The following is a 288358-nucleotide window of genomic DNA, read 5'->3' as shown; positions in this document are numbered from 1 at the left end:
GACCCCCCCCCCATAAATACCTTTCTCCCTTCCCTCTCTCTAGACTCTACAGAGGGACTCTTGAATAGCCTTTGTTAAACAGAGAGTCTGGGAACATCAAACAAGTGGAGGGAAAGGAACCATATTTCGGTAATAGAACCAGTTGAAAATATGCATTGGTACTGAATGAATATGATGTCAGTTCGGTTGTCATCTGAGACATTATGACTGATGACAGGATGACCTAAACTGTATCTGGGAAAGTCTACACGTTATAGTTATCAGATTCACATGGAATTGTTGTGCAATTCAAATGTTTAAATATAAAATTATTGGTGACAAGATGAAAGGTAATTTTAGCTTCCAAATGAGAGATTTGGGTTTTCATAAGGTTAGGGCTCTGCTCAATCAGTGACCCGCCCCTGTGAAGAGACATGGGCTATAACTATGAAACACACCCTTCTCCCTCCACTATATAAGCCCTTTGTTGAAAATATAACCTCCTGTTCCGAGTACATAAGTACATACATGACGATCCGATGTCAGAAGGGTTCAGATAATAACTACAGAACAAAGCCAACCTCAGCGTGAGCTTTGGTTGCGAATGGTATGAACTTTGAACTCGTATTCGCTACAGAAGTGATACCTCCTAGCCGTTGAGTTAGCAGCGGCCGCTGTAAACGTGGGCTAGGAGAGGACAGACCGAGTATCCCGTCTACCACATAATGACGACACTACAACGTTTTCCGTTCACCCCCAGAGACACTCTTCAAAGGACAAAGGACTGTTGGGCAACACGGCCTTCCGTCTACCACCAACCTATTGAAACGCAGCTCCGAGTAAATATTTATTGCATTTTCCTTTTCCAAATGGGCGGTAATTTAGAATGCATAAGATTCTGTATTTACGATAGAGTAGCTGCCTACGGACCGATAGAGACATCGCTTCTCCCTTTGTTCTTCAGTCTTCCCGCTCTTTCACTCAAACCCAGAACCCTTTTCTTTCTGTAACTAGCTGTCATATCTGTTTCATCCGCTAGGGATGTTTTCCTTTATGACATAATTTGTAATCAAGGTATGATTCATTCTGTGTATATGTAATTCTGTGTGATTAGTTAGGTATTTAGTAAATAAATAATTAACACCAATTTTGTATTGCTGAGTCAACTTGTTAGCCAGGGTTTGTGAAGATAACCAAGAATGTACAACTTTCAGATGAGACTGAAATAAGGTGACGATTAATATTGACTGCTATTGATATAAAATATTACTAGGTCTTTAAGAGTTTATTCGGAAGATAACTGCTCTATAAATATTATTTTGTGGTGCCCCGACTTTCTAGTTAATTACATTTACATTTACAATAGCTCAATCAGGTAATATTAATTACAGAGAAAGGATTTTATATAATAGCATGTCATATCACTTAATCCGGCATAGCCAAAGACATGACACAAGCCCTATTATTCCCAGCCTACTTATCAGTCTTCTCTGCAACCCCACAGCGAGTGCCTGTTTGGTACAGATGAACCTACTAGCGCATATCCTGGTGTCCAGTTTATTACAGTGCCTTGCGAAAGTATTCGGCCCCCTTGAACTTTGCGACCTTTTGCCACATTTCAGGCTTCAAACATAAAGATATAAAACTGTATTTTTTTGTGAGGAATCAACAACAAGTGGGACACAATCATGAAGTGGAACGACATTTATTGGATATTTCAAACTTTTTTAACAAATCAAAAACTGAAAAATTGGGCGTGCAAAATTATTCAGCCCCTTTACTTTCAGTGCAGCAAACTCTCTCCAGAAGTTCAGTGAGGATCTCTGAATGATCCAATGTTGACCTAAATGACTAATGATGATAAATACAATCCACCTGTGTGTAATCAAGTCTCCGTATAAATGCACCTGCACTGTGATAGTCTCAGAGGTCCGTTAAAAGCGCAGAGAGCATCATGAAGAACAAGGAACACACCAGGCAGGTCCGAGATACTGTTGTGAAGAAGTTTAAAGCCGGATTTGGATACAAAAAGATTTCCCAAGCTTTAAACATCCCAAGGAGCACTGTGCAAGCGATAATATTGAAATGGAAGGAGTATCAGACCACTGCAAATCTACCAAGACCTGGCCGTCCCTCTAAACTTTCAGCTCATACAAGGAGAAGACTGATCAGAGATGCAGCCAAGAGGCCCATGATCACTCTGGATGAACTGCAGAGATCTACAGCTGAGGTGGGAGACTCTGTCCATAGGACAACAATCAGTCGTATATTGCACAAATCTGGCCTTTATGGAAGAGTGGCAAGAAGAAAGCCATTTCTTAAAGATATCCATAAAAAGTGTTGTTTAAAGTTTGCCACAAGCCACCTGGGAGACACACCAAACATGTGGAAGAAGGTGCTCTGGTCAGATGAAACCAAAATTGAACTTTTTGGCAACAATGCAAAACGTTATGTTTGGCGTAAAAGCAACACAGCTCATCACCCTGAACACACCATCCCCACTGTCAAACATGGTGGTGGCAGCATCATGGTTTGGGCCTGCTTTTCTTCAGCAGGGACAGGGAAGATGGTTAAAATTGATGGGAAGATGGATGGAGCCAAATACAGGACCATTCTGGAAGAAAACCTGATGGAGTCTGCAAAAGACCTGAGACTGGGACGGAGATTTGTCTTCCAACAAGACAATGATCCAAAACATAAAGCAAAATCTACAATGGAATGGTTCAAAAATAAACATATCCAGGTGTTAGAATGGCCAAGTCAAAGTCCAGACCTGAATCCAATCGAGAATCTGTGGAAAGCACTGAAAACTGCTGTTCACAAATGCTCTCCATCCAACCTCACTGAGCTCGAGCTGTTTTGCAAGGAGGAATGGGAAAAAATTTCAGTCTCTCGATGTGCAAAACTGATAGAGACATACCCCAAGCGACTTACAGCTGTAATCACAGCAAAAGGTGGCGCTACAAAGTATTAACTTAAGGGGGCTGAATAATTTTGCACTCCCAATTTTTCAGTTTTTGATTTGTTAAAAAAGTTTGAAATATCCAATAAATGTCGTTCCACTTCATGATTGTGTCCCACTTGTTGTTGATTCTTCACAAAAAAATACAGTTTTATAACTTTATGTTTGAAGCCTGAAATGTGGCAAAAGGTCGCAAAGTTCAAGGGGGCCGAATACTTTCGCAAGGCACTGTAGCTAGGCAGTTTGTGATGATTTTGCTGTTGTGTAAACGCTGTATCTGATTTCTTCTTCCCACAGTAGATTTACACTGCAGCTATGGTACGCTCAACCCCAGTCGTGATAATGAAGAGACGTTAGTCAAAATGATTTAGCTTCTCAGAGGTCTTGTGAGCTCAGTTTGAGCATAAACTTACTCACGTAAACAACCGGTTGCCTCATTAGCTATACGATGATGGCTCAATTATTTGCTTTATCACAAATACTTTTAACACTTTCAAATGAGCGGGCTAGATACATAAAGTGCATTTGTTTCTAAACAGTGAAACAGATATGCATCAAAATACCCTCAAATAAAAGGTGACATTCTGTACTGTTGCCTAATACATTCATTCTCAAATGCAGGAGTATAGAGCCAAATGTATAATTCGTATGGTGATGACTGCATCTCCTCAACACATTATTGAATCCCCTAAAGTATGCTACAATACTACACTACTGTAAATCCACAGATGATATCTCCTCAGGTTCTGGTCCAATCTCCTTCCGTGTCTTTCAGTAGCAGTGCGTGGGTAAAATCACCGGGGAAGCTAAGCCCGAAAAAAACTGCCATATTACAACCTATGTTCTGTGATCATTGAGTTGTTTGCTCTGTAACCTGTTAGTTCATATATCTTGACATCGTGATATATGGACCTAAGGCTGAGATAATATTAAGACAGTGGCAGAATAAATTAAACCACACCTTTTGTTGCATCACAAAACCAGAGAGCAACATCAGTCCGATGAAGTCCACAAAACATAACTGTTTGACCTACAGCATGGTCACGTAAGGTAATGTTTCTGACATTTTCAGACTGCTAAACAACTATTGACTTAGAACCACGGAGAGTGACCGCAAGTCGCAAAGAAAACAACAGGAGCTGCCTCCACTATTCCAGCACCATTTCAACATCGACATTTCAACATCCTCAAATCACCTATGCTTAGTCCAATTCAGTGACAACTAAAAGATGCTAAAAATAATTTAGTCCAATCATACGTAAGCTAAATATGATGTGGCTGTCCATGGTACTGATTTATGTGTGTGTAAGTAGAAAAAAGACATGTTGATTCACCCTACTTGTAGAGAAACACCAATGCCATCCTCCTCTTTCATGTTGCCTAAACGGTCTATGACTCTGTCATACAGTACACACAAGTAGTTTTTGTTGTCCTAGGCTACCTGGCTAAAATGCTTGCTAGCTAGACTAACTTCCTTTCATGGACAGCAATGGCCCAGGCCTACTACATTTGCTACATGTTGAACTTCCATCCTCTCAGACCATGGGGCACAATGTATGAATTTCTGGTTGGATCAGAATCGCTGTTATAATCAGTGTCCAGTATGAAGAATTAAGTAAAACCACAAGTCCAAATCCCTATCTCCATTCATGGTTCATTTAGGGAAGAGGCGATTTTAGCTAGCTAGCCACCGGAGGACAACAACACAAAGAGATGCAAGAATTCAAGTTGGCTTCTGTAAATGAAGTTTGGCTTCTGATGTGATGTGATTGGTCTGAGGCCAAATCCCAAATGGCTTCCCTTGACACTTTTTTTTCACAGCTGCACTCACTCATTTTAGCTCATTGGCCAAATGCTCGCTGGCTTCCCAGCGTCATACTCTTTTGTCATACTCTTTTTCTGTCATACTCTTTTTGACCAGACAGCATCAGATAGATGGCCTACACATATAGAAGGAAATTGATAAAACAGAGACACATTTTTATTTATTTTTTATCTTGGTCAATTTTTTGGGGGGAGAAGCCTGGCTTCCCTTCGCATCCATGAATACATACCACTGGCATCTTTTCATTTGTAGCAGACAAACAGACCAACGGTCCAGAGATGATTTGACCCTGATGCTCCTGGGATATTTACATCTCTATTGGATTTCCCTCCTCCGGGAACTCTCCTCTTCTCTAACGCCAATAACACGTCGCTAAACAAATTCTGTCCTGGTCTTCACTACAATTCAATATTATGTTATTGACATTTTCCATTTGAAATATTGTCGTTGTTGTTTGCGGCAGCCTGGGAGGGAGAAAACTAAGCGTTGTTTTGTTAAATTGACATAAATACAGAGTGGCTTCCACAGCAGGGAGTTGACTGTCACAACACCTTGATGCAGGCAACACTAGCACGGAGCACCATGCAGAGCAGGCAGCTCACACGCGCACAGACACACACACACACACACACACATTAGCACAGAGCACCATGCAGAGCAGGCAGCCCTGAAAGTGCAGCACCTCAACAATTATGAAGCTTTGCTACACAGAGACAAAACATGGAGAGCGTAATTTCCTCTCGTGGGGCCGTTCAGAGTGAAGAGCTTGTTTAGTTCAGAGTGTTGTCTCTAAAAGCCTTTAACTGAACACAAGCAGTCCTGTGGGAGAGTGTGTTTATTTATGAATACATTTGAGGCATGCTATGACAGGATTATGCTTTTTTTCTGTTCACAAAGTTGAAATCATCTTGGAATGGCGATGTGGGGGCCGTGTATTGCTCCGTACATTTTTGGGAACCCATTTCTGGCATCATGGCAAAGAAACCCCTCTTGACTTCAACCTGTTGTGTGATGGAGTATAGAAATGGTATGTGTTACTGTACGTTTTGCTGAGGATTTCACCCAAAACATTGGCTCATTGGAGGGCTGTGACATGTCGATCCGGCAAAGCTCCCTTTTGAAAAGTGCCCTTTGCCAAAAACACGAGGGTGGATAGCACTTGGATGTGCATCGGAATGGCATGCGTTTGCCTTTTTAAAGTAGGTATCCTTATATCCTCACAGATATTCTATGCGATTGGTTTTGGGAATCAATATCTGACGAGCCAATCTATACTTTCGGAAAGTCCCACCTGGCTAGAAAAACACACTCTCTGCGAAATGCAGCATGTGCCAAATCTTCCAGCAAAGTAAGATCAGCCATCTCTCATTCCATTTCCCCCTTTTATAGTATTTAAACAATGGTTTCACTTTCACACGTGCTTCTAATTGAACAAATTACTGTACTGATGTGGACCAATTATATATAGACTGTCAAGATATGTTGCATAAATTCACAATGGAAATACAGTACAATTCATTTGAAAAAGTATTGAATTATTACTCTCACAATTTCACACATTTTCAACATATATTTTCCGTATTCTACGCTTGACAAGCAGTTCCCTTATTACACCACATGGCACTGTGTGTACGCATGGTCATGGCTGTGTGTAAATGTACGCACACTCTCAAGCAAACGCTCATATTGCTAAATCTCACACTTTGCGTGGAAAGGCATGGTTTATGCACAGATTTGTGCCTATCCATGATTGATAAAGGAGGACCCTTGGAATTTTGCAACCCTAGACATGATGAAACTAAATCGAAGATTGCACAAAAAACAAACAAAATGGAAAAGATCAGTTGGTTCTGTATATACAGCACAGCCTCTCGCTACACTGCTCCGAGTTGAAGCTTTATCCCATTTCCTCTGTTTGTCTCTATCTCTCTCCCTTTCACCTTATGCCTAGCTCTTCTCCCCATCCTCACTCTGTGTCGTGCTCTCACCTTGTTCTCTCTCACCCTCATCCTGTCTCAACCTATCCCTCCATCCTCTCCTCCCTCCCCTGAACATGTAAAGTTTCCTTCCAGATGAATCTATCTCCCGCTGTGGCAGCTGAGGACCCAGCCAGCCATCCAGACAGCAGCCAGGCCAGATAAGACCAGTTAGAGCTGCTCCACTCTGGGGAGATGAGAGGAGAGCTGCCTCTCTGACACAAAACACAGTAAATACATATTTATAGTCTGAGCTGAGATTACAAGAGAGCACAGAGGAACAGAGATTCTGGACAGATTACCAGCAACCTGTGATTCAAGTTTCAGACAGCAAAGATTATTGTGTGAAATGGGACCTGGATAGGGTTTCTGAGACTACAGTTGCCTTACGGTTCAAATGTATCACATTTAATCTAACTTTATTTGCAGTGCATTTAAAATTGCAAAATACTTTACATTAAAACAGTCATAACTGAGATCAAAAATAAAAACAAGCAATAAAATAAATGAATAAAATAAGATTTAAAAAAAGAAGAAAAGGATTAGGTTAGGTTATATTAGAACAGCGTGTTCCCAGTCATACACACAGAGCTGTCATGTTTAAAGAGCCTAATCCTCAGCCTTCATTCTCCTCACAGTTCAATGGTTACCACTTTTCCCACAGTGACTCGGCTGTGGTGTTTTGCACACAAACCCTGAGAGAACAGGGTGCAGTTCGCTTTGCACCGACACGTTCTCGAGGCCTTCGAAGGGGAGCCGCTCTGTTCCCTGATAAAGCTGTGTTTGGACTTGTCTCTTTGAGGAAGGATATTACAGTAGGCAGAGATGATAACAAGGCGACTTTGTTGAGTTGATATTTGAAGGGTTGTAGGTTAAAAACATGGGGCATGTTCACCTCCTCAAAGGGGGTGACACTCTAGACCCAAACTGCTACAGACCTATATCTATCCTACCCCGTCTTTCTAAGGTCTTCGAAAGCCTAGTTAACAAACAGATTACTGACCATTTTGAATCCCACCATACCTTCTCCGCTATGCAATCTGGTTTCAGAGCTGGTGATGGGTGCACCTCAGCCACGCTCAAGGTTCTAAACGACATCATAACCGTCATCGATAAGAGACATTACTGTGCAGCTGTATTCATCGACCTGGCCAAGGCTTTCGACTCTGTCAATCACAACATTCTTATTGGCAGACTCGACAGCCTTGGTTTCTCAAATGATTGCCTCGCCTGGTTTACCAACTACTTCTCTGATAGAGTTCAGTGTGTCAAATCGGAGTGCCTGTTGTCTGGACCTCTGACAGTCTCTATGGGTGTACCACAGGGTTAAATTCTCTGGCCGACTCTCTTTTCTGTATACATCAATGATGTTGCTCTTGCTGCTGGTGATTCTCTGATCTACCTCTACGCAGATGACACCATTCTGTATACTTCTGGCCCCTCCTTGGACACTGTGTTAACTAACCTCCAGACGAGCTTCAATGCCATACAACTCTCCTTCCGTGGCCTCCGTCTGATCTTAAATGCAAATAAAACTAAATGCATGCTTTTCAATCGATTGCTGCCGGCACCTGCTCGCCCGTCCAGCATCACCACTCTGGACGGCTCTGACTTAGAATACGTGGACAACTACAAATACCTGGGTGTCTGGTTAGACTGTAAACTCTCCTTCCAGACTCACATCCAATCCAAAATTAAATCTAGAATCGGCTTCCTATATCGCAACAAAGTGTCACGCCCTGGTCTTAGTATTTTGTGTTTTCTTTATTATTTTGGTCAGGCCAGGGTGTGACATGGGTTATTTATGTGGTGTGTTTTGTCTTGGGGTTTTTGTAGGTTATGGGATTGTGGTATAGTAGAGTTGTCTAGGTAAGTCTATGGTTGCCTAGAGTGGTTCTCAATCAGAGGCAGGTGTTTATCGTTGTCTCTGATTGGGAACCATATTTAGGCAGCCATATTCTTTGAGTGTTTCGTGGGTGATTGTTCCTGTCTCTGTGTTTGTTTTGCACCAGATAGGGCTGTTTCGATTTTCACGTTACGTTTATTGTTTTGTATTGTTCGTTATATTCTTTATTAAAGATGTATCGAAATAACCACGCTACATTTTGGTCCTCCACTCCTTCGACGGAAGAAAACCTTAACACAAAGCATCCTTCACTCATGCTGTCAAACATACCCTCGTAAAACTGACCATCCTACCGATCCTCGACTTCGGTGATGTCATCTATAAAATAGCCTCCAACACTACTCAACAAACTGGATGCAGTCTATCACAGTGCCATCCGTTTTGTCACCAAAGCCCCATACACTACCCACCATTGCGACCTGTACGCTCTCGTTGGTTGGCCATCGCTTCATACTCATCGCCAAACCCACTGGCTACAGGTTATCTACAAGTCTCTGCTAGGTAAAGCCCCGCCTTATCTCAGCTCACTGGTCACCATAGCAGCACCCACTCATAGCACGCGCTCCAGCAGGTATATCTCACTGGTCACCCAAAGCCAATTCCTCCTTTGGTCGTCTTTCCTTCTAGTTCTCTGCTGCCCATGACTGGAACGTATTGCAAAAATCTCTGAAGCTGGAGACTCACATCTCCCTCACTAGCTTTAAGCACCAGCTTTCAGAGCATTTTACACTGCACCTGTACTTAGCCCATCTGTAAATAGCCCATCTATCTACCTACCTACCTCATCCCCATACTGTTATTTATTTATTTATTTTGCTCCTTTGCACCCCAGTATCTCTACCTGCACATTCATCTTCTGCCAATCTACCATTCCAGTGTTTAATTGCTATATTGTAATTACTTCGCCACCATGGCCTATTTATTTCCTTAACTTACTCATTTGCACTCACTGTATATAGACTTTTTTTTCTTTTGTTCTACTGTATTATTGACTGTATGTTTTGTTTATTCCATGTGTAACTGTGTTGTTGTATGTGTTGAATTGCTTCGCTTTATCTTGGCCAGGTCGCAGTTGCAAATGAGAACTTGTTCTCAACTAGCCTACCTGGTTAAATAAAGGTGAAATAAAAAATAAAAAATAAAATAAAAAATCAGGGCACGCAGTAGCAAAACATTTTGAAACAATTTGCAACTGGACAACTTGGACAACTTCAGGTAGTACCTCCCCGTTTCACTCAGTTTTCCTCCATTTCATACCTAATGAACGTGGCCCTGAAGTACCTGTGTCCTCACAGCACCATCGCTGCTCTGTAGAATTCGAATGACTAGAACCAAAATTCTCATTCAATTCCGTGTTCTGAGATGGGGCCTTGCCCATTCTAGGGATAGATTTGTATGGCTTTCCCACCTCACTGTCTACCCTTTTGTGTCTCAACAACATACGGCGCATTCGGAAGGTATTCCGACCCCTTAACTTTTGCCGCATTTTGTTATGTTACAGCCTTGTTCTAAAATAAATGAAAGGATTTTTTCCCCTCATCAATCTACACACCTTACCCCGTAATCACAAAGCTAAAACAAGTTTAGAAAATGTTGCAAATGTATTAAAAAAGAAATGCATTATTTACATAAGTATTCAGACCCTTTGCTATGAGACTCGAAATTGAGCTCAGGTGCATCCTGTTTCCATTGATCATCCTTGAGATGTTTCTACAACTTGATTGGAGTCCACCTGTGGTAAATTCACTTGATTGGACATGATTTGGAAAAGCACACACCTGCCTATTTAAGGTCCCACAGTTGACAGTCTATGTCAGAGCAACAACCATGCCATGGGGTCGAAGGAATTGTCCGTAGAGTTCCGAGACAGGACTGTTGAGGCACAGATCTGGGGAAGGGTACCAAAAAAATTGCTACAGCATTGAAGGTCCCCAAGAACACAGTGGCCTCCATCATTCTTAATTTGAAGAAGTTTGGAAACACCAAGACACTTCCTAGAGCTAGCCCCCCAGGCAAACTGAGCAATCAGCGGAGAATGGTCTTGCTCAGGGAGGTGACCAAGAAACTGATGGTCACTCTGAAAGAACTCCAGAGTTCCTCTGTGGAGATGGGAGAACCTTCCAGAAGGACAACCATCTCTGCAGCTCTCCACCAATTAACCCTTTATGGTAGAGTGGCCAGACGGAAACCACTCCTTAGTAAAAGGCACATGACAACCCGCTTGGAGTTTGCCAAAAGGCTCCTAAAGGACTCTCAGATCATGAGAAACAAGATTCTCTGGTCTGATAAAACCAAGATTGAACTCTTTGGCCTGAATGCCAAGCATCATGTCTGGAGGAAATCGAGCACCATCCCTACGGTGATGCATAGTGGTGGCAGCATCATGCTGTGGGGATATTTTTCAGCGGGAGGGACTGAGAGACTAGTCAGGATCGAGGTAAAGATAAATGGAGCAAAGTACAGGGAGATCCTTGATGAAAACCTATTCCAGAGCACTCAGGACCTCATACTAGGGTGACAGTACACCTTCCAACAGGACAACGACCCTAAGCATACAGCCAAGACATCGTAGGAGTGACTTCGGGACAAGTCTCTGAATATCCTTGAGTGGCCCAGCCAGAGCCCGGACTTGAACCCGATCTAACATCTCTAGAGAGACCTGAAAATAGCTGCGCATTGATGCTCCCCATCCAACCTGACAGAGCCTGAGAGGATCTGCAGAGAAGAATGGGAGAAACTACCCAAATACAGGTGTACCAAGCTTGTAGCATCATACCCAAGAAGACTGTAATCGAGGCTGTAATCGAGGCTGTAATCGCTGCCAAAGGTACTTCAACAAAGTACTGATTGAAGTGTCTGAATACTTATGTAAATGTAATATTTTTAACAAATTTGCTAACATTTCTAAACCTGGTTTTGCTTTGTCATTATGGGCTATTGTGTATATGTATATTTTTGTCCTCAATTTAATAAATTTAAAATAACGCTGTAACGTAACAAAATGTGGAACAAGTGAAGGGGTCTGAATGGACTGTAGTAACAATGTCTCCTGACCTTTCTCACTGAGTGAGAGAAAGACCATCCTAAAGTAAACAGCAGTCTATTTCAACACCATGCCAAGCATCGCATCGATCCTCTCAGTTCGGAGAAGGTCACAGACTTGACCTTTAAGGCAAGGTGTGGCCAACCCTCCTCCTGGAGACCTACTGGAATGTGCAGGCTTTTGATCCAGCCCTACAGTATCACATCTGATTCTACTAATTATCATCCTGCAAGATGAGCTGAATCAGGTGTAACAGGAAGGGCTGGAGAAAATGCGTGCAGACCCAGGAGAATTCAGGAGGGTTGTCCACCCCTGGCTACACTGTACAACTGGCGACACGAGTCACCTAGTCGATCTCCAGGTGGAGGGTTGGCCACCCCTGGTTCAAGACTCACTTTTTAAAAAAAGTAAGCACATGAATGTGTTCTATAGTGTTTCAATAATTGTGATGTGGTTGTATGATGATAGCGTCGCTACACTGTATACTGTTAGGATCTGAGCAAAGCACGGGTCATTAACGCTAATGAGGGGTCATTCTTAATGCCTGCTGAATTGCAGATTTATGTAGTGGAAGGAGCAGTTGGAAGAGACAGGTGTGGGGATCAGGGTCGGATCATACCCTTTCCATGTGCTCTCACTTTTTTTGCTGTCGTCTTCTCTTCTCTTTGCTCTCTCTCTCGTCCATGCTCTCTCTCTTTCTTTCTCTCCCACCCGTTTCTCTCTCTTTCTCCCCCTCGCTTTCTCCCTCTCTCTCCACCCCTTCTCTACACTCACACTCTTTCTCTCTCTCTTTATTTTCCCTCTCTCAGATCTCGCAGCTGTCTTCCTGCCACTCTTTCCCCCCCCCCGCCACAATTAGCATCCTGAAAGGTTACAAATGCGAGAGACACCGGGGACGCAGGGAAACACAGATTGTTGGAGGCAAAGTCGGGCAGGTGGAAATGATGAAGGGAGGGAAAGAAGGCAGGTAGAAAGTGGACAGACATCTGTAGGCTTAATTACCAATTAATTTGAAGATGTGAGCCAGTTACTGTTTGTTGACGATTCTTTTTGAGAGGTGGTGACTTGAGGAGGTACAACACACTTGAGAAGGTTGTGACAATCAAAAAATAAGGTAGCATAGGCTTTTGTGGATTAGAATTGCATGATGTTCGTGTCAAAAGTGTGTGTGTCTGTGTCTCTGTGTGTGTGTGTGTGTGTGTGTGTGTGTGTGTGCGTGCGTGCGTGTGTGTGTGGTGTGTTTGCATGTGCGAGTGTCTGTATGGGTGTGTGTTTGTCCGTACCTCCTATTCCCTCCATTATGTTGTCTTTCCACTGGGCACAGACTTCTATTCCACATTGGTTCAATGTAATTTCCTTCAACGTTGATTCAAACAATGTGTGCCCAGTGGGTTGTGCCCCAGCACGTTTCATGTTTTTGCTTAGGGGTACCTCCCCCTGCTCAAGAGATGGGCCTACTTAGTGTGGAGAAGCATTAGGTGTGATTGTGTGGAAACACCAATCAGAGTACAGGAATTAGCACCACCCACCAGGTACAAAGAGCCTGAGTGTGGGCTGCTCTGATGGAAGCTCTCATTCATTGCTGGACCCAGCGAGAAGTCACATGCCTAAGTTCCCACCAATAATGTACTAGAGTTGCGTGCGGTCAGTAAATTGATAACGATACCGACTACAAGATCCTAACATAAACTGATATTATGGACAAAGGTACCCACGTCGGGTCCTAACATGAATAGATTACCACAGTATGAGTCATAATATCCATAAAATGTAGAAGTCAAACAGGGAAATTAATTAACGGTACTCCATTCTGTTTGTTTATTTATTTATTTGTTTATTTTAATTTATTTTTTTTATTTTTTTTATCTGTCAGCCCGAGCCGCGAACTCAGGCTCTGTGTGTAGTTAACCGACCCTCTCTGCCTAGTCATCGCCATTTTACTTGTTGTTGTTTTAGCTGAATAGCTGTTGTTGTCTCACCCGTTGTTGTCTTAGTTAGCTCTCCCAATCAACACCTGTGATTACTTTATGCCTTTATGTTGTATATCTCTCTCATATGTCAATATGCCTTGTATACTGTTGTTTAGGTTAGTTATCATTGTTTTAGTTTACTGCGGAGCCCCTAGTTCCACTCATTATACCTCTGATACCTCCTTTGTCCCACCTCCCACACATGCGGTGACCTCAACCATTTTGACCAGCTTATCCAGAGATACAACCTCTCTTATCATCACTCAGTGCCTGGGCTTACCTCTGCTGTACCCGCACCCCACCATACCCCTGTTTGCACATTATGCCCTGAATCTATTCTACCAGGCCCAGAAATCTGCTCCTTTTATTCTTTGTCCACAACCCTCTAGGCAACCAGTTTTGATAGCCTTTAGCCGTACCCTCATCCTACTCCTCCTCTGTTCCTCGGGTGATGTGGAGGTAAACCCAGGCCCTACATGTCCCCAGGCACCCTCATTTGTTGACTTCTGTGATCGAAAAAGCTTCATGCATGTCAACATCAGAAGCCTCCTCCCTAAGTTTGTTTTACTCACTGCTTTAGCACACTCCGCCAACCTTGATGTCCTTGCCGTGTCTGAATCCTGGCTTAGGAAGGCCACCAACAATTCTGAGATTTCCATACCCAGCTACAACATTTTCCGTCAAGATAGAACTGCCAAAGGGGGAGGAGTTGCAATCTACTGCAGAGATAGCCTGCAAAGTTCTGTCATACTTTCCAGGTCTATACCCAAAGTTTGAACTTCTCATTTTAAAAATTAACCTCTCCAGAAATACATCTCTCACTGTTGCCACCTGCTATCAACCCCCCTCCGCTCCCAGCTGTGCCCTGGACACCATTTGTGAATTGATCGCCCCCCATCTAGCTTCAGAGTTCATTCTGTTAGGTGACCTAAACTGGGATATGCTTAACACCCCGGCAGGCCTACAATCTAAGCTAGATGCCTTCAATCTCACACAAATCATCAAGGAACCCACCAGGTACAACCCTAAATCCGTTAACATGGTGACCCTCATAGACATTATGCTGACCAACTTGCCCTCCAAATACACCTCCACTGTTTCCAATCAGGATCTCAGCGATCACTGCCTCATTGCCTGTATCCACTATGGGTCAAACGACCACCCCTCATCACTGTCAAACGCTCCTTAAAACACTTCTGCGAGCAGGCCTTTCTAATCGACCTGGCCCGGGTATCCTGGAAGGATGTTGACCTCATCCCGTCAGTCGAGGATGCCTGGTCATTCTTTAAAAGTAATTTCCTCACCATCTTAGATAAGCATGTCCCGTTCAAAAAATGAAGAACTAAGAACAGATATAGCCCTTGGTTCACTCCAGAACTGACTGCCCTTGACCAGCACGAAAACATCCTGTGGCGGACTGCAATATCATCGAATAGTCCCCACGATATGCAATTGTTCAGGGAAGTCAGGAACCAATACACACAGTCAGTCAGGAAAGCAAAGGCTAGCTTTTTCAAGCAGAAATTCGCATCCTGTAGCTCGCATCCTGTAGCACTGTAATGTCCAAAACCTGGACCCGTACAAATCAGCTGGGCTAGGCAATCGGACCCTCTCTTTCTAAAACTATCCACCGCCATTGTTGCAACCCCTATTACCAGCCTGTTCAACCTCTCTTTCGTATCGTCCGAGATCCCTAAAGATTGGAATGCTGCCGCGGTCATCCCCCTCTTCAAAGGGGGTGACACCCTAGACCCAAAGTGTTACAGACCTATATCCATCCTGCCCTGCCTATCTAAAGTCTTCGAAAGCCAAGTTAATAAACAGATCACTGACCATTTCGAATCACACCGTACCTTCTCCGCTGTGCAATCCGGCTTCCGAGCTGGCCACGGGTGCACCTCAGCCATGCTCAAGGTTCTAAACGATATCATAACCACCATCGATAAAAGAAAGTACTGTGCAGCCGTCTTCATCGACTTGGTCAAGGCTTTCGACTCTGTCAATCACCGTATTCTTATCAGCAGACTCAATAGCCTTGGTTTTTCTAATGACTGCCTCGACTGGTTCACAAACTACTTTGCAGACAGAGTTCAGTGTTTTTCAAATCAGAGGGCATGTTGTCCGAACCTCTGGCAGTCTCTAAAGGGTACCACAGGATTCAATTCTCGGGCAGACTCTTTTCTCTGTATATATCAATGTATATATCAATATATATCAACGCAGCTCTTGCTGCGGGGCGATTCGCTGATCCACCTCTATGCAGACGACACCATTCTGTATACATCTGGCCCTTCCTTGGACACTGTGCTAACTAACCTCCAAATTGGGTTTTAATACCATAAAACACAAATTCCGTGGCCTCCAACAGCTCTTAAATGCTAGTAAAAACCAAATACATGCTTTTCAACCGTCCGCTGCCCGCACCCGCCCGCCCGACTAGCATCAACACCCTGGACGGTTCCGACCTAGAATATGTGGACAACTATAAATATCTAGGTGACTGGCTAGACTGTAAACTCTCCTTCCAGACTCATATTAAACATCTCCAATCAAAAATCAAATCTAGAATCGGCTTTCTATTTCACAACAAAGCCTCCTTCACTCACGCCGCCAAACTTACCCTAGTAAAACTGACTATCCTACTGATCCTCGACTTTGGCGATGTCATCTACAAAATAGCTTCCAACACTCTACTCACCAAACTGGATGCAGTCTATCACAGTGCCATCCGTTTTGTTACCAAATCACCTTATACCACCCACCACTGCGACCTATATGCTGTAGTCGGCTGGCCCTAGCTACATATTCGTCGCCAGACCCACTGGCTCCAGGTCATCTATAAGTCTATGCTAGGTAAATCTCTGCTTTATCTCAGTTCACTGGTCACGATAACAACACCCACCCGTAGCACATGTTCCAGCAGGTATATCTCACTGATCATCCCCAAAGCCAACACCTCATTGGGCCGCCTTTCCTTCCAGTTCTCTGCTGCCAGTGACTGGAACGAACTGCAAAAATCGCTGAAGTTGGAGACTTTATTTCCCTCACCAACTTTAAACCCAAACTATCTGAGCAGCTAACCGATCACTGTAGCTGTACATAGTCCATCTGTAAATAGCCCACCCAATCTATCTACCTCATCCCCCATACTGTTTTTATTTTATTTACTTTTCTGCTCTTTTGCACACCAGTATCTCTACTTGCACATCATCATATGCACTTTTTTCACTCCAGTGTTAATCTGCTAAATTGTAACTATTCACTCCTATGGCCTATTTATTGCCTACCTCCTAATGCCTTTTGCACAGACTGTATATATACTTTGTTTTTTCAACTGTGTCATTGATTTGTTTATTGTGTTATTGGCTTGTTTATTGTTTACTCCATGTGTAACTCTGTGTTGTTGTCTGTGTCACACTGCTTTGCTTTATCTTGGCCAGGTCGCAGTTGCAAACTTGTTCTCAACTAACCTACCTGGTTAAATAAAGGTGAAATAAAAAATTTAAAAATGTTTCCAATCATTTTTTCCACCATAAAATAAGGGCTGTGTTTCGTGTAGGCTTACACTGGCATGACTGTGTAAAATCTCTCTAGGACAAGGTGACATTTAGCAAAATATTCGGTTCTATTTACTCTCAGATTCGAAAACGCTAATTAGCATCAAAGTACACGTTTGAAGTGTTTCTAAAATCCCCTGTGGGAAAAATGGATTGGAACCATTTCCCTGTTTCACTGCTAGGTTTTATGGGTATTATGACACCTCCACTGTGGGGCTCTATTGTTATCATGGACAACCTCCTGACATCGAGCATCTTAGCCTGCATGAAAACAAAACTCCCCGCACAATTTATACCCCCCTTTTACTCTGGAAGTGTCCTAACCTCCATATGAACCCATATCACAGGTTTAACATTACATCATATATCACAGGTTTAACATAAATCTGTGAGATATAACACACTCTAAGGGGAATTCCATGGGTGCGTCCCAAATAGCACCCTATTTCCTATCACATGTAAACATTTTAGTCATTTAGCAGACGCTCTTATCCAGAGCGACTCACAGGAGCAATTAGGCTTAAGTGCCTTGCTTAAAGGCACATCGGCAGATTTCTCACCGAGTCGGCTCGGGTTTTCAAGCCGGCAACCATTCGGTTGCACTATTTAGGGAATAGGGTGCAATTTGGGACACAGACCACAGGGCTCTGGTCAAAGGTGGTGCACCATGGTAGGAATAGGGTGCGATTTGGGCCGCAGCCTTTCCAGAGGCATTGACATGCGCCCAGAGCAGAATCTGACCACCCTACTGAAACTGATGCTTTGTATCCCCATATTAACCTGACGACACACTGCAAGTACCTGTCACGCTGCGATAAACATCTATTTAACTGCCGGAGATTCCTTTCCCGGCGGCAGTGTGTATTCCACGTGATTCTAAGTATAGATAAACCCTGAAACGTTGTGTACATTTCTCCACAAATAATACAGTTAGATGAAGGCAGTTACTTGAAGTTACATGAATACTTGCGATGGACTTTATTCTTCCCGAGGGAACTTCATTTGTGGTGTCAGATCTTGTGGGTACAAGTCATTCATCCATTTTTAAGCTCCTGCAAATACATTTGCAGCGTGACAGATTGTGTTCGAAGTAGAACAAGGCTAATTTGCTTAAGTTAAGTTTCCGTAGAGAAAGTTTTATCAGGGCCTTAGGTAATGAGTAGGAAGTCTGTTCAGCAGCATGGAATATTTCACTGGAGTGTGGAAAACAGTTGCAGGATCATTTGAGAATATTCAGAGTTGACCTTTTGTGCCTTGCGGTGTTGACCTCTCCTTGTCTTGCACACATTATTTTCTTTATTTTCTTCCGCAGGAGTGCTGTTACTGTGTGGTATGCTGTCGTGAAGTAATTCCACCTCAAAATTCATTCAAGACTTTAGAATTGCAGTTGCTTCAGAGAGGAAGACCATCTTCTACCAGCATGGTGTCCATATTAGAACTCCCTCGGTCTCAGCAGTCAAAGCTGTCCTAATATGGACACCATGGTGCCCAGAGGCTGAAGAGGACTCAGAAAAGTGGTTAACAGCCATTAATTCATTAATATATATATAATATATAATGAAACAAATACCAAAAAATACTTTTTGGGTGGAAGTTTGACAGGAGTTGATAAGCCAATTAGTCACAAAAGTCAATGACAAATTAAATACTGGAGAACTTGAGGCTTTTACCGGTCTCAGCTCCAACCTGATGACCCTTTTATAATAATGACTGGACATAATGGTTTTCCATGGCACAAATACACAGTGTCTCTATTATGACAGCCTTCTGCTGATACTAAGACTGTCCTAATATGGACACCGTACATCAGATATTTTCCGATACGGCCCCAACGTGGGATCTCCATTAAACAAGAAGAATAGGTAATTATGTATTTGTGTGTGAATGCATCTCTGTGTGCTTCTCAGCATGCTCTACTGTACTGTGGGTCTCCACAGTGTGCTGGCTGCTGGCTGGGAGTGAGGCCCATCTATCATTGATGAATGCCACCGTCTCCATGCTGCTCCACTGATTTGTCTCTCTGTTCCCGGCTGTGATTTCCAGCGCTGGGTCATATGCTGGGACTTTTCCCCTCCACTGCACGCAAATAAACAGTAATCCACTCCTACTACTGTATGTGCTGAACAGCCTATAGTCCTGACGACTGCACCTGTCCTCCCAGGTGGAATGGATGAATACACTTGATGTAACAGGATCCATTGGGTTGGCCTTTTTTTACTCTAGCCCAGCTCTAACACACCTGGCTGAACCAAGGGCTTGATGATGCATGGATTAGTTGAATCAGGTGATTAGTTGACTTGTTACATCAGGTGTTTCAATCGTACTTTTGCCAGGTAACTCAACGAAAACAAATGATCTTTCACAATGACCTGTTAAGCTGTTATTGGTGAGGTAGAACAAAAAACAGTGCATTGTTCGGTCTACCAAAGAGTTTGAGAAATACTGCCCAGGAGAACAGCTAACCCTTTGTATTGCCCAGAGGTGTGCTCCTTGTTAAGACTGGTTACTGGGAAACGCTGAAGGCAATGTCATGTTGGCCTGGGAGGTTGTCCAAGGAAGTGACTCGCAACTCAGCTAATGGGGATGGTCTATGAGTTTTCAATGTTAGCTTAATTACTAACCCCCTGAACAATTATTAATTCTGTACCCATTCAAACGAAATCTGGTTAGCAGCTTTTTAATATTTGAAAGAAAGACATTATATACGTCAATATTCTCATAAACCCGTGTTAATTAACCTACAAATGACTGTCCTTTTAAAGGTTTCACGTGGGAGCTAATTATTACGTTTCACAGACGTCAGCCCTTGATCTATGCCAACCAGTGATTTGGAAGAAAAATCCTTTGTAATGCCAATATGGTGCGTGTCTTTAGTCTAGAGATAGATGTGATGATACAGGGAGTATTATCTCGCCCTACAGGCACTATGAGGACCAAAACCCCAATCATGTGGACTGTCTCTGCTAAGGCCTTTCAGTCTTTTCTCTCTCTGAGTTTAAAAGGGGAAATATGGGATTAGCGAAGCTCTTTAATGGTCATTTAAATTCTTGAGATTTACTTAATGATTCTTGAAGAATATAACTCATAAATGCCTCACGAGTTTAATCATTTCAAAGGTTATATGATCTATTTCATTTAAATAAAAAAAAACAGGAACGTAAACAAACATTGTCTTGGGTGTCATGGACTGTCAGTCCTTGCATCTAGGGCACCCTGTTTTGTTGTTTTCAAATTGCAGACTGTAACTTTAAGCAACACAAAGCCTCAGAGTCACAGAGTCGTCGCCTTGAGCCACTGAGTAGCTTCCCGTTCTCAGGACCAATGTGACATCATGAGCCAGATCTGAAGATGAGACCCAGGCGAGGCCCAGGGGCGTTCTCTTCCCTAAACTTCCTAAATAACAGAGATGATACGCTCCTATTAGATACGCAAATGTGTGTGGAGATGCATAATACATGATCACCCAGAACAGTACATTTGGCATGTTTTTGTCAAAGAAAAGGAAGGGGGAAGAAGGAGAAGAGACTATAATGGTGTAGCTTGAATAAACGCAGCCCTACTAAAGGGCACCTGCTATTCTCAACTTGTTGTTTTGTTCACCGTGATTTGTGAAAGGATATGCTGTAGGCAGAGTAAGAATCGACTGGAAATGTGTACAGAATGTGCGCAAGGAAAACACATGTTGTGCAAAACAGAGAAACAGCTGGCCAGCACTCAAGAACTCAAAGAATCCTCAATCCACGCTATCTCCTCACTTCTGAGGAGTCCGAGATGCAAATTGGACCATTTGATCTGGTTGTCTGTTTGTTTTTTATGGTAGATAGTCGGAGGTGAAGAGCTTTATCGCAAGGCTGATAATTGAGTCTCGAGACCCCTGCATCTGCCTCACGTAGATAGACGCAAGAAAATATATTTAAGTTAAGTTCTATTTTTCAGAACAGAAATGATCCTTGGCCCTCACACTCGGCTCAGATGAGTAGCGTCTGTTTGTAAAATATGCATAAAAAGGGAACCAAGCATCACGTTAATGTATGTCAGAACAAGATGATGGCTTTCTGCAAGCTTCTACTACACGGCTTTACTAATCCAAACATGCAAATCCATGTCAAAGATGCTCCTTTTGTGTATAATCCCAACACAGTTCTCATGGGATTAGGATTGAGGGGGGAAAATAACTGGTAGAGTATTTATAGAACCATCCCACAGGGCACAGACTTCTATTCCACGTCGAAATGACGTGGAAACAACATTGATTCAACCACTGTGTGCCCAGTGGGATGTGGCCAATGTAACCCAGTCTGCAATGTATGGTGTTCATATTAGGACAACCTGCAGACACTGAGGCTGTCCTAATATGGACAACGTATGCAATGTTCAGTTTCATATAGGGTATATCTATCTCTTCAAAGTGTGGACGAAAGCCACTTATGTAGGATTGAATGAGACATACAGTATAGAAATGATTTTGCACTGTATATAATTCTGTGTGGTGATGTCTTGGTGTGTCAGATTATGAGTAAACCAGGTACTAAATCCACAGGCCTATTTATTTCCCAAGAGCAGTAAATCAGATAGAATGTGATTAGTTAACATTTTCTGATTGCCTCGGGACACATCTCCACCTCTACAAAGACATAGTATGTTCTGGGTAGAGTCAACTAGTTAAACCACATTAAATTTAGGATAAAGACCAAAACTCAACTGCTCCCTCCCTCTAATCGATGGCTATTGCACCTTATCTGCCTCTAGCCTGTGTGTTTGCTGCAGTGAGGTAGTGTATGTTGAACTACACTACATATACAAAAGTATGTGGACACCCCTTCAAATGAGTGGATTCGGATACTTCAGCCACACCCGTTGCTGACAGGTGTATGAAATCGAGCACACAGACATGACATCTCTATTGACAAACATTGGCAATAGAATGGCCTTACTGAAGAGCGCAGTGACTTTCAACGTTGCACCATCATAGGATGACACCTTTCCAACCAGTCAGTTTTTGCCCTGCTAGTGCTGTTATTGTGACGTGGTAACGTCTAGGAGAAACAATGGCTCAGCCAAGAAGTAGTAAGGCCACAGAGGGTCACAGAAGAGGAGCGGCGAGTGATTCAGTGCATAGCGTGTAAAAATCATCTCTCCTCGATTGCAACACTCTCTATAGAGTTCCAAACTGCCTCTGAAAGCCACGTCAGCACAATAACTGTTTGTCGGGAGCTTAATGAAATGGGTTTCCATGGACGAGCAGCTGCACACAAGCCTTGGCGCAATGCCAAGTGTCAGCGGGAGTGGTTTAAAGCTCATCGCCATTGGACTCTGGAGCAGTGGAGACACGTTCTCTGGAGTGATGAATCAAGCTTCATCATCTGGCAGTCTGACGGACGATTCTGGGTTTGGCGGATGCCAGGAATGCATAGTGCCAACTGTAAAGTTTAGTAGAGGAGGAATAATGGTCTGGGGCTGTTTTTCCTGTTTCAGCATGACAATGCCCCTGTGCCCAAAGCGAGGTCCATACAGAAATGGTTTGTCAAGATCGGTGTGGAAGTACTTGACTGGCCTGTACAGAGCCTTGACCTCACCTCCATCGAACACCTTTGGGATGAATTGGAACACCGACTGCGAGTCAGGCCTAATCGCCCAACATCAGTAACCTGACCTCACTAATACTCTTGTGGCTAAATGGTAGCAAGTCCCTGTAGCAATGTTCCAACATCTAGTGGAAAGCCTGCCCAGAAGAGTGGAGGATATTATAGCAGCGAAAGAGAATCAACTCCATATTACCATAATGCCCATGATTTTGAAATGAGGTGTTTGACAAGCACGTGTCCACATACTTTTGGTCCTGTAGTGTATGTTCACTTTGTAAAGGCTATAGCCACGTGAAATAACTACATGGAATTTGATGTAACTGAAGTTCAGTTCTAAGGACCACACCACAACTCCTCCCCTCTGTCTCTAAGCAATGGCTGTATACACACCTGAGCTACCTCACTGTAACCTGTGTGTTTGCTACAGTGAGGTATTGTATGCTCTGGGTGGAGACCAATGACTGTACAAGGTGGAGACACCTTTCGAAGAGTGTGTGGGCAATCTGTGATGTGTGTGACAGAGGAAAAAACATTTGTCAAAATAGGTTGAACACGTGTTTATGATTGACTGCAGGTCATATAGTTCAAATTGAAGTCGGACATTTACATACACTTAGGTTGGAGTCATTAAAACTCGTTTTTCAACCACTCAAAATGTCTTGTTAACACACTATAGTTTTGGCAAGTCGGTTAGGACATCTACTTTGTGCGTGACACAAGTAATTTTTTCAACAATTGTTCACAGACAGATTATTTCACTTATAATTCACTGTATCACACTTCCAGTGAGTCAGAAGTTTACATACACTAAGTTGACTGCCTTTAAAACAGCTTGGAAATTCCAGAAAATGATGTCATGGCTAATTGACATCATTTGAGTCAATTGGAGGTGCACCTGGGGATGTATTACAAAGGCATACCTTCAAACTCAGTGCTTCTTTGCTTGACATCATGGCAAAATCAAAAGAAATCAGCCAAGACCTCAAAATTGTAGACCTCCACAAGTCTGGTTCATCCTTGGGAGAAATTTCCAAACGCCTGAAGGTACCACGTTCATCTGTACAAACAATATTATGCAAGTATAAACACCATGGGACCACGCAGCCGTCATACCGCTCAGGAAGGTGACATGCATTCTGTCTCCTAGAGATGAATGTACTTTGGTGAGAAAAGTGCAAATCAATCCCAGAACAACAGCAAAGAACATTGTGAAGATGCTGGAGGAAACAGGTATAAAAGTATTTATATCCACAGTAAAATGAGTCCTATATTGACATAACCTGAAAGGCCGCTCAGCTCCAAAACTGCCATTAAAAAAAGCCAGACTACGATTTGCAACTGAACATGGGGAGAAAGATCGTACTTTTGGAGAAATGTCCTCTGGTCTGAAGAAAAAAAAATAGAACTGTTTGGCCATAATGACCATCGTTATGTTTGGAGGAAAAGGTGGGACGCTTGCAAGCCAGAACACCATCCCAACCGTGAAGCACAGGGGTGGCAGCATCATGTTGTGGGGGTGCTTTGCTGCAGGAGGGACTGGTGCACTTCACAAAATAGGTGGCATCATGAGGAAAGACAATTATGTGGATATATTGAAGCAGCATCTCAAGACATCAGTCAGGAAGATAAAGCTTGGTCACAAATGGGTCTTCCAAATGGACAATGACCCCAAGCATACTTCCAAAGTTGTGGCAAAATGGCTTAAGGACAGCAAAGTCTAGGTTTTGGAGTGGCCATCACAAAGCCCTGACCTCAATCCTATAGAACATTTGTGGGCAGAACTGAAAAAGTGTGCGTGCAAGGAGGCCTAAAAACCTGATTCAGTTACCAGCTCTGTCAGGAGGAATGGGCCAAAATTCACCCAACTTATTGTGGGAAGCTTGTGAAAGGCTACCCGAAACGTTTGACGCAAGTTAAACAATTTAAAGGCAATGTTACCAAATACTAATTGAGTGTATGTAAACTTCTGACCCACTGGGAATGTGATGGAAAAATTAAAGCTGAAATAAATCATTCTCTCTACTATTATTCTGACATTGCACATTCTTAAAATAAATTGGTGATCCTAACTGACCTAAAACAGGATTTCTTTACTAGGATTAAATGTCAGGAATTGTGAGAAACTGAGTTTAAATGTATTTGGCTAAGGTATATGTAAACTTCCGACTTCAACTGTATATTGAAGCCCTTCTGCATTACCTGTACATGTGCACATCCCAAATATTCACACCGGTTCAGAGTTGAAAACAGACTAAGAAGAAAGAAAGTGTGCACAGCACATAGTCTGCACCCAAGGGGGGTGCACGATTACTGTAAAAACTTCAACGTTGCATTTACAGCACTTACAGTGTTCAAGCTTTCTTTTCAGGGGTCCTAGTAATAATTAATATAACCATAACAATAATGTATTATTTTAAATAGTGCTTTTCATACAGAATCTCAAAGTCACTTCATTTTTTTTTTAAAGGAACCTTGCAGTTGATGGGAGATGGTCTGCTATGCGGACAACGCTCAACTAATTTTCTCCTTCCCCCCCCCTTCTGACACCCAGGGGGTGACACGCATCTCTGCATGCCTGGCAGACGTGTCAGATTGGATGTCGGCCCATACCTCAAAATCAACCTCGACAGGATGGCACTGCTCTTCCTCCCGGGGAAGGCCTGCCTGCTCCAAGACCTCTCCATTATGGTTGACAACTCCACGGTGTCCCCCTTCCAGAATGCAAAGAGCCTTGGCGTGACCCTGGACAACACCCTGTCATTCTCTGCAAACATGAAAGCAGTGACCTGCTCCTGCAGGTTCAAGCTCTACAACATCCTTAGAGTATGACCTTTCCTCACACATCAATCGGCGCAGGTTCTAATCCCGGCACTCGTCCTCTACCGTCTGGACTATTGCAACTCGCTGTTGGCTGGGCTCCCCGCTTGTGCCATCAAACCCCTGCAAATTTATCCAGAACGCTGCCGCCGGCCTGGTTTTCAACCTTCCCAATTTCTCTCATGTCACCTCGTTCCTCCTCACACTCCACTGGCTTCCAGTCGAAGCTTGCATCCACTACAAGACCATGGTGCTTGCCTACAGAACAGCAAGAGGAACTGGCCCTCCCTACCTTCAGGCTATGCTCAAACCCTACACCCCTACCCGAGGACTCCGTTCTGCCACCTCTGGTCTCTTGGCTCTCCCAACCCTATGGGAAGGCAGCTACCACTCAGCCCAGTCCAAGCTCTTCTCTGTCCTGGCACCCCAGTGGTGGAACCAGCTTTCCCCTGAAGCTAGGACAGCAGAGTCCCTGCCCATCTTCTGAAAACATCTGAAACCCTACCGCTTCAAACAGTCTTAAATAATCCTTCTCCTCACCTAGACCTCCCCCCCATTTAAAAAGAAATACAAAATAACCAGCACTTGAAATTGTCCCCCCCACCCCCCTTCTAACTCTGACTCTGCTGATAGCTACGTTATTGAGGAAGAATGTACTTTGTAATGCCTGTGATATGTGGTTGTCCAACATAGCTATCTTAAAATGAATGTAAGTCGCTAACTGCAAGTCGCTTTGGATAAGAGCGTAGGCCAAATGACTAAAATGTTAATGTAAAAAAAAAGTACTAATCCAGGCACTTGTCATCTCCCATCTAGACCACTGCAACTCTCTGTTGGCTAGGCTCCCTGCTTCTGCCATCAAACCCCTGCAACTTATCCAGAACACAGCAACACGCCTGGTATTCAACCTTGCCAAATTCATTACTTGGGTCAAATTTGATTCACAGAACTGTATTGTGCCATATCACAATGTGTTGCTGAACTCATGACTGAGCAGCATGATTTTCCATGTTTGAAGGCTTATTTAGGCCTAGGCCTATTTATTTGTCAAGACAGCTGTGCATGGCTGCATCTCACTGTAGTAGGCTGTAGGCCATGTTTTGGTCATTTGGATCCCCATTCCCCTTTTGTTTACTGCGTTTGTTTTCTGTTAATGTAACTAGCCTAAATAAAGATTGTGTCATGCCTTTATCGATCTGATATTTTGTTTACTAGACCTACTACTTGGGAGCTCTGTTTTGTTTAGTTAAATGAATTTGCATTTGCAGTTGTGTCGGTATTATAAGCCAAACTGTTATTCAGTATTTTTGTTTGCATGCATGAATAACTAGGCTACTACTTTCAGGATTGAGTTTGCATTATTTTGGTAAAACAGCTATGTGTACGGCTGCATTCAAATAGGCTGTTTGTAATTGGCGAATTGGCATATCTATCTTGTAGCCTATATTCATTACCAAAACGGCATAGCTGTAGGGTGCTGTCCATTGTGCTAGTACAGCGCAGCAGAGATTTCAAAAGGACTAGATGATCTCAGAGTCTCTGCATTTAAACTTGATGTTTCTTGTGTTATAGCGTGGTTACAGTATATCAGCAGGATTCAGTGTAATTCCAATGCAAGAACTCCAAACATTTAGTCCCCACGCCGATTTCAACTGCCCCCTCAGTCACTTTATCCTGGCGCCCGGTACGGGAGGGCATCTCCCACTCAGCCCAGTCAAAGCTCTCCTCTGTCCTGGTACCACAATGGTGGAACAAGCTTCCCCCTAATGTCAGGACAGCAGAGTCCCTTCCTATCTTCTGAAAACATCTGAAACTCTACTTCTTTAAAGACTATCTTGAATAAACCCCGCGGCGCCACCAGATATTTTAGCTAAACCCTCAAAAGGTTATAAAAAAAAACACACATATTCAATATTTATAGAGCTCTCTGCCTAGGCTTCCTCACCGCACCATGGTAACCATAGAACCTTGTTATACTCCAAGTTGCTATTCACCTCATAAACAAGGCCTACAATGGCCACCCTGAAGGAGAACAACTGCCCTTCACCATTTATGCCCATTCAACATAGCTACTTAAATATAGGCTATTACTTCTAAACTTTTTGGGGTTCTCACAGGCTTACAATGATGTTTAGATTATTGCTTGAAAAGCTGATAAGATTGTGTTTTGTCTGTGATAGCAAAATACCTATTTTGGATGTAGCAGTTGTTAGCTAGAATGCTAACACTTATTGACATAGAATAGGCTAAAAGCTACAACCATTTTATTGATTAAAGTTGAAGTGTTTTTTAAGTATAATGTAGTTGATTTACGACGATGACACAAACACTATATTAAGCAGGACATTCATATGAGCCTTACAATCCAATTATAATCAAAAAGTAGTGTGAAATGCACTCATAAGTATCATGTAAATTGTGGCTTTTTTGCTGGTGGTTTATGAGAACTCACCCATGTTTTCCCTCACAGTGGGGAAATTGTGAATAGCGATTCAGAGTATAGCCTATTTTAGTACAGGTTAGCTTTTCATATACACTGAGAATACCAAACGTTAGGAACATCTTCCTAATATTGAGCGGAGATGCTGGAATACATTAAACATTTTTAATCAAACATGAAAAATTCTGATAACCTATTTTACTGGAATTCTCTTGCTCTAAATCTGTGTTTTCATCATGTACTGTCCATATAACACCACTATTGCGTTTTGTCCAAAGCAAAGGGTTCACACAGCCAAACATTAGACTCACTGAATCCCATTGACACCAACTTATGTCAGATTGGATCTCCTTCACACCATTACCCTTCACAGCACATCCTCTCTGTTGTCTTTGTTTGAAGTAGACTATTTATTTTGCAGAAGGCTTATACTCTCTTCCTCTCCGCTTTCTCTTCTCATTTCCGATCTCACTCCCTCTCCCAATACTCCCTGCCCCCACTCTCGCTCCATCTCCCTTTTCCTAGTCTTCCTTCTTGCCTCTCACTCCCCACCATTTCCTCTCTTTGCTTTCTCTCTCTCTCTCTCCTTCCCTCTTTCTCTCTTTCCTTCTCTCTATATTTCTCTTTCCAACCCATTTTCGGCAGCTCTCCTCTCAGAATACAGCTTCAGAATCAAAAGTGATCTAAGATCAGATCGAAAGAGTTTCTTAACCCGAGTATTTAAACACTTCAGTTGTCTCAGATATGCTTTTTGGTTTCTAGAATGTTGACATTTAGAGTGAGAGTGGATGTTCGCATCATCTCAAATGCAGCAGAGAGAAATACAAATGAGCCTACCTACCTCCTAGCTGTGTGTCTGATTCAGAATGGGATGAATAATGCATTTGCAATGCAGTACCTCTCTGTAATTTGTTTTGAATAGTGGATGTGATGCTCCACACTACTATTTCATCGACTAATTGCAGAAAATGCTTCTGACATGAGGATTTGATAAGACAATTCTCTGTTCTGAGAACAGTGGGGCTTAACAATTGTCTAATCTATCTTTATAGTTGTAGTGTACTGACACTAGCCAGGATTTCAGATATTTTCTGGACTGCTAAAGAGGTGCTCGGTCACAGGAATGTAAAATGAAAATAATTGAAGCTGTCGTCCAGAACCTTACTTCAACATTTCAATTGTCAAAAAAAAAATCAACCTTGGGAGAATGCAAAGGATATTCATCATAATGCCATAATATACTAACTGTTATTTTCCATATTGACTCCATACCATCACAATACAAGACCAAAGCCCATTGATTGGACGGTGTCAAAACAAATCAAATGTTATTGGTCACATACACATGGTTAGCAGATGTTAATGCGAGTGTAGCGAAATTCTTGTGCTTCTAGTTCCGACAATGCAGTAATAACCAACGAGTAATCTAACCTAACAATTCCACAACAACTACCTTATACACACAAGTGTAAAGGGATAAAGAATATGTACATAAAGATATATGAATGAGTGATGGTACAGAACGGTATAGGCAAGATGCAGTAGATGGTATCGAGTACAGTATATACATATGAGATGAGTAATGTAGGGTATGTAAACATTATATAAAGTGGCATAGTTTAAAGTGACTAGTGATACATTTCTTACGTCATTTTTCTATTATTAAAGTGACTGGAGTTGAGTCAGTATGTTGGCAGCAGCCACTCAATGTTAGTGGTGGCTGTTTAACAGTCTGATGGCCTTGAGATAGAAGCTGTTTTTCAGTCTCTCGGTCCCTGCTTTGATGCACCTGTACTGACCTCGCCTTCTGGATGATAGCAGGGTGAACAGGCAGTGGCTCGGGTGGTTGTTGTCCTTGAGGATCTTTATGGCCTTCCTGTGACATCGGGTGGTGTAGGTGTCCTGGAGGGCAGGTAGTTTGCCCCCGGTGATGCGTTGTGCAGACCTCACTACCTTCTGGAGAGCCTTACGGTTGTGGGCGGAGCAGTTGCCATACCAGGCGGTGATACAGCCCGACAGGATGCTCTCGATTGTGCATCTGTAAAAGTTTGTGAGTGCTTTTGGTGACAAGCCGAACTTCTTCAGCCTCATGAGGAGGCTACCCTCTCCACTACTGTCCCGTCGATGTGCACAGGGGGTGCTCCCTCTGCTGTTTCTTGAAGTCCACGATCATCTCCTTGGTTTTGTTGACGTTGAGTGTGAGGTTATTTTCCTGACACCACACTCCGAGGGCCCTCACCTACTCCCTGTAGGCCGTCTCGTCGTTGTTGGTAATCAAGCCTACTGTAGTGCCGTCTGCAAACTTGATGATTGAGTTGGAGGCGTGCATGGCCACGCAGTTGTGGGTGAACAGGGAGTACAGGAGAGGGCTCAGAACGCACCCTTGTGGGGCCCCAGTGTTGAGGATCAGTGGGGTGGAAATGTTGTTACCTACCCTCACAACCTGGGGGCGGCCCGTCAGGAAGTCCAGTACCCAGTTGCACAGGGCGGGGTCGAGACCCAGGGTCTCGAGCTTAATGACGAGTTTGGAGGGTACTATGGTATTAAATGCTGAGCTGTAATTGATGAACAGCATTCTCACATAGGTCTTTCTCTTGTCCAGATGGGTTAGGGCCTTGTGCAGTGTGGTTGCGATTGCGTCGTCTGTGGACCTATTGGGGCGGTAAGCAAATTGGAGTGGGTCTAGGGTGTCAGGTAGGGTGGAGGTGATATGGTCCTTGACTAGTCTCTCAAAGCACTTCATGATGACAGAAGTGAGTGATACGGGGTGGTAGTCGTTTAGCTCAGTTACCTTAGCTTTCTTGGGAACAATGGTGGCCCTCTTGAAGCATGTGGGAACAGCAGACTGGGATAAGGATTGATTGCATATGTCCGTAAACACACCAGCCAGCTGGTCTGAGCATGCTCTGAGGACTCGGCTGGGGATGCCGTCTGGGCCTGCAGCCTTGCGAGGGTTAACAAGTTTAAATGTTTTACTCACGTCGGCTGCAGTGAAGGAGAGTCCGCAGGTTTTGGTGCGGGCCGTGTCAGTGGCACTGTATTGTCCTCAAAGCGAGCAAAGAATTTGTTTGGTTGTCTGAGAACGTTGAATTGCGACTCTACTTTGTCTCTACACTGACTCTTAGCTTGTTTGATTGCCTTGCGGAGGGAATAGCTACACTGTTTGTATTCTGTCATGTTTCTGGTCGCCTTGCCACTGTTCGCACTTTCAGTTTTGCGCGAATGCTGCCATCAATCCACTGTTTCTGGTTGGGGAAGGTTTTAATACTCGTTGTGGGTACAACATCACCAATGCACTTGCTAATAAACTCGCTCACCGAATCAGCGTATACATCAATGTTGTTGTTTGACGCTATCCGGAACATATCCCAGTCCACATAATCGAAGCAATCTTGGAGCGTGGAATCAGATTGGTCGGACTAGCGTTGAACAGACCTGAGAGCGGGAGCTTCCTGTTTTAGTTTCTGTCTATAGGCTGGAAGCAACAAAATGGAGTCGTGGTCAGATTTGCCAAAAGGAGGGCTTTGTATGCGTCGCGGAAGTTAGAATAACAATGATTCAGGATTTTGCCGGCCCGGGTCGCACATTCAATAGGCAATTTTCTTTTAGGGAGCCTTGTTTTCAGATTAGCCTTGTTAAAATCCCCAACTACAATAAATGCAGCCTCAGGATATGTGTATTTACACCTGGTAACAGAATTATGGTAAGGGATTTACATTGTGGGTCCCTGATCTGTACTATACATACAGTTGAAGTCAGAAGTTTACATACATCTTAGCCAAATACATTTAAACTCAGTTTCTCACAAATCCTGACATTTAATCCTAGTAAAAAGTCCCTGTCTTTGGTCAGTTAGGATCACCAATTTATTTTAAGAATGTGAAATATCAGAATAATAGTAGAGAGAGACTTATTTCAGCTTTAATTTATTTCATCACATTCCCAGTGGGTCAGAAGTTTACATACACTCAATTAGTATTTACCTCTAAATTGTTTAACTTGGGTCAAATGTTTTGGGTAGCCTTCCACAAGCTTCCCACAATAAGTTCTGAGAATTTTGGCCCATTCCTCCTGACAGAGCTGGTGTAACTGAGTCAAGTTTGTAGGCCTCCTTGCTCGCACATGCTTTTTCAGTTCTGCCCACACCTTTTCTATAGGATTGAGGTCAGGACTTTGTGATGGCCACTCCAATACCTTGACTTTGTTGTCCTTAAGCCATTTTGCCACAACTTTGGAAGTATGCTTGGGGTCATTGTCCATTTGGAAGACCCATTTGGAAGACCCATTTGGAAGACCCGAGAAGACCCATTTAACATTTGGAAGACCCTGACTGATGTCTTGAGATGTTGCTTCAATATATCCACATAATTGTCTTTCCTCATGATGCCATCTATTTTGTGAAGTGCACCAGTCCCTCCTGCAGCAAAGAACCCCCACAACATGATGCTGCCACCCCTGTGCTTCACAGTTGGGATGGTGTTCTTTGGCTTGCAAGCCTCCCCCTTTTTCCTCCAAACATAACAATGGTCATTATGGCCAAACAGTTCTATGTTTGTTTCATCAGACCAGAGGACATTTCTCCAAAAAAGTATGCTCTTTGCCCCCATGTGCAGTGGCTTCTTCCTTGCTGAGCGGTCTTTCAGGTTATGTCGATATAGGACTCATTTTACTGTGGATATAGATACTTTTGTACCTGTTTCCTCCAGCATCTTCACAAGGTCCTTTGCTGTTTTTCTGGGATTGATTTGCACTTTTCGCACCAAAATACGTACTCTATGAGACAGAACGCGTCTCCTTCCTGAGCAGTATGACGGCTGCGTGGTCCCATGGTGTTTATACTTGCTTACTATTGTTTGTACAGATGAACATGGTACCTCCAGGCATTTTGAATATGCTCCCAAGGATGAACCAGACTTGTGGAGGTCTACAATTTTCTTTCTGAGGTCTTGGCTGATTTCTTTTGATTTTGCCATGATGTCAAGGAAAGAGGCACTGAGTTTGAAGGTATGCCTTTGTAATACATCCCCGGGTACACCTCCAATTGACTCAAATGATGTTAATTACCTATCAGAAGCTTCTAAAGCCATGGCATAATTTTATGGAATTTTCCAAGCTGTTTAGAGGCACAGTCAACTTATTGTTTGTAAACTTCTGACCCACTGGAATTGTGATGCAGTGAATTTTCAGTGAAATAATCTGTCTGTGAACAATTGTTGGAAAAAATTATTGTGTCATGCACAAAGTAGATGTCCTAACCGACTTGCCAAAACTACAGTTTAACAAGAAATTTGTGGAGTGGTTGAAAAACAAGTTTTAATGACTCCAACCTAAGTGTATGTAAACTTCAAACTGTAAGTGCATGATTTTGGATATGAACGTTATTCTCTTCATGAAATAGGTACACCAAGGTAGAAATATGCAATACCTTCCCTTGCATACTTGGGTATTATTCTACACAACGGCTATTATTTTAATGAGCTCCGCCACCAAACAAGACCCAATTTGGTTGGTCCAGACCATACCAAATGTGAAAACAATTATAGACGTCTATATTTCACACATTTGGACATCAAAGTACAGCACAGTAGAGCTCAGTAGAGTAGAGTACAGTAGAAAACATTAGACTAGAGTGCAGTACAGTAAAGTAGAGTAGTAGAGTGTTTGAGGTTGTGGACAGGTGTCTTTTATACTGATAACAAGTTCAAACAGGTGCCATTAATACAGGTAACGAGTGGAGGACAGAGGAGCCTCTTAAAGAAGAAGTTACAGTTCTGTGAGAGCCAGAAATCCTGCTTGTTTGTAGGTGACCAAATACTTATTTTCCACCATAATTTGCAAATAAATTCATTAAACATCCTACAATGTGATTTTCTGGATTTTATTTTCTCATTTTGTCTGTCATAGTTGAAGTGTACCTATGATGAAAATTACAGGCCTCTCTCATCTTTATAAGTGGGAGAACTTGCACAATTGGTGGCTGACTAAATACTTTTTTCCCCCACTATCTTAAAGATGTGTGGAGTTTTGGTAACGGAATTTCAAGGCACAAAGCAATGTTTCTTAAACTTACAGAAGACAGATTCATTAAAAAATATATATATATCAGAGTGTTAATATTAGTTGCCAGGGTTCTTTACATAAACATTATTGTCTTTTAATGTGTTTCTAATACCTTTTTAGACTTTTCCGGTGGATGTTTTCTGGTTGACCCTGTTTAACAAGAAATCAAAGTCTTTGCATATTTCTCATTTTTAGGATGGAAATTGGTTGAAACATGTATATATGCCTTAATTTCTTACAAATACAGACTCAGCTTCATTTGACCCCCAATTTGACATGCCCTTGTCCATATGTTTCACAAGAATTAAAAGCCTTTGCTTTTTCCAAATTCTGCAACTCCCATGCACCCTAAGCCTTTCATTGTGCTCTACTTTTGACCAGAGCCCTATGGCCCCTGGTCAAAAGTAGTGCACTAGGGCCTCCCGAGTTGCGCAGTGGTCTAAGGAATTGCATCGCAGTGCTTGACTCCAGGCTCTGTCGCAGCCGGCCGTGACCGGGAGACCCATGGGGCGGCGCACAATCGGCCCAGCGTCGTCCGAGTTAGGGGAGGGTTTGGTTTCCTGTCGCACACTAGCGCCACCTGTGGTGGGCCGGGCACAATGCATGCTGACACGGTGTATGATGTACAGTGTTTCCTCCGACTCATTGTTGCGGCTGGCTTCCGTGTAGAGTGAGTGTGATGTCAAGAAGCAGTGCGGCTTGGCTGGGCTGGGTTGTGTTTCGGAGGACGCACGGCTCTCGGCCTTCGCCTCTCCCGAGTCCGTATGGGAGTTGCAGTGATGAGACAAGACTGTAACTACCAATTGGATACCACGAAATTGGGGAGGAAAAAGTGGTAAAAAAATATTTTTAATTACATAGGGAATTTGGGACACAAACAAACATTTCAGGATAAAATCACTCAGAGGGAGAGGGAGGGGCTGAATTATTCACCAACCTGTGTATTTTTAAACCTCCCCATACATCTATAATGCAGAGAGATGTGAATCATGTTCCAGCTGCTATGAGACTGACATACTGTTAATCATTCAGTGTATCTTCACTTCACGCCAGGTTTGCACACACACACACACACACACACACACACACACACACACACACACACACACACACACACACACACACACACACACACACACACACACACACACACACACACACACACACACACACACACACACATGTATATGCATGCAACACACACACTAGGGTTGAATAGCGGGAACCCGGTTACTGAGATTTGCCGGGATTTACCGGCCAAAACCACTCCCCTTTCCAGGGATAAATAACTGCGAGAAACCGGTAAATTTGTATAAATTATTTATATGAGCAGCATAGCGTGAAATGGAACTGTTAAATTATATGCAATGTCTAAATCTGGCTTCTCCACCGCCCGATGAATCAACGCTCAGGGTGGGGACAGACCCATCTCAGTATGGAGCACAGTTCACAAGACATGTAGACCTATCGTCTCACGGTAACTTTTTGTTCTTTTGACAGGTAGGCCTACATTTGCTGCAGCATGGTCTATGCTGCAGTAATGTAAAGACCGAATGCGAGTCTTATCTACCAATATTCCTCTGGCTTTCGGCGGTCACCTTGTTGTTTAATTGTAAAGATTGTTTCTGTTTTTCATTGCCGCTGCAGAGTTTTAAAATAGCCCGTCACTCGAAAATCATTGCTTTAAATCAGTGCACGCATCAACTCCATTCAAAAATAAATAATCCTGTTCTAGATTGATATGTAGACCTATATATACTGTAGATGTCCTAGCCTACCCTTTTCAGGTAATACATTCAATACCGTTATATTTATATTTATTTATATTTAGCTAATTAATAACGGGTTATGCATAATAAGCTTCTAACTTATAGACGCTGTCTATTGCACAATACGCAAGCACCTGTGCTTCGCTGGCCTCTCCTTAAGAAAATGCTCCTAAGCTCTTGGAGCCCCATGCAGGAAAAGCTAGACTAGAATAGCTTGCTGGACCTTGTTTATTTTTGCTGCGTTTCTTATACCAATAGACTATTTTTTTTTTACAGCAGCCAATAGAACTCAAGGGGTAGTTTGAAAGAAAAGTGAACGCAATGGTGGTAGGCTATAGCAGTTATTTATTCAGACCCATAACCATTCAATCTTTGTGTAGAGAAGTGAACGTCTTCTGCATCTAATTCTTACCTGACATTATATTATTCAAGGGTGTCGTGAGAATGATTCACTTATTTCATTTAGCCTAACTGTTGAAAGGGAGGAAGAAACGAAGCAACAATAGAGAGAGAAAGAGGAGATAGGCTAATAACATTAGGGGAAATATTATGAAAGGCCCTGTTATATTTCAAAATTCAAAATCAAATTCGCTAGCCTATACTTGTAACTTTGTAGGCTGCATGTGCTGCACCAGAATTGCATGTTCTCTTCTGTTTTTATCATGGTTTGAACGATGTGCGTGATTCCAGTCCACGTAATACACTATAATACAGTACAGTACAGTAATACAGTCCACATAATACAGTATAATACAGTACAGTACAGTAATACAGTCCACACTCAAAAAGATTAGCCCACTGGAGCAAGATTCATTTATATACCAAAGAGAGCGTAGAGCAAGCTATCGTATATGTATTGGATAACGGCACAATTATTTGGGCTTTTTGGGGCTTGGGCTCATTAAATGTTGTTAATGAAGGGCTCATAAAACATATTTAATGTATGGCTCATCAGGCTCAAAGATTTGTTGGAAAATATTGAAAATATTCAACCCTAACACACAGACACACACAATGAAAGCTTGTGATTGCAGGGCCTTCCACAGTGGAGGACTGTTTGATTGGAGGATCATAAATTCCGTTGCAAAACCTTTTGCTGCAGTATACCCTTCTGAACACAACCCTACACAGTATTTTTCTCAAAACCTTAAGGATGTCCATAGGATGTAGACAATAATTGATGTAGACCTGTTAGTTATTTTTTATGAGGTCGAAGTAACTTACCACACTGCAATATATAATCACAGCAGGACCCTCAACTGAACAATCCGATTGTGTGGCTTTCATAACAATCAGCAGTAGACAAACTCTGTTCACCACCTACAACCTACACCTATGCCATTGAAAATGGCCTCAATGAATATCATGTGTGCTTTTTAAACCAGTTCCTCTCTTTCCAGGTGGCTGGTCCTGCACCCTCTACATACGCTCCACAACACTCCAATCACAAGCCATATAAGATTTCCTTGAAATATAACGATGTTCCTCTGAATTACACATTCAGATATGCATAGCCCAAATACATTTCAGTATGATTTAGTTTGGAATGCTACCTAATTCTCAGTGGCACACTCTGTGGCAGGCTGGCAACATGAATCACTGTGCATGAGCAATTTCACTTGGCTTGGGCTGGTGGTGGTTAGGTCTCTGCAATCCTGGATCCTTGAGTGGGTTTTGTCCAACATATCTCTGGACCCACTCATTGTCACAGTCATACTCTGGACCTAGTTTTGTCCCATGGAATAAATGTTGTGGATCTTAATGTTTTTCCTCATAATCCTGGACTATCGGACCACCATTTTATTACGTTTGCAATTGCAACAAATAATCTGCTCAGACCCCAACCAAGGAACATCAAAAGTCGTGCTATAAATTCACAGACAACACAAAGATTCCTTGATGTCCTTCCAGATTCCCTCTGTCTACCCAAGGACACCAGAGGACAAAAATCTGTTAACCACCTAACTGAGGAACTCAATTTAACCTTGCGCAATCCTGTCTGGGTTGGCACCCCCCTTTGGGTTGTGCCATGGCGGAGATCTTTGTGGGCTATACTCAGCCTTGTCTCAGGATGGTAAGTTGGTGGTTGAAGATATCCCTCTAGTGGTGTGGGGGCTGTGCTTTGGCAAAGTAGGTGGGGTTATATCCTTCCTGTTTGGTCCTGTCCGGGGGTGTCCTCGGATGGGGCCACAGTGTCTCCTGACCCCTCCTGTCTCAGCCTCCAGTATTTATGCTGCAGTAGTTTATGTGTTGGGGGGCTAGGGTCAGTTTGTTATATCTGGAGTACTTCTCCTGTCCTATTCGGTGTCCTGTGTGAATCTAAGTGTGCGTTCTCTAATTCTCTCCTTCTCTCTTTCTTTCTCTCTCTCGGAGGACCTGAGCCCTAGGACCATGCCCCAGGACTACCTGACATGGTGACTCCTTGCTGTCCCCAGTCCACCTGGCCGTGCTGCTGCTCCAGTTTCAACTGTTCTGCCTTATTATTATTCGACCATGCTGGTCATTTATGAACATTTGAACATCTTGGGCATGTTCTGTTATAATCTCCACCCGGCACAGCCAGAAGAGGACTGGCCACCCCACATATGCTCTCTCTAATTCTCTCTTTCTTTCTCTCTCTCGGAGGACCTGAGCCCTAGGACCATGCCCCAGGACTACCTGACATGATGACTCCTTGCTGTCCCCAGTCCACCTGACCGTGCTGCTGCTCCAGTTTCAACTGTTCTGCCTTATTATTATTCGACCATACTGGTCATTTATAAACATTTGAACATCTTGGCCATGTTCTGTTATAATCTCCACCCAGCACAGCCAGAAGAGGACTGGCCACCCCACATAGCCTGGTTCCTCTTTAGGTTTCTTCCTAGGTTTTGGCCTTTCTAGGGAGTTTTTCCTAGCCACCGTGCTTCTAAACCTGCATTGCTTGCTGTTTGGGGTTTTAGGCTGGGTTTCTGTACAGCACTTTGAGATATCAGCTGATGTACGAAGGGCTATATAAATACATTTGATTTGATTTGATTTGAGACATCCCTACCCCATTGAAGTAGAATTGTAAAATGGTTAAGGTGAGGGTTAGGTAAGACCTGGTTACGGTTATGGTTAAGGTAAGGGTAAGGCTTAAGGTTAGGGTTTAGGGTAGGGACATCCCAAGGAACTCAGATAGCACTGACCTTAGTGGTTAGTACGTACAGTATCTATGAGGTGGCACTGCCCCCTAGTGTTGGCATGTGACAGAGAGGGGTGAGGGTAGACTATGATAAAATATTGAAACTGAATTTTAAACACTCACAGACACACGCAAACATGCACTCTCTCTCTCTCACACACACACACACACACACACACACACACACACACACACACACACACACACACACACACACACACACACACACACACTTTGACTGGACTCTACAGCCTAATCTCATTGGCCCAGCAGCAACAAGACCCATTTGGCTGCTAAATTAATCACTTTAACATTCACAACTGATGAAGCACAACCTTTAGGTCTGGAAGGATGAAAGGGTCGAGGGACCAGCATCAGACGAGTGGAACAAGGGTGGGAAGGAGGGAGGGAAGGAAGGAGAGAGTGACAGAGGGTGAGGGGGTTGTGTAGCAGGAACGGGAGTGTGTGCCAAAGGCATTCAGAGTCCCCACACAGCGAGCACCTGCCAGGGAGAAGGCATGCTGAGGTGTACCTGGGGAGTGTGTGTCTGTCTGTCTGTCTGCATGCATACTGTAGGACATCTACCGCAGGGTAACCTGCGAGAAACCGGAGTGTCACTAGTGTGGCCAATGGAGTATTACTGTATTCTGACAAAGAGAAGGGAAGACATTTTTATGATTTTTTTTTCGTGTTTTTTACTTTTTACTGGACACCAAAATGACTGGTTTCTTCAATGTCCACTGCACAGTTTGTAATTACAGAGAGCCAGCGACAGGCCTAAATTTAACCGTGGTCCGTGGCACTATATGGAATCGGAGAAGACGGTTGTAAAAGGATTTTCTCAAATCACTGTTTTTCTCCAAACCACTAATATGAGGAACTAATATTTTTGTACATCAATGTCACTACTACTGCAATTATCGGTATGCATTTGTTGACAAAAGCATTAATGAAATGAGCCACCCTCATTTGGTCACCTGGAACGAGAGTAGTTATGAAATACTGAAGTAGGCTACTGTCATGAATGTATAATTTTGGAATGATGAATGTGTAATGAAGTCCTTGTGTAGGAACCCTTAAAATTAGGAGCGACCCTGTTTTAAATGACCATGGATGGAGCCATTTTGATGATTACAATTTTCACCACAGACCTTTGTTTGTCAGCCATTCATATGTCAGTTCTCCATCAAGTCCATTGTTTGAAATGGCTTTGTCAGGTGCGCCACCGTGAAATGGCATGTCTAGCGAAGTGAGACCACCGTTGACTTGTCTCTCACTTGGCCTTATGGGAATTACTACTGTTTTTTTTCCTCCTATCACCAACATCTGACCTCTTCACGTGGAACCCATAAAGTGGTTACCTCTGTTTTCCTCCCTGCGGCGTCACTAGCGACACTCGTCCCCAGAGAGTGCAAAGTCTCTCGTCCTCCCTACGCTCCGAGTGAGCGATAAGAAAAATACAGGCGGAAAAAAGGAAGGGTGGGGAGAGAAACAAAGCGGAAATGGGTTATCTGTTACCTCCAACAAGGTCCTGAAAGGACATTTCACGGCTGTTTATCCATTTTCTGAACTCCCATCTTCCATAGCCTGCGGCCAAATTGCCATAAGCCCCACAAATGACTAGAGACTGTAGTCAATTTCCAGAAGTACAGCCCCATGAAGTCAAGTAATGCCACAGTCCAGCACACCATGAGAGAAGTACTCTACTCGCTCCAAAACACTAGTCCCTGGACTGCTTCTTACTTCTTTTATCGTCTGAACCCCTTTTTCTTCCTGAGTTAATCTGTTTTTCAACTTGGGAGTATACAGCGCAGCACATCTTCAGTTTAACGTTAATTAGCTTTTTATTTGCGCTCTCTCTTCTATCTTGAAACAGAATTGGAAATGCAGGGCCCACAGACATCATGGGGAAACACAAAGTGCTAGCTTTGTTTGAGCTTAGTGAAGCTTGAACTAAATGTACACTACCGTTCAAGCGTTCGGGGTCACTTAGAAATGTCCTTGTTTTTGAAAGAAAAGCTTTTTTTTTGTCCATTAAAATAACATCAAATTGATCAGAAATACAGTGTCGACATTGTTAACGTTGTAAATGACTATTGCAGCTGGAAACGGCTGATATTTAAGGGAATGTCTACATAGGCCCATTATCAGCAACCGTCACTCCTGTCTTCCAATGGCACATTGTGTTACCTAATTCAAGATTATAATTTTAAAAGGCTAATTCATCATTAGAAAACCCTTTTGCAATTATGTTAGCACAGCTGACAACTGTTCTGATTAAAGAAGCAATAAAACTGGCCTTCTTTAAACTAGTTGAGTATCTGGAGCATCAGCATTTGTGGGTTCGATTACAGGCTCAAAATGGCCAGAAACAAATAATTTTCTTCTGAAAACTCATCAGTCTATTCTTATTCTGAGAAAGAAAGCTATTCCATGCGAGAAATTGCCAAGAAACTGAAGATCTCATACAACGCTGTGTACTACTTCCTTCACAGAACAGCGCAAACTGACCCTAACCAGAATAGAAAGAGGAGTGCTGATGCTCCAGATACTCAACTAGTCTTAAGAAGGCCAGTTTTATTGCTTCTTTAATTAGAACAACAGTTTTCAGCTGTACTAACATAATTGCAAAGGGGTTTTCTAATGATCAATTAGCCTTTTAAAATGAAAACACTTCAATTACCTAACACAACGTGCCATTGTAACACAGGAGTGATGGTTGCTGATAATGGGCCTCTGTACGCCTATGTAGACATTCCATAAAGAATCAGCCTGTAACGGATCTCGTCCTCCTCTTCTGAGGAGGAGTAGCGAGAAGGATCGGAGGACCAATTTGCAGCGTGGTAAGTGTTCATGATGTAATATGTAATGAATCAAAACTGAACACTGAAATACAAAAAACAATAACTTGAACGAACGAAAACCGAAACAGTCCTGTCTGGCGACATACACAAAGACAGAAAATAAACACCCACGATACACAGGTGGAAAAAGGCTACCTAAGTATGATTCTCAATCAGAGACAACTAAGGACACCTGCCTCTGATTGAGAACCATACTAGGCTGAACACAGAGACCAACATAGAAAAACAAACAGACTGCCCAACCCAACTCACGCCCTGACCATACTAAAATAAAGACAAAACAAAGGAACTAAGGTCAGAACGTGACACAGCCGTTTCCAGCTATAATTGCCATTTACAACATTAACAATGTCTACACTGTATTTCAGATCAATTTGATGTTATTTTAATGGACAAAAAAAATGTGATTTTCTTTCAAAAACAAGGATATTTCTAAGTGACCCCCAAACTTTTGAACAGGTGTGTATTTCTGGAGTTTTTTTGTTCCATTGCACTCTCATTTGCAGAAGTGAATTTACACTACACAAGTCAATAACTTGCCACATGGTTAACAGCTTGCTATGCTCATATTGCCCGTTTCCCAGACACAGATGAAGTATTTTTAGTCGTGAATCTCCATTGAACATTCATTTTAGTCTAGGACTAGGCTTCACCTGTGTCTGGGAAACCAACCCATAGAGTCTATGGTTGAGGGTCCACCCTTGTGTTGCTGTCCTCTTCTATCTTTTTGCAAGGCTTGGTATTGACAGAGAGAGGCGAAGCTATGTTTCCAGTTCATTTCAACGGCAAAAAAAAAAAAAAAATTGATACGAGGACGTTGAATCAACGTGGGAAAATGATTGGACTTGAAAAAAGTTAACATAAGGGAATATCCATTTTTATGCCCAACTTTTAACCTAAATCCAATGACCTGGCAAATTGTTTTATTTATTTAGTGTTGAATTCACATTAGTTGACAACTCAACCAAATGTAAATCCAAAATAGATAAATAGTTGAAATAGTTGAACACGTCTGTACCTAGTGGGCTATCTCTGACCAAAATCTGTCCAATTTAAGCAGAGGCGATTTTAGCATGTAAATCTTAGTGGGCCAAACTATCAAAGAGTGCAAGGTGGAGCTACTACCATATTGTGGGAATAATCACACACTTTTTTCAGGTCTACACAAAGTGCCTTTGATTTAGAGGCTAAGGGTTGTTTTTGGACTGGACCATGTATCCAGAGGTTGGGAAGTCCCCAACAGCTACTATAATAATCAGGCCAGGGGTTACGTCCCTCTCAAATGACAAAGACACCCCCCCCCCACCACCACCACCACCATCCGGCCAGGAGATGACATCACTGTGTCATTTTTTAAAAACTAAGTGGGCCCCTCGGGACCACATCTTAAGAATCCGTTACTCAAGCTCTCTCCATCTCACCAATGTCACCCACATTAAAGAGCGCTACAGGAGTTGGTAATCCCTGAAGAGCAGCCGTCAGCGGGGCACGGTGACATTGACAAAGTGAGAGGGGCCCATAGGGGAGCGTAACTGCACGCCGTCACTTAACAGGGAGTCGGGGATACCTGCTCGGTCGCTGTCAGTCACTTCACCCTGAATCACCCGAGTCCTCGCAGGAAGGGTTTGAGTGACAGCGGAGAGAGAGAGGAGGGAGGGAGGTGGTTGCGGGGGAGAGTAGATGGCACTTATGTTTGCAAGGCAGGCTGAACAGGAGTTGAGGGACTGTAGTGCTAATGGTTTGGGGGAAAGGAACGGAGGGAGAGAAGGAGTGGAACAAGGAGGGAGAGAGAGCGGTAGAGGGAGAGAATGAGAGAGAGAGGGGAGTGTTTGCATGTCAGTTCCTATCAATTGAGACGTCTCGAACTGTCTGCCGTTATCTGACGGAACACTCAGTCCTCTAGAGGCTTTTTACTGGATAGCTGTAATTTAGGAACACCTCTGGTCAATCTCATCATTTTACAAATGGGATTGCTTTCCTCGGCGTTTAACTCCTCACTGTGTGCATAGCCACCATCATAGGGTTCATAGTTTACTGTGGTGCGTGCGTGTGTATATTTGTGGGTGCTCATGCCCGTGCGTGCACTTTGACATTAACTTTCAATGGTTTGTCATAGTTTACTTTCACAATCCTTTCACGCTTGGAAGTCAAACTAAAATGCCACAAACATCTCTTCTCTCTGAAACACTATTTCCTAAACCAATTTTTTTGTTATCCTTGTTTTGGGTCTTGGCCACATAAAAGACGATGAATTTTCCCTCACAGCTGAAAGGCAGCTAATGGAGCAGGAGGACTTATTAGATCAAATGCATTTTAAGGACAGAAAGGGAACATCACAGAGCTCAATTACCAAGAGGCAGAGTCTGAGTCCGAAATGCACACTACTCCCTTTGTAATGCTCTACTTTTGACCAGAGCCCTATAGGCCCTAGAGTCAAAAGAAGTGCACTACAAAGGGAACACTGTACCATTTGGGACACAGACAATCTAAACCTCCACAGAGAGCGTCTTCAGTTGTGTGTTTGCTTGAAACCGATTGAATAACTTTGTCAAAAACAGTCAAATCTAAGCTGCAGTGACTTCTCTTTCCATCCAGCGACATCTTTAGTTTTGTCCGAGCGTTTGGCTAATTGAGGCTTAAATCTTGATTCTCACTCGCAAATGACTCTAATTGTCAAAAAATATTTATGAAAACAAGACTAACTTTCATGTTTGCAAATTGATTTGGGATTACTCGCTCCACTGACTCAAACACATTGCAAACATTTTCAAAAGCAGCAATGTTTATAATCACATTTTGTTATCACTGCAATATATCGGAATTATTTTTAAGTCTCACATCCAGAGAACATTCACTACAATCTTCCCATTTGAGAAATGTTACTGGGCTGTGATCCAATCAAATGTCTTAATTTCCTTCCAAACTATAGGTAAGTGGAAGGGTGTGAGGGAATTCCACCATATTGCTTGCACCCTGGCATGTCCTTGCAGATCACTAGTAACTGGTTAGGAGTACGATGGCTATACTAACTAATATGATAGAGTAGAGTAGTTTGAAACAAAATATGTGATTTGTCTTAAATCTCTACCCAGTACAGCCAGAAGAAGATTGGCCAACCCTTGGAGCCTGGTTTCTCTCTAGGTTTCTTATAGCTTCCTGCCTTCTAGGGAGTTTTCCTAGACACTGTGCTTCTGACTCTGCATTGCTTGCTCTTTGGGATTTTAGGCTGGGTATCTTTAAAGTACTTTGACAACTGCTGATGTAAAAAGGGCTTTATATAAAATACATTTGATTGATTGATCGTAAGTTATACAACTCTCTAAAATGGCCATTTATCATCACTGAAAGCATTTAATTGACTTCAGTGATCCCACATCATCTGAGTCTCTCCACTTTGTCTGTGTGACTTTTCAGCTCTGAGAAACACCACTGCCTGGTAGCGCTTTGCTTCACCACAAAGGGCAGGCTTCTGTCATTAATTTTACTTCCTGACACTGTCATCCAATGATTTATTACCTCCTGTCACAGGCTTCCTGATTGGCCTATTCTTCCTTAATGGGGTGCCATTAGTATAAACCTTAATTTGAGTGCACCCCTCTCACCTAGGTCGATACTTGCTATGGCTCACATGTTGGTTGTTTCAATGAAGACTCTGGGAGGAATTGGTGCAGGAATTTGACACAACGCCATGTACCTGTTAGCAGTCGGTGGAGTCAATGTTTCACGTTTCTGGCGCATTGTGTGATGTTGAGCAGCACACATATGCGTGTTCGTTGAAGTAGAATGAATTTGTGTGTGAGTGTGTGTGAAAGAGAGAATGTGAGTGCCAGTGTGTGAGAGTGTGCATAAGAGAGAATGTGTGTGTGTGCATGCATTGGTCTGTGTTCATGCTCTCTTTCAGCCCCTCCGGGAGTCTTGGTGAATGAAAAAACAGAACCAATGTCTGGGTAGTAATTTACAGTAATTTGCTGGTCAGAGACAGCAGACACACAGTCTATTGAGAGAAAAGCCAAACTCCAGTACTCCTCTGAGCCAGGAGACAGACAGTCAATTTCCCTCACACTCACTGCCAGCCTTGGCCTGGACTCGGGTAGTTTACAGAGATACACTCTATGTGAGACTGTGCAGAGACTCTAAACATGGCCACTTAAGCTGCTCCTTGACTACGGCATGAATGGATGTGTGTGGAGTTGGGGTGATATTGTGAGTGTGTGCAAGTTTAAAGTGCACGTGTGTGTGATTCTCTGGCACACTTAGTCTAGTGAAAAGCATGAGCTGTTGCACACCCAAAAATGTTCGTATAGGTGCTGACTACTGTAACAGCGAGAACTGTAGGCTATAGAAAATAGAGTCACAAACCCTCTATATAATCTCAGAGTAATGTATTGGGTAAACTACAAATGTTTTGGCATCACTGTGCCGCCTTCAGGGTAATGTCATGAATGCTTGAACCAGGTTATGTAGACAAACAGTGCAATTAGTGCAACCAATGACCATAGTAACCTAGAAGAAATGTTGGTGGTTTCCTTTACCCATTAAATTACTGTGAGCTTATATAGAGCGTGTACGACTCTCTGTCACACTTAGTAACACATAATTAGTAACACATCACCTTTTACATTGAACAAAAAAATGCTGCTAAACAAACAAGGCATTAGTCAATGTATTTTATGAACACATACAATGTTCATATATTCTCCAAAGAACAGATGTCGCTCGTTTGGTAACTGATATTTGTTTTTACCTCGACAGCCACCGTACTCGCATGTTGTTTTCGTTTGTTTATGTTGTTAGCTTGGTGGCTAGCTAGTTTCCCATAATCTGAAGATATGGCTGACTATTCCAAAGTGAAAATAACAAAACTTGTTTTGAAAGGACTTAACAAGGGGTGAGTTTATTCCTCAACATCGAATTCAATATTTGTTTGTGTGGAAGATGGCGAATCAAGCTGGCTAATAATGCTATCAAACTAGCTATCGTTCATCGACTCTGACCAGGCATTAACAGTTAGTTACTGGCTAATGTTAGCTAGATAACTGTTTGCTATTTTCCTTTTTCCCAATTTGACCTTGCTAATGTTGATCCATAATTGTCTTGTAGAAAGAAGAAGAAGCACAAGGATAAGAAGAGAAAAAGGGACGATGCACAAGATAAACCGGATATTGTTGGTATGTTGTTTGCTGGTCATTCTTGGTAGCTAGCTAGTTGAAAAGGGTTCTTATGATACTTCACAAAGTAGCAAACAATCATGTTTTTTTCTGCTTTCTAGGTGGATGGTGGTGTATCAGTGGCTTTGGGGAGATTTCAGGAACGGTTGCAATAGAGATGCAGACTAATTCCTACATCCATGCCCTGGATACTGGTCTGTTCACAGTTGGTGCACCACATCAAGGTAAGAAAAGTGCGAGACTATCTTTAGCTAAATTCACCCAATATTTCCTTTGTAGTACACTACTTCTAATCCAAGTCACATAGAGCTCTGGACAAACGTAGTGCACAATAATATAGGGAGTATGGTGTTTTGTCATTAATGCATGATGATGATGATGATGAAGCACACAATTTGCTGTATGCCATACTAGGTTGTTTTGCTACTTGATTGGACAGGGGGAAGTGTTTCGAGAGACTTTTTGCCATTTGTTACATCATTGAGTCGATAGGGTTCATTTTGAAGTGTTGGTGATGTGTGTGGGGCATGATCAAAATGTTATGCTTGAGTAAGTGGCATATGGGAGCGTTGTACTGCCTCAACCCAGAGGCTTTTGTGGTACAGTCCGTTAGGCTTTCACCTCTGCACCGCATGAGCTGGGGGTCGAGTCCCTGTTACAGCTCTCACTCTCCTGCTCCACCTGTTACCAGGGGGCAGGGAGGGAGGTTGAACATAGTGGAAATTTTGATTTGTTTAGATACAGATGACTGTTTTAGACTGTTATGAGACAAACACTGGAAGAGATTGCAAACCACAGGTATCAAATAGGGGGCTTATGCACAATTCAAGACCTAAGGGTAAATCCTTTTGAATTCAATCACTTTTTTGACAGCACCCCTTTTGATTTAAAGTAAACCTTCCATACGTATTTGCCCTTTGTAGAAGTGCTCAGAAAGTAACTTTTTTGTAATCGTTTGACAGCTTTTAAATGAACCGTTTATCTTTTCCAGTGATGAAGACATGGATGTCTCATGGTATGGTGGGATGTGCAACATGTGTCAACTTTGAGCCCCTTTATCTCCTGAATGTTTTGGCATTCAGGTTCAAAAAGTCCCTTTGTGACAAATGTTTCCATGGGCAAACATGTATGGAAAGTTTTGTTTAAATGGATTGACCCCTAACACAAATCTTTGGGGCAGGGTTACTCATCACAAGACAGTACTGAGTAGGGTTGCACATTTTGGGGAATATTCAGAGGTGGTAATTAACAGGAATATTTGGGAATTAACAAAAATATATATGCAAATTAATACCATTTAAATGTAGATGTTTTTTTTGCATTGGATATATTTACCATATCATATGGAGACAGAAACATAAACCTTTTACCTTATCGTAAGTAGACATCATTTCAAATTATTAAATCATTCCAATAGAAATAATAAAAAAATTAAAAAACGATTTAGTCACGAATTGAAATTTAATTAAATGATTTGACTCTTCACATGGGATGATTTCACTGAACAACAAAAGAAAGGAAATATTGAATGATCCCCAATGATCCATCACATCTCCCAAAAACGTTTTCAACAGACATCTGTATAATGATAAATCTAGAAACTAAAGCTTTGGTTGTCTTCCTCTCAGGCTTCCATGTCTTCTCCCTGGACCTCCTCAATGTCCACCTCTGAACATCAGACTCTGAGGCCTCATCTTTCACTGTCATTTTCCAACCTGGTTGAGGATGGCTTGTTGTCGGTCTCAAAAAGCCTCAAATTTGCTTGAATGGCCACCGATTTTTCAACCCTTGTATTGGTCAGCCTATTGTGTTCTTTGGTGTGTGTGTGTTCCCAAACAAGGACCAGTTGCGCTCTGATTTGGATGATGATGGAGGCAACAGGGGAAAGACCCTCAGATCCACAACGTCCCTCCCACTAGGTGGCTGATGAGATATGTTGGCACAACTGCCATATTGCATCTCCATCCCAAAGCCCTTGCTTGGAAGTATACTTCGCCCGACTGCCAAGAACCTTGCCCTCATCCAGCCCAAGGTGGCGAGACACGGTAGTGATGACACCATAGGCCTTGTTGATCTCTGCACCAGACAGGGTGCTCTTGCCAGCATACTTGGGGTCCAACATGTACGCTGCGGCATGTATGGGCTTCACGCAGAAGTGTTCACACTTTTTGATTTATTTCAGAACTGCAGTTTCCTCTGCTTGGAGCAACAGTGAAGTGGGCATGGCAGTATGAATTTCTTCTCTTACATCTGCAAGCAGGGTCTGAACATCAGACAGGATGGCATTGTCTCCCTAAATCTGTGCAATGGCTACTGCTATAGGTTTCAGGCTGCTTACCACTCTCTCCCAAAATACATCAAGGGGGGATCCTCTTGGTGGGGCTGTCCATATCAGCAGACTGTGATATGGCAATTTCTTGGAGAGACTCCTTCCCCTCATGGGAACTGCCAAACACGTTCACAACCCCACCCCAACGGGTGTTGATGGGCAGATTCAATGTGGTGCTCTTATTCTTCTCACTTGGTGAGGTAGATTGCTGCTATAACTTGATGACCCTTCACATACCTAACCATTTTCTTGGCTCTCTTGTAGAGTGTATCCATTGTTTTCAGTGCCATAATGTCCTTGAGAAGCAGATTCAATGCATGAGCAGCACAGTCAATGGGTGTGATGTGAGGGTAGGACTCCACTTTAGACCAAGCAGCCTTTATGTTCGCAGCATTGTCTGTCACCAGTGCAAATACCTTCTGTTGTCCAAAGTCATTGATGACTGCCTTCTGCAATGTAGAGACCGGTGTGTCTGTTGTCCCTTGTTTTGCTCTTGTAGAATACTGGTTGAGGGGTGGAGATGATATAGTTAGTTATTCCTTGCCCACGGACATTCGACCACCCATCAGAGATGATTGCAATACGGTCTGCTTTCTCTGATTTTCTTGACCTTCACTTGAACTCTGTATCTAGCAAATGAGTAGATAAAGCATGTCTGGTTGGAGGGGTGTATGCTGGGCGAAGAACATTACAAAAATCTCTTTAATACACATTGCCTGTGAGAATCAGAGGTGAACCAGTTGTATACACAGCTCGAGCAAGACATTCCCCAGCATTTCTGACTACTTTCGCTATTGAGTCAAAAAAAACTTCTGATTCCAGGAGGACCATGAGCTGTTAATATCATTTTCACTTTGACAAAAGTCCCTCTACTTCTAATCAGAGGTTGCTTGTTGTGAGCACTGAGGAAACTTTATGCACTTGGCCAGATGATTCTGCATCTTTGTTGCATTCTTCACATATGATTTGGCACAGTATTTGCCAATGTACACAGCTTTTCCTTCTACATTAGCTGCAGTGAAATGTCTCCACACATCAGATAGCCAGTGGCATTTTTCTGGAAAGATTAGAAAAAAATGAGTTAGAAAAACAACAAATACAATTCCATGTACAGATATAGTTAAGAAGTTAGATTAAACAACTCCTTTGTAAGAAATGTTTTAAAATGGAACAGGTATGGAAACAGGTGTATTAACACTCTGTTAGCAGGCTCAAGCAAGCTAAAACCCACATGGTAGCAAAAACTCAGTAGCAGAAATTGTTAACAAGTTATAAATGATTTAAACACACTTTGCTGTAGGCTACTATTTACAAAAAATCATGTATGTCATATAAAATATTCACCCCACCCAGTAAGCAAAACTTACCGGAAAGCATGTAGTCCTTGGCTCAGACAGTGTAGTAGTGTGAGCTCAATAGCATCTCATTAGTGTGCAAGATCTTGAGAATCAGCTGTACATGTGATGGAAGAATGCACTGTGCATTCAGAGGGTTGCAATTCCATTGAATTGTGGATAGTTTAACCACAAGAATTTCCTTGTGTATCCCATAAAAAAGGTTCACTGTTATAAGCTAACTTTTTTGATATCAAGCAAAATTCCCAGGCTTAACGTCCCATGGATAATTTTCAAAACATTTCCGGAAAGTTTCCTACCCTTTGCAACTGTAGTACTGAGTAGCTTTTAGTTTGATCCACTAATTTGAAGGGATGTCCACATAATTCTGTAATATTTATATACATACAGTGGGGAGAACAAGTATTTGATACACTGATTTTGCAGGTTTTCCTACTTACAAAGCATGTAGAGGTCTGTAATTTTTATCATAGGTACACTTCAACCGTGAGAGACGGAATCTAAAACAAAAATCCAGAAAATCATTGTATTATTTTTAAGTAATTCATTTGCATTTTATTTCATGACATAAGTATTTCATACATCAGATAAGCAGAACTTAATATTTGGTACAGAAACTTTTGTTTGCAATTACAGAGATCATACGTTTCCTGTAGTTCTTGACCAGGTTTGCACACACTGCAGCAGGGATTTTGGCCCACTCCTCCATACAGACCTTCTCCAGATCCTTCAGGTTTCGGGGCTGTCACTGGGCAATACGGACTTTCAGCTCCCTCCAAAGATTTTCTATTGGGTTCAGGTCTGGAGACTGGCTAGGCCACTCCAGGACCTTGAGATGCTTCTTACGGAGCCACTCCTTAGTTGCCCTGGCTGTGTGTTTCGTGTCGTTGTCATGCTGGAAGACCCAGCCACGACCCATCTTCAATGCTCTTACTGAGGGAAGGAGGTTGTTGGCCAAGATCTCGCAATACATCCATCCTCCCCTCAATACGGTGCAGTTGTCCTGTCCCCTTTGCAGAAAAGCATCCCCAAAGAATGATGTTTCCACCTCCATGCTTCACGATTGGGATGGTATTCTTGGGGTTGTACTCATCCTTCTTCTTCCTCCAAACACGGCGAGTGGAGTTTAGACCAAAAAGCTCTATTTTTGTCTCATCAGACCACATGATCTTCTCCCATTCCTGACCAGGTGCTGCCGTGTAGTTCTGGGCTGATCCCTCACCTTCCTCATGATCATTGATGCCCCACGAGGTGAGATCTTGCATGGAGCCCCAGACTGAGGGTGATTGACCATCATCTTGAACTTCTTCCATTTTCTAATAATTGCACCAACAGTTGTTGCCTTCTCACCAAGCTGCTTGCCTATTATCCTGTAGCCCATCCCTGCCTTGTGCAGGTCTACAATTTTATCCCTGATGCCCTTACACAGCTTTCTGGTCTTGGCGATTGTGGAGAGGTTGGATTCTGTTTGATTGAGTGTGTGGACAGGTGTCTTTTATACAGGTAACGAGTTCAAACAGGTGCAGTTAATACAGGTAATGAGTGGAGACCAGGAGGGCTTCTTAAAGAAAAACTAACAGGTCTGTGAGAGCCGGAATTCTTACTGGTTAGTAGGCGATCAAATACTTATGTCATGCAAAAAAATGCTAATTAATTACTTAAAAATCATACAATGTGATTTTCTAGATTTTTGTTTTAGATTCCGTCTCTCACAGTTGAAGTGTACCTATGATCAAAATTACAGACCTCTACATGCTTTGTAAGTAGGAAACACTGCTGATTTTGCAGGTTATCAAATACTTGTTCTCCCCACTGTGTGTGTGTGTGTGTGTGTGTGTGTGTGTGTGTGTGTGGGTGTGTGTGTGCATATATATATATATATTTGACATTTATTTTCATGGTGGTCAAACTGAATGGTTAAGATTAGGTCTGTAAGAGCTAAAGTTATTGTACAGTCTGACAGCAGTGGGTAGAGTGGTGTTTTTGTTGTTTTATAATACGGGCAGTAACACAGGACTGTCTTTCTCAGCAGCCTGGTGGTGCAGTCACCTCCCTTAGAGGGAGCGGGTCATGCAGGGGTTGTTCGAGAGTGTGCATGTTCCTTGCCAGATGCACTGCGAGGGGAGCTGTGGTTGGACTGCTCCAACTCTGGAGATGATCCTCGAGGCCCTCCTCTGCACCCTGTCTAGTTGGGCCTGCTGCTTTTTACTGCATCCAACTAACAGCACTCCACCATATTCCAGACAAGGTCTGACCAGTATAGTATAGACTGTGACCAGATCTTCAGTGGCCATTGGCCAGTGGCTCGGGACAGCCCTACATCATCAGCATACCCAGTGTCACTGGACTTTTCGGTTGGACATGTGAAGGATAAACGGATATGGTGAGACAACGCCCTCTTGTGGCACACCAGAAGTGGCCGAATGTGCCATTCATCATCACCCTCTGCCTTCTTCCGCTGGTGTAGCTGTGGAGCCAGGCTAGTAACCACAGACACAGTTAAATGTCAGCCAGATGTTGCAGGAGCTTTGAGAGGGTAGTTTGGCAAGCTATCGCCAAAACACTTCTTGAATCCCCTCATCTCTGTCGCATCCCTAGCAGCTCAGCTGCTGAAATCAACTGTGATTCAAGTGATTTGCACCAATGTTACCAACTTGGGTGGTCTGCACAACTCAACAGGTTGGCCCACTAAACTAAAGGTATCTTCATGTCTCAAAAAAAAACAACTAATGGGACCGTAGTTTCAATTGGAACTTGATTTACTTATTATCATCATACATTATGATTATCATAAATGATGGTTATTGTAAGGTATGGTCGCGCAACTGGTAGCTTGAGCACACGTTGTTTTGTGAACTTAATCTGCTTAAGTCAAGGCGGTGTGGTGTCTTGTGCAACCGTTTAGATGGCAACTTCACTCAAGTTGTCAGAATGAGTCACTCTAAAATGGCTGTAAATTCTTAAATGATTTCCCTTTGCAATTCGAACTGACAAGATTGAAATGAAGGAGAGAGAGAGAAATCTAAAGTGGTCCTGTTGATTGTTCCCTCTTATAAAGTCGTTTTTGAAATGCAAGCCTGCCCAGCATGTCACTTGCATTTACTTGAATTGTCTGCATCGGGGCCTCCTGAGTGGCGCAGCGGTCTACAGATCCGGGTTTGATCCCGGGCTGTGTCGCAGCCGACCGCGACCGGGAGACTCATGAGGCAGCGCACAATTGGCCCAGCGTCATCCGGGTTAGGGGAGGGTTTGGCCGCCTGGGACGTCCTTGTCCCATCGCGCTCTAGCGACTTGTGGCAGCCAGGCGCATGCATGCTGACTTTGGTCGCCAGCTGTACAGTGTTTCCTCCTACATATTGGTGCGGCTGGCTTCCATGTTAAGCGAGCAGTGCGGCTTGGCGGGGTCGTGTTTCAGAGGATGCATGGCCTTCTCACCGGAGTTTGTATGGGAGTTGCAGTGATTTCCAAGACTGTAAGTATCAATTTGATTATCACCAAAAATTGTAAATACACTTTTCTGGGTCTGTGTTGGATTCTGTAATTCGGCATTATAGACAGAGCAAATGGAGCTGGTAATCGTCTGGAATTAATGAATCCCAGAAGAGAATGGAAGAAAATCTACCCTATGAAGCGCAGTTTTCTCATGTTCCATTCTATTCCAATACGAAGTGAGGAAACCAAAGAGCCGTAATGGACGTCACGTTCCATTAGCCTGGCAAAGTGGCAGGGAATTTTTTGTGTCATTGTGGAGAATGGGGGGGTTCACTAATTGTTTCTTCCAACTTTATTTTCTTGCTTTTTCGATGACCACCGTATTCGATGGCTGCCTGCGTGCGGTACCAAGCGTTTTGAAATCTAAACCAATTTTGTCCTAAACGGTATAGGATTTAGCGTTTCGTTCTAAATCAATTTGAAATCACACTCTGAGAGAGTGGACACGGAAAATGAAAGGGAGAACTGAACTACTATGTTGTTCCAGAAGCTATTAGGACATTCATTTCTGCACAGCTTGCCGGGTAATGGTTTTAGCGAGGAAGCTGGAATTGCTCCTCCACACACACACACACACACCAGGCATTAATCTATTTCTTTGTCCTCTCAAGCACGTTATTGGATATCATCAATATGAATCTGGTGCTAGCTACGATTTATGGTGCCCATCCATTTGCAGAGGCAGGAAGACAATGAAATATTCGGAGGAAATGTGTTGCACAGCTCTGTGATGGGTTAGAATGCAACAAGGTAACAGGCAAAGAGCTCTCTCGTCTCATGGTTTATGGATATCAAGATCCAAATGAGTATCATTGACCTAATGTCATTGTGATTCTTTGCCTCTTAAATGCATAGTTTTTCAGCATATAAATTGGTCACGTTTTCATACCACCAAGTGGTATTGTGTCTAGGGTCCACAATAGATCCAGACCCACTGGGTAGTTTAAGGTGAAAAGTGTAGTCCACAATCTAAAATGAACGGGAAAGATCGGCACCAACCATTTCGATTGTATGTTTACCATTCAAAGTTGGCGTGCATGACAAGTTAGAGGGATATTGCCAAAGTGTGCTTGAATCACATCTTTGAATCCAGGCTCACAGACAATATGCTTCGTCTCACCACTGTTAGCCCCACTGACTAGCAAGCCAGAGCCCCATTACACCAGCCCCTGAGCCTCAGGGAAAAGGCCTCAACTTGGGGGTGGAACACCTAACCTAACTAGCCAAGCTAGTCTAAATGGGAGTTTCCAGGCAAAAATTCTCTGCCGTAAGGCGAGAGATGTTTTGAGAAATGTTCAATAAAACCCATCCACCCTCCAAAGACAGAAACGCAGACCTGGGATTCAGCTCACGGTTTTTCATTGAAGAGGGAGAATGAGGGAAAACGGCCAGGAGAATAAAACGTGAACTATTCCTATTCCCTTGGTGAGGCTCTAACTTGGGAGGCAGGCTCATTTAAATTAGATGAAAGAGAAATTGAGTTACAGGGACAGCGAGATGATGTTTCTGCACTTTTATGGGATTTTCAGTAAGAAGGAACCCCGTCTAGAATAGTTTAGCCCTCTCAAGCTGAGAAAAGCCCTCAAGATGCTTAGTCACTGGATGCAGGATACTTTGTGAATGCCCTCTGTAAGGTCAAGGGTCACGGGGAGATATAGGCCTTTAGGGGATGGAATATAATTAGAATTTAAACTGTCTGTCTGACTATTGTGGTCTGAGAAACATGGTGGGGCAAAAAAGTATTTAGTCAGCCACCAATTGTGCAAGTTCTCCCACTTAAAAAGATGAGAGAGGCCTGTAATTTTCATCATAGGTACACTTCAACTATGACAGATAAAATGAGAAAAAAAATCCAGAAAATCACATTGTAGGATTTTTTTATGCATTTATTTGCAAATTATGGTGGAAAATAAGTATTTGGTCACCTACAAACAAGCAAGATTTCTGGCTCTCACAGACCTGTAACTTCTTCTTTAAGAGGCTCCTCTGTCATCCACTCGTTACCTGTATTAATGGCACATGTTTGAACTTGTTATCAGTATAAAAGATGCCTGTCCACAACCTCAAACAGTCACACTCCAAACTCCACTATGGCCAAGACCAAAGAGCTGTCAAAGGACACCAGAAACAAAATTGTAGACCTGCACCAGGCTGGGAAGACTGAATCTGCAATAGGTAAGCAGCTTGGTTTGAAGAAATCAACTGTGGGAGCAATTATTAGGAAATGGAAGACATACAAGACCACTGATAATCTCCCTCGATCCACGCAAGATCTCACCCCGTGGGGTCAAAATGATCACAAGAATGGTGAGCAAAAATCCCAGAACCACACGGGGGGACCTAGTGAATGACCTGCAGAGAGCTGGGACCAAAGTAACAAAGCCTACCATCAGTAACACACTACGCCACCAGTGACTCAAATCCTGCAGTGCCAGACGTGTCCCCCTGCTTAAGCCAGTACATGTCCAGGCCCGACTGAAGTTTGCTAGAGAGCATTTGGATGATCCAGAAGAAGATTGGGAGAATGTCATATGGTCAGATGAAACCAAAATATAACTTTTTGGTAAAAACTCAACTCGTCGTGTTTGGAGGACAAAGAATGCTGAGTTGCATCCAAAGAACACCATACCTACTGTGAAGCATGGGGTGGAAACATCATGCTTTGGGGCTGTTTTTCTGCAAAGGGACCAGGACGACTGATCCTTGTAAAGGAAAGAATGAATGGGGCCATGTATCGTGAGACTTTGAGTGAAAACCTCCTTCCATCAGCAAGGGCATTGAAGATTAAATGTGGCTGGGTCTTTCATCATGACAATGATCCCAAACACACCACCCGGGCAACGAAGGAGTGGCTTCGTAAGAAGCATTTCAAGGACCCTGGAGTGGCCTAGCCAGTCTCCAGATCTCAACCCCATAGAAAATCTTTGGAGGTAGTTGAAAGTCTGTGTTGCCCAGCAACAGCCCCAAAACATCACTGCTCTAGAGGATATCTGCATGGAGGAATGGGCCAAAATACCAGCAACAGTGTGTGAAAACCTTGTGAAGACTTACAGAAAACGTTTGACCTCTGTCATTGCCAACAAAGGGTATATAACAAAGTATTGAGAGAAACTTTTGTTATTGACCAAATACTTATTTTCCACCATAATTTGTAAATAAATTCATTAAAAATCCTACTGTGATTTTCTGGATTTTTTTTTCTCATTTTGTCTGTCATAGTTGAAGTGTACCTATGATGAAAATTACAGGCCTCTCTCATCTTTAAGTGGGAGAACTTGCACAATTGGTGGCTGACTAAATACTTTTTTGCCCCACTCTATGTGAGCCTAGGGAATTTATTTGCTATCCCAATGCCCAATGATTGCACACAGAGGTGTGGTTTACATTTGCATCAGCCTGTCCTTGAAATTGACAGACTCCCCGTCCCCTTATCTTTCCCTAAAGTTGTGAGAACCTGTGATGGTCACATCCTTACGGAGTGTGTTTCTCGGTATGATTAACTAGCTTCCTTTCATAAATGGCCCCTGATCTGGCAGGACAAAGCAATAGGGTAGAAATCCATCCACAACTTTTATCCATCACTGGTGAGAAAGAAAAGGACACTAGGGCATGAAGCTATAATGGGCAGTAATATATATTGATAATATGTATTATGTGAATATACAGTACACAGTACACAGCACACGCGAGTAAGCAATTAGCCTATTAAAATGTTTATCCGACTCCATAAAGATAATGAATATAAAGATATACAAGCAAGCATTAGGCAATATTTTCCAAGCATATAGATCCTAAGGTGAACTTGCAGGACAACGCGTGAACAAAGAAAGGCTTACTAAGCCAGAGACCTGGAAGTCTAGGAAAGGAGAATTGATCATGCAACCTTCCTCCATGGACTGGATACAGGACAAGAGAGAGAACAAAGGCATTTCATTCTATTTATAACATCTGAAGGTGTAACCTTTCAACCCAAAACCAACCACCATTGACCAATCAAATGACAAGTTGAGAGTGGCCGATTTCCACAGGGTGTCACCGCATTTAGGGTGGTGCTTAAATTGGGGCAATGATTTCAAGTGGAACATTTTCTGAAGGGGTGGGAGCCTTTAGCTGAGAGTTTCTTTTTTTTAAGGGGGTGGAGATTTCTCTAGTCTTATAGTATCTGTTCTCATACATATCCCCAAGAACCTAATCGAGCATCTGATGCAATTACGCAAGATTTGAGGTCTGGGTTTCAGAGAGTAGGGTTAGGTGTAGGCGATCGATAGCACACAGCAGCAACATTGTGTAGCCCGAGGTTGTGTGTTATTAAGGACCATGAAGCATTAGTAAAACATGAAGGCTCTACGTCAGTACGTCTCACGGGTAGAGGAAATTATGCAAATGGCCTGTTTCTCAGAATGACACATCATTATTGTACGTTAATATATTCTAGATCAAATGCATTGTATTGGCACCACTGAAACAGATGTATTTTTCTTCCTCAAGATCACAACCCTGGCGAGAGAATGTGAGAAATGCTAATCGTGCCCGACGTTTCGACACTCTGAATGTTAAGTCGGCAGAGCCAGGCTCCCAAATGTTTGAAGTGATAATAGAGTCATCTAGTTTTAATCCTCATTAAACCAAAACTAAAAGCTCCTCTCGGATAAAAATAAGGAAAATAAAAAAGTGAAAATGCTCTGATTTTATAATATCAATCAGGGTTTCGTGACTCTTAAAAGGGAAATGTTTTCTTTGAAATTTTCCAGACGATGAAGGGCCAGACCCCCCGGAGCAGTTCACTGCCATCAAGCTGTCAGACTCTAGGTACGTATGAAAGGAGTAAATATCACCTACACACATTTTATGTTGACTTCTTCTCTCCAAATCTGAATAGAAAGTGTCCCCTGGTGAGTTATAATAGACATTGGAAGAACAATTACAGTCTCTGCAGGTTTACAATTTTATAAATACAAAATTGGATTTAAATGGGAACGTTATAAAGGAGCATCACTTCTGTCGTTCAAATGGTCTTTATCTTTGAATAGTCTTTGGAAAAGTTTTTAGACACTCAAATCAACCTGCCAGTATCCAGGCATGAATTTTGTTCTCCTGTGTTTTTCTCCCTAGGGTAGCCCTGAAGTCTGGCTATGGGAAGTATCTAGGGATCACCTCGGAGGGGGTCGTGGTGGGGCGTTCCGACGCCATCGGCTCCCGCGAACAGTGGGAGCCTGTTTTCCAGGATGTGAGTGAAGCAAGTGTCAATCAAAAAAAAAATATGGTCAAAGTCGATGCATACAAAGACTGTGATATAATGCCATTTCATATAGAACTTGTTGCATAGTAACCCAAAATATAGATAAGCCTCGTTTTCCTCACAAGCTTGTTGCTTTGTTGATGCGGTTCGGAGTGAAAGCTTGACGCTCTCTGCATATGAGCTTTTACCTCGCGAGGTGAAACTCATCTGTCAAATATTCTCTTCATTTCGGTTTGTCTTCCTTTTTTATTTTATTTTTTTTGCTTTTTTTACTAATTTCTTTCTCTTTCCCCCGTTCCAGGGAAAAATGGCTCTCATGGCAGCAAATAGCTGTTTCATCTCTTACAGTGAATGTGGGGACATTGAGGCCAAGGGCAAGTTGGCGGGGGATGACGAGATGGTTAAGGTGATGTATATATTTCACAAGGTCGCTCCATAACCCCACCCCTCCCCATCTATACTACAGAAATTACATCCCAATTACATCCCACTGGGGCAGTGTGAAGTTGGTGACGGGATGAAAAAACAAAATGTCTCCGAACATTAGGGGGGGGCCAGGATATTGCTATTCAACATGCAACTGTTTTGTGTTTTGCCCCTCTCTCCTTCTGCCTCTCTCTCTCTCTCGATGATGATGATGAACAGATCCGGTCATGCGCGGAGAGGGAGGTCAAGCGAAACGACGACATTGCCGACGAGGACAGGGGCAACGTGAAGAACTGCGAGCTCAACTACGTGTATGTACTGTCTGTCGGCCTAAATCACACTCACGGTGGCAGCAACATTTGCAGCGGCAATCGTACAAGGCTGTGATTCCATGCTCTCTAGTCTAGAGGTTGTAAACCCCTGTTGTACGGCTGATCTTGTCCAAATGAACATAAGTAATGGTAAAGGTATCGGAAATGCCATGGCCTGCCCTATATCACGACAATGTTTTATGCATTTATGAAAAACGTTAAGACAGACCTTTTTGTCAGATATGCCCAACAAGGATCAATAGTGGACTGTTATCCTGAATTACTGTGTAGTACTGCAATTATACCAACATTTTTCATACTGGCTGCATATCTGTATTTTGAAAGTTCTATGTCTTGAACTTGATTGTTGACATGCAAAACATATTGGGACTATGTCAACAATGGACAAATAGTTTTGGGGTGGATTTTTCCTTTAATTCACCTACCAATTCTCACGGGGGGGGGGGCATTTTATGTAGAAAAGACAGCCAGGAAGATGGATGGGATGAACTCTGTGACCTTCCGTAGACAGACAGTGATTTCCCTCCATTTTCATCTGACAACCTTCCACTCTGCTTCTGCGAGATTTTGACAACTAATTCACAAGCCCGGATGCACAAGGAGGAGGAGGGTGCTGGTGGGGGGAGCGTAGGGGCGCCACCTCATCAATCCCGCTCCCTTAAAAGGCCGATTGATGGGCCAACGCTACGGGGATGGAAATGGGAACGAGAACGGAACCACCGCTGCCGCTTTTACGGCCCACGGCGGCCCATTAAGTTCTGAGAGCTAAGCGTGAACAAGGCTGTCATTGTGTTCCGTTTCTCCTCTTCCCACCTCAACTTCGTGTTCCATTTATTTTTTTTATCTTCCCCCTCTCCATCGTTTTTTATTTTAGAGGAGGAAAAAACACGGGGGAAATGGACTCATCATGTTGACGTGCCGATAATGGCTGCCCTTGAGCCCGTCATCATGATGTAGTGCTTAGCATCCCAGAGCGTGTTGCATGAACAGAGCGCTGCCCGTGAATCATAAACCACTGACAGACTGTAACCACTGCTAGAGGGCCTATTGCACTCTGTATGTATCTACTATCAGGACTGTTTACGTCAATGAAATAGCACGGTACTTGCGAGTGTAAGTTGCTCTATACACATGTGTATACACATTTGTCATTGATAATAGTCGTCAGGTTTATGCCCCAGAGAGTGCATTGTTATTTATATTCCGAACTCTTGACATTGCTCTTTCTAATATTTCTTAACTATTTCATTGTGGGGATTTGCATGTTTTTTGGGGGGTTTTGTATCGTTAGGTATTACTGCACTGTCGGAGCTAGGAACATAAGCATTTCACTACACCTGTGATTAGATTTCTGTTCCGTGATGTTATTCTTTGTGTTTGATAGTGGCGTGTGACTGGTCCTTCCATGTCTTATCACGTGTTAATGTCTCACTGAACAGGGATTTCTGATGTTACAGAAAGAAGTTCCAGAGTTTCCAGGACAGGCGGCTGAGGGTGAACGAGGAGGACAGCAACACGCTGAAGATGGCCCGGAAAGACGGGAAGTTCCACGAAGAGTTGTTAGACAGGTGGGGGGGAAAACATCTTCACAAAAGAGGCAAATCCTAAACTTCCATTTAAGTCTAATTTTCATTCAGTCTCCCATTGACATCAATGCATGACTAAGTGAAGTTTTGATTTCAGTGGCGGTAGCTGCCCCAAAGGAAACAACCCGCGAACACACAAATTGGTTTTAATGATCAACATAAACTTCCTTTCCAAGAAATCGTTCTGGAACTGGTCCAAATTACTGTTGACATGACTCCTACTGATGGCCATTTAATAGCAGGATTCGGCCACGTAACTGGTCAAACTGCCAACATACTCTAAACCTATTTGCGCAAACCTGTTTCAATTCAACATGTGATTCAACAAGCTGATTTGTCACATGATAGCTAATCACATTGTCTGGTGGATACTTTTTTTTTTTGTCCACAGGAGAGCCAAGATGAAAGCAGACCGATACTGCAAGTGAAGATACAAGAATTGATGGATTGTCCACTCGTCTTTGAATTTCTTATGTTAAAATCAAAAAGGCTCTTTTTTAAATTAGTTTTATTGTTTGACTGGCATTGATGAATCTGTTTTGATGGAACTTTTTTATCATGAATACATTTTATTTGGTTAAGAGAAAGTAAAACTGTGCGATTGTCATTTCAATCCCTAAACCCTTTCCCTAGCAGGCTCCTCAGAAGACTGAATAACTTGTTTCACTGAGTTTCCCATCTCAGATAATAAACAGCAGTAGTGGTTATGGTGAACTGGATTGTATTTGAGAGATTACCCAGTGACCAATTTTCCTGTAAATCATTGCTAACATGCCTACCACCACTATGTTTGTTTTGCCCTAAAAAACGGCAGATCAGTAGATCTGTTAGATGTTTGGGACAGTCCATTGATGTTTGTGTATTAGGCAATACTGTAGGGAGAGTGGGGTAAGTTGAATTATTATTTTTTGCTTTCAGCATCACTACATCAAGGGAAATATAGTATTATTTCTAACAAAGATATCTACATATATTTCAGGATGTTGTGTATCCCTGGAAATAATCAGAATTCATGTAAAAAAAAAAAAAAATTGAGCCAACTGAAAAATGTCTGTATGGAATGAAATATCACCACTAACTTTTACAACCATATCTATCTTTATTTCCCAGACACAATTCAACACAATCACTTTGTTTTGTCTTAATCATTTTAAGCATATTTTAACACAGGCTTAAGACCTAACAAACACTATGTACTTTTAACATAGGCCAAGCCCTGTTTTTACCTCATATCCCAGCAGTAATGGATTGCATTACACCTGGGAAGAAAATGCACTTCAACTTATTCCAAAACAAACATTTGGACAATATTAGCCCACACACCTACAAGGGTGCACTTTAATGCCAGTTTTATGACCTCATATTGAAGCTAAGAGACCCCAACTGATGTATAGAACAATCTTTAAATTATTTACTTTGGTTTTGATACAAGCATCATGAAACCTCTAAAACAAATTAATTTGACTAGTTCAAAATCTGTTTTTTGAACCTAACTTGCTTACTACTTTCCCCATGTGGTTTCCTCCTTCACATACTTCATGAAATGATTACCTCTTTCTAAATATTTGGTCAAATTATTGTGTTTAAAAAGAAATGTAGTTCACGTACCCCACTTATCCCTACAGCTTCAAGGTGTGAATATGACAAAACGCCTCATATACTTTTCAACCTATTTTGAACAGCTTTTGTTGACAAGCGAATTAGCTTTAAAAAGTCAATTGTCACAACCCCTTAAAGTTGTTTTATGAGTAACCTGTGACGAACTTTAACTACAATTATCCCACTCCATTGATCTTAAATTGCCAGTCATGTCATTGTTATACTGAAGTGAAACAATCAGGAATGTACCAGTATCAGGGGTGGGAGGAAATATGTATATAATTTCAGATCAGTAGGAGCCTATTTATACACTTAACCACTTATTTTTAATACGCGACATAAAGAAAACAAATATTGTATCTGAATCAGAGAACATGCCATGTGTAAAAATCTGTTGTAGCCGCCTGCCTATAGTGTAATGGTACGCTCCTCTCAAATCACGAGGAAAGCATGCACTTCCGTATTTTGAAGCGGACTAAAAGTCGGGAGAAGCTTCACGCACACAAACGGGGCACAATATGGATAAGTTTTGTTGTATTCTCCTGGTGTCGTTATCTGGAGTATCGACACAGTTTATACCACCGGTAAGTGCATCCAAATAATGACTATTCTGTAATCGTAAACTGTCAGCCAAATATTAGTTAGCCTGAGTGCTAGCTAGAAAGTGCGTCCGCACATGAACAAAGCTTTTCTTTCTTTCACCCTCTAACAGTATACCGAAGAATGTCAGACGGGCATGTACCCTCCCAAAGGTCCAACGTAAGTATTTGCCATTAGTTAGAGTATGTTAGCTGGTTGTCCAAGGTGCTGTCAAATGTCCATAACATCTAAACAACTTGCATACATTGTGTAACACCTGGCACAAGTTCATGCATGAGGCGGCATACATAATGGAAGGTTAACAGGAAGTGTTTGTATAACAGGTGCGTATTGTCATTAGCTACCTGCCTCTGTCCATAGGGCAACATTGACTACTGTGGTGACTACTGTATTCTCATCAAATGAATCTCACGTGACAATATTGTGCAATACCACTTTTCAGGGGATAGTAAAGTGACAATGTCATTATGCATCAATCTAACATTTATCATGTCACGATTTTGATCAGATTCAAAGGGTCTGTCACCTGGTACACAATAGACCTGGATTTGCCCCCCAGCGAAAGATGGAAGCTAATCATGACTGACAAAAAATCTGAGGTGAGAGTATTACATGTCTTGTTTGTATCCATTTAAATTACATAAATGTATTTACATTACTGTTTTCTTATTCACTATTTGTCTGGTTTTCTTCAGTTGGTCACCTTGATCCAAGCTATCAGGGATTTGGCAAATGCTTTGGTTCCTAGTGGGAAACTGATAGATTTGGTCGACAAGGACTTGGTGAGAGCGTTTGGTCATTTCACTGGAAAACGATTACACCTCGTCACATGAAATAATTTCAATTATTGTTTGATTTAATCATGTAACTGTTTCTGATCCATGACTCATGGTTTTGTGTTCTGCAGCCTTTGATAGTGAACACCCTTCCCTACCCATTCAACGAGGAAATAAAAGGAATCGCGACCGCCTCCGGTGTTCCCCTTGGTAATATACATTAACCCACAATTGCCTTATTCCAACCCATGGCCACAACATCACTATCATTCAGTCTCTAGTTTCTGTCTCATCGGCCTCTATTCTGATTTTATTATACATGTTTCACTCCAGGCGAGGTTGTCCTCTTCAACATCTTCTATGAGGTCTTTACGGTGTGCACTTCTCTAGTGGCAGAGGACTCAAATGGCAAGTAGCTCATGTTTGTTATGACACATTTCAATCAATACTTTAGTCATGCAGAAAGTACATGTCATCGTGGTAGGATGTGACGCTTGAAGTTCTCATGTACACACAGCATTTTGGTTCCTCCTTGCATTGTCATAGGTAACCTTATCCATGGGCGGAATATGGACTTTGGACTATTCATGGGGTAAGAATGTCACATGAAGGGTCCTACCACGCATTGTGTTGATAGGAGCTATTACAAACCCAAATTGCTAGTCAGTCACTGATTTTAGAACTTGGGTGAATGATACCTCTTTAACTAATCATATTTTTCACCTTTTTCCAGTTGCTACACCTTTTATTTTCTGGAAAGTAATGGTCTTGTTTCTTTCTCTACCAGGTGGGACATGAAAAACAGGTCCTGGTTAATAACAGAGAAACTCAAGCCTCTGGTGGTCAACATCGACTTCCAGAGAGGCAACAAGACGGTCTTCAAGTCCACTAACTTTGCCGGCTACGTGGGCATGTTGACTGGCATCAAGCCGGTGAGTACCAGTCTGCTCCAGGCTGCATTCAGCAGGCACAAATGGAAGAAATCAACATTATCTTTTGAACGTGACGCTGAAGTGCTCTTTTTAACCAATGATGACAAAATTGCTTTCTTACATCTGTTTTAATATCATGGTAGTTGTGAGACAGTAATTTAACATTTCTCATTTTCTTTGAAGCATGCTTTCACTCTGACCATGAATGAGCGCTTCAGCCTTGATGGCGGATACATTGGTGAGCTACCCAAGACTCTCGGTCTCTCAATCAGTACATTATAGACCTGTGATGAATGCGGAGCGGGGAATGTTAAGTGTGTCTGTCCTCTCTCAGGGATTGTGGAGTGGATCCTGGGGCATAGAGATGGGATGTGGATGAGTTTCCTCACTCGCTCCGTCTTAGAGAATGCTACCAGGTATCGTTCTACTTTCATGGAAGTATCAAATGACTGTTCTTTTTTTCTTATTGAAGGTAATACATATTCTTGCTTTGAAACTTCTTATGACTTAGATCCCGCTAACGGGATCGATATGACAACAGCCAGTGAAAGTGCAGGGTGCCAAATTCAAAAAAGAAATCTAAATTAAAATTCCTCAAACAGAAGTATTTTACACCATTTTTAAAGAAACTTGTTAATCCCACCAGTGTCAGGCTTTACAGCGAAAGCACACTAAACGATTGTTAGGTCAGCACCTAGTCACAGAAAATGGCTGTGTTTTTTCCAGCCAAAGAGGAGTCACAGAAAGCAGAAAGAGATAAATTAATCATTAACCTTTGATCTTCATCAGATGACACTCATAGGACTTCATGTTTGATAAAGTTCATATACAAAAATCTGAGTTAACATTGGTACGTTATTTTCAGTAGTTCCAAAACATCTGGTGATATTGCAGAGAGCCACATCAATTTACAGAAATACTCAACTTTAATATAAGATGCACAGAATTAGATATACTTCTCCTTAATGCAACCGCTGTGTCAGATTTCGGAAAAAGCAAACCATGCAATAATCTGAGTACAGCGCTCAGACAAATCAAGCCGTACAGATATCCGCCATGTTGGAGTCAAGTCAGAAATAGCATTATAAATATTCACATACCTTTTGATCTTCATCAGAATGGAATCCCAGTTCCAAAATAAATGTTTGATTTGTTCGATAAAGTCCATTTATGTCCAAATACCTCCTTTTTGTACACGCGTTTAGCGCAGTAATCCAAATGCACGATCGCTTAGTTCAGACACAGTCAAAAAAGTTAGTACCATTCGTAGAAAGATGTCGAATCGATATTATCATAAATCTTCAATAATGTTCCAACTGGACAATTCCTTTGCCTTCAGAAATGCAAATGGAACTCAAGCTAACGCTCATGCCACTCTGCCAGACCTGACTCAATCTCTCCTTCACAGTAGAAGCATCAAACAAGGTTCTAAAGACTGACATCTAGTGGAAGCCTTAGGAAGTGCAATTTGACCCCATAGACTATATTCAATAGGCAAAGAGTAAAAAAACTACAAACTTCAGATTTCCCACTTCCTGGTTGGGTTTCTTCTCAGGTTGTTATACAGACATCATTCAAACAGTTTTAGAAAACACTGAAGTTTCTATCCAAATCTACAAATAATATGCATATATTAGCAACTGGGCCTGAGTAGCAGACAGTTTACTCTGGGCACCTTATTCATCTAAGCTACTCAATACTGCCCCCAGCCATAAATTAATATGATGGCAATACTTAGCGAAGTGGAATCTGAGATTAGGGCTCTATTATGGAGGAAAATCTGAGCACATTCAAGACCAGCATTTTGAAACGGACATTTCTTTGGTCTAAAAAAAACACACCTTCTCTTTAACCCTGTGTGTGTCCAGCTACGAGGAGGCAAAGAACCTTCTGGCCCAGACCAAGCTGCTGGCCCCGGCCTACTTCATCCTGGGAGGGAACCAGACGGGCCAGGGCTGTGTCATCACCCGCTCCAGAGTCCTCAGCCTCGACATCTGGGAGTGAGTGGTTAAACACATTAGTATCCAATTTCAACTACCCTATCAAACACATTTCTCTAACTCTAACTCTCTATCTCTAACTTGTGTCATGGAGAAATACTGGATGGGCAGGCTTCTGTTCCAGCCCAGCACTAGCATGTCTGATTTGAAAAGTTGCTGGGGTGGATGAAATCCCACATTTATGCGTTTGGAAATTCTAGAGGACAAATTTCAATTCATGAATGTAGATGATGCCCAAGATCACCTTGAATCACAATAGTCATATTGTTAAAACATTTGGTTTGTAAAACATTCAGGGATGTGATCAACACTACAAAAGGGGAATCTGAAAAGTCTAGCTGATATTCTTGGTTTTACTTTCTCCCCAATTTTGTGATATCCAAGTGGTAGTTAGTCTTCTCCCATACGGATTCGGCGAAGGTCAAGAGCCGCGCGTACCCCACCGACACACATATCACGTAACCCGGAAGCCAGCCACACCAATGTGTCGGACGAAATACCATACAGCTGGCGACCAAAGTCAGTGTGCATGCGCTCGGCCGCCACAAGGAGTCGCTAGAGTGCAATGGGACAAGGACATCCCTGCCGGTCAAACCCTCCCTTACTCCAGATGACGCTGGGCTAATTATGCGCCGCCACATGGGTTTCCCGGTCAGCTGCAACACAGCCCGGGATCGAACCAGGATAGGCAGTGACTCCTCTAGCACTGGTATGCCTAGATATTCTTGATTTAATCAGGAAACATTATACTCCTGTTGTGAAGGATTGAGCTGAAGCTGGGCCGCTGGTACGTTCTGGAAACCAACTACGATCACTGGAAGGAGCCTCTGTTCTTGGACAACCGAAGGACTCCAGCCATGAAGTGTATGAACCAGACCATGCAGGCAGTGAGTATTACAACCATTCCATGGCTGACCAAAAAGGGTCAGCTCTGCTCCTTACATTATATTTCCTGTACAAATTTACTCAGTGCTAAGATTATTTCACTTTCTCCGCAGAACATCTCACTGAAGACTGTGTATGACGTGCTGTCGACAAAACCAGTCTTGAACAAGGTGAGTCCTTATTTACTGTAGTATCAACCATTTTCGCAATTGAACAATTCAAATTAAATACATCTAATGCATAAATCCTGTCAGGATTTATGCATTAGATGTATTTCATACCCGAGTGACATTGACTTCTTGTCATTGCAGTTGACCACATACACCACGTTGATGGATGTGAACGAGGGCAAACTGGAATCCTACATCCGTGACTGCCCCAACCCCTGCATGCCCTGGTGAAGCCTCCAACAGACCTCAGATCGGTTTCTAAATGATCTATTGCACAGAACAGTGGTGGGGAGATGGGCTTAACTGATTCAGAAACTGGATAATCATGTTGTACATATTTCAAGTCTTTGCACTGATCCAAATATTGCCTCAACCTCAATTGCTTAACCCGTGGGCACTAATAAGCACCTAAATTGGAACATAGTGGATGTACAGTAACAGAGCTCATGTTCTCTGATTCACAGCTCTGTATGGGTTTTGACTGACATCCATTTTGAACTTGCAACAAGAAGTTGGGCAACTTTTGGTCTATTTTGAAAGATGACATTGAGGATTATAATAGCTTTGTCATACAAGCAACCCAAAACACCTGTGATTGAATGTGCACGTAACATTTCCAAATCATGCCTGTAAAGTTACAAGATGACACATATACCCATGGTTATTCTGAAAAAAAATTCCCTGCTGCACTCATGACTCCTATGCGCACAAATTACAATTGCCTTGAAAGCCTAACACTTGTCACCCCACATTTTCCAAGAATAGTCTAGATACTGGATGTATTTGTTTGAGATTATACAAAGTACACTAAATGACTAAAATGCAAATAAAATCATGTAAACGTTGGATTCAGTTGTACTTTAATTTCTATATAGGCCAAATGGCACCTCACTGCTTTGTTCCAAATTAACCTTTCTACTGCGGTAGGGATAACAAGGAAAGACCTCATTAACCAATTCTATACAAATCAGAGAAGAGGATGATTTTCACCCAATTGAGAAAGTGCCCAGGAATAAACTGGCCTCATGAAAGCAGTTCAAATGATTTGCATTCAAGTAAACTACACTAGTTAAAGACAAGCCACCGCTTTGCAAAGTTCCATTTTATTCTTAACTACATACAGTGGGAAATTGCCCCAAGAAACAAGCAAAATAAAACGTCAACATGCCTACAAAAAGGTAACATGTAAAGATGACCGACAGCCCCATGAAATGAGGAAATTAGGTGACAATGTGGTTGTTACAGCCAGAAGATGAAACGCCTCACCAGCAGGCTGAATGTAGTTTGAAGTTGTAGGTCAGATGCTTTAAAAAAAGCATGGGAGCTAGCGAGAGAGAATTAAACGAGGCCAAGAAGACAGAACAAATAAAAAATTCAAAATGACAAACAGAACTACGGTGATTTAACAAGTTTACTAGACTTAGAGGATTCAAACGAGGCTTGTAACAGCAGCATTGATCAAGAGAGAAACCCCGCCCTAAAACCCCAAATTAGCAACAAATCATAGAACACATTCAGAAATCAGGGGCAGTATGTATCAACCGTCTCAGAGCAGGGGTGCTGATCTAGGATCAGGTCCAACTTGTCCATACACTATGTATTATCTAAAAGACCAAACTGATCTTAGATCTTCAGTACTCCTACTCTGATGTGCTTCATAGATACAGCCTCGGGAGTAGAAATAAAACAAAAACAGTGTTGGTTACATTACAGTTTTAGTTCTAACCGTTTCGAGTGACGCTCAGTAACTAGCACGTCATGACATTGTCTCGCCATCCAATAAATCAAGTACAAATAGGAGTCTGAACATCTTTAGGATGATTCTGTAGTGGTCAATCAGACAATGTTCGTACAAGATTATTTTCATGCACTTTGACCATTGCCCACTAGTCCAGCCAGTGTGTCAGTGTTCCCATTGAGGATCTCAGCAGACAGATTATTATTCTGCTGTTCCTCGACTATCCTCTTCTGGAGCGCCTCCTGTTCATCACACACACACACACACACACACACAGATTATTAGATTTCACAAGACCAATGATCAGAGTTTGTAAGAAGAGGAAAAAGGGAAGTGGACGTATTGATAACAGGGGAAATTGAGTCATTCTGTCTTGTCCCACCTCACATATGACACTGAGCTGCATGGGTAAGTCCTCCACTTTGACAAAGTCTTCCTCGTCGGACTTCTGGCTCGTGTTTCCTGATCCCACCTCCTGCATGAATTAAATGAAAGCATTAGAAAGTTTGGAAATGTAATAAAGACATTGGAATACACATTTTTAAAAATAAATACAAAAATAAATATATAAAATCAATCAACTTTTTAAATAGATTTTTGTAGTTTAAAAAAAGGAAAAAAGGACCATAGGCCTGTGTAGTGGTCTTACATCTATGTTGACCATGACGGGTGACTCTGTGTCAGGGCTGCTGCTGCTGTTTGAGCCCTGGGAGTGGGAGCCCTCCTGGTAGTTGGTGGTGGCTGAGGCCGCATCTCCCTGGCTCTCCCTCTCTGGCCTCCTGTGCTCCACACCCTCCCCCTCTTCCTCTGGGGAGTCCACCACCTCGATGGACTCAGACTTACTGCTCTTGACTGGGCGGGGCGGGAGGATAAGCAAGCAGGAAAGTTTAGGATGGAGAGGAGAAGGTGAGGGAAAAAGGAGGAAGGGAGAGACAAAGGATAGGGGAGGGGGGAATGGGGTTAATTGAGAATCAGAGGGGCTGAAAACACACAGGCATCCATCAGACCAAACATTGCTATAATGAAAACATCCGACAGCCATTTATCAAAATGTGGACTATGTACACAGCAAAAGGTAGATGAAAAGAAAAACAGGTAGTATTGTGGTTGACTAAAAACTAAAGAGACAGAAAACACAACAGTGAGCGTTCTTACCATCGTTACTCTCAGAGCTTTCTTGGTCTGACTTTGTCTCTCGGTTTCCATTTGCTGGGACTTCATTTGCTGCTCCCTGAAATACAGGAGAAGATGGTAACGAGAGTCTAGTGGAAGTGTGTGTACTGAGTGTGTGTGGGCACGTGTCCTAACCCGTTGCTCGACTCCGTCATTGCTAGCTTGCAGGGAGGTCTGGACGTCCTGGGGCTCAGCTTCAAACTCCTCCATCTCCTCCACCTCGTTCTCATCCTCCCCACTGCCGTAGTTTGTCAGGGCCTGGGTCTCCGCCTTGGACAGACCTGGCAAAGAACAACCATGAAGGGTTAAGCACTGGGAGATGACTAGTTTAGGGTGTGGCACTCGTCATAAATCCTAGTAGGGGTTTACTTGGTTGGAAATAGATTGGCGGGAGTTGTAACGATTTGACCAGAAAGATTCACAACAAATCCTCCATTGTGAACCTGCAGAACAGTCAATCACAAGCTTCCTCTAGTAGTTACAGTGGTTGAACTAACTCACTTTGCAGAGAAGCGTTTAGGCTAATTGTGGCTTCTCGTATTGTAGTGTTCACTCACTAATAGAGAGAGGCAGACTCTCTCCATCGTCCTCCATCTCAGAGGTCTCGCTGCTCCTGCTGTCCTTCCTCTCGGTCTCTTTCTGCTCTGTCTCGTCTTCATCCTGTCACACAGAGTGAGATGTAAAGTTATTTAAGACATTTACACTATCCTTAACCCCAACCTTTAGACTACACTAGGGGTGTCAAATGACCTTTCCGACCTTTTCTACCCCCCAAAACATTTTGGGGGGGGTAGAAAACAAACTAAATATACTTCCAAATGACTAAACCAAATTGAAACTGTAAAATTATAATGGACCTACATTCATAGTGTCCAGCTAATAATCACTGAAATTAAAGCTACACATTTAGGGAGGGTCGAAAATGCCAAAAACGTTTGGCGACAAAGAAATATAACATTTGATGAGTTTGACACCCCTGTGCTACACGATGTGTAGTCTAAAAAGAGAGATCTGGCTTGAAACCGCACTAGAAAATCAGATGTTGAATGTTGATTTCCTCACTTTGTCTTCAAGATACACTGGGGAAAAGGACTTCTCGACCGCCGGCGACTTGTTCTCCTGAAAGTAGATGGAAATGTTCAGTCTTGAAATTGATTCCCTTATTTAGTCAGATCGAATGACACACACACACACACACACACACACACACACACACACACACACACACACCCAATATGAAAACACACTCACCCCTATTCCCCCCCCCACCTACCTCATTATTCCTGTGTTCACGCTTGACTTGGTTATTATTAGGGGATCGTCTCCTGTGGTTCTTGTGTCTGGCTTGGGAGTTAGCTATAGTAGCAGTACTACTGCTGTTGCTGTCCAGGTCCTGCATGAGTCTGAAGAAGGCCAGCTCGTTAAACAGGATTTCAGAGATCTCCACCAGCAGGTCCTCGCCACAGTCCTTTAGAGTACGTCCTACAAACTTACTCAGAGAGTCCTGAGGGGGAGGGAGAAACTTCGGGCTCAATTTTGACAATAACGTTAAGCTAAAACAGCACTAGATAATAGACAGTATAGGTGTTGAGAAAATCTAAGAAAGCTGCACACCCATACAACTGTTTGGCTTGGCTCTGCCCCCAGCCTTGCTTGTTCAGACCACTATGGCTCATTTGTTCCCATTGGAAACGACAGACCACAGCCTATCTTGGTTTAGTTATACAAATCTTTGCTGATACTATTTATTTTAAAATGGCTGAACCAATATTTCTGGATAATATACACTGCTCAAAAAAATAAAGGGAACACTAAAATAACACATCCTAGATCTGAATGAATGAAATATTCTTATTAAATACTTTTTTCTTCACATAGTTGAATGTCCTGACAACAAAATCACACAAAAATGATCAATGGAAATCAAATTTATCAACCCATGGAGGTCTGGATTTTGGAGTCACACTCAAAATTAAAGTGGAAAACCACACTACAGGCTGATCCAACTTTGATGTAATGTCCTTAAAACAAGTCCAAATGAGGCTCAGTAGTGTGTGTGTGGCCTCCACGTGCCTGTATGACCTCCCTACAACGCCTGGGCATGCTCCTGATGAGGTGGCGGATGGTCTCCTGAGGGATCTCCTACCAGACCTGGACTAAAGCATCCGCCAACTCCTGGACAGTCTGTGGTGCTTGTGGATTGAGCGAGACATGATGTCCCAGATATGCTCAATTGGATTCAGGTCTGGGGAACGGGCGGGCCAGTCCATAGCATCAATGCCTTCCTCTTGCAGGAACTGCTGACACACTCCAGCCACATGAGGTCTAGCATTGTCTTGCATTAGGATGAACCCAGGGCCAACCGCACCAGCATATGGTCTCACAAGGGGTCTGAGGATCTCATCTCGGTACCCAATGGCAGTCAGGCTACCTCTGGCGAGCACATGGAGGGCTGTGCGGCCCCCCAAAGAAATGCCACCTCACACCATGACTGACCTACCGCCACACCGGTCATGCTGGAGGATGTTGCAGGTAGCAGAACGTTCTCCACGGCGTCTCCAGACTCTGTCACGTGCTCAGTGTGAACCTGCTTGCATCTGTGAAGAGCACAGGGCGCCAGTGGCGAATTTGCCAATCATGGTGTTCTCTGGCAAATGCCAAACGTCCTGCACGGTGTTGGGCTGTAAGCACAACCCCCGCCTGTGGACGTCGGGCCCTCATACCACCCTCATGGAGTCTGTTTCTGACCGTTTGAGCAGACACATGCACATTTGTGGCCTGCTGGAGGTCATTTTGCAGGGCTCTGGCAGTGCTCCTCCTTGCACAAAGGCAGAGGTAACGGTCCTGCTGCTGGGTTGTTGCCCTCCTACAGCCTCCTCCACGTCTCCTGATGTACTGGCCTACTCAATTTACCTACCTCATCCCCATACCGTTTTTATTTATTTACTTTTCTGCTCCTTTGCACACCAGTATCTCTACTTGCAAATGATCATCTGATCATTTATCACTCCAGTGTTAATCTGCTAAATTGTAATTATTCGCTTCTATGGCCTATTTATTGCCTACCTTAATGCCTTTTGCACACAATGTATATAGACTCTTTTTTTCCCTACTGTGTTATTGACTTGTTTATTGTTTACTCCATGTGTAACTCTGTGTTGTTGTCGGTTCATACTGCTATGCTTTATCTTGGCCAGGTCGCAGTTGTAAATGAGAACTTGTTCTCAACTAGCCTACCTGGTTAAATAAAGGTGGGAAAAAAATGCTTATCATACCTGCAGTATGCCTCCCAGCTGTCGGTGGAAGAAGCGTACAAACTCCTTGCTCTCGTCGTTCTGCTGGGTGAGGGTGAGCACCATGCGTCGCACCGACGTCAGCAGCTGGTAGGAACACACCTCGTCCATGTGCTCCTGACAGACCACAAAACCTCTTTCAGGGCTTTGCCTTTAACAACATATTACATTGCTAGCCTGGGTACCACATTGCTGCTGGATTCAAGCATGCTAGCTTTGTCAAATTGTTTGTTGGGACATCAACAGGTTGGCTAAGGCAGAAACAAGGGCTTTTGCCAAGCGTGAAATGTCTGTTCCTAGAACATAATGTGAATCATTGCTCAAGTCACACAAGACGTAACATAAGAATATTTCGACTCTCACTCCAAATGTAGAATAAATATGGAACAAAAGCCTGCACATCCAAACCAGTAGCTTTCCAGGATAAGGATTGACCACCCCTAGTATAAATGGAGAGGAGACAAAAGGGAGACCACTATAGAGTATTGAGTGTCCTACCTTGAGGAAGGGGATGACTTCAGTCATGATGGCCTTAATCTGTCGATCCAGCTGCTGGGTGTCGATCTGGGGACAGTGGACGTCACCTGACCAGACTCCCGCACCTTTACACACATGCACACTTATTATCACCCATCTGAGGTGTGCGTTTTGTAAGCTGGCATCAAGAGAAAACTAAACAGCTCAGCACACCATTGCCACGTCCCATTTTTCTTTACTAAGAGGGTGAGATGGCACAATTCACAGCCTCTACATGAGACTGCAAACAGCCAAAGTACTTTGCACTTGGAACCACTAGTGGGAGTGCTCACACCCTCCGACCACAAGATCGGAGAACGAGGTCGACGTCTCTCGACGAGAGCAACGTCTCGACTCGAACGTGCCGGCACCGCCGAGAGAGCGCGAGAGCCGCCGAGAGAGAGCGCGAGAGCCCGAGAGAGAGCGAGAGCCGCCAAGAGAGAGCGAGAGCCGCCAAGAGAGAGCGAGAGCCGCCAAGAGAGAGCGAGAGCCGCCAAGAGAGAGCGAGAGCCGCCGAGAGAGAGCGCGAGCCGCCAAGAGAGAGCGAGAGCCGCCGAGAGAGAGCGAGAGCCGCCGAGAGAGAGCGAGAGCCGCCGAGAGAGAGCGAGAGCCGCCGAGAGAGAGCGAGAGAGCCGCCGAGAGAGAGCGAGAGAGCCGCCGAGAGAGAGCGAGAGATGTGTACCTTCCAGCAGCTGAGCAGCGCTAGCAGAAGAGTTAGCAGAGGCCTCAGAGGCAGTAGCAGCAGTGGTGTTGGGACTAAGCTCAGCCTTGAGCTTCATGCGCTCATACTCCCTCATCCTGGCGAGAGCCTTGTCTAAGTGGATCACTGTGTTACCTGGCAGCACAGCAAGGGGCAGGAGAGAGCAAGAGAAGGATATTAGAAGAGCAATGAGGGATAATACATTCACGTAAAGTTACCACAAGCTAAAGTTGTCCTTTGACCTAATGTGCTGTATATTAGAGCACTGTGTGCATTTTTGATTGCGCATTATTTATTTTTTTACCTAAATCGTCGTTAGCGAACGGCTCCAGGTTGGAGGTGGTGGACAGGGTGCTCTCGTTGTCCAACGATTCTGCATCATTCCGCCTCTTACTCGGGTCGTGATGCTTGATGACCCGGATATTCTTCTCCGACACGTCCTGAGAGACAGAGGTAAAAAGGGAATTCAGTTACACTACTCAACCACAAACACGATTTAGAGAAAAGGGGGGAAAAAAGACCATTTCCAAAATGAGAACCCATTCATCCATCATTGTCTCGAACGAGGGGGAACTGATTCATTTCAGAGACAGCTCTGCTAAACTCCCTTGACGTATTTTGCGCCTGTTCCCTCTCGTGAAATCAGTGAGGGATGCAATAGACTAAAAACAATGGGCAGAGCATCTTCCCTTGTATCCTTTTCTCCTAACATGGGGAATCGGGCATCTCATCCATCACTGGGGAACAAAGGAGTGATTTACAAAAGGGATGGTTCTAATTTAGCAAAACCTCCGGGGACCTGGGCTAGAACAAAGACCTGCACAGCCACACATCTAATCTGTCCGGCAGGCAGCAACTGCAACGCTTCGCTCAGATTGACGGATGGGCTGCAAGGCACAACCTTTCTGACAACTGGAACACTGGATATCAAAGACGAGAGTGGGGGGTGGAGAACAAAGGAGGTAGAGAGAGGTAGAGAGAGGTAGAGAGAGAGAGAGAGAGAGAGAGAGAGAGAGAGAGAGAGAAATAGATGGGCAGTGTTTAAGATGGATGGCTGGAGAGAGCGAGAGATGTTGAGAGAAAGTGAGAGGTGTCGAGAATGAGCTATGGGAGAGAGCGAGCTAGAGAAAAGAGAGCTTTGGAAAATTTGAAAAGAGAAAGGAGGGAGTGGGAGATATGACAGGCAAGTGATTTAATGAGGCAGCAGGTGTGTGTGTGTATATATGCCTGTGTGCGTATATCCGTCTGTCTCACCCCGTCGCTGGTGGCCAGGCTCTCACTTGGGGTGAGCTCTGACTGGGAGCCGGCCGCCCAGGCCACGGGACCCAGGGAGGCCTGGTCCTCGGCCGCACTCTTGTCCGTCAAGTGCCTGGTCACTATGTCCTAGCGGTCAACAGCAGAGAGACATGGTTAAACATGAGAATCCAACAGCAAGGAAGGTTACAAAGAGCTGTACATTATGAGAAAAAAATAAACATTCGACACTCCTACGTAATTTATCGACAACATTTCAACCCCTCAGATCTTTATCAGCAGCTTCTTGTGGCTTGTATCCATTCCTATGAACTTCACCCATATATTGTATGAAATACTATTTACAGTCTCAGAGTAGGAGTGCTGGTCCAGGATCAGCACAAGATCCTCAATCGGACGTGTTCACCTGTAGGGAGTAGAGTGCCCTCTGGCGCAGGTAGTCGGTGTTGAGCAGCTGCAGCTCGTGGAAGAGCTCGATGAGGAAGTGGGGCCGCGACTCGTTCTGGGAGATGAGTGTGGCCACCTCTGAGTAGATGGTCTCCCTAAGGGCCTCGAACAGGGAGAAGTCACTGCTGGCACCTGGAGGTGTTAAACCGCAAGACAGACACTCTAGAAGATGTTGTCGCAAGTAATAAGAAGCAGTCATATGTGGCAGTCTATTGGGTATATAATCTCAGGTTTCCATCCAGTAGTGAAGCGGTGGTGTTGCAGGCTTTAGCTCCAGCCCTGCTGAAACATACCTTCATCAGGACCTTGATTAGCTGAATCAGATGTGTCAAGAGTAGGGTTGAAGAAAAAGCCTGCACACCGAGTAGTTCTCTAAGAGCAATGTACGGTTTTAATCAAAGGCAATGATACTGTACAATCCAATACATTGTACCAGATTTCAGGTTATATGTTCTTAAATGTGAAAGAAAAAGCAATTGCATTAAAAAATATATATATATTTTAAAGCCAATTAGAATGCCAAGTATATTAGATCAAGCCAGAGATTCCAAGGTTAAAGGTTGCTTGTAAGACCGATATTAAACAAAAGTTGTTACAAAAAACTCAGAACTTCAATCAGTGACAATCAGTGTTAGCTGGTGCTTAGCTGTGTGCTAGGAGTGAGTTTACCTGGCACTTCAGTGCATGCAATTCTGTTAGAAAGGAAAGGTGTTCTCCAAGCATACGCTGTGAGGAAAATCAACAACAAAAAAGTGACGACATAAATAAATGTAAAATGGTCACATTACGAAAAAGGTGAGGACATAAACCAAATTAAAAAATGATAATTAAACTAAAGATGTGAGTGGACAAGGTGTGGTGTGATCGGGTCAAGGTTTTGTACCGGAGGAGAGGTCGTTGGGCTTGTTGCCGGTCTTGGTCTTGCTGTCCAGTTTCTCCTGGGTCAGTTTGTCCAGCAGGCTCTGGTTTTGATCCCGCTGACGATGGGGCTGCGGCGCCCTCTCCTGGACAAAGTCGGCCGTGCTGGACACGCTGTCACTCTCCACTCCTGGAGATACACACAAGCAAGGAAAGAGAAACATTCAAAACAAATCGAGGGGAGAATGTGTGAAAAACATTTACACATCATTTGTTAAAAAATAAAACTTTCTGCACTCGTCTATTGCATAGATAGTGTTGACCAAGTCACCTTGAGCAATACCATTTCAGCTCATCTCCTAAATATTGAGAGGTCTTCAAATATCTATTCTTAGGGTTTAAATATATCAACAGGCAGGTGCTACACAGTGGTGGTGGTTGGAGCGAGTTACCTCCCGGCCTTCCTAACTGAGCTGCCGGAAAGGAAGGAAAATGTCAAGTTCGAGAAAAAGCGCTCAATATAAACCACTGCATGTCCCGACACTACCATTAAAATTATAGAGACTGCTCACTGACAAAGAAATGATCAAATGTACAAAATCAGCAGGGGATCATACCCATGTTCTTGTGGTGTCCCTTGGCCCGCCGGGTCCTCCTCTTGGAGTTGGGCGTCTTGTCGCGGGAGGCCAGGCAGGCCTGGGCAGAGACCTTACGTCCTGCCCTAAAGGTCTTGGTGACGGTGGTGGGGTCAGCTGGGTCCGGCATGCTGCTGAAGCTCTCCTGGGAGGCCTGGTCGAAGGCCTGGGGCCGGGGGATGTTAGCCCCTCTATAGGGTAGAGGGGAGGGGGATTTGTTGATAGGAGCTGGCGGCTGGGAGACGTTGAGCCAGCCAGATTCATGGCCACCACTGCTGCTTCCTTCATTCTGCTTCTGGGGCCTGGTGGGATGGATACAGACAAGAGAAAGAAGGTTGGACTAATGAAGGATTTTTATTTTGTCCGAGAGTAACAGAACTAAGTAGTAATGAAGTACAGTGAGGGGGAAAAAGTATTTGATCCCCTGCTGATTTTGTACATTTGCTCACTGACAAAGAAATGATCAGTCTATAATTTTAATGGTAGGTTTATTTGAACAGTGAAAGACAGAACAAAAAAATCCAGAAAAACACGTCAAAAATGTTATAAATTGATTTGCATTTTAATGAGGGAAATAAGTATTTGACCTCCTCTCAATCAGAAAGATTTCTGGCTCCCAGGTGTCTTTTATACAGGTAACGAGCTGAGATTAGGAGCACAGTCTTAAAGGAAGTGCTCCTAATCTCAGTTTGTTACCTGTATAAAAGACACCTGTCCACAGAAGTAATCAGTCAATCAGATTCCAAACTTTCCACCATGGCCAAGACCAAATAGCTCTCCAAGGATGTCAGGGACAAGATTGTAGACCTACACAAGGCTGGAATGGGCTACAAGACCATCGCCAAGCAGCTTGGTGAGAAAGTGATAACAGTTGGTGTGATTATTTGCAAATGGAAGAAACACAAAAGAACTGTCAATTTCCCTCGGCCTGGGGCTCCATGCAAGATCTCACCTCGTGGAGTTGTAATGATCATGAGAACGGTGAGGAATCAGCCCAGAACTACACGGGAGGATATTGTCAATGACCTCAAGGCAGCTGGGACCATAGTCACCAAGGAAAAACAAAATGGTAACACACTACGCTGTGAGGGACTGAAATCCTGCAGCGCCCACAAGGTCCCCCTGCTCAAGAAAGCACATATACATGCCCGTCTGAAGTTTGCCAATGAACATCTGAATGATTCAGAGGACAACTGGGTGAAAGTGTTGTGGTCAGATGAGACCAAAATGGGTCTCTTTGGCATAAACTCAACTTGCTGTGTTTAGAGGAGGAGGAATGGTGCCTATGACCCCAAGAACCCCATCACCACCATCCAACATGGAGGTGGAAACATTATGCTTTGGGGGTGTTTTTCTGCTAAGGGGACAGGACAACTTCACCGCATCAAAGGGACGATGGACAGGGCCATGTACCGTCAAATCTTGGGTGAGAACTTCCTTCCCTCAGCCAGGGCATTGAAAATGGGTCGTGGATGGGTCTTCCAGCATGACAATGACCCAAAACACACGGCCAAGGCAACAAAGGAGTAGCTCAAGAAGAAGCACATTAAGGTCCTGGAGTGGCCTAGCCAGTCTCCAGACCTTAATCCCATAGAAAATCTGTGGAGGGAGCTGAAGGTTCGAGTTGCCAAACATCAGCCTCGAAACCTTAATGACTTGGAGAAGATCTGCAGAGGAGTGGGACAAAACCCCTCCTGAGATGTGTGCAAACCTGGTGGCCAACTACAAGAAACGTCTGACCTCTGATTGCCAACAAGGGTTTTGCCACCAAGTACTAAGTCATGTTTTGCAGAGGGGTCAAATACTTATTTCCCTTATTAAAAAGCAAATCAATTTATAACATAGTTTTCTGGATTTTTTTGTGGTTCCGTCTCTCACTGTTCAAATAAACCAGCCATTAAAATTATAAGCTGATCATTTCTTTGTCAGTGTGCAAACATACAAAATCAGCAGGGGATCAAATACGCTTTTCCCCTCACTGTATGCCTTTCATTCTTTGCATACACACACACTAGGGCTGGGAATTGCCAGGGACATCACGATACGATATCACGATACTTAGGTGCCAATACAATATGTATTGCGATTCGACTGCGATTTGATGTTCCAAACATATTGCTCACTATATGCCTGCTACAGAGGGACCAGAGAGAGCATGAGAAAACTCGTTTTGATCAGTCAGGGAAATAGAAGTGCTGAAAACATGTTGGCTAACTACTTTAAAAAAAGACAGAACATGAAAAATACTGGGGTTTTGGGCACATGTACAGCCGACTAGCGCTAGCTAACGCAACCTACATCGATTTTACAAAATCGATACTTGGGAGTCAAACGTTGATATTATTGTCCAAAATGTTTTTTTCCTCCCATCACTAGGCACACCTTTTGTCTACAGTGTTGAGTGGGGAGCGTTGTAGGGGCGGGGGGAAGCTCAAGTACTCTGAGGTGTTGGGATCCAGCTGCTGCTGCTGTTGGTTGTCTGGGCTGGCTTGGCCACCAGCACTCTGAAGGAACTCACCCATAGCAGAAGGGAACAGGGGGTTGAAGTTAAACCCTGTGGAGGAGAGAAAGAAATGAAGTGAGCACACATATTGAGGTATATTGTGCAGGTTAACGGTTTTTCCATTATGAATCTGGTTCTGGAGGCCAAAGTCACAAAAGCTAGCTCCAACTGCTATCCCTAATGCCTAACCTTGACCTTAAATTAAGACCAAAAGCTCTTATGAATTATTACAATATAGACCATTTTCACTGGCTTATTTAAGGGGGGGGAAAAAATCAATTAAAAAATAAAATAGCTCAGTTCTGCCTCCTGGACAAGACTGACAAACATCAACCTGCGTATATTGTGACCTGGAAACAACTTTATTAAAAGTGCATCAAATCAGGAATGTCTCCTAGTATTCCAGTATGCCCTCTGTGCCAGAGCTTCTCAATTTCTAAAGCAAACCTCTGACATGAACTGGGTCAAGGTGACAGGTATTGTAGAAGACTGCCTTCTATGACATTATTACAAAAACAATTGATACATTTTTGCACACCACACTAACTGCACAAAACATTTAGAACACCTGCTCTTTCCATGACAGACTGATCAGGTGAAAGCTATGAGGAGACAGGTTAAACCTTGAGACATGTATTTTGTATGTGTGCCATTCAGAGGGTGAATGGGCAAGAATTTAAGTGCCTTTGAACGGGGTATGGTAGTAGGAGCCAAGCACATCGGTTTGTGTCAAGAACTGCAACGCTACTGGGGTTCACACACTCAACAGTTTACAGTGTGTCTCAAAAATGGTCCACCACCCAAAAGGACATCCAGCCAACTTGACAACCGTGGGAAGCATTGGAGTCAACATGGGCCAGCATCCCTGTGTAGTGCTTTCAACACCTTAGAGAGTCCATGCCCTGACAAATTCAGGCTGTTTTGAGAAAACTGTCACTCGTACAAAAACAGATACTTCATAACATCGAGGAAGGATCTAAAAACATTGGATTGAAGGATGGAAGTTTGAAGGCATACCGGAGGAGAAGGGAGAGAATCCAGCCAGGCCGGGAGGCAGGTTGAGGGCCTGGTTGACAGAGGGGGGCATGGAGGTGGTGAAGGGGAGAAAGAGGCTGGTGGGGGAGAGGGGGGGACAGGCACTGCCGGAGTCCCGGGACGTGGAGCCCTGGTTCTGGGGCTGCTGACCTGAAGACGAAGACAGCTGCTGCTGTTGTTGACGGAGCAGGTCGCTCAGCACCAGTTTCAGTCTGGGAACAAACAGGATACAGGCAAGTTAGTGTTAAAACATAAATCACATTCATGTATTCACAAGTCATGTTTAAGCCTGATGTTATGTTCACATATACTGCAGATAGCCAATCACGGTTAATTGACTATGCATTAACGTAGACATGACATGCGTGTGAACCTAACAAGCCAAAGCTGCAATAAATAAAATGTTCATAAACTGAATTGTAAGGTCTGGCTTACACGCTGATAATATCCCTCATGCAGTACATTCAGCCAGTGACATTAACATATTAGTAACATTTCTGGGGACTTCAGATGAGAATAAGCTGCAGTATATTGCTCAAATATGGTGCAATGTTTGTTGTACATCATCTGTGTCAAATGGGTCCCGTGTGGCTCAGTTGGTAGAGCATGGCGCTTGTAGTGCCAGAGTTGTGGGTTCGATTCCCATGGAGGACCAGAACAAAAATGTATGCACTCACTACTGTAAGTCGCTTTGGATAAGAGCGTTTGAATACGTTTTTCTAGTCGATTTTTTATTGGTCTGTAGCGGTGTGTTCGGTCTACCTTTCGACGTTGTTCTGCTGCCAGGCCAGCTGTGTGTAACACTGGCTGAGCTGGTGCATGACCAGGTGAACCTGGGGGGAGGATAGGTTGTTGGGCAGCGCGTTGTGCGGTCCTGTCAGCAGGGTCTGGAGCATGTAGGACAACGTCTGGAGGGGGGGGAAACGGGTAGGAGAGTGAGAGGATGTAGAAAGAATGTGTGTGTGTGTATATAGAGAGAGAAAGTTAGTTTGAAAGACGGATAGAGAGAGAAGGGCAGGAGAAAGAGGGGAGAGAGAGAGAACAGAATGGTATTCATGAACCTGTCCGTCAGTTGGTTTCCACATACAAGTTCTGACACCCAGTCAAATAGGAACTCAAGCCAACGGCTGATTTCTACAAAGGAATAGCAGCGTTGGCATTTCCATCAGGACGACACACGCTGAATAAATTCAACACCATGCCCTATAGGTTAATAAGTGTCACCGCCACCGTGCTATATCAATGACAACGTGGAGAAAACCCATTTAGGCACCTCTAACACAAGACTGGCGGGAGTAATACATTGTCTTTATTAACTTACTTTATGAAAACGTAATAGACGTTGAACAGAAAGGAAAGTGAGCAGAAATGCCAAACATTGCTGCTACCTTCTCTATAGGGTCGGGTGAAACAGACTAGGGGGCGAATACATCATATCCAGAATATTTGAAATACTTGGTGTACTTTATTTGGCTTAGCTGGGTCATGTAAAATGGAAACAAACTCCACGTGCCAGGCAAGCTAAACGAACCTCAAGTACCTCATTTGGTAAGAGAGAATTCAGACCTGGATCGGATGTGTACTCCAAACATTTAAAAATACTTTAGGTACTTAATTTAGCTCGGATGGTACAAAGAACAAAAATGGTGCAAACTCCTCATGCCAGCTAGCCTCGTACCTGACAAGCTAAATCAGGCACGCCTCAACCATGTCAAACGTTTGAGATAAGCCTATGTATTGTTGTGAGGTGACTGAAGTGTGAGCCAACTGCTATACCAACCTGCTGATCCTGCAGTAGGGTCTGACACATGCTGGTGCTGAAGTCCAGCTGCCTCTGTAGTGTGCCCACCTGCTCCTGCCAGTGGCGTGATGCCAACCCAGACCCAGAACCCTCCTGGAAGGACAGCTCGGCCGCCCAGCGTAGGTTCTCCTGGCGCCTCGCACCCCCGATGCTGACGCCGCCGTGGGATTGTTGCTGTTGTTTGCCTCGAGAACGGGGAGAGGGACGGCCACTAGCTTCGGATGCGAATTGTTGGGGCGGCTTCAGAACGTTGCTGCAGAAAAAGAACGAAGAGAGAGTGATGTATTATTGGGTGTCCAGCGAGTTGTGGGTGCTGCTGTGAATGCAAGAGCCAATTTTCCCCACAGAACTTTCATGATGCCAAGATTCAAGTTCTATTTGTATTATGTACGGGGGGGCTACGTATGGTATACATCGTCCAACGAAGTGCATGCTTGCAGGTTCCTTCTCGACAACAATAAGGAACGGTAAAAAATAAGAATACGAACAAAAGTAAATGGCAGTAGAATACCGTATTTAACCATATATCAATAGAATCCTACGGGGTGGATCAAAAGCCTGCAGGCTAAGTATCTCTTGGACTGGAGTTAGGTTAAGGTTAACCCTAACCCCTCATATCCCTACTACAATGGATTAATCCGTAAGAGTCTATTAACGAACCCGTAATAAAAAATGTAAAAATATTTTTATATTTATTTAAATCGGTCAGTTTAATTAAGCTAGTGATATCAGTTTGCATGGGCTGCATCTCAATCCACCCATGTCGGCCTTTCGCATCTGCGGTGGAAGGTGGCTGGGCCACAGCGTTGTCAGTCAGACCAGGAGACGTCCCGGAAATTGGTCTTCTCACGAAAACGTCTGTGGCGGCGGAACAAACTTGGCCTACAAACTATTGCGATGGAAAGAGGACTCCCGAACGCGTTGGTGTTCGCCGCTTTGCTCTACGACCCCCACAAGGGTCACGTGACTCATCTGAAGGTAACCCCTACAAACACATGGAAGCACAAAGGCAGTTTTGTGCCCCCAAAAAAATACGGGGTTAAATATGTGTCAATGTATATTATAGTTTTTTTTATACCTAAAGGTTTCCTAAAATTCGATATCAAATAGACTTTGAGGTTAAGACTATTGTGCCCTGTATATTTATGCTTAATTGAAAAACAATGGGTTTCCTTGTATGCCTCTTTCACAGACCTGCCCAGTGTCTTCCTGTTGCTGTAGGATCTCTGCTTCCTAGTGGAGTAGCAATGCAGGTCATCACTGGAGCTGGACTCTGCTCCGTCTTCTTCTTCATCATCCTCCTCCTCTTCTTCTTCTTCCTCAGCGCCCAACTCAGAGGGGTAGCAGTCCTCGTCCAGCTGACAGGGGGTGGAGCCGCCCCATGTGGCCATGGTCCTGAGGAGGGTAACAAAGTCAATTAAGGCCCAACCCAGAGACGACACCGATACCTCGTGAAGCGTTCTGAATGTATCAGATCGAAGTAGATTGATGCTTTTTAGCCATCACATGCTTTCATATCTACATATCATGGAATTTACCCGATTATTTGGGGGTCTTAATCTAGGGGGGGTGACGCTTCGCTCACCTCTCGTCCCTGCTGAGTGGCTGCGTGGCGGCGGTGGCGTGACCCTCGGGGTCCTCTAGCCTGTAGGGGGAGTCGCTGAGGCCGCTCCTCCTCTGGTGCTCGGCCATCAGAGACTCCAGGTGTTTCCTCCGCTGGCGCAGCTCCTCCCGCAGGATCTGGTGGCGCCGCATTTCACACCACAGCTGCTGGGGAAACATGAAGGTAAATGAGCGCTGTTATTTTCATGGTTACATCTGCATGATAACTCACACTCCTATACAGCTCCCTGACATCCAGCCATGGCTAACTCGGTCATGCTAACCCTCAGGAAAAGCCTTGCACTGAGCGGGTGGTTACAAGTCGTCTGTATGATTTTGGCGAGCCATCAAGTTCGTGGGATGTGCATACGATCCTTGACATTACTGTGAACTGACCCTGTCAAATCGAAAAACAAATCAAGAACCCACCTCATTGTCGGTGACAGAGGCGTTTGCGGCGGCCTGGGCTGTGGGTTTGAGCGTGGCGGTGGCGGCAGGAGAAGCATTCGCTTTGGGGGCTGCAGCAGGAGCAGGGGCTGGGGTGGAAGTTGCAGCCGGGACCTTCCTCATCAGGGCCTGCTGACTCACTGTGCTGCTGGACACCGACGACTGGAGAGGAGAAGATGGGAGGGAGAGGTAGAGCGTGTATGAAAGAGAATTATAGGAGAGAGGAAGAGCGAGGCTCTCTCAAATAACACCCTATTCCCGATATAGAGCACTAAGGTTAAAATGTCAGAAACAAGTTCTGACACCAAAGCCTTTCAACACAATCAATCAGGAAATAGAGTGGTGTGCTCAGTGTGTGTTACCTGCAGGTCGGGGCAGGCCCACTGCAAGTCCTGGATCTGGTCTTGGATCTCCATCAGCCGCTGGCGTTCCTCGTGAAGCTGCTGCAACTCCTGCTGCTGCTGACGAAGCTTCTCCTCATACAGCTTCTCCCTGAGACACACAACTTATTTTAGATTCAAACAGAATCACCGGCGGTGTAATTCTCACACGCTTAAAGGCAGAAATGCACTCACTCTGCTATAAATAGACGGAGGTACTTTCATACACTTATGATGGTTCAACGGCTTCTACCGCGGGTGTGTGTTAGTGCTCCGTATGGGTGTGAGTGAGTCTCCGAACCTGGCTTTGTCTGTGAGGGTGAGGTCTCTGGGGCTCCTGGCTGCAGAGGAGGAGCCAGCAGCAGCACCTCTGGTGTTGTTGGGCTGCTGGTGGAGGCCCTCGTCCTCGTTGGCCGTGGTGGCGTCTGTATCGTCACTCTGGGAGACAGAAAGTCACATGGTTACTATTCCGTAAGGCCATTGCCTGTCTTCAACGGCTCAAATTCCAGCTCTTTATTTTCTTGGACTGTAAAAGGGTCCTCTTCCACTCTGAACTGTCTAGACCAGTCAACTGCACCATGGTAATTTTAGATTCTGTACCATGTGGTCTATTTTGTATTATTGACTTATTTGTGTGTGTTGATATGTTCTTACTCGCACGTGCTGTGAAAAAGTATTTGCCCCCTTTTAAATAATCTGCTTTTTTGTATATATGTATATATATATATTTTTTTTTTGTACTGAATGTTAGCAGATCTTCAACCAAAACCTAATAATTAGATAAAGGGAACCTGAGTGAACAAATAACACAACAATTACATACTTATACAACACCCAAAGCCCCCGTTTGAAAAAATGGATTGCCCCCATCACTCAATAACTGGTTGTGCAATGACTCCAACCAAATGTTTCCTGTAGTTGTTGATCAGTCTCTCACATCGCTGTGGAGGAATTTTGGAACACTCTTCCATGCAGAACTGCTGTAACTCCATGACATTTGTGGGATGAACTGCTCGTTTGTCTGCCACAACATCATCTCAATTGGGATTAGGTCTGGACTTTGACTAGGCCAGTCCACAACATCAAAATGTATTGCTTTTTAGTAGATGTCGACCGATTAATCGGAATGGTATTTTTGGACACCCGATTTTTTTTTATTAACACCTTTATTTAATCTTTATTTAAGTAGGCGAGTTAAGAACACATTCTTATTTTCAATGACGGCCTAGGAACAGTGGGTTAACTGCCTCGTTCAGGGGCAGAACAGATATTCACCTTGTCAGCTCGGGGGATCCAAGCTTGCAACCTTACAGTTAACTAGTCCAACGCTATAACCCCCTGCCTCTCGTTGCACTCCACAAGGAGACTACCTGTTACGCGAATGCAGTAAGCCAAGGTAAATTGCTAGCTAGCATTAAACTTATCTTATAAAAAACAATCAACCAATCATAATCACTAGTTAACTACACATGGTTGATGATATTGCTAGTTTATCTAGCATGTCCTGCGTTGCACATAATCTGACGGAGCATACAAGTATCTGACTGAGCGGTGGTAGGCAGCAGCAGGCTCATAAGCATTCATTCAAACAGCACTTTCGTGCGTTTTGCCAGCAGCTCTTCATTGTGTGTCAAGCATTGCACGGTTTATGACTTCAAGCCTATCAACTCCCGAGATGAGGTTGGTGTAACCGATGTGAAATGGCTAGCTAGTTAGCGGGGTGCGCGCTAATAGCGTTTCAAACGTCACTTGCTCTGAGACTTGGAGTGGTTGTTCCCCTTGCTCTGCATGGGTAACGCAGCTTCGAGGGTGGCTGTTGTCGTTGTGTTCCTGGTTCGAGCGAGGAGAGGGACGTATAAGCTATACTGTTACACTGGCAATACTAAATTGTGTCTATAAGAACATCCAATAGTCAAAGGTTAATGAAATACAAATGGTATGGAGAGAAATAGTCCTATAACAACCTAAAACTTCTTACCTAGGAATATTGAAGACTCATGTTAAAAGGAACCACCAGCTTTCATATGTTCTCATGTTCTGAGCAAGGAACTTAAACGTCAGCTTTCTTACATGGCACATATTGCACTTTTACTTTCTTCTCCAACACTTTGTTTTTGCATTATTTAAACCAAATTGAACATGTTTCATTATTTATTTGAGGTTAAATTGATTTTATTGATGTATTATATTAAGTTAAAATAAGTGTTCATTCAGTATTGTTGTAATTGTCATTATTACAAATAAATCAAATGTAAAAAAAATAATAATAATAAATAGTCTGATTAAATCGTTAGACTTTTTTTGGTCCTCCAATAATTAGATAACGGTATCGGCGTTGAAAAATCATAAATTGGTCGACCTCTATTTTTTTTTAGACATTTTCATGTTCATGTCGACTTGTGTATTTTGGCTCACTGTCTCGGTGAATGACAGAGCTGCGCTTCAGCTCACAGACAGATGGCCTGAAAGTTCCCTGTTGAATTCTGATATAGAGCAGAATTTATGGTTCCTTCCATTAAGGCAAGTAGTCCAGGTCCTGAGGCAGCAAAGCATCTCCAAACCATCACACTACCACCATGCTTGGCTGTTGGTTCAAGGTTCTTACTTTGTAACGCAAAGTGGTTTTCGCCAGGTATCACGGGACCCATGCCATCCAAAAAGTTATACTTTTGAATCATCTGTCCATAGAAAATTCTTCCAAGAGTCTTGATCATCCAGCTTTTTGGCAAACTTGAGTCAAATTTTGGGATGAGATTGGTCCCACTGACTTGCACTATGCTATGTTTCTCTGCTTCTAGTCAGTCCTCTCACCTGCACCATGGCCACCAGCTCCTGGAGCTGCCGTAGTTTCTGCTTGGCCGTCTGCAGCCGGTGAACTTTTTGGGCGAAGTCTGCGTCATCGTTCCCCAGGCTGCTCCTCCTGCTCGACCCCGAGCCCTCGCTGTCCCGTCCCCTGGCCCCCCGCACCTCTTCATCCTCCAGGGCATCGTCATCATCGTCGTCATTGACTTGGTTGTAGGGCCGGTTGTACTGGCACTCTTGTGGAGCCAGAGAAATCAGGGTTAGTGAGATGAGTGGGTTGTGTGTATGTGTGAAAACAGCAGGGGGGGGTGTACAGGTGTAAAGCATGTAATGTGCGTTGCGCTACCTATGGCTGAGGGGATGTTGAGGCTGCGGAGGTTGGCTGCTGCAGAGCGGTTGTTGATCTCACACTCGGTGTTGAGCCTGCCATCAGCATGGTTGTTGGTGCTGCCTCCTCCTCGGCCGTTGGTCAGACTGTTCATTTCTGTCCAGTTCCCAGAATGCTGTGGGTTTCTGACCAGGGGAAAGAGGGATGGATTTGAATGATGCTTAGTAACAGAAATGGACAAGGCCCACTAATAAACAGCTCTAATGAGTAATAATGACTTCACCCAACTCCGTCTGTGTCCCTTAAGTACCTGATGTTTGTGATGGGGGGCCGGCGGTTCTCCTGCTCAGAGTCGAACATGGTCTCCAGCATGGAGCCGTCCTCCTCAGTCTCCACCTCCTCCTCCTCTTCCTCCTTCACGTTCTCGTTGACCGTGTCCACCATCATGTCCGATGTCTGCTCGTAGTACTGTACCAGCTCACGCAGCTCATTCAAACGCTTGTGCACCTCCTTCAGCTTCCTGTGGTGGGAGGGGGATTCTGTTTTAAAAATGGCCTGATTCTGTTTTAAAAATGTCTCCACCTCAAGGATTTAAAAGCATTGGATTGGCCTTCTGCCCAAAGTGTGCACCCCCCCCCCCAATAATTGAAAGCATCCCAAGTCTTTCTTTTGAGTCAAATTTCAGAGAGAATGTGGGGGAATGAATAGGGAGAGAGACCAAGGTTGATACACGGACAACTGAAATCAATGAAGGAGAGACACTTGACGAATTGGATCTATTGTTGCGCCAACTGATGAATGAATAAGAGGGATAAGGGTGATGGATGGTAGCGTTTGTCTGAATGAACAGTGCAGTATGGATCTTCAGCTGCCGGTACCAGAGAGATAGAAAGGGTGCATGCTAATATTCTGAGTTGGTTCCCTCTACTAGTCTCCTTTGCTTCATCGGCACTGAGTTGTATTCATTATGGCACACAAGTCCAGGTAGTCCCAATAGACATGGAGCACTGGTCACTTTAATCATGTTTCCATACTGTTTTACTCATTTCAGATTTATATACTGTATTCTAGTCAATGCCATCCTATTCAACTATTGCAGAATGTATAATATTCTATCCACATACTATCTGCAATGTCTATACATCCCATCACATACAGTGCATTCGGAAAGTACTCAGACCACTTGACTTTTTCCACATTTTGAAACGTTACAGTCTTATTGTAAAATTTACTAAATACAACAACATTACTCAGTCTACACACAATACATCATTTACATAAGTATTCAGACCTTTTGCTGAGAGACTCAAAATTGAGCTCAGGTGCATCCTGTTTCCATTGATCATCCTTGAGATGTTTCTACAACTTGGAGTCCATTTGTGGTAAATTCAATTGATTGGACATGATTTGGAAAGGCGCACACCTGTCTATATAAGGTCCCACAGTTGTCAGAGCAAAAAGCAAGTAATTAGGTCGAAGGAATTGCCAGTAGAGCTCCGAGACAGGATTATGTCGAGGCGGAGATCTGGGGAAGGGTACAAAAAGTATCTGCAGCATTGAAGGTCCCCAAGAACAGTGGCCTCCATCATTCTTAAAAATGGAAGAAGCTAGGAACCACCAAGACTCTTCCTAGAGCTGGCCCCCCGGCCAAACTGAGCAATCGGGGGAGAAGGGCCTTGGTCAGGGAGGTGACCAACAAGTCTGAGATCTCTAGAGTTCCTTTGTGAAGATGGTGAGAGCCTGTCAGAAGGACAACCATCTCTACAGCAATCCACCAATCAGGCCTTTATGGTAGAGTGGCCAGACGGAAGCCACTCCTCAGTAAAAAAAGGCACATGACAGCACGCTTAGAGTTTGCCAAAAGGCACCTAAAGACTCTCAGACCATGAGAAACAAGATTCTCTGGTCTGATAAAACCAAGCTTGAACTCTTTGGCCTGAATGCCAAGCGTCATGTCTGGAGGAAACCTGGCACCATCCCTACGGTGAAGCATGGTGGTGGCAGCATCACGCTGTAGGGGATGTTTTTCAGAGGCAGGGACTGGGAGACTAGTCAGGATCGAGGGAAAGCTGAACAGAGCAAAGTACAGAGAGAAGCTTGATGAAAACCAGCTCCAGAGTGCTCAGGACCTCAGACTGAGGCGAAGGTTCACTTTCCAACAGGACAACAACCCTAAGCATACAGCCAAGACAACACAGGAGTGGCTTTGAGACAAGTCTGAATGTCTTTGAGTGGCCCAGTCAGTGCCCGGACTTGAACCCGCTCGAAGATCTCTGGAGAGACCTGAAAAAAGCTGTGCAGCGACACTTCCCATCCAACCTGACAGAGCTTGAGAGGATTTGCAGAGAAGAATGTGAGAAACTTGCCAAAAACAGGTGTGCCAAGCTTGTAGCATCATACCCAAGAAGACTCGAGGCTGTTGAAGCAGATTTGGCAGCGATTACAAAGTACTGACTAAAAGGTCTGAATACTTAAGTATATGTAATATTTTCATTATTTTTAATACACTTGCAAAATGTCAAAAAAATAATAATTCCTTTGTAATTAATTATGGGGTATTCTGTGTAGATTAAAGGGGGGGGGACTATTTAATCCCTTTTACAATAAGGCTGTAAGGTAGCAAATTGTGGAAAAGGGGTCTGAACACTTTCCGAATGCACTGTACACATATCACCATTCAAAAGTTTGGGTTCACTTCTAAATTCTCTTGTTTTTGAAAGGCACATTTTTTTGTCCATTAAAGTAACATCAAATTGCTCAGAAATACAGTGTTGACATTGTTGTTGTAAATGACCATTATAGCTGGAAAGGGCTGATTTTTAATGGAATATCTACATAGGCCCATTATCAGCAACCATCACTCCAGTGTTCCAATGGCATGTTGTGTTAGCTAATCCAAGTTTATCATTTTTTAATTAGAAAAACCCTTTTCTTTTTCTTTGCAACTCTGCCTAGAAGGCCAGCATCCCGGTGTCACCTCTTCACTGTTGACCTTGAGACTGGTGTTTTGCAGGTACTATTTAATGAAGCTGCCAGTTGAGGACTTGTGAGGCGTCCGTTTCTCAAACTAGACCCTAATGTACTTGTCTTCTTTGCTCAGTTGTGCACCGGGGCATCCCACTCTGTCTATTCTGGTTTGAGACAGTTTGCGCTGTTCTGTGAAAGGTATAGTAAACGGCGTTGTAAGAAATCTTCAGTTTTCAGCTGTGCTAACATAATTGCGAAAGGGTTTTCTAATGCTCAATTAGCCTTTTAAAATGATAAACTTGGATTAGTTAACACAACATGCCATTGGAACACAGGAATGATGGTTGCTGATAATGGACCTCTGTAGATAGTCCATAATTCTTTTAAGCTGTGTCCAGCTACAATAGTCATTTACAACATTAACAATGTCAACACTCTATTTCTGATCAATTTGACATTATTTTAATGGACAAAAAAAACAAGGAAATGTATAAGTGACCCCAAACTTTTGAACGGTAGTGTACATACATACTCATACTCCGGACATTGCTCGTCCATATATTTATACATTTCCATTCTTTTAGAGATGTGTGTATTGTTGTGATTTTTTTTATGTTACTGCACTGTTGGAGAACACAAGCATTTCGCTACATCCGCAAAAACATCTGCAAAATATGTGTATGCAACCAATAAAACTTGATTTGGGCAAGTCCAGGAAGTCCCTCTGCGTTTGTCAGTTTTCTTCCTTTTGTTGCCCCATGAATACAAATGTGGTGTGATGTGCACTGATCATAATAATAGTTTGAGTTTAGTACCGGAGTTTGTCAGCTGGGGCGTCCTCATGCTGGGGTTGCTGGGTGTGTGTGGAGGGGTGGTAGGTGGAGGCATCCCGTCTTATGGCTGAGGCCCCGTTGGGCTCTCTGTACAGGGCAGAAGGGCGGTCCGAGGAGGGGTCCGCGCCCAGAGCCAGGCTATGCTGAGAGGACAGGGGCACACTGGCGCTGCGACCTGAGGGACCAACCCACACATCACTCACACATGCACGACAGCAAACTTACAAGCTTCTATCATATGCACCAGGGTTCTCCCCAAAGAATGTAAGATGGGAGCTGCGCCACAAAAAAAACATAAGTTTGTTATGATTGAAGGCAATGTTTTGCTCTAGATTGCAGGAAATGGCAGTTGCAGGTGTTCAAGTAAGCAAAATAATAAAATATAACCTCCCCACTCCATCCCTGACGGTGTTAACCTACTCCTAGTCAGTTTAAGAGACAAACCATAACTTACAGGAGTTGTTGTTGAGGGTCTGGTCACGGAGCGAGTGCAGCTCCTGCAGGATCTTGTCCATGGTCTGCTTCTTGTCCTGCAGTTCCTGCAGCTTGGTCAGCTTGGCGCTCGCCGCCGAAGCCGACGTAAGGGTGATGGAGGTCAGGGAGGTGAGAGGGGTGGGAAGGAGGAAGGAGGAGGCGGCAGAGCGGGGAGGAGGGGAAGGCTGGGAGGAGCGAGAGCGGCAGACCTCCCGGGAGAGGCTCGCGGCTTGTCTGCGGTTGTCTGGGACTGCTGCCTTGGTCTGAGGAAGGAAAGGCAGACAGGATGTTAGTAGGTGAATGACCACAAACTCAGCATATATTACTTTGATGGGTAGCACTTCACATTACCACACGGGATAAAGTGACAATAACATGGTAACAAGTTCTAATTACTCAACATGAAGACTTCATTTTGCCCAGTTATCCCTTCATGTAATCATTCTAGTTACAGGGTTATACACCACGTCTGTAATAGAGGGGTAACAGTACCTTGTTCTTACCACATCAGCCTGTGGCGTAAAGTGCTACCTTTTGATGTTTGCCAGGGTTGTATACATTAGGCATCAGACAGAAGAAAATGCTAATACTTTTGGCTAGTGTGCCCTAATTCATACGACCAGGTATTGTATGTTGCTGGTACCTGGGAGTCGTGCAGCTGGTTGTGGAAGCGCTGAATGAGGTCGTTCAGCTCATCGTTCAGCTCCGAGGTGATGCTCAGCCCTGACACACTGCCTGTGGTCTCTGTCGGCACTGGAACACACACCAAATGAAAAAAGGTTACGTATGTGTGTGTGTAGCTACCTGTTCTGCATGTGCGCTGTGTGTCCAGTAAGTGTGTGTGCTCCTTTGCATGCGCCCTCTATACGGCCCGTGTCTCACCAGTGTCAGCCATGGTGTGGGAGGCGTGCTGGGAGCTGTGCTGCATGGTCAGTAGTGCTGCCTGGCGGCCCTGTAGAGCCCTGAGCTGCTCCTGCTGCTCCAGCATCTTCTTCAGGAGCTCGTGCTGCTTCCTCAAGTTCTCCAGCTCCTCCTTCTGTTCACTGCGGCCTGCAACACGGCCCTGTTGGAGACACACACATTAGAAAAATCGCCAGCACAAGCAAAACTGGCTGTGCGTCAGAAGCTGACCGCGCAGACTTCCTGGTGTTACACCGGCAATGGGAGGGGGAGGGAGAGCAAGGAATGACGAGAGGGAGGGATGGTGGGCAATAAGATTAGCCTCAGTCTGCTTGGGTGTCTACTTCTAGAAGCAGCGTCTTACTATCTGGTAGAGATTGTACTGCAAATCCCTAGTCAGCGTATCAGATGATCTCGTTTGTGACCAATCCAAACTCCTCTACTACAAAAATAATAATAATAAATAATTGTACAAAAAAAATAGCTGAAGCAGAAGGGGCTGTCAGAACTAAAGGATTGGCTACTCACAGTGGCGTTGGAGGCGTCCGAGGAGCGCACCTCCATGTTGAGGGAGGCGCTCTCTGGCAATGAACCTGAACCCACGGCCGAGTCCAGTGTTCCCGCCTCGTTCTCCCTCGCCTACAGAAGAGGGGGCGGTCAGTAAAATAGTAGGCATCTACTGCAAGCCCCCTCTTTGGACTGACCTATACCGACTGTGTAGTGGCTATGGAAACCAGGTCTCCTCAAGCATTTCCTTCCCTTTCAATGTAATACTTGAACAGTGGTTGGAGTGATAAAATGAGTATACAATAATGAAAATAGAAGGACTGCTGATAATTACTCACAAATGCCAGAGGGGGGTAAACCCATTTAATATTGATAGCAAGATCAAATGACATGTGCCATCCAGCAGGTCAGAAGCAATGCGTGTAATGTCCTAGATTTGTCTGCCAAATGGAACAAGATACACGATTGTCTTGTCGGCGTGTTTCAGACAACTTGGCATAAAATTTAAAAAATACATGACCAGGGTGCAGTGAAAAGTTCCCAAACACAACAACTTGAACTATCAACAGCAATGTGAGAAAGAAGCAGTGGACTGCAGGCTTCTTTAACAGGCAAAAGCCCAAGAAGGCTAGCTTAGCTTGTTTTTACTATCAATACCATAGAAAAAGTGAATTGAAACTAAAAGTCTTCTGAAAACAGCCCCTTTCATCCTTAAATGACAGGATGGAAAGAGAGATGGGCCAAAAGAGTTTTTTTTTTTTTTAAATGTAAATAATGAGACAGATCAAGCCAAAGCGAGAGAAAAGGAGAAAAACAACGAGACAGAGACGGTGAGAAAGCCGGGATAAGCCAGCATACTGTACTGACCAGCATCTTCTGCAGGAAGCGGAGGTAGGACCTCTCCTGCTCCTTGAGGTGGGCGATGAGGTGGGTGAGGCGCTCCACGTTGGCCGGGATGTCCTTCTTCTCCACCAGGTCATCCCTCATGGAGCTGGCCTTGCCGATGTACTCCCGGATCTGAATCAGCTTGCTCACCACCTGACAGGGACACCAGAGAATGTGAGGGTGTGTGAGGGACAGGATGTGTATGAGATAGTGTGACAGAGAGAAAGAGCATGTGTGAGTGTAAATGATAGAGAGAGCGAGACAGAGAAATAGTGTGAGAGAGTGCAGATACCAGGCCGCTCACTGCAGACTGAGCTAAACGAGGGTAGAACTCACTTGGGAACCTGCGGTGGTGGCATATTTTTAAAATTGCCCTCAATACACACTGCTTTCATCGTCATCTTGCTCACCTAGGCTCCCATCCTTGTTCTACCATTTATTTTCTTACAGGAGTGAGAACACAGCACGCCATTTGATCGTTTGCAGCCAGTACAGGACGATCAGTTCAGTGCAAGCATACTAAATGGTGAAAATGCTGTTCCAAGGTATGCTATTTATATAGATTTGTCCAAAATGGGTTACTGAGTAGAACAAATTTACCCACAACTAAACTACCTTGATCGTATGCATTGTCCTATGTCTGTTCTATTTTAACTAAGTATTGAAACTACAAACTTCAATAATTTGCATTGTGCAATATGTAGTTGAGCAAACAAAACATACACTGTATGTGTGTAGTCTAAAATACAAGTCCTGAAAAGCCCTAATCCTTCAGTAATCCCAAGTGCCTACCTGGCTACTGTCGATGCTGAGCTCTCCCCTCCCATCCTCCCTAGGGGGAAGGAGCCCTCTCTCGGCCCCTCTACCTAGCCTGGGGGTGTCATTGCTGGGCTGGGAGGTGGTGAACGCGTCCCTGAGACCCAGGCCAGGGCTCTGCTTTTTGGCTGTGGCGGCGACGGAGGGGGTTGTGGGGGCCGAGGCTGAGGGCGCCTCCCGGCTCTTGTTGGTGTTCACGTGAAGCGGCAGGAATTTGAAGGGTTTTTTGTTTTCCGCCGCCAGCTCTCGCTGGTTGTTGGCTGCTGTTACACGGCCCTGGGAGTCACTGCCGATGCTCCTCTGAGAAAACAGAGAGCGAGGGATGTGTCTTAACTTGGCATCCAGTCTATATTACAGTAACCTGGCTTCCAGTCTATATTACAGTAACCTGGCTTCCAGACGAAATTCCAGTACTATGAAACAGAACAACGCAGCAGAACCTCTGCGATATAAAACGCTGGAAAGAAGGTTATTTGGAACATTGAAAGTTTAACTATTCACATTCCTAAAGACAACAAGTGCACGTTTTTAACAAGAACAGTACCCTTCCACAACATCTTTGGTGAAATTGACCCAAGGGATGCACGATATATCTGAATCGGCCAATATTAGCTAAAAATGCCAACGTCGGTATCGGCCCGATGTCAAAGCTGGCCTATATAATGTATAAGCATACCTATATAATGTAGATACATGACATACTGACGCTATGTAAAATTTTGCGCTACACGTGCAACACAGCATTCCTAACCTAGCCCACAAAACGTCTGCTGTGTGGATCGAGCAGTCAACAAGTCAAGCAGTCATTTGAAAGAGTAAGAGAAGTTCAGCGAGACAACTCAAAAGGCGAAATCCAAACCCGGACGACGCTGGGTCAATTGTGCGCTGCCCTGTAGGACTCCCAACCACGGCCAGATGTTTGTTATGATTTTTATTTCACCTTTGTTTAACCAGATAGGCCAGTTGAGAACAAGTTCTCATTTACAACTGCGACCTGGCCAAGATAAAGCAAAGCAGTGCGACAAAAGCAACAGAGTTATACAAACAAATGTACAGTTAATAACACAATAGAAAAACAAATGAAAAATCTATATACAGCGTGTGCAAATGTAGAAGAGAAGGGAGGTGGGCAATAAATAGTCCAGAGGCGAAATAATTACAATTTAGCATTAATACTGGAGTGATAGATGTGCAGATGATGTGCAAGTAGAGATACTGGGGTGCAAAAGACCAAGAGGGTAAGTAATAACATGGGGATGAGGTAGTTGGGTGTGCCATTTACAAATTGGCTGCGTACAGGTACAGTGATCGGTAAGCTGCCCTGACAGCTGATGCTTAAAAGTTAGAGGGTGATAGATATAAGGGAGATTTAAATTCATTCCAGTCATTGGCAGCAGAGAACTGGAAGGAAAGGGGGCCAAAGGAAGTGTTGGCTTTGGGGATGACCAGTGAAATATACCTGCTGGATGTGATACAGCCTGGATTCAAACCATGGACTGTAGTGATGCCTCTTGCACTGAGATGCAGTGCCTTAGACCGATGTGTCCGTGTGTGTGATAACTATTTAACTAGACTGCTTAAAATGCCACAAACATTTAAAATATTGGTTATCGGTAGGGTTGCAAAAATCAAATTCCAAGTTTTCCAGAAATCCCAGTTGGAAGATTCCTGGATTTCCTGCTTATTCCTGGAGTTTTCCAACCAGTGTTTCTGGAAAACCTGGGAATTGAGAAATTTACCAGAATTTTGCAACCCTAGTTATCGGTCAGGAAGCCTAGTGGTTAGAACGTTGGGCCAATAACCGAAAGGTTGCAAGATCGAATCCCGGAGCTGACAAGGTAAAAATCTGTCCTTCTGCCCCTGAACAAGGCAGTTGACCTAGGAACAGTGGGTTGTCATTGTAAATAAGAATTTGTTCTTAATTGACTTACCTAGTTAAATAAACGTTTTTTTTTTATTTTTTATTATCGGGATCAGTTTTTTTTGGCAAGGAAAATATTGGATATCGGTATTGGCCAAAAATGTCATATCGGTGCATCACTACTCTACACATTTCCGGATTAACTATTACCCCCCTTCCAGACACCAACCCCCAACAATCACAGATGAATCCACCAAGAAATGCATAGTTCAGAAAACTCTAGGGAGAATCCTCTCACCTCATCGAGGTCAGTGAAATTGATCCTCTGCCGGAGACGTTCCAGCTCGGCCTGATCGGGCACCGACATCTGGGTGGTGTACTTGACATGGGGGAAGGTGTGAGGGGTGTTCGTCCTTCTCCGCCCCGTGCCAGGTGTGGAATCCGGGGAGATGTCATTGGTCAGTCGGCTCTCCGCCACGCCGCCGGCTGAGAATTTCTTCCTGTTCTTCTCCGTCGAGCGGTTGGCCTTTTTCTGCTGGATGCCCCAGTCCTGAGGGGGGACAGGGAGCTCAAAAGGGGTGTAGGGTGAAGTTATCCCTAAACACTGGTCTTGGGTCAGTTTTGCATTTCCTCCCCACAAATGGTTCGGGTTAGGATTGAGGGAGGGGGAAGCTGATCTTTGACATTTACCTAAACTTCAACCTGGAGTTTAAAAGGACAGAAGCTCATATGGACATATACATGTGTTTTATGTAATACCATGTACTGCACATCATGGTTGCCCAAAGAGGACACACTACAATAAACACCAATACACCATTTCAAATCCATGTCTTGCTTTGGTCAGCATTGTAGGTAGATTGAAAGACTCTAAAGCTAGTCAGTCTTCACTTTGAATCCTTACTAAAGCTGTAGATACCACAGTGTGAGTCATAATACCCATAAAACCTAGCAGACAAACAGGGAAATAGTTCCAACTGTTTTTGCGCCATTCATTTTCTCCCCATAAGGGTTTTTAGAAACACGTCAAATAAGGACTGTGTTTTATGTAGATGAATGGTGGGGAAATGATTGGAACCATTTCCCTGGTTTGGCCTCTAGGCTTTACAGGTATTATGACACCTCCACTGTGGGGCTATATTTCCACAAACTACTTATGCAACCAAAGATTTTTGTTACTTTCGCAAATCTCCAGTTAGGATTTAGCCTTTTAGTGTCCATTCTCAATGGTCCCAAATGCCACCCTATTCAGCAGTACCCTACGTTCAACCAGGACCCATAGGGCCCTGGTCAAAGGTAGTGCACTACGTCGGGAATAGGGTTCCATTTGGGACACAGACATTGTCTCCCTCGTCTCCTCTGTACCATGTTGTTGAGCCTGTCCTCCAGGCTGCTGCCGTTGGTAACGGTCCAGTTATGAAGCTCCTGCTCGTCTGCGCAGTCGTCAAAGGGGGAGCCCCCTGTTGCCATGTCCTCCTCCGCTCCGCACCTGTTGGGTCGTTGACATGCATCGTCAGTCAACACTATAGAACGGATTTGGACTGGAGACACTTTCATACTGGCATACTGTAAACAACTCATTTACTCACACACACACACACCCACCAGGTTTTCCATTAGCTGGTAATTGTTGGCTTTAGGACAATTAAGAAAATGAAGCAGATAAAATTGTTGCCAGCCAAATTGAGCAGGAGAATAAAATAAAAATCCTCCCAGTGCAAAAATAATGCTTTATATTAATTGATGGAAATACATTTCACGGTCATCCTAATCGTCTATTAGGTTATTTTGTTACATTTAGTGGAAATAAAATTGGAGTCTGCTCCCCCGGGACTGCGGCACAGAAATATCAGCTCACAGATAACTTCACTCAACCTTCCAGAGCAGTGGTCACCAACCTGTCAATCATGATCGACCTCCAATGTACTCTGTCCACAAGAGTAACAACATGAATGTGTGTATAAAAAGAAAATTGAGGCTGGCTACTTAGCTTATTCAAGCCTATAGGCAGAGGGTATCATCATTTCTGATTCTCTGTAATAATGGTATGACAATAACGCATTTTATTTTGTAAAGTATTTTTTTTGCGTCAAACAGCATTTTCAGTCACTTTGTCTGAAGGAAAGTTGATAAAGAGGTTATTGTCAAGCCCTGCATGTTTTTTCCCCAAAGGTCTCATGGAATCCTACATTGAATACCACACATTGGCTGCTACTGTAGGCTGAGAGAGAACAGCTATTTCCATGTTAAAATGTTATGGGACGCATTTGTGTCATTGTTTTTTATGCTAGGCCACTCTGGCAGGCCTACATTATGATCAAATAGCCACAGTTGCCTACACACATGGCCACTGTTAAAACTAACTTACAGCAGATACAACCTCAGTGCTCAGAGTAACAGCGCGTTGGAAGTTGCACAAAATTTTCACAACTTTCAAACTTTGTTCTCAGCAGACCTGAAATTTGCTCAGTGACGAAGAAAACGAGGGAACATTGGTTGTAATGTATCATTTCTTACCTGCACACAGCCTATTTTGAGCAAAATAACGCTTGTCAGACAGCACTAGAGCTGCAGCAGCTCCTCAGCTCGTTGTTGCTGGAGTAAAACATGTCCTTTAATAAGACCAGTCATTGGGCAACAATTCTAACGCAGTCACCCGTTCAAAACGGTTTTGATGGCCACAATTAAAAATCTAACATTTTTATTTCTCAAATGGCAATTACAACGCGCCTCCCATTTAAGTACAAAGGTAACAGTAGGCATATTAATACTGCGTCACCCACCACTTGGCAATGTGAGCTGGCGGCAGTATGCATTTGGAAAACATACATAATTGTCTGAAACCTGAAAGTTTTTATTCATATTATGTGGCATGTTTTACCTTGCTACAAAGCAGCCTAGAAAAAATCTGACCATAGAAACATGGAAGCAATTATTTTTATAAAAATACTTCCTCATATGCCATTTAAACCAGCATCTCTCCTGTTGGGTTTCATATCAAATCCCAGTTATATTAGCAACCTAAGTTTCTAACAGAGATCGTCATCTCTGTCACATATAGAACCGCTGGCATCAGGTGCGCTGTTTGTAATGGTGTTGTTTTCCCAAAAGTTGCATTTTAGCACATTTTGGAAAATAATGCTTTAGTGTCTGCTTCATTAAAGGAGTTGGATGTTATGTTAAGATGAATATCATAATCAAAATGTTTGTCATTCTGAGCACCGTGAGTGGACGTCCTAATGGGTTATACACACAATGCATAATATTATAGCTCAGGAACATTTCTCAAATTGACAGCAAATTAAAACATAATCAGGTCACGTTGTCTGGGACACATTTTCCAAATGGAAAATATACAGAGGTGTGTTTCCTTAGTATCTACATCGTTATGACATTAACAGAGTGCATGACTGTAGAGGTGTTTGTTGCTTTCAGAAACAGCCTCCAGTCAGAAACGGTGCCTTGTTCGGAGGAATGTTCCTGCAACTAAGCAACAGTCAACATTCACAGACCTTTCACCTAGGACAAGTATTAGAGTCAACTAAACCATAACATGTGAAGCATAATGTTAATAATCCAACACACCATCACTAGCTTGCCACAAACCAGTGTAGGACTTATTTATGACATAGCTAATAGTAATAAACATTACCGATTTCAATAACGTTACCTTACCTATCGATTACGTACCTGTGCGGTGTATTCAGTCACCCACTATTAATTGGTTGGTTTGCTATTGGAGAGGTAGCGGATTGAGTAAGGATTTCTTGATGACTAACAGTAGTTAGCTAACTTCACGACAAAAGGCGCGGTTTAGTCTAGATGGATTTGCGTTAAACCTCTGCGGTGTAGACCCCTAGAATTCCCGGTCAAGTTTACGAAATTCCCTCCAATTCTGTGAGTTCGCAGGAGCCAACTGTCACTAGCAACAACTAGCCCCCCTCTGAGAACATCTAACGTAACAAAGTATGGGGACAAATCGATGCGGCCTATTCATCATTTGGGATACAAAATGTAGCTATGCAATTTTAAACTAGTTTACATTTGGCTTTGTCACTGTTTGGCAACATGAAGTTGAACGCCATGGTAACACTTGAGCCCCCCACTCCCCTACCTTCCTCGCGAAAACTGGGGGTGAAACTCGGATAATGGAAAATACGTTGAAGGCTAACTAACGTTAATTGTTGCATTCACTGCCCTTGGAAAGTTTGAACAATTGATGTTCAAAACAAAAGCTGATGTTCAATTCGGGGAGGGAAGTACTGTCACTTGCTAGTAGGAATTACAGTTAGCTAGGAATTACAATACCTTGCTGGCACTGGCGTAGGTAACGTCAACTTGTTAGTAGCTAACGTGACCTTTCTAGGTAACGTTAGCTAGCTGGTCAACTAAAAACAAACAAGATTTCACGGCCTGACAAGATAGCTAGCTACCTACTTAGTTATTGTTGTCTATAACAGTTTCAAAATGAGTACACGTAGCTGGTTAAATACATTAGCTTACCATGACTCCTCGAAAATAGAGCACCAACCTAGTTTTGTTTTGGGGTAGCTAACTTGATAGCGAGCTGCGTGATGATGCTAAGTTAGCTAGCTGGTGGTGAACTAGCCACTTGCCTTGGCTAATAAAAGTAGTGGAAATAAATGAATTACCTCAGTGAGTTTTTTGAGAAATTATCGTAACACGTTATGGTCAACGGCTCATTCTAAGAGACATGAGAAGGCTGGTTTCTCAATGAATAGAACTAAGTCGTTTCGGTGTTGTTGATGAATCCCCTCAGTCAATGTACGTTATCGGTCCAGTGTCAGCCATTATATTCCCTGTTCAAGGAGGCGGAGTGATATAAAATAGTAGTGCTACTTGCACAAGAGAACCTCATCATCAATACGGTTATGTTTTTCCTCAAATGCACACACACACAGATATGTAAGGAGTATATCAAAGTGACTGTAATTGTGTGTACAATATTGTTGGACAAATGTACAGGCAATGGCACCCCTATTGAATAAGGTACTATTTGGGCTCTCGGATGGTTAATTATTGGTACGTTACGTTGCAAGTATGTCAGTGTTTAGCCTAAAAGTTTAATTTTGAACAGATCAAGTTTAATTCAGTTTAATCAAATTGGCCAATGACTTACAGTATTCACTCACACTAGTGTCATGGAAGCGTGTAAATATTCAAACTGTTACTAGCTGTAATTATATGATAAGCAAACAGACCCCTTTGTGAATCAATAGAACCTACCCTTATCATCTGAGCTGAAAGTTTGCCACGCACATACACATCAAAAAAAATCTCCCTAAAATCTATATTAATAATACATTGAGACTGTAGAGAAGTATAAAAAAAAAACACCGCAAGATCTGCTTAAGTTTACAGAATAATGTGTCCGACCACAAATTTACAACTTTTCTACAACTCCATCCAGCTAGATGCTCGTCATCCGATGAAAAACACAAAATAAGACGACAGCGCTAAAGTCGAATTGTAGGCGAGCATACATAGGTGTAGGCGAGTTTTGATTGGGACTAAAGCAAACCAGACGACATCATTTACTTGTTTTTATTTTATTTACGGATAGCCAGGGGTATGCTCCAACACCCAGACATCATTTACAAAGGAAGCATGTGTTTAGTGAGTCCGCCAAATCAGAGGCAGTAGGGATGACAAGAGATGTTCTCTTGATTCGTGTGTGAATTAGACCATTTTCCTGTAATGCTAAGCATTCAAAATGTAACGAATGTAGTGAAGTTAAAGGTAAAGTAAGGTACAGAGACCCCCAAAAAACGACTTACTTTACACCACTGCTAAGGTTAGCTGAAGATTGTAGTGGCTGTTTAAAGAAAACTGAACCATGGTTTACAGTTTATTTTGGCCCATAGACCACTTTCAGGGCGAGGAACAGTCTAACATCAAATTGTAAAATAGTGAAAACAGATTGACACGGTAACATCTTCTCTCCTGCTATGTTATTTTATGCCCAATATAATTGTTTCTATTTCAACGATATCTGTACAGCCTTATCGTTCATCTGAACTATTACTATATACGGGAGATAGATTATTATATTGATTCCGTTTACATCACACTCACAATATCACCCTTCCAACTTGCTTTTTTTATTTTATCTAGCCCAGCTCAAAACACAATCCAGCGGGTGGCGTTGTTGTCTATTTCTGGGCTCGCCACCCGCTGAAAGCTCAAAAGAAGACGGCAACGCAAGCAATTCTGCAAGTCGAGGCGAGTTTGTTTTCGACTGAATGCCGAACTACCTGTCCTCTGAAAATGGCTAAACTACAGTCTTTGATTGTGTTTGTCAATGAACGTTTAACAGTGGTTGCAGTGGAGATTTTAGACGTTGTAGAGAAAGTCTTCGCCGAGTACCAGGAGGAGATTCCCAGATCTGAAGAAGAGAATGACCGGCTACGGAGACTTCTGCGGATCACACCAGAAATAAAACAACGTAGAATAGACTCCCTCCACTCCTCCCTCGCTGACTCTGAGGAGGAGGTTATCCCTGAGCAGCAGCTCCCATTCAGATTAAAAAGGAACAGGAGAATCTCAGGACCAGTCAGGGGGTTGGGAAGATTCAAGGGCTAGAGGCTGACCTCGTAGAGTTCATATACACTCCTCCCTGTGTGAATAGTGAACGTGATCAGGAGGATCAACTTCAGTCCTTGACTCTTCCCCAAACGGGGAAGCACAGAGAGAGTGACCCTAAACCAGTGATTGTCAATCCACTGAAGATGTCTAAACTACAGTCTTTGAGTGTGTTTGCTAGTGAGCGTTTAACTGTGGCTGCAGTAGAGATTTTGGGAGTAATGGAGAAAGTGGTAGAGGAGTACCAGGTGGAGATTTCCCAATTTAAAGAGGAGAATGACCGGCTATGGAGACTGCTGCGGATCACACCCGGAATAAAACAATGTAGAATATACCCCCTCCAGTTATCCCTCGCTGTCTCTGAGGAAGAGGACCCCCCCGCCAGAGCAACAGTACTGTAAGCAGGTGTGGAGCTCCAGTGTGGGGCAGGGGGACACAGAGCCCACACAGATTAAAGGAGAACAGGAGGAAATCGGGACCAGTAGGGCAGCTTCAGGGACTGAAGGCTGACATCATAGAGTTCATATTCACTCCTTCCTGTGTGAAAAAATGAATGTGATCAGGAGGATCGCCTTCAGTCCTTGACTCTTCACCAAACGTTGGGGTACAGAGGGACTGACTCTAAACCAGTGAATCTCAAACTTTTTGTCACTGTGACCCACCTTGACAATCCCTGTGACCCTCCAGATAACCAAGACAATGTCTCCTGCCACAGATCAGCCGCAAGCAGCGATCCAGTAGGACTTGACAGCAGCCGACCATTGGATCCCAACCCACCATTGAAGAAACCCAGCACCACGTCTAAAAAAAAAACTCTCACCGGGAAAAGATTGAATCGCAAGGGGACCCTAAGCAGGCGTACACAGACTCATACAGGAGAGAAACCCTTTAGCTGTGGTTCCTGGTGAGAAAAGCTTCAATCGCAAGGGGACCCTAAATGAGCATATAAAGACTCATACAGGAGAGACACCATTTAGCTGTGATGTCTGCGGGAAGAGCTTCAGACACAAGAAGAACCTAACTGAGCATATCCGGAGTCACACCGGAGTGAAACCGTTTAGCTGTGGTGACTGTGGGACAAGCTTCAATCAAAAGGTTTCTCTTAAAAGGCATGTACTGACTCACACAGGGGAGAAATCGTTTGTTTGTGGTGACTGCGGGAAAAGCTTCAGACAGAAGGTTAGCCTTAACAGGCATATGCAGACTCACACGGGAGAGAATTCATTTGTCTGTGGTGACTGTGGGAAAAGCTTTAGACGCAAGGGGACCCTAACTGCACATCTACTGACTCATAAGGGAGAGAAACCATTTAGCTGTGGCGACTGCGGGAAAAGCTTCAGACAGAAGGTTACCCTTAACAGGCATATATGGGCTCATACAGGAGAGAAACCATTTAGCTGTTGCGACTGTGGGAAAAGCTTCAAGCATAAGGGAGACCTAACCAAACAGGCACTGATTCACACAGGAGAGAAGCCAACTTTTCCCGCGGCGACTGCGGGAAAAGTTTCAACAAGAAGGGGAACCTAACTGTTCATTTACTGACACACACACAGGAGAGAAAAAAACATTTAACTGTGTTGACTGCGAGAAAAGCTTCAGACTCAAGGAAAACCCACCTGTGCATATGCAGACTCGCAAAAGGTACAGGGGAGAAACCATTTCGCTGTGTTGACTGTGGCTTCAGACACTAACTGAACCGGGACAGTAATATATAGAACATCCACAAAGAAAGAAAACAGGACAAAATTGGATTAAATAAAGACAAGGAAGACAGAGATCAGGGGATGGAAATTAGAAGGCAGGATATGGACAACTCTGTTAGGAAAGCAAAGCAACTCTGGACCATTCATGTTGTTGGTTTAAGATAAATGTACTGTATGTGTGATTAATTTACTTTTGTAAAATGAGTTTGATTTAATTTCATGGTCAAAGAGTACAGAGTATTGTAGGAAACCAGTCCTGGTCTGTGAGGAAAGTACGTTGATGTTTTCACCCTATTAGAAACAGGAATTTCTGGATGTTTTTTATGTCTCTCAGGGCTGTGAGAGAATGGCAAGACTGATGTAATCAATATATTAAACATGTTATAATGTTCAGGGGAAAGGAGGGGGGGGGTGAACTAATGAACCAATCATTGATTCAAGTCCCTCATTAGAAACAGCTGTGGTAGTGCTGGGCTCAACGCTATCCCGGGTTCACCAGGGGCATTAATCGAATCCCCTCAGTTTCTGGGTCACAGAGGAGAGGAGGATGGATGAGTCGAGGAGAGGACGGACTTGAGAAGCCCAATTGAGAATCTCCCTAGAACTCATGTACGCACCAAAAATCCACAATATATTATCTTCCTTAATTTACAAATAAATAACCATAGAACATGTTTTTTCACATAGAATATCATTTTTCTCCTCATTGTGCTGTGGATGATAGGTGTAAATGTTGCTTTCTTAATTTAATTGGTGTTTGTTTTGTTTTGCATCAATATTCACTTGAGTGTGATTTTTTTCCATCACAAGATAATCAACTCTGGTTATTATTACCCCAGTAAGTTCTCTGAAAGGATGTTAAAGAAGTAGTTCTGTATTTTACAACTTGATGTTAGACTGCTCCTCACCCTGAAAGTGGTCTATGGGACAAGAGAAGTTGTAATCAATGGTTCAGTTTTCTTAACTTAAACAGCCACTACCCACCTAGCACATTTGGTTCCTTTTTTTGGTTTCCTATTGGTTCTGGGAACAAAGCCATACGTTTCCTGACCGGTAAAAAACAACATGTTTTAAACATTCTTAGAATGGAAGTAAAACATTTGCCTGTACTGGGATTGTGAACTTTTAGGTGGCAGGGAGGTTCTGAGAACTTTTTACTATGGTTCCCTGAAAGTTTTTTCCCTGGGAGGTTTTAGTAACGTTCTGAGAATGGAAATGATAAGTTATTTGAAAATAATTAACATTCTGAGAACATGTTCCAATAAAACGTGTAATAACAAGCACAGATAGTACACTTGGAATTTCATTTGCTTAGGCATTAGTCATACAATCATACATTTTTGTATTGTGGCACGGCATCAAGTGAGATTCAAACCTATGATCTTCTCTTCTCTATGGTCCACTGTGCCGTCAGGATGGAGCTAGCGTGCCATGTCTTTGTAACTCATACAAAGCTGTTCATTTCAGTCGATTCACACAAACCCCATTTCAAAGGAAACAAGCACTTCTAGATCAGGTGTGGCCAATTAGTGGGCACTTTAACGAGATAGGAAGAGTTTTGTTCTTCCTGAGAACGGAACGAGTATGTTTTTAAATGACATTCTCTGAACATTGCTCATGTTTTCTTGTGCCTCCAGCCACAGATCAGCCGCAAGCAGCGACCCAGTAGGACTTGACATCAGCCTACCGTTGGGTTCCAAACCCTCCATTGAAGAAACCCAACACTAAACCCAGCACTAAACCCAGCACCACGTCTAAAAGAAACCTCAGTGGGGTAAAAAATGTCAATCTTAAGGGGCGCCCTGAAGAGCCCCATTTGGATTCATACAGGAGAGAAACCCTTTAGCTGTGGTGACTGTGGGACAAGCTTAAATGAAAAGGTTACTCTTAACACACAGGAGAGTAACTGCTGGAAAAGCTTTAGAAACAAATTGAGCCAAGACCATGAACATCTACAAAGAAAGAAAACCTGGACAAAAATGGAAAGAAGAAAGACAGTTGAGACAGAGGAGCAATTCCAGTGTTATGGATGTGACATTTGCACACAAGATCAGAAACAAAAATGTCTCACAGAATGGACAAATAACATCAATGCAATTTTTGATTGCTGTTTCTATAGAACCCCTTGGGTGGGAGTGTCAAGGAAAGGATCTGAACTTCCACAGGTGAAACCATGGTTTTATTTGGAAATGTGAAACTTCCTTTTAACTCAGGTTGACGTTACTATAGAATCGCCGAGATCAAATCAAATCACATTTTGTCACATGCCCCGAACACAACAGGTGTAGTAGACCTTACAGTGAAATGCTTACTTACAAGTCCTTAACCAACAATGCAGTTTTAAGAAAAATACAAAAAAATAAAAGTAACAAATAATTAAAGATCAGCAGTAAAATAACAAGAGCTAGGCTATATATGGGGGTACAGGTACAGAGTCAATGTGCGGGGGCACCGGTTAGTCGAGGTAATTGAGGTAATATATTTACATGTGGGTTGAGTTATTAAAGTGACTTGTGCATAGATAATAACAGAGAGTAGCAGCCGTGTAAAAGAGGTGGGGAGGGCAATGCAAATAGTCTGGGTAGCCATTTGATTAGATGTTCAGTAATCTTATGGCTTGGGGGTAGAATCTGTTTAGAAGCCTCTTGGACCTAGACTTGGTGCTCCGGTACCATGCGGTAGCATAGAGAACAGTCTATGACTAGGGTGACTGGAGTCTTTGAAAATTTTTGGTATACTGGTATAGAGGTCCTGGATGGCAGGAAGCTTGGCCCCAATGATGTACTGGGCCGTGCGAACTACCCTCTGTAGATTCTTGCAATCAGAGGCTGAGCAGTTGCAATACCAGGCGGTGATGCAACCAGGATGCTCTCGGTGGTGCAGCTGTAGAACCTTTTGAGGATCTGAGGACCCATGCCAAATCTTTTCAGTCTCCTGAAGGGGAATAGGTTTAAGAATAAGAAGGCAGGATATGGACAACACTGTTAGGAAAGCAAAGGAACTCCACATCCTTCATGTAGGTTTCAGATATTTACTTTTGTAAAACGTTCTATGTAAATAAAGTATTATTTGATTTGAATGACAATATAATTATCAAACAGTGCAGAGTATTGTAGGAAACCAGTCCTGCTCTGAGGAAAGTCACGCAGCTGTAATATTGATATTTTCACGTTTTTAGAAACGAGAGTTCATGGTCATTGGTTTTGGAATATATCTCAGGGGTGATGAGAGAATGTTGATGTTATTAATAACTGATGTTGCGAATAAAATCAACTAATTAACCACGTATCATGTACTTGATTAGAAACACGTGTGATAGTGCAGAGCTAAAACTAAAATGTGCACTCATGTACCAACAATCCACACTCCTTTCCAGATTTAATTCCTTTACTTTGATCAACCAGTCATTTTAATGACCCATTGTTTTCCACAGTATCTGTTGATTCACAAAGAAATGGGCTAACCATGAAGCAGACAAGATCGATTACGTTTTCTCCTTATGGTTCTGTGGCACGTAGGTGTAACCGTTGCTTTCTTAATCTAACGAAGTCATAATTATTGTGTTTTTCATCAGCATGTGTGAGATTTTTCTAGCTTGCTTGCCATTCTCTGTTCGGCTATCCTTGTACCCCATGTAATATGCCAAAGACGGAGTACAAGGAGTGGAACGTTGCAGAGCCAGGTACTAGGATTCTTCAATATCTCAAGATAATCAACTCTGGTTATTATTACCCCAGTGCATTTCCTGAAAGGATGTTAATTCTCATCTCAATAACCCATCTGGTTTGACGTACAGACTTTTTTATTCCCAATAGTTTGTATTTCAACGGCATCTCTACAGCCTCATAATGTTTCATCTTATCTGTTACTGCATACTGGATATTTACGTGATATTGCCCTCGAAGCCGGTGTTTGGAGGATATATTGACACTGGTGTTGTTAGGCACGAGATGAAGTCGAGGGCCGGCCAACCGTGCCAATATATCCTCCAAACAACAGGTTACCAACATATTAAAATAATGATTGACATATTTTCATTAACAATATTATTTTTATTAATTTATTCATACTATTTGATCCTTCCACGAGATATAGTCCCGACACAAATCTAGGGTTGCTATCGAAGCCGGCTGGTCAATCATTCTATCGGTTCGGTTAAAACTAGATGACATTCGTATCATTTGACCTTTTTTCAATTGACATTTCTTTGTGTAAATCCATAAAAATGATAACAGCTGATTCATGATTTCGACTGGCTGAGAAACGCTTCCTGTCTGTCTTGTCCCGACTCCCAACACATACATTACTATAAGCTGGAGATCGAATTTGTTTCAATATTCAATGTTGCAAATGTCGGAGAGACAGACAGAAAGGTTTATACAAATCTCTGCAGTTTAAAACAAAATGTTAGTCTAAAAGAAATGTGAGATAATGTCTAGATGCTTTTTATAGTGGAGATCAAGTTTATAAATTGCTTAGCTGGGCTGATGAAACAGTGGATTGCTCAATCAGATGGAACAGAGTACATAGGCATTTTAACATCATATATTTCTTTTGTGGAATAGACACCGGCTGGAATGCGGTTTTAACCACCATTCAGAATTAGAACCACCCATTGTATAAATTCCATTATTATATTACAGCTAGGGGCGCTGTTGTCTTTTTTGGGACAAGCCAACCGCTGACAAACACAAAAGAAGAAAACAACACGGAAGTAGAATTAGAGGGAAGATTGTTTAGATTTTGCATCAGGCATATTCTTTGCGTGGGTTTAGATGCAGTGAACTGAATACCGAACTCTCAGTTTTCTAAAATGTCTAAACTACAGTCATTGAGTGTGTTTGTTAGTGAGCGTTTAATGGTGGCTGCAGTGGAGATTTTTGACGTAGTAGAGAAAATGGTAGAGGGGTACAAGGAGGAGATTTCCCGTTCTAAACAGGAGAATTACCGGCTTCAGAGACTACTGCGGATCACACCGGAGATAAAACTACGTAAAATAAACTCCCTCCAGTTCTCTCTCGCTGTCTCCGATGAGGAGGTTACACCTGAGCAGCAGCACTGTGCGCAGGATTGGAGCCCCAGTCTGGGACAGGAGGGCACAGCACCCACACAGATTAAAGAAGAGCAGAAGGAAATCAGGACCAGTCACGAGGTAGGGCAGCAGAAGGAACAGGAGGCTGACATCATAGAGTTCATATTCGCTCCTCCTTGTGTGAATAGTGAATGTGATATTCCCCAGACCCAGACTGTGGAGGACAGAGGGAGTGACTCTAAACTGTTGGATCTCAAACCTTTGAGGAAATCTAAAAAAATCAGCACCACGTCTAAAAAACCTCATTGCTGCCTTGACTGTGGCAAATGCTTCACTCAGGTTGGCCGACTGAAGATGCACTCGAGGATTCATTCAGAGGCGAAACCATTTAGCTGTGGAGACTGTGGGAACCGATTTCAGCTGAAGGGAGAACTAACCAAACATATTTTGATTCACACAGAAGATAAACTTTTTAATTGCGGTGACTGTGGAAAAAACTTCAATCACAAGGTTGGCCTTAACAGGCATATACTGCTTGTCCACAAAGAAAGAAAACAGAACGAAAATGGAAAGATGAAAGGGGAGAAACCATTTTGTTGTGGTGACTGCGGTAAAAGTTTCACTCGCAGGCAGACTCTGAACAGACATAAAATGATTCACACAGGAGAAAAACCATTTCATTGTGGATTTTGTGGGAAAGGCTTCAATCGCAAGGAGACCCTCATTGATCATATCCAGAATCATACAGGAGAAAAACCATTTAGCTGTGGTGACTGCGGGAAAAGCTTCAACAGGAAGAGGAACCTAACTTCTCATTTACTGACTCACACGGAAGAGAAACCATTTACCTGTGGTGACTGTGGGAAAAGCTTCAAGCAAAAGAGTGACTTAACCAAACATATAATGATTCACATGGAAGAGAAACCATTTAAATGTGGAGAATGTGGAAAAAGCTTCAATTACAAGGTTAACCTCAACAGGCATATGCTGTTTATCCACAAAGAAAGAAAACAGGAAGATAGTGGAAAGAAGAAAGACAATTAAGACACAGAGATCTTCTGTCAGGAGATTAGAATAAGAAGCAGGATATGGACAAGACTGTTAAGAAAGCAAATCAACTCTGGATCATTCATCTTGTAGGTGTGTCGTTCCATGAAATTAGTGCCTTTTGCGTCCCTTTGATATTTTAAGTAGATTTTGTGCATGAATATTGAATTGTTAAGCCTGTTACATTAAATTACGTGCCCTGTAATATATCATAGATCACATGGAAAATTCAATAAATCAGATTTTTTAATATGGAGAAAGACTTGCTACATTGCGAGAATTCAGCATTTTGACATACAGTTGAAGTCAGATGTTTACATAGTTAGGTTACAGTCATTAAAGCTCATTTTTCAACCACTCCAGGAATTTCTTGTTTACAAACTATAGTTTTGGCAAGTCGGTTAGGACATCTATTTTGTGCATGACACAAGTAATTTTTCCAATAATTGTTTACAGACAGATTGTTTCACTTTTAATTCACTGTATCGCAATTCAAGTGGGTCAGAAGTTTACATACACTAAGTTGACTGTGCCTTTAAACAGATTGGAGAATTCCAGAAAATGACGTCATGGCTTTAGAAGATTTTGATAGGCTAATTGACATAATTTGAGTCAATTGGAGGTGTACATGTGGATGTATTTCAAGGCCTACCTTCAAACTCTGTGCCTCTGCTTGACATCATGGGAAAATCAAAAGAATTCATTCAAGACCTCAGAAAAAAATTGTACACCTCCACATGTCTGGTTCATCCTTGGGAGCAATTTCTAAACGCCTGAAGTTACCACGTTCATCTTTACAAACAATAGTACGCAAGTATAAACACCATGGGACCACTCAGCCGTCATACCACTCAGGAAGGAGACGCATTCTGTCTCCTAGAGATTAACGTACTTTGGTGTGAAAAGTGCAAATCAATCCCAGAACAGCAGCAAAGGACCTTGTGAAGATGCTGGAGAAAACAGATACAAAAGTATCTATATCCACAGTAAAACGAGTCCTATATCGACATAACCTGAAAGTCCGCTCATCAAGGAAGAAACCACTGCTCCAAAACTGCCATGAAAAAGCCAGACTAAGGTTTGCAACTGCACATGGGGACAAAGATCATACTTTTTGGAGAAATGTCCTCTGGTCTGATGAAACAGAAATAGAATTGTTTGGCCATCGTTATGTTTGGAGGAAAAAGGGGAGGCTTGCAATCTGAAGAACACCATCCCAACCGTGAAGCACGGGGGTGGCCGCATCATGTTGTGCACTTCACAAAATACATGGCATCATGAGATGTGGATGTGGATATATTGAAGCAACATCTCATGACATCAGTTAAAGCTTGGTCGCAAATGGGTCTTCCAAATGGACAGTGACCCCAAGCATACTTCCAAAGTTGTGACAAAATGGCTTATGGACAACAAAGTCACGGTATTGGAGTGGCCATCACAAAGCCCTGACCTCAACTATCGACAATTTGTGGACACAACTGAAAAAGCGTGTGCGAGCAAGGAGGCCTACAAACCTGACTCAGTTACACCAGCTCTGTCAGGAGGAATGGGCCAAAATTCACCCAACTTATTGTGGGAAGCTTGTGGAAGATTACCCGAAACGTTTGACCCAAGTTAAACAATTTAAAAGGCAATGCTACCAAATACTAATTGAGTGTATGTGAACTTCTGACCCACTAGGATTGCGATGAAATAAATGAAAGCTGAAATAAATAATTCTCTCTACTATTATTCTGACATTTCACATTCTTAAAATAAGGTGGTGATCCTAACTGACGTAAGACAGGGAATTCTTACTAGGATTAAATGTCAGGAATTGTGAGAAACTGAGTTTAAATGTATTTGGCTACGGTCTACGTAAACGTCCGACTTCAACTGTATGTCCCTCTGTGCATCATCTGTTTTCACCATCATTGTAAAGCCCTATTTATTTGGTTGCTTTGACAAAGTTATTTCAGAAGTTCTTTTTTTATTAGTGATTCACTTTAAGGAACCCCCCACACACACACACACCTGTCCCTCATTTTATGGTCAACCCTGTTACGTGAGCTGAACTCTTGTTTTAATATGGTGTAACTATATTTTTTTCATCTAATAGTCAAATTAACATCTAATAGTCAAATCATAGTGTAAAAGCATCACAAGGGGATTTATGGCTGATTTAAGATGAATTTGTCACCCCTGTTACCTTATTTGGCACCTTAATAGTCACTATCGTATTTTTATTTTATTTAACATCTTGAGATGGGAAAAGTGTTATTGTTATTATTTTTATCCCCATTAAAATCTGTCTGTTTCAGCATGAGTTGTGTATTTTTGGCACGGGCTGCGTCTCAATCTATCCCATCCGCCGATGTCGGCCTTCCACGTCTGTGGTGGAAGGTGGCAGAGCTTCAGAGGGGTTTGTTAGACCAGGAAACATCCCGAAAATCTTTCTTCTCACGAAAACATCTGTAGTGTCCCAACTCATATGATCCCTGTATGGAAAGATAAGACTCATGAGCATGATGGTGTTTTGCTCTACAACCCCACAAGGCGTCATGGGACTCATCTGAAGGTGTCCCTGTACCGGGACGAAAAAATGAATGGAAGTGAATAAGGCATTTCCACGTGAAAGGTATACGGGTAATTACACTAATTATTATTTATTTTTTTAATCTCTCTCAGATATAGCACAGACACTTCAAATACATAACTCCTATAGATTTATTTTTGACTGTTTTTCCATGTCAGAATCTGTTAAATCATGTGTTTATATGGGCTAATAGCAGTAAGGCCAAATTCAATGTTTCATCAAATAATTTCCTAAATATATTTTGATACATAAAAATGAAATAGCTAAATGATCCTTGGTATGAACATCTTAAAATAATTCCATATGTTAGCTTAGTAGAAACCCAGTCCCGGGCCCTTAGACTTTAGTTACAGTTACTGAAATAAAACAGATCTTGGTCAGCAAGAAACTTACATGAGTTTGGCAAACACAAAATTGCAGAAATAGAAAAGTTAGATAAATAGCAAGTTAGGTTCTCCATGTTGGCTCCATGTCCAGCACTGGTTGTGTGACTTTAAGGAGTTAAGTTGAACATGTGAGTTTTCAAATTAGGTTACACTACTCGAAAGGCACCTAACAGATAAATGGATCATTTATTTACTTTTGTAAAGCATTATTCTATGTAAATAAGTTTTTATTTAATTTGAATAATGATATAATGGTCAAACAGTACAGTATAGGCTGTTGTTCAAAGTGCGGTGTTGATGTTTTCACGTTAGAAACCAGAATTTCCCAGGCATTGGTTTAGGAATGTTTTGAGACTGTTATTGATACATTCAATATTTTGTACTAAACATTTTAAATAAAAAACAACTCATTAACTAATCAATTATTTTATTAGAAACATTTATCCCTCCACACACACACACTTATGCCGTGTTCACATGCTTGTCGGAACTAGGAAACTCAGACATTTCTGACTTGCTAATTGTTTGAATGCAGCACGCAGTGGCAACCCGTCATTCAGGGCAGGTGGTGCAGAGAACCACCTGTTTTGAGACTCACCTGTTTAGCATGCATGTGATAACATGCTGTTTTGCATGTTATTTTGGCATTGATACGTGTCACATATCAGTTTGCAAACAATGTAAATAAAATAAATTGTTAATAAATCTGCAAACAAAAATGGTCTCTTTTTTTGCTTTCTTGAGTAAGGCTGCTCCAAAATGCAGGTGTTTCAGCCTAGCTCAGTGCAGTCTGTGGTGGTGGGGCAGCCAGCGGAAAATACGAAGTGTAGGGGTTGGTAATGTTCTCTAGTTGCCCCGTGATTGGCTCAGTGTTCTGTCACTCATGGGGACAACACATCACAGCAAAATCTACGGGGAGAGCTTGAAAATTCAAGCCCCTTCGATGCTGCCATAGAGTTACATTATAGGTGCCCATCCAAGAAGGCTCAAGGTCATGGGCCACAGATAAAATGACTTCAAATCATGTTATCTCTACCATAGCTTTGATTGGACTGATCATGACAACATCATACTTTCAAGATCTTAGTAGCAAGCTAGCAGTCATCATCATGAATCAAGTCAATAATCAACTTGCAAATCCTTTTCAATCCTTGTCATATGAAAAGAAATTATGAAGAGAAATTATAGATAAAACTTATCGGTGCTCATCGGCCATTGGACATTAACATTACACAACAAGTTGGAATTAGAAAAATTCAACAATAAGTGGTTTGGAAGGAATCAGTGGCTAACTGCAAAGCAATCACAAGCCTGCTACTCAGTGTAGTGGGTGTGTAGTCCAAGTCTCAGTTTAAGGGTTTCTTTTCCAAGCTTAAAAGGATAAACATTCAACATGGGCCATGCTGTCCAGCATGACGTCTGCCGCAATCAAACAACTGGAAATTCAGAACTGGGAAATGTCAGACTTCAGTGAGTTCAAGACAACTGGGAAAACGTGCTCCTACTGGGAAAATATGTTTTGAACGGTCATTAAACTTGGAATTCCAAGTCGGGAACTTGGGCCTCTTTAGAGAGCTCCAACCTGAAGATCACTGGCGTAATGATTCAGATTTGTTTTTCCCCCAGTTGTCTGAAAGCACCATACATTCAGAGAATGCCAGACTTTGATGACAAAATGTACCCACGAAGGACCACCGCGAAGGACCACAGTAGAACAGGGTGAGTCAAAAAATGTATTGTATGCTGCTGCATAAATTATGTAATATGACAGGGAGATATGTATCCTGCAGCTAAGAAAGTAATACTAAGTGTATGTTGTGTAGTAAGCTGTTCATAATTTAGCCTACTGTTCTGACTTGGTGGTGCACACGTAGCCTATAGCCTGTTTTTGAAAAATGTCATCATAAAATATTGTAAGAGCTTTCATTGTCTGCTTATGAGCTGTCTTTATTTATCATACGGTTCTGACTTGGTGTACAGGGAGATTACTGCAATAAGGGCCCATGTTCTGAATTCTGTCACTGTACATTTCAAAAGTGCTGAACAAATAGTTATATTGACTACGTCGGTCCTGGCTCGCTCATTAATGTCTTAATCGAAGTTACAGATTCCCTTTTATCCGCTTGTCGTCCCCTTATGCCACAGTCTGTACATCTTAATTGTCTGTAGAAACCACATTTGTTTAAGCAAGTCAGCCATATCAGCTATGTTTTTTTTAAAGGCTGTAAATGAAGCTGAATGAACTGTTTCGCTGCCAGACAAGGCTCCGCTGATAGCCAGGTGTAGCAGTGGTATTGTGTTGGGACTGCTGGTGAGACAGCTTTATGTAGGGCCCAAACAGTTGCGGTCACCGTTTTCACCGTTATAGTGCAATTAATGTATTGTTTAGTGTTGTGTAGTGGCTTTGCTGGCATGCATCTACAAAAACATGTTTTGTTTGCCCCACTAAGATTTACATGCTACAATGACTACTGGCAGCACGTATATAACTACAGTTTCCTAGTTCCGACTAGTGTGGCAATAACAATTGCAGGTGTGAGGGCATTTTCTGTTGAACCTTACTAATGCTTGTGTACTAAAATATCCTTCTTTAAGCCTAGGCATTGGGCTAAAGTTAAAGAAAGTAACTCATATAAGATAGAAAAGTGTGTGTGTATTAATAAGAGGCCCGATCTAACTGTTCTGTGTGTTTAGAATGACCCCATGATACCTGGGCGCGCAGCCAAGATCTGACAGAAACTAACTGGTTCCTTTTATCCTCACTGGAGACAGAGGAACGTGTTATATTCTGCACACCAGTGATAAAGCTATTAATCTATTTGGAGCCTGTTTCTGGGCGAAAGATTCATGTTTTGTGTGTGTGTGTGTTCTGTGTGTATGGCCAGTACGACCATACATAGAGGAAGTATATCTGGAGTGACTCCCTGTCATTCTGGCTCCTGTTGTCCTCTCTCAGTTGCGAAAGACTGAGACAACCTTTTCACCCAGTTTCCTCCCCTCACACACACAAACACATACATAGGATCACGTGTTTTACAGATGCTTGCTTAGGGTAGTTTGACTATATAAATGTTCCTGTACTCTTTGTACAGGAGGCTCCCACTCCATTTCACCTGCGTGGGTGGTGTGACCAGCCTCCTGATTTATAATACGTTTTTAATAAAAGTAATACCTTGATTGATTGTTGACTTTGCCTCTCCTCATTATTAGTTAAAGGTAGCAATTCCACCACACAGGTGAAATGGTTGGGGAAAAATAACAAAAAAACGTGGCAGGATGTGAAACATCTGAAAACAAGGCCCTTTATCTAAGTAAAAACATTCACAATTTCCTACAATGCATCATGTATGGGGAATATCGAAGACACGATGTCATACCCATGCCTAGTATACATTTGTAAGAAAATAAATCATTCAGTTAGAGATCTTGGATTTGACCATCAGAAATTAGGTTAAAGAATAATTATGTGTACGATGCCTCTGTCGAAATGCTCTTGGCCAGGTGGGAAACGTCTTAAGACTGTCCAGTCTGCTCCAGGAGCTCATCCAGCTCCAGATTACGGATGATACTGATCAACCCCTTACTGATGCGATAGGTGCGCTGGGGGTCAAAAGCACCTCTGTGATGATCATGTTGGGTCACGTAGATTCTGCCCAACACACGGTCTGACTGCATGCTGATAATGATCCGGTCGATGTTGCTGTCGTCATTGTGTCCTGTGTAGTTTTTGCGGACATAACGCGGTATGTTCCTAGACCCAGGGGCATTGAGATTGCCCACTTCGTAGTATGGTAATCCCTGGTCTGGTAGCAGTTGGTTACATTGGCCATCATGCTCCTCTATTTTGTCGAAGAAAGGGTGGAAGCCAAACACCTTCTTCTCAGGGTTGCTCACTGTCACCATTTCACCCTTTTTGTTGAATTTGATGTAGTCGTGGGCGAACCAGTGAAGGAGATGGAGGCCGTGTCTAGGTCGAGGTGTACCAAAGCCAGATGACTGGAGGTGTCTCATTTCGTTAAGTGTGTCCATGGAGGAAGGACAAGGAAGTGAGTATCCAGTCTGCTCCAGGAGATCATCCAGGTCCAGATTACGGATGATACTGATCAACCCCTTACTGATGCGATAGGTGCGCTGGGGGTCAAAAGCACCTCTGTGATGATCATGTTGGGTCACGTAGATTCTGTCCAACACACGGTCTGACTGGAGGCTGATAATGATCCGGTCGATGTTGCTGTCGTTATTGTGTCCTGTGTGGTTTTTGCGGACATCATGCGGTAGGTTCTCAGACTTTGCAGCATTCAGATTGCCCACTTCATAGTACGGTAAGTCCTGGTCTGGTAGCAGTTGGTTACATTGGCCATCGTGCTCCTCTATGTTGTCGAAGAAGCGGTGGAAGCCAAACGCCTTCTTCTTAGGGTTGCGCACTGTCACCATCTCATTGTCGTTGTTGAATGTGACATAGTCGTTGGAGAACCAGTGAAGGAGTTGAAGGCCGTGTCTGGGCCGGGGTCTACCAAAGCCAGATGATTGGAGGTGATCAATTTCGTTCAGTGTCTCCATGGTTATGATGTTCTCTAGAAAGGAGGGAGGGCAAGGTAGAAAAGGTGGAAAGATGGAGAGAGAATAAGAGTGGGTTTTGATTGTCAATGAGTGCTAGCAAAACATTTATTGAACTGTTCTAAGTGAAAGAGGACACACACTTTTCTGTCATTGTCTCTACAGAGTGGTCCTTGAGAAAATGGGTTGCATCCTCTTCTCAACACGACAGAAACACACACTAACTACAGGTGGACTTCACCCTTATGGTCCTTTTGCTGTTCTGCCCTTCAATGGAAATCTGAACAATAAAAGAGATATAATCAAAGGTGTCTGCAAAGGCAGGACAGTAAAGTTGCATCTGACTGTAAAACTAGAGGAGCAGTGTAATTTCTCGTGACCATTCATAGAGGCCAGGAGGGTACCGGCTTAGGTGTACACGCCTGAAGGCAGCAGGCCCACCGGTTCAGGAAATGGTGGGTACCCCAAGTCAGGTGGTTGAGACCCTAGCAGGGCGGGAAGCCTAGGGCCTCACAAGGCAGGGGACTCATTGCCAGCTACTACTAAGGCCACAAACTGCTGGAGACTAGGAGCCTAACGGGGCATGAGACATACAGTAGGGCCTAGGATTAGAACAGGACACTACGGGATGTGTTTCAAGTTTTATTGTCACATGCACAAGTACAGTGAAATGCCTTGCTAACTTTCTTCAAATCGAACGAGGGACTGTGGACCTATGGAACAAGTAGCCTAGTAACTGGACAGAAGACAATCCAATAGGGTGAGATGTTTTTCATCATCAATGGCAGATCAGTATTGGGGTTATGGTAATCTGAGTCTAGATCTGTGGGTAGTGTGAATGTATCCCAGTTGGGTTACTATTTATTAATCCACATATAATTATAAATAAAAGTCCCAATGCAAAATCCCCTCTCCCTTTCATATTTTAGCCGTCATTAAACAGGTGATCACGTGATCAACCTTCTGAGCCTGAAATGTGTCTTCAAGAGGAATTTGCATTTCAATACAGACTTCACAGCTAGCACAAAACGTTCTAAGAATCATGAAGCATGGTGAGAGTGTTGTTGTCCTATGGTTATTTAGCAAACATCCTTCCCTGGGAATGTTGAAGGATAGTGGCTTGGCTTTGGTACATTATCAGCACATTTAAGGAACTTAACAACAACAAAAAATCTGGCAAGGCGTGCTTGTAAAACAATTCGAAAACATTTAGGCCTACATTGTTGTCTTAAATCTGTCTAGCCCCATTGCAAGATACCGTCTTTGAGCAAACCTTGAACGTCTTGTCCAACTAGTCTAATAAAACAACCAAGACTTTCTGTAACCAACCAGCTTACTTCCTTATGTCCATCATTATGCAGAAGACATGTTTACAAATTGTACATTGAATGCAAATAAATATTGAATAAATGAACAACTTACCTATTTTGAATGAAGTATATTCAATGTTTGTGAAGTGGTAATATGCTAGGCTGCTATGGAGTTACAATTGTATAGCAATAGTTTCACTTTTATCCTGCCGAGTTGTTTATATGCAGAATGTAGACGTGTCCTAACCACTCCCCAAAGTTCCATGGGCAAAAAGCCACGGATATTTAACACTATAATCTCCTAATGTTATTTTGTAAAAATGTTTTTTTTTTTTGCCAACTCTCAACTAAAATCACAGTTTATCAGTATACTTAGTAACACAATATACAAACTCCAATCTGTTAATTGGATCTGAAAATAATTCCAATTACATGAATTGAAATGGCTTGCGTTCAACTGTCCTAAATGAAATTCAAGCCGGTAATCACAATACATTTCATTGAATGCTGAAAACGATGAGCCGCATGCCACCCTTTCGTAATCTTGTAATAATTGTAAAGCGACCACACTGTGTGGTTTGTATTTTTCATTAATCCCCTCTAGGAGAGAGTCCCGGTATGTCAATATATACACATGAATTTAGAATCAACTCAGTATTTAAGACATGAGTCATACTTTCAATGCCACATATTCTTTAGATTCAGAGATGTCTCTGACGTAAGAGGTACATGGAATGCTGAATGCCAACCTTTTGTTTCAATCATTTTAAAGGTTGAAGGTTTTTGCACATTAATGAGTGATTTACAGGAATGAGGTCCGTGGTTTGAATCATAAGTGGATTGTATTCAGAAATATATTACTTAAAACTATGCGGTTCACTACAAATCACTTATCAATCCATAATCATTCAGGAGCTGTGAGATGGATGCCAATGTAAGTAGTCACACAAAATCAAGCTGTCCTCAAACCTATATAACTAGTACACAGTAATAAATGCAGTATCAACATTGTTCTGAAACATGTTGGCTGGAGTTGTGGTGTTTTCTAACAACCAATACCGCTAGACTGTAATTACATAGCACTTACATTGCAGTTCTTACGTAAGAACAAAGTGATGCCATGTTTCCTAATTAGTTTCCAAGTGAACCGTGAGAAAGCATTTTTATCCATCCAGCCACGATCACACCTGAATTGAGTGGCCAACGAATCACAAAGCCCTTGATACAGCCTAATGCAATCAGTTGTATCTGAGGTGCCTGAGATAGATTTCAAATAGACAACAGATTTATTTTCTGAAGGATCAATATCTTTCAGCACCAATATTAGAGAGTCGCATCTCTATAATCCCCATTGGAGCACTTTGTAGTAATGCCACACAATCTTCAAAGCGAACGTTGTGAGGGCATTTTCTGTTGAACATTACGAATGCTTGTGTACTAAAATATACTTCTTTAAGCCTAGGCATTGGGCTTGAGATTGTTAAAGAAACTAACTCATAATAGACAGAAAAGTGTGTGTGTGTGTGTATTAATAAGAGGCCCGATCTAACTGTTCTGTGTGTGTGGAATGACCCCATGATACCTGGGCGCTCAGCCAAGATCTGACAGAAACTAACTGGTTCCTTTTAGCTTAACTGGAGACAGAGAAAATTGTTATATTCTGCACACCAGTGATAAAGCTATTAATCTATTTGGAGCCTGTTTCTAGAACTGTTGAGCTACTGTTAGAGGAAGTGTATCTGGAGTGACTCCCTGTCATTCTGGCCCCTGTCGTCCTCTCTCAGTTGAAACAGACTGAGGCAACCTTTTCACCCAGTTGTTTTCACCAGCCTCCTGATTTATAATACGTTTTTAATAAAAGTAATACCTTGATTGATTGTTGATTTTGCCTCTCCTCATTATTAGTTAACGGTAGAATTTCCACCACAACTTTCATACAATGATACCATCACCAATATATACTTATTATCTTTCACTTTAAATTAGAAACAGCAATAGATACAATGGAAGTGGAAGTTCTTGTTAAGATGCAGTGCATATTACATTCGGGCAGTATACAAGTCTCTTCCCTGAAGTGAATGAACGGAGTTACTTAATAAAGGCACTCTTGATTCATTACTGCATTCCATCGGAGTAGGACATCAACACATGCAGCAAATGCATCTTCACATATAAGTAGCACTTGGCTTCTATGACAGATCTGTTTATCAAAACAGGAATTTGGTTATGAACCTTTGCAGGCAAAGTAGACACATTATAGAATCGGATTATAGCAGTGATTACTTACTGTCCTATGAGGAAAATTGAATGACAGGCATATGGCCCTCAGTGGAACACCACTCTCAAGCTGCAGGCTGGTTATCTGCTTGAGTAGTGAAAAGACAACTGCAGTCTGAGGCTGGTGGGGTGTGCAAGGCCAGAGCATGTACCTGACCAATGACACTACTTCCAGAGCATGTACCTGACCAATGACACTGCTTCCGTCTCATGTACCTGACCAATGACTGCTTCCGGCTCACACTGGTAGAGCTCTACTAGCACATCGTGCACTCGGCCTGAAAGAAGAAAAATAGTCCGAAAACGTTTGTTGGAGGAAATTATAGTTGAAATGATTAATAATGTATACATTTCAATTAGAACCATTTATTCTAATACTATCATGTTATGGTACGAAATGTATGGGCTCTTGGTTAAGCTGTTTCTGAAAATGTAAACAAAACGAATTAATTGTCTGTACCTTGCGGGAAGTTTAAGGGAGAGGGATGATGTATCTTTTCTGACAGATAAGAATGGTCCTTGATGTACCATTTGTGGAGGAGAAGATATCTTTTAGACAGATTGGAATGTCTGGTTTATGAGGGGAGTAGAAGACATCTCCGGACCTGAAAACACTGGGCTATTGTGGGAATCGGAGAGAGTGTGAGAAACTGATGATGTCATTTCATGTCCTCTCTTTAAAATGTAAGGTTCTTTGTATTTTGCTTCAGTACTCTCTTGTAATAAACGCTGTTACCTGGCTTTTAAGACTGGTCTCGATCCACTTCATGCATAATTAATGAATTTACAACTCATTAATGAATAGAGAGAGTGCGAATTTGATTTTGGCTATAAAACATATAGGAATTTAGAAATTCCACCAACAAAGTTCCATTGAAAAGACACAAATAAATTGTTCACAAAATGGAGCAAAAGCTACACATTTTTCACTGCAAATATCAATTGTTTTCTTTGATGTATCTGTGATGCGTAATGGCACAATCCGCAGCCGGGAACTCAGTTTCACCATCAATTGGTGTCAATAACGTTGAAAATGTTGCATTTCACGTAATAAAGATAATCAACAAGCTTAAGAAGTTTAGGTTTGGTGAAAAATGTATGGGAAGTAACGTTACCTCTGGGTGCATTATAATATGCCTTGTCCCTGTCATAACAGCCCATAAGGCAGAAGCCTATTTCCTGTTTCAGTAGCGTGAAGTAACTTGATACACAAGTATACCCCCTGGACAGGAAGCTAGTCTATCACAATGCCTTACCCCGAATCCATCTGCTTAATGCGGGTGTTTCAGGCAGAGATACATTTGGTCCCACTTTTTAGAATCTTTGGTATGAATAAACTGGGTATTGAACTCAACCTTCCAGTCTCATGGCCGACACTAACCCCAGGGCCACTGAGTGGATTGGTGCGTTATGCTTTAAATAATCAACATCCGCCACAGATTGTCAGCTGCTGTAACTCAAAACGGAGGTTTTAGATTTTCTCTTTCAATGATTTCACCTTGAAATGAGTTGTTTGTTTGAGGACAATCTCTTACTGAAACTGTCTTGTTCACTTTCAGGAGTGGGAAGGTGAACGGAAAGGCTCTGGAGCAACGAACCACCCTTGCTGTCTCTGCCTGGCCGGTTCCCCTCTTCCCACTGGGATTCTCTGCCTCTAACCCTATTACAGGGGTTGAGTCACTGGCTTACTGGGGCTCTCTCATGCCGTCCCTGGAAGGGGTGCGTCACCTGAGTGGGTTGATTCACTGATGTGGTCATCCTGTCTGGGTTGGCGCCCCCCCTTGGGTTGTGCCATGGCAGAGATCTTTGTGGGCTATACTCAGCCTTGTCTCAGGATGGTAAGTTGGTGGTTGAAGATATCCCTCTAGTGGTGTGGGGGCTGTGCTTTGGCAAAGTGGGTGGGGTTATATCCTTCCTGTTTGGCCCTGTCTGGGGTGTCCTCGGATGGGGCCACAGTGTCTCCTGACCCCTCCTGTCTCAGCCTCCAGTATTTATGCTGCAGTAGTTAATGTGTCGGGGGGCTAGGGTCAGTTTGTTATATCTGGAGTACCTCTCCTGTCCTATTCGGTGTCCTGTGTGAATTTAAGTGTGCGTTCTCTAATTCTCTCTTTCTCTCTCTCTCTCTCGGAGGACCTGAGCCCTAGGACCATGCCCCAGGACTACCTGACATGATGACTCCTTGCTGTCCCCAGTCCACCTGGCCGTGCTACTGCTCCAGTTTCAACTGTTCTGCCTTATTATTATTCGACCATGCTGGTCATTTATGAACATTTGAACATCTTGGCCATGTTCTGTTATAATCTCCACCCGGCACAGCCAGAAGAGGACTGGCCACCCCACATAGCCTGGTTCCTCTCTAGGTTTCTTCCTAGATTTTGGCCTTTCTAGGGAGTTTTTCCTAGCCACTGTGCTTCTACACCTGCATTGCTTGCTGTTTGGGGTTTTAGGCTGGGTTTCTGTACAGCACTTTGAGATATCAGCTGATGTACGAAGGGCTATATAAATAAATTTGATTTGATTTGATATGATTTCAGCAAAACCATAACTTCCGAGTTGTAAAGGGGTGGCCAGCCACAAAATTTGTTTTAAAAGCCTCCCATGACAACAAAAACTATCCCAACGACTACATCCAGTAATAGTCTCTTATTGCTTTAGTTACGATAGCATAACACAGTGATGCTACTACAATTAAGGTACAAGCCATAATCATGGGGTATACACTGAGTATACCAGACGTTAGGAACACCTTCCAAATATTGAGTTGCCCCCCCCCCTTTTGCCCTCAGAACACCCACAAATCGTTGGGGCATTGACTCTACAATACAATATGTCGAAAGCGTTCCACAGGGTTCCACATGTTGACTCCAATGCTTCCCACAGTTGTGTCGAGTTGGCTTGATGGTCCTCCACCCAAAGGACATTCTTGATACACACGGCACCTACTTCCATAACGTGTTCAAAGGCACTTAAATGTTTTCTTGTCCATTCACCCTCTGAATGGCACACATACACAATCCATGTCTCAATTGTCTCAAGGATTAAAATTCCTTCTTTAACCTGTCTCCTCCCATTCATTTACAGTGATTCATGTGGATTTATCAATAAGGGATCATAGATTTCACCTTGATTGACCTGGTCAATCTATGTCATGGAAAAAGCAGGTGTTCTTAATGTTTTGTTCACGCTGTGTATATCATTTGAAAACGCGAACAAATTTGCCTTGAACTTGTCGCGTAATAACAACATTTTGAAAAACACTAAAAAGCTTATGTAGAGATCAAGTTGAAAGGTTTTTGTTTACTGTAAGATATTACAAACAAATGCTTAATTACTTGATCAAATACCCTCAGAAGTCTACTGTGGAGAGAACACTTATGGCCATCTCTCCGCATCCCGTGTCATTCGAAAGCAAATGGAAGGCTCCTTTTAAATTGACCGTCCTAAAGAGGAAGAGAATTGGTTTAGAGTTTGGCCTTGGTTTCAATGATTTAGTGATGGTTAAAAAGTGTGACCTGGTGAAAATAAGTAAGTTGTGGGTGGAAATATGATTCAGAGAGAGAGAGAGAGAGACACCACACAGTCAGAGAAAAATATTATCTCAGCCCCACCATCTCTGGCTCGATCCCACACACGGAGCAGATTGATTTTACTGGGGAGGCCATGTTCTCCACGTGGATGTTGTGTCGCTGCTCCCTCATTTATTTCCATACGGCCACAAGCTTCAACAGGAAGAGGAACATAACCAAACATTTACTGACTCACACGGGAGAGACACCATTTAGCTGTGGTGACTGAGGGAAAGCTTCGGACTCGAGGAGCCTTACACAGGTGCAGACATACAAGTACAGGAGAGAAACCATTTAGCTGTGGTGTCTGAGGGAGAAGCTTCGGACTCGAGGAGCCTTACGCACGTGCAGACATACAAGTACTGGAGAGAAACCATTTAGCTGTGGTGACTGCAGGATATTTTGAACAAATTGAACCTTGAAAGTCATATATTGAACATCCACAAATAAAGAAAACAGGAGGAATTAGAAAAAAGGAAATAAAATTAAGACAGATCTTCTGTCAGGAGATTGGCAGGAAAAGGACAAAGGCCAAAGTAACTCTGGATCATTCATGTTGTATATTTCAGATAAATATATGTGTGATTTATTTACGTTTGTATAACATTCCACGTAAATAAGGTTGGATTTTATGTAATGATCAAACAGTACGGTGACGCGTAACAGGTGAACCCAAGAGCAGACTCAGACGAGGAGATTGGGATGAGGTAACCAAGTTATTTATTGAAACACAGGGTGAAGATTGAGTGCAGGCCAGGGGAAGCTCAGGAGAGCTGTGGGAAACCAGGTGCGGAGGCTGAGGTTGGAGCGAGAGGTATTGGGACATGGTAAGCAGGTCCGGAGGGGAATCCAAGGGAGCCGTAGATTGGGGGATCCAGGACAGAGTTGCAGGACTGACGAGACTACAGACAGCGACCAGAGTGGGCAGAACTGTAGCGGAGAGGAAAACAGCATCAGGCAAGGGAAAACAGGCACAACAACATCTAATCAGCTAGAAACATAGACTGACTGAGAAGAGATTACAATCTGGCTGGTGGAAGTGGCAGGGCTGAGTATTAGTAGAGGTCTTGATTATGGAACAGGTCTCAGCTGGTGGGGATCTGCTCTGACCCCAGCACACCTGTCTCCACCCACACAATCACACACACACACACAGAGAGAGAGGGAAAGAGCACTGGGGGAGTGGAGGCAGGTCAAGGAGACACTGGATGAGCTGTAGAGGGCGTGGCAGGAGCAGATGTACTAAGTACAGAGTATTGTAGGTAAACAAAATCCTACACTTTGACGAAACTCACACGGCTGTTGTTCAAAGTATGTTGATGTTTTCATGTTATTTGAAAAAATAATTATTGGTCGCTTGCATGTCTCTCAGGGCTATGAGAGAAGGGTGAGAGTGATCTTATTGATACATTAAACATTTCGTAATTTCCAGGAAAAAATTAAAATAATAATTAACCAATCATTGATTCAAGTTGTGCACTCTCTGGTGGTCCCCCGGAAGGAAGATGGGTCAAGGGGAAGGGATCCTGAGAGGAGTTGTGTGAGTCGTAGATCTGTACCAGTACAGAGGGATAAACCAACAAGTAATATATGTTTCAGTAAGATTGTATTATTGGCATTTATTGCGATGGTTATCAACTGTACTGCAGGGATGGAATGTCATTTGCAGAAAATAGAGGTTGTGGTGGCAGCTGCAGAGAGGGATGTGCTACAGGGTGTGTTAAGTGGTGGTGTCCCATCCTTTCAGGCTCTTGGGCTGAAGACGAAATAGATTGAAATAGTGGAGAATGGTATTTATTTATGAATATTTTTTTATTTTTGTATTTGTGAGTGTAGTGTTAGATGGTAGGTTTGATTAGATGGTAGGTTTGATTTGATTTGTATTTGTTTTATTATTATTTATTTATTAAGCAAATTATAAGGGAGTTATACTCCAGTCTAGTATGTGGCGGTAATGCAACATTTATTGGATGCCAACCGCGATTAAACCTCATTGAAGAAGAAGGGTCCCCCGGGAATGGATTGAGGAACACTGTTCTGTTATGGTCTCTAGAGTCCTGATGGATTTGATAATGATGGAAACTCTCTCCAGACAATGCTAACACCAACCCAATGCTTTGAAATCCAAGTGCAAGTGCACACTTTGGGGCAAGTGTGGAGAATCGACACAAAGGCCTTTTCCCATTTGGAAAACAATGTCTGTCCTCCACCCTCTCTCCTCAGTCCTCTTTCCTCCGTGACCTGGAAAATGATAAGTGGTCAAGGAGATGTCATTTGTAGGTGAAAGGAAGAGTATCCTCCCCTCATCGATATCCACCTTTCATCAAGGAGAGTTTCAATTTCAATGATTTTACTGAGTTACAGTTCATATAAGGAACTCAGTCGATTTAAATAAATTCATTAGGCCCTAATCTGTGGATTTCACATGACTGGGCAGGCGCGTAGCCATGGGTGGGCCTGGGAGGGCAAGAATTTGTTTTACTATCATCAGCTGTCAGGGTGGCTGGTCTCAGACGATCCCGCAGGTGAAGAAGCCGGACATGGAGGTCCTGGGCTGGCGTGGTTACACGTGGTCTGCGGTTGTGAGGCCTGTCGGACCTACTGCCAAATTCTCTAAATTGACATTGGAGGCAGCTTATGGCAGAGAAATTAACATTACATTCTCTGGCGAACATTCCTCAATATGTCATTTGCACGCTCCCTCAAAACTTGAGATATCTGTGGCATTGTGTTGAGTGACAAAACTGTAAACAGTGGTGTAAAGTACTGAAACAAAAAGTCTTTAAAGTACTACTTAAGTTGTTGTTTGGGGTATCTGTACTTTACTTTGCTGTTCAATTTTTTGCCAACTTTTACTTCACTACATTCCCAAAGAAAATAATGTACTTTTTACTCCATACATTTCCCCAACAGTACCGTTACATTTTGACAGGAAAATGCTCCAGTTCACACACTTATCAAGAGAACATCCCTGGTCATCCCTACTGCCTCTGATCTGGCAGACTCACTAAACACAAATGCTTCATTTCTAAATTATGTCTGAGTGTTGTAGTGTGCCCCTGCTATCAGTCAATAAAGAAAAACCCGTCTAGTTTGCTTAATAGACGGAATTTGAAAGGATTTATACTTTTACATTTGAATCTTAAGTACATGTTAGCAATTCCATTTACTTTTGATACCAAATATTTAAAGCCAAATATTTTTAGACTTTTACTCAAGTAGTATTTTACTAGGTGACATTTACTTTTACTTGAGTCATTTTCTATTAATGTATCTTTAAGTATGACAATTGAGTACTTTTTACACCTCTGACTGTACATTTTAGAGTGGCCTTTTATTGTCCCCAGCGCAAGGTGCACCTGTGTAAGGATCATGCCGTTTTATCAGCTTCTTGGTATGCCACACCTGTCAGGTGGATGGATTATCTTGTCAAAGGAGAAATGCTCACTAACAGGGATGTAAACCAATGTGTGCACAACATTTGAGAGAAATAAGCTTTTTGTGCAAACTGAAAATTTCAGGGATCTTTTATTTCACATCGTAAAACATGGGAACAACACTTTACATGTTGCGTTTATAATTTTGTTCAGTATATACTGTATATTTTGATACATAAAAGGGTACTAAAAGTCCAAATTAAATAGCTAAATGATCCTTGGTATGACGATCTTAAAATAATTCCATGTGAAAGCTTAGAAGAAACCCAGCCTTAGACTTGAGCTAAAGTTACTGAAATAAAATGGATCTTGGTCAGTTAGCAACTTACGTGAGTCTAGCAAACACAAATGCCTATTATACATTTTTAAGAAAATAATGAATTTTAAGATCTTGATTTTGACGATCAGATTATGCGTATGATGCCTCTGTCTATATACCCTTGGCCATGGGGAAAAGTCTTAAGAGTATCCAGTCTTCTCCAGGAGCTCATCCAGGTCCAGATTACGGATGATATTGATCAACCCCTTACTGATGCGATAGGTGCGCTGGGGGTCAAAAGCACCTCTGTGATGATTATGTTGGGTCACGTAGATTCTGTCCAACCTGGTGTCTGACTTGAGGCTAATGATAATTCTGTCTATGTTGCTGTCGTCATTTTGTCTCGTGTGGTTTTGGCTGACATAATCCGGCATGTTCTTAGACCGTGGGCCTTTCAGATTTCCCACTTGGTAGTACGGTAAGTCCTGGTCTGGTAGCAGTTGGTTACATTGGCCATCGTGCTCCTCTATGTTGTCGAAGAAGCGGTGGAAGCCAAACACCTTCTTCTTGGGGTTTCGCACTGTCACCATTTCACCCTTTATGTTGATTTGGACGTAGTCGTGGGAGAACCAGTGAAGGAGATGAAGGCCGTGTCTAGGCCGGGGTCTACCAAAGCCAGACGATTGGAGGTGATCAATTTCTTTCAGTGTCTTCATGGTTATGATTTACTCTAGAAAGGAGGGAGGGCAAGGTGGAAAGATGGAGAGAGAGAGAGAAAGAGAGAATAGTTTTCTTGTCAAAAACTATGAGCGAAACATTTATTTAACTGTTTGGACCTTTTCTGTCATTGTCTCTACGGAGTGGTCTTTGAGAAAATGGTTGCATCCTCTTCTCAACACGACAGAAACACACACTAACTGGAGGTGGACTTCACCCTTATGGTCCTTTTGCTGTTCTGCCTATCTGCCCTTCAATGGAAATCTGAACAATAAAAGGGATATAATCAAATGTGTGGGCAACAGCAGGACAGTCAAGTTGCATGTGGCCGTAAAACTAGAGAAGTAGTATAATTTCTCGGGACCATGCATCCAGGAAGGTACCTGCACAGGTGCACATGCCTGAAGGCAGCAGACCCACCGAGTCAGTGAATGGTGGGTACCCCAAGTCAGGTGGCTGAGACCCTAGCAGGGCGGGAAGCCTAGGGCCTGACAAGGCAAGGGACTCATAGCCAGCTACTACTAAGGGCTGCAAACTGCTGGAGACTAGGAGCCTAACTGGGCATGAGATATACAGTAGGGCCTAGAACTAGAACAGGACACTATGGGCAGACTGAAGGTGTGGGCTGCAAATATACTGAGGGACTGTGGACCTATGGAACAGGATATCCTAGTAACTGGACAGAAGACAATTCGATAGGGTGAGATGTTTTTCATCATCAATGGCAGATCAGTATTGGGGTTATGGTAATCTGAGTCTAGATCTGTGGGTAGTGTGAATGTATCCCAGTTGGGTTATTATTTATTAATCCACATTTAATTATAAATAAAAATCCTAATACAAAATCCCCTCTCCCTTTCATATTTTAGCCGTCATTAAACAGGCAATCACGTGATCAACCTTCTGAGCCTAAATTGTGATGTCCTCAAGAGGACTGCCAAGGAATTTGCATTTCAATACAGACTTCACAGCTAGCAGAAAATCTTATATGTACTATAAATTCATGGTGAGAGTGTGTTGAAACACGCATGAGAGCACCAGCTGTTCCCGAAGACAGTGTGATCCCGCTCTCCGCATCTGATGTAAGACCTTTAGACAGGTTAACATCCACAAGGCCGCAGGGCCAGACGGATTACCAGGACGTGTACTGCGAGCATGCGCTGACCAACTAACAAGTGTCTTCACTGGCATGTTCAACCTCTCCCTGTCCGACTCTGTAATACCAACATGTTTTAAGCAGACCACCATAGTGCCTGTGCCCAATAACACTGAGGTAACCTTCCTAAATGACTACCGACCTGTAGCACTCACGTCTGTAGCCATGAAGTGCTTTGAAACGCTGGTCATGGCTCACATCAACACCATTATCCCAGAAACCCTAGACCCACTCCAATTTGAATGCCACCCCAACAGATCCACAGATGATGCGGTCTCTATTGCGCGCCACACTGTCCTTTCCCACATGGACAAATGGAACACCTACAGTTGCGTCAGAAGTTTACATACACTTAGGTTGGAGTCATTAAAACTCATTTTTCAACCACTCCACAAATTTCTTGTTAATAAACTATAGTTTTGGCAAGTCGGTTAGGACATGTACTTTGTGCATGACACAAGTAGTTTTTCCAACAATTGTTTACAGACAGATTATTTTACTTATAATTCAATGTATCACAATTCCAGTGGGTCAGAAGTTTACATACACTAAGTTGACTGTGCCTTTAAACAGCTTGGAAAATTCCAGAAAATGATGTCATGGCTTTAGAAGCTTCTGATAGCCTAATTGACATACTTTGAGTCAATTGGAGGTGTACCTGTGGATGTATTTCAAGGCCTACCTTCAAACACAGTGCCTCTTTGCTTGACATCATGGGAAAATCAAAAGAAATCAGCCAAAACCTCAGAAAAAGAAGTTGTAGACCTCCACTAGTCTGGTTCACCCTTGGGAGCAATTTCCAAATGCCTGAAGGTACCAGGTTCATCTGTACAAACAATAGTACGCAAGTATAAACACAATGGGACCATAGAGCGGTCATACCGCTCAGGAAGGAGACTCGTTCTGTCTCCTAGAGATGAACGTACTTTGAGGTGAAAAGTGCAAATCAATCCCAGAACAACAGCAAAGGACCTTGTCAAGATGCTGGAGGAAACAGGTACAAAAGTATCTATATCCACAGTAAAAGGAGTCCTATATCGACATAAATTGAAAGGCCGCTCAGCAAGGAAGAAGCCACTATTCCAAAACCGCCATAAAAAAAACAGACTACGGTTTGCAACTGCACATGGGGACAAAGATCGTACTTTTAGGAGAAAAGTCCTCTGGTCTGATAAAACAAAAATAGAACTGTTTGGCCATAATGACAATCGTTATGTTTGGAGGAAAAAGGGGGAGGCTTGCAAGCTGAAGAACACCATCCCAACTGTGAAGCATGGGGGTGGTAGCATCATGTTGTGAGGGTGCATGTTTTGCAGGAGGGACTGGTGCACTTCACAAAATAGTTGGCATCATGAGGGAGGAAAATTACGTTCATATATTTAAGCAACATCTCGAGACATCAGTTAGGAAGCTAAAGCTTGGTCGCAAATGTTTCTTCCAAATGGACAATGACCCCAAGCATACTTCCACAGTTGTGGCAAAATGGCTTAAGGACAAAAAAGTAATCACAAAGCCCTGACCTCAATCCCATAGAAAATTTGTGGCCAGAACTGAAAAAGTGTATGCGAGCAAGGGTGCCAATAAACCAGGCTTAGTTACACCAGCTCTGTCAGGAGGAATGGGCCAAAATTCACCCAATTTATTGTGGGAAGCTTGTGGAAGGCTACCCGACATGTTTGACCCAAGTTTAACAATTTAAAGGCAATGCTAACAAATACTAATTGAGTGTATGTTAACTCCTGACCCACTGGGAATGTGATGAAATAAATTTAAGCTGAAATAAATCATTCTCTCTACTATTATTCTGACATTTCACATTTGTTAAAATAAGGTGGTGATCCTAACTGACCTAATACAGGGAATTTTTACTAGGATTAAATGTCAGGAATTGTGAGAAACTGAGTTTAAATGTATTTGGCTAAGGTGTATGTAAACTTCCGACTTCAACTGTATGTGAGAATGCTATTCATTGACTACAGCTCAGCATTCAACACCATAGTGGGACTAAACACCTTCCTCTGCAACTGGATCCTGGACTTGCTGACGAGCCACCCCCGGGTGGTAAGTGTAGGTAACAACACATCTGCCACAATGATCCTCAACACAGGAGCCCCTCAGGGGTGCGTGCTCAGCCCCCTCCTGTTCTCCCTGCTCACTCATGACTGCACGGCCAGGTACAACTCCAACACCATCATAAAATTTGCCCGATGACACAACGGTGGTATGCCTTATCACCAAAAACAACGAGACAGCCTATAGGGAGGTCAGGGACCTGGCCGTGTGGTGCCAGGACAACAACCTCTCCCTCAACGTGATCAAGACAAAGGAAATGATTGTGGACTACAGGAAAAGAGGACCGAGCATGCCCCCATTCTCATCGGCGGGGCTGCAGTAGAGCAGATTGAGAGCTTCAAGTTCGTTGGTGTCCACATCACCAACAAACTAACATGGTCCATGCACACCAAGACAGTCGTGAAGCGGGCAAGACAAAACATGTTCCCCCTCAGGAGACGGAAAAGATTTGGCATGGGTCTTCAGATCCTCAAAAGGTTCTACAGCTGCACCATCGAGAGCATCCTGACTGGTTGCATCACTGCCTGGTATGGCAGCTGATTGGCCTCCGACTGAAAGGGTAGTGTAAACAGCCCAGTACATCACTGGGGCCAAGCTTCCTGCCACCCAGGACCTCTATACCAGGCGGTGTCAGAGCAAGGCCCTAAAAATTGTCAAAGACTCCAGCCACCCTAGTCATAGACTGTTCACTCTGCTACCACACGGAAAGCAGTGTCGTAACGCCAAGTCTATGTCCAAGAGGCTTCTGAACAGCTTCTTCCCCTAAGCCATATGACTCCTGAACACCTAATCAAATGGCTACCGACAATTTTTTGCGTTGCCCTCCCCCTCCACACCACTGCCACTCTCTGTTGTCATTTACCCATAGTCACTTTAATAACTGTACCTACATGTACATACTACCTCAACTAAACCCCGCACATTGACTCTGTACCGGCACCCACCTGTATATATATATATAAATATATATATATATATTTTTTTTACTGCTGCTCTTAAATTTCTTGTTACTTTTATCTCTTATTCTTATCTGTATTTTTTGAAATTGCACTGTTGATTAGGGGCTCGTATGTAAACATTTCACTGTAAGGTCGACATCGGTTTTATTCGGCGCATGTGGCTAATAACATTTGATTTGAGTTTGATTTGATTTGTTGTATTAAATCAGTCAAGCATCATGGCAAGATATTGTCTTTTGAGCAAACCTTGAACGTCTTGTCCAACTAGTCTAATAAAACAACCAAGCCATTCTTTAGCCTACCAGTTTACTTCATTATGTTCATCGTTATCCAGAAGACAGTTTTACAAATGTACACTGATGCCAAATAAATCATTTACATGATCAACTTACCTATTTGTGAATCAATTAAACGTTTTGTGAAGTGATAGTAGGCTAGGCTGCTATGGAGTTACAATTCTATAGCAACTGTTTCCCTTTTAGCCTGTCAAGTTCCCTATTTGCAGAGTGAAAATGTATCCTAACCACTCCCCAAAGTTCCATGGGCAAAAAGCCAAGGCTACTTAACACTAGAATCTCCTGATCCAATTTTGTAAAAATGTTTTTTTTGTAAACTCTCAACTAAAATCACAGTTTATCGGTAGGCCTAGTAACACATTATACAAACTCCTACCTATTAATTGGATCTGAACATAATTCCAATTACATGAATTGAAATGGCTTGCGTTCAACTGTCCTAAATGCACATTCAAGCCGGTAATCACAATACATTTCATTGAATGCTGAAAACGATGAGCCGCATGCCACCCTTTCGTAATCTTGTAATCATTTTAAAGCAACCACACTGTGTGGTTTGTATTTTTCATTAATCCCCTCTAGAGAGAGTACCGGTACTATAATATATAATATATAATATATACAGAATCAACTCAGTCATACTTTCAATGCCACATACGTACATGGAATGCTGAATGCCAACCTTTGAGTCAAACTTTTTATTTTTGGTGCCATTTTCATGACACACAGTCACAAAACTTGACCTGAAAGAGGACAAACTGTACTAACAGGCTGAGCTCAACAGGTCATTTGTTCTCCCTCTGACACATGAGAGAATTTGTATCTGTATTTATTATGTATACCCATTAGTTACTGCCAAGGCAGCAGCTACTCTTCATGGGGTCCAGCAAAATTAAGGCAGTTATACATTTTAAGAACATTACAATACATTCATAACAGATTGATTTGATTTTGATTTGATTTGATTTTGATTTGATTTTGATTTGACAACATATTAAGTGTGTCCCCTCAGGCCCCTAGTCTACTACCACATATCTATAACAAAAAATGACATGTGTACGTGTGTGTACAGTGCAGTGCGTATGTTATCCTGTGTTTGTATGCATGTGTCTTTTTTTGTGTTGCTTCACAGTCCCTCTGTTCCATTAGGCGTATTTTTATCTGTTTTTTAAATCAAACTTTACTGCTTGCATGAGTTACTTGATGCGGAATAGAGTTCCATGTAGTCATGACTCTATGTAGTACTGTGCGTCTCCCATAGTCTGTTCTGGACTTGGGGACTGTAAAGAAACCTCTGGTGGCATGTCTTGTGGGGTATATACGTATATAGGAGTGGCAATATCGTCCGCTATTATCCTCAGTAATTTTCCATCCAAGTTGTCAGACCGCAGTGGATTGTCATTATTGATAGACAACAATAATTTTTTCACCTCTTCCAAACTTACTTTACGGAATTCAAAATTACAATGCTTGTATGTACTTGGATGTGTAGTGTCAGCATTTGTTGCTGGCGTGTCATGCCTAAATTTGCTAATCTTGCCAATGAAAAAAATATTTAAAAAATAAATAAAGTAGTAAGTATCAGTGGGTTTTGTGATGAATGAGACATCTGATTCAATTAATAATGGAGCGGAGTTTGCCTTTTTGCCCAAAATTTCATTTAAGATGCTCCAAAGCTTTTTACTGTCATTCTTTCATGTCATTTGTCTTTGTTTCATAGTGTAGTTTATTCTTCTTTTTATTCAGTTTAGTCATGATTACTCAATTTGCAGTACGTTTGCCAATCAGTTGTGCAGCCAGACTTATTTGCCATTCATTTTGCCACATCCCCCTCAACCATAAACTTTTTTCAATTACTCATCAATCCAAGGGGTTTTTACAGTCATTTTATTGATGGGTGCATGCTTATTAGTAACTGGGATAAGCAATTTCATAAATGTGTCAAGTGCAGCATCTGGTTGCTCGTCATTACACACCACGGACCAACAAATATTCTTTACATCAACAACATAGGAATATGATAGAAAAATTACAAGATTATGTTTTAAATACTTATGCATCAAATAAGGTTTTCTCAGTACTCTGTCATCTGTGTCTGTGTGAACTGAGTTGGCCTCTGGGGCTTGGGCTGGCAATTGATTTATGATGCCAGGGCCAGGTGTCTCCTCCCTCCAGTTTCTCTCCCACACGCAGATGAACATTGGACTTTGAAAATTGTGAGGAGGACCCAGTGTCCCATGTTGTGTTAGTATCTGTTTGTTAAGGAGTGCTACTCTAAATGGAGAACATAACCCTGTCAAAACAAGCAGTAAATGACCTAGGTACAGACACCCAGATATAAATCTTGCTGTCTGTTGCTTGAGAGCACAATGTATATTTGTACAATTATACACATCTGTTGTTTGTCATGTACTGAGAAGGATGTGCTTTGTCTGTAAAGGTTGTAACCCAACGTTGCTCGTTGGGATCTCAGGCACTAGTTACAGTTTGAAGCTTTCTCTTGAGTGGGCAGACTGATGAAAGCAGTCAATATTTAAATCACCCAGAAAATATACCTCTTTATTAATATCACATACATTATCAAGCATTTCACACATGTTATCCATATACTGACTGCTAGCACTTGGTGGTCTATAGCAGCTTCTCACCAGAATGGGCTTTAGGTGAGGCAGGTGAACTTTGTCGTGGAAATTTCCTCTATTTACCAAATCATGGGAGCAAACCACAACACAAGTCAGAGTTAGTTATCAAAGTCCATCTTTTAATTATATGAGCTCTATCACAATCCTGTGACTCTCAGGCAATTCAGTGTCTAACCATGAATTCTCTGAGAGCCCCTTCCACTTTTCAAATGAGGTCCTTTATAGCAAAGACAGACACAGGATAAGACAGCATCGGCATAATTCATCGTTCAGCTTTGTCTCCTTTCTCAAACCCCGAAACCATAAACCAACCCTCCATATCAACAGGCATATATCAAATTGTCATTTAGATACAACCAACTCTAAATACAACCAATCCTATCTTGACAAGATCACAGAGACACACTGACTTGCACACAGACATTGTGGAGCCAAGAGATATGTTTACACATGATGATACTTTGACCTCTCCCCTCTCTGCGGCCCATGTAACTTAGTCTTGACATAGAACAGATACTGCAAACCCTGCCACAGTATTATACAAAAATAACATTCTTGATGAGAAGAAATTTACACACATTTGATGAAAATAAAACATCTTACATATGTTACCAACAAATTCTGATTCTTCCACGACAACTTGTAGCCATATTACCTCAACAGTATTTAACATGAGATCCTTTATAAGCTTCACAGGAATGTGGTTCGGAATATAAACATCCACACCTCCACCTTCGGTATTTCTGTCTTTTCTGTAGATAGTATAACCATGTATTGCTACCACTGTATCATCAAAGGTATTATTTAAGTGAGTTTCAGAGATTGTCAGAATATGAATGTCATCTGTTACTAGCAAATGATTGATTTCATGTACCTTGTTTCTTAATAACCTCTATAGGATCGGTGTCCCTAAACCGGGACGGTTGTTGCTAACATGCGCTAATGTGTATCACATCCGGCCGTGATTGGGAGTCCCATAGGGAGGTGCACAACAGGCCCAGCTTCATCTGGGTTTTGCCGGTGTAGGCCGTCATTGTAAATAAGAATTTGTTCTTAACTGACTTGCCTAGTTAAATAAAGGTTTGGTTTGTAATGTGTTTTGTTTTGTAAATTGTTTTGTAAATATGTATTCACATTTGTGGTGCCACTAAATAAACAATGAAAAGAATTTACGTATTTTTTTGTTTCTACTTGATCAGAACAAGCTGTAACTGGACTGTAAGCATATTACTGACTAAAACTGTTGTTACACAAAGGTTTTTATTCTAAGAGAAACAAAGCTGACCTGGATGCCAGGTACAGTAATTGTCTCTTAGGTCAGAGCCAAGTCACAGAAAAACACAGCCATTTTTCCAGATTAGTCTGTGGAGATGGCATCATTGAATGTCTCGCCAGCTTTGATCTATGCCTGGACCTGCAGGACGCAAAATTCTTTGTTTGTCAGACGAATCATTGGGTAGAAAATACAGAATAGTATACAACAAGAGAACACACTTGGTTAATGTTCTGAAAAAAAAATATATATATAGAAAATGTCTTACCGAGCCTTTGCATAAGTCCACGCAAGTTTCTTCAACTGTCTTCTGAATAGCGCTGTCCATGACCAAAATCCCCAAGTCTAACAATATTTTTTAATTGTCTCCAGTAAATGTTATGTTCCTCCTGAAAGCCTTGATCTGCTCACTTAAATGAATAGAGATCCTGGTCATGGTGCTACAGTATGTTGTTACAGCATAATCAAAGTAAGGACAATCGGCGATCTGCTGTATACTGATGGTATATAACCTGTCCAGGTGTGGTCAACTATTTCAGCACTGTTTCGCGCTGCTCTGAGACAAGCATGGGGACTGGTTTTGATAAATCAATGAGATTTTTATTTTCATTGAATCTCCGTTTGGGTATTGTTTAGCCTACAATTAGGGTGTGGAAACAGTCACGTTGTACAGAATAGAAACACCATAATATTAATCAGATTAATTAAACTAATGTGATAAGGTGCGTCTAGGTGATAGGTGTAGGGGTCAGGCGCAGGAGAGCAGGGATGTCTGAGAAGCGTTTTTTAATAAGACAGTCCACCAACACTGGAAAAGCACCATCGAAAAGAACAACGGCCTCTTAACAGAAAACCCGCGCAAACGCACGGAGGAACAAACACAGTTCCGACACTATTATACACTTACGTAACTGTGAAAACAAATAACGGTAAATAACGGTAAAAGACTAATCCCGCACAAACTTGGGCAGGCAGCAGGTTGCCCTTACACACACAGAAATTAACGCAAATGAAACCAGGTGTGAAAAAGAACCAGACAAAAACAAACAGAAAAGGAAAAAGGGATCGGTGGTGGCTAGTAGACCGGCGACGCCGACCGCCGCCCAAACAGGGAGAGGAGTTACCTTCGGTAGAAGTAGTGACAGCTAAAATTGAAATCAATCCCATAATACTAAGTTCTTACAAAAAAAGGTCTAGTACAGCCAATATCAAAAAAGTCATTTGCTTCTCAAAGATGCCCTCTGGTGGTCAAACTAGCAATAACCGGCATTAATGGCAACAAAGTCTGACAATTAATGTGTCATAGAATTCTGTATGGCGCAACTTTTATAGGAAGAACCACTGTAGGTCACCTTCACTTCTTATGTCCTCTCAAGGCACTCCAACCTTAACTAATAATGGGAATCTTCTAGCCACAGGGGAATACTGTCAATTTATAGGGAAAACCCCATCAACCAATAACGAGACGCACCTGGGCGCAATCACAGTTAGGTGACGCATGTCAAACCAATATAAAGTCGACTTGGGTATTCCATAATGTTTAATTAGAGAACCATTTTAAAGTGAATTGTTTATTTCACATGTACTCATCATTACATCATAAAGCAATTTGTTGTCCAACATATTTAGAAACCGCATCAGGACAATAAACCGGATATTCGTGCCAGTTTTTAGCCTTTTTGTGTGCTATTTTGGGAGGCTGCACTGCTAAAAGCAACGTCTCCTACTGAGCATGCCTGGTGCAAGGGATGATGAGGACGCCATTGTTAGAGGAGTTCAGTGAGCTGGTGGGAATGTAGAGGTGCAGAAGGTCAGTAATGTATGAGGGCGCAAGTCCATTGAGTGCTTTGTAGGTGCGCATGAGCAGTTTGAAGGTGATCCTGTTCAAGTAAGTCAATAGCTCACGACAATTTCACCACGACAATATCCTCTGTTTTAGTTGACATCAGTATACAATATTGTCATCTCAGGTGACCAGACAAGCCTCAGTGGCAGGTGGGGGAGTTTAGGTGAGATGGAGAGGAGGACGTTCCAGAAGATGACTGAGGAGCTCAGGGATTCAAGAGATAAAGGATAGATGACTGAAGACGTTATGGCAAGAAGAGTTGATGACCACATACAGTCATGGGCAACAGGTTGTCACAGAGAATTTGACCTTTCCTTTGCAGGTAAAGTATTCTTGTAAAACAGATTAAAAGACAGACAATGTGGTTCCTGTGTTTCTCATTTTCTGTGAGAGAAAAATGAAGCATTTACCTGATTTGTTTGGTATTAATACTTAACATATAGTAAGATATTTATTTTCTATTAATGTTGTGTTTCTGTATAGGGATTTTCACTCTCGCTTCCTGCAGTTAGTCTGTGCGTATGGTGAACCTAATGGGTTTTGCGAGAGATAGCTTGAGCTGACAATGACTACTCCTGGCATTCCATAAACAAGATGTGGTATGTGTCACGCCTGCTCCCGCTCCACGTCATGCTTCAACCAGCCATCAGGCTCCCGCGCCTCAGCCGGTTCGTCAGGCTCCCACATCTCAGCGGGATCATCAGGCTTTCACGCCTCAACCGGATCATCAGGCTCCCACGCCTCAGCCGGTTCTCCAGGCTCCCGCTCTCCCTCTCTGGCGCTCGAAGGCGCCAGACTGCCTGTCATGACGCACACCTGTCACCTTCGTCACGCGCACCTGTGCCTCATTGGACCCACCTGAACTCCATCATTATTTGATTGCCTCCCCTTTATCTGTCTGTGTCCTCTGTTTCATCTTGTGTCAGCATTGATGTCATTATTTTGTCACCTGTTCAGACGCTGTTCCTGTCCCGTTTCATGTCCGTAGTTTATAAAATGTTCTCCCTGTACCTGCTTCCTGTCTCCAGCATCTAGTTCTGGAGGTTAAAGACGTCTTCAATTCTACATTGAATTAAAGACAATATGATGGGACGCCGTCATCTTTTTGGTGGCCTACCCAGAATTTCATTATCAGTTAAGCTCTCCGCAACACACTCAAGAGTGTGGGGTTGACAGCTTCATTATTGCAATAAGTAATCGATGTTAAATAGAGATTGATTGTTTGAATAATTGTCCAAGTCTCTCTCAGTAGAATTTCCACAACATTTCCTAAGCACATTTTCCATAAATACCAATGATAACAATAATAATACTAATAATCATTAGGTGGGTGCTTAAACTTGTCCTATCATTCTGCACCATGTTCTTTTAATTGTTCATAGGTGAAAACACAACTGGACCACAGGACGGTCGGAGGAGCCAACCAGATCTAGTTCCGGAGGTTAAAGACATCTTCAATTCTACATTTACAATGTTTATGTTTAAAGTGATTTCCTTTCTCAAAATAGCAAACAGCAGATACATTTAGTCACATCAATATATTACAGATACATTGAGTTACATCAATAGATTACAGATACATTGAGTTACATCAATAGATTACAGATACATTGAGTTACATCAATAGATTACAGATACATTGAGTTACATCAATAGATTACAGATACATTGAGTTACATCAATAGATTACAGATACATTGAGTTACATCAATAGATTACAGATGCATTGAGTTACATCAATAGATTACAGATGCATTGAGTCACATCAATAGATTACAGATACATTTAGTCCAGTCAGTTGATTACAGATACGTTTAGTCACATCAATAGATTACAGATACATTGAGTTACATCAATAGATTACAGATACATTGAGTTACATCAATAGATTACAGATACATTGAGTTACATCAATAGATTACAGATACATTGAGTTACATCAATAGATTACAGATACATTGAGTTACATCAATAGATTACAGATACATTGAGTTACATCAATAGATTACAGATACATTGAGTTACATCAATAGATTACAGATGCATTGAGTTACATCAATAGATTACAGATACATTTAGTCCAGTCAGTTGATTACAGATACGTTTAGTCACATCAATAGATTACAGACAAAATGTAATGTTGTTGTTTAGTGTTACCTGTAATGTAGTATGCAACATTTGATAATTGATATATAGAGTATGCATGTATGTTACCAATGCCAAGCTCTCTGTGTCTTCCCTGTTAGATGAATGTGGTGGAAAAGGTTGGTTCCCCTGCCGCTCTTTTGAGGAGGGGACCAACGTCATTAGATGTCTGGGGCATGAGTTAACCATCAAGTGACTGTTATCTTTTGGAAACAAACAGCTGGAAGACATACTGCAAAAGGCAGGGGACTTAAATTTTGAAAATAGTAGGTATAAATGAATGATATCTTTGTCTCGTTCTATCTTGTTATTGTTCAACGTTCCAATGAAAATATTACTTGTGATAACTGGATATTGAAGGCTGCCCAGCCCCTGAAATGAGTCTTAATGACTCTATGCAAGAGGTTTCATTGTGTAAAAAATAAGTAAGGGAATGTCTGCACAATAATATATATTTGTAGATAGAAGTTGCTCTTTTGGTAAGGGGTTAATGTTTCCCTCTCATGATCATGTGTAAAATAATTAAGTGATAATGCCCTCGAAGCCGGTGTTCGGAGGATATATTGGCACGGGTGTTGTCAGGCCTGAGACGAAGTTGAAGGCTGGCAAACTGTGCCAATATATCCTCCAACAACTGGCTTCAAGGGCATTATCACTTTAATACAACGGATCACCAAGATATTCAAATAATGATTGATATATTTTCATAAAAAAACATTATTTTGATTAATTTATTCATACTATTTCATCCTTCCACAAGATATAGTCCCGACACAAATCTAAGGTTGCTACCCAAGCTGGCTGGTCATTCATTCTATCTGTTCGTTGGCCGGAGACACGACCAAGTTGTTCAGTCTTTTTGTTCTGTATATATGGACGTAACCCAGTCGTTCTTTCTAAATGTTCCATTGCCATACTGGCTGGCAACGTTTTTATCCCTTGGTTGCTAGCTAGCCAACAACAGCTCACTTACAGTCAGATCTAACAGTGCAGCCAGAATAACAACAGTAGCTGAATTTGCATTTTTTTACTCTGTTTTCCAGTGACATTTTTTTTGCATATATCCATAACAATGAGCTAATAAGGCGCGATTACGCCTGGTATAGAAAATGTGCTCTCTCGTCAGGACACTGCTGTTCAGAGGAGCTATACAACAAAACAACAGCTAACACAATCACTTCAAACTGAAGATGGAAAGACTGCAAACTAGCTGTCTTTCAATCTACATTTCTTTGTATGTTTCCATAAAAATTCATGATTTTGATTGGCTGAGAAACTCTGCCTGCCTGTCTGTCTTGTCTCGACTCCCAACAAATTCATTACTAGGGGACAGCTGGAGATTGAATTTGAATATTGAAACAATGTTGCAAATGTCAGAGAGACAGACAGCAAGGTTTATACAAATCTCTGCTGTTTAAAACAAAATGTTAGTCTAAAAGAAATGTGACATAATGTCTAGATGCTTTTTATAGTGGGGATCAAGTTCATAAACTGCATGGCTTGGCTGATGAGATAGTGGACTGCACAGTCAGATGGAACAGAGTAAATTGGCATTTTAACATCATAGATTTAGCCGGTTGGAACTTGTCGAACAGACACCACCTGGAATGCGGTTTTAAACAATCTGCATTCTGGATTAGAACCACCCATTGAACGAAGCCCTTTTTAAACCTGTTTCCCCCGGCAGCAGATGGGAGAGTCCGAGTTCAGCGGGTCACACAGAACTCCCTTCTTTCTCGGGTCCCTCAGGCACGGGGCAGTTAACTTCAAGTGAGGAAACACCTCACGGCACCATGCCTCTGACCTAAGACCTAAAACTCGTATGACCTACAACTTGTAGGCCTATGTGTCACACCTGCTCCCGCTCCCCCTCCCTGGCGCTTGAGGGCGCCAGGCTACCAGTCTTTACATGTGCCTGTCACCATCATTACGTGCAGCAGCACTCATTAGACCTGGACTCCTTCATGTGGTAGATTGCCCCTGTATATCTGTCTGTTCCTCGGCGGTGTTCCCTGTGTCCGCATTAATTGTTGTTATGTGTTCCTGTCCAGACGTTGTTCCTGTTCTGTTTCATGTCCGTCAGCTATTAAAATTTCACTCCCTGTACATGCTTCTCATCTCCTGCGTCGATCCTTTCACTATGTATGCTGTATATGAATATGTGTAGCCTGGCCTATATGATGACTATATTCAACCCTAGCCAATGTAGTGATTCAGGCGTTCATATAGTGAAAACGGATGCGTTTTAAGCTCTCGCTTGGCATGTGGACATAACCCCTTTGATCAATCAAACATGCTGATTCTTATCATACCCACTTACATAACATTAGTATTTGGTAGCATTGCCCTCAAATTGTTTAACTTGGGTCAAATGTTTCAGGTTGCCTTCCACAAGCTTCCCACAATAAGTTGGGTGAATTAAGGCCCATTCTTCCTGAAAGAGCTGGTGTAACTGAGTCAGGTTTGTAGGCCTCCTTTCTTGCACACGCTTTTTCAGTTCTGCACACAAATGTTCTATAGGATTGGGGTCAGGGCTTTGTGATGGCCACTCCAATACCTTGACTTTGTTGACCTTAAGCCATTTTGCCACAACTTTGGAAGTATGCTTGGGGTCATTGTTCATTTGGAAGACCCATTTGTGACAAAGCTTTAACTTTCTGACGAATGTCTTGAGATGTTGCTTCAATATATCCACATCATTTTCCTCCCTCATGATGCCATCTATTTTGTGAAGTGCACCAGTCCCTCCTGCAGCAAAGCACCCACACAACATGATGCTGCCACCCCCGTGCTTCACGTTTGGGATGGTGTTCTTCAGGTTGCAAGCCTCCCCCTTTTTCCTCCAAACATAACGATGGTCTTTATGGCCAAACAGTTCTATTTTTGTTTCATCAGACCAGAGGACATTTCTCCAAAAAGTACGATCTTTGTCCCCATGTGCAGTTGCAAACTTTAGTCTGGCTTTTAATGGCGATTTTGGAGCAGTGGCTTCTTCCTTGATGAGCGGCCTTTCAGGTTATGTTGATTTTGGACTCGTTTGACTGTGGATACTTTTGTACCTGTTTCCTCCAGCATCTTCACAAGGGCCTTTGCTGTTGTTCTGGGATTTACTTGCACTTTTCGCACCAAAGTACGTTCATCTCTTGGAGACAGAACGCATCTCCTGCCTGAGCGGTATGCCAGCTGCATGGACCCATGGTGTTTATACTTGCATTCTATTGTTTGTACAGATGAACATGGTACCTTCAGGCGTTTGGAAATTGCTCCCAAGGATGAACCAGTTTTGTGGGGATGAAAAGGCCGAGATCGATTACCTTTCCTCCTTATGATGGTGCTGTGGCAAATATGTGTAATCTTTGCGTTCATAATGTAATAAAATCATGTTTATAACATTTTTCATCAGCTTCACTTGTGTGCTATCACAAGGTTAATCTCTCGTGGACAAATCTACTTTGACATAAGTGGAACCATAGAATCTGTCGAGAAGGAATGAGATGCGTGGGATAACTAGCAACACCAGTTCCTGTGTTTGGGTTTGTCCTCACTGGATATTTGGATAAATCACAATTTCGCGGGTGTTAGCATCTTTCAAATTTCAGCCCGCGACTTGCAAAAAAGAGAGGTTGAAGCTCCTCTTTCCGGTTCCGCTCCTCATTCTAGAATCTTCTCATCTCTTCTCTTAACACGTATGGACCCAGAACTTAATCAAGCAGCGGACCAATTACATTCTTCTTTAGTTCTGGGTTAAAAGAGAATATCACAACAAAATCAACTCGAGCTATTATTACCCCTAGTAAATTCTCCGAAAGGATGTTAATTATCCTCTGAACCCATCTGGTTTGTTTGATCTACAGAATGATACAGTAGCATCGTCTGTTATTACAAGTCTGTTAATGTTATGCCCAATCATTTTGCATTTGAATTGCAACTGCACTGAATTATTCATCTGAACTGTTACTGTATACAGGATTTATTATATTTTATTATACTGATTCCGTTAAACATTTTACACGGTCACACCCAATACCAGTGGTCACCAACCTTTTGTGAGTTAAGATCACTTCCTGAGTCAAAATACAAGCCGAGATATACCTCTCAGATTATTATTTTTTAACACAACTTAAAAAATGTAAGCCTATGCAACATTAACCTATCATTGCAACATTAACCTATCAAAAACAGTACTGTAGCAATGAGGTTTGTGCAGTAGGCTATAGGCCCAATACAATATTACCGCATATTGGCTTTGCTTGAATTGCCGTGCCAATACATTGTTGTTCGGACCATTTAAAAAATATATATATATTCATATAAAAATTGGAGGTAAGCTACATGATCACACCGGTAATAAATCAGTTGTTGTACTACTTGTGAGGCACACTTGAGTGAGCATACATTTAAATCGCTTGCTTTTTATTTTACTGGGCTGATTTTTCTGAGGGTCCGCCTCTCCACATCCCTCCACTCTCCTTTTCCCCTGCTGAGACGTTCTGCCTCATGCACAAATTCATGTCGTTACTCATATAAACATAAAAAGTAAACTATTGGCTCGATATAAAAAAAAGACACAAGCCACTAATAACACCAACATATTATACTTATTACACACTGTCCTACTCATTCCTTACAGCTGCAGTGCTGGTTGTAGCGTGAGGGTTGAATAAAACGTGTTGACGGTGCTGAGTACAAACTTAAACATGAACTCACTCATAGAAACAGCAGCTCTCTGCTGTATTCGTTGATAGTCTCTATCTAGTCATGGTTTTATACGTTTTGATATCTCACAGTATCAACTTTGCTTTAGATTTATTTTACGCCTGCTATGTTACTGCAGACATGGTAATCTGAGCTGTCCGATTGGCCAGTGATAGGCCTATAGTGCATTTGATTTGCTCTCCTGGACCTGCCGGGAAGGCAGAGTTTGTACCTTCAGACACGTGAAATGGGAACACTTTGCCTACCCGGCGCACAGAGCAGCTGAATCGGGTGCACCTACAGCCAACAGAGTGAGACTAATAAATAAAAATTGGAACGCAAGGCTTTATCGTTGTTGTTTTTTACAGAATGGTTTGGAGATCGACTAAGAATGCCTTGGAGATCAACCAGTTGATTGCAATCGACCGGTTGGTGACCACTGCCCCATAGAGTACAGTATGAGTCATTGTACTCATAAAACCAAGCAGTCAAACAATGAAATAGTTTTTCCAACATACATTTTTCCCATGGTGGATTTTAGAAACACAAAATAAGGACTGTGTTTCGTGTCGGTTTACCCTGGTGTGACGTTTTGATAACTGTGTAAATCTCCCTAGGACAAGGTGACTTTTATCAATATATTCACTTGTATTTACCCCTTAAAAATGTAATGCGAATTAGCTGCAAATGCGCTATCATAAAGAACTACAAATGCCATGATGATATGGACGAGACTGACAAATTGAGGCAAAGGTAAGAATCTCTGGATTAACTATCTAATGTTAGCTAAATTTAGTGATGGAATAAATTAGCAACATTTCTTTAAATGGAATATTCTGTGAAATGTCTTGTGCAAGTTTTCAACTGACACAATAGCTGTTAGCAAAGATGTCAGCTACAGATGATGTGCAGGAGCTTGCAGGGATTTGTAGTCTTGCATAATGTCTACTTTGATGTTAATTAGGGTTTTTTCAAATCAGAGTAAATAAAGCCGAATATATTGTTAAAAGTATCCTTGTCCGAGAGAGATTTACACGGTTATCAAAACGTCACGCTAGGGTAAGCCTACACAAAACACAGCCCTGATGTTAAGTGTTTCTAAAATTCCCTATGTGAAAAATGAATGATGGAAAACGATTAGAACCATTTCACTCTTTGATCGTTAGGTTTCATGCGTATTATAGACTTACACCGTGGGGCTCTATCCGGTTCTTGGTTCACACTCACCATATCACCTATTGCAGCTCAGAACTCCATCCAGCTGGTGGCGCTATTTTCCTTTTCTGGACTCGGCACCCACTGAAAGAATAAAAGAAGAAGAAAACACGGAACTCGATTTGGAAGCGAGTTTGTTTTGATATCGAACAGTCATTGTGTCGACCAAGGAAGACACGAAACTTAATACCGAATTCGCAGTCTTCTGAAAATGGCTAAACTCCAGTCTTTGAGTGTATTTGTTAATGAACGTTTAACAGTGGCTGCTGTGGAGATTTTTGACGTTGTAGAGAAAGTGGTAGCCAAGTACCAGGAGGAAATTTCCCGATCTAAAGAGGAGAATGACCGGCTACGGAGACTTCTGCGGATCACAACAGAGATAAAAGAGGAAGAAACCCCTGAGCAGCAGCACTGTGAGCAGGAGTGGAGCCCCAGTTTGAGTCAGGAGAAACCAGCGCTCACACAGATTAAAGAGGAACAGGAAGAAATCTGGACCAGTCAGGAGGTAGGACAGCTTCAAGGCCTGGAGACGGACACCATAGAGTTCATATTCACTCCTCCTTGTGTGAAAAGTGAATGTGATCTTCCCCAGACCGTGGAGGACAGGGGTAGTGACTTTAAACTGTTGGATCACGACCCTTTTGGCACTGTAGCTCACATAAAGGGTCTTGACAGTTCGTGTAACCCTCTAGATAATGAGGGTAATACCTCCAGCCACAGCTCGGCCATAAGCAGCGACCCATTAGGACTTGACAGCAGCCCACCATTGAGGAAACATACAAAAAGCAGCACCACGTCTAAAAAACCTCATTGCTGCCTTGACTGTGGCAAATGCTTCACTCAGGTTGGCCGACTGAAGATGCACTCGAGGATTCATTCAGAGGCGAAACCATTTAGCTGTGGAGACTGTGGGAACCGATTTCAGCTGAAGGGAGAACTAACCAAACATATAGTGATTCACACGGGAGAGAAACCATTTAACTGTGGTGACTGTGGAAAAAGTTTCAATCGCAAGCTTACTCTTAACAGGCATATACTGCTTGTCCACAAAGAAGGAACACAGTGCGAAAATGGAAAGACGAAAGGGGAGAAACCATTTTGTTGTGGTGACTGCGGGAAAAGTTTTACTCGCAGGCAGACCCTGAACAGACATAAAATGATTCACACAGGAGAAAAACCATTTCATTGTGGGTACTGTGGGAAAGGCTTCAATCGCAAGGAGACTCTCATTGATCATATCCAGAATCATACAGGAGAAAAACCATTTAGCTGTGGTGACTGCGGGAAAAGCTTCAACAGGAAGAGGAACCTAACTTCTCATTTACTGACTCACACGGAAGAGAAACCATTTACCTGTGGTGACTGTGGGAAAAGCTTCAAGCAAAAGAGTGACTTAACCAAACATATAATGATTCACATGGAAGAGAAACCATTTAAATGTGGAGAATGTGGAAAAAGCTTCAATTACAAGGTTAACCTCAACAGGCATATGCTGTTCATCCACAAAGAAAGAAAACAGGAAGATAGTGGAAAGAAGAAAGACAATTAAAATGCCAAGAGCTTCTGTCAGGAGATTAGAATAAGAAGCAGGATATGGACAAGACTGTTAAGAAAGCAAAGCAGCTCTGGGTCATTCATCTTGTTGGTTTCAAATACATTGATATGTGATTCCATTTAATTTTGTAAAATGTTCTATGTAAATCATGTCTACTTTTATTTGAATAATGATGAAACAGTACAGTACAGGCTGTTGTTCAAAGTATGGTGTGGATGTTTTCACGTTGTTAGAAACAGGAGTTTCCCGGTCTCTTAAGGTGATTGAGAGAATGGTGAGACTGATGTTATTGATACGTTCAACATTTTGTAAAACTTTTTTTTTTAAGTACTAATGAACTAATAAAGCATTTTATTATGAACATGTATAATAGTGCTCCAATAAAACAAAAAATGTGCACTCCCTGTGGGTCCCCCAGGAATGACATTAGGACCACTGTTCTATTATGTTCTCGAGTCTAGATTTAAAGGCCCAATGTAGCCGTTTTGATCTCAATATCAAATCATTTCTGCGTAACAATTAAGTACCTTACTCTTGTTGTTTTCATTTAAAATGGTCAAAGATAGCAAAGACCAATTTCTCACGCAATAATTTTTCCTAAGACTGTGTGGGGGTGATCTGAGTGGGGAGGGGAAAACTGAAAACAAACTGTTAGCAGAAAGGTTTAGAAATATCTTTCTTATTGGTCTATTAACTAGTGATGTCACCAGGCAGGCCAAGACTTCATCCCACCAACACAGGCTGAAATTTCAGCCGATGTTTTCAAACAGCTTTTACACTAAAAGGGCAATATCACTATTTTTATTTATTATTCCAACCTCATAGTGTGGCGATATATACAACACAGGCAAATCACAGTTTTGACCGCACTAGGCCTTTAATAACAATGATGGAAACTCGAGACCTCAGAGTCTGGAGATGGAATCTGCAAGCAATCCACGGTATCTCTATTCACTTGAAATAACCACAAAACGTATCACTGTTAATTTGTTGCCTCATGGTGCTGTGGAGTAGCATTATCTCTGCAGCTGTGGGTTGTATGGAGTAGGATTAAATTATCCCCAGATGCTGATCTAATATATATATTTTTTAAGAGCATAAACCATTACAGACAAATGACAGCTGCTTCCCTCCCACTCCCATCAGAACACTTGCACTCCATTAACTTTGCCATTAGTAGCCAATCCTGAATTCACAAACACACACAACTGTTGCAGGTGAAATGGTTGGGGAAAGACAAAAAAAACATTAACTGTGGCAGGAAGTAAAAAATCTGAAAACAAGAGCCTTTATCAAAATTTCTCACAACATGAACCATTTTTAAGAAGAAAAAAATAAGTTCAAGATTTTGAATTTGACCATCAGATATTAGGCTCAAAAGAAATTAAGTGTACCGATGCCTGTTTTTATGACCTTGGCCTGGGGAGAAAGTACTAACATTATTTAATAACATTGGGAACATGATTTTATGTAAATAAATGCTTAAGTTTGTGTATTAGAGGACCATGAACCTGTGGTTATCCTTCTACTAAAGCTCAATTAAAAATAACCTTGACACAGACACAATCTTTATATGATCCTTTTATTGTAAACATTTCCTTATGGAAAAATATAATAAACAAGAAATATGATAACAAATAGAGCGTCATCAACAAAGTGCAAAGGTACAAAAATACAAATAATTCATTGATGAATCCATCAATAAATACATAAACACCAAATAGATTAGATTAACTATTTTGTCTCGTCATTCCATTCACCATATAACTATTATCAAATTGCTTCAAACCAAAACACAGAAAGAGTGGGAGAGTTGGTAGGTGTGTAACTGACATGCATTTTAGTGCTCAATGCTTTGTCCTTTGCCATCAACATCTTTAAAAGATTATATGTGAGGCTCCTTCTACGCTGACTAAGTAGCATCTGATAATTTAAGAAAAGTCTCTCTACATGCACTGGGGTAGTGGGGAGAAACAGATGTATCGCCACAATGTGAGCTAAGGCGAGCATCCTGTCCTGCCTAGCTGCCCACTGCACTCACTTCCATAGCGTCTGCCTTGTCGATACCCATGTGTCTGTGCCACTCCTTTGCAGATACCTGGCTCAGAGCAGGGATGGCATGGACATAGTCCTTATTGTCCTTTCTTGCCCCTACCACCTGGGCTGGATATTGTGGATAGAGCTCTGGAAGGTACTCTGTGCGCAGACGGGATGGCGCTGGGATAGAACCTCCCTGCTTGCAGTGTTTCTTCAGAAATGTGTAGAACTTGGGCCTCTTCTCAAGAGGTATATCTGCTTTGATTAATGTTCCCGTGAAGTCGCAAGATGAACTCCTTTTCTGACAGCTGTGGAGGGGGTCTTTTCCAGACAGGAGGCCAGGGTCTGTGTTCTTGTTCGCACTGAAAATGTTTCTGAAAATAAAGAATGAAGTATTCTCAGGTTGAGTTCAATAGCAGCCCTACAGTGAATCTCAAGCTCTGAAGCTAAGCACTCTCTCTTGAAGCGACACACACAGACCATAAACCGGACAGTATGTCTCACACACGCAATTTAAAAACAATTATAGTTAACACATTTTTTAAACAAAAAATGTAACAAAAAATGATGTCTGCGGTTCTCAGACCCTAGTTCATTCAAACTGCCCACCTCTTAGTACGGTAAATCCTGGTCTGGGAGCAGTTAGCAACCTTAGACATCACCGTCCTCTGTTATTGAAGAAGCGGTGGAAGCCAAACGCCTTTTGAGGTTTTGCGGCGTCACCATTTCACAGTTTTCAGTGAATTTGATGTATTACTGAAGAAAAATATAAATGCAACACGCAACAATTTCAAAGATTTTACTGAGTTACAGTTCATAGAAGGAAATCAGTCAATTGAAATAAATAAATGAGACACTAATCTATGAATTTCACATGACTGGGAATTGGTCACAGACACCTTAAAAATAAAGTTTCTGGTGTGACCACCATTTGCCTCATGCAGAGCGACACATCTCTTTCGCATAGAGTTGATCAGGCTGTTGATTGTGGCTTTTGAAATGTTGTCCCACTCCTCTTCAATGGCTGTGTGAAGTTGCTGTATATTGGCAGGATTCGGAACACGCTGCCTACATGTCAATCCAGAGCATCCCAAACCTGCTCAAATGGTGAAATGTCTGGTGAGTATGCAGGCCCTGGAAGAACTGGGATATTTTCAACTTCCAGGAATTATGTATAGATCTTTGTGACATGGGGCCGTGCATTATCATGCTGAAACATAAGGTGATGGCGGCGGATGAGTGGCACGACAGGATCTCGTCAAGGTATCTCTGTGCATTCAAATTTCCATCGATAAAATGCAATTATGTTTGTTGTCCGTACTTTATGCCTGTCCATACCATAACCCCACTGTCACCACTTTTATTGTCCCCAGCACAAGGTGCACCTGTGTAATGATCATGCTGTTTCGTCAGTTTCTTGATATGCCACACCTGTCAGATGGATTGATTATCTTGGCAAGTGAGAAATGCTCACTAACAGGGATGTTAACAAATTTGTGCACATCATTTTTGAGCAATAAGCTTTTTGTGCGTATTGGAACATTTCTGTGTTGTTTTATTTCAGCTCATGAAACATGGGACCAACACTTTACATGTTGCATTTATATTTTTGTTCACGGTAGTTGTGGGAGAACAAGTGAAGGAGATGAAGTCCGTGTCTGGGCCAGGGTCTACAGAGTTATGATTAACCCTGGAAAGGAGGGAAGGAAAGGAGGAAAAGGTGAAAAGAGGGAGAGCGAGAATGAGAGAGTGAGTTTGCTTGTCAAAAAGTAGGAGTTGAAATGCTCATACAGCAAAACGTGTATTTTTTTCTGGTCTAAGAGAAAGAGGATACACACATTTCTGTCTTTGTACCTTTATGGAGAGTTGTCTCTTACAGAGTGGTCCTCTTCTCAACACAACAAAAATACACACTAACTAAAGGTGGAATTCACCCTCATCCCTTTGGGGCGATAAAATGCCAGCGGTAGCGGGAAATATTTTGTGTATCAGATATTTCTGACAATTCTCATATAGAAACTTGAAAAAAAAGGGGGAATTTTAGGCCCCTTTTAGACCTACAGAGTACATGCCCCCTATAAGACCTTATGATCCGTGAACCGTACATGATACAGACAACATCTTGGTGTTATCATTATACTCTTTATCGTGTGCTCTAACATGTGGAATATGTACAGATTCTGAAATACAGATTTTCACATGAATTTTATTGTATTGGTCTACAAATAGCCCAAAAATGTATACTTTCATCATGATTTAAAAAATAAAATTAAAAATGGTGATACAAATGTATAATGCCTGTCAACCATCCTTTCTCTCAATTAAGTTTCTATGTGAGAATTGCCAGAACAGTCTGAGATACCCAAAATATTTTCTGCTTCTGCTGGTGTGCAACAATTGAGAAATGTAAGAGTATTTTCCTTTACAAAGGTTTCTAACGAGGACTCATATTTATGTGTTTACACCCTTTGTTGTTCAGCCTCTCTGCCCTTCCATGGATGTCTTAACAATAAAAGGGCTATAACCAAAGGTGCAGGCAATGGCAGGGCATGTAGGCAGAGCAACAAAGGGACCAGTCAAGGTGCGTCTGGACATAATACTTGAGTGGCAGCTGGTAAGCGGTGTCCTGTTTTCACTGGACGTGCTACCTTGTCCCGGACCTGCTGTTTCGACCCTGCCACCCCTCCCCCCACCTCGCTCTCTCTCTCTCGGACCTGATGTCTTGACCTCTGAATGCTCGGCCAACTGACATTTACTCATGAGGTGTTGAACTGGGAGGAAGGGGGAGGTTTGGCTCCTAGTGCAAGAGTTGGCATGGCTCCAGCAGAATCCAACTGACATAGTACCTTACCAGCTGGAGATGGCTCCCAGGGTAGAGCAGATTCAGGTGATCTCTGCTCTGAACAAGGCCTATAAGGGATCCAGAGCATGAAGAAAGCTGGGTCCCTGAGGTGAGGTTGTGTGGCTTCCCCGGTGTGAGGGGCATCCAGGGCAGGTGGTGGACAGCAGGCCCACCGGTTTAGGGAATGGTGGGTACCCCAAGTCACGTGGTTGAGACCATAGTAGGACAGGAGGCCTAGGGCCTGACAAGTCAGGGGACTCATAGCCAGCTACTACTAAGGCCACAAACTGCTGAAGACTTGATGCCTAACTGGGCATGAGACATACAGTAGGGCCTAGAACTAGAACAGGACACTACGGGGTCAACTGAAGCTGGCGCTGCTAACAGACTGTGGACCCATGGCACAGACAAGTGTGACAGGTCAAGATACAGGGTGAGATGTTTTTCATCACCAATAAAACATCCGGATTGGGGTTATGGCAATCCGTAAAATTGTTTCCGTAGGGAATACACCCCCACCCACAGTGCTCCACCCAATGGCTGTATATGAAGGTTCCACCGGCGTTGAGAAATGTAAGTATTTTCCTTGACAAAGGTTTCTAACGAGGACTCTTATTTATGTGTTTACATTTTGAAGCGAAAGCACTTTGTCGTCTCTGGCGGCACACACAGGTGGTACCAGTGAGTGGGCTAGTTCGTTTTGCATGGACCGGTGCCCGGTTGAGTGGATATTTCATTATAGACCAATGGAATGGTTTACAATGTGCACACCCCGCCCACGTAAAACGAACTTGCCCATCGGTACAAGGTAGGTAGACATATTTGTAAAAAAAAAAAAAAAAAAAAAAAAAAAAAAAAAAAAAAAGTAAACAAACTGAAATCAATTGTGTTCGTGACATTTAATGCTTAGGAGAAGACAACTTTGATTGGGAAAGGTTGTAGCTTGATAGCTACGTTTGCCATGTTACTTTCATTTTTTTAATGCAAAAATAAATGTCCAGTCTGATAGTCGGATGTTGAAGTTGTCAAGCCCAAGGAAATTGCGTCAGTTTTTCCTCGACATACTGATAAAGGTTGGTTGGTTGTGTGGGTCATTGATTAGCTATCTATACGAGCATAATATACGTGTATTTTTATTGCAAAACTTGAGATGATTAGCTGCTCAAGGCATCGACTCTCGGTCGACGGTCGCTAGCGTCGATGTGGATCCGCCTGTCATTGTCGTGAGTCCGGTGTGTGATGCTGCACTTCAGCGCCAGGCTGTGCTGTGTTGTTAGGCCGCTAGCGAGTTTGTGTTGATTTTGCACTGACAATGCTAAATGTGTAAAGTGTACAGTCATTGCAAATTGTGTAGTAGTAACGTTAGCTAGTATCCCTCTAGCTTTATGCCGACGTTTGGATGGTAACGTGATTGCTGTTATCGTCTTGCCCTCGACAAGACTGGTTATGCCGTTAACGTTAGCTAGCTACTATAACTAGCTTAACTACCTGCTTAGCCTATCTTATCTAGCCCGAGTTTTGTAGGCTAGCTAGCAAGCTAAGTCTTGTTAATTAACATCACTAGCTGCAGTTGGTCTCCAACAACTTATCCAGCTTTAGCTAAGTTGCTGATATCACTTACTATATCAATTTACACAATATAAACTGTTAACCAAAGCGAGGTATTTGACAGATAGGCTAGTGTCACTGATGGGGAATCGGGTGTTGACTGCTGATTGGAGCCCAAAGGCCGGTAGATGGCGAAACGACTCAATATCGCCGTCTACCGGCCTTTGGATTATGCTGATTGTAGAAACTGTTCTGACTTTTTACACTGACATCTTACGTGGTCTACTGCTAGACCTCTACGTATCCCAAGTGTGTATGGATTAGTTAGCTGGTAAATTGTCCTGTAGATTTTCCACTGCCATTTTCAGGTTGTCTTACTGCTTTTCATGTCCCTAAGGCCCCAATCTAATAGCCCACTGTGAAGGCTCAGGCTGTCATAATGTCGGAGCCCAAGGCACCCACCCCGACTCCGGCTGGAGACACATACAAAGGATGGCTATTCAAATGGACAAATTACATCAAGGGCTACCAGCGACGATGGTTCGTCTTGAGCAACGGTTTACTATCCTACTACAGGTAAGAATGGAGCGAGATGGGCTTGCATGACATAGTACCTCTTTGCACCTGCTGTAACAGATGAGACTAACAGTTACCAGAAATCTTTGCTGCCCGCAATTCAGGGCGTTCCTGCTTGTGGGCATTCCTGCATCTGCCGGAACCCCTCTTTATACTTCTAATTGTCCATTATTAAGCTAGGACTCCGGTACATAGGCGGGAGGCAGGGTTCTCCTGTACAGTAGTTGGCGGTAATGCACCATAACGTTTGATGCCAAACGCTGATAAACCCCACACAAGAAGAGGCGGGGGGCAACAATGTCAGTAGCTAGCTAGGACAATGGTAGACGTTTTCCTTCACCCCTGCCTGTCGGGCACTGTTTACCTGCAGGGGAGGGCCGGTGTTCGGCAAGCGGGAGTGGAGGACACTGTGTTCTAGCTAGCTGGTTAGTTAGTTAGCTAGCTAGGACTCCGGTGCACAGCATGCGGGATAAGTAGCTAGCTAGCACACCAGCAGACAGTGTATTTCACCCCTGCCTGTTGGGCACTGCTTTCCAGCAAATCTGTTAACAACGGCAAGGACAAGTGTTTGGCAGGTGGGAGTGAAGGAAACTGTGCTAGCTAGTTTGTTAGCTAGGAGAACTAACTAAATGGTTATATTATAGCTGTGATTTGCTCTGTCGTTCCCATTTCCCCTGCCCTACAAGATGAATACAACTTGCTCTCCTTTATATGCCTATCATGAGTTTTGACTATGGAGCACGGTATCATAAAGAAATTGAAGCTAGAGGTCATTATGGATTCCCTGTGTAACTCTTTGCCATTTAATGGTGTCACAATATTGCATGACTCCTCTCTGTTCTGCTTGCAACAAAAGGGTGTGTCTGAATACTTATTGTGTTTTCAGCCCTGTGGGGGAGTCATCGTGTCTTCACTGGGCTGTGTAATATGAGTTGTGTTTGTTTAGTGACGTAGCTGTGTACCATTCACCTCCCACTCCAAGCACGGTGTGTGTGTGTGTGTGTGTGTGTGTGTTAACAGTACTGTTTGCCTAACAATTTAGAGTCAGGTGATAAGCACGTCCAACAATTCACACACTTTTCATGTTCCTATCTCTGAGTCTTTTTCCAAGTAAGGTTGTTTTCTCTCGAAGAACTTGCCAAGAGTGCATTTAGCGAGACATTTGTACATAGGTTTTTGCAATCATGCAAAATTGCGACACCAGAAATGGTGCAATATGAAATGTTTTTTCAACACTAGGCTATATTGCCTCTGAGATAGCATAGCTGTATTAGACAGATTCCTTTGTTCCATATGAACAAATTAGTTAGGCAACAATAGCCAATAGTCCACACTGGTCTATCAGTCAGCTGGTTTTTATTGCCACGCTTCTGAGTATTGGGTCCACCCTCCTCTTTGCTTGTGTGATCATAATGGTTCCTGGTTAAACTGGCTGTAATTAGAGACCTTTACTAAATGTAATGTACAATAAAACATTCATGTGGAAGAGAGAACATTGTTGTCCAAAATTAGGTTACTCAATCTTCCTCCAACTAGCCTAAAGCTGCCTCAGTCTGAACATATTCTCTAGCCTCTTTCCCTCTTTCTGGAGTTTGCAGAACAAAAGAAACCAGGTAGGCGTAGTTAAAGTGATGTCTTTATCTTGGCTTCCATGAGGCTTAGAGAGGCTTCTGCCATATTGCCTCCTATATGGTTCCTTCAGATGAGTAAACACTGAAGCGAACCAGGTTAGGGGGCTAGAAGTTGTTTTCGGACCAGCCGTACAAGCAGGAGTTGGAGCTGGTTACCGAGTTGACTTTTTCAGGAGTTGACCCTAGTTTAATCCACTCCACTTTCTCGCTCTGTTTCTCCCCAGGACCCAGGCGGAGATGGGCCACACGTGCCGGGGCACCATCAACCTGGCCACGGCCAACATCGCGGTGGAGGACTCGTGCAACTTTGTCATCTCCAACGGCGGGGCACAGACCTACCACCTGAAGGCCAGCTCTGAGGTGGAGCGGCAGCGCTGGATCACCGCCCTGGAGCTGGCCAAGGCCAAGGCTGTCCGTAATCAGGCCGAGTCTGGTGAGGGAGGGAAAAATGAGGCGGGAGAGGAAGGGATTTGTCTGTGTAGAACAGTCTTTAATGGGTACAGAAAGAGGGTAAGGGAAGGAGGATGTCTGAGTGGAATGTATACTGCATGTGTTCCTTTGAGAGAGAGAACATGTTTTAATTCTCAAGAATTACAGTTTACTGTATAACCCCCAATTAGTGAGGGGGTGGGGCTATCATTCTGACAGAATGTATATATTTTTTCTTCATATACAGTACCAGTCAAAAGTTTGGACACCTACTCATTCCAGGGTTTTTCTTTCTTTCTTTTTTTACTGTTTTCTACATTGTAGATAACACATGGGATCATGTAGTAACCAAAAAAGTGTTAAACAAATCAAAATATATTTGAGATTCTTCTCCTCTTTCGCCTCTTCTTCTCCAGATGACTCTGGTGATGAGTGTCCGACGTCACCCCCTACCTCGGGACAGGGCGGAGGGGCACGTAACTCTAACTCAGAGGTACAGTCCACACTGCGCACGCTGGGCAGCAAGGTGGAAGACCTGAGCACCTGCAACGACCTCATCGCCAAGCACGGCTCCGCCCTCCAAAGGTCAGGGGTCTACCCATCACTCTCACAAACCTTACAATCAACAACTGGTTGATTTCCCCCGTGTATAGACACACCAATATTAATAGAACAAGATAACTTTGCTCACATCCATAGAACACATCAATGGATGCAAAAAGCTATTGCTGGGTTCTATCCTTACAACACATAGTAACTGGTTGACCAGGTAAGGGCTAAGATTCTGTTATGGACCAGATATTTTTCTTGTTTGCAGAGTAGTCTGAGTGAATAAACAAATGACATGTACTACATACAAAAGGGATGTGCTGAGGGGGATGTGTTGAAGGGACTGGCTGAATCTCCTTGGCTGTGACCCTGTCCTAGGTCCCTGTCAGAGCTGGAGGGGGTGCGTCTGGGAGGCGACACGGATGGCAAGATCCGGCAGGTGACGGAGAGAGCCACGTTGTTCCGCATCACCTCCAACGCTATGATCAACGTACGTGTTGTTGTTGGTGTTATTGTTTTTTACAGTGGGCAAAGGAAACTGGTTTACGAAGCGATTGTTCATAGAATACAGTGAAGGTCTAATAGTGCAGGTCTAGCTGAAGCCCACAGTACGAGCCATCTGTTTCTTGAGTGGCACACAAACATTTACAAGGCTTTGTGGTGTTGTATGAATGTTCTTAAAGCGTTTCTTTGAGATTTCCCTGACATTCCTCTGTTTCCCTAACATTTCTCTCCCCAGGCATGCAGAGACTTCTTAGCGCTGGCCCAGGCCCACAGTAAGCGGTGGCAGAAAGCTCTGCATTCGGAGCGGGACCAGAGGATAAGGCTGGAGGAAACATTGGAGCAGCTTGCCAAGCAGCACAACCACCTGGAGAGGGCCTTCAGAGGGGCCACCGTACTGCCCCTCTCCCAGAGCAACCCTGCCCTGAACAGCAAGAGTAAGGCATCACCTCTGACCCCGAACAAACTGTTACATTAACTCCTTGACCCCTGACCTTTAACCCCCCCCCCTAACTCCAAACGGACTGTTAGCCTGCTAGTTAAGTCAACCAGTGAATCTACAACACACTGTCATTCATAATATTTCATTTTCTCCCTCAGGTTTGGGCTCAGCAAAGGGAGACGCAAGTGACGAGGATGATGAAAACGAGTTCTTTGACGCTATGGAGGACCCGGCAGGGTTCATCACTGTACCGGCCGACCCCAAGTATCATAGGTCAGCACGCCTCTACCTCTTTTAAAAAAATAATTCTTTAAAAAAATGTTTTATGTGTGTGTATGTTTATATGTATGTTTTACAGGTTTTTTTCTCTCTCGCTCTCTCTCTCTCTACAAATGTCATTTTATGAGGAATAAACTGAGCTTTTAGAAGGAACTGTAATTGGTAAATGCACTTCTTTCTTTCTATATATCTGTTTCTTTCTCCTCCACTCAGAAGGTCAGGAAGTAACATCAGTGGTCTCAGTGCTGAGACTGGAATCGATGACCAATCGGTGAGTCTGTCACTGTTTTGAAATATTTGTTTAATTACTTGCTTTACAGTGCATAGGATGTGCCTTGAAATAAAACGTATGTGTTCTGCCCTCTTCATTGGCCACTCACAGCTTTGTGACGAGCAGTCGCTGGGGTCCAATCCGGAGTCGCCCCAGTCCCTGGAGGTGGAGCCAGTGAGGAAGAGGCGGACCAAAATCCCAGACAAGCCCAACTATTCGCTGAACCTCTGGAGCATCATGAAGAACTGCATTGGCAAAGAGCTCTCCAAGATCCCCATGCCTGTAAGAAACACACGTGTGTGACTATAGACTATTGCAGCACACCCTAACCATTGCTTTTAGCTCTGTGCATTGTATTGAAGAAGGGAGGGAACAACTTTCTGGAATGAAATGGATCTACAGGTAAGTGCCAAAATAAAGGAAACACTACTTGAGTAAGTGAGGAATAGAGTACATTGAAAGCAGGTGCTTCCACACAGGACGGTTCCTGAATATATTAAGCAATTAACATCCCATCGTGCTTAGGGTCATGTATAAAAATGGCCAGTTTCCCAAGTATTTTGGCTACCACGGCTACCAGAGGTCTGTGACTTTGAAAGAGGGGTCTCAAAGGAGCATAGGGGGTTTTAAAGTGTGTGTCTCAGACACCAGATCTCTACCCAAATGAACATTTATGAGAAATTCTGGAGAGGTGCCTGAGACAGCATTTTCCAACAAATTGTGGAACAATGGTGTCGCATCCCTCCAATAGAGTCCCAGACACTTTGTCAGTGTTTCCTTTATTTTGGCAGTTCCGTGTATTTTTCCTCTTTCCATTTCTAAGTTTCCTTTCGTCCTCGCCCCCTTTTCTCCCCATTATCTCAGGTGAACTTCAACGAGCCCATCTCCATGCTGCAGCGTCTATCCGAGGACTTGGAGTACTACGAGCTCCTGGACAAGGCGGCTAAATGCCAGAGCTCTCTGGAGCAGCTGTGCTACGTGGCTGCCTTCACCGTATCATCCTACTCCACTACGGTCCACCGTACAGGGAAACCCTTCAACCCCCTACTGGGGGAGACCTACGAACTGGACCGGCTGAGGGAGAGCGGCTACCGCTCACTGTGTGAACAGGTAAAGGTGGTGGGGAATGACTGCTTGGGAGAGAGGGGAATTGGAAAAACAGAAGGGGGGGGTGATGGCTACAAATTAAAATAGTGAGGGGCTAAGTGCGGGAGGGGGCAGAGAGAGAGTAGGAGAGAAGATTTGCATCTACAGTGGTTGTATGTGTTTAAAACCAATACACATTCAATTAACCACAAGTTGACATCACAACAATCTGATCATATCAATCCGGTTTATTACGAGTTGCAACAAGGAGACCCCTGCAGAACAAAAGCAGAGAAGGCCCTTAAATATGAATCCCACAGCATCAAATGTTCTGTAAACACCAGCCGGAGATGCTTGCAGGAAGTGCCAGCTACAGTGACACAGTTACATTATCTCTGTCCTCGAATCGAGCCTGGCGTCAAACATTAGATACCGTCAGTTTTAACAGGTCAAAGGTAGAACATCAGTACTTGGTTACAACAGACAATTATAGACTTAACAAGTGACGACAACTTCATTAGATAAAACGTTACATGGTTGGCTCCTGTTTCCCTTCCCCAAGGGAATGCATCTGTCTGCGTCTCCCCCCCGCGCATACAGTCATGTTTATTACATATCAGTCCCATGTCGACAGTAAATCAAATACAGGAAAATAATTTCCCATTACAATTCCTACAGTACGTTTACAGAGAGGGCATCTATGGAGAGTGGTACCTCTATAAACTGTCAGGAGATCCAGCGCTGTCCATCACCTGTGGTGCTGTAACACATTCCCTTCTGCTGTATCACGTTCCAATAGTCCGCCACGTAATACCCATAAAACCGCGGAAATGGTTCCAGTGGTTTTTCCGCCATTCATTTTTCACATTGTGAATTTTACAGATTTTTTAAAAACATTTATTAACTGTGTAGGCTTACCTTGGCGTGATGTTTTGATAGCCGTGAGTTTTATCAATAGATTTGCCTCAATTGATTCCCCAAATGCTATGCTTGTTATTGGTGAAGTTACCGTGTCCGAGAGATTTGTGTGGTTATCAAAACGTCACGCCTACACGAAACACAACCCTTATATTAAGTAGTTCTAAAATCCCAGATTGAAAAATTAATGGTGAAAAAAAAAAAACCGATTGGAACCATTTCTGGGTTTTATGACTCATACTGTGGTACTCAATTCTCTGGAGGATTACTGAGAGGGAAAACACCCCCTAGTGGCAGCTGTGGGAAACAACAGCTCTCTTTACTCCAACGCGTATGAAACTAAGTTAGATAAATTGTTTAAATATGTTGTTTTATCCCAGCACAACCATATCACACTCAATAAATTGGCTAATCATCAAGCCATTGATAAGTGGATTTGGGTGTTTTAGTGCACAGTTAAAAAGAAACCTGTGGTTCCCCAGGACCGGGTTTGCAAAACACTGCCAAGTGACTCAATTGTAATATTGCCCTACCCAATCCTCCTTCATCCAGGTGAGTCACCACCCGCCTGCAGCTGCTCATCATGCCATCTCAGAGAGAGGCTGGACCCTCCGACAGGAGATCTCCCTCGCCAGCAAGTTCAGGGGAAAATACCTCTCCATCATGCCTCTGGGTAAGGCGGTGTGTGAGGGCTGCCAGCCAAAATGTCTCCATCTCGCAAATGTGGTGTAATCTATGGTGTAATCGTCTTCCACAGGCTCTATCCAATGTGTGTTTGAGAAGAGCAACAATCACTACTCGTGGAAGAAAGTAACTACAACAGTACACAACATCATTGTGGGCAAATTGTGGATCGACCAGGTAAGAAATATTTCACACATGATGGCTATTTCTGTTATAGTGACATTATCACGCCACAATTTTTTGGCATAGACGCACGCAGCACCTACTGTGGACGTTAGGAGATTTTAGACCAATTCCAAGCATGAAAAAAAAAAACATTCAAGATTTATTTAGGTGAACGACACATTTTTAAAGAATTCCATTCTCGCTCACTCTGGTTTTCTCAGTCGGGAGAGATCGACGTGGTGAACCACCGGACTGGCGACTGCTGCCATCTCAAGTTTGCCCCGTACAGCTACTTCTCCAGAGACGTGGCCAGGAAGGTGACAGGTGTGGTGACCGACAAGGAGGGTAAGGCCCACTATGTGCTGTCAGGGACGTGGGATGAGAAGATGGAGTTCTCCAGGGTGATGCAGAGCAATAAGGGAGAGAACGGAACCGAGGGCAAACAGAAGACCGTCTACCAGACGCTCAAAGCCAAGGAGCTCTGGAAGAAGAACCCACTACCGTGAGTAGAGTGTGTGTGTCTGTCCCTTACACTTCCTCCTCCATTCTCTCTCTCCCCTCATTTCCCATCCTCTCTCTTTCTCCCATCTGCAGCGAGGGAGCGGAGACTATGTACTACTTCTCGTCGCTGGCGCTGACGCTCAACGAGTCCGAGGAGGGCGTGGCGCCCACCGACAGCCGGCGACGGCCCGACCAGCAGCTGATGGAGGCGGGCCGGTGGGACGAGGCCAACGCCGAGAAGCAGCGGCTGGAGGAGAAGCAGAGGAGCGTCCGCCGCGAGAGGGAGAGAGAGGCCCAGCGTGCAGCCAACCTGCCCGAGGAGGGGGCAGAAGGGGTGGAGGTAGCGGAGGACGGTAAGGAAGAGGGAGGGGGCGAGGGAAGGAGTTGCAAGAAGGGCTACATCCCAATTATCTCTCCTTCCTCCCAGTGTCCACTTGTTGACTTTCCTATACTTATTTGAAAGGAAATGACTGGTATGAGAAACAAGGTGGAGACACCCACTGACCCATGCCTCACCAATCCAATATTTGAAGTACTTAACAAGTGCATACATCAAATCAAACTTCATTTCACTTAACGTGAAATGCTTACTTACAAGTCCTTAACCAACAGTGCAGTTCAAGAAAGGTTAAGAAAATATTTACCAAATAGACTAAAGTGAAAAATAATAATCAAAAGTAATACAATAACGGGGTAATGTACAGGGTTTACCGGTACCGAGTCAGTGTGCAGGGGTACAGGTTGGTTGAGGTAATTTTTACATGTAGGCAGGGGTGAAATGACTATGCGTAGATAATAAACAGCGAGTCACTGCAGTGTACAAAAGGGAGGGGTCAATGTAAATAGTCTGGTGGCGATTTTATGAATTGTTCCGCTGTCTTATGGCTTGGGGGTAGAAGCTGGTCTCTTGGGCTTCCTATTGTAGCTAGAGAGAGAGGACACAGAGATGGAGGCAGGTTTGAGGAAAAACCAAGTGAGTGTCGTCCCAGAGCTGTCTGTGTTCATAGTCTGCCTGTCTGTCCCTTTCTCCTCGTGTGTGTGTGTGTGTGTGTGTGTGTGTGTGTATATATATATTTACACACATCTGTCTGTCTTTCACACGTCTGTCTCTCTGTCCCCCAAGCTGTCATTGAGGACTCTTTCATCACTGACTCGCCTTTGAAAAGCAAGTACTCCTCCTCTTCCCCCTATTGTTTCACTTTACTCTCTCTCACACACACACACACACCCAATCCGTTCCACTTTTCACAAGGTAGGTGTATTTTAATACCTCTGACGATCCATCACCTCATCATATCCCGCTTTCTTTATTCATCCATCCATCCTTGGTTTGTGCTGTGTTCAGCCGATGCAGTGGAGATTGGTACGGAAGCGAGCCAGGCTTCGGACGAAAGCAAGTACCACTAACTTTCCTCCCTCCATCGCTATGTCCTTATAGCATTCCCTCGCTTTCTCCACACTTTCACTCTTATTCCCTCTCCTTCTGACACGTGATCCTTCTAGCACTTTCCGTTTAGTGTGTATATGTAGACAAATGGTAGCTAGCTTTCTTGTGATGCAAATATGCTAGTCAAGCAATACCAGGGTCGTGTTCATTAGTGCACACTAGCAAAATGTTTTGCAACTTTAAACAAGTTTCTTATTTGACAAGTTCAGGTAGTCCCTTTCCTGTTTCGGGATGTTTTTCTACCTAAGGTGTCTCGTGAATACGACCCAGATTTCCAGGCTATGCCTAGAAACGGCTTATTCTTGTGCTGTGAAATGCACATTTTGAATTCTAGTATTAAACAGTGGAATGTTTGAAGAAAACTGTTTTTTGATATGCGGCAATATCCTGTGGTAGGAAACCGCTCTGTAGCGCAGTAAAAGCAGGCTAGCTTTAATTTTCCACACCAGTAAGTATCATCGTATATTAAATCGATTTAATTGGTTAGGTTGTAGGTAAAAAAATATTTTTCCCCTTTTCATTTCTTTCCTTTCTGTCAATTATTCATGTTCCTCTCTCCCCCTTCAGCGGACCCCGACGATTCTCCACCTCACACTCCAAGCAAGTAGCCCTCTACTCTCTTCCTCTCTATATCACTGTCTATTTCTATCCACACCCTCACATACTCATCTGACAGTCTTCCCTTTTGCAGCCTCACGTGGTCCACCCCTCTCAGAGTATCAAAGCAAGTATTCATCGTTCGGGACACACACACACACCATGATTTCATTCTCACACCTTTTTTTTATATCATACCTCATATCTTTCCATCTTGCCCCCCTCCCCCAGTGGATGACATGGAAGGTCATTATGGAGCTGCGGTCAAAAGCAAGTAACACCAGTGTTGTTCGCTCTCTCCTTTCTCTGTTATTTGTCTATAGTTTGTGTCTCCTTCCTCTTAGATGCTCTAGTAGTTGCAGTATAACTTGGTTGAGAAATACTACTTCCCAAAATCTTATGGCGTTCGTATGTGTGAAGTCTTGTAAGCACTAGACATGACAACTCTGGTAACTATTGTAGCTAGACACCACCATACTGCTGCAATGTTGTCCTTGTCATCCTGACCTCATCCTTTTAATTGTTTTTGATGCAGAAGTCCCTTTCCCAAAGCTTCCATGGCTGGTCGTCAACATCCTATGATTCTTTCAATCGGTTAAATGTCTTTCTTTTTCTCTTGTTATTTTCGTCAGGCGTCCACCAGGACAACTATGAGGCGATGTGGTTCGAGCGGACTGAGGACGTCATCACGGGAGAGTCCATGCACGTCTACAAGGGGGGCTACTGGGAGGCGAAGGACCACGGCAACTGGGACATGTGCCCAGATATATATTGAGCCCTCCCCGATCAGCGAATTGTACTAACCCAGGCATTTGGAACAAGCCACCCCTTTTCCCCCAATTGAAGAAGGGACAAACTGGGTATCGACCCTGTTTAACCCCAACCCTCCCTCTTTCAGGATAGATTTTGGGTTGTAATGCCCCTTACCTTTCCCCTATCACTCTCTGTGGGGATGGTGTGTGTGTATAGGGGCGGTGAGATCCTGTAGGACAATGCAACCAGGCAGGGGGAAAGACCTGCCTTCATCTTCCGTGTAGGGTCAAGTTGCCCCTAGATGCTGATCTGGGGTCAGTTTTGCATTTCCCCCTCTAATGTTTAAGGTCAGGATTGGGGGGGCCGAGCTGATCCTAGATCTGTAGCTAGGGAAAACGTCACCCCTGAAGCTTCATCTTCACTACAATGATTAGATATCACCCTTTAGAGCCACTGCCACTGGCTAGACCTCTGTGTCTTCTGTTTCTTCCTTTGCTGCTCTCTTTCTCACCCACTCCATCTCTTGCTATGTTAGTCTGTGGAAAAGACTGGGGGCAGATAGATTCTAGCGATTTAACAATATCAAACACTAACTCTACCTTGCTCCTCTTCCAAAGGATATGGACTAAATGCAAATGGACATGAACAGTTTGTGTGAGAGTATATGTCTGTGTGTGTGAAGAGGGGGGTTAGCAATGGGTTGGTGCTTATGTCTGCTTTGAGGCTGCCAGATTTTCAAAGCTTCACAAATGCTGTTTAAGAGGTTTTTTTTGAGAGAGAGAGAAAGGGGGTGAGCAACAAATGCAGGAGCCCACGTGTGTGAACCCGGTGACATCACATTAGCTCCTCTGCTGTGGCTATTTGGGCTTGGAGCCTGTTATCCCTCTCGAAGCAGCGGAATCTGCTAAATGAAGGATGTATCGTCATAAAATACTATTTAAAACAGTTCCTACATCCTACATCCCAAAGATGACTTCCACCTCTTCAACAGCAAAACAATCTAGCGTAGCCTTATTTTTTTTATTAGGGTTAGTGTATGAAGCAGACTCAACCATAACATATTGGAATAGTAGCCTAGTAATTTAGTGTCCAAAATGGCACCCTATTCCCTATAAAGGGCACTTCTTTTGACCAGGCCCTGGTCAAAAGTAGTGCACTATAAATGAATAGGGATGCATCAGTAGATTACTCGTAATCTACTCTAGTTGAAGTGTGTGTGCACTAGTACAGAATGTGAGCTTGAGTGAGGTCCAAAAATAAGATAAATCACATTTTATTTTCAAGTGTACTTACAAAATGTTTTTGAGACAGAGGAAAAAACCGACACAGAACATTGCTAATATTTGTGTATATATATATATCAAAGTAATAATATTGATTAGTTAGATCTAAGTATGGTGATTTGTATTTAAGGTCAGAGAACTCCCATTTGTTTCTGTAAAATAGAACATGACTGTTTCTCCTAGAACTGGATTGTCCTCCATTAATCGTAAGTCAACTGTAACTAGTTTCATTACTTTTTTCTCCTACTCCCTGGCCCCGTACACACTCGCGTTGTATAATACATTTGATCCAGTTACACTGCTGTGAAGACACCACAATAGGTGTAAAAAGAAAAATATCAGCATCAAAACCATTGTCAAGTGTTGTACAACTAGTTTACTGGACCTGTCTTGAGTTGAATGTCTATCATTGTATTGTTCATATAGTTTTCTTTCACTGTCTTTCCATTCATCTTCCCTCCATTTGTTGTAATTCCCCATCTTTTTAAGCTCATTCATTCTCTTATGGATCTTGGTCAGGGCACTGAGTATAACAGCATCACAGGGTGATGTAATAAAGCCTGACTGGAGAAGTGCACACTTGCTTTAGTGTGATTATTCCTTTAATGCAACACACTAAAGTGGGCAAAAAGCTTGCAATGGTGATCTAGTGAACCACTAAGAAAAAAAAAAGGTTTGGAGACCCACCGGTATAACAATTTGCTTTGTTTAATGGAACATTGCATTACGACAGTAAACATAAGCGGTCAAGTAAAGAATTCTTCCAGCCCATGTTTGGATTTCCACAAAATAGAGGTAGGAGGCACTTTTTGCATCTGCAATGCTCCAGACGGTTACTTGTTTTGAAAGGGTTTGCTGCTCATGCTCTCCAGTTCTAGCAGCCTCACACACAGCGTTGGCCCTACCCCCTAGGCACTGTGTAGATCTGAAAAGGATTGGATAAATTAAGCAATATGGTAAATTCCACCTAGCCTATTGAGGGAAAGATCAAATGCCTTCATCCTGGAGGAACTGCAATACCGGGTCGATGCGTGGAGCAGACGGAGCAAGCCCCTTTTCTGACTGGTTCTCTCATATCTACATGAAGTGCCTAGGGGGTGGTTCTCAACAGAGCTGTAGATCTGAACATCCCATCAGTCAACCAAGTGCACTCCCTCTACTTGTCCCCTTTCCGTGCAGCTTTTGGGTTCCTGGGCTGTGATTTCTGCAGCATGGCAAGTGTGTCCCTCTTCTCAATCTTCCTCAGCTGTTTCTTCTTCATCCTCTTGATCTTTGTTGTGTTCCGGATCTGGGATGGACATATCAGGGGGGATGTAGCGCTTAGCCTGGGGCCATATGTATCAAGTGTCAGTAAGGGCTGATTTAGGATCAGTATTGCCTTTTAGATCACAAATGAACAAGATAACATGGGAGAACCTGATCATAGAACAGCACTTCTACTCCGAGACAATTGATACATACGGCCTCTGAAGTCAGCAATAGAGATCTGCCTGGCTCACGTAGGTTACAGTGAGGAAAAGACCCCATCTCACTTGAGATCACGTGGGGATTTGTGCATGTTTACTTACCACTTGCACAACCTCCCCCTTCCTCTCGTTCTCAGCTCGCCTTTTCAAATTCTCCTCATGCCTCTTCCTCTTTTCCTGTAAGGGACAAAAGATAGCCCCAAACAATGACATGAGGGGGGACACCTAAACAATCACAGTTGTCCTGCCAACCTCTTATGTGTGGTCCATATACTAATGGTGTGTTCCAAGACATCTGCGACCTCTGAAAAATACGAGGTCAAATCCCGACGCCAGTGAGCATCCGGTTGGAAAGTCGGAGCTCTAGACAGAGGCCCAAGTTAAAAACGATTTCCCCCAGTCGGAGCTCGTTTCCCAGTTGTCTTGAACGCAGTTTATGCACTACTTTTTAAGATGTTAGTGCACTCTGTAATATGAACAGGTGACGACACAGACCTCTTTCTCCCTGGCCTTGTCCTCCTTCAGTTGCAGGGAATATTTCTTCACCAGCTCCTTCTCTCGCTTGGCCACCATCTTCTTCTCCCAGGAGGTGCACAGTGGCTTATCTCTTACAAGAGCCGAGAACCTGAAAAACAAAAAGGAGTTCAATAAAAAGGTACATTTTCATAAACAATTTCTAGGCAGTGTTTGCATGGGCTGGGCTGACTAGTAATAGTTTGCGTATGCATGCACTTAGTTAATGGATTGTAGGCTATTGCAACTACTGACCTTTGCTTGTTGCGGTCTTTCCATACCCGTCCAGATTTCGGTTTACCCAAAGGTATCACGTCACGTTTCTCATTTGACTCTGAATGAGTCCTCTTTTTGGCTGTTTTATTTGGGCGGTGCGGAACAGTCTCCATTGGTACGGGACCAACCTTGTTTTCCTTCTCGTTGCAATGATGTGACACAGCTGGAATAACGGCACCTAATGATTTCCCTTCAGGTGTGTCTGACTTGACCAGTTTTGGACATGCCTCAGCTGTTGCCAATGCATTTGATTTGGACTCACTGCTTGGAAGTTTTTTCGCACGAGTCTCGTCGGCAACTGGTTCCACGACTACAACCTCTGGTTCGGGTTCCGTCTGGTTCTCATTCGGTAACTCTTGAATGACAGATTTCCTTGTTCGGCGTGTTGGAGTCTTCGGTACTTCGGAGTCGAGATACACAGCTGGGGTCCGTACTCTGCGCCCGCTACGAGTCCGAGTCACAACGGGAGGAGGCAACTCGTCCTCTTCGGCGCTCAGTCCTTCGTTTGGTGTTATTTTCTCACTTGTCGACATGTTGTCAAAATTATATGACGATGTGACCACAAATAATCAATACATATGTTATTTACAGACCGTAAGAAGCGACAACGTGAGCAGAGTTCGGAAGCCCACGTGTGTAAGCGATTTCAGGAAGTACGAGCACACAGTTTAGTTTGTGCCTTGAGCATTCTATGAGACTGCCGCCTACCGGTAAGGCGTTAGTACTGTCATAACAGCCATCGTCACATGACAATTTCCGACTTCCGCATCTCATCTGTTGAAGTTCAGTCAATCAGTCAGTGCATCACGACATTGAGACATGGCTTGCTCAAGGTTTGGAGTTGTGCTACTGTGTTCCCTCTTTGCCAGTACAGTAAGTACTCTTACATGGTTCATTTCGTAGTAGCTTAGGCTGAATTGTTTGGAAAAGAGAACACACGTGATATTGTTTCATACAGCTCACAGATAGCAAGCTAACTAGTCAGAATCCAAGCCTCCTTTTGGCATGCACTTAAAGGTTGAATGATGTTTAGATTAGCCTATAACTTGGAACTAATCGCAGGTTCCTTGAACCATTTACCCGCTAGTGTATTGATTTATCGTATCTTTGTTGATTGCTTTCGAAGTAGCTAGCTAGCAACATTTCAAACTCTGCTTAATTGACATGATCTATCACAGTTGATCTACTGCAAACCATAGAAATTAATAATTTAAATGAATATTAGAATGAACTCTTTTGTCCTCTGTATTCATTTTAATCGAGAAGTAGGGCTTTTCAACTTTGGAAAAGCGTCAAGTCTATAAAACACCGTAACAGATTGTAGTTTTGGAAACAGGAAAAGAAAGCAGAATATCGGCCCCCCCCCCTGGACTTCCTCTCAGTACCATATATTTGGTGGTGAGAACGTTCTAAACGGATGCTTCAGCTTTATAGCCCCAGTGAGGTGTCTGGGTTAACCCTTCTGTCTGTGGTTGATCTACTGCAAGCCATATACATTAATAACGTAAATGTGCATTACAATGGCCTCTTTTGCTCTCTGTATTCATTTTCATCGAGATGTAGGCCTTTTCATTTTATACATCCAGCAACAGCACTTAACTAGGGGGCAACGATTGGCAGTCACGTTGTTGTTGCCAACCTTGTGCCGTCACCTGATAAATCATCCCTTCACCATAAAAAGCTGAACCTGTAATAGAACAGTTGCATGACTGCAATTAAATTCTATCAGTTGCTCTCAAGATGCAGCCACTCAGACAACTATCTCTCTAAAGTCAGTTTGCCGTAGCCATAAAAAAAACAGCGCACTGACCGCATGGCTCCGCAAGATTTTAAATGACCGTATGTGACTCTTACTCTGTTGAAATCTCTTTCAGCTTGGTGTGCCGCAGACCTTCAGTGTGGACTACAAGAACGACTGCTTCCGCAAGGATGGGGAAGAGTTCCGCTACATCTCCGGTAGCATCCACTACAACAGGATCCCCAGGGCCTACTGGAAAGACAGGCTACTCAAGATGTATATGGCCGGACTGAATGCCATTCAGACGTATGTAGACTTAGCCTGACGACTTGTTGTAAAAAACAAACAAACAAAGGTTAGAGACGATCCAATCGCTGATGCCAATCAGAGTATCAAAGCCAATGACGATCTTGCAAACCGCCTCTTTACCCATGTGTGCTCTGGCCCAACCCATTGGTTTCTGAACCAATCTGGTTCGGGAGGGATGCTCAGATCCAGACTCGTTGTGGAGAAGAAACTTACGTCCATAGGCTTGGCGTAGCGTTTAGTCTGGGTATCCAGGCAAATGTAGACTGGCCACTATGTCATAAATAAACTGAATGCCAACCAGTTAGTTGAGTGTCTTCAATGTTCCTTCTAGTTTTCAGGTAGTCATTCAGGTAGTCATTCAGTGGCCCGTTGGTACATAGGATTGACGCTGCTCAAAGTAATTCAAAGAGCCATTTAATCACATAACCTCCAAATGTTGATAACATGACAGAATTCCTTCGTTGGGCCTTAAACCTCAGAAAGAGCTATGATTTACCATTCGGTGGTATGGACTTAAATAGTACATCATTGTCCATTTGACATTCCAGGTACGTCCCCTGGAATTTCCACGAGCCCTCCCCGGATCGGTACAACTTCAGTGGGGACAGGGATCTAGAACACTTCCTGCAGTTGGCCCAAGACATTGGTCTGCTGGTTGTACTGAGGCCTGGGCCCTACATCTGTGGAGAGTGGGATATGGTGAGAAAATGACTAAACAATTGTTTTATGATAAATATACCTGTTGATGATATGATGTGTAATAATGTTGTTTTCGGAAGACGATCAATCACAATGTAGTAAAGGCACTTTGACATCCGCAGTGGTAGTTCTTGACGGACTGTGTGATAATTTGCCCATTTCATGACCTGGTCTTTAGGGGGGTTTGCCTGCCTGGCTGCTCCACAAGAAAGACATTGTCCTGCGTACCTCAGACCCAGGTGTGTATTGACCGTCAAATGAGACTGCAATGGATTCTATTAGTATTACAATAAAGAATTGTGTTTTTATGACACCCAAATCCGTTTGTTTCAGATTACATTGCGGCTGTTGACAAGTGGATGGGCACGCTACTGCCGATGTTGAAGCCGTTCCTTTATCAGAACGGCGGCCCAATCATCACTGTTCAGGTGAGCCATGTTGATATTCAATGATTAATAAAACATTTATTGGGGAATCAAAGTTTGGATAACTTCATATTGTGCCTTAAAACGCTACAATTCACTAGAAGACGGTTTGTCAAACATTTCCTCATATCCTCAACAAGAGCCCATCTCCCTCTCCTCCCCTTCTCTCTCTTAGGTGGAGAATGAGTACGGCAGCTACTTTGCCTGTGACTACAACTACCTGCGTCACCTGACCAGTCTGTTCCGCTCCCACCTGGGGAACGACGTGGTGCTGTTCACCACAGACGGGGCCGGGGCTGGGTACCTCAAGTGTGGAACTCTGCAGGGCGTCTACGCCACTGTGGACTTTGGCCCAGGTAGTCTTCTGGGCACAGATCTAGAATAAAATTATATTCCCAAAATCACTACCATACTGATAATAGGGAAATGGCAAAACTGACATTAGATCAGTGTCAAGAGGGAACTGATGCAGGTCAAAATATACACAACAAAGGTCAACGGTGATACATTTTCTGTGAAATGCCTGGGATAGTTACTTACGAAATGGAACGGGTATATTTTGAAGAAGAATAGAAGTGTTCAGTTGGTATGGTATCTATCTGTCTTAGATCTGGGTAGTTGTTGATTCATGTGACGTCTAACCTGGCCAATTTCCTTTTGTTTGCCAAAACAGACATGTTGACTCATTGCGCCTTAGAAATCTATGACGGAAGTGTTATACCATCGTATGCAGCATTGTTCAACAACTGTGTCTGTCTTTGCGTGTGTCTGCCTGTGCGTTTGTATTTGTTTAAAAGGTGGGAATGTGTCTGCTGCATTTGATGCACAGAGACAGGCAGAGCCCCATGGACCCTTGGTAAGCATGTTTGTCATTTTTATATATATATATATATTATTATATATATATATATATATATATATATATATATATTTATATATATATATATATATATATATATATTATATATTTATATATATATATATTATTATATATTAATATTATATATATATATATATATATATATATATATATATATAATAATATATATATATATATTAATATATATATATATATTCATATATATATTAATATATATATATATTAATATATATATATTATTATATATTAATATATATATATATATAATTTTTATTTCTCCTCTCCAGATACAAACTGATACATACAAACAACAACTTACAGATGCACACAAACCATAACTACATGTCATTAGATGTTAGTGGTAAAAGTCCAACACACTTCTGTCCTCTCTAGCATGGCCAGATAGTGCTGACTGTATCCTATGTTGCAGGTGAACTCTGAGTTCTACACTGGCTGGCTGGACCACTGGGGAGAGCATCACTCTACAGTGTCCACCGCCATCGTGGCCAAGTCCCTCAACGAGATCCTCGCCATCGGCGCCAGCGTTAATCTGTGAGTTGTGGTGGATGGATATTGGATATAGACTGAGAGATGAATTGATTGGATAATAGTCAGAATTCTATCACCAATCAACAATGATTAATAGGAATATGTTGACATCACACATGAAACATTTAACATCAAAAAGGCACAGAGGATTTTTCAACTAGTGACAAGTTATGAACCTCTCTGTGCAGATACATGTTTATTGGAGGAACCAATTTTGGATACTGGAATGGTGAGTAAAATTGTTCAATGATCCCATATTCTCTATTGCTCTATTGCAGAACCCAATCTAGTTCACTTTATTTGGGTTTAGCCATGATGTGAAGATTAGTTTATTTAAGTGATAATGCCCGAGAAGCCAGTGTTTGGAGGATGTATTGGCATGGGTGTCATTAGGCCAGAGACGAAGTCAAGTCAGATGGAACAGAGTCAATAGGCATTTTAACATCATAGATTTAGCCGGTGGTAAACTTGTCGAATAGACACCGGCTGGAATGCGGTTTTAACCAATCAGCATTCAGGATTAGACCCACTCGTTGTAGAAAATCAAATGTTTTTCTCTTAATATTCTCAGGTGCCAATACCCCCTATGCCCCCCAGCCTACTAGTTATGACTATGATGCCCCGCTCACTGAGGCAGGAGACCTCACTGACAAATATTTTGCCATCCAGGATGTCATCAAACTGGTTGGTAACAGAGATATCACACAACATGTCGTACATGCAACATGTTTGATTATGCTTCCTTGTGACTTTTATAGCAAAGGTTTATACGGTCAGCATTTTAGTACCCTGACTTCTTATAAGTTTGTAATTAAAGGTAAATCGGTCAGTTTTATCACCTAATGATGTCATATCCACCTGTATTTTCCCCCAACAGTATCGGAAGATACCAGAGGGACCCGTGCTTCCATCAACACCTAAATATGCCTACGGAGCTGTGCCAATGAAGAAGGTCGATCATCTTCAGACATTTAAACATTTGAGTTAGCACTTTTATCAACGTTTATTTGTCATATGCACGGATTAAAGAGAAGTGTACACAGTACAATGAAATGCTAAAAAAGGCACTGCTGAGATTCGAACTCAGGATCTCCTGTTTACTAGACAGGCGCTTTAACCAACTAAGCCACAGCACCAGGTAGAAATGACTGTACCTTTACCTGACCTTGTTGACACATGGCACACAGTGCGGAGAAGTGTTGCAATATTTACATTTTAACATTTGAGTCATTAAGCAGATGATCTTATCCAGAGAGACTTACAGTTAGTGCATTCGTCTTAAGATAGCTAGGTGGGACAACCACATATAACAGGCATAGAAAGTACAGAGTCAAAGCTTGTGGAGTGGAGGGTGGGGGGGTCAAGTGCAAGTGCTGGTTAAGTGTTGTTTTTTTATATATATATTACATTGTATCATAGGCATGTCATAATGCACTAAAAGCAAATGGATATTTTCTCTTGTGTTGATTGAACACCGGAGTGTACACAGTGAAGAATTGAATCCATCTTTCTGCCTCTTCAGCTCCACACAGTAGTCGATGCTCTAGATATACTATCCTTCTCCGGTCCTGTCAAAAGCATCTACCCGTTGACCTTCATTGAGATGAACCAAGTACGTCCACAAGCTCAATGTCCGTCTGTCCTTTTCTACACTAAGTATAAGCAGCTATGGTTGTTATGATCCAAAATGGCTGAGAGGCTTTACTCCTTTTATTTGATTTCTCTCCAAAAGCCGTTTGGGTTCGTCCTCTATCAGACCAAGCTGCCTGTGGACTGCAGTAAGCCCACCCCTCTGTCCTCACCACTGAATGGAGTCCACGACCGGGCATATGTATCAGTCGATGGGGTGAGTTAGTCACTGAAACTTCCCCGGCAATTAATTTGGTTTGCTGCAAGTTAACATGTTGGTGCTCAACATTGGTCGCAGGTCACAAATCCTTGTCCAAGGAGGACAGGTTCTTGTCCCATCTGCACTAAAACACCCAATTTAGACCTTATTTAGTGAAATCTGTGTTGTAGTGGTGGACTGGAACCGTGATCTGCACACCATGTAGTTTTCCAGAACCAGGGTTGGTGATCACTGTCATTCATACAAAGTCAGACTGGATTAGATTATTATCTCAAAAGAGGAAGAGAGAAAAGTCTTCAGGTTCTTCCAAAAAAGGAAAATGTCTGTTGCAATTCAATACGGTCTGTCATTAGGTTGCTGCTGGGATCCTAGAGAGGGACAAGGCCCTGACCATCAACGTGACTGGGAAGGCTGGGAGTCAGGTGGACATACTGGTGGAGAATATGGGCAGAGTCAACTATGGGAAGGACATCAATGACTTTAAGGCAAGAGGTTATTTAAAGCTGGCTCCCGGAGTAAACATTTCACTTCCATTAGCTACTTAATTCTACATAACATTATTCGGTCCCACTGAACATTATGGGCTGGTTTCCTGGAAATAGACTAAGTAAAGTTCTAGACTAAGCATTTTGTAGAATTTTAATTGAACCTGCTTTTTAGTCCACCATTAGTATTAATTTGAGTCTGGGAAACCAACCCTGAGTGTCCTATGTACACATACACTACTATGATGTTTTGACTCCCTCCACTCTCCCACTCTGTCTCTACACAGGGCCTGGTGTCTAACCTGACATTGGGGGCCGACATTCTCACCGGCTGGGAAGTCTACAGCCTCAGCATCGACCAGGCTGTTAGCCAGGGTCTTCTCTGGGAGATGGGCTCCAGGGTAGCTGGCACCCCACCACCTTCTCCCCTCTCCGTCCCCTCCTTCTATGGGGGCACCTTTGTCATCCCGGACGGCATCCCAGACCTGCCCCAGGACACCTACATCCAGTTCCCTGACTGGAGAAAGGTGAGGTTTTACCTTTTTTTTTTTTTTTAGGAGATTGTAATTGTTTGTTGAACTGTACTGTACGTTGTTCCTGAGCAGGCACCCCAACTATATGTAACTGATCTGCGTCTTCTGTGTGATGACGAGACTGGTGTGTTAGCCCTCTGAGCTAAAGCCTAGGCATTAACCTTAAACACACCTCTTCAGATCTCAGGCAAGGTCACTCATCACATAAGCACTGTTTACTGAACCACGTTAGTTTCATATACCCTGGTGCAACATACTTGTCCCTGAAACTGCTGAATCCTGAACTCGTACGTTATTTCTAGACTTAACATATATATATATATATAATATTTTTTTCCCCTTTGTTTTGTTTTTATCACTAGGGCCAGGTGTGGATCAACGGTTTCAACCTGGGCCGCTACTGGCCCGCTCGCGGCCCACAAATCACCTTGTACGTGCCTGCTAGCATCCTGAGCACGGCCGTGCCCAACAACGTGACCGTCCTGGAGCTGGAGGGGGATCCATGCACCCCCGGGCCCTGTACCGTGGAATTCACCAACACCCCGGTCCTGAATGCCACGGTTACGTCTGACCACAAACACCAGAGGGCGCTGTTCCATAAAGAGGATCTCTTATGATGAGCACGGATTAAAAATGCACTTACTGTATTTATCTGAAAGTGATCTATTTGCACTGATCTTTATAAAATCGAAGAGTAATGTTTGTAATTTAATCACGGGTGGCTTTACCTCTATTTGACCTCAGTGTCTTAAGCCTACATGATTTTGTTTACACAAGGATCTGTATTCAAGGGGAATTAAGTATGGGTTATTTGAACAGTATGTATATATTTAGGGAAATTGAATGAAGTTCACTAAGGAAAATGAGTCATTTAGATGTGCTATAAACTTGAGTAGTACTCTAAATAGAAGTTGAGGTCAGTGGTGCTCAAAGCATGAGCCGGGAGGTTTTCTTTGTCAGGGCACTATGCAGCTGACAATGCCCCTTTTTAAAGGCCTTTTCCCGACGTTCACAGATCACGTTCATGGTAAACACTGGCATGTCTGCTCAAGTGTAAATTACCTTTAAAAGTATCTTATAGTGCGCTGCGCTATAGAGCGTCTTGAGTTCAATGCTGCCCTATATTGTGAATTGGGGGAACATGGTTGAGAAGGATGTGTCAAATGATCTGTTCCTTATTGTGTGCCACCTAACTGCAGGGATATTATGCTCTCATTGATTTCTGTAATGAACCATTTGGTGGGTCTTGTAAATGAACAGTTATTGTGTTCAACTGGAATCCTGATCTGCTTCTTTTAGCAATTTAATGTGCAGGCACAAACCATGCTGTACTTTTTGATTTATAAATGTTTTAATAAAATTTGGTGAATGAAATATGATGATGTCATAGTACCGCACAGATCTCAAGTTAGGATTTGAAACACAACCCTACATTAAAACTATCCAAATCTTAAACCCAACTATGGAACTATGGAACAATGAAACGATGAACACAGGAGAGGAGTGTGTAAATATCAGCAACACTATACACCCATTATTCATTCTTGAAACCTCTGTTGTGGCCAACAGCTTCTATAAGCCTGCTCTGTAGTGTCTCTTCGGAGGGGTAGATGGGCAGCTGCAACAGAGAGTGACAGGTCAGCGCCTCTGGGAAATGCTGTTGGGAGGAGTTGAGAAGGGTTTGGACCCTCATCCTGATCTGGTTCATACCCAGGATGGGCACATGATCACAGCCAGTCAGGAACACTGAAGGGGCAAAGGTGGTAAAAGGGAGAGGGCAGTGAATGACAGAATAGAACTTGATTCTCAGTAGCCTACGTTATTAGTTCATCTGTTACAATGAAAACGTTCCATACTTACACAGGAACGCTTTCTTTTGATCCTCTGTCAGTTCCTCAAACACCTCCCAGAATGTGATGATGTTGGGATGCCCAGCATGGTACTCTCCTTCATACACAGTGTTCTAGGGGGGAAATGCCCTCAATTAATATGGTGAAGCAATAGACACTTGACACCATTCAAACCATTTGTCAAATCAATGTATCAAAACAACATTTTAGCTAGGTTGCAGAACATGTTCACCATGAATCCCAAATCAACCCCAGGACACTTGTCTAATCGGCTCCATCTTGCCCTCTGATAGGTGACATTTCTGCCATATATAGTTTTATGAAGCGGGTGGTTTGGAATTCCTATTGTTAACCAGACGAAAGCTATCCAACGACAACGTTGTGGTATACCACAGAGCCAATGGGTCTCAACACCCTTTCATCAATGCTGCTCCGTCTGTGCAAGGTATAACATTTTGTTCAAATAGCTAGGCTGCTATACAGTCATATGAATAGAATAAACATTAATAGAATCATTGTCATATTTCTATTATTAATTACTCGCTCTCTCTCTCTAGGAGGCCGGCACATCCCGTAGGTATACCAACCACTGCATCAAGACGACTAACATCCAGCAGCTCTCTGAGGCAGGTCTGGAGGCCAGAGAGATCAAGGCTGTGAGTGGCCACAGAGCCTAAAGCTCTCTTAGGAGCTATTGGAATCCATCCACGGAAAAGAGGAAATGGAGTAACATCCTAACAGCTAGCTGCGTGCGACTATAAGGCAGTTGTTCCTGTGAAATGGCGCCCAGCTTCGCTTGAGACCCCGGGGTTAGACAGCTACTTCATTAATTGCACACTGAATGGAAATGTGCAATTCAATGTGTATCATAAATAAATAGCTGTCCATGTTGTGAACATCGGGGGGGAAATTGTGTGGTGTTTGATCCTTGGGTCACAGGTGTGTAGAATGTTTCCTTCTCAAAATCACAGACAGGGCCTTCTTCCACACCCCAATGTGCTTGGTCATGAGAGAGGGCTTCAATGCGGACCAGCAGTCACCTACAGGACATGGTAACACACAGATTACTTTCTCAAACTATTTTGTGGGGGTATAGAATTTGGTCTACTTCACAATCATTCCAGGGGCAACACGACAGTGTACACATTTAGTTTTAGCCCAGGAATACCACACTCAATAAAAATAATCACTGGTTTTGCCTAGTCTTTTGCCTAGTATTTTCCATGATTTTGAATCACATTCTGAGATCCATTTGTCAATGATTTCATAATCTAATGCTTGTTGTGTCACTTGACCTGAGATTGACCTTTCTTCAGACTCCTGGGAAGATGACAATGTGATGCAACGTATCACAGAAATGTTAAGTACAAAGGACAAACTATGTCCTCTTTTGCTAACTAAATGTTTCAAACCCAAATGGTGTCCATACCTGACCAAGAGTGCACAATGTAAAGGAATGGTTTCCTCCAGCAAAAATGTGTTCAATTTTCTGGTATAAAATGTTGACAAAAATAGTTGATGATCAAGTTACGGTTATTTCATGCTTTACTTCCTGTTATTTTAGTTGAGTAATTTAAATAAGCATTTTGTTGAGTTGACGTTTATTCAAGATCGATCTGTTCTGAAAATGCGTGTACTCTGGCTGATGTTATACCATAATAAATTAATGTTTTACCTGGCAGTTGTACTGGAAGGGGCACAGACTGATCAATCTTTACTCCATTTCCCAGCAGCCCTTGCTCTCCGCGCCCAAATGAGTAGATCTTATTGGAAGGCCTCACAAATGCTAATGTATGGTGTCTAATGTGGCAAACGGACATAGAAAACATTTCTCAAATCAACAATGAATTCTAAAAAGGTCTTATGCTAAGATGAAAATAACCAAAACAGTCCTACACAAGATTTTGTCAATTCCAGATCATGTCTAATAAGTGTAACCTACCTTCCACAGGCTATCTGGGTCACCTTAAATCCACAAAGTTGCCCCACCACTCGAGGTCGTAGTTCATCTCGGAGAGAGTTGTGTCCAAGCTGTCCATAGTGGCCTGAGCCAAATGTGAACACCACACCTCCCTAGAACAAAATCAACCCAGACAGTTATCATACAGTGTTATCCTCTAGTTAATTAGGACGTTTCAATACGAATTTCCAGGGAACTAAAAACTACAACATTGAGACACCCATTTAAATAAATACACATAAAAGGAAGACATATTGTATGGTCCAAACAACATTTAGTTCAAATGATAGGGAAAAGTGTAATTATGTCAGAGAGATTTACAACCTTTGTCAGAACGGCAGTATGTTCTCCTCCACATGAAATCAAAACAGTCTTCTTCAGATTCAGGCAATCAACAGGAGCTGGGGCACGTCTGTCTACAGAAAATTGGTTTCATTTAATTATAATGTTTTATTTACAAAACAACACATACCTCATATCACACACATGACACAATTTTGTTCTCTCATCCTGGTCAAAATAGTTTTTCAACTACAAAAAATGTGGTTGATAATAGATAAATCAGGGGTCTCCAGCTGCAGCCTGAGAGAACTACTGAGTGGGAAGACTTTTGTTTAAACCCAACACTAACACACCTGTTTCAAATAATGTACTGTTCATGGTCTTCGGTCTGGACCTTGATTATTTAAATATATTTAACAAGAGTCAACACATATGCTATTGTATAATGTATACTGTACTTGTGTCCCCTAGTCCCAGTTGCCCGGCGGTGTTCTTGCCCCAGCCAAACACAGCTCCAGAAAGGGACAGAGCGAAGCTGTGGTCTCCCCCTGCAGTGATCTGAACCAGGGGGATCCCTGATAGAGACTTCAGGGGCTTGGGGGACATGGACAATGTCGCGTGGCTCGCCCCACCCCAAACCCAGCTTACCGCTGGTGTTCTGACCCCATGTGAAAACCTGACCATCTGAACAGAAATCAGAAGTAAGCAACCATACAATGAGAACATTGTACAGGATTACAGTTTTGAAAGGTTAGACTGTTTTGGTTAAGTTGTGAAACAGCGATTAGAGGTGTGTTAATGGTCATTCACTCTGTGTTAGTGAAATTGAATGCTGGTCTCCACATGCAACATGAGTTAACTGTCGGTTACATAGCTTAGCCAATGGTCTGATAGAAAAAATATATATAAAATGAACAGATTAATACGATTAGAGTTGGCCCATTTGAATTAGATGACAATTTTTTTTTTTATACTTTCGCTATTTGAATGTGAGGGTGACTACAACGTCAATCAAAACATTGACACTGAATTACTATAAGGCATTGCTCCCATTTTTGAGGGTAGGCTACATATAAATGTATCATTATGGAATAAAACCCACCTGAGAATATTGGCCTTGTCCAAGCAGAACGTTTCCCTGTGAATCTTCTCCCATCTAGGTCCTCTTGAATCCGTGCGACAGACATTAGTCTCCCATTATTTCTGATAAACGTGACCACACTGTTACCTGCGACAGACCCTGAATTTTTAGATTTAAGGTGTATCAAATTAACGCAACTAATATACGTTTTGGTCGTATCTAAACCATTCGGCTTCACTAAACCAAAGCCATTATGACTATCCTCTCCCCATGAAATCATTGTTGTGTATTATTCTTAAACTAGTCCATACAGATTCTAACACTTGAAGAGAGGCACCTGCCGATGTTTCCGACTCAATGAAGGGTTTATATGACCGCAACCAACCATATGACATACAGAAAGACTAATCATCATCATCATCAACAACAAATCAGGAAATGAAAAGGAACCTTGAATTAATTTCACAAACAGATATCTAGGCCGTCATAGGGATGTTTATAAAGTAGCCCTGTAGGCCTAATACATAAACTGCAAAGGTATTTATTGAGGGCATAAAAGAAAACAGCCTAAAAACATAATTTACAGTTTGGATTAGGCTACTTGTTGACGCAAGGCCGAATATTAAACATCTACTGACAAAAGCAGCCCAGTTATCTAGGAAATAGCCTACAATATAATGACTAATTTGACACACATGCCTATTCTTGAAACATTACCACCCAGTCGATACATTGTACGTTTCTAACATTTATGGTTGAGATTGAATTCATGTAAATATAAACTATGCACATTATGACTGTCAATAACACGTGATGCAGACGTCACGCAGACGTTAGTAAGTCGTTGGTAATCATGTCAAGTAAGTCAGACTCGTAACGCAGGAGTCACACAGATGTTAGTAGGGGGTGCTGGTATCATGTCATGTCAGGTGGTACGGTTACCTAGACGTATAAATGTCCCTTATCACCCCCATAGATATCTAACTTGCAGCAACAACAATGTTATTTATTATCATCCCATACAACAGTGCCTGTCTTGACTGGAGTAAACTATTCTATTGGATTCGACAACACTTCCTGTAGCTACTCACCCCAACGCTAGAATCCAATGGGCTGCAATAGCATTAGCTGTAACATGCTAATACTAGTCATTAAAAACTAGCAGTATTTAAATATTCTAGATGTGTCCGTTGGGATAATTAGGAGTACACCGCAGTATCCCATCACTGGATTGAGCTACGTTTCCCGAGCCATATGTCTCGTCGACTCCGCGCAGTCCTGATCGTTGCGTAGCCGCGTTCCGATTAGAGAGAGAATGTATTGAACTTCTAGTCGGATTCAGGCTAGGCTTCAATGCCTTCAGAAAGTATTCATACTTATTCCACATTTTGTTGTGTTATTGCCTGAATCTAAAAATTGTATTAAATATTTGTTTATTTCACCCATCTACACACAATACCCCATAATGACAAAGTGAAAACATGTTTTTACATTTTTATTGCAAATGTATAGAAAATTAAATACAGAAATTTTTATTTTACATAAATATTCACACCCCTGAATCTACACTTTATAGAATCAACTCTGGCAGCGATTACACCTGTGAGTCTTTCTGGGTAAGTCTCTAAGGGTTTTCCACACCTGGATTATGCAACATTTGCCCATTATTATTTTCGAACTCTGTCAAACTGATTGATGATCATTGCTAGACAACTATTTTAAGGTCTTGTCTTACATTTTCAAGTAGATTTAAGTCAAAACTGTAACTCAGCCACTCAGGAATATTCACTGTCTTCTTGGTAAGCAACTCCAGGCCTTGTGTTTTAGCTTATTGTTCTGCTGAAATGTGAATTCATCTCCCAGTGTCTGGTGGAAAGCAGACGGAACCGGGTTTACCTCTAGGATTTTGCCTGTGCTAAGCTCCAGTCCGTTTATTTTTCATCCTGAAAAACTCCCCAGTCCTTAATGTTTACAAGCATACCCATAGCATGATGCAGCCACAACTTTAAAATATGGAGCTTGGTACTTAGTAATGTGTTGTATTGGATTTTCCCCAAACATAACACTTTGTGTTCAGGACAAAAGTGTAATTGCTGTACAGGCTTCTTGCTTTTCACTCTGTCAATTAGGTTCGTATTGTGGAGGACCTGCAATATTGTTGATTCATCCTCAGTTTCCTCCTATCACCTCCATTAAACTATGTAACTATTTAAATGTACCATTGGCCTCGTGGTGAAATCGTTCAGTGGTTTCCTACCTCTACTGCAACTGAGTCAGGAAGGACGCCTGTATCTTTGTAGTGACTGGGTGCATGTAATTAATAACTTCACAATGGTCAAAAGGATATTCATTATCCGCTTCTTTTTATTTTTACCCATCTACCAACAGGTGCCCTTTTTTTGCATTGCATTGGAAAACCTCCCTGGTCTTTGTGGTTGAATCTGTGTTTGAAATTCCCTGCTCGACTGAGGGACCCTACAGATAATTGTATGTGTGGGATACAGAGATGAGGTAGTCATTACAAAGTCATGTGAAACACTCTTATTGCACACAGTGTGAGTTCATGCAACTTATTATGTGACTTGTTAAGTAAATTTTTACCTCTGAACTCTGAACCTCTGAATATTTGACATTTTGTATTAATTTATATATATAAAAAACACAATTCAACTTTGATGTTAGGGTTATTGTGTGTAGGCCAGTGACCAAAAATCTATATTTAATGCATTTTAAATTCAGGCTGTAACACAACAACATTTGGAAAAAGTCAAAGGGTGTGAACAATTCTGAAGGTACCGTACTGTAATTGAGGCCACAGCATCCGCTTTCTCTCCAAACCAATTCAGATAAAACGACAGCCTTGGTTGCTCGTTGTAGCCTACTCCTCATTTCATTAACTTTTATTTCCACCTGAAGGCTTCTGGTTGGCTACTGGTCTTTTTATGGGGCGCACGTGCACTTCATAAAAACTACATAAAAGAGTCAAACTTTTATTAAATGAATCATTTGAAATGTCATGGCATAACTGGGTATGTAACAATGTCACATGGATATTTTAATTTAATTCAGAAAAAGCCTTTTCAGGGTTAAAATAGTCATATACATTTTTGTCTTAAAAAATGTATATTAAAACAAGTAATCGAATACTAACGTCCATTCGGATATTCGATAACCGTGCACATCCCTAGCAGAAAAATATAGATATTTATGACATAGAATTAGGCATAATGATTATGGATGTAGATTGCAAGAAAAAGTGTGTGTGATAGAGAGAGAGAGAGAGAGAGAGAGAGAGAGAGATTATGTACAGTATCTAGAGAGTAACAGGAAGTGTTTACTCTGAAACTACAGACCTCTGAGGGAGTGAGACAATTCAAAGGACTGTTAAACAAGTTCACAAGGTGAGATTGAAAATCTAACAAATTATTTGGATATTCCATTTCTAATGGTTATTTCGAAAATCGATGCAATTACGCAAGGTTCTCTGTATCGAGCACAGCAAAAACTATTTCATACAAGGAAATGAAATAGGCTAGAGGCAAGAAACAATACTAATGTGTCATGCAATCAAGATATGCACTTAAGGAAATATACTGATATTCTTATCTGTATTTTTTTAAACTGCACTATCGGTTAGGGGCTCGTAAGCATTTCACTGTAAGGTGAACTTTTTGTATTTGACTAATACAATTTGACTTGTTTAGATTTCCTAAAGTGTCTTCTGACAAATGAACAATATGTTTGGACTGTATATGATTATAGCATTAATAACCTTACAGCAACATGATCATTTAGCAACCTTTGACCAGAAATGAGAAGCAGGAAGTCAACCTCTAGATGGTGGGAAACTACAGTAAACAGGAACTATAATGTTTCAGGAACTTGGGTGGTTTTCATAACCTGATTTGAGATGATTCTAGTGACTAATTGTGACCTTAAACAGTCATAATGTAAAGGTAGCATTGCAATATAGATTAATCTCTGATCTTTTTCTCCACAGGGGCACAGCATGGTGACTCTGTCCCTCTTGTCCCTCTGTCTGCTCTCCTTGTTGGGGGCCAGAGGGGAAGTGGCTCCAAATTTCGACAACTGCAAAGATTCTTTCTTCAGAAATACGCCAGTGTCCGGTCTGAATATAGCTCTCCCCACTCCACCCGAGCCCAACCCAGAGGACTTAAAGAATCCCGAGAAATGTCTCTCTGCTTACAATGCTGCCTCTCCTGCATACATTTGTCAGAGAAACGGTAACCACTATTACTTTGCAACTCTGTATGACCGTGGCAGGAGGATCCCTCTGTACTCTGCCTATGAAATGGATATCAAAGGGGTCCCTGACAGAGAGGGGTCCATAGTTTATTATGAACCACAGGTTTGCATATTTCATTTTCATTATCACCTTTTTTAAATATCCTATATATTCAGTGCAGCCGCCATTTAATGTGACTGGCACAATAACAGAATGATGCAAAACATTAGTGTAGTTTAAATATTTACAGTAGAACAGGATATTAGCTCTAGAGCAGGTTAGAAAATGATTGTATTCATGCAATAAGCACTAGAAGGTAGTATTTCGTACATTGTAAATAGAGACTAAATAGCAGTAGCCTGGAATACCAGTAATATAATAATGAGTTGTATTTGACTGCTACCACAAAGCTTGAAGTGGAGTGGCTAATTTGTAAATGTTTGTATTTTTCAGCTTGTGCATCCTGACCTACCACCACAGCAAATGGATAAGAGAGGATCCTTGGGTGAGATCAAGAAATACAACGAAAACATTGGCTGCAGTGAACGCTCTCCACAATACCGACAGAACTACAAGCTGGGCTGGAGTCAGGCTCTCAATGACAACTTTGGCTCATATGACCGCGGGCACCTAAACCCTGCAGGACACCATAAAGAAGATGCCTCCAAAGCCACCATGACCCATACCAACGTAGCTCCACAAGATGGGAAGATGAATAACGGGCCGTGGAACCAGTACGAGAAGAAGCTGAAGGATGTTTTAAGTGTAGGCTGTAGTAAGATGTATGTGGTGACTGGGGTGGTCCCAAGCACCACGTGGGTAGACCAGAACAAGCGAGTCAATGTTCCGAGTCACTACTGGAATGCCTACTGCTGCACCGACAACAACGACAAACCTCTCAAGTCTGGAGGTGCCTTGGGTCCTAACACAGATCAGGGTGTTGTTACAGAGTATAACTCTGTTACAGTCCTTGAGACTGAGCTTAGAGGGCTACTGAATGTTGACAACAATTTCAACATTTTTAATGGTTGTTAGTCCAATATAGATGTGGACCTGTCTAATATATCTGGTATGATTGTTTTGGATTTTGAATTAATGCTTAGGCTCTTACGTTTGTTGTTACTATTTAGTATAGGCCTACTGTACAATGACATTTTTGAACCGTTATATTACCGTAGATTATATTGATGTAGGCCAGTGGCCAGATGTTTCACAATTTAGCTCACCTGATTCACCTATTCAACGGCTTGATTATTAGTTGAGTCAGGTGTGCTAACTGTGGAATAGTTCAAATACAAGAAATGGCTGGGGGTCCCTGAGAAGAGGTTTGAAAACCCCTAATTTAGGCTACATCAATATTTTAAACAAATCCCTGACCATAAATATGATCCTATTGATCAAATTTGTGGTTAAAATGTATTACAAATTCAAAACGTATCCTTTGTGGTAATTATTCGTAAAGCGTATGTTTGTTTGTTTGGTCACACAGAGTTGTGCAACCACGTCTTTGTGAATGCTTGTTGCTATGAATCTATAACCCAATAAAGCTTGTTTTGTGAAAGTAGGAAATGTGTACATCGACATATTACAGAACCATTTTTTACATGCTGTTGATGAACCTGTTGGTATTTTATGTCAAAAGAGATCTGATGATGGCAGCAATACTGTCGGTGGAGATTTCTTTGGTCGCGGTACCCTCTAGTGGTCTATAAAGTGCATAAACTGGGAAGGAGACAAAAGGGCTACAGTCAGTTGCAGACATAAATGTCATAGATAGAGATGTAGTGATTCATGACTCAGTCGAACAACTCAGTCGATTCTATTTCATTCCCATCTACTCTGATTAAAAAAAATCGGATTGGTAAAATATGTCATGCATATTGTTGCTCTATGCAGTGCCATTGTTACACAATTCTTATCTGTCCAACTTCCAGAGTCTGACTCTGTATCTTTGTTCATTAAAGCCGAGGCATTAGCCTTAGACACACCTCTTCAGATCTCAGACAAGGTTACTCATCACATAAGCACTGTTTACTGAACCACGTTAGTTTTATATACCCTAGTGCAGCATATTTGTTCATGGTCCCTGACACTACTGAAACCTGAACACGTACGTTATTTCTAGCCTTTTTGTGAATGATTTTCCTTTGTTTTGATCACTAGGGCCAGGTGTGGATCAACGGTTTCAACCTGGGCCGCTACTTGACCCGCACGCGGCCCACAGTTCACCTTGTACGTGCCCGCTATCATCCTGAGCACGGCCGCGCCCAACAATGTGACCGCTGGAGCTGGAGCTGGACCCATGCTCCCCCGGGCCCTGTACCGTGGAGTTCACCAACAACTCGTTCGCTGATCAAAAATATACTTACTGTATTTATCTGGAACACAGATCGGTGGCACATTAATTGGGGCGGATGGGCTTGTGGTTGTTGGTTTAGCGGAATCAGTGGAATGGTATGAAATACATCAAACACTCCGTTCCACCCATTATTATGAGCCGTCCTCCCCTCAGCAGCCTCCACTGATCTGGAAGTGATCTATTTTTCACTAATCTTTTAAAAATCAAAGAGTAATGTTTGTAATTTAATCACGGGTGACTGTACCTTTAACATGACCTCTATATAGTGTCTTAAAACCCGATACGACTTTGTTCACATCTCTATTCAAAGGGAATTAAGTATTCGTCATTTGAACAGTATGTATGTCTTTTTGGAAATTGAATCATGTTCACAAAGGAAAATGACTCATTTAGAAGTGCTATGAACTTGAGTAGTACTCTAAATATCAGTTGAGGTCAGTCAAATCAAATCAAATCAAATGTTATTTGTCACATACACATGGTTAGCAGATGTTAATGCGAGTGTAGCGAAATGCTTGTGCTTCTAGTTCCGACAATGCAGTAATAAAAAGCAAGTAATCTAACTAACAATTCCAAAAAAAACTACTGTCTTATACACAGTGTAAGGGGATAAAGAATATGTACATAAGGATATATGAATGAGTGATGGTACAGAGCAGCATAGGCAAGATACAGTAGATGATATCGAGTACAGTATATACATATGAGATAAGTATGTAAACCAAGTGGCATAGTTAAAGTGGCTAGTGATACATGTATTACATAAGGATGCAGTCGATGATATAGAGTACAGTATCAACGTATGCATATGAGATGAACAATGTAGGGTAAGTAACATTATATAAGGTAGCATTGTTTAAAGTGGCTAGTGATATATTTACATCATTTCCCATCAATTCCCATGATTAAAGTGGCTGGAGTAGAGTCAGTGTCATTGACAGTGTGTTGGCAGTAGCCACTCAATGTTAGTGGTGGCTGTTTAACAGTCTGATGGCCTTGAGATAGAAGCTGTTTTTCAGTCTCTCGGTCCCAGCTTTGATGCACCTGTACTGACCTCGCCTTCTGGATGACAGCGGGGTGAACAGGCAGTGGCTCGGGTGGTTGATGTCCTTGATGATCTTTATGGCCTTCCTGTAGCATCGGGTGGTGTAGGTGTCCTGGAGGGCAGGTAGTTTGCCCCCGGTGATGCGTTGTGCAGACCTCACTACCCTCTGGAGAGCCTTACGGTTGAGGGCGGTGCAGTTGCCATACCAGGCGGTGATACAGCCCGCCAGGATGCTCTCGATTGTGCATCTGTAGAAGTTTGTGAGTGCTTTTGGTGACAAGCCGAATTTCTTCAGCCTCCTGAGGTTGAAGAGGCGCTGCTGCGCCTTCCTCACGATGCTGTCTGTGTGAGTGGACCAATTCAGTTTGTCTGTGATGTGTATGCCGAGGAACTTAAAACTTGCTACCCTCTCCACTACTGTTCCATCGATGTGGATAGGGGGGTGTTCCCTCTGCTGTTTCCTGAAGTCCACAATCATCTCCTTAGTTTTGTTGACGTTGAGTGTGAGGTTATTTTCCTGACACCACACTCCGAGGGCCCTCACCTCCTCCCTGTAGGCCGTCTCGTCGTTGTTGGTAATCAAGCCTACCACTGTTGTATCGTCCGCAAACTTGATGATTGAGTTGGAGGCGTGCATGGCCACGCAGTCGTGGGTGAACAGGGAGTACAGGAGAGGGCTCAGAACGCACCCTTGTGGGGCCCCAGTGTTGAGGATCAGCGGGGAGGAGATGTTGTTGCCTACCCTCACCACCTGGGGGCGGCCCGTCAGGAAGTCCAGTACCCAGTTGCACAGGGCGGGGTCGAGACCCAGGGTCTCGAGCTTGATGACGAGCTTGGAGGGTACTATGGTGTTGAATGCCGAGCTGTAGTCGATGAACAGCATTCTCACATAGGTATTCCTCTTGTCCAGATGGGTTAGGGCAGTGTGCAGTGTGGTTGAGATTGCATCGTCTGTGGACCTATTTGGGCGGTAAGCAAATTGGAGTGGGTCAAGGGTGTCAGGTAGGGTGGAGGTGATATGGTCCTTGACTAGTCTCTCAAAGCACTTCATGATGACGGATGTGAGTGCTACGGGGCGGTAGTCGTTTAGCTCAGTTACCTTAGCTTTCTTGGGAACAGGAACAATGGTAGCCCTCTTGAAGCATGTGGGAACAGCAGACTGGTATAGGGATTGATTGAATATGTCCGTAAACACACCGGCCAGCTGGTCTGCGCATGCTCTGAGGGCGCGGCTGGGGATGCCGTCTGGGCCTGCAGCCTTGCGAGGGTTAACACGTTTAAATGTCTTACTCCGGCTGCAGTGAAGGAGAGACCGCATGTTTCCGTTGCAGGCCGTGTCAGTGGCACTGTATTGTCCTCAAAGCGGGCAAAAAAGTTATTTAGTCTGCCTGGGAGCAAGACATCCTGGTCCGTGACTGGGCTGGGTTTCTTCCTGTAGTCCGTGATTGACTGTAGACCCTGCCACATACCTCTTGTGTCTGAGCCGTTGAATTGAGATTCTACTTTGTCTCTGTACTGGCGCTTAGCTTGTTTGATAGCCTTGCGGAGGGAATAGCTGCACTGTTTGTATTCAGTCATGTTACCAGACACCTTGCCCTGATTAAAAGCAGTGGTTTGTGCCTTCAGTTTCACACGAATGCTGCCATCAATCCACGGTTTCTGGTTAGGGAATGTTTTAATCGTTGCTATGGGAACGACATCTTCAATGTACGTTCTAATGAACTCGCACACCGTATCAGCGTATTCGTCAATGTTGTTGTCTGACGCAATACGAAACATCTCCCAGTCCACGTGATGGAAGCAGTCTTGGAGTGTGGAGTCAGCTTGGTCAGACCAGCGTTGGACAGACCTCAGCGTGGGAGCTTCTTGTTTTAGTTTCTGTCTGTAGGCAGGGATCAACAAAATGGAGTCGTGGTCAGCTTTTCCGAAAGGGGAGCGGGGCAGGGCCTTATATGCGTCGCGGAAGTTAGAGTAACAATGATCCAGGGTCTTTCCACCCCTGGTTGCGCAATCGATATGCTGATAAAATTTAGGGAGTCTTGTTTTCAGATTAGCCTTGTTAAAATCCCCAGCTACAATGAATGCAGCCTCCGGATAAATCGTTTCCAGTTTGCAGAGAGTTAAATAAAGTTCGTTCAGAGCCATCGATGTGTCTGCTTGGGGGGGATATATACGGCTGTGATTATAATCGAAGAGAATTCTCTTGGTAGATAATGCGGTCTACATTTGATTGTGAGGAATTCTAAATCAGGTGAACAGAAGGATTTGAGTTCCTGTATGTTTCTTTCATCACACCATGTCACGTTGGCCATAAGGCATACGCCCCCGCCCGTCTTCTTACCAGAAAGATGTTTGTTCCTGTCGGCGCGATGCGTGGAGAAACCCGCTGGCTGCACCGCTTCGGATTGCGTCTCTCCAGTTAGCCATGTTTCCGTGAAGCAGAGAACGTTACAGTCTCTGATGTCCCTCTGGAATGCTACCCTTGCTCGGATTTCATCAACCTTGTTGTCAAGAGACTGGACATTGGCAAGAAGAATGCTAGGGAGTGGTGCACGATGTGCCCGTCTCCGGAGTCTGACCAGAAGACCGCTTCGTTTCCCTCTTTTTCTGAGTCGTTTTTTTTTTTTTGGTCGCTGCATGTGATCCACTCGGTTACACTGGTTGTAAGGCAGAACACAGGATCCGCATCGCGAAAAACATATTCTTGGTCGTACTGATGGTGAGTTGACGCTGATCTTATATTCAGTAGTTCTTCTCGGCTGTATGTAAAGAAACCTAAGATGACCTGGGGTACTAGTGTAAGAAATAACACGTAAAAAAACAAAAAACTGCATAGTTTCCTAGGAACACGAAGCGAGGCGGCCATCTCTGTCGGCGCCGGAAGAAGTGGTGCTCAAATCATGAGCCTGGAGTTTTTTTTATGTCAGGGCACGATGCAACCCAAAATACGCCTTTTAAAGGCCTTGTCCCAGATGTTCACTGAGATCACATTCATGGTAAACGCTGGCATGTCTGCTCAAGTGTAAGTTACCTTTAAAAGTATCTTATAGTGCGCTGCACTATAGAGCGTCTTGAGTTCAATGCTGCCCTATATTGTGAATTGGGGGAACATGGTTGAGAAGGATGTGTCAAATGATCTGTTCCTTATTGTGTGCCACCTAACTGCAGGGATATTATGGTCTCATTGATTTCTGTAATGAACCATTTGGTGGGTCTTGTAAATGAATAGTTATTGTGTTCAACTGAAAACCTGATATGCTTCCTTTTAACATTTAGATTATTACAAAAACTTTGGAATTTCCTTGTATCTTGGTTGTTATCATTTTTGTTAATGTGTTGTTTAATGTGCGGGCACAAACCATGCTGTACTTTTTGATTTATAAATGTTTTAATAAAATTAGGTGAATGCAATATGATAATGTCATAGTACCGCACAGATCTCAAATTAGGATTTGAAATACAACCCTACATTAAAACAATTCAAATCTTAAACTCAACTATGGAACAATGAAAAGATGAACACAGGAGAGGACTATACACAGCAGCAACACTATACACCCATTATTCATTCCAGAAGCCTCTGTTGTGGCCAACAGCTTCTATAAGCCTGCTCTGTAGTGTCTCTTTGGAGGAGTAGATGTGCAGCTGCAACAGAGAGTGACAGGTCAGCGCCTCTGGGAAATGCTGTTGGGAGGAGTTGAGAAGGGTTTGGACCCTCATCCTGATCTGGTTCATACCCAGGATGGGCACACGATCACAGCCAGTCAGGAACACTGAAGGGGCAAAGGTGGTAAAAGGGAGAGGGCAGTGAATGACAGAATAGAACTTGATTCTCAGTAGCCTACGTTATTGGTTCATCTGTTACAATGAAAACGTTCCATACTTACACAGGAACACTTTCTTTTGATCCTCTGTCAGTTCCTCAAACACCTCCCAGAATGTGACGATGTTGGGATGCCCAGCGTGGTACTCTCCTTCATACACAGTGTTCTAGTTTGGGGGGAAATGCCCTCAATTAATATATGGTGAAGCAATAGACACTTGACACCATTCAAACTACTTTTCAAATCAATGCATCAAAACATTTTAGCCAGGTTGCAGAACATGTTCACCATGAATCCCAAATCAACCCCAGGACACTTGTTTTAAGGCTCCATCTTGCCCTCTGATAGGCTAGGTGACATTTCTGCATATATTATATGTTTTTACTTTTCTAATGCTCTCAGATGTAGACAATTGACTCTGGGTAGATTTGGGATTGAGCTTCAGTCATGTAGTAACAAAACATGGTTCTGACCTGTTTCAGCGTTTCCCAGTCGAAATTCTCCTTCCCCACCATCACTCCCCTCAGTTCCTCTGGCTGGAAGAACTCCACCACGTCCTTGTCACACACCTTGAAGAACCTTTCCTGAACTCTTCAAACACCACCTCTACTGACTGGTTGAAGATGTAGTTCACATAGGTGTCAACAAACTCCTTCCTGTCAAAAGAATGACAGACTGTCACGCCCTGACCTTAGTATTCTTTGTTTTCTTTATTATTTTGGTTGGTCAGGGTGTGACATGGGTGATATGTGTGTTTTTGTCTTATTCTAGGGTGTTTGTACTGTCTAGGGTTTTTTGTAGATTTATGGGGTTGTTTTCATCTAGGTGTTTATGTTGGTCTATGGTTGCCTAAATTGGTTCACAATTAGAGGCAGGTGTTTATCATTGTCTCTGATTGGGAACCCTATTTAGGCAGCCATCTTCTTTGGGTATTTCGTGGGTTATTGTCTATGTGTAGTTGCCTGTGTCAGCACTCGTTAGCATAGCAGCAGTTTGTTTAAGTGTTCTTTGTGTTTTTCGTCATTCAATAAAAGAATGGATTCACACCACGCTGCGCTTTGGTCCACTTCTTACGACGATCGTGACAGAGTCAGATATTATTTGAGTTGTAGCTAGTATAGGTTGCTGTCAATTCCAGATGATGTCAATTCAAGGAATGAGAAGCGTCATTTACTTTCCATTATGATTTCTCCATTCATACAAATATATTTCAATGTGTGATATTGCCGAAATGGAATTGACCCCAATCCTGGTAGCTGTAGCAATGGAGTGTCATACTGTAAACCTTGCATGTTGTCAGTTGTAAATATTGCTATAATCTTACTTGTTGGCACTTGTGATGAGTTTTCCAGTTTCTTTGGGATCAAGTTCCACTGCTACATCACCCCACATCACCTATAATAGTGAGTAATGAAAAAAGTGAGGTAAATGAACAATGATAACACTGCAGACTGAGGGTATGGATAACTAGATGGGAGTGATATGTGAGAGACATACACACTGAAATAATATAATTTATCTTATGTTCAGTAATTCATACCACTTCACTTCAATTAACTACAGATGTAGGAACTTAATTTGAGCCAATTTGATACAGCAGGAAAAAAATCCTGCAGCAACAGAAAATGTGAATTATTTAGTAAATTATAATTTTTTATTTAACTAAGTCAGTTAAGAACAAATTCTTATTTATCCTGCCGATCCTTGACTTCGGCGATGTCATTTACAAAATAGCCTCCAACACTCACCTCATCCAATTGGATGCAGTCTATCACAGTGCCATCCGTTTTGTCACCAAAGCCCCATATACTACCCACCATTGTGACCTGTATGCTCTCGTTGGCTGGTTCTCGCTACATAATCGTCACCAAACCCACTGGCTCCAGGTCATCTATAAGTCTTTGCAAGGTAAAGCTCCGCCTTATCTCAGCTTACTGGTCACCATAGCAACACCCACCCGTAGCACGTTCTCCAGCAGGTATATTTCACTGGTCATCCCCAAAGCCAAAACCTCCTTTGGATGCCTTTCCTTCCAGTTCTCTGCAGCCAATGACTGGTACGAAATGCAAAAATCACTGAAGTTGATCTCCCTCACTAACTTCAAGCATCGGCATCAGAGCAGCTGTACACAGCTGTACACAGCCCATCTGTAAATAGCCCATCCAACCAACTACCTACCTCATCCCCATATATATTTTTGGTATTTTTCTGCTCTTTTGCACACCATCTGCACATCTATCACTCCAGTGTTAATTGCTAAATTGTAATTACTTTGCCAATATGGCCCATTTATTGCCTTACCTCCTCACTTCATTTGCACACAGTGTATAAAGATTTCTATTGTGTTATTGACTGTATGTTTGTTTGTCCCATGTGTAACTCTGTTGTTATTTTTGTCGCGGCCAGATGTGATACAGCCCATAATTATATTTAATGGACATTATTTTGTAGGGGTCATTTTAAAGTGGAAATGACTAACTTAAGAAGTCTTTAAAATACACTACAAGTTTGTATTTCTTGCAGTGTGGGAAAATTGTCAGCAACAAAAGGGTGATCAATTTAAAATCCTACATCTGTATTATGTTACATTGTATTTGTTCATCAATCAAACTGTTTGAAATCAATACATACTGAGAAAGTCATGTCCATGTTTTCAACATCATCATCAGGGTAATCCAAGATGTACTGCAAACTCCTTCAAAAGCATTGAAAATAATATGTGACAATAAATGTGACAATTATAAATTGGCAATCAATAAATCATGATGCTTTCATAAATGAAAAACTATTTATCCAAATAATTAATAATTGCTTATCCACACAGAGCAAGCGCCCTGCCCTTGAGATGCAATAAAATGCCTTGAGATGCAATTTCTTAATCTGTCCTTGGTGTCCTTATAACAAATACAACTGCCTGTACTGTAATACATTACTGACTAAGGGATAACAATATATTATGGTCTGAACTTACCCTGCTTCAATGGGGCTAAACTCTCTCAGGTCCTCTAAAGAGGGCTTGATGTTCACCAGCTTCTTGAAGAAGGCCATGGGGAAGGGGAGGTGCACCATGTTGTTGTTGTACAGGGCCATCCCACACAGAACCCCAAACAGGAAATAACGCTTCTCCTCCACTCTAGGCTGTTAGTGAGGATGTGTTGGACAAGAGACAAGAAATAAACCATGAGTGAAAGTACAAGACATGCTGTTGTTAACCTGTGGAAAATGATTGCTTAATATACAGTAAAGGGAAGGTAGTGTGGTTTCTAGATTACAGTAGTAGGCTAGTAATACAGTAGTAATACAGTAGTAGATCCTCTCCAGGAACATATTATTACAGTGTTTCACTACCAGCATATTTGAAGCTTTTTGAAATTACAATGATTATAGATATAGAAATAAAATCATGTTTTGAGGAGCAGAAAACTTCATAATCCATGTGTGATTTCCCTCACCTTTGCAGGGAACCAGGCCAGCGTCTTAGTGTCGTTGTACATGAACATCCCAGACTCGGGTACCAACAGCTTATCAAACAAATGGAGGAAGAAGTCCCTTTTGTAGACATCTGTCAGCTTCGCATCCTCGTCGAAATACACCTGAGAGATGTAAGCAGTACATTTTGGAATAGCCCTTCCCTCTTCCAAACATTATCTCATCATTGGAAAGCTATCATTCCTAAATGTTAAAATATGGACTTACCACAAGGAGCCTCTTGAAGGTACTGGGACATGCTACACTCAGTTGATGGAAAGTGTCTTCGATGAGTGAAGCTCTATTCAGCCTCAGCTCAAAGAACAGAGCAGGATTCTGCAATGCATGCAGTACAATACTAAGTCTTCAGTTAGTGCTTATCTAGTATACAAGACAGGTATTAATATCAACCAGTTTCTCCCACCAAAAAGGTTAAGAAATATGGTTGGTTTCTTCAATAGTGATGGTCAACACTCCAGAGCTACTTGGAATGCAGGCGTTTGCTCCAGCCCTGTTCTAACACACCTGATTCAGCTAATCAAGATCCTGGTGAGCAGCTGATTAGTAGAACCAGGTGTGTTAGAGCAGGGCAAGAGCAAAAGCCTGCATACAGTCAGTTGGTCTCTAGTAGGGGGTTAGCCACCTTGATTTATAGTATCTGCTGTATATTATAATACTATATATTGAGAAGCAAGTTTCATTACCTTTGTGAGTGCGGCGTTGATGTTAAAAACGTTTATCTTGCTCTGCAGATTCATCAAGAATGGGTAACAACAAAAGATGGCAGGTGTCTGATCCACATCCTGAAAGTGATGTAAAAGAAAACATACAAGGCATCTCAATTAAGGAACTTCTTTGTCTAATTATGTTCATCTGCAGTGATAAGAAGGAACTTTAGTAGGTGAGAAAGATTCTCCAGTAGGAAAACAAAATGTTTCCTTCACTCTCTCTTTCCAGACCATTTCAGGTAGAGGAAATCTCAAGCCTCTACTGAGTTGAAGCCAGGACACTTTCTAAGACCCAAACAACGAACATCAAAACACCTCAAGACTGACAACCACTAGTATGGTTAGCAATCGGTGACTGAGACAAAATTCATTTTCTTACCTGCTTTGACCATAAACGCCAAAGCTTTACATCCTCCTCTAGAAATATGAGATTGAAGTGAACCTCCTCCATACAAAAGGTACTGTCTGAAACAGTCTGGGTCTCTACAGATTTCTGGTTTGCCTTTGAAATAATATAGAAAAGTAAAATAAATTGAAAATAAATGAACAATTATTAGAAAGTATTAGCTAAATATTTTCCATGTTTGTCAGAAAAATATTATTTGATCAAATCTCAGTTACGGTCTCATTGATTCTAAATAGGTTGCAATGAAATAACTGCCACCCTGGCACCAGATCGGTCCTCGAAGTTGACTGGTCAAAATGGGAAAACAGCATTATAAATGGATTGACAGTACGAGTAGTGAAGGATGGAAACTGACTCTGTGGAGATGGCCGAGGACCTGGAGCAGGTGCTTGATCCCAGTATCACGAGTGCGTAGAATATGTTCACTCCTCAGAATCCCCGACAGGGCCTCCTTCCACACCCCAATGTGCTTGGTCATGACAGACGGCTTCAATGAGGACCAGCAGTCACCTACAGGACATGGTAACACACAGATTACTTTCTCAAACCATTTCGTGGGGGTATAGAATTTGCTCGACTTCACAATCATTCTAGGGGCACCCCCAATGTGCACACGTTTTGTTTTCGCCCAGCACTACCACACTCGATTCAAATTATCAACGGTTTTGTAAATTGAGCCTAGTCTAAATCTGCCAGACAGCGAATGAACAAGGACAAAATAAGTTGTCTACAGCACAAACAGATTTACGACTACGTTATTTTTGATAAGTTGAATTTGGGGTGACACACTTTAAACATTTTAAATGGAGGGCAACATTACCGAGGACCTGCAGCTTTTCAGGGTGCAGTCTGAGGATAGCAGCAGCAACGGCTTCGGTGAGATCTGTCCTTCTGTGCTGTTTGTGAAGGACCCTCAGGAGCTCAGGGAGAACCAGGTAGACCCTCAAGCTCTCCACTCCAATGGGCTCCTCATACAGGGAGGGAAGTAGTGTGTGCTGAACAACAGCTTCAACCTAGTGCAATGAAAGAGGTGTGTGAATCGTCCCTCGTTCAAGATACATGTCAGAATAAATGTCCGAATAGGATCGATTACATATCAATTTATAAATATATTCACAAAATACCTCAGTCAAAACGTTGTCCTTTTTCGCCAGCTTCAGCAAACATTAGACAATCATGTATTTGAACCAATATTAAATACTGTTACCTTTTATCAAGAAAGCTCCCATTTAAACACGATGCAGAAGAAAACATTTTTGTGATTTTCCTGCAATTACAAGTTTGAGTAATCTTTCAGTTCAGTATGTGACCGTACATAAACAAAATAAGGAAATAACAACAACGGTAAATTATAGCTACTTATATCATACTTACTTCTGTCCTTTTTCCAAGACTTTGAATTATATTTCGAGATCCATTTGTCAATGATTTCTTCATCTATAGCTTGTTGTGTCACTTTGCCCACACTTGACCTGAGATTGACCTTTCTTCAGACTCCTGGGAAGATGACAATGTGATGCAACGTATCAAACTATGTCCTGTTTTGCTAACTCATTGTTTCAAACCAAATTGTGTCCATACCTGACCAAGAGAGCACAACGCAAAGGAATGGTTTCCTCCAGCAAAAATGTGTTCAATTTTCTGGTCATCAATCTGGTCTGAAATGTTGACAAAAATAGTTGATGATCAAGTTAATGTTATTTCATGTTTTACCTCATGTTATTTTAGTTGAGTATTGAAATAAGCATTTTGTTGAGTTGACTTTTATCAGTTCTGAAAATGCGTGTACTCTGGCTAATGTTATACCATAAATGAATGTTTTACCAGTTGTACTGGAAGGGGCACAGACTGATCAATCTTTACTCCATTTCCCAGCTGCCCTTGCTCTGCGCGCCCAAATGAGTAGATCTTATTGGAGGGCCCCACAAATGCTAATGTGTGGAGTCTAATGTGGCAAACAGACAGAGAAAACATTTCTCAAATCAACAATGAATTCTAAAAAGGTCTTATGCTAAAATGAAAACAGTCCTACATACATTTTTGTTGTGTCACAACATTTTGTCAATTCCAGATCATGTCTAATAGGTGTAACCTACCTTCCACAGGCTATCTGGGTCACCTTTAATCCACAAAGTTGCCCCACCACTCGAGGTCGTAGTTCATCTCGGAGAGAGTTGTGTCCAAGCTGTCCATAGCGGCCTGAGCCAAATGTGAACACTAAACCTCCCTAGAATAAAATCAACCCAGACAGTTATCATAGTGTTTTCCTCTACGTTAATGAGGATGTTTCAATGCAAATTTCCAGGGAACTAAAAACTAAAACATTTCAATTGTTTTGTTTATTTTTTATTTCAACAATATTTAACTAGTCAAGTCAGTTAAGAACAAATTCTTGCTGACAATGACGCCCTACCAAAAGGCCTCCTGCGGGGACGGGGTCTGGGATTAAAAATTTAAATTAATTAAATAAAAATATAGGACAAAATACATCACGACAAGAGAGACAACACAACACTACATAAAGAGAGACCTAAGACAACAACATAGCATGGCAGCAACAAAGCACGGTAGCAACACAACAACAGCATGGTAGCAGCACAACATGGTAGCAGCACAAAAAATTGCACAAACATTTTTGGGCACAGACAACATTGCAAAGGGCAAGAAGGTAGAGACAACAATACATCATGCAACGCAGCCACAACTGTCAGTAAGAGTGTCCATGATTGAGCATTTGAATGAAGAGATAAAACTGTCCAGTTTGAGTGTTTGTTGCAGCTCCTTCCAGTCGCTGGCTGCAGCGAACATTGAGATACCAATATAAATAAAAGCACATAAAATGTAGACATATTGTATGGTCCAAACAACATTTAGTTCAAATGATAGGGAAAAGTGTAATTATGTCAGACAGATATACAACCTTTGTCAGAACGGCAGTATGTTCTCCTCCACATGAAATCAAAACAGTCTTCTTCAGATTCAGGCAATCAACAGGAGCTGGGGCACGTCTGTCTACAGAAAATTGGGTTCAATTTATTGTTATTATTATATATAATTGTTTATAATTATTTATTTACAACACATAACCCTCAAACACACGACACATTGTGCTCTCTCATCCTGGGTAAAATCGTTTTTAGACAGATAAAGGCACATTTCTGTACTTTCCTTTATTTTTATAAAACATAATTTCAACCACCAAAAAATGTGGTTGATAATAGATAAATCAGGGGTCTCCAGCTGCAGCCTGAGAGAACTACTGAGTGGGAAGACTTTTGTTTAAACCCAACACTAACACACATGTTCCAAATAATGTACTGTTCATGGTCTTCGGTCTGGACCATGATTATTTAAATATATTTAACAAGAGTCAACACATATGCTATTGTGTAATGTATACTGTACTTGTTGTGTCCCCTAGTCCCAGTTGCCCGGCGGTGTTCTTGCCCCAGCCGAACACAGCTCCAGAAAGGGACAGAGCGAAGCTGTGGTCTCCCCCTGCAGTGATCTGAACCAGGGGGATCCCTGATAGAGACTTCAGGGGCTTGGGGGACATGGACATGTCGCGTGGCTCGCCCCACCCCAAACCCAGCTGACCGCTGGTGTTCTGACCCCATGTGAAAACCTGACCATCTGAACAGAAATCAGAAGTAAGCAACCATACAATGAGAACATGTCACGCCCTGGTATAAGTATTTTGTGTTTTTCTTCATGTATTGGGTCAGGCCAGGGTGTGGCATGGGGTTTTTGTATTGTGGTGTGTTTTGTCTTGGGGTTTTTGTATTGTGGTGTGTTTTGTCTTGGGGTTTTTGGTGGTTGTGTATTGGGATTGTAGCTAGTGGGGTTATCTAGCAAAGTCTATGGCTGTCTGGAGTGGTTCTCAATCAGAGACAGGTGTTTATCGTTGTCTCTGATTGGGAACCATATTTAGGCAGCCATATTCTTTGAGTTTGTCGTGGGTGATTGTCCTTAGTGTCTTTGTTCCTGTCGCTGTGTTAGTTAACACAAGTATAGGCTGTTTCGGTTTTCGTTACGTTTATTGTTTTGTAGTGTTTTGTGTGTATTCGTGTTACGTTTGTTTTATTAAACATGGATCGCAATCTACACGCTGCATTTTGGTCCGACTCTCCTTCACACCTAGAAAACCGTTACAGAATCACCCACCACAACCGGACCAAGCAGCGTGTCAACAGGCAGGAGCCGCAGGAGAGGCAACAGAGGCAGCAGCAACAGGAGCAGCAGCAACTACAGTGGGAGAGACTGCACTACTTGGAGAAATGGACTTGGGAGGAGATTCTAGACAGGAAAGGACCCTGGGATCAGCCTGGAGATTATTGTCGCCCCAAAGCCGAGCTGGAGGCAGCAAAAGCAGAGAGGCGGCATTATGAGGAGCTAGCACGGCAGAGCGGATGGAAGCCTGTGAGTCAGCCCCAAAAATTTATTGGGGGGGGGGGCTCAGGGAGAGTGTGGCAGAGTCAGGAGTCAGACCTGAGCCAACTCTCCCTGTTGATCGTGAGGAGCCAAGGAGGAGACCAGAATCAGAGCCGGTGTTGGAGGTGAGCGAAACAGAGACTGTGAAGGAGTTAATGGGGAAATTGGAGGAGAGAGAAATGAGGGAGTTGCTGTGTTGGTGCTTTTTGCATGGAATTCGCCCGACGGAACGTGTCGGGGATTTGATGGCACCTGGGTTAGCGCTCCATACTCGTCCTGAGGTGCGTGTTAGTCGGCTGGTGAAGTTGGTGCCAGCCTCACGCACCAGGCCTCCTGTGCACATCCCTAGCCTTGCACGTCCTGTGCCAGCACTGCTCTCAAGATCTCCAGTACGCCTTCACGGTCTAGCCCATCCTGTGCCACCTCCACACTCCAGCCCTCCGGTAACAGCTCCCCGCACCAGGCTTCCTGTGCGTGTTCTCGGTTCAGTACCACCAGTACCAGCACCACGCATCAGGCCTACAGTGCGCCTCGCCTCTCCAGCGCTGCCGGAGCCTTTCTCCTCTCCTGCGCTGCCGGAGTCTCCCGTCTGTTCAGCGCTGCCGGAGATTTTCTCCTCTACAGCGCTGCTGGAGTCTTCCGCCTGTTCAGCGCAGCCAGAGCTGCCAGCCTGCATGGAGAAGCCAGAGCTGCCAGCCGGCATGGAGCAGCCAGAGCTGTCAGTCTGCATGGAGCAGCCAGAGATGCCAGCCTGCAGGGAGCAGCCAGAGCTGTCAGTCTGCAAGGAGCTGTCAGTCTGCAAGGAGCTGTCAGTCTGCACGGAGCTGTCAGTCTGCACGGAGCTGTCAGTCTGCAAGGAGCTGTCAGTCTGTAAGGAGCTGCCAGTCTGCATGAAGCTGTCAGTCTGCAAGCAGCTGTCAGTCTGCATGGAGCAGTCAGAGCTGTCAGTCTGCATGGAGCAGCCAGAGCTGTCAGTCTGCAAGGAGCTGCCAGTCTGCAAGGAGCTGCCAGTCTGCATGGAGCTGTCAGTCTGCAAGGAGCTGCCAGTCTGCACGAAGCTGTCAGTCTGCAAGGAGCTGCCAGTCTGCACGGAGCTGTCAGTCTGCACGGAGCTGTCAGTCTGCAAGGAGCTGTCAGTCTGTAAGGAGCTGCCAGTCTGCACGGAGCTGTCAGTCTGCAAGGAGCTGTCAGTCTGCAAGGAGCTGTCAGTCTGCACGGAGCTGTCAGTCTGCAAGGAGCTGTCAGTCTGTAATGAGCTGCCAGTCTGCAAGGAGCTGCCAGTCTGCACGGAGCCGCCAGAGCTGCCAGTCTGTAAGGAGCAGCCAGAACTGTCAGTCTGCATGGAGCAGCCAGAGCTGTCAGTCTGCAAGGAGCTGTCAGTCTGCATGGAGCAGCCTGAGCAGTCAGTCTGCATGGAGCAGCCAGAGCTGTCAGTCTGCATGGAGCAGCCAGAGATGTCAGTCTGCATGTAGCAGCCAGATATGTCAGTCTGCATGTAGCAGCCAGATATGTCAGTCTGCATGGAGCAGCCAGAGCTGTCAGTCTGCATGAAGCTGTCAGTCTGCAAGAAGCTGTCAGTCTGCAAGGAGCTGCCAGTCTGCAAGGAGCTGCTAGTCTGCACGGAGCTGTCAGTCTGCAATGAGCTGTCAGTCTGCATGGAGCTGTCAGTCTGCATGGAGCTGTCAGTCTGCAAGGAGCTGCCAGTCTGCACGGAGCTGTCAGTCTGCAAGGAGCTGTCAGTCTGCACGGAGCTGTCAGTCTGCACGGAGCTGTCTCAGCTGTCAGTCTGCAAGGAGCTGTCAGTCTGCAAGGAGCTGTCAGTCTGTAAGGAGCTGCCAGTCTGCAAGGAGCTGCCAGTCTGCACGGAGCCGCCAGAGCTGCCAGTCTGCATGTAGCAGCCAGAACTGTCAGTCTGCATGGAGCAGCCAGAGCTGTCAGTCTGCAAGGAGCTGTCAGTCTGCATGGAGCAGCCTGATCTGTCAGTCTGCATGGAGCAGCCAGAGCTGTCAGTCTGCATGGAGCAGCCAGAGCTGTCAGTCTGCATGGAGCAGCCAGAGATGTCAGTCTGCATGGAGCAGCCAGATATGTCAGTCTGCATGGAGCAGCCAGAGCTGTCAGTCTGCATGAAGCTGCCAGTCTGCAAGGAGCTGCCAGTCTGTAAGGAGCTGCCAGTCTGCAAGGAGCTGCCAGTCTGCACGGAGCCGCCAGAGCTGCCAGTCTGTAAGAAGCCGCCAGAGCTGTCAGCCTACATAGAGCAGCCAGAGCCGCCAGTCAGCGTAGAGCAGCCAGAGCCGCCAGTCAGCGTGGAGCAGCCAGAGCCGCCAGTCAGCATGGAGCAGCCAGATCTTTCAGTCTGCCAGGATCCGCCAGTCAGCCAGACTCTTCCAGATCTGCCAGTCAGCCAGACTCTTCCAGATCTGCCAGTCAGCCAGACTCTTCCAGATCTGCCAGTCAACCAGACTCTTCCAGATCTGCCAGTCAACCAGACTCTTCCAGATCTGCCAGTCAGCCAGAACTGCCAGTCGGCCAGGATCTGCCAGTCGGCCAGGATCTGCCAGTCGGCCAGGATCCGCCAGTCGGCCAGGATCCGCCAGTCGGCCAGGATCCGCCAGTCGGCCAGGATCTGCCAGTCGGCCAGGATCCGCCAGTCGGCCAGGATCCACCAGATCCGCCAGTCGGCCAGGATCCGCCAGTCGGCCAGGATCCGCCAGTCGGCCAGGATCCGCCAGATCCGCCAGTCAGCCAGGATCTGCCAGTCAGCCAGGATCTGCCAGTCAGCCAGGATCTGCTGAAACCACCAGCCAGCCAGGATCTGGTAGATCTACCTACCTGCCTGAGCTTTCTCTCACTCCCGAGCTTTCTCTCACTCCCGAGCTTTCTCTCACTCCCGAGCTTTCTCTCACTCCCGAGCTTCCTCTCACTCCCGAGCTTCCCCTCAGTCCCGAGCTGTCCTTCAGTCCCGATCTGCTCCTCAGTCCAGTGGGTTTCTGGGTGAGGACTACTAGGCCATGGTCGGCGGCGAGGGTGGACTATCCAGGGACGCGAGGAGAGGGGACTAAGACATTAACTGAGTGGGTTCCACGTCCCGCGCCGGAGCCGCCACCATGGACAGACGCCCACCCGGACCCTCCCTATTGTTTTGAGGTGCGTTCGGGAGTCCGCACCTTAGGGGGGTGTTCTGTCACGCCCTGGTCTAAGTATTTTGTGTTTTTCTTAATGTATTGGGTCAGGCCAGGGTGTGGCATGGGGTTTTTGTATTGTGGTGTGTTTTGTCTTGGGGTTTTTGGTGTGTGTGTATTGGGATTGTAGCTAGTGGGGTTATCTAGCAAAGTCTATGGCTGTCTGGAGTGGTTCTCAATCAGAGGCAGGTGTTTATCGTTGTCTCTGATTGGGAACCATATTTAGGCAGCCATATTCTTTGAGTTTGTCGTGGGTGATTGTCCTTAGTGTCTTTGTTCCTGTCGCTGTGTTAGTTAACACAAGTATAGGCTGTTTCGGTTTTCGTTACGTTTATTGTTTTGTAGTGTTTTGTGTGTATTCGTGTTACGTTTGTTTTATTAAACATGGATCGCAATCTACACGCTGCATTTTGGTCCGACTCTCCTTCACACCTAGAAAACCGTTACAGAACATTGTACAGAATTACAGTTTTGAAAGGTTAGACTGTTTTGGTTAAGTTGTGAAACAGCGATTAGAGGTGTGTTAATGGTCATTTACCCTGAGTTAGTAAAATTGAATGCTGGTCTCCACATGCAACCTGAGTTACCTGTCGGTTACATAGGTTACCCAATGGGCTGGGGGGAAAAGAGGAAAGATGACTAAGATTAGCTGGCCCATTTGAATTAAATGACAAATTGTTTTTATACTTTAACTATTTGAATGAGGGGGTGACAATTCCTTAAGGTAAACTACATATAAATGTATCATTATGGAATGGAACCCACCTGAGAATTTTGGCTTTGTCCAAGCAGAGAACCCGACCCTCTTCAGACAGTAAAACAGCATGAGAATCTCCACAACTCAGAGCCCGAATCATCTCCTTACATTCCACAGTCTCTAAAGCACACAAAACATATGACTGGGCAACTCAAGAAAATATATTATAAAAATATATTGTTAAGGAGATTAGACCTACTCAGTTTCCCTGTGAATCTTCTCCCATCTTGGTCCTCTTGAATCCGTGCGACAGACAGTAGTCTCCCATTATTTCTGATAAACGCGACCACACTGTTACCTGCGGACAGAGCCTGAATTTTAGATTTAAGGTGTATCAAATTAACGCAACTAATATCCGTTTTGGTCGTATCTAAACCATTCGGCTTCACTAAACCAAAGCCATTACGACTATCCTCTCCCCATGAAATCATTGTTGTGTATTATAATTAAACTACTTAAACTAGTCCATACAGATTCAAACACTTGAAGGAGAGGCACCTGCCGATGTTTCCGACTCAATGAAGGGTTTATATGACCGCAACCATCCATATGACATACAGAAAGACTAATCATCATCAACAAAGCAGGAAACGAAAATATGAATCTTAAAAGAAACTGTATTTATAGAGGGCATAAAAGAAAACACGCCTACAAACAAATAAAAATAAAAATATAAATAAAGTAATGACCAAACTTCATTTTTAAGGTCACGTTTATCATAATTATTTCAAAAAAGAAGCCTATTGGATAGCCTATTGGATTCGATGACACTTCCTGTAGCTACTCACCCCAACGCTAGGCATCGCCTTTTCAATTGGCTGCTATAGGATTAGCTCGCCCAGCATGCTGACGAAAAACTAACATTCATTAACAACTAGCAGTATTTCAATCTTCTCGATTTGTCAGCTGGGATAATTAGGAGTACACCGCTGTATTCCATTCCTGGATTGAGGTACATTTTCCGAGCCATATCTCTGCTGCTTTTTACTGCATCCAACTAACAGCACTCCACCGTATTCCAGACAAGGTCTGACCAGTATAGTATAGACTGTGACCAGATCTTCAGTGGGTAGGCCATTTCTGGCAAGAACATTCAGAAAGTGCAGGCATTTTGAGGCCTTCCTCACTGACTGCTCCACATGTGTGTCACCACTGAGGTTAGAGTCTAGATGAAAACCAATATACTTGGTTGTTGTTACCACAGTTTTTTCCTGTCCTTCTAGGATCAGTGTTGCGGGTTGTGGATGGTCTCTAGAAATTACATATCTGAATTTCCACAGACTTTTTCCCATTCAGGAGCATGTTGTCGGATGTGTCCCACTCTTCCAGCTGTGTTGCCTCCAAGCCCATGGAAATGACCTCTTTGATGCTGGTTAATGGTATGGCTCGGGACAGCCCTACATCATCCAGTGTCCAGTGTCAATGAAGACAACTTTTCGGGCGGACATGTGAATGAGAAACAGATATGGTGCAACCACTCCCCCTTGTGGCACACCAAAGGTGACCTCTGACCAAGGGCTAAAAGTGCCATTTGCCATCACCCTCTGCTTTCTTCCTGTGGTGTAGCTGTGGAGCCAGGCTAGTAAAGTTGGACACAGTTCAATGTCAGACAGATGTTGCATGAGCTTTGTGTGATCTACTCAATCAAAGGCTTTGGACATATCAGCAAGTAACACCCTCACCATCGTTTTTTTTTTTGGAGTCTAGCTGTCAGCCAGGAGTGTGTGGCTTTCACAAGGGCGGTAGTAGTGCTGGACTTTGGTAGGTAGGCATACTGATTTGTGCACTCAGATAAAACTGTTGCCATTCATTTTATTTTATGAAGCTCTCCTGGATTTTTCCAAGGAATGACGTCCAGTCGGATTCTGGCTAGGCTACAATACCTTCAGAAAGTATTCATACCTCTTGACTTGTTCCACATTTTGTTGTTTTGCAGCCTGAATTCAAAACGTATTAAATATTTGTTTTCTCTCACCCATCTACACACAATACCCCATAATGACGAAGTGAAAACATGTTTTCAGAATTTTATTGCACATTTATTGAAAATGAAATACAGATATGTTTCATTTACATAAGTATTCACAACCCTGAGTCAATACTTTGTAGAATCACCTTTGGCAGCGATTACAGCTGTGAGTCTTTTTGGGTAAGTCTGTAAGAGCTTTCCACACCTGCATTGTGCAACATTTGTCCATTATTCTTTTCAAAATTCTTCAAGCTCTGTCAAATTGGTTGTTGATCATTGCTAGACAACCATTTTAAGGTCTTGCCATAGATTTTCAAGTAGATTTAAGTCAAAACTGTAACTTGGCCACTCAGGAAAATTCAGTGTCTTCTTGGTACGCAACTCAAGTGTAGATTTGGCCTTGTGTTTTAGCTTATTGTCCTGCTGAAAGGTGAATTCATCTCCCAGTGTCTGGTGGAAAGCAGACCCAGGTTTTCCTCTAGGATTTTGCCCTTGCTTAGCTCCATTCCGTTTCTTTTTTTATCCTGAAAAGCTCCCTTAATGATTACAAGCATACCCATAATTAAAATATGGAGAGTGGTACTTAGTAATGTGTTGTATTGGATGTTCCCCAAACATAACACTTTGTGTTCAGGACAAAAATGTAATTGCTTTGCCACATTTTTTGCAGTATAACTTTAGTGCTTTGTTGAAAACAGGATCCAAGTTTTGGAAGATGTTTTATTCGGTACAGGCTTCTTTCTTTTCACTGTCATTTAGGTAACGTATTGTGGAGTAACTAAAATGTTGTTGATCCATCCTCAGTTTCCTCCAATCACATCCATTAAACTATATAACTGTTTTAAGGTCACCGTTGGCCTCATGCTGAAATCCCTGAGTGGTTTCCTTCCTTCTACGGCAACTGAGTTAGGAAGGACGCCTGTACCTTTGTAGTGACTGGTTGTATGGATACACCATCCAACGTATAATCAATAACTTTACAATGCTCAAACCGATATTCATTGTCTGCTTCTTCTTCTTTTTTTTCTTTTTTTTAACCTATCTACCAATAGATGCCCTTCTTTGCAAGACATTGGAAAACCTCCGTGGTCTTTGTCAGAGATGCAAACTAGTCACCTTTCGGCGAAATTCGCCGTTTTTAAACCAAAATAGGTGACATACGTGATTCGTGTAGATCCGATGAGAACGGTTTTGGGGTGGGTTTGGATCACTATTGACGAAGGCTCAGCCAATCGTTACGAAACAGCAGAATGCAGCGCAGCACATTCCTGAAGAAAGAGGAGACAACCAACATACTAGTTACAGCATCAGCGCGCCTCTGGAAAGTCAGCTTGTCAGTCACAGCAGCGCGTCCCCTGAACGATAACGAAGAGGTGACTTTAGGTGAAAAGCCTGACCACGGAGACCGGGGTGAGAAGGTGACGAAGCGTACTTCATGAGCTGTAACCGAAAAACTACTGGCTTTTGGAAAGTTTGAGGTGAGGGAGAAAGTGTGGTGAACAAGTATTAGCACTGTTAAGTATCTTGCTAGCTGGACCCGTTAGCTAGCCAGAGAAATGTTGGGCAACATTAGCCAACTTATCTGATAAATAATTGAGTTTATGGTGTGAAAATTAGCTTGCTAATAAAGTCAGACAGCTAACATCAGATGAGCTAACATTAGTAACCTAACCAATTCGCTATAGTATTAACTTGCATACGACTCCTTGCCGTTTTGCCGAAAATTCTCCCCGCCCTTCTAATTTCCTTAATTTTGTGGCTAGAGTCTAATACTTTCTCTGGCACACATCAGAGTCAAATACTTTCAATAGAATAAACTTCACGTCAGGCAGGATAGGCAACCGAAATGAATAATTAATGTATTTGTGTTACATTAAACATAGAGGTACGGGCGACATCAAGGGGGCGCCCCCGAGTTCGGGCGCTGAAGGGCGGGTTCTCCCAGGGTGCCAAACAAGCCAGAACCGCCACATACACTTGAAACAAATTATCAAACCGAAAAATGCCACAAAGATCAGTGAAATGTGGAAAAGTCAACCATTCTGAAGGCATCTGTAATTGAGGCCACATGCTGCGCTTTCTCCCCAAACCAATTCAGATAAAACAACAGCCTACTCATTGTAGCCTAATCCTTCTCATTTCGTTAACTTTTATTTCCGTATTTTTTTCCAACTTGCATTGCATCAGTGAACTCCCACTACACTCCCTTGACATTGAGCCTCTTTGCCACTTTGAATGGCCAACATTAAAAAAAGCTACACACCTGAAGGCTTCTGGTTGGCTACTGGTCTTTTTATTTGGCGCACGTGCACTTCATAGAAACTACATTAAAGAATTGAACTTTTATTCAATTAATAATTTGAAATGTCATGTCATATCCGGGTATGCAACAATGTCACATGGGGGTCCAACTTTTATTACATTAGTAGGGGGGCAAGTTTGTGAAACCCAGGAGTATAAAAGGGTTACATACCGGACGATCAGTATGCAAATGTGGAACATTGCAGACAGAAATGCCATAGCATCACAGGAAGCTGCTGAGGGAGGACGGCTCATAATAATGGCTGCAATGCAGTGAATGGAATGGTATCAAACGCATTAAAACCATGTATTTGATGTGTTCGATAGCATTCCATTAATTCCGTTCCAGCCATTACTATGAGCCTGTCCTCCCCAGTTAAGGTATTACTGTCCGACTGTCATAGAGATGCCTCGATTCATGATTCAGTCGAACAACTCAGTCGATTCTATTTAATTTCCATCTACTTTACTAAAAACCAGGACTGATTAGTAAAATGTGTATTGCATATTGTAGCCCTATGCAGTGCCATTGTTACACAAGGCTTATCTGTCCAACTTCCAGACTCTGACTCTGTATGTTTGTTAATTACATTTAGATCACCACATGACTCTGAAGCTATGTGTCCAAATCATATCTTTCATGTATTATTTTGATTGTCTCATGTTATGTTTGTTAGGTTTCAGGGCCTTTTATAACAGTGAATTGTAGGCCTATAGTTTGAGTCATTAATAGTAGAACTTACTCAATTAAAACAGCTGTAGGCTACTTACACTTGAGTCTAGGAACATACCACACTGAAAATATCTATGTAGTAGTTGCGTCAACTTTCAGAATAATACCTGTGAGAAGGGGCAGTAGTTGTGTCGTTAAACATTGCCTGGACATTTTGTGATGAAAGACCCCTAAATGTTGTAAAACATACAGTAAAATTGTGTCTGTGTAAGTTTAAGATTCTTGTTTGCTATTTATAACCTCACAATGTAATTTATTCTCAATTGCATTTTGTTTCTCATCTCTGATCTGTCCCATCTCCTCTCAATCCCTCATTCATTGGTCACCAGAACACACAAGGCAGCCATTTCTGGGAAAATGCAGGGCCAGAGAGAGAAGACATTCATATTGATCCTCGTTGCTGCGCTCTCTCACAGGGTAAGAGTTTTGACCAAACACATTTTTTGGGGGTCATAAGATTGAAATTATTGAACCCAGATGTGGAAAAAGTATCCAATTGTCAAACTTGAGTAAAAGTATAGATACCCTACCGTTCAAAAGTTTGGGGTCACTTAGAAAAGTCCTTGTTTTCCATGAAAACATACATGAAATTAGTTGCAAAATGAATAGGAAATATTGTCAAGTTGTTGACAAGGTTATAAATAATGATTTTTAATTGAAATAATAATTGTGTCCTTCAAACTTTGCTTTCGTCAAAGAATCCTCCATTTGCAGCAATTCTAGTCTTGCAGACCTTCAGCATTCTACTTGTCAATTTGTTAAGATCATCTGAAGAGATTTCACCTCATGCTTCCTGAAGCACCTCCCACAAGTTGGATTGGCTTGATGGGAACTACTTACGTACCATACGGTCAAGATGCTCCCACAACAACTCAATAGGGTTGAGATCCCACGTTACCACCACCACAGTGCCCCCAGACCATCACATTGCCTCCACCATGCTTGACAGATGGCGTCAAGCACTTCTCCCGCATCTTTTAATTTTTTTCTGCGTCTCACGAATTTTCTTCTTTGTGATCCGAACACCTCAAACTTAGATTCTGTCTGTCCATAACACTTTTTTTCCAAATCTTCCTCTGTCCAGTGTCTGTGTTCTTTTGCCCATCTTTTCTTTTTATTGGCTAGTCTGAGATATGTTTTTTTCTTTGCAACTCTGCCTAGAAGTCCAGCATCCCGGTGTCGCCTCTTCACTGTTGACGTTGAGACTGTTTTTTTGCGGGTACTATTTAATGATGCTGCCAGTTGAGGACTTGTGAATCGTCAAACTAGACACTAGACACTAATGTACTTGTCCTCTTGCTCAGTTGTGCACCAGGGCCTCCCACTCCTCTTTCTTTTCTGGTTAGAGCAGGTTTGCACTGTTCTGTGAAAGGAGTACTGTAGTACACAGCGTTGTATGAGATCTTCAGTTTCTTGGCAATTTCTCGCATGGAATAGCCTTCATTTCTCAGAACAAGAATAGACTGACAATTTTCAGAAGAAAGTTATTTGTTTCTGGCCATTTTGAGCCTGTAATCGAACCACAAATGCGGATGCTCCAGATTCTCAACTAGTCTTATGATGGCCAGTTTTATTGCTTCTTTAATCAACATACACCAGTTTTCAGCTGTGCTAACAGAATTGCAAAAGGGTTTTCTAATGATCAATTAGCCTTTTTGTCACGTTCTGACCTTAGTTCCTTTGTTATGTCTTTGTTTTAGTTTGGTCAGGGTGTGAGTTGGGGTGGGTTGTCTATGTTCTTTTTTATATGTTGTGTTTTTGTGTTTGGCCTGGTATGGTTCTCAATCAGAGGCAGGTGTTCGTTGTCTCTGATTGAGAATCATACTTAGGTAGCCTTTTCCCACCTGTGTTTCGTGGGTAATTGTTTTCTGTTTTGTGTCTGCACCAGACAGAAATGTTTCGGTTTCATTTCGTTCTCTTTGTTGTTTTATTATTTAGTGTTCTGAGTTATAATAAATATCATGAACACTTACCACGCTTCGCATTGGTCCTCCGATCCTTCCTACTACTCCTCTTCGTCAGAAGACGAATTCCCTTACACTTTTAAAATTATAAACTTGGATTAGCTAACACAACGTGCCATTGGAACACAAGAGTGATGGTTGCTGATAATGGGCCTCTGTACCCTATGTAGATATTCCATAACAAATCAGCCGTTTCCAGCTACAATAGTCATTTACAACATTAACAATTTCTACTCTGTATTTCTGATGAATTTTATGTTATTTTAATGGACAAAAAAATTGCTTTTCTTTCAAAAACAAGGACATTTCTAAGTGACTCCAAACTTTTGAACGGTAGTGTACCTTAATAGAAAGTGAAAGACACCCAGTAAAATACTACTTGAGGAAAGAAGTATTTAGTTTTAAATATACTTAAGTATCAAAAGTAAATGTAATTGCTAAAATATTCTTAAGAATCAACAGTAAACGTATAAATAATACATTCCTTATATTAAGCAAAACAGACAGTACCATTTTCTTGTTTTTAAAATGTATGTATAGCCAGGGGCACACTCCAACACTCAGACATTATTTGCAAAAGATGCATTTGTGTTTAGTGAGTCCGCCTGACCATAGGCAGTAGGGATGACCACTAGTTCTCTTGATAAGTGCGTGAATTTCACAGTTTTTCTGTTTTGCTACGCATTCAAAATGTACTTTTGGTTGTCAGGGACAATGTATGCAGTAAAAAGTACAATATTTTCTATAGGAATGTAGTGAAGTAAAAGTAAAAGTTGTCAAAAATGTAAATAGTAAAGTAAAGTACAGATACCCTAAAAAATGACTTAAGTAGTACTTTAAAGTATTTTTACTTAAGTACTTTACACCACTGATTGAACCAGCCATACTGTAAGGACAGACTTCTGGGCCCGTTTCCCAGATCCAGAGTGAGCCTATTCCAGGATTCTCCATTGAGCATGATTTTTAGTCAAGAACTAGGCTCACTCTGGGTCTGGGAAACTGGCCTTGATGTACTTCATTTGAAAAATGCTTGAATTTGAACTTGTATTGTCATAACATGTTAAGTGCTATACATTGTTACACTGTGATACTACCTGTATTAAAGAGGGTAACAATTCTCTTTTCTATTACAGGTGACTCAGGCAAAGGTAATGGACATGGTTCCTAATGCCGTGGATGACCAGTACACTCACTGTCGGGAGCAGATGTTGAAGAAGGTTGTGGAAGGGGGTCTGCTGGAAGAAGAACTGAAAAACAGTAAAACGTATAGTGATGCCTGGGGGGCAAAGCAGTGTACAAAGTTAATCCCGGGAGGTGTCAAGCAACACACGGATGCATTAGTGGCTTATGGACATGGGGGAAATGAGTTCAGAAATATGTTCAACCAAGCAGTGGAGACTCAGGGTGGGAATGTCACTGTCTATAATGGCAACTTCCAGTTCAAATCCCTCCACTTCCTTCTAATGGATGCCATGAGGCTTTTGAAGACTGAGAACTGCCAAACTGTGTTTCGTGGCTCAAGCAAAGAGTATGAGGCACAAGTAGGGTCAGAAGTGCGATTTGGGAGGTTTACCACAACCAAGGCCAAGCGTTCCGATGCGGAGGAATCTGCTTCAGACAATGGGATCCTTTTCAACATTATTTCCTGCACTGTAGTCAACATTGATGAGTACACTTGCTTCTCAGACAGCATTGATCAGCTGATATCCCCAGCAGAGGTGTTTAGGGTGGCTGAGGTAAAGAATGTAAGAAATAAAGATCACGAGTACAGAGAGATCGTTTTGACAAGTTCAAGGACTCACAGCATTGACAGCATCCGCGACTGTTCCCTCTTTCCCAGGTGAGGCCAGGTTACGTAAGCGAAAAGATATGACAACATTGGACTACCAAACAGGTGTTGACGACACAAGAGTTAAGTGTTTTTAAAATGTCTACCTTATTCTTTGGAGAATGAAAGTCTGTCTTTGTCTCACCAGATCTCCTACAAGTACGAGTCCTCCATCAATCACCCCCAAAGGCTCCTCTACTCAATGGCTTGGCAGTAGCCTGTCTGTTCTTGTGGTTGTATCTCTCTCTATCTCCCTGATCACCAGGACTGATGATCTCTGATAAACTAAAGTGTTGAGTGCTAATAGATGCGGTAAAGAAGTCAATGGAACGCAGACCGTGGGGGATAGAAGGACGCACATTCAACCAATCTGATTTAACAAAATAGATATTTGTCAAATTGTCATGTTTTATGTATTGTAACATGCCCATAATGTGCTTACTAAAGTTTGATTTGGATATATCTGTCTGTTTTCACAGCATAACATTTAGAAGTAGTCCCTTTTCAGTTTTAGTAGAAGTGACTGCTAAAGGCTAACTCCCATTTGTATTGACTGGTAGCATAGCTAGTATAGAGAAGTCGATGGTGGTAGTCGTTTTTTTAAACTGTAATGCAGTTTAAGGGGTTGCAGGGTTGACATCCATACCAGCATTATTCTCCGATTTTTACCTCAACATGGTGTGAAAAACACATAAACAATAGCCTAAATGTAGGCTAATTTTGCTGGTGGCCATTGAGATTCTGGATCTTTCCCCCCACTGCATCTTTCCCCCATGCGATGCGTTTCCATGGCATTTCCATTGTTTTGGTTGAGATATTGAGATATTGACCTCTTCACTGCTTCTATTGAAAATGACAAACACACACACACACACACAATTGCATGTTTGTAATATCAGTACACAGATATTCATCAAATGTGACAAAGTGCCAACCTTTCAAACCCCTCTTAGCATAATGATATTCTCTTGAAAAATGTATTTCTTTGCATTTTTATTGTTTTTGTAAGAAATATATATATATATATCATGGTACGTTTTAAACAATATGTTACGCATTTAGCAAATATTTTGGTATCACAACAATTGACTGTGGGTGGGTCCAGTTTTCATAGATGTAATTTAATTTTCCTCTTGTTTTGTTATCGAATAAAGAAACAAGTTGAGCATTTTTGAGTGTTGGATAGGATACCTTTGGCATTGAGATGGGGTGGGAAGGAGTGATTTATTAATTAAATGTTTAGATAATTAAAAGTAGTAAGCTTTTCCAGCTGGAAATGACTTTACATACATTGGGGTGATAAGCATGTACATTGAATTAATGATGTAAGGCTCATAACCTGATGTAACGGATGTGAAACGGCTAGCTTTTGTGGAGCGATGGGTAACGATGCTTCGTGGGTGCCTGTTGCTGTGTGCAGAGGGTCCCTGGTTCGCGCGAGGGGACGGTGTAAAGTTATACTGTTACACTGACAGTCCAGACACAGTATGTAAGACCTCGTAATATTTAGGTTGTGTAATATTTGTGAGGGGAAATGACTGTCATACCAATGAGGGATGTGGACAGAGAGTGCCCTTTCTCTAAGCTCAAGCCATGCTCAAAATCACAGTAGCACTAGCCTTTAGGTCATAGTTACAAAGTTTTCGCACTGACTCAATCACAGCTACAGCCACACATGTTTTGGCTAATATTCCATCCTTATATGGAACCTGCATGTGGTCCAGGCTTTTGTTCCAGCCCAGCACCAGCTCACTGGATACAACTAATCAACCGACCATAAAGCCCATGATGTCAGGGGTGTGTACGGGCGGCGAAGTCATCTGTGATGTTTTTCTCCACAGGGGCACAGCTACTTTATTCAGAAATACGCCAGTGTCCGGTCTGAATGTAGCTCTCCCCACTCCGCTCGTGAGGGAATAGAAAACAGGTGTGTGAAAAAACAAATCAAAACCAATGGAAAATGAAAAGTGGATTGACGATGGCGAGCGCCGCACGAACAAGGAGAGGACCCGACTTCGGCGGAAGTCTTGGCATGCGCACTGTATCTGCTTAAAATGCTTCCTCTCCTGCATACATTTGTCAGAGAAACGGTAACCACTATTACTTTGCTACTCAGTATGACCGTGACAGGAGGATCCCTCTGTACTCTGTCTATGAAATGGATATCAAAGGGGTTCCTGGCAGAGAGGGGTCCATAGTTTATTATGAACCACAGGTTTGCATATTTCATTTTCATTATCACCTTTTTTAAATGTCCTATATATTCAGTGCAGCCGCCATTTAATGTGACTGGCACAACTACAGAATGATCACATTAGTGTAGTTTAAATATTTACAGTATAATAGGACATTAGCTGTGGAGCAGGTACTATTGTATTCATGCAATAAGCACTAGAAGGTACTATTTCGTACATTGTAATTTCAGACTAAATACAAGTAGCCTAGAATACCAGTAATATATTAATGGGTTGTATTGGACTGCTACCACAAAGCTTGAAGTGGGGTGGCTAATTTGTAAATATTTGTATTTTTCAGCTTATGCGTCCTGACCTACCACCACAGCAAATGGATAAGAAAGGATCCTTGAGTGAGATCAAAAAATACAACCAAAACAATGGCTGCAGAGAAAGCTCTCCACAATACCGACAGAACTAAAGCATGTGGGTAGACCAGAACGAGCAAGTCAATGTTCCGAGTTACTACTGGAATGCCTACTGCTGCACTAACACGAACCGCAACTCTCTCATGTCTGGAGGTGCCTTGAGAAATAACAGCTCAGGGTGTTAAAGATGATATTAACTCTGAAACTGTGCTTCGATGGCTATTGAGTGTTGGCAACAATTTCATATTCCATTATGATCTGGTATGATTTTGAATTCATGCTTAGATTCATACATGGTTTGGCGGGGAATTCCCAAGGAGATGTTTGAAAATTAGCCACGTTAGCTCATCAGAATTTTTAAACATATCCTTGACCATAAATATTATCCTATTGATCAAATTTGTGGTTAAAATGTATTACAATTTCAAAACATATCCTTTGTTGTAATTATTCATAAAGCGTATGTTTGTTTGTTTGGTCACACAGAGTTGTGCAACCACGTCTTTGTGAATGCTTGTTGCTATGAATCTATAATCCAATAAAGCTTGTTTTGTGAAAATAGGAAATGTGTATATCGACATATTACAGAACCATTTTTTACATGCTGTTGATGAACCTGTTGGTATTTTATGTCAAAAGAGATCTGATGAAGGCAGCAATACTGTCGGTGGAGATTTCTTTGGTCGCGGTACCCTCTAGTGGTCTATAAAGTGCATAAACTGGGAAGGAGACAAAGGGGCCACGGTCAGTTGCAGACATAAATGTCATAGATAGAGATGTAGTGATTCATGACTCAGTCGAACAACTCAGTCGATTCTATTTCATTCCCATCTACTCTGATAAAAAAAAATCGGATTAGTAAAATATGTCATGCATATTGTTGCTCTATGCAGTGCCATTGTTACACAATTCGTATCTGTCTAACTTCCAGAGTCTGACTCTGTATCTTTGTTCATTACATTTTGATTTATTGTTACATGATAAAACACCAAAACCATTGCAGGGTTTGGTGAATCTGCACTTGGCCCAATGCCAACCCAAACTTTTATTTATTATATATATATATATTTTTTTAGCTTTACTTTAACAGGGAAGACATATTGAGACCTAGGCCTCTTGCAAATGTGCCCTGTATATACAACATAAATATATACTTTATATATATATATATATATACACATTAACCTTTTGATGCAGTGATGAGTCTCAAAACTGTCATCTGTAACCAAACGAAGGGCACTATGGTAGATGGCATCCAAAGGTTTAAGAGTAGCAGCATCTGATAACTAATGTCACCATAGTCAAGAACATATAAAAAGGTTGACTGAATAATCTGCTTCTCACTGCTTAGAGAAAGGAACGATCTGTTTCTGTAGAACAATCTTAGCTTCTTAACCAGCTCATCTATTACTGAACAAAAATATAAACGCAACACAGGAGGTTGGTGACACCATAATTGGGGAGGACGGGCCCATGTTAATGTCTGGAGCGGAGTTAGTGGAGTCGTATCAAATACATCAAACACATGGTTTCCATGTGTTTGATGCCATTCCATTCCATTATTATGAGCTGTCCTCCCCTCAGCAGCCTCCACTGAAACGCAACATGCAAAGTGTTGGTCCCATGTTTCATGAGCTGACATAAATGATCCCAGAAATGTTCCATACGCACAAAAAGCTAATTTCTCTCAAAATGTTGTGCACAAATTTGCTTACATCCCTGTTTGTGAGCAATTCTTCTTTGCCAAGATAATCCATCCATCTGACAGGTGTGGCATATCAAGAAGCTGATTAAACAGCATGATCGTTACACAGGTGCATGAACCTTTGCACCTTGTGCTGGGGACACTAAAATGTGCAGTTTTGTCACACAACACAATGCCACAGATGTCTCAAATTTTGAGGGAGCATACAATTGCCATGCTGACTGCTGGAATGTCCACCAAAGCTGTTGCCAGATAATTGAATGTTCATATTTCTACCATAAGCCTCCTCCAACGTCATTTTAGAGAATTTGACAGTATGTCCAACCTGCCTCACAACTGCAGATCACATGTATGGCGTCGTGTGGGCGATCGGGTTGCTGATGTCAAAGTTGTGAACAGAGTACCCCATGAGGCAAATGGTGGTCACACTAGATACTGACTGGTTTTCTGATCTACGTCCATACTTTTTTACCAACACATGTATATCTTTATTCCCAGTCATCTGAAATACATAGATTAGGGCCTAATGAAAAATCGTTGAAATTGTCGCATGTTGCGTTTATAGTTTTGGTCAGTATAACTGACCTGTGACTTCTGTGTGATGACAACCTGGGCCGCTACTGGCCCGCTCAATGGTCCACAGTTCACCTAGCATCCTGAGCACGGCTGCGCCCAACAATGTGACCGCTGGAGCTGGACCCATGCTCCCCCGGGCTCTGGACGCCACGGTTAAGTCTGATCACAAACACCAGAGGGCACTGTTACATGAAAGATCTCATGATGATCGCTGATCAAAAATATACTTACTGTATTTATCTGGAACACAGATCGGTGGCACATTAATTGGGGCGGATAGGCTTGTGGTAATTGGTTTAGCGGAATCAGTGGAATGGTATGAAATACATCAAACACTCCGTTCCACCCATTATTATGAGCCGTCCTCCCCTCAGCAGCCTCCACTGATCTGGAAGTGATCTATTTTTCACTAATCTTTTAAAAATCAAAGAGTAATGTTTGTAATTTAATCACGGGTGACTGTACCTTTAACATGACCTCTATATAGTGTCTTAAAACCCGATACGACTTTGTTCACATCTCTATTCAAAGGGAATTAAGTATTCGTCATTTGAACAGTATGTATGTCTTTTTGGAAATTGAATCATGTTCACAAAGGAAAATGACTCATTTAGAAGTGCTATGAACTTGAGTAGTACTCTAAATATCAGTTGAGGTCAGTGGTGCTCAAATCATGAGCCTGGAGTTTTTATGTCAGGGCACGATGCAACCCAAAATACGCCTTTTAAAGGCCTTGTCCCCGATGTTCAATGAGATCACATTCATGGTAAATGCTGGCATGTCTGCTCAAGTGTAAATTACCTTTAAAAGTATCTTATAGTGCGCTGCGCTATAGAGCGTCTTGAGTTCAATGCTGCCCTATATTGTGAATTGGGGGAACATGGTTGAGAAGGATGTGTCAAATGATCTGTTCCTTATTGTGTGCCACCTAACTGCAGGGATATTATGCTCTCATTGATTTCTGTAATGAACCATTTGGTGGGTCTTGTAAATTAATAGTTATTGAGTTCAACTGAAAACCTGATATGCTTCCTTTTAACATTTAGATTATTTCAAATACTTTGGGATTTCCTTGTATCTTGGTTGTTATCATTTTTGTTAATGTGTTGTTTAATGTGCAGGCACAAACCATGCTGTACTTTTTGATTAATAAATGTTTTAATAAAATTTGGTGAATGCAATATGATAATGTCATAGTACCGCACAGATCTCAAATTAGGATTTGAAATACAACCCTACATTAAAACAGTCCAAATCTTAAACCCAACTATGGAACAATGAAAAGATGAACACGGGAGAGGACTATACACAGCAGCAACACAAAACAACCATTATTCATTCCAGAAGCCTCTGTTGTGGCCAACAGCTTCTATAAGCCTGCTCTGTAGTGTCTCTTTGGAGGAGTAGATGGGCAGCTGCAACAGAGAGTGACAGGTCAGCGCCTCTGGGAAATGCTGTTGGGAGGAGTTGAGAAGGGTTTGGACCCTCATCCTGATCTGGTTCATACCCAGGATGGGCACACGATCACAGCCAGTCAGGAACACTGAAGGGGCAAAGGTGGTAAAAGGGAGAGGGCAGTGAATGACAGAATATAACTTTATTCTCAGTAGCCTACGTTATTGGTTCATCTGTTACAATGAAAACGTTCCATACTTACACAGGAACGCTTTCTTTTGATCCTCTGTCAGTTCCTCAAACACCTCCCAGAATGTGACGATGTTGGGATGCCCAGCATGGTACTCTCCTTCATACACAGTGTTCTAGGGGGGAAATGCCCTCAATTAATATATGGTGAAGCAATAGACACTTGACACCATTCAAACTACTTGTCAAAGCAATGTATCAAAACATTTTAGCCAGGTTGCAGAACATGTTCACCATGAATCCCAAATCAGCCCCAGGACACTTGTTTTTAAGGCTCCATCTTGCCCCCTGATAGGCTAGGTGACATTTCTGTATATATTATATGTTTTTACTTGTCTAATGCTCTCAGATGTAGACAATTGACACAGAGTAGATTTGGGATTGAGCTTCAGTCATGTATTAACAAAACATGGTTCTGACCTGTTTCAGTGTTTCCCAGTCGAAATTCTCCTGCCCCACCATCACTCCCCTCAGTTCCTCTGGCTGGAAGAACTCCACCACGTCCTTGTCACACACCTTGAAGAAGCCTTTCCTGAACTCTTCAAACACCACCTCTACTGACTGGTTGAAGATGTAGTTCACATAGGTGTCAACAAACTCCTTCCTGTCAAAAGAATGACACACAGAGTCAGATATCCATTGAGTTGTAGCTAGTATAGGTTGCTGTCAATTCCAGTTGATGTCACTTCAAGGAATGAGAAGCGTCATTTACATTCCATTATGATTTCTCCATTCATACATTTACATTTCAATGTGAGATGATATTGTCGAAATGGAATTGACCCCAATCCTGGCAGCTGTAGCAATGGAAAAACGTGGCATACTGTAAACCTTGTATTTTGTCAGTTGTAAATATTGCTATAATCTTACTTGTTGGCACTTGTGACGAGTTTTCCAGTTTCTTTGGGATCAAGTTCCACCGCTACATCACCCCACATCACCTATAATAGTGAGTAATGAAAAAAGTGAGGAAAATGAACAATGATAACACTGCAGACTGAGGGTATGGACAAATAGATGGGAGTGATATGCGAGAGACATACACACTGAAATAATATAATTTATCTTATGTTCAGAAATTCATACCACTTCACTTCAATTAACTACAGATGTAGGATCTTAATTTGAGCCAATTTGATACAGCAGGAAGAAAATCCTGCAGCAACAGAAAATGTGAATTATTTAGTGAATTATTTTTATTTATTTAACTAAGTCAGTTAAGAACAAATTCTTATTTATCCTGCCGATCCTTGACTTCGGCGATGTCATTTACAAAATAGCCTCCAACACTCACCTCAGCAAATTGGATGCAGTCTATCACAGTGCCATCCGTTTTGTCACCAAAGCCCCATATACTACCCACCATTGTGACCTGTATGCTCTCGTTGAATGGTTCTCGCTACATACGCGTCACCAAACCCACTGGCTCCAGGTCATCTATAGGTCTTTGCTAGGTAAAGCTCCGCCTTATCTCAGCTTATTGGTAACCATAGCAACACCCACCCGTAGCACGCGCTCCAGCAGGTATATTTCACTGGTCATCCCCAAAGCCAAAACCTCCTTTGGATGCCTTTCCTTCCAGTTCTCTGCTGCCAATGACTGGTACGAAATGCAAAAATCACTGAAGTTGATCTCCCTCACTAACTTCAAGCATCAGCTGTCAGAGCAGCTTACCGATCGCTTCAGCTGGACACAGCCCATCTGTAAATAGCCCATCCAACCAACTACCTACCTCATCCCCATATATGTTTTTTGTATTTTTCTGCTCTTTTGCACACCAGTATTTAAACTTGCAACTCCTCATCTGCACATCTATCACTCCAGTGTTAATTGCTAAATTGTAATTACTTCGCCAATATGGCCTATTTATTGCCTTACCTCCTTACTTCATTTGCACACACTGTATAAAGATTTTCTATTGTGTTATTGACTGTACGATTGTTTATCCCATGTGTAACTCTGTGTTGTTGTTTTTGTTGCACTGCTTTGCTTTATCTTGGCCAGGTTGCAGTTGTAAATGAGAACTTGTTTTCAACTGGCCTACCTGGTTAAATAAAAGGTGAAATAAAATAACAAATCTTTTTTTACAAAGGCCTACCCCGGCCAAACCCGGACAATGCTGGGCCAATTGTGATACAGACCATAATTATATTTAATGGACATTATTTTGTAGGGGTCATTTTAAAGTGGAAATGACTAACTTTAGAAGTCTTTAAAATACACTACAAGTTCGCATTTCTTGCAGTGTGGGAAAATTGTCAGCAACAAAAGAGTGATCAAATTAAAATCCTGCATCTGTATTATGTTACATTGTATTTGTTCATCGATCAAACTGTTTGAATGCAATACATACTGAGAAAGTCATGTCCATGTTTTCAACATCATCATCAGGGTAATCCAAGATGTACTGCAAACTCCTTCAAAAGCATTGAAAATAATATGTGACAATTATAAATTGGCAGTCAATAAATCATGATGCTTTCATAAATGGAAAACTATTTATCCAAATAATTAATAATTGCTTATCCACACAGAGCAAGTGCCCTGCCCTTGAGATGCAATAAAATGCCTTGAGATGCAATTTCTTAATCTGTCCTTGGTGTCCTTATAACAAATACAACTGCCTGTACTGTAATACATTACTGACTAAGGGATAACAATATATTATGGTCTGAACTTACCCTGCTTCAATGGGGCTAAACTCTCTCAGGTCCTCTAAAGAGGGATTGATGTTCACCAGCTTCTTGAAGAAGGCCATGGGGAAGGGGAGGTGCACCATGTTGTTGTTGTACAGGGCCATCCCACACAGAACCCCAAACAGGAAATAACGCTTCTCCTCCACTCTAGGCTGTTAGTGAGGATGTGTTGGACAAGAGACAATAAATAAGCCATGAGTGAAAGTACAAGACATGCTGTTGTTAACCTGCGGAAAATTATAGCTTAATATACAGTAAAGGGAAGGTAGTATGGTTTCTAGAATACAGTAGTAGGCTAGTAATACAGTAGTAATACTATAGTAGTTCTTCTCTAGAAACATATCATTACAGTGTTTCACTACCAGCACATTTGAAGCTATTTGAAAGTACAATAATTAGCAATATTTTATTTCTATAATGTGTTGAGGTGCGAAAAACCTCATAATCCATGTGCGATTTCCCTAAACGTGCCTCACCATTGCAGGGAACCAGGCCAGCGTATTGGTGTCGTTGTACATGAACATCCCAGACTCGGGTACCAACAGCTTATCAAACAAATGGAGGAAGAAGTCCCTTTTGTAGACATTTGTCAGCTTCGCATCCTCGTCGAAATACACCTGAGAGATGTAAGCAGCACATTTTGGAATAGCCCTTCTCTGTTCAAAACATTGTCTCATCATATTAAAAAATATGGACTTACCACAAGGGACCTCTTGAAGGTACTGTGATATGCTACACTCAGTTGATGGAAAGTGTCTTCTATGAGTGATGCTCTATTCAGTCTCAGCTCAAAGACCGGAGCAGGCTCCGCCACGAGGAACATGTCAAAACGCCACATGCCAGTCCTTTGGCGATTGTTAGGGAGATTCTGCAATGCATAGAGTACAATGTTAAGTCTTCAGTTAGTGCTTTTCTAGTATACAATACAGGTATTATTTCAACCAGTTTCTTCCATCAAAAAGGTTAAGAAATATGTCTGGTTTCTTCAGTAGTGATGGTCAACACCCCAGAGCTACTTGGAATGCAGGCTTCAGCCCTGTTCTAACACACCTGATTCAGCTAATCAAGATCCTGGTGAGCATCTGATTAGTAGAACCAGGTGTGTTAGAGCAGGGCAAGAGCAAAAGCCTGCATACACAGTCAGTTGGTCTCTAGTAGGGGGTTAGCCACCTTCATTTATAGTATCTGCTGTATATTATAATACTATATATTGAGAAGCAAGTTTCATTACCTTTGTGAGTGCGGCGTTGATGTTAAAAACGTTTATCTTGCTCTGCAGATTCATCAAGAATGGGTAACGACAAAAGATGGCAGGTGTCTGATCCACATCCTGAAAGTGATGTAAAAGAAAACATACAAGGCATCTCAATTAAGGAACTTCTTTGTCTAATTATGTTCATCTGCAGTGATAAGAAGGAACTTTAGTAGGTGAGAAAGATTCTCCAGTAGGAAAACAAAATGTTTCCTTCACTCTCTCTTTCCAGACCATTTCAGGTAGAGGAAATCTCAAGCCTCTACTGAGATGAAGCCAGGACACTTTCTAAGACCCAAACAACGAACATCAAAACACTTCAAGACTGACAACCACTAGTATGGTTAGCAATCGGTGACTGAGACAAAATTCATTTTCTTACCTGCTTTGACCATAAACGCCAAAGCTTTACATCCTCCTCTAGAAATTTGGGATTGAAGTGAACCTCCTCCATACAAAAGGTACTGTCTGGAACAGTCTGGGTCTCTACAGATTTCTGGTTTGCCTTTGAAATAATATAGAAAAGTAAAATAAATTGATAATAAATGAACAATTATTAGAAAGTATTAGCTAAATATTTTCCATGTTTGTCAGAAAAATATTATTTGATCAAATCTCAGTTATGGTCTCATTGATTCTAAATAGTTTGCAATGAAATAACTGCCACCCTGGCACCAGATCGGTCCTCGAAGTTGACTGGTCAAAATGGGAAAACAGCATTATAAATGGATTGACAGTACGAGTAGTGAAGGATGGAAACTGACTCTGTGGAGATGGCCGAGGACCTGGAGCAGGTGCTTGATCCCAGTATCACGAGTGTGTAGAATATGTTCACTCCTCAGAATCCCCGACAGGGCTTTCTTCCACACCCCAATGTGCTTGGTCATGACAGACGGCTTCAATGAGGACCAGCAGTCACCTACAGGACATGGTAACACACAGATTACTTTCTCAAACCATTTCGTGGGGGTATAGAATTTGCTCGACTTCACAATCATTCCAGGGGCACCCCCAATGTGCACACGTTTTGTTTTAGCCCAGCACTACCACACTCGGTTCAAATTATCAACGGTTTTGTAAATTGAGCCTAGTCTAAATCTGCCAGACAGCGAATGAACAAGGACAAAATAAGTTGTCTACAGCAAAAACAGATTTACGACTATGTTATTTTTGATAAGTTGAATTTGGGGTGACACACTTTAAACATTTTAAATGGAGGGCAACATTACCGAGGACCTGCAGCTTTTCAGGGTGCAGTCTGAGGATAGCAGCAGCAACGGCTTCGGTGAGATCTGTCCTTCTGTGCTGTTTGTGAATGACCCTCAGGAGCTCAGGGAGAACCAGGTAGACCCTCAAGCCCTCCACTCCAATGGGCTCCTCATACAGGGAGGGAAGTAGTGTGTGCTGAACAACAGCTTCAACCTAGTGCAATGAAAGAGGTGTGTGAATCGTCCCTCGTTCAAGATACATGTCAGAATAAATGTCCGAATAGGATCGATTACATATCAATTTATAAATATATTCACAAAATACCTCAGTCAAAACTTTGCCCTTTTCGCCAGCTTCCGGAATGCGCCTTGGACGAGTGAATAATCCAGGCCAGACTGTTTTGGTGAGGTTTGGTAATGTTTGTCACAACTAATAAAAGCAAGAAATAATTGTCAATATTTTTGCCATATTTAAATCAGTATTCTTTGATAATGTAATATTTCAAACATAAGACATGTATTTGAACCAATATTAAATACTGTTACCTTTTATCAAGAAAGCTCCCATTTAAACACGATGCAGAAGAAAACATTTTTGTGATTTCCCTGCAATTACAAGTTTGAGTAATCTTTCAGTTCAGTATGTGACCGTACATAAACAAAATAAGGAAATAACAACAACGGTAAATTATAGCTACTTATATCATACTTACTTCTGTCCTTTTTTCCAAGACTTTGAATCACATTCCGAGATCCATTTGTCAATGATTTCTTCATCTATAGCTTGTTGTGTCACTTTGCCCACACTTGACCTGAGATTGTTAGACTTTTCTTCAGACTCCTGGGAAGATGACAATGTGATGCAACGTATCACAGAAATGTTAAGTACAAAGGACAAACTATGTCCTGTTTTGCTAACTCATTGTTTCAAACCAAATTGTGTCCATACCTGACCAAGAGAGCACAACGCAAAGGAATGGTTTCCTCCAGCAAAAATGTGTTCAATTTTCTGGTCATCAATCTGGTCTGAAATGTTGACAAAAATAGTTGATGATCAAGTTAATGTTATTTCATGTTTTACCTCATGTTATTTTAGTTGAGTATTGAAATAAGCATTTTGTTGAGTTGACTTTTATCTGTTCTGAAAATGCATGTACTCTCCCTAATGTTATACCATAAATGAATGTTTTACCTGGCAGTTGTACTGGAAGGGGCACAGACTGATCAATCTTTACTCCATTTCCCAGCTGCCCTTGCTCTCCGTGCCCAAATGAGTAGATCTTATTGGAGGGCCCCACAAATGCTAATGTATGGTGTCTAATGTGGCAAACAGACATAGAAAACATTTCTCAAATCAACAATGAATTCTAAAAAGGTCTTATTCTAAAATGAAAACAGTCCTACATACATTTTTGTTGTGTCACAACATTTTGTCAATTCCAGATCATGTCAAATAAGTGTAACCTACCTTCCACAGGCTATCTGGGTCACCTTTAATCCACAAAGTTGCCCCACCACTCGAGGTCGTAGTTCATCTCGGAGAGAGTTGTGTCCAAGCTGTCCATAGCGGCCTGAACCAAATGTGAACACCACACCTCCCTAGAACAAAATCAACCCAGACAGTTATCAGAGTGTTTTCCTCTACGTTAATGAGGATGTTTCAATGCAAATTTCCAGGGAACTAAAAACTAAAACATTTCAATTGTTTTGTTTATTTTTTATTTCAACATTATTTAACTAGTCAAGTCAGTTAAGAACAAATTCTTGCTGACAATGATGCCCTACCAAAAGGCCTCCTGCGGGGACGGGGTCTGGGATTAAAAATATAAATGAATTAAATAAAAATATAGGACAAAACACATCACGACAAGAGAGACAACACAACACTACATAAAGAGAGACCTAAGACAACAACATAGCATGGCAGCAACACAGCACGGTAGCAACACAATAACAGCATGGTAGCAGCACAACATGGTAGCAGCACAAAAAATGGCACAAACATTATTGGGCACAGACAACATCACAAAGGGCAAGAAGGTAGAGACAACAATACATCATGCAACGCAGCCACAACTGTCAGTAAGAGTGTCCATGATTGAGTCTTTGAATGAAGAGATAAAACTGTCCAGTTTGAGTGTTTGTTGCAGCTCCTTCCAGTCACTGGCTGTAGCGAACATTGAGACACCAATATAAATAAACGCACATAAAATGCAGACATATTGTATGGTCTAAACAACATTTAGTTCAAATTATAGGAAAAGTGTAATTATGTCAGACAGATATACAACCTTTGTCAGAACGGCAGTATGTTCTCCTCCACATGAAATCAAAACAGTCTTCTTCAGATTCAGGCAATCAACAGGAGCTGGGGCACATCTGTCTACAGAAAATTGGGTTCAATTTATTGTTATTATTATATATAATTTTTATAATTATTTATTTACAACACATAACCCTCAAACACACGACACATTGTGCTCTCTCATCCTGGTTAAAATTGTTTTTAGACAGATAAAGGCACATTTCTGTACTTTTCTTAAATTTTTTAAACGTCATTTCAACCACCAAAAAATGTGGTTGTTAATAGATAAATCAGGGGTCTCCAGCTGCAGCCTGAGAGAACTACTGAGTGGGAAGACTTTTGTTTAAACCCAACACTAACACACCTGTTTCAAATAATGTACTGTTCATGGTCTTCGGTCTGGACCTTGATTATTTAAATATATTTAACAAGAGTCAACACATATGCTATTGTATAATGTATACTGTACTTGTTGTGTCCCCTAGTCCCAGTTGCCCGGCGGTGTTCTTGCCCCAGCCGAACACAGCTCCAGAAAGGGACAGAGCGAAGCTGTGGTCTCCCCCTGCAGTGATCTGAACCAGGGGGATCCCTGATAGAGACTTCAGGGGCTTGGGGGACATGGACATGTCGCGTGGCTCGCTCCACCCCAAACCCAGCTGACCGCTGGTGTTCTGACCCCATGTGAAAACCTGACCATCTGAACAGAAATCAGAAGTAAGCAACCATACAATGAGAACATTGTACAGGATTACAGTTTTGAAAGGTTAGACTGTTTTGGTTAAGTTGTGAAACAGCGATTAGTGGTGTGTTAATGGTCATTTACCCTGAGTTAGTAAAATTGAATGCTGGTCTCCACATGCAACCTGAGTTACCTGTCGGTTACATAGGTTACCCAATGGGCTGGGGGGAAAAAAGAAGAAAGATGACTAAGAGTAGCTGGCCCGTTTGAATTAAATGACAAATTGTTTTTATACTTTAACTATTTGAATGAGGGGGTGACAATTCCTTAAGGTAAACTACATATAAATGTATCATTAAAGAATGGAACCCACCTGAGAATGTTGGCTTTGTCCAAGCAGAGAACCCGACCCTCTTCAGACAGTAAAACAGCATGAGAATCTCCACAACTCAGAGCCCGAATCCTCTCCTTACATGTCACACTCTCTAAAGCACACAAAACATATGACTGGGCAACTCAAGAAAATATATTATAAAAATATATTGTTAAGGAGATTAGACCTACTCAGTTTCCCTGTGAATCTTCTCCCATCTAGGTCCTCTTGAATCCGTGCGACAGACACTAGTCTCCCATTATTTCTGATAAACGCGACCACACTGTTACCTGCGGACAGACCCTGAATTTTAGATTTAAGGTGTATCAAATTAACGCAACTAATATCCGTTTTGGTCGTATCTAAACCATTCGGCTTCACTAAACCAAAGCCATTACGACTATCCTCTCCCCATGAAATCATTGTTGTGTATTATTCTTAAACTAGTCCATACAGATTCTAACACTTGAAGGAGAGGCACCTGCCGATGTTTCCGACTCAATGAAGGGTTTATATGACCGCAACCAACCATATGGCATACAGAAAGACTAATCATCATCATTATCAACAAAGCAGGAACCGAAAATGAATCTTAAATGAAACTGTATTTATAGAGGGCATAAAAGAAAACACGCCTACAAACAAATATAAATGCAGTTTCGAATAGTTACTTATGACGCAAGGCCGAAAACGAAAGTGAACGTCTATTGACAATATCAGCCCAGTTATCTTCGAAATAGCCTACAATAAACTGACGCATTTGACACACACGATAATGCTTGAAACAATTACCACCCAGTCGATACCTCCCTAGATGCATTTCAGTGGAACTGGCTGAAACATCCACTTTATGCTGACTGCTAAATGCTGAACTGAAAATGGTTTCGGAGTTTGAAAAGACCCATCCCTCAGAGACGTCCCTAATATTTGCCCTGTTTTTTTCTTCTCCAGATGTTAACGTAATTACCAAACTTCATTTTTAAGCTCACGTTTATCATAATTATTTTAAAAAATAACTGTCAGCAGTATTTTGTGGAGGGTGCACACTGACTTGACCAGGCAAAGAGTAAAGAAAATACTAAAATTGCTTTAATTATTGTGTTATGATACTATACACCAGTGTGGCAGTTGTACTAAACTCCTACGGCATAAAAGTTCTAAAATAATCAATGTCCCTCATGAATTAAAATGACAATTGAACAGGTAAATAGGCATATAATAACCTATGCAGAAAGTAGGGATGGGAGTTTGAAATACTTTTACTATTCGAATAGTAACATTCATTTTTGTCTGATATCCGGATATTTGAAATACATGTGGTTTTTAAAAACCTACGTTTTAAACCTGAACACATCTATGCGAGGGAGAAGATGGTACTTTATTGTTGCAGCAGCGGAAGAACATGAAAGAGAGATGGTTAAGCGAGCAGACGGAGAGAGAGAGAGACACCAAGACAACCCCGCTACAGCCCAACACTATCTAGCTGACTTGCAGCAGCGACGATGTTATTTATTATCATCCCATATAACAGTGTCTATATTGACTGGAGTAGCCTATTGGATTCGATGACACTTCCTGTAGCTACTCACCCCAACGCTAGGCATCGCCTTTTCAATTGGATGCTATAGGATTAGCTAGCCTAGCATGCTGACGAAAAACTAACATTCTTTTAACAACTAGCAGTATTTCAATCTTCTCGATTTGTCAGTTGGGATAATTAGGAGTACACCGCTGTATTCCATTCCTGGATTGAGGTACGTTTTCCGAGCCATATCTCTCGCCGGCTCCGCGCAGTCTTGATCGTGGCATTGCAGCATTCCAACTAGAGAGAGAACGTGATGAAGAGTTTGAGTTGATTTATTCTTGCTCACAGATGAAACTGAAGAAATGCAGAATATACATTACAAATCATTGCAAAACACTAATGTATAAAATATTGAACAATTGAAAACATTACAGGACATTTTTCATGATGGAAATTGAAATATTAAAATGTGATTTTAAAAAATATGTAATTTTTGGGAGAACCTTTTAAGTGCTAGAGTTATTATACAGTCTGATAGTAGTCGTTTCGCAGGTGGTTCGTACGGGCAGTTATACAGGACAGTTGGTGGCTGTTTCTCAGGAGCCTGGTGGTGCAGTTCCCTCTTTTTGGAGGGAACAGGTCATTCAGTGGATGGTCAAGAGTGTGCATGTCCTTCACCAGATGCACTGCAGCCTGCTCTGCAGTGATGGGAGCTGTGGTTGAACTGCTCCAACTCTGGAGATGATCCTCAAGGCCCTCTGCATCCTATCTAGTTGGGCCTGGGGCTTTTTAATGCATCCAACTAACAGCACTCCACCGTTTTCCAGACAAGGTCTGACCAGTATAGTATAGACTGTGACCAGATCTTCAGTGGGTAGGCCATTTCTGGCAAGACCATTCAGAAAGTGCAGGCATTTTGAGGCCTTCCTCACTGACTGCTCCACATGTGTATCACCACTGAGGTTAGAGTCTAGATGACCAATATACTTGGTTGTTGTTACCACTGTTTTTCCTATCCTTCTAGGATTAGTGTTGCGGGTTGTGGATGGTCTCAATAATAACATATCCGAATTTCCACTGACTTTTTCCCATTCAGGAGCATGTTGTTGGATGTGGCCCACTCTTCCAGCTGCTTTGCCTCCAAGCCCATGGACATTTCCTCTTTGATGCTGGTTAATGGTATGGCTCGGGACAGCCCTACATCATCCAGTGTCCAGTGTCAATGAAGACAACTTTTCAGGTGGACATGTGAAGGAGAAACAGATATGGTGAAACCACGCCCCCTTGTGGCACACCAGAGGTGACCTCTGACCAATTGCTAAAAGTACCATTTGCCATCACCCTCTGCATTCTTCCTGTGGTGTAGCTGTGGAGCCAGCCTAGTAACCTTGGACAGAGTTCAGTGTCAGACAGATGTTGCAGGAGCTTTGCGTGATCTACTCAGTCAAAGACTTTGGACATATCAGCAAGTAGCTATCAGCCAGGAGTGTGTGGCTTTAACAAGGGCGGTAGTAGTGCTTGACTTTGGTAGGTAGGCATACTGATTTGTGCACTCAGATAAAACTGTTGGCATTAGGTATTTTTTATGAAGTTCTCCTGGATTTTTCCAAGGAATGACGTCCAGTCGGATTCTGGCTAGGCTACAATACCTTCAGAAAGTATTCATACCTCTTGACTTATTCCACATTTTGTTGTTTTACAGCCTGAATTCAAAATGTATTAAATATTTGTTTTCTCTCACCCATCTACACACAATACCCCATAATGACAAAGTGAAAACATGTTTTTAGAATTTTATTGCACATTTATTGAAAATGAAATACAGATTTGTTTCACACCCCTGTATTCACACCCCTGAGTCAATACTTTGTAGAACCACCTTTGGCAGCGATTACAGCTGTGAGTCTTTCTGGGTAAGTCTAAGAGCTTTCCACACCTGGGTTGTGCAACATTTGTCCATTATTCTTTTCAAAATTCTTCAAGCTCTGTCAAATTGGTTGTTGATCATTGCTAGACAACCATTTGAAGGTCTTGCCATAGATTTTCAAGTAGATTTAAGTCAAAACTGTAACTTGGCCACTCAGGAATATTCACAGCCTTCTTGGTAAGCATCTCAAGTGGGAATTTGGCCTTGTGTTTTAGCTTATTGTCCTGCTGAAAGGTGAATTCATCTCCCAGTGTCTGGTGGAAAGCAGACTGAACCGGGTTTTCCTCTAGGATTTTGCCTTTGTTTAGCTCCATTCCGTTTCTTTTTTTATCCTGAAAAACTCCCCAGTCCTTAATGATTACAATCATACCCATAACATTAAAATATGGAGAGTGGTACTTAGTAATGTGTTGTATTGGATGTTCCCCTAACCCAACCATAACACTTTGTGTGCACTACTGTCAAAGGCTCAGCCAATCGTTACATAACAGCAGAATGCAGCGCAGCACCGTTGCTGAAGAAAGAGGAGACAACCAACATACTAGTTACAGCATCAGCGCGCCTCTGGAAAGTCAGCTTGTCAGTCACAGCAGCGCGTCCCCTGAACGATAACGAAGAGGTGACTTTAGGTGAAAAGCCTGACCACGGAGACCGGGGTGAGAAGGTGACGAAGCGTACTTCATGAGCTGTAACCGAAAAACTACTGGCTTTTGGAAAGTTTGAGGTGAGGGAGAAAGTGTGTTGAACAAGTATTAGCACTGTTAAGTATCTTGCTAGCTGGACCCGTTAGCTAGCCAGAGAAATGTTGGGCAACATTAGCCAACTTATCTGATAAATAATTGAGTTTATGGTGTTAAAGTTAGCTTTCTAATAAAGTCAGACAGCTAACATCAGATGAGCTAACATTAGTAACCTAACCAATTCGCTATAGTGTTAACTTGCATACGACTCCTTGCCGAAAATTCTCCCCACTCTTCTAATTTCCTTAATTTTGTGGCTAGTCAAATACTTTCTGTGTCACATATCAGTCAAACACTTTCATTAGAACAAACTTCAAATCAGGATAGGCAACCGAAATGAATAATTAATGTATGTGTTATATTAAACATAGAGGTACGGGCGACATGGGCAGCCACCCAGGGCGACATCAAGGGGGCGCCCCCGATTCGGGCGCTGAAGGGGGGGTTCGCCCAGGGTGCCAAACAAGCCAGACATAAACACTTGAAACAAATTGTCAAACAGAAAACTGCCACTAAGATCAGTGAAATGTAGGCTAAATTGACAACGGAGTGAAGAGCAGAAATCTCAACCCGCAAGCAAGTTGCAGCAAGCATGTTGCAGCAATGAAAAATTCTTCCCCCTTCGCCTTCTTCATTGCTGCGACTTGCTTGCTGCGACTTGCTTGCTAGTTGAGATTTCTGCTCTTCACTCGATTTACGACACAACACCGTTCCTCAAGTTATAACGCGTTAGTTGCTTACTGGACCCTGGCAATCTGTGTGAAATGTTAACTAGTTAACTAACAAACGAACTAACCACTATCTGTTAACTAATGTTTTCCCTCTACATTATGTGGTTAATTTTCAGAATGAGAGAATTAGATGAAAATGGGGGTGTTGCTTGTAAAACAAGTGGATTCAGGGATCAAGTGTAGCTGGAGATGGACCTGGCTTAAACTGGATGCCACTATAGATGTGGGAGGAACACCACACCCTTTCGCTCTTTCTCACTTTTGCTGGCACATTGTAGAACAGATGTCCACAGGCAGAAAGTGTACAATGTAATAGTGTGCATTGTAGCCCAAATATATTGTTTTTGTTGTGTTGAATTTGCGAGTAAGGGGGGATTATAAGGGGGGATTATACTTTGTTTTACTCAGTGAACTTTATTTTTGCACACATGTAGCCTTGTGCACTTGATCGATGTCTATAGTAGCCACTATAATATAGCAAAAAGAGAATGCTTGTTTGTTTCATTCTATTTCTACTTTAGGATGTATTTTCCCAAGTGGAATATATATGTGTGGTCACAAACATTCTATTATAATGGCTAACTGCAATATTAATGTGTTTAAAAAAAAATCAAGACTTGAGTGTCATTTGCAGTAAAGTCTAGGCAACAAATTACATTGGATTGCTTTCTTTACATTTTGTAGCTGTGAGTTAGGTTCACATTAACCACTTTTTTTTACACACAGAGACTGATCATGTAGATTATATTCTTTGTTGTTTAATTAGTTAAAAACTACATTTCCCCCTAGCAGGGATTTTTTTTTTGCATGTTTCAATGCAACAAAAAAAAGTGTCACCTTTTTGGGACCTCACCAGTTTGCATCCCTGCTTTGTGGTTGAATCTGTGTTTGAAATTTTCTGCTCGACTGAGGGATAATTGTATGTGTGGGATACAGAGATGAGGTACTCATTACAAAATCATGTTAAACACTATTATTGCACACAATGAAAGTCCATGCAACTTATTTTATGACTTGTTACGGACATTATTACCTCTGAACTTATTTAGGCATGCCATAACAAAAGGGTTGAATATTGAATTTTGATTTTATATTAATTTATAATTCAAAAACACAAAAAACACACAATTCCACTTTGCCATTAAGGGTTATTGTGTGTAGTCCCTGGACCAAGTTTGTGAAACCCAGGAGTAATAAAAGGGCTACATACCGGGCCACGATCAGTATGCAAATGTGGAACGTCGCAGACAGAAATGCCATAGCATCACAGGAAGCTGCTGAGGGGAGGACGGCTCATAATAATGGCTGGAATGCAGTGAATGGAATGGTATCAAACGCATTAAAACCATGTATTTGATGTGTTCGATAGCATTCCATTAATTCCGTTCCAGCCATTACTATGAGCCCGTCCTCCCCAGTTAAGGTATTACTGGCCGACTGTGTCATAGATAGTCTGACTCTGTATGTTTGTTCATTTAATTTAGATTTATTGTATCAGGCAAAACCCCAAATCACTACTGACAACCATTGCACGGCTTGGTAAAACTGCATTAGGCCCATTGCCAACCCAAACTATGGTATAAGGGGGGGAGTGATACTTTTTTTTGTTATTTCCTCCTCCAGTCAGGAGGAAGGAAAAGGAGTTGCTCTGTAAAGATAAGGACCTCGGTTTCCTTCCATTTTTGGTCATCAGGGAGTGAGTGGAAAATATGTGCAAACGTCCCCGAAGAGAGGCACACTGATATTCTCTCATTCTGTTATTTAGTCTACCCAAGGAGAGCACCACACGACTCTGAAGGTATGTGTCCAAATCGTATCTTTCATGTATTATTTTGATTGTCTCATGTTATGTTTGTTAGGTTTTAGGGCCTTTTATAACAGTGAATTGTAGGCCTATAGTTTGAGTCATTAATAGCAGAACTTACTCAATTAAAACAGCTGTAGGCTACTTACACTTGAGTCTAGAAACATACCACACTGAAAATATCTATGTAGTAGATGCGTCAACTTTCAGAATAATACCTGTGAGAAGGGGCAGTAGTTGTGTAGTTAAACATTGCCTGGACATTTTGTGATGAAAGACCCCTAAAGATTAAGATTCTTGTTTGCTATTTATAACCTCACAATGTAATTTACTCTCAATTGCATTTTGTTTCTTATCTCTGATCTGTCCCATCTCCTCTCAATCCCTCATTCATTGGTCACCAGAACACACAAGGCAGCCATTGCTGGGAAAATGCAGGGCCAGAGAGAGAAGACATTCATATTGATCCTCGTTGCTGCGCTCTCTCACAGGGTAAGAGTTTTGACACATTTTTTGTTGTTGTAAGATTGAATTGATTGAACCCAGATGTGGAAAAAGTACCCAATTGTCATACTTGAGTAAAAGTATAGATACCCTACCGTTCAAAAGTTTGGGGTCACTTAGAAATGTCCTTGTTTTCCATGAAAACATACATGAAATTAGTTGCAAAATGAATAGGAAATATAGTCAAGACGTTGACAAGGTTATAAATAATGATTTTTAATTGAAATAATAATTGTGTCCTTCAAACTTTGCTTTCGTCAAAGAATCCTCCATTTGCAGCAATTCTAGCCTTGCAGACCTTCAGCATTCTACTTGTCAATTTGTTGAGATCATCTGAAGAGATTTCACCTCATGCTACCTGAAGCACCTCCCACAAGTTGGATTGGCTTGATGGGAACTTCGTACCATACGGTTAAGCTGCTCCCACAACAGCTCCATAGGGTTGAGATCCAGTGACTGTGCTGGCCACTCCATTATAGACAGAATACCAGCTGACTGCTTCTTCCCTAAATAGGTATTGCATAGTTTGGAGCTGTGCTTTGGGTCATTGTCCTGTTGTAGGAGGAAATTGGCTCCAATGAAGTGCCGTCCACAGGGTATGGCATGGTGTTGCAAAATGGAGTGGTAGCCTTCCTTCTTCAAGATCCCTTTCACCCTGTACAAATCTCCCACTTTACCACCACCAAAGAACCCCCAGACCATCACATTGCCTCCTCCATGCTTGACAGATGGCGTCTTTTAATAATCTTTTCGCATCTTTTCATTTTTTTCTCCATCTCACGAATGTTCTTCTTTGTGATCCGAACACCTCAAATTTAGATTTGTCTGTCCATAACACTTTTTTTCCAAATCTTCCTCTGTCCAGTGTCTGTGTTCTTTTGCCCATCTTTTCTTTTTATTGGCCAGTCTGAGATATGGCTTTTTCTTTGCAACTCTGCCTAGAAGGCCAGCATCCCGGTGTCACCTGTCACGATCGTCGTAAGAAGCGGACCAAAGAGCAGCGTGGTGCGAATGCATCATTTTAATAGATGATGAAAAACACGAAGTAAACTGTACAAAACAATAAACGAATAACGACCGTGAAGCTATAATAAGAACTGTGCTGACACAAGCAACTAACATAGACAATCACCCACAACCCACAATGACAAAACAGGCTACCTAAATATGGTTCCCAATCAGAGACACCGACTAACACCTGCCTCTGATTGAGAACCATATCAGGCCAAACACAGAAACACAGAACTAGACATCCAACATAGAATGCCCACTCAGATCACACCCTGACCAAACAAAACATAGAAACATACAGAGCAAACTATGGTCAGGGTGTGACATCGCCTCTTCATTGTTGACGTTGAGACTGGTGTTTTGTGGGTACTATTTAATGAAGCTGCCCGTTTAGGACTTGTGATGCGTCTGTTTTTCAAACTAGACACTAATGTACTTGTCCTCTTGCTCAGTTGTGCACCAGGGTCTCCCACTCCTCTTTCTATTCTGGTTAGGGCCAGTTTGCACTGTTCTGTGAAGGGAGTAGTACACAGCGTTGTACGAGATCTTCAGTTTCTTGGCAATTTCTCACATGGAATAGCCTTCATTTCTCAGAACAAGAATAGACTGACAAGTTTCAGAAGAAAGTTATTTGTTTCTGGCCATTTTGAGCCTGTAATCGAACCACAAATGCTGATGCTCCAGATGCTCAACTAGTCTAAATAAGGCCAGTATTATTGCTTCTTTAATCAGCATACACCAGTTTCCAGCTGTGCTAACATAATTGCAAAATGGTTTTCTTAAGATCAATTAGCCTTTTAAAATTATAAACTTGGATTAGCTAACACAATACTTACTTTTTTTTTATACTTCCGGCCCCGACAGAGATGGCCGCCTCGCTTCGCGTTCCTAAGAAACTATGCAGTTTTTTGTTTTTTTTACGTGTTATTTCTTACATTAGTACCCCAGGTCATCTTAGGTTTCATTACATACAGTCGAGAAGAACTACTGAACGTAAGAGCAGCGTCAACTCACCATCAGTACGACCAAGAATATGACTTTCGCGAAGCGGATCCTGTGTTCTGCCTTTCACCCAGGACAACGGAATGGATCCCAGCCGGTGACCCAAAAAAACGACTTCGTAAAAGGGGGAAACGGAGCGGTCTACTGGTCAGACTCCGGAGACGGGCACATCGTGCACCACTCCCTAGCATTCTTCTCGCCAATGTCCAGTCTCTTGACAACAAGGTTGATGAAATCCGAGCAAGGTTAGCATTCCAGAGGGACATCAGAAACTGTAACGTTCTTTGCTTCACGGAAACATGGCTCACTGGAGAGATGCTATCGGTGTCGGTGCAGCCAACTGGTTTCTCCACGCATCGCGCAGACAGAAACAAACATCTTTCTGGTAAGAAGAGGGGCGGGGGCGTATGCTTCATGGTTAACGTGACGTGGTGTGATCATAACAACATACAGGTACTCAAGTCCTTCTGTTCACCTGATTTAGAATTCCTCACAATCAAATGTCGACCGCATTATCTACCAAGGGAATTCTCTTTGATTATAATCACAGCCGTATATAATCCCCCCCAAGCAGACACATCGATGGCTCTGAACAAACTTTATTTGACTCTTTGCAAACTGGAATCCATTTATCCGGAGGCTGCATTCATTGTGGCTGGGGATTTTAACAAGGCTAATCTGAAAACAAGACTCCCTAAATTTTATCAGCATATCGATTGCGCAACCAGGGCTGGAAAAACCTTGGATCACTGCTATTCTAACTTCCGCGACGCATATAAGGCCCTGCCCCGCCCTCCTTTCGGAAAAGCTGACCACGACTCCATTTTGTTGATCCCTGCCTACAGACAGAAACTAAAACAAGAAGCTCCCGCGCTGAGGTCTGTTCAACGCTGGTCCGACCAATCTGATTCCACACTCCAAGACTGCTTCCATCACGTGGACTGGGATATATTTCGTATTGTGTCAGACAACAACATTGACGAATACGCTGATTCGGTGAGCGAGTTCATTAGAACGTGCGTTGAAGATGTCATTCCCATAGCAACGATTAAAACATTCCCAAACCAGAAACCGTGGATTGATGGCAGCATTCGCGTGAAACTGAAAGCCGAACCACTGCTTTTAATCAGGGCAATGTGACCGGAGACATGACCGAATACAAACAGTGTAACTATTCCCTCCGCAAGGCAATCAAACAAGCTAAGTGTCAGTATAGAGACAAAGTAGAATCTCAATTCAATGGCTCAGACACAAGAGGTATGTGGCAGGGTCTACAGTCAATCACGGATTACAAAAAGAAAACCAGCCCAGTCACGGACCAGGATGTCTTGCTCCCAGGCAGACTAAATAACTTTTTTGCCCGCTTTGAGGACAATACAGTGCCACTGACACGGCCCGCAACTAAAACATGCGAACTCTCCTTCACTGCAGCCGACGTGAGGAAAACATTTAAACGTGTCAACCCTCGCAAGGCTGCAGGCCCAGACGGCATCCCCAGCCGCGCCCTCAGAGCATGCTCAGACCAGCTGGCTGGTGTGTTTACGGACATATTCAATCAATCCCTATCCCAGTCTGTTGTTCCCACATGCTTCAAGAGGGCCACCATTGTTCCTGTTCCCAAGAAAGCTAAGGTAACTGAGCTAAACGACTACCGCCCCGTAGCACTCACTTCCGTCATCATGAAGTGCTTTGAGAGACTAGTCAAGGACAATATCACCTCCACCCTACCTGACACCCTAGACCCACTCCAATTTGCTTACCGCCCAAATAGGTCCACAGACGATGCAATCTCAGCCACAATGCACACTGCCCTAACCCATCTGGACAAGAGGAATACCTATGTGAGAATGCTGTTCATCGACTACAGCTCGGCATTTAACACCATAGTGCCCTCCAAGCTTGTCATCAAGCTCGAGACCCTGGGTCTCGACCCCGCCCTGTGCAACTGGGTACTGGACTTCCTGACGGGCCGCCCCCAGGTGGTGAGGGTAGGCAACAACATTTCCACCCTGCTGATCCTCAACACTGGGGCCCCACAAGGGTGCATTCTGAGCCCTCTCCTGTACTCCCTGTCCACCCACGACTGCGTGGCCACGCACGCCTCCAACTCAATCATCAAGTTTGCGGACGACGCAACAGTGGTAGGCTTGAATACCAACAACGACGAGACGGCCTACAGGGAGGAGGTGAGGGCCCTCGGAGTGTGGTGTCAGGAAAATAACCTCACACTCAACGTCAACAAAACTAAGGAGATGATTGTGGACTTCAGGAAACAGCAGAGGGAACACCCCCTATCCACATTGATGGAACAGTAGTGGAGAGGGTAGTAAGTTTTAAGTTCCTCGGCGTACACATCACAGACAAACTGAATTGGTCCACCCACACAGACAGCATCGTGAAGAAGGCGCAGCAGCGCCTCTTCAACCTCAGGAGGCTGAAGAAATTTGGCTTGTCACCAAAAGCACTCACAAACTTCTACAGATGCACAATCGAGAGCATCCTGTCGGGCTGTATCACCGCCTGGTACGGCAACTGCTCCGCCCACAACCGTAAGGCTCTCCAGAGGGTAGTGAGGTCTGCACAACGCATCACCGGGGGCAAACTACCTGCCCTCCAGGACACCTACACTACCCGATGTCACAGGAAGGCCATAAAGATCATCAAGGACAACAACCACCCGAGCCAATGCCTGTTCACCCCGCTATCATCCAGAAGGCGAGGTCAGTACAGGTGCATCAAAGCTGGGACAGAGAGACTGAAAAACAGCTTCTATCTCAAGGCCATCAGACTATTAAACAGCCACCACTAACAGTGAGTGGCTGCTGCCAACACACTGACTCAACTCCAGCCACTTTAATAAATGAGAATTGATGGGAAATGATGTAAAATATATCACTAGCCACTTTAAACAATGCTACCTAATATAATGTTTACATACCCTACATTATTCATCTCATATGTCTACGTATATACTGTACTCTATATCATCTACTGCATCTTTATGTAATACATGTATCACTAGCCACTTTAACTATGCCACTTTGTTTACATACTCATCTCATATGTATATACTGCACTCAATACCATCTACTGTATCTTGCCTATGCCGCTCTGTACCATCACTCACTCATATATCTTTATGTACATATTCTTTATCCCCTTACACTTGTGTCTATAAGGTAGTAGTTTTGGAATTGTTAGCTAGATTACTTGTTAGTTATTACTGCATTGTCGGAACTAGAAGCACAAGCATTTCGCTACACTCGCATTAACATCTGCTAACCATGTGTATGTGACAAATAAAATTGGATTTGATTTGATTTGACAACGTGCCATTGGAACACAAGAGTGATGGTTGCTGATAACGGGCCTCTGTACCCTATGTAGATATTAGAGGTCGACCGATTATGATTTTTCAACGCCGATACCGATTATTGGAGGACCAAAAAGGCCAATACTGATTAATCGGCTGATTTTTAAAATGTATTTGTAATAATGACAATTACAACAATACTGAATGAACACTAATTTTAACTTAATATAATACATCAATAAAATCAATTTAGCCTCAAATAAATAATGAAACATGTTCAATTTGGATTAAATAATGCAAAAACAAAGTGTCGGAGAAGAAAGTAAAAGTGCAATATGTGCCATGTAAAAAAGCTAACGTTTAAGTTCATTGCTCAGAACATGAGAACATATGAAAGTTGGTGGTTCCTTTTGACATGACACTTCAATATTCCAAGGTAAGAGGTTTTAGGTTGTAGTTAATATAGTATTTATAGGACTATTTCTCTCTATACCATTTGAATTTCATATACCTTTGACTACTGGATGTTCTTATAGGCACTATAGTATTGCCAGTGTAACAGTATAGCTTCCGTCCCTCTCCTCGCCCCTACCTGGGCTCGAACCAGGAACACATCGACAACAGCCACACTCGAAGCAGCGTTACCTATCTCTCCACAAAAGCCACGGCCCTTGCAGAGCAAGGGGAATAACTACTCCAAATCTCAGAGCGAATGACGTTTGAAACGCTATTAGCGCACACCCAGCTAACTAGCTAGACATTTCACATCGGTTACACCGGCCATTAGGCTGATAGGCTTGAAGTCATAAACAGCGCTGTGCTTGCGAAGAGCTGCTGGCGAAAGTACTGTTTGAATGAATGCTTACGAGCCTGCTTCTGTTTACCATCGCCCAGTCAGACTGCTCTATCAAATCAGACTTAATTATAACATAATAACACACAGGAATACGAGCCTTTGGTCATTAATATGGTAAAATCTGGAAACTACCATTTCGAAAACAAAACGTTTATTATTTCAGTGAAATACGGAACCGTTCGGTATTTTATCTAACGGGTGGCATCCCTAAATCTAAATATTCTTTTTACATTGCACAACCTTCAATGTTATGTCATAATTATGTAAAATTCTGGCAAATTAGTTCTCAATGAGCCAGGCTGCCCAAACTGTTGCATATACCCTGACTCTGCGTGCAATGAACACAAGAGAAATTACACAATTTCACCTGGTTAATATTGCCTGCTAACCTGAATTTCTTTTAGCTAAATATGCAGGTTTAAAAATATATACTTCTGTGTATTGATTTTAAGAAAGGCATTGGTGTTTATGGTTAGGTACAGTCATCCAAAGATTGTGCTTTTTTCACAAATGCACTTTTGTTAAATCATCCCATGTGTAGTTATAACTAGTGATTATAATTGATTGATTGTTTTTTATGAGATACGTTTAATGGTAGCTAGCAACTTACCTTGGCTTCTACTGCATTCGCGTAACAGGCAGGCTCCTCGTGGAGTTCAATGTAATCAGGTGGTTACGAGCATTGGACTAGTTAACTGTACGGTTGCAAGATTGGATCCCCCGAGCTGACAAGGTGAAACTCTGTCATTCTGCCCCTGAACAAGGCAGTTAACCCACCGTTCCTAGGCCGTCATTGAAAATAAGAATGTGTTATTAACTGACTTGCCTAGTTAAATAAAGGTATTTTTTTTAAATAAAAAAATAGGCAAAAATCGGTGCCCAAAAATACCGATTTCCGATTGTTATGAAAACTTGAAAACTGCCCTAATTAATCAGCCATTCCGATTAATCGGTCGACCTCTAGTAGATATTCCATTTTTAAAAATCAGCGGTTTCCATCTACAATAGTCATTTACAACATTAACAATGTCTACACTGTATTTCTGATACATTTTATGTTATTTTAATGGACAAAAATAAAGCTTTTCTTTAATAAACAAGGACATTTCTAAGTGACCCCAAACTTTTGAACGGTAGTGTAGCTTAATAGAAAGTTACTCAAGTAAAAGTGAAAGTCACCCAGTAAAATACTACTTGAGTAAAAGTCTGAAAGTATTTGGTTTTAAATATACTTAAGTATCAAAAGTAGAAGTAAAAGTATAAATAATTTTTTTAAAATCCTTATATTAAGCAAAATACCATTTTCTTGTTTTTAAAATGTATGTATAGCCAGGCGCACACTCCAACACTCAGACACTATTTGCAAAAGATGCATTTGTGTTTAGTGAGTCCGCCTGACCATAGGCAGTAGGGATGACCACGAGTTCTCTTGATAAGTGTGGGAATTTCACAATTTTTCTGTCCTGCTAAGCATTCAAAATGTACTTTTGGTTGTCAGGGAAAATGTATGGAGTTAAAAGTACAATATTTTCTATAGGAATGTAGTGAAGTAGAAGTAAAAGTTGTAAAACATTTAAATTGTAAAGTAAAGTACAGATACCCCAAAAAACGACTTAAATAAAAATACTTTAAAGTACTACTTAAGTACTTTACACCACTGATTGAACCAGCCATACTGTAAGGACAGACTTCTGGGCCTTTTTCCCAGATCCAGAGTGAGCCTATTCCTGGACTCTCCATTGAGCATGATTTTTAGTCAAGAACTAGGCTGACTCTGGGTCTGGGAAACTGGCCTTGATGTACTTAATTTGGCAAATGCTTGAATTTGAACTTGGAAAATTAGAATTGTATTGTCATAAAATGTTGAGTGCTATACATTGTTACACTGTGATACTACCTGTACTAAAAAGGTAACAATTCTCTTTTCTATTACAGGTGACTCAGGCAAAGGTAATGGACATGGTTCCTAATGCTGTGGATGACCAGTACACTCACTGTCGGGAGCAGATGTTGAAGAAGGTTGTGGAAGGGGGTCTGCTGGAAGAAGAACTGAAAAACAGTACAAAGTATAGGCATGCCTGGGGGACAAAGCAGTGTACAAAGTTAATCCCGGGAGGCGTCAAGCAACACACGGATGCATTGGTGACTTATGGACATGGGGGAAATGAGTTCAGAAATATGTTCAACCTAGAAGTGGAGACTCAGGGTGGGAATGTCACTGTCTATAACGGCAACTTCCAGTTCAAATCCCTCCACTTCCTTCTAATGGATGCCATGAGGCTTTTGAAGACAGAGAACTGCCAAACTGTGTTTCGTGGCTCAAGCAAAGATTATGAGGCACAAGTAGGGTCAGAAGTGCGATTTGGGAGGTTTACCTCAGCCACGGCCAAGCGTTCCGATGCGGAGGAATCTGCTTCAGACAATGGGATCCTTTTCAACATCACTTCCTGCACTGTAGTCAACGTGGAAGATTACACTTGCTTCTCAGACAGCATTGATCAGCTAATATCCCCAGCAGAGGTGTTTAGGGTGGCTGAGGTAAAGCATGTAAGAAATAAAGATGACGAGTACAGAGAGATCGTTTTGACAAGTTCAAGGACTCACAGCATTGACAGAATGCTCGACTGTTACCTCTTCCCCAGGTGAGGCCAGGTTATGTAAGCGAAAAGATATGTCAATATTAGACTAACAAACAGGTGTAGACGACACAAGAGTCAAGTGTTTTTAAAATGTCTACCTTATTCTTTGGAGAATGAAAGTCTGTCTTTGTCTATTTGTCTCACCAGATCTCCTACAACTACGAATCCTCCATCAATCACCCCCAAAGGCTCCTCTACTCAATGGCTTGGCAGTAGCCTGTCTGTTCTTGTGGTTGTGGTTGTATCTCTCTCTATCTCACTGATCACCAGGACTGATCATCTCTGATAAACTAAAGTGTTGAGCGCTAATAGATGCGGTAAAGAAGTCAATGGAACGCAGACCGTGGGGGATAGAAGGGCGCACATTCAACCAATCTGATCTAACAAAATAGATATTTGTCAAATTGTCATGTGTTATGTACTGTAACATGCCCATAATGTGCTTACTAAAGTTTGATTTGGATATATCTGTCTGTTTTCACGGCATAACATTTAGAAGTAGTCCCTTTTCAGGTTTAGTAGAGGTGACTGCTAAAGGCTAACTCCCATTTGTATTGACTGGTAGCATAGTTAGCATTGACTGTAATGCAGTTTAACTGTAATGCAGTTTCCTGGTGATGATGACATCATGTATTCAGGTTGACATCCATACCAACATTATACTCTGATTTTTACCTCAACATAGTGTGAAACACACATAAACAATAGCCTAAATGTAGGCTAATTTTGCTGGTGGCCATTGAGATTCTGGCTCTTTCCCCCACGACATCTTTCCCCCATGCAATGCATTTCCATGGCATTTCCATTGTTTTGGTTGAGATCCAATGACCTCTTCACTGCTTCTATTGAAAAGGACAAACACACACACACACACACACACACAATTGCATGTATGTAATATCAGTGTACACAGATATTCATCAAATGTGACAAAGCGCCAACCTTTCAAACCCCTCTTAGCATAATGATATTCTCTTGAAAAATGTATTTCTTTGCATTTGATTGTTTTTGTGAGAAAATATATCATGGTGAATAGACAATATTAGATAAGATGTTTTAAACAATATGTTATGCATTTAGCAAATATTTTGGTATCACAACAATTGACTGTGGGTGGTGTCCAGTTTTCATAGATGTAATTTAATTTTCCTCTTGTTTTGTTATCGAATAAAGAAACAAGTTGAGCATTTTTGAGTGTTGGATAGGATACCTTTGGCATTGAGATGGGGTGGGAAGGAGTGATAGATTTAGTAAATGTATTAGATAATTAATAGTAGTAAGCTTCTCCAGCTGGAAATGACTTTACATACATTGGGGTGATAAGCATGTGCATTGAATTAATGATGTAAGGCTCATAACCTGACAGTCCAGACACAGTATGTAAGACCTCGTAATATTTAGGTTGTGTAATATGTGTGAGGGGAAATGACTGTCATACCTATGAGGGATGTGGACAGAGAGCCCTTTCTCCAAGCTCAAGCCATGCTCAAAATCATCAGTTTGCACTGACTCAATCACAGCTGGAGCCACACATGTTTTGGCTAATATTTCATCCTTATCCTGGAACCTGCATGTTGTGCAGGCTTTTGTTCCAGCCCAGCACCAGCTCACTGGATACAACTAATCAACCGACCATAAAGCCCTTGATTAGTTGAATCAGATGTTTTAGTACTGGACTGGAACTAAAACCTGCACACACTGTGTGACCTGGACCAGAATTGAAGAACAATTCATTTGAGTGTTGCCTCATTGAAGCACATGGGGGTTTCTGCAAAGAAGAGTTGAGGTCAAGCCTGCCTTACAACTGTGGTGCAAATATCAATACGCAGAGGTCCTGGTATAACTGAGGTAACTTACACTGTTCTAAGAAGTTTCTTTAGTTGTTACCTTATTTCTTATTCTTACTCGTGTATATATATATATAATTAGAAAAAAAAGGGGTGAAAAGTTGAAACCATAATTCGAATCACATCTAATTTTATTAGTCACATACGCCAAATACAACAGGTTTAGTAGACCTTACAGTGAAATGCTTACTTACGAGCCCCTAACCAACAATGCAGTTAAAAAATATATATATATAGGGGCTCATAAGTAAGCATTTCACTGTAAGGTCTACTAAACCTGTTGTATTTGGCGTATGTGACTAATAAAATTAGATGTGATTCGAATTATGGTTTCAACTTTTCACCCCTTTTTTTCTAATTACAGCAGTCATCCTCATAAATCAAGTCGACAATCTATCGGCAAATCCTTTTTAAATCAGTGTCATATGACGAGAAATAATGAAATGATAGACATAACATATCGGTGCTCATCGGCCATTGGCATAAACATTTCACAACAAGTTGGAAATCGCAAATTCAACACTGAGTGGTTTGGAAGGAATCAGTGGCTAACTGCAAGCATTGCAAAGAAATTGTTAGCCTCCTATTCAGTGTAGTGGCTGTGTTGTACCAAGTCTAAGATTAAGGGTCTCTTTTCCAATATTAAAATTATAAACAGTCAATGAAGCATGATTTGTCCCGCTCTCAAAACAACTGTTAACTCGGAACTACAAAATCTGACTTTAGGTAATTCAAGACAACTGGGAACTCGGGAAAAACGAGCTACGACTGGGAAAATACGTTTTGAACTTTCAACCAATTTGGAATTGTAAATCTGGAACTTGGGCCTCTTTCTAGAGCTACAACCTGAAGATCACTAACGTCATCATGATTCAACCTTTTTTCCCTTCTACTTCCCAGTTGTCTTGAAAGCACCTTAAATCCAGAGAATGCCAGACTTTGATGACAAAGTTTGATGACAAAATTTGCACATAAAGGACCACCGCGGCACCTTCCTGTTCAAGTGAGCACAGCACAACAAGGTGAGTCAAAAAATGTCTTGTATGCTGCTGCATAAATGATGCAATATGCCAGGGAGATATGTATACTGTAGCCAAGAAAGTAATATTAATTGTATGTTGTCTAGTAAGCTGTTAGTAGCTCATGTGCCTCACCCTAATAATTAGTTATATTTTCACCTCTTAATGTCGCCGACTGTTCTGACTTGGTGGTGCACATGTAGCCTATAACCTGTTTTTGAGAAATATAATAATTGGATATTGTAAGAACTTTGTCTGCTTATATGCCTCATTATTTATCCTACGGTTCTGACTTGGTGCACAGGGAGAATACTGTAAGAACGGCCCATGTTCTGAATTCTGTTGCTGTACATTTCAAAAGTGCTGAACAAATAGTTATTTTGACTACGTCCGTCCTAGCTCACTCATTAATGTCTTAATCGAAATTACGGATTGCCTCTTATCCGCTTGTCATCCCCTTATGCCATACGGCGGTACTACACAATAGTGTAATTAATGTATTGTTTAGTGTTGTGTAGTGGCTTTGCTGGCACGCATCCCACTTTTTGTTTTGTTTGCCCCACTTAAGATTTACATTCTAATATCGCCACTGCACTACAATGGAAACAAGAAAATGTGAGTTCAGAAATTGATGGTGTTAACAGTGGTCCTCCTTGCTGCGGGGTAAGTTTTAGTTGTCACTTCATCATGAGTGGGACAAGCTATGTGCAGAGTTTGGATTGAATTGGGTAATTCTTATCGGTGATATGTAGCACTGAAAGTCCCAAAATATTCTCTCAGTAAAATGTTGTATTCTGTATTGTGTCAGGTTGACTGTTGTGTCCTCACCTTTGTTCTGATCATTTCCTCATAATCTCTAAAGTGTTCCCTTTCAGTTTTTACCATGGTTACGCATAGGCGTCTCATATTTCTTCAGTGAGAAACATTTCAATTTGGCCCTGTTCATATAGGCCAATTCCCCTGATTGGAAAGTTATAATTATTAAGACAAAACAATTGATAGAAGGCTAAGAAGGGATGTTTTCCCAAAATCAACCGGTCATGGAAAATATTGATATAAGGTCAGATGGCACAAAATTGCTAAATTAGATTATTGTATTGAAAGGTTGGGTCCCACATGGGCAGTTTGCCAGTTTCTCTGGGTTGAAATATTGTTTAACTACTCTCCATTCTTTAAGTTACTGCTGTAGTAAAGAAAATGGACATGGCTCCTAATGCAGTGGATGACCAGTATATTCAATGTCTAGAGCAGATGCTAAAAAAGGGGGTCTATTGAAAGCAGAGCTAAATGTCAGTATGGCATATCATGCTACATGGGAGGCAAAGCAGTGTACAAAGTTAATCCCAGGAAGTGTCAAGGAACACACGGCTGCATTTGTGGCTTATGGACATGGGGGAGAGGATTTCCGAAAGACTTTCAACGATTGAGTGGAAACTCAGGGTGGGAATGTCACTGTCTATAACGGTGACTTCCGGTTAAAATCCCTCCACTTCCTGATGATGGATGCCATGAGGCTTTTGAAGACTGAGAACTGACAAACTGTGTTTCGTGGCTCAAGCAAAGAGTACAAGGCACAAGTAGTTTCAGAAGTGCCATTTGGGAGGTTTACCACAACCAAGGCCAAACGTTCCGATTTGGAGGAAGCTGCTACAAAAAAATGGGACCATTTTCAGCATCACTTCCGGCACTGTAGTCAATGTGGATGCCCACACTTGTGACTCAGAAAGCATTGAGCAGCTGTTTTCTCCAGCAGGGGCCTTTAGTATACCTGAAGTATATGAGGTAGTAAACAATTATGATGAGGAATACAGAGAGATCGTTTTGACAAATTCAAGGATTCACGGCAATCAAGACTGTTACCTCTTTTCCAGGTTAGGCCCGGCTTAGATTCTAGTGTGTGAAATGTTCAGACTCAACTCTGTTCAGCATGTACAGCAATCTTGCTGATTGGAAATGAACCCCCTTCCACAACCCCTGTCTCTCTCTCTCTCTCTCTCTCTCCCCCTCTCGTTCTCTCTTTTTATCTCTTACACCGGGTCTTCTTTAACCTCTGAAGGCTCCTCTAGTAGGTTGCTGAGCAATGGCTGCATTTCTCGGTTTTCCTGACCATCGGGACTGACCTCTAACAAACTGAAGGTTTGCAAGACATGCATGCATAACACACACACAAACAAACAAACAATTCCTTGTATGTACAGTAGCTTAAGTACTAATTCACCTTTTTGCATTTGTATTTATTCCGGATCCTCATTAGCGGTTGCCAAGGCAGCAGCTTCTCTTCCTGGGGTCCAATCACAATTACATACAATAAAACGATTCATAACACAACACATTATTACACGAAACTACCCATAACATATCGACACTACAAAATCAATAAAAAAAACTTACAGCAAAATAACAGTATTAAAATGTACGTGTGTACAGTGTTCAGTCATCAGCATACATAGACAGACAGGCTTTACTCAGTGCCAGTGGCAGATGTGTTAGCATGTGTTTGAGTATGCTGTGTGTCTCGTCATAGTCCGCACTGTTCCATAAGTTGTCGTTTTATCCGTTTTTGAATCTGATTTCACTGCTTGACTGAGTTTCATGATGTAGTCATGGCTCTACTATGTAGTACTGTGCATTTCCCGTAGTCTGTTCTGGTGGCACGTCTTGGGCATGAAGGGTTGTCTGAGCCGTGCGTTAGTCGCTTAAACAGACAGGTGGTTTCAACATGTCTATACCTCTCACAAAGACAGGCAGTGACACAGTCAATCTTTCTTCCACCCTGAGCCAGGAGAGATTGACATGCATATTATCAATGTTGGCTCGCCGTGTACTGCTCTCTTCTGGGCCAATTGTAATTTGCATATGTCCCTCTTTGTGGCACTTGACCATATATGTTTTTTAAAAGGCAGTAAATGAGGCTGAATGAACTGTTTCGCTGCCAGACAAGGCTCCACAGATAGCCAGGCGTAGCAGTGGTAAGGATTCACTCCGTGGTGCTGAATGGAAAGCTCTGCTGTTCGGACAGCTTTTGTGGAGGCCCTAACAGTTTGTGGGCACCGTTTGTCACCGTTATAGTGCAACTAATGTGATATTTAGTGTTGTGTTGTGTAGTGGCTTTGCTGCCATGCATCCCACAATTTATTTGTATATGTTTGCCCCACCTAGATTGTCATTCTAAAAATCGCCACTGCATTAAAACATATGTTTTTTTTCCAGCAGCAGATTATGATTGATAATGTCAAAAGCTGCACTGAAGTCGAACAAAACAGCTGCCACAAAATCGTCATATTATCCATTTCTTTGTCTAAGTGCCATACGTGTTGAATTCCCTTTCCCTATAAGCGTGCTGAAAGTCTGTTGTTATACTGAACAAAAATATAAACATAACATCCAAAGTGTTGGTCCTCTGTCCAGTGTCTGTGTCTTTTGCCCATTTTAATATTTTCTATTTATTGGCCAGTCTGAGATATGGCTTTTTCTTTGCAACTCTGCCTAGAAGTCCAGCATCCCGGAGTCGCCTCTTCACTGTTGACGTTAAGACTGGTGTTTTGCAGGTACTATTTAATGAAGCTGCCAGTTGAGGACTTGTGAAGCGTCTGCATCTCAAACTAGACACTCTAATGTACTTGTCCTCTTGCTCAGTTGTGCACCGGGGCCTCCCACTCCTCTTTCTATTCTGGTTAGAGACGGTTTGCTCTGTTTTGTGAAGGGAGTAGTACACAGCGTCGTATGAGATCTTCAGTTTCTTGGCAATTTCTCGCATGGAATAGCCTTCATTTCTCAGAACAAGAATAGATTGACGAGTTTCAGAAGAAAGTTCTTTGTTTCTGGCCATTTTGCGCCTGTAATCGAACCCACAAATGTTGATGCTCCAGATACTCAACTAGTCTAAAGAAGGCCAGTTTTATTGCTTCTTTAATCAGCAAAACAGTTTTCAGCTGTGCTAACATAATTGCAAAAGGGTTTTCTAATGATCAATTAGCCTTTTAAAATTATAAACTTGGATTAGCTAACACAACGTGCCATTGGAACACAGGAGTAATGGTTGCTGATAATGGACCTCGGTACGTCCTATGTAGATATTCCATCAAAATCAGCCGTTTCCAGCTGCAATAGTCATTTACCACATTAACAATGTCTACACTGTATTTCTGATCAATTTGATGTTACTTTAATGGACAAGAAATGTGCTTTTCTTTCAAAAACAAGGACATTTCTAAGTGACCCCAAACTTTTGAACGGTAGTGTATCTGTTAACACCATCCATATCTCCAGGGCACTATTTGTCCATGACAGTTTCTCTGGGGCACTATTTGTCCATGACACTGTTTTTTTTGGGGCACTATTTGTACGCGACACTGTTTCTCCAGAGTACGTGAGTTTCTTATTTTCAGTCCATCCAGCAGTTATTAGGGAGGGAATGTTACTTTTTGAAAACCACTGAGACACATTCATCGCTCATCCACAGTCAGAAGAACTTAATGAGACCACTGAAGACACATTCCATTGTACAACTGACTAGGTATCCCTCCTTTCCCTTTCCCTTTCCTTTTCCTGTGCAGCAACGCCAATCCGTCTCCAGATGGAGAGATAGAAGCATACCCGACATCAGGCTGTAATCATGGATGACACACTGACACTCTCTAGGGGTGTATTAGTGTAGGGGAGAGCTTGTTGGGAGGGCCACTGTAGCGTGAGCAAAGATTATAGGGGAGAGCTTGTTGAGGGACACAATAGCATGAGCAATGATTATCTATAGACTGGTGTGAGTGAACATTGTGTTCGAAATACAGTAGTATTGCCTTTGCACTTTAAGAGCTTCTCGAAACGGATCTCAAAAACGAGTAGTGCTTCACAGTCCAAACGGACCTCTCAGATATGTCATTTGGGGCAGTTTGGAGAAACATCACCCACGTTGCTGTCATTTCTTGAACAGTGAATAGATCAAGTGAACGATGAACACCCTGCAAAATGGTGCAACTGTTTAAAGTAGGGATTGAAGATGGTGTTAAATCACAAGCATTGGTCAGCAAACACCTTTATTCAATCAATGCATACTCACACAGTAGCCAGAATAGTCAAATAGACTATAGGCATTCTGTAATTGAAAAATTACAGTGTTAACAGTTATTTGCACAATTTATATACTTTGGTACATTCATGAATATGCTAGCATGAGTTTTACGTCAAGTGTCTGTGTATGAAAATAAATGGATTGGTACTAAATGACAATTATGAGAAAATACAAATATTATCCAAAATGCTGGAGTTTGATTGTGGTGTAAGTGAGCCTCTTTAAATTAATCTAAACATTGCAATATGCACACTGCCTTAACAAGCCAGTAAACACTATTTCCATGGGGATAAAACAGGTATTGTTTTGTACATGTGATTGAACTGTGCACCCATCAAAGCTGCACAACATAAACCTGAACATTTCTGACTATGCATTGCAGTAGCTGAACCTACAATATCCACTGTAATTGAGGTAAACATTGTATTTTTTTTTTTTAAATAACCTTGAAAAGAAACGTTTTACCGCTGTTACGTTTTGGCAAATATACGCACATTTTAATACTTTTTTTAAAGCATTACTGTACATTCATATGGGCAGAGAGAGAGAGGAATGTGAGGAAGATGGAGAAAGAACCTTCATATCTATACTGCTCATTGAGTATCTCATTCCAAAATCATGGGCATTAATATGGAGTTGGTCCCCCCCTTTGATGCTATAACAGCTTCCACTCTTCTGGGAGTGCTTTCCACTAGATGTTGGAACATTGTTGCTGGGACTTGCTTCCATTCAGCTATAAGAGTATTACTGAGTCGGGCACTGATGTTGGGCGATTAGGCCTGGCTCGCAGTTGGCGTTTCAATTCATCCCAAAGGCCAGTCGAGTTCTTCCACACAGATCTTGACAAACCATTTCTGTATGGATCTCAGTTTATGCATGGGTCATTGTCATACTGAAACAGGAAAGGGCCTTCTACAAACTTTTGCCACAAAGTTGGAAGCACAGAATCATCTAGAATGTCATTGTATCCTGTAGCGTTAAGATTTCCCTTTATAGGAACTAAGGGGCCTAGACCGAACCATGAAAAACAGCCCCAGACCATTATTCCTCCTTCACCAAACTTTACAGTTGAAACTATCATTGGGGCAGGCAGCGTTGTCCTGTTATCCACCAAACCCAGATTCATCCGTTGGACTGCCAGATGGTGAAGCATGATTCGTAACTCCAGAGAACGTTGCCACTGTTCCAGAGTCGAGCTTTACACCACTCCAGCCGATGCTTGGCATTGCGCATGGTGATCTTAGGCTTGTGTGAGGCTGCTCGGCCATGGAAACCCATATCATGAAGCTCTTGACGAACAGTTATTGCGCTGACGTTGCTTCCAGTGTCAGTTTGGAACTAGGTAGTGAGTGTTGCAACCGAGGACAGAGGTGTTTTACACGCTACGCTCTTCAGCACTCGATAGTCCTATTCTGTGAGCTTGTTTGGCCTACCACTTCGCAGCTGAGCCGTTGTTGCTCCTAGACATTTCCACATCACAATAACAGCACTTACAGTTGACCGGGGCAGCTCTAGCAGGGCAGAAATTTGATGAAGTGACTTGTTGGAAAGGTGGCATCCTGTGACGGTGCCATGTTGAAAGTCACAGAGCAGTAAGGCCATTCTACTGCAAACGTTTGTCTATGGAGATTGCATGGCTGTGTGCTGGATGGTAACACCTGTTAGCAACGGGTGTGGTTGAAATAGCCGAATCCACTAATTTTATGGGGTTTTGTGTATATAATGTACAACAAAAAGTAGGGGCGTGGATCAGAAAAACAGTCAGTGTCTGATGTGTCCACCATTTGCCTCATGCAACGCAACATCTCATTCACATAGAGTTGATCAGGCTGTTGATTGTGGCCTGTGGAATGTTGTCCCACTCCTCTTCAATGGCTGTGCAAAGTTGCTAAATATTTGCGGGAACTGGAACACTCTGTCGTACACGTCGATCCAGAGCATCACAAACATGCTCAATGGATGACATATCTGGTGAGTATATGCAGGCCATGGAATAACCGAAACATTTTCAGCTTCCAGGAATTGTGTACAGATCCTTGTGACATGGGGCCATGCATTATCATGTTGAAACATGAGGTGATGATTGCAGATGTCAACAAACCGCTCGCCCACACAACTCCATAACCAGCCTCTGTGAGGCCAAATTCCATAAAATGACCTTTAAGGTGGCTTTTGGTAGCGAAAGGAACATTGAATTCTCTGGCAACACCCCTAGTGGACATTCCTGCAGTCAGCATGCCAATTGCATGCTCCCTCAATACTTGAGACATCTGTGGCATTGTGTGATGTGACAAAACTACACATTTTATTGTGGCCTTTTAAAGGGTTCAACTCAGTATTCGGTAGGTGTACCTAATATTTGGTGTAATCAATGTATCAGGGGAGGCTGCTGAGGGGAGGACGGCTCATACGAATAGCTGGAACGGAGCAAATGGAATGGCATCAAACACATGGAAACCATGAGCCCGTCCTCCCCAATTAAGATGCCATCAAACTCCTGTGCAGTGTACAGTTGAAGTCGGAACTTTACATACACTTAGGTTGGAGTCATTAAAACTCATTTTTCAACCACTCCACAAATTTCTTGTTAACAAACTATAGTTTTGGCAATTCGGTTAGGACATTTACTTTGCGCATGCCACAAGTAATTTTTCCAACAGTTGTTTAGAGACAGGTTATTTCACTTATAATTCACTGTATCACAATTCCAGTGGGTCAGAAGTTTACATACACCAAGTTCACTGTGCCTTTTAACAGTTTGGAAAATTCCAGAAAATTATGTAATGGCTTTAGAAGCTTCTGATAGGCTAATTGACATAATTTGAGTCAATTGGAGGTGTACCTGTGGATGTATTTCAAGGCCTACCTTCAAACTCAGTGCCTCTTTGCTTGACATCATAGGAAAATCGAAATAAATCAGCCAAAAATTGTAGACCTCCACAAGTCTGGTTCATCCTTGGGAGCAATTTCCAAACACCTGAAGGTACCACGTTCATCTGTACAAACAATAGTACGCAAGTATAAACACCATGGGCCCACGCAGCTGTCATACCGCTCAGGAAGGAGACAGGTTCTGTCTTCTAGAGTTGAACGTACTTTGGTGCAAAAAGTGCAAATCAATCCCAGAACAACAGCAAAGTACCTTGTGAAGATGCTGGAGGAAACCGGTACAAAAGTATCAATATCCACAGTAGAACAAGTCTTTTTCAACATAACCTGAAAGACCGCTCAGCAAGGAAGAAGCCACTGTTCCATAACCGCCATAAAAAAGCCAGACTACGGTTTGCAACTGCACATGGGGACAAAGATCGTACTTTTTGAAGAAATGTCCTCTGGTCTGATGAAACAAAAATAGAACTGTTTGGCCATTATGAGCATCGTTATGTTTGGAGGAAAAAGGGGGATGCTTGCAAGCCGAAGAACACCATCACAACCGTGATGCACGGGGGTGGCAGCATCATGTTGTGGGGGTGATTTGCTGTAGGAGGGACTGGTGCACTTCATAAAATAGATCATGAGGCAGGAAAATTATGTGGATATTTTGAAGCAACATCTCAAGACATTAGTCAGGAAGTTAAAGCTTGGTCGTCCAAATGGACAATGACCCCAAGCATACTTCCAAAGTTGTGGCAAAATGGCTTAAGGACAACAAAGTCAAGATATTGGAGTGGCCATCGCAAAGCCCTGACCTCAATCCCACAGAAAATGTGTGGGCAGAACTAAAAAATTGTGTGCGAGCAAGGAGGCCAACAAACCTGATTCAGTTACACCAGCTCTGTCAGGAAGAATGGGCCAAAATTCACCCAACTTGGGAAGCTTGTGGAAGGCTACCCAAAACATTTGACCCAAGTTAAACAATTTCAAGGCAATGCTACCAAATACTAATTGAGTGTATGTAAACTTCTGACCCACTGGGAATGTGATGAAATAAATAAAAGCTGAAATAAATAATTCTCTCTATTATTATTCTGACATTTCACATTCTTAAAATAAAGTGGTGATTCTAACTGACCTAAGAGAGGGAACTTTTACTAGGATTAAATGTCATGAATAACTTGCAGTATTTTGTAGTACAATACCAGAAGGACATATATTGCCAATTCACATTACAGTGATAATCTCACAACACAATAAATAACTGCAGTATCCTTTTACTGGGATTAGTGTGTGTGTGTGTGTGTATGTGGGTGCGTGCACCCGCACGTGGGTGTGTGTGCGCCCGTCCGTGCGAGTGTGTGTGCATGCGACCGCACGTGTGTACATGCATACGTGTGTGTGTGCGAATGTGTGTGATAAGGTGATGAGACGCTTATCAGAGAGAGGGAGAGTGAGTACTGGCATGTTTATGTAAGAGCCCTGAGCTCTGGATTAAAGGTCTTCATGGAATCAAAGAGATGGATGGGTTTTTAACAAAAAAAAGCTCTCAGATTGTGTTTTAATACGGCACCATTTCCCATGATGATTAGTTTTAATACACAGTACGTCTCCGTGAAATACTTTCATGTTGATGGCTGAATGTGTCTGTGCATGTCTGAGTGTGTGCGTGTGTTTGTCTGCGTTTATCCCTCAATGACTAAAGTGCTAAAAATGGCCTTAACCACAGTAAGTATACACCACGGTATATCACAAAAGCAAAGACCAATCCTCTGCTTACATAAGACATATATCTCGTACATTTAAAAAATAAATGGCACTGTACAATTCCTATAACGACAAAAGCAGCTTATGAGAGAAATGTCAATAACAAAATGGAACATCCTATCATTCTCATTTATCCTCAGGAAATTGCAGGCTGAAAGAGAAACATTGAATAATCTCTTGCCCCAGGTGCCTCTCTCTCTAAAAAAAATAATACAATTTCAGGACATACAGTCCACAGCTATTTCAATCTGTGGGGTATCAGTCTGCAGAACTGATGACAAGCTGATAAAGGGTGTATGATTATGGTACAGAAAGACACATTAATAAACCATCTGTGTGCAACAACCTTCCCTTTTCATTATTATGTGTTATATATATATATATATATATATATATGCCCAACCTCTAACCACTCCTAACATTCTTTCAAGGGGAGCCTGCCTGAGTAATAGATGCATGCCCACACTGGTAAACTACTGGTAAGCTCTGCCTTCATTGCTTAGTCCAGATGTCACAAATCTGCCCACAAATCTGCCCGTCGAGACAGCAGCCTACAAGATGTCCAATCAGTGTCGTGAGGGGGGTTTGGAAATGAGAAAAGGCAGAAACAAATGATTTTCGAAAGCTAAGCAAAATACCAATAAAATCAAAAGAATCTCACTGCATCAAGCCAGCAGAAAATACTTTATACAGAACAACCGCGTTTGCAACAAACTCACATGAAATACTTATGCATGGTAAAATAAAATAAAAATCGAAAGGCTTGCTTGGAATGTTTTGAGGGAAGTTCGGAAGGCGAAATGTTGACAACGACTTTCCAAACCACTCGTGAACACTCTAGAATGTGGTCGTGGTCATCATAAACATCTCAGGAGAACTGATCGTCGGCCACATCCTCGGGGTCACTGTAAAGGTTGGACTTGGCTACCGGCCGGTTGGTTGCCATGGTTACCATTGTTATCTCCGTTAACACTGGCATTGCCATGGCAGCTGGAGACTGCCTTTTTGATGCTGTGTTGGCGATTGTTGGTGCTGTTGGTCCCAGTGTTCACGCGGGAGAGGGTGCACATGCTGCCCAGGTGGCCGGATCGGTGGCGGGTGGTGTTGTCGCGCAACTCCAGCTCGTCATAGCTGGATACCCGGACGAACGGGCACCAACAGAACGCCCGCTTGAAGCCCGCCCGGAACCTGTATCCAAACCACAACCCAAACCAGACAGATGAGTGCATTGTTAGATTTAACATTTGAGAGATGGCTTATGAATTCTAAAGAAGGTACACTGGTAGCTTTCTCATCTGGTCTTATCCATCTAGCCAGTGGTTACCTAGGAACAAAGTAGGAACAAAGAAAAAAACATTTTTAAACTGAAAATATAAATGAGTTATGGGTAAGGCTTATCTTCATCGTATGCTTTGGTGCCTTCTTAACAGTGCCCAGGTGCTGGATCCTACCTGCTGTTGAGGCAGCAGTAGATGATGGGATTGTACATGGTGGAGCTCATGGCCAGCCACATCACTGACAGGTAGACCTGCTGGATGGACTTCCACCTCATCAGAGCCTTGTTGAGTCCCGTCACGATGAAGTAGACGTGGTACGGCAGCCAGCAGAGGGCGAAGGTCACCACCACAATGATCATCATCTTCACCACCTGGGGGTTAGGAAGGGGATAGTGGGAGAATGGGAGGAATAGAGCGACAGGGTGGAAGAGAGGGAGGGGGAGAAAGCAATGAGAGAAAGAGAGGAGAGAATAAGAAAATAGGAGTGAGAGAGAGAAAGAGAGGAAAAAGAAAGTACGTTGTCTTTATACTGTGTAGCTCGGAGACAAGATGTCGATCAAAAAATCAACATTTGGATGGCCACTTCATGTTAGGTTTCACAAAGTGCCTGATTCTGAGATGGACAGAATGTGTGACGCTCAATAGATTCTCACAAGCGTGGGCACCATGATTGATTCGTCCTCAGGTTGGCATTTTCATTCCATCCTAGAAGCCACAGCAGTTTAGGATATACTTTTTTCATAACGACAACACCTTTCAAAAGAGCCATTCACAACAACCTCAAAATATAATTGCTTCATTTACACATAAATGGTCAGGACTACCATTGCTGGTCCAACGGTGTGATACATTTGAGATTGTATTCCATATCCTGACGATCTAGAGCCAACACGAAGGAAGCAACTCACTTCAAAGATCCTGTGAATTCCATGAACTGATTGTGTCACTTAAAATCCTCAAAGAGCATTTCGAAACTTGAAATCAGATCGGCATTCTCAAAAAGTGTGTACTTTGTTGCCTTGTATGGAGGAATTGTGACAAATTTCATCTGATAGAATTGGACTTTTGTCTCTTTCTAGACTACCCGAAAATCAAAGCTCACGCCTGGACAATGCAAACTGCAATTTGTCCGTCTTGTCAGCGAGGAAGATCTTTGTCCATGTATCCTCACTGTTGTGTTCACTATTGTGTTACTACTGTGTCATCACTATAGCGGGTATGGTAGATCATCTCATGATATAAGCTGCATTCCGAACACTTAAAAGACACACCCTATCCCCTCAGCCCTCAAATTAAGTGGGCACTTCTGATAACGTCTGACGACTATACACTTGCAGGACAAGGGGCGAGGGAGGAAGGAATGATTTTGTAATGGACCGCCCTTGCCCGGAAATTCGTCACTCGTTCATCCCTCGACGATTATGTTTTCAGCCACCGGTAGGTAGCTTGTGGTTGCATTATATGCGCCACAGTCAATTGTGATTGCATGTCTACTTTTATTAACTCTATAATTATAATTAATATATGCCTACTGTATGATAGCTAGCCAATGAATTAGCTAACTAACATTAGCCTGCCTAGCTGGAACATCTGAAGAAGGAAAATGTTTTATTTCTACAATTTCCAAAAGCTAACCGAAACAAAAACAATATTACTTTTACCAGACGTGTTTGTGCATTAGTAGCACAATTTCTACCTTATTTACATTTGTTTTTTACTTACACTTGTATGTTGACTCCATATTGACGTTGAGGTTTTAATTTCGGCTGACTTTTCTTCGCGGATGTATAATCATCGCAATTTGAATTATGGCCCGAAGTGAACATAATTGTACACTCGCAAACTCGATCAAAAACGAGGGCCGAGGGGCTTATGTTGCGAACTTCCCTTGTTTGGATAATCGTTTGGACCGATGTCAAAGATGGTGACGGGGATTCCCCCATGGGCATAAGGTGAGGGTAAGTGGACGAGGGTGTGTATTCTATGAGTTTGAAACTCAGCCATAGTCTCATCAAGTGAACTATGCTCACAATGTCATGTGACAAGATGGCTGCCAGCCCATAGAGCATTAGTGATTGTGATCTCCAATGAATGGTCAGTCTGTCCGTCAAACAGTCTGAGCTCAAAGAAACTCCCCAAAGCCTTTCATATAGATTCCATTCTGTCACTTTACCTGTTAGATTTAACCTACATTCGCTAAACCTTTGAGATTCTCCATTGAGCATGCCTTTTAGTCTAGCACTAGGCTTAATCTGTGTCTGGGAAACTAATGTACAGTGGCGTTGCATGCAAAGCACTAAATGGGGGGAAAGGCTTTATATTCCGATTTAACGTCCCACAGATGTAGACATCCTAAAGACTTCGATTTAACTACAGTATGTCTCTGGGCTTGGTCATGTTTATGCTAACATCAGGAATATTGACTTGCATTGGTTATGGGCCAAGAATGCAAAACAAGTTCGCATTTGGAGATAGTGGCCATGTAAACAAACACAAAGCATGGATTGCTCTTTTACCTTGAGCATAGACTGCTTACAGGGTAAAGGAAACTAATATGTCATTTTGTCATTTGGCCGAACTATCCTTTTAACTACTACTAGCTGTATACTTCAGCCTCTTGATTAAGTGATCGATCAAGCTGTCCGTTACCTTGTTTATGAACAATAACAATTAGGATCTTATAAATCAAGGATCAACTAGCGCCACCTGCGTCATCTTCTGGATGATTAACAATGTGGCAGAAAGCCTATGAAGACGTGTCATCTCTTTGGTATGTACAGTGTGTCTGGGACACTGAGTCTAATGACGAGCAAACGGTGTCTGGTAGAATCCTCTCCGGAGCTACATAAAGCAGGAGAAAGGGTGTCCATGACGCACGACATAGCAGGTCACTGGTAGTTGACGCGAGAGCACTGGTGGTCTGCTGAAGAGGTCACAGCATGGGTCAATTGAGCTGGCTGGGAACAAATCGCTCACCTCATTAGCAATTACTTTTAAACCAACCACCGAATAGGACCTGACGGTATGACAATGGGTGACATTCAGCCTAATGAACCTCTCTCAGCCCTCGTCTAACTTCGGTAAAAAGGGTTTGGCAGGAACTTTATTGGCTAATCCAATAAATCCAATCATTTAGCGGACGCTTTTATCCTATATGACTTCTAGTCTGTATTTGTGGCCCATTCAAACCCACTGGGGAATTGGAACTGTGTATAAGTGCAAGGTTAACTAACCCTCCATCACTGCATTGCTCAAATGAAATCAAGTTTATATGAGGTGCATTTCACGACAAAAACTAAAAACAATCAAAAAGAGAACCAGTTCTGAAATAAGACAAGAGCAAGTAACAACACCAAACGTGTGCTGGCGCCGAGGTCAAATGTCAGGCAGGATCACAGGCTACATCACCGGATAAATCACTGTAAACGAATACGGTTTCATGGCCTCGGCTATCTGTCCAAAACAAAGAACCAGGTGTGCTGATCCCCCGTAATCTGAGTGTAATCCTCATGAATAAAACAATAACAACCCAGAAATACAGTGTGGATTTACTCACAGGGTGTCCTGGAATAATCCCAATAATTCCCATATCTAGACCTGTCGGATTGGCCGTTGCCTATCTATAATCTGACCCACACCTGTTAAACCCACATCTCGCCTAATAGATGTTAGTCATACTGGTTCACATTACCTGAATCTTTATGGATAACTGTGGGGACCAGGGTCCATATATATGAAGCATCTCTGAATAGAAGTGCTGATTTATGACCAGTTTTGCTTTTTAGATCACAATGAATGAGATAACATGGACAGGGGGAACCTGATCCTAGATCAGCGCTCCTACCCGGTGACGCTTGATACATACGGAGCCTGGACTCCAATTCGAAGATCAATGATGAGATACACTGTGTCCAGGTAATAGAATGCATTGTCATCTCTAAAGAGGAGACCAATCTCTGTTGTTTGCCTGCATAACACTGGATTACCTGATGGGTAGCCAAATCCAGTGGGGAATACAGAGAGATCATTGTGCCATGTACAGGGTCAGTTATTCATTTCAATGGTATAGCTACATCAATTATTGTAATGACAATGTATTGGGTCAAACACAGATAAACCCTCAAATCCACCAGAAGCGCATATTCAGTTTATTATTATTATTGTTTGCAGAAATTCTTTTCCCATCCGCATTTTTAAAAGGCCTACAGTATTCTACTTCTCACACCAAATGAACTGGAGAAAATGAAACTGAGACAATTGGGACTTCTCGTGACCGTGCCAGTTAAAATGACTGGCTGAATCTACTGCATTCAATTAATGGTTGACACATTGGTTGACAAATGGAATACACATGGCTTTACCAAAGGACGTTATGTGTATAATGGAGTTGTATTTTTGCGTTACCTTCCTCTTGGCTGTGAGCTGGCTGTGGTAGTTATCTGATGCTTCCCCCGGGATCTCTCCTCCCCACAGCGTCACGCCCACAATGGTGTAGGTGATACCCATCACCACTAGGGGCAGCACATACACCAGCACCGTCACAATGATATGATACCTGTTTACCAGAGAAGAATAGATAGCTGTCGGGAAGGAAAAGCAGAGCATTCCTGTGAATGTAATGGGAAAACATGGTAATTCTGCAAATTATATTTAATCTAATTCACATTTATATGCATTAGTCTAGGTTGCTCTCTTCGTTAACTAGTCTGCACTGGTTGTCTGTCTATCTCTCTAGGCTAGCTATCCTGTGTGTATGAAATTCCTCTACTCATACGGACTGACATTCCAATTACCCAATCACCACCCAGTTCTCCAGAAGCGGGACACTCACCACCTTATATTAATTAACCTGTATCCAATCAATGTGGCAACCTGACAAACTTTCAGTTAATTCCAGTTGATACAAACAATCATTCAAGGATGCGTTCATTGAAAGTACACTGAACAAAAATATAAAACGCAACATGCAACAATTTATACGATTTTATTGAGTTACAGATCATATAAGGAAATCATTCAATTGAAATAAATTCATTAGGCCCTCATCTATAGATTTCACATGACTGGAAATACAGATATGCATCTGTGGTCACAGATATCTTGAAAAAAACGGATCAGAAAACCAATCACTATCTGGTGTGACCACCATTTGCCTCATGCAGTGCGACACATCTCCTTTGCATAGAGTTGACCAGGCTGTTGATTGTGGCTTATGGAATGTTGTTCCACTGCTCTTCAATGGCTGTGAGAAGTTGCTGGATATTGGTGGGAACTAGAACACGCTCTTACACGTCAATCCTGAGCATCCCAAACATGCTCAGTGGGTGGCATGTCTGGTGAGTATTCAGACCATGGAAGAACTGGGACATTTTCAGCTTCAAAGAATTGTGTACACATCATTGGGACATGGGGCCATGCATTATCCTGCTGAAACATGAGGTGATGGCAGAGGAGGAATGGCACGACAATGGGCTTCAGGATCTATGTGCATTCAAATTTCCATCGACAAAATGCAATTGTGTTTTGTCCGTAGCTTATGCCTGCCTGCCCATACCATAACCCCACCGTCACCATGGGGCACTCTGTTCACATCATTGACATCAGCAAACTGCTCTCCCACATGATGCCATACACACGGTCTTCCATCTGCGGTTGAAAACGGATTAATGCGTGAAGAGCACACTTCTCCAGTGTGCCAGTGGCCATCGAAGGTGAGCATTTGCCCACTGAAGTCGGTTAGGACGCCGCAGTCAAGTCAAGACCCTGATGAGGACAACGAACACGCAGATGAGTTTCCCTGAGACGGTTTCTCACATTTTATGCAGAAATTCTTCAGTTGTGTAAACTCACAGTTTCCTCAGCTGTCCAGGTGGCTGGTCTCAGACAATCCAGTAGGTGAAGAAGCAGGATGTGGAGGTCCTGGATTGGTATGGTTGCACATGGTCTGCGGTTGTGAGACTGGTGGGATGTATTGCCAAATTCTCTAAAACAACGTTGGGCACACAAACTGCCAAATTCTCTAACACGACGTTGGATGTGGCTTATGAGAAATTAACATTTAATTATCCGGCAACAGCTCTGGTGCACATTCCTGCAGTCAGCATGCCAATTGCACGCTCCCTCAAAACTTGAGACATCTGTGGCATTGTGTTGTGTGACAAAACTATACATTTTAGAGTAACCTTTTATTGCCCCCAGCACAAGGTGCACCTGTGTAATGATCATGCTGTTTAATCAGCTTCTTGATATGCCACACCTGTCAGGTGGATGGATTATCTTGGCAAAGGAGAAATGCTCACTAACAGGGATGTACATTTGTTTTGAGAAATAAACTTTTTGTGCAAATGGAACATTTCTGTTAACTTTTATTTCAGCGCATGAAACATTGGACCAACACTTTACATGTTGCATTTGCATTTTTGTTCAGTATATGTTTGTGCTCCTTTATCGTGTACATTTGATTTGAGCACGTTTTCTATGATTGCCTATGCGCCATTATTGATCGTATTATTTGTTGGTATGTAAGTAACTCCATTGCCTAAGTAGGTTTGTTTGTGTAGATATTACTTAGATCCTTTTTCGTATTGTAGATACTATTGAGTTTTGAGTATTTTTGGATGTATGTGCTTTGACTAGTGCCTGTATGATTGGCCAAGTTATTTGCCTTACATCAGGGCTCTCCAAACCTGTTCCTGGAGAGCTACCCTCCTGTAGGTTTTCAATCCAACCCCAGTTGTAACTAACCTGATTCAGTTTTTCAACCAGCTAATTATTAGAATCAGGTTCGCTAGATTAGGGTTGGTATGAATACACTGGGAATTAGCCCATTTGAAGTGTACCTCCAACTCCCAGTGTTCTTATCAATACACAACCACGGTAGCCCACACCCAAACCACCAGCAGCAAGTTCACCTCAATATACAGTTTCATTACCAATCAACACAAAGCTGTTTTCAGATCAGCGAAGATGAACAAGAGGAGGTGAGTTAAAGGAACCCACTTTAGACTATTGAGATGCACCCAGAGTGTCTCACTCACATGAAGGAGTCATCTGATGACCGGGGCCAAGCCACGTAGCAGATTGTCCGGCGGGGCAGGATGCGGATGGTGGAGTAGAAGCAAAGGGGGAAGGCCAGCACCACGGCCAGCGCCCAGATACACAAGATCACCACCTTGGTGGCTGTGGCTGACAGCCTGGGTTTCAGCGGGTGGATGATGGCCATGTACCTGCAAGGGTGTCAAATCAAATCAAGCGTTATTTATACAACACATTTTAGACATGAATGTGACGCAATGCGCTTCACAGGAAAATACATTAATAAAAAAACAAATAAAATAGCCACCCTTTGCCTTGATGACAGCTTTGCACACTCTTAGCATTCTCTCAACCAGCTTCATGAGGTAGTCACCTGGAATGCATTTCAATTGACAGGTGTGCCTTGGTAAAAGTTCATTTGTGGAATTTCTTACCTTCTTAATGCGCTTGAGCCAATCAGTTGTGTTGTGACAAGGTAGGGTTGGTATACAGAAGATAGCCCTATTTGATAAAAGACCAAGTCCATATTATGGCAAGAACAGCTCAAATAAGCAAAGAGAAATGACATTCATTCATTACTTTATTTTATGACATGAAGGTCAGTCAATATGGAACATTTCAAGAACTTTTCAAGAAAGTTTCTTCAAGTGCAGTCGCAAAAACAATCAAGCGCTTTGTTGAAACTGGCTCTCATGACCTCTGCTGCAGAGGACAAGTTCATTAGTTACCAGCCTCAAACATCAACTGTTCAGAGGAGACTGCGTGAATCAGGCCTTCATGGTCGAATTGCTGCAAGTAAACCACTACTAAAGGACATCAATAAGAAGGAGAGACTTGTTTGGGCCAAGAAACACGAGCAATGGACATTAGACCGGTGGAAATCTGTCCTATTGTCTAATCAGTCCAAATGTGTTTTTCAACAGGACAATGACCCAACACACCTCCAGGCTGTGTAAGGGCTATTTGACCAAGAAGGAAAGTGATGGCGTACTGCATCAGATGACCTGGCCTCCACAATCACCCGACCTCAACCGAATTGAGATGGTTTGGGATGAGTTGGACCGCAGCGTGAAGGAAAGGCTGCCAACAAGTGCTCAGCATATGTGGGAACTCCTTCAAGACTGTTGGAAAAGTACTCCAGGTGAAGCTGGAGTGAAGGCCAAGAGTGTGCAAAGCTGTCATCAAGGCAAAGGGTGGCTACTTTGACAAATCTCAAATATAAAATATATTTGGATTTGTTTAACACTTTTTTGGTTAGTATATGATTTCATATGTGTTATTTCATAGTGTTGATGTTTTCACTGTTATTATACAATGCATAAAATAGTAAAAATAAAGAAAAACCCCTGAATGAGTAGGTGTATCCAAACTTTGGTACTGTATGTTCACAGTTTCAGCCCCCCCCCCAGGTTCTTTGGAAGGCTATTCCAGAGGCTGGGGGCAGAGGAACTATAGGCTGCCTCTCAATGCCTCTTGGTCCTGGGCTTTGGGATAGTTTAAAGGTCAGTGCCAAAGGACATGAGAGACCTACTGGGTACATAACTCAAAAGCATGTCTGATATGTATTGGGGTGCACAGTTGTGGATTGATTTAAAACACCAATAGAATAATCTTAAAATGAATTCTTAAACTCACAGGCAGCCAGTGCAGAGACTTTAACATTGGTGTAATGTGTGCTCTCTGTCTGGCCATGCTGCTGCGTTCTGTATGTTTTGCCGTTGGCCAATTGCTTTCTTTGGTAGACCAGACAGGAGAGCATTACAGTAGTCAAGCCTGCTTTTAATAAAAGCATGGATGAGTCTCGCTGTATCAGCCTGAGAGAGAGACGGCCGTACCTTGGCAATGTTCATCAGATGGTAAAATGCTATTTGGTCACATTCCTAATGTGTGATTCGAAGTTTAGTTCAGAACCTAAAGTGACACCTACGCGTTTACCTGGTGTTCTATCTTATTTGACTGTGAATTAAAATATGCGGCCAGATTCTGTGTGCTCTGGCTCCAATAATAAGTACCTCATTCTTATCTTGATTTAGCTGGAGGAAGCTGTGAACCATCCAAGTATTTCACTAATACGGTCTAATAATTTATCTGTGGAGCTAAAAATGCTCTGGTGACACAGAAGTGTAAAGCTGTGTATCGTCTGCGGAGCAGTGAAAATCAATGTTGTGCTTTCTGATGACGGTGCCAAGGGGCAACATATAAACTGAACCGAAAATCGAACCTTATGGAACACCATATGGGATATGTATTTTCTCTGAGTTATGTTCACTAAGGGTGATAAAAAAAAAAAGCTCTTGACCGGTTTAAGAGGTCCTAAACCAATTTAGAACTGGACCGGAGAGTCCAACCCACACCCAAGGACAGAGAGCTGTTCAGCGTCTGGCTCTCAGATCATTTGCCACTTTATATTTGCCACTTTATGGCGACTTACAGCTGTAATCGCAGCAAAAGGTGGCGCTACAAAGTATTAACTTAAGGGGGCTGAATAATTTTGCACGCCCAATTTTTCAGTTTTTGATTTGTTAAAAAAGTTTGAAATATCCAATAAATGTCGTTCCACTTCATGATTGTGTCCCACTTGTTGTTGATTCTTCACAAAGAAATACAGTTTTATATCTTTATGTTTGAAGCCTGAAATGTGGCAAAAGGTCGCAAAGTTCGAGGGGGCCGAATACTTTCGCAAGGCACTGTATAAATCACTGTATCACAATTCCAGTGGGTCAGAAGATTACATGCACTAAGTTCACTGTGCCTTTAAACAGCTTGGACAATTCCAGAAAATTATGTCATGGCTTTAGAAGCTTCTGCTAAGCAAATTGACATCATTTGATTCAATTGGAGGTGTGCCTGTGGATGCATTTCAATGCCTACCTTCAAACTCAGTGTCTCTTTGCTTTACATCATGGGAAAATCAAAAGAAATCAGCCAAGACCTCAGAAAAAGTCTGGTTCATCCTTGGGAGAAATGTCTAAATGCCTGAAGGTACCACGTTCATCGGTACAAACAATACTACGCATGTATAAACACCATGGGACCACACAGCTGTCATACAGCTCAGGAAGGAGACGCTTTCTGTCTCCTAGAGATGAATCTACTTTGGTGTGAAAAGTGCAAATTAATCCCAGATCAACAGCAAAGGACCTTGTGAAGATGCTGGAGGAAGCAGGTACAAAAGTATCTATATCCACAGTAAAAACGAGTCCTATATCGACATAACCTGAAAGGCCACTCAGCAAGGAAGAAGCCACTGCTCCAAAACCACCATAAAAATGCCAGACTACAGTTTGCAACTGCACAAGGGGACAAAGATTGTACTTTTTGGTTAAATGTCCTCGTCTGGTGAAATAAAAATAGAACTGTTTGGCCATAATGACTTTTCGTTATATTTGGAGGAAAAAGGGGAGGCTTGCAAGCTGAAGAACACCCTCCCAATCGTGAAGCACAGGGGTGGCAGCATCATGTTGTGTGGGTGCTTTGCTGCAGGAGGGTCTGGTGCACTTCACAAAACAGATGGCACCATGAGGCAGGAAAATGATGTGGATATATTGAAGCAACATCTCAAGACATCAGTCAGGAAGTTCAAGACATCAGTCAGGAAGCTTGGTCACAAATGGTTCTTCCAAATGGACGATGACCCCAAGCATACTTCCAAAGTTGTGGGAAAATGGCTTAAGGACAACAAAGTCAAGGTATTGGAGTGGCCATCACAAAACTCTGACCTCAATCCTATAGAACATTTGTGGGCAGAACTGAAAAGGTGTGTGCTTGCAAGGAGGCCTACAAACCTGCCTCAGTTACACCAGCTCTGTCAGGAGGAATGGGCCAAAATTCACCCAACTTATTGTGGGAAGCTTGTGGAAGGCTACCTAAAACGTTTGACCCAAGTCAAACAATTTCGAGGCAATGCTACCAAATACTAATTGAGTGTATGTAAACTTCTGACCCACTGGGAATGTGATGAAAGAAATAAAAGCTGAAATAAATCATTCTCTCTACTATTATTCTGACATTTCACATTCTTAAAATAAAGTGGTGATCCTAACTGACCTAAGACAGGGAATTTTTACTAGGATTAAATGTCAGGAATTTTGAAAAACTGAGTTTAAATGTCTTTGGCTGAGGTGTATGTAAACTTCCAACTTCAACTGTAAATCATCACAAGAGGAAGGCAGAATAGGGGATGGTGTATTGTTCATACACTCAATAAACTTCGGAGGTAAGATAGCATTTTTTATAACGTGTTCAGTATTACCCTGCGCTATCGGCAACAAGAACATAAAAAAATACACCGTGGTGATCAGATAAAGCAACATAAACAATAGAAGATTTATCAATAGTTAGCCACTCTGTAATAATCAGGTCCAGAGTAAGGCCACAGTTATGGATGGGCCCAGTAACATGTTGGATAAAGTACTCAAAAGCTCAAAAAAGAGCTCAAAAGACAAATCAATTCAATGGCCTTGGAGTCACTCTCTTTGTCAACATGAATATGAAAATCGCTCAACACAATAATTCTAGCATAGTTCTCAAGGACAACAGACAATTCTTCAGAGAAATCAGTAAAAAATAATGCGGGGCAGTGCTTTGGTGGCCTAGACAGGGTTATAGCCAGCACTGGTGGCTGACATTTAAACAGTATAGCAGGATGGTCAAAAGACCCAAAGTCGTCAAATGAAAAGTCCTTACAGCTGAGAGCATTAGTAAAAAATGGAGGCTGTACCCCCCACCCTTTTCCCCTTTTCTGATAGAGTTTGGAAAGCTGTAGGGGGAGGCTTCAATAAGAGCGGCACTACAGTCTGAAGACATGTTTCAGTGTGAAAAATGCAATCAACTTTGTGCTCAGTAATGAGGTAATTCACGAGAAAGGTTTTACTAGTGATTGCTCTCAGATTTAAACGTGCCATATTCAATGAGTATGGACCACTCTACCCCTGGGGCATCTGCCGGGAGGTAACCAATGAAATAACAACCACTTTTTCCCTCCAATCTATCAGAATGGTAAGATATGACACGCGGTGTTAGAGGAACATAAAGTAGGTTACACACAATAACCATAGAGCCATTTCTACAGGACTTGATATACTTTCCAAGTCCTCTGTTGCTTATCCTGACAGGGAGGACTGGAGCACTACCAGACCCTGTTCATCAGTCTCTAAAACAGCCTCTATAACCATTCAAGAGGTCAAGAGGTCAGTCAGGGGGTGAAAGCAAAGACGGTGGATAAATGAAGATGTCTTACTCAGGCCGTTTACCAATGAAAAACATTGTCACAGTTTACTAAACTGTGGGTGTCTCCCATAGACACCAATACGATCGAAGTTGGGTCTGGTCTACTTAGTTCAGTGACTGTATAAGGACCCAGTGATATGTCTCGCTTCCGTCTCCGGTGAAAGGATATTACGTCAAAGTTCAAAGGTCATGGTTGATTTGGTATTTTATTCCTCCATACACTGCTTGCTTTAGAGGTTATACTTTTTAAAAATTTTGAATAGAGTGTACACCATAACTACAGTTAATGAATACCATTTAGTATGCAGGACCCACTGGGCACACACTGGTTGAATCAATGTAATTTCCACATAATTTCATTGAAATTAAGTTGAACCAACGTGGAATAAATGTTGAATTGACATCTGTGCCCAGTGGGAAGTGTCTTATTGTACAACTGCATTCTTTATAAGCTCTCATTTAGAAAAATATTTGGTGGTGGCTGTGTTGGATCAAATATAAAAGCGACAAAAAAGAGGATGAGATGCGAGTATTGTTTCTGTCTCACTGGAGAGTGTTGTGGAAAGTGTTGTCAAACATTGAGGCCTCCATATTCCGAATGTGAGTTAAACAAGCTCTTCTTGACAAAAGCCAGAGACCAGGTTGAAATACTACGATGTCAAATCAAACAGTAACTAAGATACCAATGTTCTCTGGAGCGGCCACCATTAGGATAGTAATGTGTGTGTGTGTCTGTGCCCAATTTCAGATTGCTTTAATATGTAGTATCTCAGGTACTCAAAACAAAGGATGCCCCATGTGGAGCTAGTTATGTTTGATTGACTCTTTGACTCTTCCCAGTCTATCTTTAATTGGATCCAACAGTGCTGTTCGTTTGGTTTCCAGCATACAAAGATTCCATTTCCCCAGAATTTACTGCTAGACTGTCAGGTTTCATCCTCAGACCTTACCTTACCTTTCCTTTCCTTATCTCTCTGTCTGTCTGCTTGTCTCTATGTGTGTGTGTGTGTATACGTGTGTGTGTGTATGTGCGTGCATGAGAGTTTACCTGTGCTGTGTGTGTTTGTGTGTGTATGCGCGTGCATGAGAGTATACCTGTGTGCTGTGTGTGTGTGTGTGTGTGTGTGTGTGTGCTCTGTCTTTGATACTGTGTATCAAAGGCCCACAGTAGGCCTATAAGTGGTCAGGTCGTGGTCATGCCCATGCAGGTTCGGATTAACTCCTTTGACTAACTTCAAAGTCAGATGAAAAGAGATGTTGGACTGTAGTCCTACTGTGCAACACAACTTGTAAAGGTATAGAGTTGACCTCCAGACACCTGGGGCCTCATTTATTTCTGTTTTGATGTTAAGGTTATAAAACTGTCATAAATAATGCACTGCGCCAAATTATTAGCAGGCTACCGTTATTTGATTGAATTCTGAAAAAGTGGGACACTTTGCATTTCCGTCTCCTGTAACCTCTTCAGACATCTATCCAACACACAACACATTTTCTGAAATCCTCAGATGTTTCTGTTGAGGTGTGGGCAGAACATTTTAATCTTTAGCGGTGACTTTATATAGAGCAGTTGCCAAACACTGGTTGCACATTCTGCAAGATTGCCTATTAAACTATTTAAAAGTACATGCTGCCTACAGCCCGCGCTTCCATGCAAAAGACAAGTTGTTTTTCAATATTTTGTTTGTCAATACATGGTTGTGTTTCTATCTCCTACCTTGGTATAGGCTTTGAGATTAAATAGTATATGTCGCGCTCCTATCGCACAGCAACATTGCAGCCTAACGTTACTGTCATAGGTTACCGGTCTATTTACTTTTGAGCATGGTCGGGTATTAAATGAGCGATGGATAAATGGTAGCCTTGTATTTGTTGTGTAGAGGGAAGAAACTAGTTATGTCAGAAAAGTAGAGACATGCCCTTGCTTTATGATTATGATTTAGGCCTATATAATTGAATGTAAATTATATAGGCTATTTGGCGAGATGCTGCTATGTAATCTTTTTCCAAAAGGCAAATGTTTTATATAGGCATATTGTCACGCCCTGACCTTAGTTCTCTTTGTTTTCTTTATCATTTTGGTTAGGTCAGGGTGTGACAAGGGTGGTTGGTTTAGTTTTTGTATTGTCTAGGTGTTTTAGTATGTCTAGGTATATGTAGGTCTATGGTGGCCTGAATTGGTTCCCAATCAGAGACAGCTATTTATCGTTGTCTCTGATTGGGGATCCTATTTATAGCTTGTGATTTTCCATTTTGGTTTTGTGGGTTATTATCTATGTGTAGTTGCATGTCAGCACTCGTGTTATAGCTCCACGTTCGTTTTGTTATTTTGTTTAGTGTTCTTCGTTTTAAATAAAGAAGAATGTATTCACACCACGCTGCGCCTTGGTCTCCTCGTTATGACGAACGTGACGGAATAACCCACCAAACAAGGACCAAGCAGCGTGAAAAGGAGGAACAGTGCTTAATGGGGAGATGGACCTGGGAGGAGATATTAGATGGTGCAGGACCCTGGACACAGCCGGGGGAGTATCGCCGTCCTAAGGAGGAGTTAGAGGCAGCGAAATCGGAACGGCGATACTACTAGGAGAAATACAGGACAATAGAGGAACAGCGAAGATATGAAGGTACACGGCTAGCATGGCAGCCTGAGAGGCAGCCCAAAGATTTTTTTTGGGAGGGGGCACACGAGGAGATTGGCTGAGTCAGGTAGGAGACCTGAGCCAACTCCTCGTGCTTACCGTGGGGAGCGTGTAACTGGTCAGGCACCTTGTTATGCAGAGATGCGCATGGTGTCTCCAGTGCGCTATTCTAGCCCGGTGAGCTCTATTCCAGCTCCTCGCATTTGCCGGGCTAGAATGGGCATCCAGCCAGGACGTATTAAGCCAGCTCTATGTTCTGGATCTCCAATGCGTCTCCACGGTCCAGTGTATCCTGTGCCTCCTCCCCGCACTCGCCCCGAGGTGCGTGTCACTAGCCCAGTACCACCAGTGCCAACACCATGCACCAGGCTTCCTGTGCGCCTTCAGAGCCCAGTACACCCTGTTCCTCCTCCCCGCACTCGCAATGAGGTGCGTGTCCCCAGCCCGGTACCACCAGTGCCGGCACCATGCACCAGGCCTCCAGTGCGCCTCCAGGGTCCAGTACGCCCTATTCCTGCTCCTCGCACTCGCCCTGAGGTGCGTGTCCCCAGCCCGGTACCACCAGTGCCGGCACCACACACCAGGCCTACAGTGCACCTCGTCAGTCCAGAGCGTCCGGCGACAGTTCACAGACCGGAACATCCAACGATGGTCCGGGGTCTCCAGCGATGGTCCCCGGTCCAGAACATCCAGTGATGATCCACGCACGGAGGGTTCCCAGCCCGGGGTCTACGGCAAGGATCCACAGTCCAGAGCCTCCAACGATGATCCACGGGTCAGTGATACAAGAGCAGACTCAGTCTAAAGAAGGGAGGCAGGGTCCAGAACCAGAGCCGCCACCGAGGTTAGATGCCCACCCAGACCCTCCCATATAGGTTTAGGTTCGTGGGGGGGGGGGGCTGTCGTGCCCTGACCTTAGTCATCTTTGTTTTCTTTATTATTTTGGTTAAGTCAGGGTGTGACACGGGTGGTTTAGTTTTTGTAATGTCTAGGTGTTTTTGGCCTGTCTAGGTTTTTTTGTGTATCTATGGGGTTTTAGTATGTCTAGGTATATGTAGGTCTATGGTGGCCTGAATTGGTTCCCAATCAGAGACAGCTGTTTATCGTTGTCTCTGATTGGGGATCCTATTTAGGTTGTCATTTTCCATTTTGGTTTTGTGGGCTATTGTCTGTGTAGTTGCATGTCAGCACTCGTGTTATAGCTTCACGTTCATTTTGTTTGTTTAGGGTTCTTCGTTTAAATAAAGAATGTATTCATGTCACGCTGCGCCTTGGTCTCCTCATTTATGACGAATGTGACTCATACGTTTTAGTGTTTTTATTAGCCTACCATTATTATAATTCCTGTGCATCAAACACCTCAACTTTCCTCAAAATAACAATATTTGCTTGCAATACAGTTGATCAACCACTAGAAGTTCTGAGTATGCATGGTCTTAGATATGCATGGAGATACAGTTGAAGTCGGAAGTTTACATACACCTTAGCCGAATACATTTAAACTCAGTTTTTCACAATTCCTGACATTTAATCCAAGTAAAATTCCCTGTTTTAGGTCAGTTAGGATCAGCACTTTATTTTAAGAATGTGAAATGTCAAAATAGTAGTAGTGATTTATTTCAGCTTTTATTACTTTCATCACATTCTCAGTGGGTCAGAAGTTTACATACACTCAATTCATATTTGGTAGCATTGCCTTGAAATTGTTTAACTTGGGTCAAACGTTTCGGGTACATTCCTCAAGCGTCCCAAAATAAGTTGGGTGAATTTTGCCCCATTCCTCCTGACAGAGCTGGTGTAACTGAGTCAGGTTTTAGGCCTCCTTGCTTGCACACGGTTTTTCAGTACTGCCCATACATTTTCTATGGGATTGAGGTCAGGGATTTGTGATGGCCACTCCAATATCTTGACTTTGTTGTCCTTAAGCCATTTTGCCACAACTTTGGAAGTATGCTTGGGGTCATTGTCCATTTGGTAGACCCATTTGCGACCAAGCTTTAACTTCATGACGGATGTCTTGAGATGTTGCTTCAATATATCCACATTTCCTGCCTCATGATGCGATCTCTTTTGTGAAGTGCACCAGTCCCTCCTACAGCAAATCACCCCCACAACATGATGCTGCCACAACCGTTCTTCTTGGTTGGGATGGTGTTCTTCAGGTTGCAAGCGTCCCAATTTTTCCTGGAAAAATAACAATGGTCATTATGGCCAAACAGTTCTGTTTTTGTTTCATCAGACCAGAGGACATTTCGCCAAAAAGTACGATCTTTGTCTCCATGTGCAGTTGCAAACTGTAGTCTGGCTTTTTTATGGCGGTTTTGGAACAGTGGCTTCTTCCTTGCTGAGCGGCCTTTCAGGTTATGTTGATATAGGACTCGTTTTACTGTGGATATAGATACTTTTGTACCTTTTTCCTCCAGCATCTTCACAAGGTCCTTTGCTGTTGTTCAGGGATTGATTTGCACTTTTCGCACAAAAGTACGTTCAACAAGAAATTTGTGGAGTGTTTAAATGTAAAATTCTGACTTCAGCTGTACACACTTTCCCCATCAAATTCAAAATGGCTAAATACCAACTTTTATAGGAAAACTGGCATACGAGAGATTTAATATTTTTCGTCCACATGCACCTTTGATAAATAAGGCCCTGCGATGTTTGGCCCCGAGAAGAAGCACAGCAGGGTAAACCCAGTGTGTGCGAGTGTGTGTACACGCTTGCGTTTGCATGTGTATCTGTGCGTTGGTGTGAGTATAGCTTTCATATAAGCACTCTTGGCACTTAAAGCCATTATTTCACTGCAGGTACTCCAATTTAAATGATTTAATCAGCACGTACCTCCACAATGATAGGTTGGCTGCACAGTGGAGCTCATTAGAAGAATTCTGGCTCTTTTATGCACAAACTGAGTAATGAAATGCTTGATCAAATCCTCAAGAACCTCAAGTGTTTTCTAATGTTGAATGCATCCCAAATGGAACCCTATTCCCTTTATAGTGCAGTACCTTTGCCCAGCACCCATAGGGCTCAAAGGTAATGCAATGTGTAGGGAAAGGGGTGCCATTTGGGATGCAATTTGTGTCGCAGGATCTTTATTGTTTAGATTAGTGGATTTAAAGCTACATTCAGTTCATTCTCGTTTTGACAGAATGTAAGGAGAGGGTTGGTTTCCCGTGTGTGTGCATTAGGCCTACCTTTTTCTAATTTGATTTAAGGAGGTCGGTTATAGAATCAGTACATTACATTAAACCGTGGTAGCATTAAACAAATAATAACAAATTGTCACATTTCATATAAAAATAAATAAATTCACCAAATGTAATAGAATGTGTGAAAATTAAGTTGATGTCTCCAGAGCTCACCTGTCGACCGCTATTGCGCTCATTGAATAGATGCTTGAAAACACTGCTGTGACTGGGAAAAAGTTGTGGAACTTGCAGTATGATTCTCCAAAGTACCAATTGCCGTGAGCAGCATATATGAAATTAATCAACGTGTTGAACGCGGCCATTGAGGCGTCAGAGAAAGCCAAGTTGAGTAAAAAGTAGTTTGTCACGGTCCGCATCCTCTTGTGCGCCAATACGATCCAAATCACTATCAGGTTCCCAAAAACTGCCACTGCGAGCACAAGGCTGTACGCGACCGACCATAGCACGATGCGCCAAGGCGGTTGTACAAACTGATTTGTAAAGGTCCTAGTTGTGTTTGATCCGTTGTTTGCCGCAGCCATTCCTCTAGTCACCCTGCCGATATTTACTTGGATTCAATGCCTGGAGGTGGCAGCCGTTGAATTGGCATACACCTTCGCAGCGCACCAAAACGCGCAAGTGCTCTGCTCAATACCGTCACGTTAAGTCCCTCTTCATTTATATTGCTGTTCCCGTCAATACAGGGCAAACGCGTTTGGGAGACAGTCGTGACAAAATGTCTAGTGACAACTCCAATAAATAATTGACACTTGAAGAGCACGGCACTTCTGATCTATATAATGGAGTACTTCTCAAATAGGCTACCGATAATATTCGAACAGTTCTGTGGAAACAGAGAGTATCCTTTGTTTTGCTACGCATAAGTGAACGTATCCTAGAGCTCTGAGCAGCAGTAGGATCCAAAGGGATGGACTGCGCTGAGTCGTGCGCTGCGCGTAGGGAATCAATCATGTGGTGTTACATTAAAATCTTTACGTCACACTCCCCTCCCCTTTCTAATAACAACCTGTCATTCACTTGAACTGTAGATCAATCAGCTACGCTTTTATACAAATGAGACATAAACATATGGCAAGCATGGAATTTGATGGCGAGTCACTTATAAATGCCTTACATAATCACGATGAACGACATGCACGTATCAGGCACTGATTAAAGGCCTGCAGCATCTGTTGCCTCCATTGACTGAGTCGCTAATTTCACTCATGGTACATCTCCGTGATCAAAGGGCCTTTGTCATTGTCACTGCAAGTATTGAAAATATACCTTTATTGACTACGTGTATTAAACGGTCATATTTGATAAATGTGTCTAGTATCTCAAAAAATGTGTTGTTTTTACCCTGAATAACTCTCTTAATTCCCAAGATCGATTTTCAATAGATGAATCTGCCAAGGCCTTATCACCAAAATGAATGCAGTTCCCAATAGGCCTATGTCAACCTTTTCGGGATGGACTGACTCTATGATCCTAATGCACTCATTCAAAACAATCATTCGAACTTTCAGGGTACCAAACCAATATGTATTTTTGAAGCTTCAGCTTTGGAGTTCTTGCTCCATTGTGACTTATTACCTTGCATCTCATAATAAAAGTTACATTATCTGAAAAATACACAGCCCCCCTCGGTATTCAACAGCATCCAAACCACCAAGCATCCCTCATTGTTGTCACCTAAGCAGCGTGGAAAGGACAGAGGGGCTTCATCCCAAACGGCACCCCATTCCCATTATAGTGCATAACTTTAGGGGCTTTGGTCAATAGTGGTGCACTATGGAATAGGGTGCTATTTGGGACATGCACAGGGGCACGTGGGAAAGTGCCTTTTATCCACAGATCCGCATGCTCAGTATAAAAAGTAGAGAAGGTGACGCCACACCGACGTTAATGTTCCCGACCACAGGTGTTCACTGCAGAGGGAGTCATGCCAATTAGGCTTCTCTCTCCCCTTCTCCTGGTGGGTTCCCCTAGCAATTATGCAGGATTACACCTGATGGGTTCCCCTGGCAATTAGGCAGGATTACACCTGATGTGCCCCTTTGAATGAGTTATATAACTGTCTGCGCTCCTTCCGAGCTGGATTACTTATGGAGAGCTGAAAGGGCCATCTTCTGGTGGTGTGGGAATAGAGTGGGGTGACACACACACACCGGCCCAACAGAAAAATGTAATCTATTCTATTGCATAGTATTCTATTACATTCCATTCTCTGAAAGGGAAAGATGGAACAGTTCAAATCTCTCACACATTCCTGTCGTGTCTTTGGCTATGCCGGATTAAGTGATATGACATGCTATTCTATAAAATAATTTCTCTGTAATTAATATTACCCGATTGAGCTAATCATGTAAATGTAATTAACTCGAGAGTCGGGGCACCACAAAATAATATTTATAGAGCTGTTATCTTCCAAGTAAACTCTTAAAGACCTAGTAATATTTTACATCAATGGCAGTCAATATTAATTGTCACCTTAATTCAGTCTCATCTGAAAGTTGTAAATTCTTGGTTATCTGCACGAACCCTGGCTAACAAGTTGAATCAGCAATACAAAATTGGGTTTAATTATTTATTTACTAAATACCTAACTAATCACACAGAATTACACATACACATAATTAATCATAACTTGATTACAAATTACATCATAAAGGAAAACGTCCCTAGTGGGCGGAATAGATATGACAGCTGGTTACACAAAAGAAAAGGGTCTGGGTTTGAGTGAAAAAGCGGGAAGACTGAGGGACACAGGGAGAAGCTGTGCTATCGTAAATACAGTATCTTATGCATTTTAAATTACCGCCCATTTGGAAAAGGAAAATGCAATAAATATTTACTCTGAGCTGCGATTCGGTAGGTTGGTGGTAGATAGAAGGCCGTGTTGCCAAACGGAGTCCTTTGTCCTTTGAAGAATGTCTCTGGTGGTAAATTGAATACGTTGTGGTAACGTCGCTCTGTCCAGAGCTGCTAGAGTCTCCCGTCTGTCCGGCGCTGCTAGAGTCTCCCGTCTGTCAGGAGCCACCAGAGCCGCCAGTCTGTCATGAGCCGCCAGAGCTGCAAGTCAGCATGGAGCCGCCAGAGCCGCCAGTCAGCATGGAGCCGCCAGAGCCGCCAGTCAGCCAGGATCTTCCAGAGCCGCCAGTCAGCCAGGATCTGCCCTTCAGTCCTGAGCTGCCCTTCAGTCCCGAGCTGCCCCTCAGTCCCGAGCTGCACCTCAGTCCGGAGCTGCCTCTCAGTCCGGAGCTGCCCCTCAGTCCAGTGGGGCCATTTAGAAGGGTCGCCGTGTTTAGGAGGCCACGGAGGCGGACAATGAGGCGGAGAAAGACTGGTGAAGTGGGGTCCACGTCCCGCGCCAGAGCCGCCACCGCGGACATACGCCCAACCAGACCCTCCCATATAGGTTAATGTTTTGCGGCCGGAGTCCGCACCTTTGACTCCGTTCTGACCTTTATTTCCTTTGTTTTGTCATTATTTAGTATGGTCAGGGCGTGAGTTGGGGTGGGCAGTCTATGTTTATTTTTCTATGATTTGGGGATTTCTATGTTTCGGCCTAGTATGGTTCTCGATCAGAGGCAGGTGTCATTAATTGTCTCTGATTGAGAATCATACTTAGGTAGCCTGGGTTTCACTGTTTGTTTGTGGGTGTTTGTTTCCGTGTCTGTGTTTTTCACCACACGGTACTGTTTTGGTTTTAGTTCGTTCCACGTTTATGGTTTTTCTATTCAGTTGTGTTCATGTTGAGTATTTCTTATTAAAAGAACCATGGGCACTTACCACGTTGCATATTGGTCCTCCGATCCTTCTCGCCTCTCGAAGAGGAGGAAAACCATTACAGGCGTGTTTGAAAGGTTTTATAGCCCATGTCCCTTCACAGGGGCGGGCCACTTATTGAGCAGAGCTCTAACCTTATAAAAAAACAATTCTCACATTTTAGAAGCTAAAATCACATTTCATCCCATCACAAATAATTTCATATTCAAACATTTAAATTGAACAACAATTCCATGTGAATCCGATAACTCTGATGTGTAGACTTTCCACTGTAGAGTTTATGTCTTATCATTGATGAGAATGTCTCAGATGACAACCGAACTGACATCATATTCATTAAGTACCACCGCATATGTTCAATTGGTCGGATTACCAGACTATAGTTCATTTCCCCCCACCTTCTGATGTTCTCAGAATCTCTATGTTAGTCAAAGGGGTTTGCAAATGTAACGTCAGTAGGGTAGAGAGAGGAAAAAGGGGGTTAAGAGGTATTTATGATTGTCATAAACCTACCCCCAGGGCAACGTCATGACATTCCTATACTTTACACAAAAGGCCTAAAAAGGCAATTCATATGAAACTATTAGGATGCTCAATGCCTATCTATCCTCTCTTGCCCTCTTTTTACAATGCATAATACAGTGCATGGGGTGGCAGGGTAGCCTAGTGGTTAGAGTGTTGGACTAGTACCTGAAAGGTTGCAAGTTCAAACCCCTGAGCTGACAAGGTACACATCTGTTGTTCTGCCCCTGAACAGGCAGTTAACCCACTGTTCCTACACCGTCATTGAAAATAAGAATTTGTTCTTAACTGACTTGCCTAGTTAAATAAAGGTTAAAAAAATTAAAACTTAATCTTAAGGCTCTGTTTATAATAGCTTCATATGTACCTCAACTATACTTAATGTCTGTAGTTCTACAGATTGCGACAGCAGGGGAGATGGGTCTGGTTTCCAAATTCTGTTTGACAGAGTGGTTTCACACAATGACATTTCAATCGGTTCTTTCAGTCCACCTGGTATAAGTGGCGTGGTCTATCATGGGAGAACGATAGCTCGCCGTGGGAGAAAATGGAGTTGGAATTGAACGGCTGGTAAGAGGTTGTTAACATAGCCTTTGACCTGCCTCGTGTGTAGGAGAGGTGTAGAGATTTGTCTCTCACCAATGGGATGTTAATAAATGTATGTCGATTTGGATGTTTGCTAAATGGCATACAGTGAGTGTACAAAACATTAGGAACACCCGCTATTTCCATGACAGACTGACCAGGTGAATCATATGATCCCTTATTGATGCCACCTGTTAAACTCACTTCAATCAGTGTAGATGAAGGGGAGGAGATGGGTTAAATAAGGATTTTTAAGCTTTGAGACAATTGAGACATGGATTGTGTATGTGTGCTATTCAGAGGGTGAATGGGCAAGACAACAGATTTAAGTGCCTTTGAACGGGGTATGGTAGTAGGTGCCAGGCACACCGGTTTGTGTTAGGAACTGCAACGCTGCTGGGTTTTTCACACTGAACAGTTTCCCTTGTGTATGTAATGGTCCACCACCCAAAGAACATCCGGCCAACTTGACACAACTGTGGGAAGCATCAACATGAGCCAGCATCCCTGTGGAATGCTTTCGATACCGTGTAGAGTCCATGCCCCGACAAATTGAGTCTGTTCTGAGGGCAAAGGGGGGTGCAATTGAGATGGTTTGGGATGAGTTGGACCGCAGAGTAAAGGAAAAGCAGTCAACAAGTGCTCAGCATACGTGGGAACACCTTCAAGACTGTTGGAAAATCATTCCTCATGAAGCTGGTTGAGAGAATGCCAAGAGTGTGCAAAGCTGTCATCAAGGCAAAGGGTGGCTACTTTGAAGAATCTGAAGAATCTTTAAATATGTTTTGATTTGGTTAACACTTTTTTGGTTACTACATGACTCCATATGTGTTACAATGTAGAAACTAGTAAAAAATAAAGA

At 42.6% G+C, this 288358-nt stretch overlaps 14 protein-coding genes, 1 long non-coding RNA gene, 1 other non-coding gene and 1 pseudogene across 33 annotated transcripts; 8 read left to right on the top strand and 9 right to left on the bottom strand.

Annotated features, from left to right (window-relative positions):
* Window positions 1-46651: 46651 nt before the first annotated feature.
* On the top strand, window positions 46652-62930 carry LOC112231801 (protein FRG1). Its single transcript, XM_024398571.2, has 9 exons — window positions 46652-46807; window positions 47020-47087; window positions 47189-47311; window positions 59015-59072; window positions 59376-59490; window positions 59804-59908; window positions 60148-60239; window positions 61718-61828; window positions 62238-62930. Exons 1-9 carry the CDS (start codon window positions 46749-46751, stop codon window positions 62272-62274), a joined length of 768 nt encoding a protein of 255 aa, XP_024254339.1. The 5' UTR covers window positions 46652-46748; the 3' UTR covers window positions 62275-62930.
* A 939-nt stretch (window positions 62931-63869) lies between these two features.
* LOC112231800 (acid ceramidase) lies at window positions 63870-69654 on the top strand. Its single transcript, XM_024398570.2, has 14 exons — window positions 63870-64029; window positions 64158-64204; window positions 64554-64644; window positions 64741-64827; window positions 64953-65031; window positions 65155-65229; window positions 65368-65413; window positions 65609-65753; window positions 65937-65991; window positions 66088-66169; window positions 67622-67753; window positions 68517-68640; window positions 68752-68808; window positions 68950-69654. The coding sequence occupies exons 1-14, from the start codon at window positions 63964-63966 to the stop codon at window positions 69037-69039; spliced, it is 1176 nt and encodes a 391-aa protein (XP_024254338.1). The 5' UTR covers window positions 63870-63963; the 3' UTR covers window positions 69040-69654.
* A 238-nt stretch (window positions 69655-69892) lies between these two features.
* On the bottom strand, window positions 69893-104393 carry LOC112231799 (pericentriolar material 1 protein-like). Of its 6 annotated transcripts, none has more exons than XM_042311975.1 (39): window positions 104216-104393; window positions 100929-101052; window positions 99862-100113; window positions 97679-98002; window positions 96869-97039; window positions 96023-96133; window positions 95477-95657; window positions 95238-95347; window positions 94575-94857; window positions 94103-94295; window positions 90631-90840; window positions 90339-90505; window positions 90002-90228; window positions 87492-87628; window positions 87173-87302; window positions 86793-86972; window positions 86347-86531; window positions 85956-86156; window positions 84741-85014; window positions 83723-83868; window positions 82943-83172; window positions 81805-81976; window positions 79405-79724; window positions 78813-78977; window positions 78599-78655; window positions 77889-78061; window positions 77483-77611; window positions 76533-76668; window positions 76211-76363; window positions 75511-75614; window positions 74995-75129; window positions 72993-73223; window positions 72782-72838; window positions 72277-72379; window positions 71855-72000; window positions 71702-71777; window positions 71196-71398; window positions 70929-71021; window positions 69893-70788 (listed from the first exon to the last, which is right to left on the bottom strand). In XM_042311975.1, exons 2-39 carry the CDS (start codon window positions 101031-101033, stop codon window positions 70672-70674), a joined length of 6387 nt encoding a protein of 2128 aa, XP_042167909.1. In that variant the 5' UTR covers window positions 101034-101052; window positions 104216-104393; the 3' UTR covers window positions 69893-70671. The 6 variants fall into 6 exon arrangements, with proteins under 6 accessions (XP_042167909.1, XP_042167911.1, XP_042167910.1 ...); XM_042311977.1 differs by having other exon boundaries at window positions 86347-86528; XM_042311976.1 differs by lacking the exon at window positions 104216-104393 and adding an exon at window positions 104067-104085.
* Window positions 104394-120188: 15795 nt separating this feature from the next.
* On the bottom strand, window positions 120189-123033 carry LOC112231798. The gene is made up of 2 exons (XM_024398568.2): window positions 122889-123033; window positions 120189-121483 (listed from the first exon to the last, which is right to left on the bottom strand). The coding sequence occupies exon 2, from the start codon at window positions 121467-121469 to the stop codon at window positions 120423-120425; it is 1047 nt and encodes a 348-aa protein (XP_024254336.1). The 5' UTR covers window positions 121470-121483; window positions 122889-123033; the 3' UTR covers window positions 120189-120422.
* Window positions 123034-151434: 28401 nt separating this feature from the next.
* Window positions 151435-153291, top strand: LOC112231797 (gastrula zinc finger protein XlCGF57.1). Its single transcript, XM_024398567.2, has one exon. The coding sequence runs from the start codon at window positions 151544-151546 to the stop codon at window positions 152879-152881; it is 1338 nt and encodes a 445-aa protein (XP_024254335.1). The 5' UTR covers window positions 151435-151543; the 3' UTR covers window positions 152882-153291.
* Window positions 153292-158483: 5192 nt separating this feature from the next.
* On the top strand, window positions 158484-172003 carry LOC112231788 (oxysterol-binding protein 1). Of its 8 annotated transcripts, XM_024398558.2 has the most exons (20): window positions 158846-158998; window positions 159712-159890; window positions 161746-161954; window positions 162367-162535; window positions 162878-162989; window positions 163239-163437; window positions 163601-163715; window positions 163935-163992; window positions 164104-164274; window positions 164857-165102; window positions 166549-166669; window positions 166754-166857; window positions 167067-167347; window positions 167440-167699; window positions 168470-168511; window positions 168692-168739; window positions 169361-169393; window positions 169485-169517; window positions 169622-169660; window positions 170023-172003. In XM_024398558.2, exons 2-20 carry the CDS (start codon window positions 159754-159756, stop codon window positions 170163-170165), a joined length of 2520 nt encoding a protein of 839 aa, XP_024254326.1. In that variant the 5' UTR covers window positions 158846-158998; window positions 159712-159753; the 3' UTR covers window positions 170166-172003. The 8 variants fall into 8 exon arrangements, with proteins under 8 accessions (XP_024254324.1, XP_024254322.1, XP_024254326.1 ...); XM_024398556.2 differs by lacking the exon at window positions 158846-158998 and adding an exon at window positions 158484-158574 and having other exon boundaries at window positions 169485-169660; XM_024398554.2 differs by lacking the exon at window positions 158846-158998 and adding an exon at window positions 158622-158839 and having other exon boundaries at window positions 169485-169660.
* A 113-nt stretch (window positions 172004-172116) lies between these two features.
* On the bottom strand, window positions 172117-174357 carry ccdc86 (coiled-coil domain containing 86). The gene is made up of 4 exons (XM_024398564.2): window positions 173661-174357; window positions 173388-173517; window positions 172995-173069; window positions 172117-172714 (listed from the first exon to the last, which is right to left on the bottom strand). Exons 1-4 carry the CDS (start codon window positions 174212-174214, stop codon window positions 172583-172585), a joined length of 891 nt encoding a protein of 296 aa, XP_024254332.2. The 5' UTR covers window positions 174215-174357; the 3' UTR covers window positions 172117-172582.
* A 27-nt stretch (window positions 174358-174384) lies between these two features.
* On the top strand, window positions 174385-182522 carry glb1 (galactosidase, beta 1). The gene is made up of 16 exons (XM_024398561.2): window positions 174385-174554; window positions 175556-175725; window positions 176277-176427; window positions 176606-176666; window positions 176761-176855; window positions 177028-177208; window positions 177650-177708; window positions 178163-178284; window positions 178470-178510; window positions 178853-178965; window positions 179159-179233; window positions 179804-179893; window positions 180014-180127; window positions 180484-180615; window positions 180903-181142; window positions 181511-182522. Exons 1-16 carry the CDS (start codon window positions 174501-174503, stop codon window positions 181763-181765), a joined length of 1953 nt encoding a protein of 650 aa, XP_024254329.2. The 5' UTR covers window positions 174385-174500; the 3' UTR covers window positions 181766-182522.
* Window positions 179344-179417, bottom strand: trnat-agu. The gene has a single exon. It is a non-coding gene; the product is annotated as a tRNA-Thr (tRNA).
* A 95-nt stretch (window positions 182523-182617) lies between the features above and the next one.
* Window positions 182618-187681, bottom strand: LOC112231794 (probable E3 ubiquitin-protein ligase HERC3). Of its 3 annotated transcripts, none has more exons than XM_042312102.1 (8): window positions 187413-187681; window positions 186343-186443; window positions 185699-185924; window positions 185283-185374; window positions 184941-185071; window positions 184674-184798; window positions 183009-184038; window positions 182618-182894 (listed from the first exon to the last, which is right to left on the bottom strand). In XM_042312102.1, the coding sequence occupies exons 2-7, from the start codon at window positions 186394-186396 to the stop codon at window positions 183932-183934; spliced, it is 735 nt and encodes a 244-aa protein (XP_042168036.1). In that variant the 5' UTR covers window positions 186397-186443; window positions 187413-187681; the 3' UTR covers window positions 182618-182894; window positions 183009-183931. The 3 variants fall into 3 exon arrangements, with proteins under 3 accessions (XP_042168036.1, XP_042168035.1, XP_024254333.2); XM_042312101.1 differs by having other exon boundaries at window positions 186343-186480; window positions 187413-187680; XM_024398565.2 differs by having other exon boundaries at window positions 186343-186468; window positions 187413-187679.
* Window positions 187682-189588: 1907 nt separating this feature from the next.
* Window positions 189589-192131, top strand: LOC112231790 (endonuclease domain-containing 1 protein). Its single transcript, XM_024398562.2, has 3 exons — window positions 189589-189722; window positions 190322-190690; window positions 191021-192131. Exons 2-3 carry the CDS (start codon window positions 190331-190333, stop codon window positions 191600-191602), a joined length of 942 nt encoding a protein of 313 aa, XP_024254330.1. The 5' UTR covers window positions 189589-189722; window positions 190322-190330; the 3' UTR covers window positions 191603-192131.
* Window positions 192132-197278: 5147 nt separating this feature from the next.
* Window positions 197279-210868, bottom strand: LOC112231795 (annotated as a pseudogene).
* On the bottom strand, window positions 203385-204058 carry LOC121841819. Its single transcript, XR_006080773.1, has 4 exons — window positions 203979-204058; window positions 203772-203894; window positions 203605-203664; window positions 203385-203410 (listed from the first exon to the last, which is right to left on the bottom strand). It is a non-coding gene; the product is annotated as an uncharacterized LOC121841819 (long non-coding RNA).
* Window positions 210869-213966: 3098 nt separating the features above from the next.
* On the top strand, window positions 213967-220729 carry LOC112231792 (T-cell ecto-ADP-ribosyltransferase 2). The gene is made up of 4 exons (XM_024398563.2): window positions 213967-214211; window positions 216097-216184; window positions 218865-219571; window positions 219708-220729. Exons 2-4 carry the CDS (start codon window positions 216125-216127, stop codon window positions 219838-219840), a joined length of 900 nt encoding a protein of 299 aa, XP_024254331.1. The 5' UTR covers window positions 213967-214211; window positions 216097-216124; the 3' UTR covers window positions 219841-220729.
* Window positions 220730-225576: 4847 nt separating this feature from the next.
* Window positions 225577-235385, bottom strand: LOC112231787 (probable E3 ubiquitin-protein ligase HERC3). The gene is made up of 23 exons (XM_042311785.1): window positions 234791-235385; window positions 234600-234711; window positions 234371-234447; window positions 234017-234244; window positions 233534-233625; window positions 232711-232841; window positions 232435-232559; window positions 232192-232268; window positions 231956-232083; window positions 231789-231848; window positions 231576-231672; window positions 231264-231456; window positions 230799-230953; window positions 230417-230539; window positions 230014-230112; window positions 229483-229650; window positions 229259-229399; window positions 228768-228934; window positions 228440-228503; window positions 226957-227027; window positions 226507-226690; window positions 226100-226202; window positions 225577-225985 (listed from the first exon to the last, which is right to left on the bottom strand). The coding sequence occupies exons 1-23, from the start codon at window positions 235020-235022 to the stop codon at window positions 225774-225776; spliced, it is 3039 nt and encodes a 1012-aa protein (XP_042167719.1). The 5' UTR covers window positions 235023-235385; the 3' UTR covers window positions 225577-225773.
* A 3195-nt stretch (window positions 235386-238580) lies between these two features.
* Window positions 238581-251840, top strand: LOC112231786 (T-cell ecto-ADP-ribosyltransferase 1). Of its 3 annotated transcripts, none has more exons than XM_024398549.2 (5): window positions 238581-238775; window positions 241288-241320; window positions 241731-241818; window positions 249948-250654; window positions 250799-251840. In XM_024398549.2, exons 3-5 carry the CDS (start codon window positions 241759-241761, stop codon window positions 250935-250937), a joined length of 906 nt encoding a protein of 301 aa, XP_024254317.1. In that variant the 5' UTR covers window positions 238581-238775; window positions 241288-241320; window positions 241731-241758; the 3' UTR covers window positions 250938-251840. The 3 variants fall into 3 exon arrangements, with proteins under 3 accessions (XP_024254317.1, XP_024254315.1, XP_024254318.1); XM_024398547.2 differs by having other exon boundaries at window positions 241216-241320; XM_024398550.2 differs by lacking the exon at window positions 241288-241320.
* An 11754-nt stretch (window positions 251841-263594) lies between these two features.
* On the bottom strand, window positions 263595-283539 carry tacr3l (tachykinin receptor 3-like). 2 transcript variants are annotated; one of them, XM_024398545.2, is made up of 5 exons: window positions 282772-283539; window positions 271541-271729; window positions 268908-269058; window positions 264678-264874; window positions 263595-264414 (listed from the first exon to the last, which is right to left on the bottom strand). In XM_024398545.2, the coding sequence occupies exons 1-5, from the start codon at window positions 283137-283139 to the stop codon at window positions 264129-264131; spliced, it is 1191 nt and encodes a 396-aa protein (XP_024254313.1). In that variant the 5' UTR covers window positions 283140-283539; the 3' UTR covers window positions 263595-264128. The 2 variants fall into 2 exon arrangements, with proteins under 2 accessions (XP_024254313.1, XP_024254314.1); XM_024398546.2 differs by having other exon boundaries at window positions 264282-264874.
* Between the last annotated feature and the right edge of the window lie 4819 nt (window positions 283540-288358).

This window comes from Oncorhynchus tshawytscha, linkage group LG34 (assembly GCF_018296145.1).
Source record: "Oncorhynchus tshawytscha isolate Ot180627B linkage group LG34, Otsh_v2.0, whole genome shotgun sequence".
NCBI lineage: Eukaryota > Metazoa > Chordata > Actinopteri > Salmoniformes > Salmonidae > Oncorhynchus > Oncorhynchus tshawytscha.
This window is presented reverse-complemented; position numbering and strand designations above follow the sequence as displayed.

What these genes read in the sequence shown, in the direction of transcription:
- LOC112231801 (XM_024398571.2), top strand. Translation starts at nt 46,749, where the DNA reads ATGGCTGACTATTCCAAAGTGAAAATAACAAAACTTGTTTTGAAAGGA. An exon ending in ATCAAGCTGTCAGACTCTAG is followed by an intron (nt 59,073 to 59,375) that starts GTACGTATGAAA and finishes TTTTCTCCCTAG; the next exon opens with GGTAGCCCTGAAGTCTGGCT. An exon ending in CACGAAGAGTTGTTAGACAG is followed by an intron (nt 61,829 to 62,237) that starts GTGGGGGGGAAA and finishes TTTTGTCCACAG; the next exon opens with GAGAGCCAAGATGAAAGCAG.
- LOC112231800 (XM_024398570.2), top strand. Translation starts at nt 63,964, where the DNA reads ATGGATAAGTTTTGTTGTATTCTCCTGGTGTCGTTATCTGGAGTATCG. An exon ending in GACTTTGGACTATTCATGGG is followed by an intron (nt 65,414 to 65,608) that starts GTAAGAATGTCA and finishes TTTCTCTACCAG; the next exon opens with GTGGGACATGAAAAACAGGT. An exon ending in CCTTGATGGCGGATACATTG is followed by an intron (nt 65,992 to 66,087) that starts GTGAGCTACCCA and finishes GTCCTCTCTCAG; the next exon opens with GGATTGTGGAGTGGATCCTG.
- LOC112231799 (XM_042311975.1), bottom strand. Translation starts at nt 101,033, where the DNA reads ATGGCAACAGGGGGCTCCCCCTTTGACGACTGCGCAGACGAGCAGGAG. An exon ending in GACCCTCAACAACAACTCCT is followed by an intron (nt 94,296 to 94,574) that starts GTAAGTTATGGT and finishes TTGGTCCCTCAG; the next exon opens with GTCGCAGCGCCAGTGTGCCC. An exon ending in CCCTACTGCAGGATCAGCAG is followed by an intron (nt 83,869 to 84,740) that starts GTTGGTATAGCA and finishes CCCCCCCTCCAG; the next exon opens with ACGTTGTCCTACATGCTCCA.
- LOC112231798 (XM_024398568.2), bottom strand. Translation starts at nt 121,469, where the DNA reads ATGGAGACACTGAACGAAATTGATCACCTCCAATCATCTGGCTTTGGT.
- LOC112231797 (XM_024398567.2), top strand. Translation starts at nt 151,544, where the DNA reads ATGGCTAAACTCCAGTCTTTGAGTGTATTTGTTAATGAACGTTTAACA.
- LOC112231788 (XM_024398556.2), top strand. Translation starts at nt 159,754, where the DNA reads ATGTCGGAGCCCAAGGCACCCACCCCGACTCCGGCTGGAGACACATAC. An exon ending in ACCGCTCACTGTGTGAACAG is followed by an intron (nt 165,103 to 166,548) that starts GTAAAGGTGGTG and finishes TCCTTCATCCAG; the next exon opens with GTGAGTCACCACCCGCCTGC. An exon ending in TTCTCCACCTCACACTCCAA is followed by an intron (nt 169,394 to 169,484) that starts GCAAGTAGCCCT and finishes TCCCTTTTGCAG; the next exon opens with CCTCACGTGGTCCACCCCTC.
- ccdc86 (XM_024398564.2), bottom strand. Translation starts at nt 174,214, where the DNA reads ATGTCGACAAGTGAGAAAATAACACCAAACGAAGGACTGAGCGCCGAA. An exon ending in AAAGACCGCAACAAGCAAAG is followed by an intron (nt 173,518 to 173,660) that starts GTCAGTAGTTGC and finishes TTTGTTTTTCAG; the next exon opens with GTTCTCGGCTCTTGTAAGAG. An exon ending in AGGGGGAGGTTGTGCAAGTG is followed by an intron (nt 172,715 to 172,994) that starts GTAAGTAAACAT and finishes TGTCCATCCCAG; the next exon opens with ATCCGGAACACAACAAAGAT.
- glb1 (XM_024398561.2), top strand. Translation starts at nt 174,501, where the DNA reads ATGGCTTGCTCAAGGTTTGGAGTTGTGCTACTGTGTTCCCTCTTTGCC. An exon ending in CCTGCGTACCTCAGACCCAG is followed by an intron (nt 176,667 to 176,760) that starts GTGTGTATTGAC and finishes CGTTTGTTTCAG; the next exon opens with ATTACATTGCGGCTGTTGAC. An exon ending in CCTTCATTGAGATGAACCAA is followed by an intron (nt 179,894 to 180,013) that starts GTACGTCCACAA and finishes TCTCTCCAAAAG; the next exon opens with CCGTTTGGGTTCGTCCTCTA.
- LOC112231794 (XM_042312102.1), bottom strand. Translation starts at nt 186,396, where the DNA reads ATGGGAGAAGATTCACAGGGAAACGTTCTGCTTGGACAAGGCCAATAT. An exon ending in GACAAGGCCAATATTCTCAG is followed by an intron (nt 185,925 to 186,342) that starts GTGGGTTTTATT and finishes ATTTCTGTTCAG; the next exon opens with ATGGTCAGGTTTTCACATGG. An exon ending in CCTTCCAGTACAACTGCCAG is followed by an intron (nt 184,039 to 184,673) that starts GTAAAACATTAA and finishes CATGTCCTGTAG; the next exon opens with GTGACTGCTGGTCCGCATTG.
- LOC112231790 (XM_024398562.2), top strand. Translation starts at nt 190,331, where the DNA reads ATGGTGACTCTGTCCCTCTTGTCCCTCTGTCTGCTCTCCTTGTTGGGG. An exon ending in TAGTTTATTATGAACCACAG is followed by an intron (nt 190,691 to 191,020) that starts GTTTGCATATTT and finishes TGTATTTTTCAG; the next exon opens with CTTGTGCATCCTGACCTACC.
- LOC112231792 (XM_024398563.2), top strand. Translation starts at nt 216,125, where the DNA reads ATGCAGGGCCAGAGAGAGAAGACATTCATATTGATCCTCGTTGCTGCG. An exon ending in TTGCTGCGCTCTCTCACAGG is followed by an intron (nt 216,185 to 218,864) that starts GTAAGAGTTTTG and finishes TTTCTATTACAG; the next exon opens with GTGACTCAGGCAAAGGTAAT. An exon ending in GACTGTTCCCTCTTTCCCAG is followed by an intron (nt 219,572 to 219,707) that starts GTGAGGCCAGGT and finishes TTGTCTCACCAG; the next exon opens with ATCTCCTACAAGTACGAGTC.
- LOC112231787 (XM_042311785.1), bottom strand. Translation starts at nt 235,022, where the DNA reads ATGATTTCATGGGGAGAGGATAGTCGTAATGGCTTTGGTTTAGTGAAG. An exon ending in TCTTGGAAAAAAGGACAGAA is followed by an intron (nt 231,849 to 231,955) that starts GTAAGTATGATA and finishes TTGTAATTGCAG; the next exon opens with GGAAATCACAAAAATGTTTT. An exon ending in CTCGTCACAAGTGCCAACAA is followed by an intron (nt 226,691 to 226,956) that starts GTAAGATTATAG and finishes TTCTTTTGACAG; the next exon opens with GAAGGAGTTTGTTGACACCT.
- LOC112231786 (XM_024398550.2), top strand. Translation starts at nt 241,759, where the DNA reads ATGCAGGGCCAGAGAGAGAAGACATTCATATTGATCCTCGTTGCTGCG. An exon ending in TTGCTGCGCTCTCTCACAGG is followed by an intron (nt 241,819 to 249,947) that starts GTAAGAGTTTTG and finishes TTTCTATTACAG; the next exon opens with GTGACTCAGGCAAAGGTAAT. An exon ending in GACTGTTACCTCTTCCCCAG is followed by an intron (nt 250,655 to 250,798) that starts GTGAGGCCAGGT and finishes TTGTCTCACCAG; the next exon opens with ATCTCCTACAACTACGAATC.
- tacr3l (XM_024398545.2), bottom strand. Translation starts at nt 283,139, where the DNA reads ATGGCTGCGGCAAACAACGGATCAAACACAACTAGGACCTTTACAAAT. An exon ending in AGCGCAATAGCGGTCGACAG is followed by an intron (nt 271,730 to 282,771) that starts GTGAGCTCTGGA and finishes ACACCCTTGCAG; the next exon opens with GTACATGGCCATCATCCACC. An exon ending in AGCTCACAGCCAAGAGGAAG is followed by an intron (nt 264,875 to 268,907) that starts GTAACGCAAAAA and finishes CCTAACCCCCAG; the next exon opens with GTGGTGAAGATGATGATCAT.